We start from the raw sequence: 238,141 nt of genomic DNA, 5'->3' as shown, positions 1-238,141 counted from the left end.
ATAAACTAGTATCACTAAGAAAGGACTGACTAAAGTAAAACAGAAACAAAGTTGATCTCATGAAAGAAAGACACTAAAGAACACATAATAATGAAACCAGAATCAATAAATCAAACTCCAAAATAACCCCAGACCTGACAGAAATAATCTAAACTATCATTGCAGCTCTAAAAACCTTTGAACCTCTGATCAATTACTAACTGGTTGCTCTGCCTTCTGATTAAAATATAATGTTTTGCAGCAGTCAACAATGGAATTATGACATATAAAATTATATATATATATATATATATATGTATATATATATATATATATATATACTGTATATGTGCTTTGTAAATGAAAGCTATACAAACCCTTTCCAAAAAATTAGAAAATCATGGAAAAATTGTTTACCGTAATTGCCATAATTCCTTTGAGAGGTGAGGATGGACACAGTATACCCAGGTACATGTGCAATAATGATTGTAATGATGTTGGCAAAGAGTACAGATGGCCAGGCAGCACAAGTGAACAAAAGGCTAGGAGTTCAGACACTGGAATAAAATACATGACTGGAACAGAGGCAGGGTGACGAGGACCCGACAGGGAAACACAGACACAGTTGGGACTAAATACACAAGGGTCAATCAGGGAACATGAGACACAGCTGGGAGCAATCAGGGCAGACAAGATAACACAGGAACTAAATTAATTAGAAAACAATAGAAAAAACAAAATCCTCACAATTTCAAGTATTTGTTGTTTATTTTTAATATAATTTGGGCTTCCAGCTAATAAAATCCACAAAAACAGGAATTCAAAAAATGTTAATACTGTAGAGAAATCAGTCCAAATTTTGCAGGACTTGGATGTTGTAATCTAAATGTGACACAATAATCATCTACTAAGCTCAAAGCACCTGCACAGGTTTCCACCAGGTGTCATTATGTCAGTTTGGTTCAATATGGGAAAGACTTCAGACCAACTGGCCAGAAGAACATCATTGATACCCTCCATAAGATTGGTAAGCCACAAACGTTCATAGATAAGGAGGCTGGCTGTTCACAGAATGCTGTGTCCAAGCACATCAATGGAAAGTGCAAAATAAGGCAATAGAAGAGAATGGATTATCAAACAGAGAAAATTGAAGAATCTGGCATAGATCCAGAAAGAGTACAATAAGGCAAGAGTCACAGTTTCAAAAATCACCAAATTCAGACACATCCAGGAAATGGACTACAACTGTCAGAAGCCTCTTCTGAACCTGAGCCAACACAGGGAGTGTCTAAACTGGTCCAACGTCTATAATTTGGTAATCAAAGTCCAAGGGTTTGGAGAAGGACAAGTGAGAAACTGAACCCAAACTGCTTGAGGTCCAGAGTGAAATATCCAGTCAGTCATGATTTGGGGCACAATGTCCACTGCAGGTGTTGGTAAACTCTGCTATTTTAAATCCAAGGTCACTGCAACAGTCTACCAGAATGTTTTAGAGGACTTTATGATTCCTTCTGCTGAGGATCTGTGTGGAGATGCAGATTTCATCTTCCAGCAGGACCTGGCCCCTTCCCTGGCACCAGAAGAGCCAAAACCTGGTTTGATGCCCATGCCATCACAGTGCTTGACTGGCCAGCCAACTCGCCGGACCTAAACTCCATTGAGAGTCTACAGGCTATTCTCTAGAGGAAAACGAGGGGCACCACATCCAAAACAAACAAGAGCTGGCAGCAAGTATCAAGGAAATCTGGGCTTCCCTAACTCCCAGGCAATGCCACATCTCATCGAGGCAGTCATTAAGGTAAGAGGACTTCCCACCAAGTATTAAAGATTGACATGTCACACCATCAGGGATGGAAATTAACACCCGCCACTGGCCAAATGCGGGTAAAAACATTAAGTGGCGTGTAAATTGGAGCAATGCACATCTGACAATTTGAACAGAAAAAAAAGAAGCTCCATTCAGTTTTAACTTCTGTCCAGGGGAGGACTGACCGTCTGGGATACAGACTAATGCACATACTGTATATGGGGCGGCCTTAGGTTGCAGTGTTGTATAGTAACGAAGTAAAAATACTTCACTACTTTACTTAAGTATATTTTGGAGTACTTCATACTTTCCTCGAGTATGAACATTTTTGATGACTTTCACTTTTACTTCACTATATTTCCGAACTTAATTGCGTACTTTTACTCCGATACATTTTCAATGTGTGGTTTAGTTACTCGTTACAAAAAAGCGAGAGAGAGAAACAAAGTGTTTTGATCTCACCTACTGATTAGCAAGTAGCGAGCAGGCTACCGAACAAAGTCGGTAGAACTACTTGCCTGGGCTTGTTCATCACCTCCAATAGGATACACCTGTTTCGCTTCTCCCATTAAACACAAAGCAAGTCTCGCAATCAGCAGCAGTCACATGGAGGAGGAGACGGAGACCACAACGACTGCAACTACGTCGGACACGGCTCCAGGGGAACCACCAGCTGGTGATGAGAGCCCATGGCCTTATTTAAACACAATACACTCTTTCGTGGGTGTTAAAGATTCGTCGTGCCGCATGCAGTTTATGTTATTCCTGCCCGAAGATGTGGAAATTCTATCTTACAAAAACTCCCCGTCCAACTTGAAGAAACACATCGAGGTAACGTCTTATGAAATGGTTATAATCCTCCTGTTTCAGTAACTATAGCTTGGTCACTAGGCACTACTGTATTGTGAAATCTAGACCATAAATGAACTTTGTTTGGCATTATTTCAGTTCCACACGTGGTGTATTTAGCTTAGGCTTAATGTTGACTGTAGCAGGCTACCTAGACTCCTCTGTTCAAGGGGGGACAGAAGCCATAGCGATAGCAATTTAGACTAAATTTAACGAATATAGGAAAGGCATGCAAGTTCAAAACCAGGTTTACAGATGCCAATAAGCTGCATTTCCCTCCCAATTCTTTTTTTCTTTTGCATAATGACCAGTTGTGTGCACCACCTACTGACTGTAGCATTGACTGATTCACTGATTTGTGAAGTAGAGTAATCGTAACAGATCTTTTTCTTCATGTTGGCCGCATTTTCTGTACTATTTATTTTTCTCATTTTCAGCACTGACCTTACTTGAAGGGAAAACTTAAGGCTTACAAAAATTTTGTATTTTCTGTCCTGGAGGGTTTACTAAGAAGCTGGTTCAGTTGTAAAGCAGGTTAAGTTAACCTTGTGCTATAGGTAAAGCACCTAACTTTCTTAACTAAATGATGCCTGCAGGTATATCTATTAGCAGGTTTAATTTTGCCTGCACTTGGTTGTGTACATTATTTTAAGTGTATTTGACAAGTTTACCAAAATATAAAAAATGTCATTCAAACTGCATTTGCTTTGTTTTACTTTTTACTTGTACTTTTCATTACATTACTTGAGTACATCCATTTTTACAGTACTTTCCATACTTAAGTACAAGAAGTTTCAGATACTTTAAGACTTTAACTCAAGTAACATTTCAGTCAGTGACTTGGACTTTTACCAAAGTCATATTTTGGAGAGGTACTTGTACTTTTACTTGACTCTGAGATTTCAGTACTTTATACAACACTGTTAGGTTGTCATAATTTAACAAAAAAGTACATGAAATATAATTTTTATCGACTGCAACAGCCCATTGGTTGATTTTATTGACGGACATTGGGCCAATGAAATCCCTCGGTCCTCCTTAGCCCGCCCTCCAGAACCACTTCAGTTAACCGGAGTCCGAGCAAAGTGAGCGGATAAGAGACTGGGCGGGTCACAACTACCATAACAAAAGCTAAAAAGTGCATAAGCCCATTCAGAAAAAATTGTCAAACTAACCGATAAGTTTACCACATAATTTATGACCGCTGGAGCAGATTGAGGAGCAAAGAAGGAGGGAGAATTAGCGATTCAGGGGATTTATTATCACTGGAGGAGGATGAGAGAGACGTGAAGAGGGACAGATTGAGGAGGAGTTCAGATTAGCTGCTGCTGCCTGGTAAAAAGGAGGGAACATGTTCAAGAAGAAGCAGGACGGCAGGTCTGAGTGAGTGGGGAAAGCTAACGCTAAGCTAGCAGGCAGACTGAAAAACTCTGGGATAACACAGGAATAATGACGGCCATGGAATTAATGATGAACACGTTCTGAGATGTCTTTAGTAAAAGTAAGAATAATTGTGAATTTCAATAGAAAACGTTATAAATAAGGGAAAACAAATAGAACAGTTAGAAAACAACTATTCATACCATTTAAAAATGTTTAAAAATTACTAGACACATCTTCAATAAATACTATCTGAGGGAGTTGTAGCCAAAATGTAGAAATGTTCAACATAGGAAATGATTGAAAGAATGTTAGGGTTGTGTAGTTAAATTTGCTGTTAGTAATTACTTCAAGTGAACTTATTGCTTTACACTTCTGTTAAGGTGCCCATGTTTTGCTGTGTTAAATTAATCTGTATATTTACATATGTATGATAAACTTATTGTCAGTAAATTGGTTTTCATAGAGTTAAGAATAAATCGTATATTTTATATAATTTTGCTGATGAACCTCCCATTCATCAGCAAAGTTATTGAAAAAGCTGTGTGTAAACAATTAACTAGCTTCCTAACAATAACCAACCTCTTTGACTCCTTCCAGTCTGGTTTTCGTGCTCACCACAGCACAGAGACCGTCCTCATAAAAGTGTTCAATGACATCCAGATAAATACAGACTGTGGCAGAACCACAGTGCTGGTTCTGTTGGACCTCAGTGCAGCTTTCGACACTGTTGACCATGACATATTACTGAATCGACTGGAGAGTTGGGTCGGACTCTCCGGTCCAGTGCTAAACTGGTTTGAATCTTACATAAAGATTTCTTTGTTTCAATTGGAAACTTTTCATCAAAGAGGTCAAAGGTCGGGGCGTGCCGTGGTGGCGGAGGGGTTAGCGTGACCCACATTCAGAGGCAACGTGGCCTCGACGCGGCTGTCGCGGGTTCGACCCAACAACTTTTACCGCATGTCTTCTCCCCTCTCCTTCCCCCTTTCCTGTCAGCCTACATTGAAAAAAAAGGGACACTAGAGCCCACAAAAAAGACCCCTTGCGGGGGCGATAAAAAAAAAAAAAAAAGAGGTCAAGGGTCACATGTGGGGTACCCCAAGGTTCATTCCTAGGACCCCTCTTATTCAATATTATATGCTCCCACTAGCTCAGGTTATAACAGGAAATAATATTAGCTACCATAACTATGCAGATGACACACAGCTCTACATTACGATGTCACCAGGTGACTCAGAGCCCATCCAATCACTGAACAGATGCTTAGAACAGATAAATGTGTGGATGTGCCAAAACCTTCTCCAGCTGAACAGAAACAAAACTGAAGTTATTATTTTTGGACCTAAAGAGGAACGATCTAGAGCAGAGGTGTTGTTGGATCAGAAAAGGTCTTAATTATATTATAGATGAGAAATAATACTCTGAGACGAGTTCTTCAACTGCAGGCCACGGCGGGTGGAGATTTATTACACTGTTCCACAGATCAATTTACAGTACAAAGTCAATTCTCAAAATTCTCCCCAAAATCTCATTGTATTCTTAGTGTCAGTCTGTTTTATAGAATCTAATTTTCATTGGTGTAAGTTGATAAGTTTTGACCAATAGCATTACTGCCCGTGTTTGACGTGTGTCCTTACGTAAGAATTCTATCAGCTTTCAAATGAGTGTGTATTGGAGTTTCTTAGGGAGTGTTAAGACCTATTGACCTCCAACATCTGCTCCATTTCAAAAGTGCAAAACAAGCCCATTATTATTCTTATCTGTCCAAGCAGTTTATTTCTCAGACATTCTTTCCGTCTCATTTCTGCTTCGCACATACAAGGAACTGTGAGCCAGGTCAAATCGACCTTCTTTGGCGCCAGATTTCCTTAGTGAAAAACAATCTTATAAGGAGTATTTTCGCTCTTACAGTGTCAAACTCAATTTCACCAAGGGCCACTTCAGCATATTGGCCACCCTCAATGGGCCACATTGACAGTATAAATCAGGAATGCCCAAGTGCAGTCCTCCAGACTGCAACTTTTAGATGCGTCCCTGCTAAAACATACCCGAGACAAAAGGTTGACTTCCCTCATTAGCAACAACTCAGTTCTGTAGAGGCCTATGATTGAGTCAATGATCCAGGTGTGTTAGAAAAAGAACGCATCTAAAGTTGCAGAGTGATAGGTCTGGAAAACTAGACTTGGGCAACCCTAGCATAAATGTATGAAAATACAATGTTAAAAATAAATTAAACAACACCTCACATTGTTAAATAACTGATTTTATGTATTCATGTTTTAAATATTACATTTGAGTTTACATGGATGTAAAATTACTGCTCAGTTTAAAAATTACAGTATTTTTAAACTGCTCAGCTAAACTTCGCTCTTTAGCTTGTTAGCTTGTCGATGTTTCAGTTTTATTCGCTGGGAATATTTATCTTTGTCTGCGTTAAAGATAAGCAGACAAAGAATAAAAACAAGTTTTGATATTAACTCTAAACTTCATTCACAAAACCTTTTCGTTATTTATTACACAACGAACATGTATTTCACATAAGAACAAAACAATGAGGTGATGTTTCCTGTCCTTGAACACAAAGCTGATCCTCTTCACCCTGTCACCAACTCACACACATCCTCATTGTGTTCTGTAAATAAACAAAACACAAGCAAAATCAATAAACTATATGCATATTCCAGTATACTGAGTTTTGGTTTTACATTCATTCTATTTAAATTCAGTTTGTTCGTGCTTACCAATGTTTTCCGCTGGACAGTTCGTCCATGTCTGGTTTTAGTTCTATTCTGTGGCAATCCGCAAAACAGCGTGTAGGTTTTCGTCAGTAATGCGCGATCTGGTCTTGGTCTTGTTTAAATTCATTATTGAAAACATCTGTTCGCACAGATAGGTGCTTCCAAACATGGACAAAAAACACGAGCAGCATGGAGTCGAAGCTGTGGCATCAAATCAGGGGGCAGGAGACGGTAAAAGTCCTCGATTGAAACATCACGAGACTAAGCTCTTTAGCTTGTTAGCTTGTCCATGTTTCAATTTTATTCGCTGGGAAAATTAATAATCAGCTTGAGGTGACTCTGCTGCACTCTAGTGGCGAGAAGCCGTAATGTTGGCTGGTAAGAATCGGAAGGCATTATGGGAGATGTAGTTTGTAGTCAATTCGTGCTCAACACCTATTTTAAGTCAATCAGTGGGGCTGTAAAACGGTGGTGGGGGGAGGGGGCCACATAAAATGACGTAGCGGGCCACATGTGGCCCGCAGGCATTGAGTTTGACACATATGATCTAGAGTCATAGATCTAGAGTCAATGCACAGCTTTAGTTATTACAACTGAAAACCAGCGATCAGGCCTGAAACCTGGGAGTAGTGATGGACTCTGACCTGAACCTCCAGAGCCACATAAAGACAGTTACAAAGTCGGCCTTCTATCACCTGAAGAACATTTCCAGGATTAAAGGACTAATGTCTCAGCCAGATCTAGAGAAACTCATTCATGTGTTTATCTTCAGTCGTATTGATTATTGTAACAGCGTCTTCACAGGTCTGACCAACAAATCAATCAAACAGCTGCAGCTGATCCAGATGCTGCTGCTCGCGTTCTCACTAAAACCAGGAAGATAGAGCACATCACAAGTTTTAAAGTCCTTCACTGGCTCCCTGTAGCTCAAAGAATAGACTTTAAAATACTGTTGTTAGTTTATAAATCACTGAACAGCTTAGCACCACAATGCATCAAAGATCTGCTGTTGTTGTATCAACCTTCCAGACCTCTCAGGTCTTCTGGTTCTGGTTCTGGTCTGCATCCCCAGAACCAGAACCAAACGAGGAGAAGCAGCTTTCAGCATCTATGCACCACAAATTTGGAACAAACTTCCAGAAAACTGTAAAACAGCTGAAACACTGACTTCTTTTAAATCTCAACTAAAAACCCACCTGTTTAGGATTGTATTTGAAACTCAATCAATTACAAATTTACTGATGGAACTTGACTTAATGTCATGTTTTGATTGTTGATTCTATGTTGCATTGTGTTTCTGTGTTTGTAATGATGTAAAGCACTTTGAAATGCCTTGCTGCTGAAATGTGCTATACAAATAAAATTTGATCAATTGATTGACTGATTGATAATTTGCTTGTGCAGGTGGGGTTTGTAATTGAAAGAGAAAAATCAGTGGCTGGTGAAATCTCTGAGTGGCCAGTAAAAAAAATTTCTCTACCAGCTGCTGTGGCTGGTGGAGAAAAGTTTTAATTTCCACCCCTGCATGCCATATTTTGATTTTAATTTCTTTCCTTTTTTCCCTTCAAAAACTGATAAGCAGTTTAGGCTGATTTCTTCATAGTATTCTAATTTTTTTAAATTTCTGTTTTCATGGCTTTTATGAGCTGGAAGCAAAAATTATGTAAAAATAAACTTTAAACTGTGGGCACTGAATCTATAACCTATGAAAATGAATGGGATTATGGGAAATAAATAATTTACCATGATATTCTATTTTGTTTGGGAAGGGTCTGTAATTGACTAAGAGTATTTTAAATATTTTTTTGTATTTAATAAATAATCCACTTATTTAAGTGAACCCCCCCCCCCCCCCCGATGTTTATTTAGTGGCTTATTTGGCCACTTTTGGATCTTTATACTATGGATCCAGTTCATAGTATGAGCTGGATACCAGTTTGCTCAAACCAAATCACAGTTCTTTGAACACTTCAGTCAAATACCTTCCAATGAAGCCCAAACACTAAAAATACACTGGAAAAAACACCAGGCTTTATTGTTATCATTTTTAATACCACATTTCTGCAGAAAAATGTTTTGTGTTGATCTGAGGAAATATTCTAATCTTAAGTATTGTGTTTTAATCAGCTTTAAACAGAAAATAGTGACAACAAAAAAGGCTTGATATCATCATTCTGCTTCTGAAATAAATTAACTTTTCAATAATATTCTCATTTATGGAATTTGACTGAGATTGCTCTTACCGAGGGGTAATATAGAATAGAATAGAATAGAATAGAATAGAATAGAAGTACTTTATTCAGCCCAGCAGGGACATTACTTCGCAGTTACAGCATAGAGACAAGACAAGAGACAAGACACAATAACAACGTCTGGGTGTTGAGTCTGGAGTTTGGCTGTGTCAGAGCTGATGACGTCACTGTCAAGAAGTGGTGTGGTGTGGTGAGGGGTGGTGAGCAGTGGCGGCTGGTGCTAAAAAAACTGAGGGGGGCGCACACAAACAAACAAATGAAAAACAAACAAAACAAATCTTAAAAAATAGCACTATTTGAACATGAATTTTGCCCTACTTTCCTTCTGCCCTGCAAATTTCTCAATTACATTCTTGTTAAAGTCAGTCATCTCTGTGACTAGTCTTTTCTCCATTGACAACATGGCCAATGCATTCAGCCTGTCCTGAGTCATTGAGTTTCTCAGAAAAGTCTTGATTCTTTTCAGAGTTGAAAAGCACCTTTCAGCTTCTGCTGTGGTCATGGGTGTGGTGATGAGGATCTTCAAGAGCGTGACAGTTTCTGAAAAGACTTCTTCTAGATTGTTTTCCATAAACAGCTGGAGTAGGCCCACAGCACCACAACAGGCTTTGAACTCTTCCTTGCTGTAGATGAGAGTAAGCTCTGTCTTCAGCTTACCTCGATTGAGCACCAGATAGGCTTTTAAGGTGTTGCTCAGTGCATCTTCAGGAAATGCTGTGTTGTATTGTTCAAATCTGTCCCCCTGCAGGAGTGTGGCACTAACAAGGTGGTTTGTGAAAGAAAAGCGCTCCCTGGTGTGTCCCAGTATGATATCACAGACCTTAAGAGAGAAGGACAAACATGAAGATTATGATTTTATAATCACATTTTTCATTCTAAATATGAAATGTTATTTTGTCTTTTCTATTAAGTCATAGAAAGAAGGAACACATTTTATTTATAAACTTACTGATTTTAATAACATTTGCTGCCATTTTTAAGGCTGTGTTATGAAATGTGTTACAGCATTTTTGTGGGACAAGATTATACAAAATTCAGTAACCAAATGTTTTATTCCCCATTACCCATAAACAACTTAAATAATAAAATATCTTGCTGACAAACATTACATCAACATACCTACACAGCATAGACACAACTAAAGGTATTTCTAACTACAACGCACATCTTCCTAATATATTAAATAACACTACTATAAACCAGTGTAACAGTGATTTTCCACAACAACTCGCCTCTGCAGCAATCCTTTCATGGTCTTCTACACTGAGTGTCCGACGCTTCTTCACTGGCTGACTACTACCTACACTGCTTTGTCCAACCATGGAGTGGAGAGAATTTCTGCCAAAGAGAAATACTTACAATATTATAATAATGAAGAAGAAGAAGAAAAATCAGCTATTTAAACAATTACCTGATCTTTTGAATGTCCTGCTGGAACTGTTGGATGCTCTCCTGGATACAGACTGAATCTATGACCTTCTTCTGGAGTTTGGCATAGAGAAGGTCCACATGAGGCATGATATGGTGGAAAAGTTGCAGAAAGAACTTAAAATCCTGATCCTCCAGTAGCATGGCAAATGCTCCAGCCTCTCTGACGGTAATGGGGTCAAAGTCACCAGAGTCTTGTATGCTTTCGAAACAGCGGATGAGGTCCTCTCTGTGCTCAAACACAGTATTGATGGCACGGCTGTGAAAGTTCCATCTGACATTGCTGGATGCTGGTAGTCTGTGGGCCACAACTTTATCAAGAACGCTTGTGCGCTTGGATGATCTGGAAAAAAAGCTGGAAAATCCACTAAGGTTAGAAAAAAAAATTCTAACTTTGGTTATGTGAGAAGTAGCCTGTTGCATTATTAGATTGAGCTGATGAGCATAGCAGTGGATGTAGTGGGCATTTGGGTACACATCTTGTATCTTCTTCTGAACACCTGCAGTGGCACCTCGCATCACGCTGGCTCCATCATATGCCTGACAGATTAGCTTAGCCTTTTGATCCTCAGGAAGAATAGTTGCAAGACGTTCTTTTAGGGCTGTAGCAATGGAATCAGCTGTAGCCGACTGCAGAGGAATAAACTCAAAAAACCTTTCCTGCACAGTGTTTTTGGCATCGATATAGCGTAGTACAAGCACAAGCTGGCACTGCGTAGCAACATCCACAGTCTCGTCTGCCTGGATTAAAAGAAAATCACTGCTCTGTGCTTCTTTGATTATATGCTCCTTCAGAACAGAAAACATACAGTCCAGTAGCTCATTCTGCACAGTTTTTGAAGTTCCCTTAAACACAGTAGCATTCTCAAGGTGCTCTTTTAGTACTCCATCAAGAGAAGCAACAAAATCAACCAACCCACGAAAGATCCCGGGATTTTCAGAGCTCTTACTTTCGTCATGACCACGCAAGGCCAGCTCAAAGGCTCCACAAAACTTAACACAGTCTATTATTCTAGAAAGGATGTGCCGATTTTTTGTCACCTCTTCATTGTGCCTTCTAACAGCAATCCTGTAGCCTTCATCTAGCTGTTGAGCAATGCTAAGTTTCCCCCAAAAACTTAGCTTCGTTGCATTGTCTAGGTAGCTGCGGCTGTTTTCGGCTCCAGCTGGGTCCATAATAACAGCCTCACCGATCGGTATGGTCGGGTCCTTCTGTCAAGAAGTGGTGTGGTGAGGGGTGGTGAGGCAGACGCAGTGGACCCAGATAAGATGAATGATGAATTTTAATTGAAGAAACTCAGTCCAAGACAACGGGCAACAGGCACATGGACACACTGACCACGAACGGACTAGACATTGACGAGGACCCGACGAGGAACAAGGAACACAGGTACACAGCGGGTAATCACAGAACGAGACACACCTGGGAACAATCAAGGGGAGGACAGGACAACGAAGAGACTCAAGGACACCGAAAACTCGAAATTAACACACAGAAAACACAGAACACGACAGTCACAGGCCACTGCTGCATCAGCTGATGGGGGAATGTAAACAGCGATCAAAATGGCGGACATAAACTCCCTCGGTAAATAACACAGCCGCATTCCCACAGCCAGAAGTTCAATGTCCGGGCTACAAATCTGTTCCTTCACGTTAACATGACCGGGATTACACCACCTCTCACTTTCATAAAGTGCAATCCCGCCGCCCCTCTTCTTCCGACTCTTGGAAAAGTCCCTGTCCCCAGCACCAAGGAAAATCCAGGGACCTCCACGCTGTAGTCCGGAATAAGCGAGTGCAGCCAGGTTTCCGTGAAGCAGAAGATACTGCACTCCCAGTACTCCTTCTGGGTCCTAACCAGCGCCGTGAGTTTGTCTGTCCTATTTCCCAAAGACCTCACGTTCCCCACAATAATCGCCGGTACCGCTGGCCTGCGCCGTCTCCTCTTCTCCCTCCGTTTAACTCCAGACCTGCAGCCCCGTCGTCTCCTCCGTAACTCCTCTGGGACCACAGGCCCGTCTCCGGGCAGCAGCAGAGGCCCACACAGCGCAATCAGGTGTTCACGCGAGCAAACAATGCCGCTACTCCGCTCGGCGAGGTTCTCCGCAACAAAGAGCAGAAAAAGTAGCAGAAGAACGCAGAGAACAGCAACAGAACCACATCCAGCCACTGTGGAAAGCCCAACTGATGATCCATGGGTTCTTCAAGCACGGATCCTTAATCGGTTACAGCAAATATACACAGACAAACACACACGACGGGAGCTGCGTCTGCAGGCAGCCAGCTGCGCCGGCGCCATCTTGACGAAAAAAGATATATCAACCTGTTTAAGGTTAATGAGAAAGATAAATGGAGAACCAGAAAAGTTTGAGTGCATGTGTGTGTACTTGGTGCTTATTTAAGTCCAAAGGGACCATTCTCAGTCAGATTTAGGACAGGAAGTGGAGCAGATGACTGAAGATTTAATTGAAAAAAAAAAAATCGGTAGTGAGCACTGACACATACTGCAGAGCTGATATGGAGGACAGAAAGGTTTCCAGTCACCAGTCAGCTTAATGTAATTAGCCCAGTTATAAGAACACAGGGTCTCCCACACCAAATGTCAAATGATCAGACAGCACAAAAATATACACTATTCACCAAGTTTACAAATCATTTCTTCTAAAATAGACTTGAGCTTAGACCAGACATTTACAGAAATTTGCAGAAACTGACATACAGTACCTTCCAAAAGTACTGAAAACTTTGAGACACTGTAACACCAAAGTTCAATGGGATGCTGTTATTTGGATTTTGGGATGGGGTAATACAAAACGGAGAATAATTTGAAAGTACTGATATTGCATTGTATTAAATTTTTTTTTTTTTTTAAATCTGAATTGTGTCTTGTACTTTGTATTCAGCCCCCTTTTACTCTGATACCTCCTAAATAATATCTAGCACAACCAATTTACCTTCAGAAGTTACCTGGGTATAATTTCATTTAATTTGTGAAGTGTGGTAGCAGCATCATCATGGTGTGGGAATCAATAACAGGAAATCTGGTCTGAGCTGGTGGGTATCAGCTCCCAGAACAAAGCTGGAAGAAAACCTGCTATGAACTGGAAAACACTTCAGACTGGGGAAAATGTTTGCCTTAACAACCACAGACGTACAGCCAGTACTACAATGTAGACGTATTGGCAGCACTAGCCAATCCTGGTTAATAGTCTGCATCAAATGTGAGAAATTTGAGTTTCTGAATGTGCAAAGTTAAATGCAGCCAATAAACTTACATGTACAATAATTGCTGTACATGGAGAAACACCTGTCAAAGGTGTTTCTGCAAAGATCTCACTGAGGGAGTTGCAAAGTAAAAACATGGTAACCTGTACAGGGTTTACCTCTCCTCCTGCCCAATTACCACTAGAGAGATAAGCACCAGTCCCCTGCAACCTTACAAGGGTAATTGGATGGATGGATGGATGGATGGATGGATGGATGGATGGATGGATGGATGGATGGATGGCATTAACCTTCAGACTTCAAAGGAAGTCTGCGACCATTTGTAGTAAAATAGCTCAAACTGGTGAGATGTGGCTTCATTAAACAATTGGAAACAATTGCTCACTGCAACTTTCCTGAAACAAGTTAATTTTATTATCAATCAATAGCTTAATTGATAAGCTATTAATTCCTTTTAATTAATTTTTCTTCTTTATCTGAAATGCTGAAGATTTATTTTCCCAATTTTTGTCTATTAAAATACTTTTTTTTACTTTCCTATACATTTGTTTTCTCTGTAAAATATATTCCATTGCCTTGTGTATCACCAATGCTGCACAAAATAAACTCACCTTGCCTATTTTCTTTATTAAAGTTGCAAATTGCTATAATTTCCATTTCATTCACAAAATTGAAGCCTAATGGTTCCTGCTTCCTTTTCCTCGTGATGATGTGGCTTGTTCTGTGTGCACTTTCTTGTAAATATGATTTTAAAAGAAACTAAGCAAGCAAACATCAAGACTAAAAGTGGAATTGTAAGAGAATGGGACTAAAAAGACTCAAGCATCGGAGGATCCTGATGACATCAATAAATCCTTGGACTTTCTTTCTGAGGACATGGCAGCTATACAGCTTCGTCAAAGAAACATTTTGGTTCTGGTAAAAGAAGTGAAGTCTTTGAGACTTCTTAATGAGGAAAAGGACAAACGGATCGCTGTATTGGAGAACCGAGTGGTGGATTTGGAGCAATGCAATAGGATAAATGATGTGATCATCACTGGACGTAGAGTCAAGTCCTGCTGGTAACCATCAGTTGAAGCACTTGACTCCACAGAGAAACAGGTGACTTAGAGGTGGACTGTGACACTGTGGAAGCATGCCACCCGCTTCTGAGAAGTGGAAAAGATGATAAACCTGCCATTATCATGAGATTCACAAAGAGGAAACACAAGTTTGCTTTATTAAAACAAGGCAGATTGTTGAAAGGATCTGACGTATTTATTAATGAGCACTTGACCAAGAAGAATGGTAATATTGCCAGGAAGGCCCGGTTTCTGAGAAAACAGAAAAAGATTCAGTCAACATGGACAACAAATTGTAAGGTCTTTATCAAATTGAATGGAGCTCCAGAGGAAGCAAAGGTTCTGGTTGTTCAGGACTTCGCTGAACTGGATAAATACAACTGAATGCTATGAATGATGATTGGGAACCCAGGTGATCGATCGCACATGACACACATCACCATGTCTCAATTAAACAATACTTTGTTTTCATCAACTACGGACATAACATTAACACCTCTATCTAATGTTGATTATCTGGAACTGAAAACATTTGACTACACTGCATATAAAAGTCAAGTCAAGGAAAAGGACTTGGATCCAGAAAATAACTTTTTCTATAACATTATGAACAACTGTGGCTACTACTCTACTCAGCAATACAACTCGACAGTTAAAGCAACAATACATTTTCCATTATGCATTTCAACAGTAGAAGCTTATATGCAAATTTTAACCACATCAAAGGACTGTAGCCAGTTTAATTAACCTTTCAGTGTCATAACTATCTCTGAAAGCTGACTTAATACTGAGAAGGGAGCTGATTTTGAACTAGATGGTTATGAATTCAGCTACATTAATAGAGAGGGGAAGACTGGTGGAGGAGTAGCTGTATATGTGGACAGCAGTCTTAGATATAATATAATTGAAAACATGACTAATGTGGTTAAAGATCATTTTGAGTGTATAACAGTTGAAATATATATGGAAAAAAATAAAAATGTCATTGTTAGTTCTATATATAGGGCTCCTGGATATGGATCTCTTTACAGAATGGTTTGAAAAAAACTACACAACTCCAACTCCAAAGGTTTATTTGATCTGTGGGGACTTTAATATTAATCTGCTGAATGTAAATGTAGGGCAGAGTTTTAATATGTCAGCGGATGCCACCAAAATGTTAGATTTGTTCTTTGGGTTGTGGAAGTTGGTAAAATGTGTCCATTGAAGAACGCCATACTTGGCGTCTGTTACGGCAAGTTGGCAGAACAACGGTCAGTATGAACGTAAGAAATACTGACCGCTAGCTCCTCACTGTAGCCAAATGTTACTTTTAATGTCCAAGTGGTTAGTTTTGTATCATTTTGTCTTTTTCTTCTTTTTTAATATACGCTGTATCTGTAAACAAAAAAACAAAACAAAATTACTGCGTTAATGAGACTTATGTTGACAATATTTGCTGTGAATTCTGAAGGCGAAGCCGCTGCGCTGTCGGCTGGTCCGAAACAACGGTCTGAACCACGATCTCAATTGCCGCGTGTTCGATTCCTGCCTCAAGTTTCATTCCGACGACCACCATTAAAGAAAACACAATGCAGAGTCTAAGAAACAGAGAGGTTTGATCTCACACGGACAGGGTTACATAATCAATCACAAATCGACTAAAGAGTTCATTAATACTACATGCAGTCTGAGCCTTTTTCCTCAAATTACAAGACTTAGCAGAATCACATCTAACAGCGCTACATTAATAGATAACATATCCATTCCATTCCATTTTCTGTTCACCCTTGTCCCTAATGGGGTCGGGAGGGTTGCTGGTGCCTATCTCCAGCTACGTTCCGGGTGAGAGGCGGGTTCACCCTGGACAGGTCGCCAGTCTGTCGCAGGGCAACACAAAGACATACAGGACAAACAACCATTCACACACACACTCACACCTAGGGAGAATTTAGATAGACCAATTAACCTAACAGTCATGTTTTTGGACTGTGGGAGGAAGCCGGAGTATCCGGAGAGAACTCATGCATGCACAGGGAGAACATGCAAACTCCATGCAGAAAGAGCCCGGCCGGGAATCGAACCCAGGACCTTCTTGCTGCAAGGCAACAGTGCTACCAACTGCGCCACTGATAACATATTTACAAATTTAATACATAACAAGTGGATTATTAGTTAATGATATTAGTGATCATTTACCTGTTTTTGTTGTTTGTGACAACTGCCACATGAAAAATAAGAGTAAGAGTGATCCAGTTTCTAAAAGATTACGGACTGAAGAATCTACACAAACATTTAAAGATGAATTATCTAAACAAAACTGGGAGTCAGTATTGAAAGAAAATGACATGGATAAAGCATATGATCATTTTCTGAATATTTTTAAATGATTATATGATAAAAATTGTCCCAATACAAAGTTTATTCATAAAAATAAATATTCCATGAATCACTAAGGGACTGCAAAATCCCTGTAAAAGAAATGAAACTATACAAAGACGTCATAAAGCATAGATCGACTGAGGCTGAAAATAAATACAAGAAATATAAGAATAAATTAACTGCTATTTTATGGATAGCAAAACAATTTTATTATAGCAAACAGTTAGATATAAACAAAAATAATATTAAAGGTTTCTGGCACACAAGCTTTTCTCAACACTTTGAAAATAATGATAAAAACCTTAATAACATAGAAGAGATAGTTTATAATTTTAATAAATATTTTGTAAATGTGGGGCCTAAATTGGCTGAGGAAATCCTGCAGCCCACAGTTTATGAAACACTAAATGACACATTAGTTAGAAGATTGCTGAGATAAATTAGCAACCTGTGGCTAATTTATCTCAGCAACAGATTCCATGGTTCTCACAGCAGTGAAAGGAAAAGAAAATATAGATATAGTAAATAAATGTAATAGTAAAAGGTCAACTGACTGTGATAATAATAAAGAAAGTGATTGTGGAAATTATCCAGCCACTAACATATATCTGTACTCTGTCAATTCAAACTGGTGTATTTCCACAAAAAATGAAAATTGCAAAAGTCATCCCACGATATAAATCTGGGAATAAACATCACTTCACAAATTCCAGGCCTGTTTCATTACTTGCACAATTCTCCAGAATTTTGGAAAAAATATTTGTTGCTAGATTTGATAGATTTATTAATAAACACCAACTACTCACTGAGAGTCAGTCTGGATTTAGATCACAAAGATCCACGATGGCAGATCTTCATTTAATAGAAGTGACCAGTGCATCAGATAAAAAGAAATCTGCTGTTGGGGAATTTATTGACTTAAAAAAGCATTTGATACATTTGATCATGAAATATTCATAAAGAAACTCGAGCACTAAGGTCTAAGAGGAGGAGTTTTGCACTGGATGAAAAGTAATTTCCCTGCTGGGATGAATAAAGTACTTCTATTCTATTCTATTCTATTCTATTCTATTCTATTCTATTATCTCAGCAACAGGCAACAATTTGTGCAATTGGGTGATTTCCAGTCCTCATGCCTGGACATTGTTTGTGGTGTTCCCCAAGGCTCCGAAATGGGACCAAAGTTGTTTATTTTATACATAAATTATATGTATAAGGTTTCAGAAATTCTTAATTTTGTTTCATTTGCAGACAATACAAACATTTTTTGTACAGGTGAAAATTTGTGGCAGCTTTTGATAGAAATAAATTCAGAGTTATATAAATTGAAAAAGTGGTTTGATATGAACAAATTATTCCTAAATTAAGATAAAACCAAGTTTATGTTATTCGGGACTTTGTGGCCACCAGGGGCCCCCAAGAGCAATTTGTTTTTCTTTTTAGCCATAAAATAATGATTTCTACATTATCAAATATATATTATTGTGAAAACAAATCACTTCATAGTGAAATTGTGTGTTTTTGATATTGTGACATAGAAATTATTACTAAAAAAAATCAGCTCCACTGAGGGGGCCCCTTAGTGGCTGCTTAGTTTGCTTATACCTTGGGCTGGTGTTCTGTTGAAACGTGCTGCCCTCTGCAAAGTCATTACTGCTGTAAACAACTGTCATTGTTTGGCGGTTAATCAGGACAAAATACGTTGTTTTTTAAGCTATTTTGTCTAAAAAATTTTAGTTTAATTACACTCTTTTTTTATTATTAAACTTTGCTAAATAGATGTTAGCGATACTATGTGGGACTGAAGCTGTGTAATAGCGATGTAATATCAGTGTATGTTAATCATATCCTATCATTTCAGGAACACAGTGACCTGCGCGGTTCAGTGACACATTGCGGCTGCGCTGCATTTGATAAAGTCTGTCATACAACGGATTAATGCGCAAAAGAGTTGCGGTGATCTGGATTTGTTTGTGTTTAATTTAATTCCAATAAAAACCTGTTTCCCCTGTTTGATACTGTTTTATTCTTACAAACACCTCTGTATTTAAAATATTTTTTCAAAGGTAGGATATACTAGTGAAGGATTAGTGCACACTACAGCTTTTCATTTTAAACAGGTAGGATATTCAGATGAAGGAAGTGATCTTCTTGTGGTTTCGTCATACAAATTGTTCCAATGCTAAGCTAAATATACAGTAACTCCTAAGCTTCCACTTCAGTCCCGTCACTCAAATAATGTTATTCAATATATTTAACATTAACACAACCCGCTGTAGTTTTCTGTTTGTAAACATGACGGTAGCAGTTTTGGACGCGTAGCACCGACAGACAGACTATCTATCCGTGCTACGGTAGGAAAATCTGACGAGGTAGCACTGACAGTCAGAACACCGGCGGACGTCCTCTGAACATTGAATGCTAGCTGGGTGTTTATTCTGCCCCCAAATAAAAGCCATCGGCCGCAGCTCAGCTCCTCTGGCACCGAAGCTGCAGTGATTGTTGCCAGCTGCAGAATAATTCTAAAGCACGAGAAGCAGCAATATGATTTATGAAAATGCCACAGGAATGAATATAAATGAGTTGACTTCAAAAATCCAGCTTTGAAACAGGCGTCTTAGTTTTAGAGAGTCTGATCTTCCAAACGCTTAGCTCCGGATACATGAGCAAATTTCTATAGACGAAGGAGAAATAGTTCCAGCTCTAAAGATGCGCAATTTCACCGGTTGGCTAATTACCTAATGGAAATGGGGAAAACACGGACAGGTGGAGTTTTGCCTAAGAGGTTTGAAAGCGGGAAAATCTGCCAAGGGAGAAAACAAGTGAAAAAATAGGAACGAGAGTTCAGATAGTGTTTGACAACGTGATGAACTAAGATTTTTATCTAGCGCGGCCCCTTTAAAATATAGACAATAGAAAATATAACAAACTAGATGATAAGGACTAGACGAAAGGCTACAAGAAGTTGGAAACTGGATCGGAGGAAGGAGAATCCCGCCGAGGTTGAAGGTTCACATGCTACTGAAGACGGATGGAGGGTCCCGTGATGCGAAGGTGCAACGAGAGAGATTAGGGATGGATCATCCCGGAGCTGAGTGAGATTGACCTCGGAAGAGCAGAAATCCGTATCAACTGCGCAACAGGAGCTTTCAAGCCTGGGTAGAAAGAAGAAAGAGTCCAATATTTCCACGAAAGAGCGAGAACACGGCGAGGTTGAGCAGCAGCAGCTTGAAGCTCAGCCAAGAGCGGAAGACGATGAACAGCTGGAGCTTATCAAGGAAGACGCTTGATGATTGGAGGAGGAGACCATCACCGATTGGTTGGAATCGAGGCGCATGACGACATCTTTGATTGGGCAGGTCAGATGAATAGAGTCTTCCAGTTTGAATTTACGCTTAGGCTTCATATTAACATAAAATTATAATTAGCCTGACCTAAAGTAAATATGGGAAGTTAGCCAAAATAACAGCTTCATTGGTCAAAAAAATGGAAAAGCCTTTAGAAACGATTGTGCAATAGATAGCTGCATTTGTACCAATATATACATTTTTACAGACACAAGAACATGACAAATTAATTCAAGTTTTGAATTAGTTTTAAAATTGCACACATTAGTAAAATTGAATCTAATGTCTCCAACTAGAACAACCAAAGTGCAATCTTTGGGTTCAGTGCATAACTGTTTGATTTCTGCATAACATACAAAACAAATGCAGAATGGAACAAAATTCAACACTGAAAGATCAACAGATCTAAACAGAAAAATAAAACTGCCAAAAAACAAAGAAATGTCTTTTGCAAGCACCTAAATTCAAATGAGGCCTTCATGTCCACTAACATGCAGAGAAGCATTTTTCTGTCCATTCTGTATGAGACAGAAAAGATATGAATTTCTTAATTTGTAACATGTCGCTTACTTGTGGCAATTATGTAATTCACCATGAGATGCTTTGATAATTATGTTCTTGTTTTCCTGAAATAAAATACTAAGCATATCACAGATTATGTTATTATTCACAGGTCAAATGTTATTAACTATAAAGACACTTGCTGCAATGGCATTTCTCAGTTTCTCCACATAATAGCAAGAGGAGGTGCAGTTTGGCAACATGTTGCCTGAAGACGTTTTTAGGCAACGTGCTGTCTAAAAAACATTTTGTATTAAAAGTTTCCTCATTTGCCTCAGGATTTTAAAACAGTGGAGCTAAAGATTCACACCCTTGATAAAATGTCTGGATTTTATGATGCAAAAACGATGAGAGCAAGATAAACAATTTAACAATTTGACAAACAATTTATAAAACCAAACTCCAGATTTGTCGGCTTCTGAGGAGTAAATCAGACTCAGGTCTGGACTTAGCCAGAGGTTTTCTCTTCTTCTGGTGAAGCACTGGGTAGATGTCATATTAAAGGTAAAAAAAATGTCCACAATGATTTGTGTGCCTTGTTTTGACTTCCTTTTCATTTAAATTTTACTAACAAGAACAGTCAGATTAACTGGAGATGATTGAATTGTCAAGCATACAATAATGTTGTAAGTCATGAATAAAACACTTTCAATCTGATTTCTCATTACCGTACATGTGGTACCAAATTGTCTCCAGTAAAATACAAAAACAACAAATACACAGTTTTTAACTTAATAAATCACATCTAAATGCTGTAAAAGGCACTGCATCCACAGGTTTGTCTATGTACAGTACGGGTACGCACCGACATAAGCCTTAACATCAGGGCTGAGTCCAGGTGAGGTGCACATCCTTTCGGCACCGTAGGTTCGTACCAGAGCTCTCCTGCACATCTGTTTTAGGCGCTCCGGCCGCTGCCTGCGGTAGGGCTCAGTCAGCCTACAGGGGGAGCTGGTGTAGAAGGCAAGCAAAGCGAACAGCGAAGGGAAAGTTTTTTGGCTGCCATGCAGGCTGAAGAGCAGGTTGTTCAGCTGGACACGGACGCTGGTGGGGCCGTCTTCGCTTTGGTAGCTGAGAGTGAAGAAAACATCGGGCTGGCCGCTGTCCCTGTGAAAACAAGGACTGTCTTGTCACTCTGTGCAGATCAGTGTGCTTGATGACAGAGCTGGAACATGCTAAACAGTTAATAGGATTTCATGCTTTAAAACAAAAAAACATGTCCACCAATCCAAACTATTACAGTAATTGTTTTTAATACTTCCTAGATACTCCAAAATGTTCTTATATTTAATCTTGACCCGTTATGTTTGTTCTATATAATTATTAGTAAGATCATGTTAGTTTAACATATTATTTTGACTTCCACTGTTCATTTCTTGGGTTACATTTTTTTATTTGAGCAAATGACTGGTATGATTATGACATTTTTTTGAAAGTGTATATTTTGGGCTAATTAGGCATTCAATCGATCTGCTATCATTTGCTATTGTAGCATCAGTTTGTCATGGTCTGCTGAAGAAATCTATTGATGCACAGTCACCTGAATTAATTAAGCTTGGCTCAACATAGCTGCACCCCCTGAAGCTGGTTTGGTCTGAAACGGATAAAGACAGGATGAACTGGTGGATATGCCAAGCCTGGCTTTATCCCTTATCCTGAATCCTACTTTTGAGAAACAGTCCTGTGTTCAATTGCTTGTCAACACAAAGCACAAACCAGCAGATCTCATGGCAGCAGTTCAATGCATTAAGCATCCAGACATTGTGTACAGTAGAGAGATCACTCAAGTCTAAGGTGAATATTAAAGTGAGAAAGAAAAGGGGAATTAAGTGATTTAAGTGAACCTAGTCATGACTGTTGGTGCAAGAAACTGATGATCAGAAGGGATTTTACTCAGGACCATGTCTCAAGTTCACAGAGAATGACCTGTCCAGTCGTCTGACCTCAGTCTGACAGAAGGCCTTTGAGTCAACTGATGCAGTTCTGAAGGCAAAAGGAGGTCAAACTAAAGTGGTGTACCTAATAAAGTGACCCGTGAATGTAGAGTTCCTTCAGAGGTTTGTGGGTCATAAAGAATGTTTCCTGTAAGGCTGTTAATGTTAAAGCATTGACACTTTAAAGATTATTTGAAAAAGTTCAACACGTTAACGTTACATAATGCAGGTTACAGGTTCTGGACACATTTTCTCACTTTCTTACACTGAAGATTCTCCAGGAAGACAGCTAAACAGTGAGTGGATAGAATGATGTTGTACAAAGTAGAAACTAACAAACATGATTTGTATTTTGGGTTCTTGTTAATAGCAACTCTTATAATAATGTCAAAATGTTTGGTGTGCTGAATAATGTATTCACTTTTGGATACCTTCATTGGTAATCTACAATGTTAAGTGTCAATGATATATTTACATAATATAATGTTATTTTCACTCTAACGCTCCTCATATTTTTGGGAGGATTGTATTAGGACCTTGATGCCAAACAAACTACAGTATGTACAATAATGTGTGGAGAGGGTATAAAAAAATGAGACTTTGTTCATTGAGACACAACAGCTTTTATTTTATTCTTGATTTTGCCTCAACTCCTGAAGGAGATCCAGTTGTTCTGACGGTTCTCCTCATCGTTCTCCATCATGTCAGCCATGTTCCTCTTCTTCTGTTCCCTGGGAAAAGTAGATAAATAACAGAGTTATTAATGTGGAAGTTATATACACAGAAGGAATTATTTAACACAGACATGTTACTTTATATATATGCAAACACTTTTTTTTTACCATCCAGACAAACAATTATAACAAATAGTTGTTTAAATTAAAGACAAAACATAATTACTTGTAAGTTTTAGACCTATGTAGACATACAGCCATGGATAAAATACCACTACCGTTTATTTTTATGTTCTCTACAATTAATAATTGATAACAGTTTAATTAGAGAACTGACATGTAGCCATTTTACAATAATAGAATATCATATAACATGTTTTATTATCTCACAATGGGAAAAACTCCGGAGCAACAACAGCAAAATGAGAAACAGTCGAAGCATTTAGATTCACAAAAAGATAAAACATAAAAACCAAATGAAGGCGACATGCTGTACAATACTGACATTATTTAGAACTGAGGAATGTGCAACTGAGGATCTTTAGAAAATGCGCAAGTTGTGTTTTTTATCAATAAAAACACAGCAGACTTTTTGTTTCAAATGTCTTCCGTGGCTGTAAGTAGGCGACCTTAACTATAGTAAAAAGCAGACAGGTATATCTAGAAACTGCTCACCTGGCTGGAGATCAGCAGCGGCCTCAGCATCACTGTGGGGCTCTGAAGTCTTTCCATTCTCTCCACCACATCAACAAAAACCTCTCATTCCTCACTGCTCCATCCAGCTGCTGCTCAATATTGAAATCCGAAGCAAAGAAAAGCTGGCATCTTTTAGTTCACGGCTTGTTTGCAGCTTCCATCACTTCCATGTTGTAGCGAGTTTGAAAAGTTCGTTTTTCTTCTTTCTTTGCTGCTCCGTCTGACCACGCCCACAGCCAATCAGTGAGCAGGAGCGAAGCTTGCGTCACCCACCAAAGCAGGCCGGCCTGGCTGGACCTGCTCCGAAGCAGGGACCTAAAAAGCAGGACCAGCCCCGAAAAAAAGCCGGTGGAAAAGCTCTGAAAGCGAGCCGAGCCGAGCCGAGCCGAGCCGAGCCGAGCCGAGCCGAGCCGAGCCGGTGGAAAACTGGCCTCAATGCGCGCTCAACACGCACCTCTAAACGCGCGACTATAGGGTTATATATGCACTTCACATTGAACTAAGCAGAGCAAATGCGATGGCTTTTAAACTGGACTCATACCTTGATGAAGAATTCTGCAAAAAACGAGTCTTTGGAGAAAGATGACTTCTCAACATGAGGGGCTTGATATAAATGTCCATACAGGTGAACCTGTGTCCAGTTTAAATGGAATCAACCTGTGTCCAGTTTAAATGGAATCAACCTGTGTCCAGTTTAAATGGAATCAACCTGTGTCCAGTTTAAATGGAATCAACCTGTGTCCAGTTTAAATGGGATCAACCTGTGTCCAGTTTAAATGGGATCAACCTGTGTCCAGTTTAAATGGAATCAACCTGTGTCCAGTTTAAATGGGATCAACCTGTGTCCAGTTTAAATGGAATCAACCTGTGTCCAGTTTAAATGGGATCAACCTGTGTCCAGTTTAAATGGGATCAACCTGTGTCCAGTTTAAATGGAATCAACCTGTGTCCAGTTTAAATGGGATCAACCTGTGTCCAGTTTAAATGGGATCAACCTGTGTCCAGTTTAAATGGAATCAACCTGTGTCCAGTTTAAATGGAATCAACCTGTGTCCAGTTTAAATGGGATCAACCTGTGTCCAGTTTAAATGGGATCAACCTGTGTCCAGTTTAAATGGGATCAACCTGTGTCCAGTTTAAATGGGATCAACCTGTGTCCAGTTTAAATGGGATCAACCTGTGTCCAGTTTAAATGGAATCAACCTGTGTCCAGTTTAAATGGGATCAACCTGTGTCCAGTTTAAATGGGATCAACCTGTGTCCAGTTTAAATGGGATCCATGCCAAGGTAAACTTCAGAGAACCAGGCGCAACAGAGTGATTGATTGCTATGAACGGGCCTCTTGACTTCATGCCCTGTTCAATTCACCAACTATAAATGCATTTTTCAGGAACGATTTTTTTTTATTAAAAAAAATTAAAAATAAAGTTGTGATTTTTTTCTTTTCTTTTTTAGAAATACAAAAACAACTACCTCTGCCAAGCGTTGCTCTGGAAACCCTGGCACTGTTACGTGATGCAGTCCTAGAGAAAACTTTTTACTAAAAATATTTTACAAACTGGAAGTAAGAACCTCTACAAAATGATCTATGCAAATTTAGAAACACAAAAAAGCACACCTTCTATCATAGGCTGGTGTTAGCTTATCTAGTGCGTAATTATATTTATAAACAATAATTATTTACTGATTTTTTGGTCAATATGTGGTATGAAGCTCAGATCAAATGACACTGAAACATATTTACCTGCTCAGGAAAATATGAATTCCCTAAAATAGTAGGAAAAAAAACAAAACAAAAAACAAAACAAAAAAAATCAGCCAACAAATGAATGATGAATGACACTATTATTTTTAAATAATTAAAAAAAAAAAAAAACTTATGAAGCATCAGTGCTCCTCAGCTCATGGTATGCCCCAGACTCATCTGAATAAAAGCAGTAAACCAGGAATAAAAAGTGAAATGAAGCTGTGATGCTACCTGAGAAGGAAAGTTCCCAGAGCTGCGTGAGTGAGTCTTTGGTGTGCTTCCTCCATGGTCATGGGCCCCCAGTAGAAACCACTTTCCTGCAGCTGTAGGTAGGTGAGTTTGACCAGACGATACTCTGCAAAGCTGGTGAATGGACGGATGTGTGTGGGCAAGCCGTCAGCATCTGCTCCTGTCTCTGGCTACAGCAGAACAAAACAATTCAATCACGTTCACTGCAAGAACACAAAGTTATACCAAGTTTTTTGGTCTACTTTCTAGTGCAAATAACTTAGTACACATGGAATAAGACATACTACATTAAAAGTAACTTTTCAGCAGGATATAGGGCTTGTTTTGAGTAAATAATTCCTTAATATTGACGAAAAGGTACTTCTTCCATAGTGTAAGAGCCAGTTAATGGGGAATTCATATAGAATAATAATTTAGATTAAAAATGTATAAATATGCTTAATTTAATTTTAAGAAATTCATGATAAGTATATTTTCTGGAATGTATAACTTAGTTAATATAAAGGGATACTTTTATTGTGAAAAGTAATTTTGGCTTCCACTACATAATGCATAACATTAACATTGCCCGTATGCACGTTTGAGGTCAGATTGCAGTTGGATACTGTGGAAGCAACACAATTTTTTGACCGATCTGTACCGAGCCTTTCATTTTTTCTGTAAGTGAACTTTTGGAGTTCTTTAAGTAAACATCATAAAAGAAGACTTGGTTTCAGTCGAGTGATTCAAATATTGGCTGTTAGACAAACTGCAAAGGTGGTACAACGAACCTTTGGGACGCAGAGTGCCACTACACATAGGCAGATAAATTAACTTGTAATATGGGAATAATGTCTTGTTACAGGTGAAATAATAAGACATTAATAACAACCCCATTTTTTCCAACTTTAAAAACCACATATGACTTTGTCCAAACACTGACATCAAGCACAAAGCATTAAAACACTCAGAGTTACACGCTCCATATGAAAAAGCCAGGAGAAAATGTCTAGTTTAGATAATCACACTTTGGACTTTTATATTTCAAGCTATTTTTACAACTTTATTCAACGACCATAAAACAATACAGTAACAGTATTTTTTAAACGGGCCTAAAAGGTTTGCAGATAAAAGTTTCTGCGATCAGGTTTGAAGTTCACTCTGATAAATGTTGGAAGCTTTCGAATAAAGACCCTCCCACAAAAAATGTGTTAAGAAACATTTCAGGAACTGCAACAAAAAGCATCAATACTGTTAAATTATTCCTGTTACTATTTCACTAAATGTTTTTGAACATGCAGTCACACATTAAAATATATCTTTCGGTGTCTTGCATGTTTCTATTCATTCTTGAAGGAAATAGATTTCCTCTGACACCTGTATGTTTGGGAACTAATGAATCAATCATTTGTAGGTTTATCTGCATCTCATAGATAAACCTACAAATGATTGATTCTTTAGTTCCCAAATGAAGTAAATCATTTGGGAACTATAATAGATTTCATATTTTAGTTTTCTAGACTTAAAATTCAAAGATTTCTCAGATGGTCTTCAGGCATTTTTTTCAAAATATGACTTAACATATTTAATGTAGGTAACAATGTTTATTGAAAAAAATCATTTTATGGTTTAATCCTCACATGAACATTTTTTTAAATTACTGAATACAGATTACCTTATCCTAAATTTTAGAATAAGACTTAGAGTAAAAACAACAACAAAAAAATACTTATGCATTCAGCTATAAATAAGAATCTTGTTCTAAAAATTGCGATTGGTTTGAGTGTAAATGTTTCAGGTTCATGTCTTTTCCAATATTAACTCAGCAGCCAGTTTAAAACCCAACTCTTCTCCCTGGACTTTGACACCATCTGAGATGTTGACTTATTGAATCATGCGACTATTTTCTCATCTTGTGCACACTTTAGTGCTTTGGTGCACTTGAATCAAGTGCTCTGTTAGAGATTTTTTGGTATTATCATTTCATTCTTACTCTGGTTCACCTTAAGTCTATAGATCTTAGTGATTTTCTGTTTAAAGTGATCTTCTGTTTAAAGTGATTTTCTGTTTAAAAAGTTCTCTTCTTTAAATGACCTGGAAGTCACTACTGTCTGTTTATCTTCATGTGAAACAGTTAACAATGTGTTTCTCAGACCTTTGATTAGTTATCACACCTAGGAACTGGGTTGCTAGTTGATTGTATCAGAAGTTTTACGACCTTTGTTGTTTTTCCTGACTGTCCCCTAGGTAGAAATTCCTTAGTCGTAAAACTGTGTTTGATTGTGTTCATTTCGGGGGCTCCTAATCTTATCAGCACCAGCCCCCTTTGCTTTTGTTTTGTGTTAATAAAAAGACAAGCTCTACTGCAGAGTTTCAGAACACATGGTGAACTGGTCAGAGGAGCAGTTCTCTGTGTTTTCTCCTTTTGCAAAAGCTTGGCTATAAAATTCATAATACGTTGTCTGTGGTTCTTTATTTTATATAGGTTCGAAAGGAAAAATACCTATCATGCTCTATGAATAAAGTTAATATGATCAGCATCATTTTTTTTCATCCAAGTGCCTTTTAGACAATTAAATACAACAGATGTGAAACAATTTCAGTAATTCAGTTTAAAAAGTAACATTTAGTTTTGGCAAAGGCTTAATGAAATTCCCCAATTCAGGTTTACAGAAAATTGGAAGATGGAGACAAACTTGACATTATGGCTTACACCAGTGATGTCCAAAGTGGGTCCTGGAGGGCCGGCATCCTGCATGTCCTAGTTCTCTCCTTGGTGGTACCAACAACCTTTTCAGCAGGTCAATGTTCTTCTTAGGCCTCTAATGAGCCATCATTGGATCCAGGTGCGTTAAACCAGGGAGAGAACTAAAACATGCAGGATGCCGGCCCTCCAGGACCCACTTTGGGCACCACTGTCCTACATGCAAGTTACCATGGATATGTCCGTGTTTGGTGGCTCTAGAACACACTGGAGGTATCAAACTCCAGTCCTCCAGGGCCGCTGTCCTGCAGTTTCTAGATGTGCCACAGGTACAAAACACTGGTAATGAAATGGTTTAATGACCTCCTCCTTGTCTAGATCAGTTCTCCAGAGCCTTAATGACCTAATTATTCTATTCAGGTGGTGCAACAGAGGCGCATCTAAAAGTTGTAGGACAGCGGCCCTTGAGGACTGGAGTTTGAGACCCCCGGCATAGAGAGTCAGGAGGAAGACAAGCAGCAGCCTGGGAAACCCAACCTGACAGCTGTGGGAGATCCAGCAGTCTGGGCGGCTGCTTCTCCAGAGTCAGAGGTTTTGCTGCTTGGAAAAGGTCATTTCATTATGGGATCAAGATAGTGGTCTTTTTAATTGCATTGAATTAAATTAATACATATTAAGGCTGGAAATGGGATTTTTTTTCTAAACTTATTTTTATCTTCTCATCCAGACCTGGGAAGACTCAAACACTTCGTACTTCCAGAGACCATGTGAGACATGAAACAAAGTACTTTCCCTCATTTTTAGCAGCTGAAACACTGAAATATATCCTTAATAATAATACGGAATTGATCATTACTATATACGTGTAGTAATATCCTTTTGTTGTACAGCATAAATAAATGAAAATCTGCTAAGTGAAATGTTCCTTTTTCTTGATTTCACTTGTTCCTTTTATATTGTTGGTCTAAACACTCAGCAGTAATGAAAGCACATAGCTGCTGTACAGAAATCAAACAGCACACTGACCAGCCTCCAGGACTCCGACTCCTCCTCGAATTTGAGTTTGCACCAGAGCAGAAAGTCTAGCTTTGATCCTGCAGAGTCCTTGTTTTCTGTGTTTATTTTTTCCGCTGCTCGTTCGGGTCGATGTGACTCCTCTGGGTTCTGCCTTGGACTCTGTGGCTCAGCTGCTGGCTCCCGTTTTTGGTTCTGATCAGACGTTCTGTCCAGACTGTCTCTGACCATCCTAGAATGGAAAATCCTCTTCCTGACCGCCCACTGCACCGGTTTCGTCTGTTTTCACAAGCAGGCTCTCCATCATCGGCTCTTTCCCACTTGCTCATCAGCAGCCAGGTTCTCTCTGAGGCTCCATGAAGCTTCAGTGTGAACTGGGCTCTAACACAAAGTTCTGATAGGAGGGCAGAGCATGGACGTATTCTGTGATCTTCCAGTTAAACATAGGTGATCTGCAACAAAGGAAGATAAACACAGAAAATCTCAGGTTACTATAAAAATGAGTTTGTCTGCTGAATACTGGCAGGAACAAATCACTGCTTACAGTTGTTCCTGTTCGTCATGTCGCCTGGAGCTCAGTGTGTTTTAGTTTTGGTTTTGGTTTTGGTTTTTCAACAATTAGAAACTTTGAGCGGTTAATTTCTTCACTCTGTCATGTGAATGATGATGTCCAACAACATTGTTCATTTCATTTGAGAGGATATGAGTTGCAGTAAAGGTATAATATTACAGCTACTTACAGAACACTGAAAAAAGGCAAATAAATAGTTTCAAGCATTGCAGTTTAGACACCTTCAGCTGTGTGTTGAATGGCAAAAAAATATTGAATGGCTCTCTAAGATTGGCAGAAGATAATAACTTGTATTTTACTTTAGATGTTATAATACCTCAGCTAGAATGAACAGAGGTAACAGATGCACCAGTCAACCTGCAAAAGATCAGATTTGTCAAATTATTCCTTGGTTGGCTCAAAAACTGAAAATTACATTTCTTTTAGATAAATACCTAAAAACTCCAACCATGTTTTGTACCACAAACGCATCAACCACATGAGTTAAACAAAAATCATATAAAGGTTAGAAGAGCATGCTTTGATGCATAAATGGTAATAATCTGGAATATCAAAATATCAATTAAACAAAATGTATCTGCAGCTATGTGTTTTTGAAGAAAAAAATATATATTTTGGCCAAAATTTCAGACCCCCCAAAAATGATTAAAAAAATAAAAAAAACACTATAATTGAGTGAAAACCTGTTGTATATTTTAAGTATTGAAAAAATATTGCAAAGTGCTTAAATTTGTATTATGGGATTCTTTTAAAACTATCAAACTATCATCTTCAGAAAGTTTAATATTTTTCAGGAATAAGACTGTTATGCATTCATAAGCCAACATTAGGATTTTAAAATGAATTCTGTGATGCACAGGAAGTGGACAAATTGAGGACAGGAAAGTTGAGGTCATGTCAGCCGAAAGACGCAGCTGCTGCATCCTGAATAAGCTGAAGATATGAAAGGGAGACTGGACTGCAACAGTGGAGATAAAGCCATGTGTTTTTCTCTCCAAGTCATAAAAATTATTGATAAATAAAATTTTTTGTGATAAATAATGCCAGTAAATTTTCAGAGATGCACCGATTTATGAATCTCTCTTAGTTCTGATCTTTGAGGATTTTTTTCTAAGGTCATCATAGAAGGAACAAAGATGCTGGAGATTCTACGACAAAGGCAGTAGCTCTGAAGCTAGCTGAAATGTAAACATTTAAATGTATGAATATGGTGTTATTAACTTTTATACATTTTTGGTAAAAGGTACCGGTACTATGTTCTTTGGTAAAAATTCATAATACCTGTTTGGTTGGTGCATTACACACCAAAATTAGCTTTGATCCAATGAATGAAAAATTCAGATTTTCAGTATAGTTCCTGCTGCTCCACATTCAGAGTTATTGTCTGGTTCTGAACTCTGACCTGGAGGCACAGTAAGAGATGAGCAGAATGCCATAGGAGCCTTCAACTATAAATTTGAGATTTTTTTGCAGTTTGGTTTCACTTTTATTTGCATCCAGTAAAATTTCAAAGCTGCAGATTTTAATCAGGGTTTCATAGCCTTCACAGTAACTCTGTCACTCCAAGAGCCTTTTTTGTGTGTCACACAACTCCTGTTACTGAAGCTTTTAGTTTTGAAATAAGGATTTCTCTGTAAGGTTTCCGGATCAGTTTGAATGATTTCATCTGACTTAAAAAACAAAACAAACAACAAAAACTATGTTCTGCTCAATAAAAATATTCAACCAAACCCCGGTTTCTGAAGGGAAGGTTGAATATTTTCATGATGTCAAACAAGTTAATGAGGCGTTAATGAAGTGCTGTAGCAGGGTGGAGATGGTAACTTCCCATTTAAATGTGAAACATAGTTCATCTGTCAGCGCTGCTCTAACCTGAGATATCACTTGTGACACGTCACTACGCACAAGATGGGCGCAAATACATTTTAATAGCATGTCGATTCGAATTGGAAATAATGAAAGTTTGTGATGTACTTACTGACAGAAGTGAGCTCTGGGCAGCTTCTCTATCGCAAGCGGAGGGTAGAAGAAGTTTTAACAGAAACTTTGTGCTTTCGGTTACTATATTTCTGAAGGCGGAGTCATGAAGGAGATCAGGTGTTAGAGCAGCCGCTGCTTTCACTTTCTCTTTCTCGGCGGCTGATTCTTATAAATCACGTGATATTCCAGCAGCAGTATTCATATATGTGTGCGTGGAAACGGTTCTATCGTTTAGAAATGCAGTGTTGCTAAGCAAACTATATATCTATAATGCAAAGAGAACATTCATATCTGATACATTTTCTTTTTTGGGACCAAAATTAAGAAAGATTAATAAAAACTGGCATCATAAAGGCTCAGTCATTTACCCAGAACCAATTGAGAGCAGTGGGTTCTTTACTTGGTTGTAAAATGGTTGAGGGCAGCAGGCGCTGCTGAAACTGCCAAACCTCCTACTTTCAAAGTGATTTTCAAACGTGATGATCAATTAAACAAGTGCCTCTTATATGGAAATTTAAAGTATTAAATCCATTCTAGAGCAGTAAGTTAGTAAAAAGTGAACTTTTTAAACATAAATTCAAATCAACTAAAATGAACCCAATCTGTAAGCTTTTAAAGTCTGACTTGGTGAGTCAGAGCCATTGTGATGGGAACTTGACTGCAGGAAATTCTCAAAGATGAATTGAGTTTTTTACAATTCCTTTTCTGTTCCAATGTTCCCAGTGTTCTAGCATAAACATTTGACCCAATGGAAGGTAAACAAGGTCAAACTATTTGTAAAAATGTGAAATAAATACTAAAGGCTGTGGTTTGAAATATGTGACTGCCTGCCACAGCTTTCTGTTCTGACTTCTTTTTTTAATTGAGTTTGTAGTCGAGTTCCTCCCAGTTTCTGAGAATTACTCTGAGGCCACTGATGGTTCTCACTTCTTGTACATCATGTCAGTGTTTCCACTTCACCAAAGTGTTGCACACTGTTCATAATAAAAAAGATCAACACACACATAACGATGCATAAAACTTTAGGAATAATTAGGTCTTGCAAACTATGAATAAATTGAGCTTCAATAAAAAGCAAACTTACTATCACTTTCTTTATTGCTCAACATCTCAGTCTTATGCAACAATGTTCCAAAAACATTTCAGAGGGTTGGTGATTGGCATGAGAAAACACAATCATAGTCCAGACTCATCACAGGGGATGAGCATCTTGTGAGAAAACAATGATGAAAGCAAAGGGTTAGGGTACCCTAACCCTAATCTTGCTCTGCTCAACCTGAATTCAATAATGCAGTAACCAGAGAAGCATGAGTGTAGCCTTTATTGACATGATAAAACACTCAGTAAACAGCTCAGAGCTTCAAGAATCTTATTTCCTTCACAGAATAACAATAAGTGAACCAGAGTTTCAGTGTGTGGAGGCAGACATCCGACTTCCATCTTTGTTTTGTTTGTGCATCAGGAAAACTGCAGCTGTGGCCACCAGGACCCCATAAGTAGCCAAGACAAAAGGACAATTCCTTTATTTAGACAGTAATATGCAGAACAACTTAAACCCTTTGAACCTTTTCTGTGTTGTTGGGATTTTGTGATTGACCAGCACATCATAGTACACAATTATGAAGTGAAAGAAACACAATCCAGGGAATTAAGAGGAAGTTAGAATTTGATCAACTGAGAGCTTGAAACATGTGTTCATCCTGAACCCGTCCTGCTGGCTGCTGCTCCTTTATTTACATGAAAAAAAATCATCATCTTTCCGCTGAGATTCTTATCAGCTTCTAGTAGCTTCTCAATCACCGATGTGTGAGGTTTTTAAACTGTTTGATCTCACTGGTTAATTTGTTTTTTTAAATAAATTTTATTTTAAGTTTTCAAGGTTTAGAACATACAGAAAAACAAACAGACAGAACCCAGATGCACAGGTCATACAGAAAACATTCCAGTTGACAAATGGTGTACACACATAACAAATGTATATAAAGTTACATACATGAGAATACATGCACCCATTAAGGGGAGAGTCCAGCTCTGTGTTCAACTTAGTCTAGTCTGTGAAAAGTGTTCCAGGAAGGGATTCCTGTAGTATGAAAAAGTGTCTTTAGAGCCTTTGCAAAATCTTTCCATCTGTATTATGGACATCATGCAAAGGCGGAATGAAGGGGGAACACAGGACCTCCAGTCCCTCAGGATTAGTCTCTTGGCAACAATCAGTCCCAGTTCTAACGGTTGCTGCATTGTAGCGGGTATAGTCCCCTGCACCCGAGGGCATCCGAAAATTATAAGTCCTGGTTCAGGTTGTATGGTTATATGCCTTGGAGTACCAATCAAACACTTTAGACCAAAGACCTGTTAATGAAGGACAAGACCAAACAGCATGAGACAGTGTGCCTTCAGAAATGTTACACCTGCCACACATTGGGGAGACAGAGGCATAAATCTTATGCAATCTGACCTTTGAATAGTGTAACCGATGCGTGATTTTAAACTGAATTAGCTGATGCCTGCTGTTTATTGAACACAAGTGAATTTTGGAAAGGCATCTGTTCCATAAAGGTTCAGGGATTGTTATCCCTAGCTCACTTCCCCAGGCCTCCCTGATTTTTGTGGTGTGTGCCACAATGCGGTCACCAAGTAGATGTACAATTCTCGTAACGAGATGTTTAGAGTCAGGGGGGCTCCCAAGGATGTCAAAAATGTTGTTCTCCCATGGAAGAGTGTCAAAGTTCTCAATTTTTGACTCAATGTAATGCCTGACCTGCAGATATCGAAAGAAGTGTAAATGAGGCAGATTGTATTTTTCTTTCAATAGGCAAACTTATTGCCAATATACAGTATATGTCCTTAATCGACACCAATCCCCTTTCCCTCCAATCATGATGAGCTTTGTCCTGCCAAGGAGGCAAAAAACTGTGATTAAAGCAAAACGGCGTCTGTGCTGATGTATTTGGTAGTGCAAGGAAAGTCCTGATCTGATTTAGAATTCTTACTTCGTGTCTTAACACAAAGCTCAAATTTCGAAAGGCTTCCGGTTTTTCAAGCCGGGCAAACAGCATAGCTGGTAGGGAGAAATTATTTGCCAGATTGGATTCCATCTTGAGCCACAGAGGGATATTAGTTATTGGGTTACCTGGGGAGCCCTGTTGCCAATACATTAATGCTCTGATGTTGGCAGCCCAATAATAGTGTTTAAGTACAGGTAGGCCCAGACCTCCCTCCCCCCTCGGCTTCTGTAAATGCACTTTAGAAATCCTAACATTTTTCCCATTCCATATGTAGGATTGAATGATCGAGTCCAAGTCCTTGTAGAAAGTTGCTGTAAGATAAATAGGAAGATTTTGACATAAATACAAGAACCTAGGTAGGGAGATCATTTTGATTGAATTAATGCGTCCAATCATTGACAGAGAAAAAGTCTTCCAGTACTTGATATTTTGCTTTAATCCTCATATAAACTCTGCAAAGTTTAGTTTGAAAATAAGTTTGGGGTCTTTGGGTATAGTAAGACCGAGATAGGTAAGATGGCTCTCAACCACTTTGAATGGGACTTTTTGTAAGAATCCAGATGGGAACGTATTGGAAAGAGGCATCAACTCTTTGACCAATTGATTGTATATCCGGAAATTTTACTGAAAGATGTAATCAGGCTGAGGAGGAAGGGGACAGACCTTACAGTGTCGTGCACTGGTTAATATATTTTAAAAAAAGTTATTTGCATTTAATTATTTAACATTATAACATTAATTTATAATGTTATTTCTTCACCAAAAACATACCTCAATTTTTTTCATGCATGTTTGGGAAATCTTTTTATCTCCATGGCAACCATTCAGCTATGCAAAACGCCTGGTGGACGTAGCCCAGCCTTTGAGGCGCAGCTCCTCCACAGAGCTGCAGTTTCCACCTCACAGAGCAGCGCTCCCCCAAGACTCCGCCACTGGGCTCCTTCAGACTAGCTAGTGGTAATTAGTAAACACCTGGTGGAACTGGTGAGTCTGTAACATAACCACTATGTTTGCTTTTTTTTCTGAATAAATACATTAAAGAAGTAAATGTATCAAACTGTTTTGTAGAACATTTGCTGTTATTCCATTTTTTAAATTATTCCGTATTTCCACCGTTTAAAACTGATTTTGGGCAGCATCATGCTGGTTTTAGGTGTGGTTGATATTAACAAAGAAAAAGGGGCGTGGCGTCGGCGCAACCAGAGAGGAAGACGTGTTACGCCCCTTATGAGTAAGAACTCTACCTGTAGGGGAATAATGAAAACACGGACACGATGTCACTGCTTTCGTCTCCAGTGTTGTAATGGAGGAGCAGAGGCGTCGCGTTCCCCTAAATCCGATCAAACAAAACCAATCGAAACTCGAATGATTAAACTCTCATAACTTAAAATCTAAAAGGTTGAACTTTTCAAAAATTATAAACAAACATAGCCGGAAAAGTAACATTAAAGAAAAATACATTGTTTTTAAACTTCATTAAACTTTTTACCTTTTACTGTATCTGTCTGTAGCACTGAACTTGAAAGACCAAAATAATCGATCGCAGATCACTGGATCTTGTTTTCCCTTTTAGTTGTCTAAAATAGTTTTATAACCACTACAGACGCAAACCGTCAGCTCTGTGCAGCGGGAGACTTGACTTGATCGAACGTTTAAAACAAGTAAAAAAAATCAAAGAAAAGACATAAAACAGCGATCAAAGTTCTTCCTAGCGCCGCAGATTGTGCGTTTTAGAAACTGGATAGGAGTTTGAACCCAGGAAACGCCGCTGAGGGGAAGAAAGACGCTCCCGGTCAGCGGCGCCGGATTCATTTTTGAGGTGGGGGGTCATGGAGTGTTTGGCCACCTCTGTTGCAAACTTTGAATGTCAGGCGCGCGCACTTGTTCAATTGATATGATGAAACCTGTTAATCAATTCAGTGGGTTTGTCGCAATTTGTCCCGAAGTAAACAGTCAACATCTCTTACCTGGAGGACGATGTTGTTGGGTCGACCATGCGCTGCGGTCTGGCTAGATTTGATGATTGTTTGCTATTAAATGGTCGTAGAGATTTGGTGGAAAATAATCAGAAAAAAACATTAAAAGTTGTCAGTTCCATTTAGATGGCGGAATGGATTCTATTCCATTTTCCAAACTGGAGTCTGGAAAAATGTAAAATTCGGAGAAATGCCTGCAGCACCAAGAACAGCTGAATACAGATCGACGGTATTAAAACACCGTGTGTGATTGTATGAAGGTTTCGTCATCATTACATCACTGGTGTGAAGGCACCAGTAACGGGTTAAACAGTTGTCCAACCGGGTGACCCGTCAGCTCTTCAGTTCGCCAAACCACACACAGCAGCAGCAGCAGCAGCAGCTATCTGGATGATCTGGGTCTGAAACCAAAAGGCAGCGCAGATTATATTTGCTGCATGTTCCACAAACTGTGTGGAAAGAGATGTCAATATCTTTGCATTAAAAACAAAATGAAAAACACCATGAATAAACTTTAATGTGTTTGTTACTTAGCAGACAAAAATGAATTTCAACAGAAACAGAGACCTGAAAACCATCAGCAGCCATCGATATTTATGGCTACTGATGGCTCATTGGCTTTTGGAAGAGCAAAGAGGAAAAAATTAATAATAATTCACTCAATTATAGTCAAAATGATCTGCTCTGAGCATTTGGTCCGGACTGTAAAAGGAAATGGGCCCGATGTTCTTTTTTTTTTCATCCCAACGCCATTAGAAAGAAAACATCATCACGGTTCTATAAATGGTGACAAATACAGAAATCTCATTTCAGTTTTAGGCACAATTGGTTCGGACCTGGACCGGATCAGAGTCCAATCCTTTTTTCAGATGTCAGACCAGTTCATGATCCCAACCCGACCAGAAGCTGTCGCATGTGTGGAAACCTTTGACTGTTCTGATCTGGAGCCTTAGATTTGGTCCAGATCTCAGTGCTGGAGGTTTTATCTGCATACAAACACAGAGATGTCAGTCACAGATTGTCAGAGTTGTGTGCAGCTTGTGTAAATGTCTGGCGGGACCAGCTGGGCAGGGCTGTAAAGTGGGGGGAGGGGGGCAATGGTCCCCTGGGCCCCCCTGTTCCGGTGCCTATGCACCCGGTGAGATCAGAACTTTACTTTTCTTTTTTGGGATTTTTGGTGGTACCACTGTTTTTTCTCTTCCTTTTGGGGTTTTTGACATTTTGGATTTTTCATTTTGGATTAAAATGGAGAAATGCTTCCAGGACTTTGTTTTGGTTTTTGAGGATATGGGACTCCTTTGCGGACATTATTCTGACTAAAAAAGAACGGGAATTTTTGAACATTTAATTATTTAGGGTTTTTTTCTTTTTGCTGACATAAACTGAGTGATTTAAATCTTACCTATAATTATTTTTGAGGGATTTTTGGTTACTGATTATTTTTCAGAATAACTATTACTATTTCTCAGTATTGCGTTTTTTTTTGAATAAATCACTGTTGCTAAAAATCAACAAATTTCATATTGAGTGGTTGGATATTTATTTTCTTATCAAACTAAACGGTGTAACATATTTTACCTGATTCCTGTGACAGATCCCCCTTCAGTATATTGTGAGTTCTGCTTTAAATCAAGCTGAATTTTACAAGTTTATTATAGGAGCCCCTTCTCAGCAAAAAGGTTTAATAGAGGAGCGATGTTATGATGACTTCCTTAAAGGTGGAGTTTCAGGAAGAGCAGGAGTTTAAAGAGACAGAAGCCTCATTTCAAGGCATTAAATTATGAAATCAATTTTCTTTTATATATATATATATATATAGCATTTTTATAAATACTGAAGGAGTCATAGTTAAACAAATAATACGGCAATTAAAAAAAAGTCACCTTTTCCTTCCACTTTACAAGTATGCATTATCTGTGATGCCCTATCACATCTGATCCCAGCTAAGTAAACTGAAGTTAGTGGCTTTAGCGTACAAAATGTGGAAAATTGAAAGTATAACAATTGTTTTTCATGAATTGCTATCCTGGACTGGATATATGTTTTAAATATGTGCTGTATGTGAAGTGCTGTATTTAAGTGCATTAGATAGATAGATAGATAGATAGATAGATAGATAGATAGATAGATAGATAGATAGATAGATAGATAGATAGATAGATAGATAGATAGATAGATAGATAGATAGATAGATAGATAGATAGATAGATAGATAGATAGATAGATAGATAGATAGATAGATAGATAGATAGATAGATAGATAGATAGATAGATAGACAGATAGATAGATAGCATTTATTGTCATTGAACAGAATTCAATGAAATTTCCATTGCAGCTCCCGTGCAAAAGGTCAAATATATACAGTAAAAATAAGCAAACACACAATAATAATAATAACAATATATACAACTAAATTAACTAAAGGCACTCAACCACACCAAAGAAGTAGCAGCAGGTCCAATTATGGCAAAGTACAGATGAAGTGACAGTGCAAAGTGCAGAACAATATGGCTGTGTGGGGGTGGGGGATATGTATGTGTAACTGCGAGGTTATGATATGTGTGGGAGGGGGGGGCGGCAGGGAGTAATGGCTCTGACGGCTGTGGGGAAGAAACTGTTTCTCAGTCTATTTGTTGTAGTCCGTATATTCCTGTACCGCTTGCCTGATGGCAGCGGCACAAACAGTCTGTGGCCTGGGTGGCTGGAATCCATGGCTATGGATCCAGCTCTCTTCTTGACCCGGTCTGTGTAAATGGAGTCCAGGTCTGGGAGGGGGCATCCCACAATGCCTTGTGCTGTTCTCACCACCCGTGTCAGTTGTTTCCTCTCCAGTGCTGTGCAGCTACCATACCACACAGTCATGTTGAGGCAGAGGATGCTCTCGATCATCGCCCTGTAAAAGTTCACGAGCAGCCGTGAGGAAAGTCCAGCCCGTCTCAGTTTCCTGAGGAAGAAGAGCCTTTGTTGTGCTTTCTTCACCAGGTGGGAGGTGTTTGTGTTCCAGGAGAGGTCAGATGTGATGTGGAGGCCCAGGAACTTGATGTTGTCCACACGTTCCACCACTTCTCCATCTATGAGAAGGGGAGTGTGATCCGTCTTCCTGGGCCTTCTGTAGTCCACAATGACCTCCTTGGTCTTCCCTGTGTTCAGCACCAAGTTGTTGGCTGAACACCACTGAGTGAGCTGCAGAATCTCCTCTCTGTAGTGGGTCTCGTTGTTGTCTGAAATGAGACCCACTACTGTTGTGTCGTCCGCGTACTTCACGACTGTGTTGGTGGGGTGGATGGCCACGCAGTCGTGTGTAAACAGGGTGAAGAGAGCTGGGCTGAGCACACAGCCCTGCGGCGTGCCTGTGTTGAGGACCAGTGGGGACGATGTTGAGCCACTTATTCTCACCACCTGAGGCCTGTTGGTGAGGAAGTCTCTGATCCAGTGGCACAGTGAAGTGGGCAGCCCCACCTCGAGTAGCTTCAGCACCAGCTTGTCTGGGATGACGGTATGTATGTTTCTGCGGCCCTGCAGCGTGTAGCTATTGCAGTATTTCCTCCAACCGGTCAGCTGCACAGATGAGGGTCCTTCGATGCCAAACAGCTGCTTCTGAAACACATAAAAAAATTTTCCTCTCAGAACAACAACAGATATCAATCCCAAGTTAAAAGCATTAAAAGAAAAAAAAACTGTAAGCCACAGCAATTAAAGAAGTATGGTAACATGATCACTTCCTGAACAAAATAAAACATGATTACCGTCAAGCAAAGCAGTTACAGTCAAACTGAATGTGAAAGCAACAGATGGATGAAGAATTTGTCTGTGTTGACACTGAATGTGACTATGAAGAAAAGGTTCTGGTTGGTTCTCCTCTGCCTGTCTGTCATTAAATCAAACGTGTCCAAGAAAAGACTTGAGTTTGTTTAGTAGCTGTTCTGTTTCTGAGCTAATGAAGCTCTGAGTTAACAGGACAGACGGTCAGTCAGGAAATCTATGGCCAGGAATGACCAACAAGGTTTCATGTGTTGTTCTGATGACTGGTCACCTCTGTGAGTCTGAGGCCCAATTTATATGCTCCAATATTTTATTAGTCAAAAGTTTTTCTGTCAAATTTTCTAATTTATTTATGCAAAAATCCTGAAAATTACTACATTTTAAATATTGCATTTTTAAAGCCGATGCTGTCTATTCAGCACCTTGCAAAGGTAACGTTTTAAACTGATTTACAAATACAAATCTGAAAAGTGTGGCTTACATTTATATCCAGCCCCTCTGACTAAGCTCTACCAGTTTTCCTGTTTCTGCTCAAGAACTGCTTTCCCACAGCATCATGCTGCCACCACTAGTTCATGTTTTAGTTAGGTCTGGACTTTATGTGTTAAAATAGGCCGAGCCCTGCATGCAACAGCAGCTTCAGTAAGCCTCCAGCAAACACAATCTGGTGACTTTAAAGAAGATGAAGAGCATCATGCAGCTGACAGTCATTCATCTTCTTTATATAAAGTTATTTTGTATTAACATTCCCTCACTCAGGGTTGGGTGTTCTTTTAATCTGCCTGATTAAAATGTTGGCCTACATACTATCCTGAGGGATGATCATGCAAGCATTTGTAAATAATTTCTTCTGCCCTCTAGTGGCAATCCATGTTTTACTGTTGCTTAATTTGTAGTTATGTTACAGTTCTGTAATTTCTTTATGGCAAATTACTTAGAAGCCTGGATATTTCCTCCTCTTGTCATGTTACAGCCTCAAACTTCAATGTATTTTCTCACACAAGGTTGTACAAAGCTATGGAATGGAAAGAAATGTTTACATAGTTTGTATATTCTTTCCACAAATAAAAATCTGAAATCTGTGGCATGTGTGATCCTCCTTAAAATAGAAATGTCATCTTAAAGATTTTTTGGTTATGTCTTTATGTAAAAACTGGGGCTTTGGCCATTCTTCTTCTAGTTCAGTCTGACTACATAGAGAGTATAATCTGTGAAAAGCTATCCTAAAGTTTGGCCACAATTTTTATTAACTGGATTAAGGTCTGGACTTCGACTGGACCATTGTAACATATGGCTACACTTTGATCTAAACCATTCCGATGTAGTTAATCCTCCCATTAACTCTGGAAATCATCTTCACAGCATGATGCTGCCACCATTTTCTCACAGTTTAGATGGCATGTTCAAGTTTGTGGTTGTCACATTTTTTCCACTTTCGGGGAGGGAGGGGAGGGGGCAATCAGACTACGTAGAAATAATAATATTACTCAAAGTATTAGCTAGTGAACCCCAATGCCCGCCGGGCCTGAGTCAGACAGGACGCTTCTGATGCTGTCCGGGTTCAGTAGTTCAACGTGTCCCATGTCCTGCGAAGGACTCTGCTGTCTTATTTTCTTCTTGACGATCCAGTTTGCTGTATGACTGATTACGGATCAGGTATACTGACCATCCTGCTCCCTCTGTGTGTGGAGAGTCTTGCAGCACCGGCTCCTGGTGTTTTCCATCATTATAAGACAAACGGCATATATTTCTGGGATCTTACCTTCACCTCTGTGATGAGATGACCGAAGCTGGTGAGGGGGATCCGGGTTTTCACAGGAGATGTTGGCATTTCTGCACACAGTTTAAACAACAACCTAAAACATGAGTTTCCTCTTTTATACACGCGCTCTGTTGAATGATAATTAAATAAAGTGAACATTTAAAGCGATACCTACCGGAGACTGTAAGTTACTAAATACCATTTAACCGTGTGTTTATTGTTTTCCGACTTCGCTGACGACAATCGCCTCCGGACCAATCCCGTGCCTCTATAAGAACAGCTGACCAATAAGCTACGACCTGGTAGGCGGGTCTTTGAGGGAGTAATACAAACTGTGAAATGACTGCTGTTCTTAAAAGTAACCACAAGAGGACGCAAAATTCCGACATATCTAAACTAGTGCCTCATGTTGCTCTCAGGGCAGCAACAATCTTTTTCTTGTCTTTTTTTTAATTCTTTTTTTTTCTACCACCGATCCCTCCACTGAATGTACCTTTTGACATAACTGTGAGAAAACTAGGTGACATAATGCTACTATACAGCTGAACGAATCCAAGCAAGTCACTATAGCCTACTATTCAAAAGGAAGCCCCATAAATGAATACTGTATTTTCCGGACTATAGAGTGTACCTCACAATACGCCGCACCTACAAAGTTAAAAAAAAAAAAAAAAACCTGGAAACGTACATATATAAACCGCACCAGGCTATATGCCGCTGGTATCTCTGCTGCTATTTAACTTAATAAATCTGCTATTAAGGACGCGGCACTGGGTCTCCAACGCTGAACCATGGATTAGTTCATGCCGAGCTTCGATCTGTACTGCCAGATCGATATCCCTCAACTTAAAAGCTGCATCATATGAACTTCTTCGTGTGGTTTCCATGATGAGGGGGAATGAGTTTGAAAACATGTCTCACTCCTGCCTGCTGCTAGCATGTGCTTGTTCTAAATGAAAATCAGCACTTTTTTCTTTGATTTCCAATTCTGACTTCCAACGATTCACTTCCTGCTAAAGAGCCCCCTGGTGGTTGAAGAGAAATCCACAGAAAAGCTGCACCGGGCTATAAGCCTCATGGTTCAAAGCTTGGAGACAAAGTAGCGGCTAATAGACTGGAAAAAATACGGTATCTATGCATTTGTTTCTTATGTGTGTGTGTGTGTGGGGGGGGGGGGGGGGGGGGGGGGGGGGGTGCGCGTTTGCTGTGTGTGTCTACAAAGTTTTTAGGGAAGAACCATAACTGAAATTATTTTTGAAAACATATAATAAAACTGGGAAATTCTGCAATTAGGACGTCAAGATTGGAAGAAGAGGAAAAAAACGGAGTATTGAAGAACTCCATAAACTGAAACCACCAATGAAGTCTGGAAAACCTTTGCTCAGCAATTTGACATCCTCTTTCTGTTTGATGACACTTCCCCATCATTTTGAAACAATGGTTTTCAAAGAGAAATGTATGTCCATTACTGCTGAACACAAGCTGTTCAGCAGTTTGAATCAATCATCTGAACACGATGGGTTCATTCTGGACAGGTCATCAGTTCATTGCAGAGCAACACAGAGACAGACAGGACAAACAACCACACACAGACACACACAGACACAGGCAGACACACTCACACCTACGGGGAATTTTAGAGAGACCAATTAACCTAACAGTCATGGTTTTGGTCTGTTTCACAGTGTCATTCTCTTATTTTTGTTCATTTTCAGAAGTATTCACACTCTTCACATTTTCACGGTTTGTCAAGTTACAACTGAAACGTTGAGGTGTATTTTGGGAATATGTTTTTCTAGATCTACACAAAATAGTGTGACTGCAAATTTGACCTTCATGGACGTGTTACAGGAAGACAGCTATTGTTGAAAAACCCTCTGCAGTTTCCCACAAACCGTGTAAGAGACACAGCAAACAAGTAGAAGAAGAAACTCAGATTAGACCACACAATAGAAGTTTTGGCCTGCGCAATACAAACCACTACAAATTTAAAACACTTTCCAAAAAGGCCAGATTAACGCTTGATCAAGACCACTTTAAAATATTACAAATGAATTAGAGATGATTTAATATGCAAATTAAATATTAGGTGTCACACACGGTGCAAATTCAAGGAATTTCAGTTTTCCTCTAATAGTATAGTGTTTCTATAAAGTCAGAGTCTTTTTAAAAGCACACAGTCACTGAATTAATTAGTGAGTGTTTGGATCACCAAGTAAAACACTTTGCACATGATTACTTACATAACATCTCATATAAATTTAAAATAGACTCTTCACTGAACCCTGCTGCTCTGAGCTGAGGAACACCTCTTTGAGCCCCACTCTCACATACAACCTGTAAAATCACAGCTTCAAATCCTCAAGAGGCAGCGGTTTCCTTCATTCACACACAACCTCCCACACACAGCATGGCTGCTGAAGAGAGATTCAAGGCTCAGATCAATTTCTAATTTTGAGTGCAATCAAATGGGATATCCCATTACCCACATTCACATTAGATCACTGAGTCTTTTGATAGATCCAAAAGATTACTTTGATGAAAATGTCCAATAAAACTGATCTTTATCAAAATGCACAGGACAGTGCTACACTGTCTAGCACATGCACTGGTATCTCTACTAAAGATGTGAAGAAAGTCTTAAAATAACTTCATCTTTTACTGCAGGAACATGAGCTCACACAGAGCCAAACCTAACAAAAATCCAACCTTTAATTTGAACACATTTATTCAGATGGAGAAATATTTATATCTTAGGATATAATTTTATTATAAACTCACAGGTGGCAGTTATATACTGTATACCTGAAATCTCCATTGCCAATATGACAGTTTTCCTGCTAAAAAAAAGTAACTTAAAACTTCAAAGTTTTAAGTTACTTTGAAGCTCTAAAACAACATAGTCAATTTGAGAAAGAAAAGCATAAATAAACAAACGCTCCGCTATATTTAGTTGTTAGGAACTGTGATGGGTGTAGATAAGTGTGGCAGCATGAATTTTGCAAAAAATAATTATTTCTTAAAATGAAAATTATATCCATTTCTAAATAAATGCTGTTTTATTCCCGACAGAATAAATGAACTCAAATTAAAAGTGAGGTTTCTCTAAAAAAAAAAAAAATTAAATAAAACAAATGTGTGCCACTGTAGTGGAACAAAACTGATGATTTCCTTTAAAGGCTTTTCACATATCTCTACAAAAAAGTGCAAATAGCTGTTTAGGGCACCACTAATGTTCATGAAACAAGAAAAATAAAGAGGATAACTTTCTCAGTCACTATTCAAAATAGGTTACAAATATTATGTAACTCTAAGCACTGAACAGTTTTCTACCTCTTCTAATGTAGAGCCATAAACCATTTTAAATAACTGTAGATAGCTATGGGAACACTTTTTTCAGTCTCCTTAGAAAAGGATAAAAAATGAATTGTTTTAACCACTGTATGATGACTGTGGTATCTAATTAACTCAAACAAAGGCCACAGATGTTTAATTGGAACACCACTTCAACTGCTTTACTCCCAGGATTTAAGAATCACAGGAAAATGAAGATTAGCTTCAGAAATGACTTATCTTCTCAAGTAAAGTCTCCAACTAATAACAGTTACCAGTGGGAGGTTCGCTTTGAGATACAGCTGGTAGAAAAAGTCTACACATCCCAGTTCAAATGACCTTTCTTATACCTTTAATGTGACATTGATTCTGTACAATTCTGAAAAACAAGCAAATGTGGAACAGGAATGTTATTTTTCTTTTTTAATTATAAAAACAAACTGCAACAACCTAGTTGGATAAATATGCACAGTCTAACACTTATCTTCTCATTCAATTTCCACATTGTCTTGTCAGCAGTCTATCAGCATTCTAAATCTTGGCTCAGAAATGTTTGTCCACTCTACTTTCCCAAGATTCTTCAAATCTCTCAGACTGTGACATGTCTTTTTCACAGCCCTCTTCATGTGAGTGCATGAAGTGCTCTAAAATTTTCTGGTAGACCACAAAACAGACTTTGATTTGATAAAACACAGTGGACCAACACCAGCAGTGATGACCATAAGTTAACACTGACTAAGGGAGCTTCACACTGGACCTCAGCTTGAATTCTGTGTCTCTCCAGACTCTGGTATGTTGATTTCCAAAAGGCAAAATTGAGTTTAATCTAAAAAGAAGACTTTGGACCACTGAGCAACAGTCTAGTATTTATTCTACTCAGCTCAAGTAAGCAGCTTCTTCTTGTTATCGGCACCGATGGCGGTGGCAACCAGAGGACCTGCTGGAATACACTAGAGGTGATGTCAGGCTGAGCAGGGCTTGGTTGTCCTTGGAGACTCTTAAAGTAGCTGACAGATATCGGGTGGCTGAGGTTGAGGAAGCGAAGACCATCACATGCTTCTTCAGTGTTTCATGAAGAAGCATGAAAGTTGGAGAGACAGACTGGGAGAGTGGTCCCCATTTTTAACATTGAGAACTAGTGAATGTTCCAGATATCAAGTGATACCACTTCTCACCATTCCTGGCAAGGTTACTCTGGAGTGTTGGACTGGTTGGACCGGAACAGTGGACCACATCTCTATCCACGCAGAGTTATCCTGCAAGAGATCCTTCCTGCTCATATCAATTACGAAAACATTAATTTTTACTATGAGATAAATAAAGTGGGTTTTTAATGTTGTTGTTTTTTTTTCAAAAGTTTTGTCAGCTCTAGTGGCCTTTATTGGACAGTTGTCAGACAGGAAAGCAGGTTGTGACAGAGGGAGAAGACATGCGGCATATGTCGTCAGGCCTACCACTTGTCATTGCTCCTGTTTGTGGTGTTCACGGACAGGATCCCAAGGTGTAGTAAAGGAGAGGAGGGTGTGTGGTTTGGGAATCTCAAGACCTCTTTTTGTGTCCTTCCTTTTCAGATATGACGTATTCTGTGGGTTCTATCGATTTCTCAGACCATTACATCCAGTATGTGCTGTAGTGCTCCGCTGCTATGCATAAAGCAGCTGGGATGAGAGTCAGCTTGTCTAAGTCTGAGGTCATAGTTCTTGACCAACAAAAGGTGTGCTACTCGCAATGAGCAAGTGGTCAGTTTCCGTCTCAAACAGAGGAGATTAGGTATCTTGGTTTCTTGTTTGTGAGTAATGTAAGATTGAATGGGAGAAGGATAGATAGATTGGAGCATTGTTTGCAGTAATACAAGTGCTTCTCTTGTCTCTTGAAGAAAGAGCCGAGCCAAAAAAGTAACGTTCTTCATTTACTGGTCTGTCTTCATTTTGATCCTCACCTATGACCAGGAGACATGGATCATGACAGAAATACAAGTGGCCGAAATGAGCTTCTTTCGCAGGGTGACTGGATTTAGCTGTAAAGATAGGGTAAACTGTTCCATCATTCTTTGGGAAGCTCAAAAAAAGGCCACTGCTTCTATGCATCAAAAGGAGTAAGTTGAGGTGGTTTGGGTTTCTGATCAAGAAGCTTGCAGGGTGCCTCCCTGGGGGAGACTCAGAACTTGCTGGAAGGACAATGTATGCCTGGAAATGCCTTGGGATCCCTCAGAATGACCTGGAGGAGAAGAATGTCTGGGGTTCCATCAAGGACCTGTTGCTCTTGCGACCCAATTTCAGATATTGAAAGACATTGGATGGATGGAGTCTAAAAACAATGCTGTGTAGTTATGACCCTTTGTGGCTTACCCTTCTTTAGAAAAGCATCTCTACTTCAACACACCTGAGTCAAATCATCAGGTCATTAGCAGGACTGACCAAATTTGACATCATGCTGAGGAGGTAAATCAGCCATTTGTGTGTTGGACCAGGAACACATTTAAAAGTTGCAGGACTCTGGCCCTTAATGGCTGGAAATGAAAACCCCTAGGAAAGCAATAAGATAACATTTTTGTACTTAAAACCTTTTAATTTGGCTTATATGCTCTTCTTAATTAGGAGAAAACGAAATTTTGGGTTTCCATTAGCTGCATGCAAACAGTGCAGCAAGAAAGTACTGTTACTCACAAAATAACATAGCTAAATACAGACTCTGCACAGAATGCTGTATTCCTACTTGCAATTGGAAAGTTGAGTGAAAGGAAAAAGTGTGTTAGAAAACATCCCACTCAAATGTTTCTATTGGCCTTCTGCAATTTTTTGTAAGTCTGAATATTAGGCTTTTGTTTTTTGAAGTTTATCAGTTTTATTCATTATAGCTAGATAAAACTGATAAACTTCATCTATTGACTAAACTCAAAGCCAGCCCAAGGCAAAGTGAACTAAACAGCTGCTTAGGGCCCCCAGGCTTCCAGAGTTCCTGGCCATAAGAGCTTGAATTTTAACATCTATATATTGAGAATGAAAATATTATCAATAGTTTCAGCACCAATTAACACTTAAATCTAAAATTGAAAGTAATTGGCTTACTTTGTAAAAGAGTAAGAATAATCTTCACAGTGTGTCTTTGTGTTTGAGCTTGATATTGTTCATAAATACATGTCAGCCAGCGTCAGGCCTCATGTTCTTAAACATGCCACGCTGTATAATGAATCTGTGTATTTCACTTATGGGGTTGCTGAGATGAATGCAGTGGTGAATGACATTCTGATTTACTGAGACTCATCTGTATACTTCAGTCAGTGTCAGATTATTTATTGGGTGTGAATCTGAAAAAAACATTGTCCAGTATTTCAGTACAAAATGTTCCCAGGTAAGAGCGGCTATTTGAGCCTGTGTGGCCCCTGCAGGCAAACTGCTTCTCTGCTGAGGGACAAGTCCATCCTGGAGGGGATGTGTGTGCCTTCTGGAATCCACTCTGTACTGTGACAATATGCGGAGCTCGAGGTTCAACTTGTGTTGCTATAGTGTAGACAGTGCTCTGCGCGCGCATGTGTGTGTATCTGTGGCAGCTCGAGCGACCAGCGCGGCAGGTTGTTTGCGACGGAGATACAGAGCTGCAAGCAGCGACACTTTGAGAACAGGGAAGCAGAGTCGCCGGAAGCAGCAGCAGCAGACGCGAGGTGGCCGCAGACAGCAAAAATCACCGGCAGCACAAGCGACAGACACCGAGGCGGCCAGCGGGGAGGAGAGACGGACGAGGTGGATGAGGAGGAGGAGGAGGAGGAGGAGGTACCTGCACCCAGACTCGTTTTGCCCCGCCGCCTCCGTCACGTCTCCCTCCCTGTCGTCGCTCTCCTCACCCCTCGTACCTCTCGGACCGCTTCCTCGTTAAAATGGCTGACCCCAACAGCGACGGTGAGGTGCCGGAGAGCGCGCGCGGTTTCGCCCGCCAGGGAGCCCTCCGCCAGAAGAACGTGCACGAGGTGAAGAACCACAAGTTCATCGCGCGCTTCTTCAAGCAGCCGACCTTCTGCAGCCACTGCACGGACTTCATCTGGTGAGTGTGTGAGCGCGCGCTGCGAACCGAAAGGACACAGGTGATTCACTTGCTGCTGCCGCCGTCGTCGCTGCGGAAGGTCTGACCGGCCTCTCTGTACACCAACGCCGCAGTGCTTGTCTGTCACCATAAAACACGGCGATGCGCCATTCAATGCGACAGCACCGCGGGCCTTCTACATAGGGGCAGATGCGCTGCCTGCAGCCATACAGCACGCATGGCTGCTCGGCTTTCCTATTTTACTGCATCCCCCCCTCCGCCTCCACTTACACCAACCTCTGAAACTGGTGGAGGAATGCTGCTGGTTGCATGGGGCCCCGTCGCTGTTGCTGCTGCTTCTCAGTGTGCTGATTAATGTTTGCGGCTGGATATCTTTATATGTAGGGTATCTCTGTCAGCGAATTCCTCAAATTTCTCATCCCTGTTCTCTGTCCACAGGGGCTTTGGGAAGCAGGGATTCCAGTGCCAAGGTAGGGGCTCATTCACAATCCATACATGTCTGCTGTGGGTGTGTGGACTGATGTTTGCTGTCCAGGGGTGCATGGCATGTACGGTTAAATTACTTTTTTTATTTGAGGATTTGACAATGATCGATGAAAAATAAACTGATATGTGATCACATACACTGAATTGATTGTTTTTGGGTATCAAATTGAGACGGAAGGGGTGAAAAGGGCAATTTTTGGATGGAAAATAGAATGTAAGCTCGCCTGAGTCAGTGGAACAATAAATGTCCAGTTCTGTACCATTATTTGCCTCTATATGGCTTTGTGTGTGAGTGAGTGTGAACTGATCTTAATATCCAGCATCACCTCCAGAAAGTGTTTAAAGGGATGACAAACCTGTTCTGCTGTGGCACACCTTAAACCAAAAGACAACAACATTTCTGGAGCTTACATGGAGAAACAGCTTCTTTAATAGATAAATGTTGCTTTAAATTAATGTAAATAGAAAGATTAGCAAACTTCAAGAATGGCATGTCTAAACAAAGAAGTTAATGTGAGAGCAGTAAAGAAATCTTCAAGAGATCACAGTGTGCTGCTCCATTCCATTTTCGAGGAAGGATTCCTAAAGACAATCAGCAGCTTGATTCTCTCAAACTTTTCTGATCATTTTGTTGTTTTACCAGTTGCTAAACTGAGTTTGAATCTAGCTGAGATTGATCTACAATGTGTGTGTCTGAATCTGCAAAGTGCATTTAGATATGGCTTTGTTTTGAATGGGTACTTTATAAATAAGTTGATTGATTTAAAGAGGAATTAGTTGAAACATTAAGAGCTAGAGCATGACATTCTGGGTAATTTATGTCCCTCAGTTTACATTAAAACCTGTGAAAGTTGTGACCCAAAAATAGCAAAAACAAAATGCTAAATTTCAGGCATATTTTCAATGTATCAAAATAAAACCTTCAACAAATGATCTTTGATTAATATCCTGCCTTCATTCCAGGCGCTCTTAAAAACTCATGGCTTATTAGATCTAATCCACACATTAATAAATGGCACAAGCTTACATGTCTACAGTCAATTCTTCATCTACGTTTTCTGCATTGTGAAAGTTATCTGGAAAGAGTTGTTTTAATAATTTTTGTGACAATGACGTGTTTTTGTGTTTGTTGCTAAAATTAAAATTGCGATCAATATATCCTTATTGCACAATACTTTTGTCATTAACATGGCAGGGAGAATTCTGCTTTGGAAAAAACATTATGTTTTCACTTTCATACTAGAATTCAAGAATTCAGATTCAAATTATTTCCAATATTTGTTGGAAGCCAAACCTTTTGCATAAAATCTGCTTGTTACTGGATGATCAATAATGTCTAAACAATTTGTGATTTTGGTCAGTTAAGAGTACAAAATGGATTTTTATATGTCAAATTAGAGAATAAAGAGAGAGAGTTTTTAAAATGCTTTTGTTTACCTTCTTCACATTCAGAAGTTTCATTAATATTTGGTAGAGTTGCCTTTTAAATTTTTGACTTGTGTCGGACAAGCTTCTCACAATAGTTTGCTTGAATTTCAGCCCAGTCTGCCCAACTAAACCAGTGTAATTAAATCAAGCTTTCTGACTCACACACACCTGGTTGGCTCTTCCAACAAACTTCCCATTAGACTGAGATCAGGACTTTGTGATGGCAACTCCAAACCAAAGGCTTTGAAGTCCACAAGGCTCTTTAAACTGTAACTAATTTGGCAGTATGATTAGGGTCACTGTCCATTTGAAAGACCCAGTGGTGCCCAAACTGTAACTGTTTGCTTAACATGATGATGTTCAGGGTTTTTCCCCAGAAAACTTGCTGAGCCCAGCGGTCAGGGCGCTGAGGAGGTCCATCATGTTTTGTAATAAAAGATGTTAAGTAGACAGGAAATGTAAAAATATTACTGAGTAATTATATGTTACGGAAAACATCGACACTGGAATGCTACTTAAACTCACAACTAGTCTTAAAAACAACAAATCAAAAAATACAATTAAAATGAATATGAATTATTTGCACTTTTGTTTAATCCAAATTAAGACAGTGGCTTGATAAGGCCCCCAAAGGGCTATCCATCCATCCATCCATCCATCCATCCATCCATCCATCCATCCATCCATCCATCCATCCATCCATCCATCCATCCATCCATCCATTTTCTGTACATCCTTGTCCCTAGTGGGGTCAGGAGAGGCGCTGGTGCCTATCTCCAGCGAACGTTTCGGGCGAGAGGTGGGGTCACCCTGTACAGGTCACAGTCTGTTGCAGGGCATCCAGGGGCCCAATAAATGCTAATATTTTAACACCGACTACAGATTCATAAATATAACATTTATTTGTTGAGATGATCAATGCTACTAAATTTGATTTAATGGTTTCAGCATACATTAATTAAAATATTTTAAATTTTTAACATTTAAATGTAAGATTTTATGGAGCTGGCAGGTTTATTTTGTAAAAGTTCAAAGCTCAATATTCATAGTTCATAGTTTTGTTACCATAGCAACAATCTGATGCTGTGAGTTTAATGTTTGAGTTTGAGGTGCTTTTTCACAAATACAAATTAGTAAACTGCAATTATAACTTATTGCTTTTTAGGTTGACCAATTAAACTACTCCCTTCTCCAAAATTTCACTAAATCTAACACAGAAACTGTTAGAGGTGCTGATGGTTTTAGCAGCAAGACGGGCCCCTAAGTCAAATTCTGCTGGAAGCCTCATACAACCTTGGACCGGCCCTGCATGATGGGGCCGGTTAGAGATGCGCAACAAACGGGAGAATTAATTTAATTCTGCTATTGTGGCTTTAGTAGCTCTTCCATTTCGTGTCTGGTAAGATACTAAATATTATAAGATGTAATATTCCTGTCTAATAAGCATCACAGAAACTGTTTTGGTTGCTGGAATTTATTGGAGGAGATTTTCAGATCTCCGTGCGGCTGTGGGCATTAATTCTGACTGACTAAGTAGAAAAAGCATTTGGTATGGTTCAATGCATTGTGTAACCGGAAAAATAATACTAGAAACGATATAAAACCAGTGTGATGCGTGACTGCGAGGTGAGCGCGAAAGCTTCTCACCGAGCTGAACCTGCATAATGAGGTTAGCGCTGGTTCATTAGCCACTAATGCTCCGGCCAACCGGGAACACAGACATGAACTTCATCAGCGCAGACAGAGCCGGGCGCTGGGCATCGTGTTGAGATGGAAATACCCCACATAATTCTTTATTCACAAATATAAATCATTCTCATCGCTCGCTCAACCCTCACCTCTGAAAGCGCCACTATAAGTTATTCCTGCTTTTCACATAGAGCTGCACAACCAGAGCTAACGCGGCGGGTTTTAAACTCTTACCTTGACGTATAGTTTTCCAAAGAAACATAATTCCTCACAGGGGGTTGATGTGTCCAGTTTGAGTGAAAGGAGGCGTGCGCGATTCAAGCTGAGTTAAACTTCAGAGATCAAGCAGCGGCAGCGCGGGAGGCAACACTCAGAGGTGCCAGCTGTGTGATTGGTCCACGCTCCCGGCTTTAAATGCATAAACTAAAAAGCTATCTTTTAGCAATAAATTTGCTCTGCCAGTGAAACGCTCAGAGCAAGAAAGACGTTTGCAATCCGGCTTAAAAAGAAAAAAAGAAAAAAATTAATTATTATTTTCCTTAAAAAACAAAAACAAGCAACGCATTGCCTGGCAGGGGGGCTAGTAAAGCATGGCGGGCCACCAGGCCTATAATACACTGGGGGAAACCCTGAGCTGTTCCTTCCTCATGATGTCGTCTGACATGTGAAGTGCACCAGTCCCTCTTGAAGCAACACAGCCCAAGCATGATTCTTCCACTCCTGTACTTCACAGTTAGGATATTGTTTTCTGATATGCAATCTGTCCCTTTCCTCTTCAAAAGTAGAATATAAAAATACTCTTTGTTGTCCTACAGTGGGGGAATTCAGGTGTCATAGCAGCAAGTTAAGGTCTGCAGGAGCATGCCCATTAACCCAAAGGTAAAAAATAAGAACAAGAGGCTGTACAGGAAGGACAAATTACCAACATAACAATGCTCATAATGCCCAAACAGTTATATTTTTAGATTTATGAAACACAGATCTCTCAACATTAGATTTTGTTCCTGAGTTATTGCAAACAGTAATGTGTTGCTGTTGGACTAATTGATTCTTCATAACTGAGTGGCAATTTGGGTCATGTTGGTACAGGACTTTCATTGTGGAAAATGAAAGTTATTACCAGCTGTTATTGTTTCAGGGTATACACTGTGTATGGAAATATGTAGTTTTAACTGCAAGTGCCTAAAAACATTAATTAAAATACTTCTTGGTTCATGTAAATAAATCTAATCACAAAATTTAACAGCAACCTTCAGCCATGTTGCAAACAGGATCAGAAAATAATGTACATAATAAATGACATCCTGAATTACCTCTTTGCAGGGCAATTAAGGCTGTTTGTATTCTATTCCATTCTGGGTCATCCAAATTTCTTGAAACTCCAACCTGAACTGGTTAACACAGCTAATGGCCACTGACCTGCTGGTAGTAGCATACTGAGTATAAATGTCACAATGAGCAATAAATCAATTAATCACATGGTAATTTCCATTATCATGACAGTTTTTGTTGTTTCATTGTTTGTACCAAAGACTGGATGACAAAAGTCTTCAAGTCTGATGCTGTGGTCTCAGTTAGCCCGGCTATTTAAAGAACAGCTTTGTTTAGAAGCTAATGTTTTCATTCTGTCTGTTTTGTTTATTTATTTTGCATATTTAAAATGTCTTCCAGATCCAGTGTTAAATGGTTGTTGAAAGTTTATTGATCTTTGAGAGAGTGTACTTGACAATGGTCTCACATTATTGTTTATCACAGTAACCTTTGTGACAATTTATAATCCAGCAAAATTTGTTATTGCAACAGGCCTAACTAAGCATTTCTGTCTGTGAAAGTTGTAGGAAGACCTGGAAATTTGTATGGGTGGCTGTGGCCCATCAGCCCTTTTTTTGTGGTTGCACCACTTCTGCTGTTTGCTCTGGGTGTGTGTAATGCATGTCTGCACACTGTCAGTGACCTGTTGGCTCTCTCATTGAGGGCATCATTGTTTTGGCAGGCAGGTGTCAAACCTAAGGCAGGCTCTCGCCAATGTTGCTAAATGACAGGAAGAGGCTGAAGGGATACGGAGTGAAATGTAAGAGTAGAAGAGGAGAGGGAGCAGGCGGTGAAAGCTGAGATGTCTGAAGAGATCATGCGAGGGAGACACAGCAGAAAGTTAGATTTCTCGACAGATGCATCTCGACTGGAGTTGTGAAATGGTGGGCCTGTGTGTGTGTGGGTGGGCGGCTGCTCATTACAGTCATTGGTGAGTGGGTGGGTGGGTGTCTAGACATGGACGGCTGCACAAAATGGTTTTATAAAACATGCCCTTACAACATATAGTAGCATCCCTTCGCTTCTGTACTGCTGCGAAAGTTGTTCTGCTCCCAGTATCACTTCCTCTTCCTCACTGGTACATCAAACACCCACCTGAACTCATCTGACCCTGGTCATGTGACCAGCTGCGTGAGGTTCAGGAAGAAGGCAACCACAGTTTCCGTATTAGCCTCCCTGGTTTGGAAGAGTTGTGTAAATCTGTGTTTTTAAGAGAAAAACTGAAGTAACTTCATTTCCTGAAGCTGCAGACTGATTTCTGTTTGACAGTCCTGGTGATGCTGCTGCAGGAAATGAAGTTGTGGGTAGAGAAAGCGTAACACTTCATGTGTGCACACAGGTTGTGGTGAGTTGCCCTGAGTTGATAGCACATGTGCGTACACACACAGTGAGGTAGCTCAGGTTTCCCGGTTTGTTTCCATCTGATACCTGAAAACAGAAAACTCCTCTTCATGTTGAAAAGTTTTTGCACAAAAAACATGAGGATTTTTTTTCTGTTGTGTGTGACTTAAACTCCTGACTAAAGTTCAGAGAAAAGATATAACCTTATCAGTTATGCATGCAGCCCAGGAAACTTCTATACATTCCTCCACAGCATGCACAGTATCAGTCAAGTCTGTTTAGTTGTTAATGTCTGCAGGACAGCTGTCCAATCAGTACTCTTCCATCCTAATTGTGTGGGCTATAATCATTGATATGTATGGATTGTTTGCATTCGAGAAAAATTATATATTTGACATAAGTATGGTGTAGAAATAAGAGTTTTAATTTTCAAATTAGTGATACCAGAGAAAGCTGTCGTCTTATTTGTCACAATAACTACTTTTGCACCCTAAGCTACATGAAATTTAGATGTGCACATGTATCGACAAGTTGGAAGCAGCAGGGATGATGAGCAAACACACTGTTACAAGTGGCTCCTTCAACTGGAGTTAGTGCTCTGTCAAGAATGTGAAAATTTCCTTCAGGGTAATTTATTAAATGATTATTTCTGTGTGAGGTCATTTTGGCTAGAATTCCAAAAGGTTCAACTAGAGAGTGAGAACCACTTTGACGGATGGATGTTGCAGGAAATGATGTCGCATGCACCAACAGACACGCACTTGCTTGCTTGGAAACCTCAGCTGAGTCGGTCACATGGTCATACATTGACACAGATTAATCTTTTTAATCTCAGGCATGCTCATCTGAGGCCCAACATTTAAAGAGACTCTTACGTAGTTCTATGTTTTTGTTTAATAACCAAAGAGAGGACCTTTAAATCAAAGCATTAATGCATTATTAGTTTTAAAACAATTTTTATTTTTAGCAGTGCAGATTCTGAATTGGAGCACAAATGATGTGGGCACATAAACTATGCATTTACCTGTTTTGCACAGTAAAAAGGCACAGAAATAAAAACATCTCAGTCAGTTAGAATATCAGCTAATTTTTTCTTTTTAATAATAAAAAAGTGAAACTAATATATTCTTTACAATCAGTGATCTATTCACATCTTTGCATCTACTCAGTTTGATGACCATGACTTATAGATGATAAAACCCACAATTTAGTTTCTCAGAAAAGTAGAATATTATGTCAGATGAATAGGTCTTTTTTAACATGGAAGTGTCAGCCTTGAGGTACTACAATAGCAGGAGGCTGTGGTTCTGCAGGCGTGGTTGTCTGTCATCTACTTCAAATCTACTTCATGCTGTTCGGTAGCATGGGCAGGTGCCAAGTCCTGCTGGAAAAAGAAAACTAGCATCTCCATAAATTCAGTGATCAAAGAGAACATATGATGTGCTCTGAAGTTTCCTGGTAAAGGCCTACGCTGACTTGGACACAAGGAGTCAACACAGGCACATAACATGACTCCCTAAATCATTACTAGCTGTGGAAACTTCTGCCTGGAACTCAAACAACTTTAGCTTAGGGACCCTTATTTTCTGTTGGTTTTTACATCTTTTTCTACTGAATCCTTTCCTTCTACTCAACTTTCCATTAGCATGCTGTGTTGCTTGGTACACATAATCATGAGTACCGTATTTTACGCACTATAAGGCGCACCACATTATAAGGTGCACCTTCAATGAATGGCCTATTTTAAAACTTTTTTCATATATAAGGCGCATAGAATAGACTCTACAGTAGAGGCTGGGGTTACATTATGCATCCATTAGATGGAACTGTGCTAAAAGGAATGTCAACAAAATAGTCAGATAGGTCAGTCAAACTTTATTAATAGATTACAAACCAGCGTTCTGACAACTTCGTTCATTCCTAAAATGAATAAACAGCTGTTTTATTATTTTCCCCGAGGTAAAGTAAGTGACGTGGTATTTTCGTGACAGTTTATCTTTTAACAACAGCAAGGTATAACATGTAGTGGAGGGGACCTTTTCCTCGATTCAATAAACACGTAAAAAACAGTCTGATACTGTTACGGTAAATGAAACGTTAGTGCATTCACAATATATATCCACTTCCGCACCATTGATTCGTTCATGTTAAATTCTCTCGCTGCTGCTCTATTCCCATGTTCTGCTGCGTGACTGATTGCCTTGAGCTTAAACTCTGCGTCCTAAGCGTGTCTCTTAATAGGAGCCATTTTGGGGTCTTTACACAAAACCCAGCATGCACCGCGCGCTTCTTCTTCTACAGGGGAAAATAAAGTCGGCGGCTGCTTACCGTAGTTGCGAGACCTGTTGTGGCTCAATATCGGTCCATATACAAGGCGCACCGGATTATAAGGTGCGCTTTCGGCTTTTGACAAAATTGAAGGTTTTTAGTTGCGCCTTATAGTGCGGAAAATACGATAATTTAAAAATCATTTGGTGAAGTGAAAATGGGGAGAAAATTGAAACATAATGTCTTTTTTTAAGAAGAATCAGAAGGCTGCATGTTACTGATAATTATTATTTAAAACTTCTGTGTAGAAAATCTGTCTCGGTTTCACTTTGATGAACAAGGTCACTTCCTTTAGATTGCTTGTCATGTCTCAGTTCTGTCTCAGTTCTGATTCATACAATCTTGTCTGCATCAATTAAAGGCCATGAACAGGAGCAGAATAACCAAATTTTGCTCTGTTACATATCCATTACTGTTGTCTGTGTTTAAAAATCAGGTTTGTCAGTAGATGACTATTTTTATCTTATTTGTTTATGGGTCTTATTTTTAGCACATTGAATATTTGTGTGCCTATATATTGCAGAAGGTTGGTTGGAGCCAGAGGTTGTGTTAATGGAATATTTTCCATTAACACGATATTGGACCATACGTTCCATATTGGACGTATGTTTTTTTTTTTGTTGTTGTTGCTTTTTTTTAAACAGAAAAGTGTGAAGCCTGTCCCTCATTTTAACAGGTTATAATTCACATCCTTGACTGATGCACATGCGCAGACATGATAAACTTTATGTACAGAGTTCATTGCAGAGGCAACCAAAATCAATCAATAAAAAAATAATTTCTGAATATCATCTCATGGACTCTGAACTAAATGTGTCTTTCTGACCGGGAGCTGACAGCGTGTTGAAGAGTTATGGACCGGATGCTTTGGAGTGTCTGGTTCAGAGGCGCATTCCAAACATGTTTAATTCCAGTCTCTAGTACATACAGAACAGAGAAAAAGAGCAACAGGGCCATGCAGAGACCTTTGGAGGGGCAGGGGCTCAAAGTTAAAAGGGGGCTCATTGAACAAGATCTTAAAACACTGTACAATAAAATAGCAACAACCCAATATTCATATAAAGTCAACTAGTACTGAAAAATTCTTTAAAAAACAAAAGACTACCAGAATAATGTGGCGCATGATGTTGGTCTTTTCATCCATCCAACTGATCACGTCCCCCTGCGTATTGAAGCTTCTAACCTGGCAGGTGTATGCTCTTATAAAGCGTAAAGCGTGACTCGACTTTATCCATTTTTAGGGCAAGGAAATCAATGATATATAAGATTAGTTTTCCCACTGAAAATCTGTTTGACAGCAGAAACAAAGTTCAAGCTGAGGCTATTTCTGCCGCCGTCTGTGGGTTCATCCCGCAGTCAAAGAGCTATGGAGCATCCAGGTAGCTGCACTGAATTGAACTAATTAAATGGGATTCATTCATAATATGTATTGTTTATGATGTTCCAACATGTGGAATTGTGCTCACTGTAATAATTTGACTAGAATATGTCCAGCTATCCAAGATGAGCATATGCAGTGATCGGTACCCGCTCGTGTTAAAAAAGAAAAGAAAAGAAAAAGTTAGACTCGACTTTGTGCAACTTATTGGACCTGCTCAACTGCTGATGAAAAGTTCTGGGATAATGTTCTATTTTTTGTTCTTTACTTCTGAATAATAGACTTAGTCTAAGTGATATTTATGTCATTATTTGCCGTTAATATTGCTAATAAAGCTTGTAAGTTGCTGTGAAGCATTTTCACTTAACGTGCCTATGACGTCACTGTGACTAGTCGACGTCAACTCCATTTATTTATCATTTTATTGTTGAGTATATGAATATGCAACCCCTAAGGACTTGACACATGGGAGTGACAAACAGCGAAAGACTAGAGTTTTCTGTGACAGCAGACAGCAACAAAAGTTTCATATTTTTCGTAGTGGAGTAAGTTTCTCCACTTACTCCACTTGACTCCTAGGAGATTACATTACTTGCTATCAAATCAAATCAAATTTTATTTGTATAGCACATTTCAGCAGCAAGGCATTTCAAAGTGCTTTACATCATTACAAATACAGAAACACAATGCAACATAGAATCAACAATCAAAACATGACATTAAGTCAAGTTCCATCAATAAATTTGTAATTGATTACATTTCAAATACAATTCTAAACAGGTGGGTTTTTAGTTGAGATTTAAAAGAAGTCAGTGTTTCAGCTGTTTTACAGTTTTCTGGAAGTTTGTTCCAAATTTGTGGTGCATAGATGCTGAAAGCTGCTTCTCCTCGTTTGGTTCTGGTTCTGGGGATGCAGACCAGAACCAGAACCAGAAGACCTGAGAGGTCTGGAAGGTTGATACAATAACAGCAGATCTTTGATGTATTGTGGTGCTAAGCTGTTCAGTGATTTATAAACTAACAACAGTATTTTAAAGTCTATTCTTTGAGCTACAGGGAGCCAGTGGAGGGACTTTAAAACTGGTGTGATGTGCTCTATCTTCCTGGTTTTAGTGAGAACGCGAGCAGCAGCATTCTGGATCAGCTGAAGCTGTTTGATTGATTTGTTGGACAGACCTGTGAAGACGCTGTTACAATAATCAATACGACTGAAGATAAACACATGAATGAGTTTCTCTAGATCTGGCTGAGACATTAGTCCTTTAATCCTGGAAATATTCTTCAGGTGATAGAAGGCCGACTTTGTAACTGTCTTTATGTGGCTCTGGAGGTTCAGGTCAGAGTCCATCACTACTCCCAGGTTTCAGGCCTGATCGCTGGTTTTCAGTTGTAATAACTGAAGCTGTGCATTGACTCTAGATCTATGACTCTAAATCGTTCCTCTTTAGGTCCAAAAATAATAACTTCAGTTTTGTTTCTGTTCAGCTGGAGAAGGTTTTGGCACATCCACACATTTATCTGCTCTAAGCATCTGTTCAGTGATTGGATGGGCTCTGAGTCACCTGGTGACATCGTAATGTAGAGCTGTGTGTCACCTGCATAGTTATGGTAGCTAATATTATTTCCTGTTATAACCTGAGCTAGTGGGAGCATATAAATATTGAATAAGAGGCGTCCTAGGATTGAACCTTGGGGTACCCCACATGTGACTTTTGACCTCTTTGATGAGAAGTTTCCAATTGAAACAAAGAAATCCCTGTTCTTCATGTAAGATTCAAACCAGTTAAGCACTGGACCGAAGAGTCCGATGGATGTCATTGAACACTTTTACGAGGACGATCTCTGTGCTGTGGTGAGCACGAAAACCAGACTGGAAGGAGTCAAAGAGGTTGGTTATAGTTAGGAAGCTAGTTAATTGTTTACACACAGCTTTTTCAATAACTTTGCTGATGAATGGGAGGTTGGAGATCAGCCTGTAGTTCTACAGTAGTGATTTGTCCAGATTGTTCTTTTTTTATCAGTGGTTTGATTGCTGCTGTTTTCAAAGCCTGTTTTCTGCTGTGGTAAAAAAAATCTGATAATTGGTTGCTGTGCAGCAGAAGGAGGGGCTTGCACCATTCCTGCAAGAACCATAACTGTGTGCTTATTTATATTTCATGCTTACAAAGTTAGGCATAGTGATTAATAGCGATTCAATTGTTTAATTGATTGACCGCAGTACTTCAAATTTGATAGCACCCCTCCTGTGTCTGCCTTGCAGCAATTTGCAATTTGTTCTGTGGAAAATCAGGCTGTTTTTTTTTAGGGAACACCATTCCATTTTTATCGCAAGGAAATCAATGATATGTAAGATTAGTTTTCCCACTGAAAATCTGCCCAGATTCTGCAAACTCAGGGCACGCTGACCAATATCTGTTGCAGACTAAATTCTTATATATTTTTAGTTATGAATTAATTGATTAAATGATCTATTAAGTTTGATAGATCATTTATATAACATTAATTGACCAACCAGTCTATAGCTTCTCTTTATTGCATTTGGCCTATTCTAATGTGGTTGCGTGAATGTCCTTCACCTTCTATGGAGCACTGATGTGGCAAACATACAGAAGAAACTGTAAAATGTATGCACATCGGTGCCCAAAGAGAGAAATCGGGTTGTGGGTGCAATTCACTGAGAGTGGGAGGTGCACAAACAGACAGCTCTACTGAGTTGCTTCAGTGGAATGCCAGCCATTTGATGTGGACATGTTTTTACATGAAGATAGGTTAGGCAGCAAAAAGTATGGCGGTATGTGTGACAAAGGTATCTGCCCTGCAATGAAGGGGTGTGCGTGCATGTGTGGGTGTGTGTGAAGAGGGGAGGAGGTTGCATATCTGCTTAAAAAGTATCCAGATATGTCAGAGTTTGCTTGTTTTTTAGTCTCTTCAAACTTTTGCCTCTACATTTAAAGGATCCACGACTAGTTGTAACAATGGACCTTCAAGGGAAATATTTAATTTAAGATGTAAAAACAATACAGTAATAATACTGTAGGTTAATTAGTTTTTATAAATTTTTTATAAAATATTGTCACACGAACATCTCCATGTTGTTCATGTTGCAATGCATTCTGGGTAAATGACATCAAAATTGGTCCAACTGCCTGGCTCCTCCAGCCAAAACAGTGATGAGTAATGTTATTAAGCCTTTTCAAACTGAACCGTTGAAAGAGATTGTAACGTAGAAATAACAAGAGGTGATGAAGGTGATGAGGACCAAACAGAGGAAGAGGGCAGAGTTGGCGTAGGAGCTGGTGATTGCTGCTGCTGCCTCCAGCTACGTAATTAAACGATGAATGAGACTTCCCCCTGATCAGACTGTGTAATCTTGTAAGTACTTCGATACCTCTGTAGCTGGTTTAGAGTACAATCTTTGTCCGGTGTCATAGTGGTTTCACATTCAGTATGATGTTCTAGCTCCGCTAGCATTTCCGGTACTAATAGCTCCGTTAGCGCTGCTTGTCTTTGACGTTTCTCCCAGCGTCTGTAGCACTGTGCCCGGTTTGGCAACAACTGTGCTGTTTAGAGTCTGGTGTGGTGGTAACAGCTGTTTAGGGTGGCCTTGGTCCGGTCAGATTGGTAAATTATTTTTAATTACAGCCAACAGTGACACAGTGTGGCATTATCTAAAATTACACCAGTCAAACGCAATATAAAAAACAACTCGTGTAAAGTTAGTCTTCCTGTGTTTACGCTATTGACTCCAGTACAGAATGGACCAAAATGCGGGTGAAAAAATGGTGACTTCCTTTGGTGAAAAATATTTAAAAAATATATAAATTTTGAAGTAATCATGAGTTTTGGCAATATCATAAAAAGCTATTTTTTAGTTAATTGGAAAATTACAACATATTTAGGCTAACATGTTCACACTTAAAGTACATCACTTTAAGTCTGAAGCCAAGGTTCTTACCTATGTTCAAATAAAATGCTAACCTAAATTCTGTGAATTGAAGGTATTACTGATCACAAACTTTGATTTAAAGGATCTTTATTTAATGTAGGAAAGCAGTATTTTTCTTTTATTTCAAATTCAAATTAAAAAATACTTTATTAATCCCAAACGGAAATTAAATGTTGTTATAGCTCAACAAAATTCTTCAAAGAGCCATTGAAGATGGCAATGGCTATCGGCAGGAAAGATCTGTGGTCTGTACCACACTGAACCTGAAGAAGCCTCTGACTGAAGATACTCTGTTTTCTCAAGACAGTATCGTGAAGAGATTGTTCATAACTTTCTTGATTTTATGAAGAATCCTTCTTTGCATCGTCATCTCCAGAGGTTCCACAGTCGTCCCCAGAGCAGATCCAGCCTTCTTTATCAGGCTGTTGAGCCTTTTCAGGTCCCTGGCGCTGATGCTGATCGATGAAGCTCTCACTTCCACCTCTGAGTTGTTGACGAATCCTAAGTGTTAGCGACATAACGTCCAATTTTCAAGTTCGGCCCGTGGGGATTTTATTGATTGATGATAATGCCTGGGTTTTCATTGTTTTTGGGGGACCAATAAGCATCCTTAAAATGACTGGCGCGATGCCTGGAGTACGGCAGCTTTTCTCCTCCAGGAGCTGCTGGTTGAAATCTAACCAGCAGCTCCTGGAGGAGCTGCTGGAGTATTAATACAGGTGAGCAGATAGACTGAACACGGCTGGAGGCTGAGTAGCTGATGGTTAAAGTGTAAGTGTAACTTTACGTACGAACTGCACAATAAATTTCATATCCCGGTCTCAAAAAACAGGTGGCGGTATATGGCTGGTAGATGAGTTTCTGAGTGTGACGAACGAAGGTGCTGTAAATATGCCGTATTGACACCTGCCTCCATCCAAACCGTTCCTGTTTTGGTCGTCTGTCTCAACCCCTCGTCTGTCCCCTCCTCCCCTCATCTTCCGTGCGTTCGTTCGCCTCTAATCTACCTCCAACCCCCATTGCAGGCGACATTTCCGTATTCTCAAACCCAAAGCTTGACAGGTATTGGGCAAGGTGAGAATTTATCTATTAAACTCACTGAAGATGACTACATAAACTAAAAGCTGGATTTTAGACATTTTTATAAGCATATTTGTGAGCCTGCCTCTTTATTACCAACATCAACACCCTGAACGACTACCGCCCAGTGGCACTCACACCGATCATCATGAAGTGCTTTGAGACACTGGTGCGGAGTCACATCCTCGCTGGCCTACCTGCTGAGCTGGACCCTCTCCAATTTGTCTACAAAGCAAAGAGGTCCACAGAGGATGCTGTATCCACATGCTGTAGCCACTTCATGCTGCCCTGACCCACTTAGAGAAGCAGGGGAGCTACGTCAGAATGCTCTTTGTGGACTTCAGCTCAGCATTTAATACCATACTTCCCCAATGTCTGGTGTCCAAGCTAGCAAACCTTGGGCTCCCATCAGCCACCTGCAGTTGGATCCTGGACTTCCTAACAGGTCGCTCCCAGAGTGTCAGACTGGGCCCCCACACCTCCACTGCTCTGAGCCTGAACACCGGATCACCACAGGGTTGCGTGCTCAGCCCATTTCTCTACACCCTCTACACTCATGACTGTGTCTCCAACCACCTCAGCAACAAGATCATAAAGTTTGCAGATGACACGACTGTTGTTGGTCTCATCTCAGGTGGGAAGGGGGAGCTGGAGGAGGTGAGGTGGCTGTCAGAGTGGTGCAAAGTTAATAACCTGCTCCTCAACACCTCCAAAACAAAGGAGCTGGTGATCGACTTCAGGAAGAACAAAACGGACATCCAGCCTCTCACCATCAGTGGGACCTGTGTGGAGAGGGTCCCAGTGTTCAGGTTTCTGGGCATGGAGTTGGAGGACAAGCTAACCTGGAGCACCAACACCAAGGAGCTGTTGAAGAAGGCACAGCAGAGACTGTACTTTCTGAGAATACTCAAGAAGAACCGTCTCCCCTCAGACCTGCTGCAGGCCTTCTATCACTGCTCCATAGAGAGTGTGCTCACGTATGGTCTGTGTGTCTGGTACGGCAGCAGCACATCTACAGACAAGAAGGCGCTCCAGAGGGTTGTTAGGGCAGCAGAGAGAACCATAGGCTGCCCCCTCCCCACTATGGAACAGATTTACACTTCCAGGCTCCACAAGAAAGTTTTGGACATTTTAAATGACTCTTCACACCCTGACCATGGTCTCTTCCATCTGCTGCCATCAGGCAAGAGATACAGAGCAATAAAAACCAGGACTAATCGCCTAAAAAACAGTTTTTACCCGATGGCAATCATGGCACTAAATTCAAAGGCATAAGAACTTCTGCTCTTGACACCACTTTGTTATAAATCTACATTCTGTTGCGACACCTCCAGGCACTGCAACCATCTTCTGATGTCTAAGTTTATTTCTCATTTTGTACTATTCATTTCTTTATCTTGGTATATTACGTATATACACATAACCTGCATCTTAACTCGAGTCGAGCAAATCTTAATCTCGTTGTAATCTGTTGATGACAATGACAATAAATCTAATCTTATCTTATCTTATCTCTTATCACTAAATTGAATATAATTTCAGATCCTTGTATAACTTTTCTTCAGGTTAACTTAGAAAGTTAACAGGTTAATTATTGTTAATTTTCTAACCTACAAAAAATATGAAAAATTGGACTGATATTGGTATCCGACAGTAAAACTGCTTTTATGCCAGATTTACCAATATTTTATATATTTTTTTACCCTATTACTCAATTAATCGTAAGAATAATCGATAGATTACTTGATTAGTAAAATATTAGTTTACAACAGCCCTAGACGTTTCACTGTTGATTCTCCAGTCCAGTCTGTTGTCCAGATGAACACGGAGGGATTTATATTCCTCAACCACTTCCACTTCTTTTTCCATGATGGAAACAGGATTTGATCTAACCCTGTTCCTCCTGAAATCAACAATCATCTCCTTTGTTTTGTTCAAAATTACGATGAGATGATTGTTCCCACACCATGACACAAAGCGGTCCACCAGCTCTCTGTACTCAACCTCTTGTCCATCTCTGATAAACCTGACAACTGCAGAGTCATCTGAGTATTTCTGTAGATGACGGAAGTCAGACTTGTGCTGGAAGTCTGAAGTGTACAGAGACAAAAGGAATGGTGAGAGTACAGGGCCTTGTTTTGCTCCTGTGTTGCTGACCACCTGGTTAGACACACAGTTCTTCAGTCTCACAAACTGTGGTCTGTTTGTGAGGTAGTCATAGATCCAGGAGATTGTTGAGGCCTCCACCTGTGTCTTTTGGAGTTTCTCACAGAGCAGATCAGGCTAAATTGTGTTAAATGCACAAAAGAAATCAAAAACATGATCCTCACAGTGCTGCCTGCTTTGTCCAGATGACGGTGGGTTTGTTGAAGTTGGTGTATGAAGACATCATCAACTCCAACTCCGCGACAAAAAGCAAACTGCAAGGGCTCTTGATATGTCCTTGTCTGCTAATTCAGGTGGGCCAACAAGAGTCTCTCCAGGACCTTCATGACATGGGATGTCAGGACAACAGGTCGTTGATGACTGATAGGTGAGTTTTCTTTGGTACCGCAACCAGGCAGGATCTCTTCCAAAGGCTAATGTTGAAGAGATGTTGCAGAATCCCACAGAGCTGCTCTGCACAGGCTTTCAGAACTGTGCAGACTGAAACCATCCTGACCTGCAGCCTTGTTCCGGTTTAGTCTATCCAACTGCCTCTTCACCTGACTTCTAGATACAGAGAAGTGGGAGGGGGAGGCAAAGGAAGCAGCAGCATCTCCTGATTTTGTTGAAGACAAACTTGTGGAAGCATAAGCGTCCATGACTGAGGTGGAAGATGGAACATCTGAGATTTGACAGGAAAGCAGTTTTTCAGAGGAAGGTGGGATGTCTGTATGGCTGGGGACAGGAAAGGATGATGATGATGATCAGCTTGTTTCTGGGCTGAACCTGTTGAAGAATATGTTCGAGTCATTTGCTCTGTCTAGGTTCCCATCTAGCTCAGCTCATTTTGCTTGAAGCCTGTAATCTTCTTCATCCCTGACCACACATCTCTGATATTGTTCCTCTGCAGTTTGTTCTCCAGCTTTTTCTTGTACTTCTCCTTGCCGTCTCTAATCTTCACTTTGAGCTGCTTCTGTATATGCCTCAATAACTCCTCGTCTCGTTCCCTAAAGGTTCCCTTTTCCTTGGTTAACAGTTCCTTTAGGTCACTGGTGATCCATGGTTTGTTATTCAGGAAGCACCTCTCTGTTCTGGTGGGAATGGTGCTGTCCACACAGAAGGTTATATAGTCTGAAAGCCTGTGCAGAGCAGATGAAAAGGTTGCCTGTTAGCCATCTTCCTAACAGGCAACCTTTTCATCAGGGGTTTGTATTCAGAGCAGAGAAAAACAAGATTATGGTCAGATTTCCCCAGAGGAGGTCTTGGTTTGGAAACATATGCATCCTCGACATTAGCGTAAAACAAATCCAAAATCTTGTTTTCCCGGGTGGAGCAGCTGACAAACTGGTGAAAACTTGGCAGTGTAGAAGAGAATGAGGCATGATTAAAATCACCAGATATTGCCAGAAATGCATTAGGGTGTTGTGTCTGTATCCCAGCAACAACAGATCTGATGACATTGCATGAATTATCGGCAACAGCTGTGGGAGAAATGCAAACAGGTGCCAAAATGACACTGATGAACTCTCTTGGTAAATAATATGATCAGAAACGTACTGACAAGAGTTCAATGTCTGAACTGTAGAGATGAGACTTCACAGTAACATGTCCTGATGAACCGTCTGTTGTTCATAGGCATTACTAATCCACATGCCTTCCTTTTCCCGCTGCTCTTTAAATCTCTGTCTGCTAGAATAATCACGAAGACTGGCAGAGAGGGATGTTGGAGTCGGGGATGCAATCCTGCAGCCATGTCTCCATATATTACATTATGCTGCATTCCTTATACACTTGCTGAGTACTTGTCAGGGCTTGATGTTCATCCATCTTGTTAGCTAACAATCTCATGTTGGCCACTACAATGGAGATGATTTGAACTCCCTCCTTCGCTCTCTCCTCTTTGCTCCTGCTCTGCAACCACAATGCCTCCTTTTCACAATGCTGCTCTCTGTTACAAACCACCCTGTCGCTATGGTTACGCATCATAAAAAAAATGGCAAAATACAAAAAGTATTGCCAAAAAATCAGTCCAACCACACAGAATCCAAAACAAGGAACAGTTGTCCAAAAAAAGCAAGCAGGAAGAAATGCTCGAAAAAATCTCTAAAAAAGCACAGAGCTACTCCAAACTGCTGCCACCCTCAGCAGAGCAATTCCAGAATACCAGAGGCTTTTATTCAGAAGTCAACAGACAGGAAATTGGAAAGAAATGAGAAGACATGCAGCAAAGGTCTCATGGTGGGAATCAAACTGAGGACTGCAGCCTCTCTACATGGACCTCTACACTACGCAGCACCCCAGCACAGAAGTATTTTAACTGAATAATTTGCACAGACCAAGTGAAATTCCACTTTGAATCAGAAGCTGCATTCAACATTGTTGTTTCATCATTTATGGGAAACCAAAAAAACCTATTTTGGTGAATGTTTGGACTTATGTCATAAAACTAAGAAAAAAAGGAATATTGATCAACAAAAGTTTAAAGTTATGATTTGAAATGAATTATCTGTAGGATCGATAATGATTTTTTTCACATCTCAGAAAAAAGTGTTAAAAAGCCACCTGGCCAAACAAGTACAAATATATATACAGTATATTTTTGAATTAAGATTTAATATATTCCTCCATAGTGTCACAGACCTCCCCCAGAATCTTTGGAATAAATGAGACACACTGCGTTTTGAGACCAGAGAGGTTGTTTCTGTTGGTTAAGAATTCCTGAACAGAGAAAAGTAAAGTAGTGATTAAATAAATATTTTATAAGAAATAAGGAGACCTTCCAGTGAAATTTGTAAATTACTGAAAAGGATGTATGCTCTTATTGTGAAGGGCAGAAGGTGAGGTGAGAAGACACCAACAGTTGTACTTTATTCTATTTTTGGGTTTGATTGAAAGACATTGAGAATAAAACAAGACTCCAATTATTTTTTCGTTTTTTTCTGCTGACTTCCTGAGTAGGAATATGTTACGTGAAAACATCTCCAGTGAAACGATATTTAAACCCACAACTAGTTTAAAAACAACAAATCAAAAACTACAATTTAAATGAATATTAATTATTTTCACTTCTGTTTAATCCAAATTAAGTCAGCGGCTCCATAAGGCCCCTCAGGGCTTCAGGGGCTCCATAAGTGCTAATATTTTTACACAGACCACAGATACGTACATAAATATAACATTTGTTTGTTGAGATTATCAATGCTTCTAAATTTGATTTAATGGTTTTAGTATACATACATAGGCCTGTCACGATAGCAAATTTTGCTCAACGATTAATTGTCTCAAAAATTACTGCGATAAACGATAATATTGTTTGAAGACCTTTTTACACTGATTTAATGGAAATGATGTAATAATGTATGTGATTTCCTGCCAAAGATAGATACACTTTATTTTCAAAAGAACACTTAACACTGGAACTGATAAACAAAATAAACAAAACAACCAAAAACAAAAATAAAATGGATTCTCAGTCTCCATTAACAAAAAACTCACTTGAAAAAAACAACTAAACAGCATAAAGCCAAAGTGGAAATAAATACTGCATTCAACCAAAAGAGTGCAGATTATGAAGTCTGTATATTATGTTGCCCTTCAGTAATAATTAGATTTAAATAGAGACAATGGGCACATCGACTACCTGATGCAATAGTTCACACTACAGATTTTTTGCTCCTATTTTTCCCCTTACAACAATCTTAAAACGTTGGTCTTTCTAAGATTGTGTGGTTTGTTACGGTAGATCGTCATGGCCGCTCTGATCCAAATCAGGGGTTTTCCCCGACTGGGAGGTTAAAGCAGCCTGTTGAATGTGACAGGCAGCCAATCAGAAAGCGCGGATTCTCCTCCAAGTTTTTTGAGGGGAAAATACGAGGGGAATCCCAAACAGCTGACATGGCGCAACCCGAAGTCCAGCAGACATCGGAGATGATATGTGGAAACAACATTAATGTTTATTCAACATGCAAAGAATATAGAAATGACAAGGGGAGGAGTTGGAGCGAAATTGCTACCGCAGTTGATAAACCCGGTAACTTTTCAGCTGTTCTTCGTTACATGACGTAAATAGGTTCTAATGATTTTCATTCAGTCAGGACTTTACTCTGACACTAGCCACATGCATTGCAGGTAGATTGTAGTAAAGCATTAATTAATGCCTGGTTTTAAAATTAGTTCACTGGACTTGTAGCCATTATTTTGTGCCCATTGTTGGACACCACACGGCAGGAACAAACCGATGGAACCGTTATACCAAGGATTTCTGTCGGGTAATGCGTGATCTGTCAGGTTTTGAAAATGAGCCGACAATCGGCCGACAACTCGTGTGCGCTGGGCTTTACACTAAGGAAATGAGGAAGGGGGGAGTCTGTGGAGAGCACTGGAGTTGAGCCTTTTTTCATTCGGTGTCATTAACAGAAAGAGAAAAGGGCCGGATGAGACGATAATGCCGATAAATAAAATGACGTAGATAGTTTTAATTTATCGTGCCATTAATTGATTTATCGTTTATCGCAACAGGCCTATACATACATTTAAATATTTTAAAATTCTTTAACATTTAAATGTAAGATTTTAAGGAACTGGCCAGTTTAATTTGTAAAAGTTCAAAAAACAATGTTCATAGTTAGATTGTTTTGTTACCATAGCAACACTCTGATGCTGTGAGTTTAATCTTTGAGTTTGAGCTCTGTTTGTTCACGAATACAAATTAATAAACTGCAAGTATAACTTATTGCTTTTTAGGTTGGCCAATTAAACTACTCCCTTCTCCCAGATTAAATCCAACACAGAAGCTGTTAGAGGTGCTGATATTTTTAGCAGCAAGAGGGGCCCCTAAGTCAAATTCTGCTGAAGGCCTCATACAGCTTTGGACAGGCCCTGTGTGATGAGTTAAATCTGCTGCATTGTGCGCAGAGATGTGGAACAAACAGGAGATTTAATTTAATGCTGATAATGTGGCTTTAGTAGCTCTTCCATTTCATATCTGTTGAGTTTTTAATAAGCATCACAGAAACTGTTTTGGTCACTCAAGTTTGTGGATTTTTCTGATCTTCTGATCTTTGCGTGCATTAAATCTGGCTGACTAATCATTAGATACGGTCTGATGCATTGTGTAACCGGAAAAATAATACAAAAAACCCCAACAAAAAAACGATATAAAACCAGTGTGATGCGTGACTGCGAGGTGAGCGCGAAAGCTTCTCACCGGGCTGAACCTGCATGATGAGGTTAGCGCTGGTTTATTAGCCACTAATGCTCCGGCCAACCGGGAACACAGACATGAACTTCATCAGCGCAGACAGAGCCGGGCGCTGGGCATCGTGTTGAGATGGAAATACCCCACATAATTCTTTGTCCACAAAGATAAATCATTCTCATCGCTCCCTCAACGCACCTCTGAAAGCGCCACTACAGAATAAAGTTTTTCTGTCTGCTTCTCTATTCTGGAACAAACTTGCAGAAACTATTAAAGCACTGAGTTACTTTAAATCAAATCTAAAAAGCATTTAGTCAGATTTGCCTATGATTTAAAAAACTGGAACACCTCAAACTGTACTTTGGATTCCAACCTTTGTTTGCTTTATTTATTCTTCTTTTAAAGTTCTAATGGTTTTTGCTGCTGTTTTATGTTTCCATCATGTATTGGCCCATTGCTGAAAGTTGTTCCACAAATAAGCTTGACTTGACTACAGATTTTAACTGATGAAAATGTTTTTGTCTTGCCTTTGTGGCATGAGCAGTCACTAATTATTAATATCAGGGGCAGATGCAATCCCATGCTGCTGTAAGAGAGAGCAATCGGTGTAAAACTGAATTTACTATTTTAGAGGAAGACATTGAGTCACATTTTCCCTCCATGCTTTGTACAGTAAAAACCTGTATGTCATGGAGAGAAAGTAGGCCCTCACATTAACTCTTTAGCTAATTTTGAACTAATCTTGAGAGGTTTTTTGTGATATTTAAATTCTATGACCGACACTGAGAGCTCAAAATGATCAAGCCCAACCATTTTGCTGTACTCCATTCAGCTTTCTAGTTATCTGCTGAACATTTTGCTCTCTCACAGTCTGGATGAACCACTGCCTTAAGTAAAATTGCTCTTTGACTTAAGTTTTAGTCACCTCACTCATACTAATAGCAAATATTGAGTATTCTTTCTACAGTAGCAGGTTCCACACCAAAGGGTGTTGTTGTTGGTGCTGTTGTTGCCGTACTTGTGAAAGCAGGGTTCAATTATTGGAAAAATAATTTCCAATTGAGTTTCATATGGATTACCATAATAGAGCAGATACCTTCAGATCACAATCTATACACATAAGTCATTGAGCTTTTTTACAGTATGAAGCTTTGTATTTTGTGAAGGATTGCTAATTCTAATTCTTGTTGTGGCATTTCACAAAAGACATAAATGAAGCTGTGTCCTTCATATACTACAGTGTTTACCTGAGTTTTGCTCCATCACTCTGTGCTCATGCCGCACAGTGACGGACAATACATGTTGCTTCATGGCCCAGCTCCATATTTGAGTCAAGCTGGGGTAAAATTAATTCTTTCAAGCCTCTTACCGTCCATTGATGGTAAAGCAGATACAAAAGAGAAATTTTAGGGAAGGACTCAACGTATTTCAAATTATCTGTGCCTGAGCTCTATTAAAAGATAAACATAAATGGGCTTGCTCTTCCACATAATCCAGTTTGCTGTTCTGTTAGCTTCTGGTATGATTGTTTTCCTGTGTTGTCTTAAGAATGAAAGTACCATGGAAGATCATAATGAATCAAACCATGTGATCACACCGGCATTCCTCTTAATGGACTGTTAGATCACAGGTGTCAAACTCCAGTCCTCCAGTCACTGTCCTGCAGTTTTTAGATGTGCCACAGATACAAAACACTGAAATGAAATGGCTGAATTACCTCCTCCTTGTCTAGATCAGTTCTCCAGAGCCTTGCTAATGACCTAATTATTCTATTCAGGTGGTGCAACAGAGGCACATCTAAAAGTTTCAGGGCAGCCCTTGAGGACTGGAGTTCGACACCCCTGGTTTAGAGGAAACCTCACACGCACCTATTAAAGAAGGGTATTTATGTATTTTCCGGGCACAGGGCTGTTTTGTAGCAAAATCAACTGATTATGTTACCTTCAGCTGTTATGAAATATATCAAAAACTATGGAGATAAAATGGTCTCAAAAGACTGGATTTGTAATCCTTGTAAACCTCTTTGTGTATAACTTTAGATAGTTACAGTGAAAAATATTTTGTGCATAACTCTGGGCACTTGTAAGTATGTGGTCAAATGCACATGCAAATATTAAGAAACTTTATAAAATAAATGTATACACACACACCACACACACAGGTCCCCCCCCCCACACACACAAATTACATTTTCCATAAAAATTTAATTTTGACAGATTTTTTTAACTTCAACCTCACAATTACAAATTCAAACCTTCTCCTATGCCTATGTGGACTTCTTCGTTGTGTGATTTTGTGTGACGATCAGGCAAACCACGAGACACCAAGTCTGGATTCAGAGACAGTTTCTGTTTATTCTACCTGACGATCGTGAGATATTAGCATTAGCAAAGCAATGTGCTTCAGATCCCAGCCTGATATATGCAAAATTATAGTGTTAGCATGTATTGCACATTGTGGTCATAACAAAACCAAGCATTTACCACAGTCAAATGTTATAAAGTTGTAATAACAACTTAAATGAAAATATTCAAACATCTATCATTAATACAGAAAGAAAAAACAAACATGTGAACAAGATAAATAAAAGGATTGCAGTGGAATTCAAAACTTGCCTCTTCCTAGTGGAATAAATGACAAACGGGAAAAGGAAATGAATAACTTAGTATTTTTAATGGTCCTATAGGGTCCTGGGCAAAAGAAGAAGAAAGTGAGGCTAAGCTGGAGGACCAAACCCCTACTGAAAGACACAGAGGAACACAAGAACAGTCACATATAAACAGACAAATGTATTAAAGAACATATTTTGTGAAGTTATACAAATATTAATATAGACCCAGTTACATCTACAAATTGTTAAATTTAGTGTGCACATGTCGCTTGATGCACACAAACAAAACTGCATTAAAACACAAATCAGGTTACAAGTGCGCAAGGGTTTTTGACTCATTTCACATGCCCAGGTATTTTGAGCCCATTTTCTCTCCATTAAAGCCAGCTGAAAGGGAATTTGCCTTTGCTTCATACCCAGATCTAATACCAATAAACTGACCTCTGTCTCTTTAAGAGCCTTCTACCCTTTCTGATGTCCCTCTTTTAGCACCGTTTCTCCATACCGTCCATTGATGCCGTTTACAACGGGTCTAAGAAGCGTTGTAGTAAATATGATCATACAGGCAGTTCCACCAGGTGTTTGCTAATTTATTATTTACTTTTTTTGTTTTACTTATTCTGTAGTGTGGAATATTAGAAAAGCTTGATTAAATGACATTATTCAAACAGAGTACCATAGACAACAACAGTAAGTATGAGAGCAATTGACCATCTATGCATAAATTTTCTTCTGCTTATCTGGGGTCGGGTTGTGGGGGTAGCAGCCTAAGTAAGGAGGCCCAGACTTCCCTCTCCTCAGCCACTTGTTCCAATTCCTCCAGGGAAATCCCAAGGAGTTCCCAGGCCAGCAGAGAAACATAGTCCCTCCAGCGTGTCCTGGGTCTTCTACAGGACCTCCACCTGGATACCTCACAAGGGAAGCATCCTAACTAGATGCCGGAGCCACCTCAACTGGCTCTTCTCGACGTAAAGGAACAGCAGCTCTACTCTGAGTCTCTCTCGGATGACTCAGATGCAAGCATTTTGGCCACTTGTACCCATGACCTCGTTCTTTCAGTCATGACCCAAAGCTCGTGACCATAGATGAGGGTAGGAAGTAGTTTGATGGGTAAATCGAGGGCTTCGCTTTTTGACTCCGCTTTGTCTTCAACATGAGAGACCGGTACAGCGCCTGTTTCACTGCAGACGCTGAACCAATCCGTCTGTTGACCTCCCTTTCCATTTTTTCCCCCCATTCGTGAACAAGATCCCGAGGTACTTAAACTCCTCCACTTGGGGCAGGACACCCCCTACCCAGAGAAGGCACTCTATCCTTTTCCAGCTCAAGACCATGGCCTCGGACTTGGAGGCACTGATCCTCATCCCGGCTGCTTCACACTCGGCTGTGAACCGCTCCAGTGAAAGCTGCAGATCACGGCCTGATGAAGCCAATAGGACCACATCAACCACAAAAAAGCAGAGATGAGATCCTAAGGCCACCAAAACGCATCCCCTCAACACCTTGGCTTCGCCTAGAAATCCCATCCATTGACTTATTAATATTAATATTTAGGCTGCACAGTGGCGCAGTTGGTAGCACTGTTGCCTTGCAGCAAGAAGGTCCTGGGTTCGATTCCCGGCCAGGGTCTTTCTGCATGGAGTTTGCATGTTCTCCCTGTGCATGCGTGGGTTCTCTCCGGGTACTCCGGCTTCCTCCCACAGTCCAAAAACATGACTGTCAGGTTAATTGGTTTCTCTAAATTCTCCCTAGGTGTGAGTGTGTGTGTGCATGGTTGTTTGTCCTGTATGTCTCTGCGTTGCCCTGCGACAGACTGGCGACCTGTCCAGGGTGTACCCCGCCTCTCGCCCGGAACGTAGCTGGAGATAGGCACCAGCAACCCTCCCGACCCCATTAGGGACAAGGGTGAACAGAAAATGGATGGATGGATGGATATTAATATTTAATATTAACTAATAGATCAGGGGCGGATTAAATGCTGCAGCGGAGGGCTTCTATTGGCATGCATATATCAGGAATTTATCACATACCCATTTTCAATATCAATATCAGATTTAGACACCCCTACTAATTGCTTCTGCCGCTAGTCTGGTGGAGCTGTGTAAAAGGGCTCTGGTGGGAGGTCTGCTGGGGACTGAAGATCTGAGGCAGAGCTTTGGGTAAATAGACAATGCATTGTATCAGCAGGCCTGAAGGCACCCCTGAATGGTTGCCACGGGAAAATTCTAGGATTTCTCAAAAATGTCTGAATGAGTCAAAGTAACACTCTGGGTATGTGTTTGATGAGGGAATAACATATTCATACTGACTGAATCTTACAGAGCCTCAGTAGAGGTTCAACAGAATCGTTTTAAACAATAAACTAAATGGGGCCGGACAAATTCACACCTGTAGCTTAATATTTTGTTGCACAACCTTTTGTGATGTAAAATGTGTTGTGATGCATCTGGTGATGTCAGTAACTGAGTGAGACCTGTCCACAGGTATTCTGGTCCACTCCTCAAGGGGAAACTTCTCTGGTTGTCTCCAGTTTGAAGGGTGTCTTCTCCAGATGTTTCAGCTCTCTCTGCAGATGTTCAACAGCATTTAGATCAGGGCTCATAGAAGGTCAGTTCAGAATAGTTTAATGTTTTGCTCTCAGACATTCTTGGGTATTTAATTTTGTTTTAGATCATTATCCTGTTGGAAGACTCATGACCTGTAACTGAGACCAAGCATTCTGACTAGTGTCATGCTTAATTCTTGAGATGGGATGGTGAGATCTGACTCTGATGCACCTTCATGCTTTAGTTCACCTTCTTGGGAAATTGTTCTGGGCTCTTTGGTTGCCAGTCATATTATTCTTCTACGACTGGCAACCAAACGTGGCTGGTTGTTTACTGTCACGACCAGGGAGGTTGGCTATAGTCTTGCAGACCTTAAAGTTGTGAATAATCTATGCAGCTGTAGTCAGAAGCAGGAAGCTGCTTGGAGATGGTCTTCTAGCCTGTCTTTCTAATCTCCTGGGACAGGAATCACTTTCTAATCTCTTGGCATCCTGTGGTCCAGGTTCAGTGTGGTATACACCATGTCACCCTTTTAAATGGCTGGATAAGCTTGAAGACATCTCTAATGCTGATTAGAGGACCCACCTTAGTTTAACATGTCTCTATATTCAAGTTATCTTCAGTCTTTTCTAAAGGCATCATTTTTGTTCAGGCCTGTTTCATTATGTTATTTGTTTGAGATTTGACATTTCAAAAGCAAAATCTGATTTCTATGTGTTAATTTTCAGTATTTTTATTATTCAGTTATTTCAATGACCATTGTGGATTTTTGTTCATTACCATAAGTTTGTCCAGGTATGTATGAATGTGGGACATCTGTTCTTCTGTGGTTATAAGGGCTTGTTTTGTTTGTGTTTTAATAGTACATAAAAATATGTGTCAGTTTTGTTAATGCTATACGGCTTGTACTTGTTTATTAAGTCCAGAGAACCCCAAAGTGCTTCACACTACATCTATTCACACACGTTCACACACTGATGGTGGCAAGCTACCTGATAGTAGCCACAGCTTCCCTGGCGGACAGAGACGAGGCTGCCGTACAGCGGCGCCACCAGGCCCTCTGGCCCCTGCCAGCAGGCAAGGTGGGTGAGGCGTCTAACCCAAGGACACAACGACAGAGGCAGGCAGAGTGTGAATTGAAAAATAGAATTTTGGAGGGTATGGAGCTGGAGAATGAAGTTGCAGCCTTTAAATATCCAGTGAAGTTAAAATAACTGATATCATCATATTTATTCAATCAATGTTTTACTTAATTGAATTTTAACTTAGAAGAAAAATGTCAGCATCAGTAAGACATAAATATGCTTTTCTTTTGAATCTAAAAATATAACTTAATAAATTAATAACTTATATTCTGAATTGTAAGTAAAACATAATAAAACTTTGAAATTTTAAAAGCACATTTATAAAGATGCAATAAAACTGACAAAGGATATTAACAATTAATATTGTCACTTGGAAAAAAAAATTAACATGTGAAATATAAAACTGAGTTAATAAACAGATCAAACATAAATACAAAATAAAACTTAGAAATGAATTGGATATTTCTAAGTTTACCTGTTTTTTCCTATTCAGAATATTTATCTATTTTAAAGGGTTAGATTCCATATACAGGTGCTCATTTAATTCCCATTGAGTTAATTAATCCATGTATTTTCATTCTAAAGTCCATGTTTATACCACAGAGGAATAAATCTTGCTCAACATTTTTTCTGGGGGTCAGCTTGTTGCATCTAAAGAGGTGGAATCATGAGATGACTGTAATGATTAAAAGCCTGAAGCACAGGAGACCATCTGTTTACAGTGAAGGAACTCATTTTTTTCCGAGATTGTGGGAAATTTCAGTCATGTAAACCTAAACAAGAATTGTATTTTGGCTCCAAGAATAGGCAGAAAAGTCAGTTCGGCCCTGTAGTGCAGTGGTTTGGTAAGAGGAGTTTCTTACCTGTCCGGGGCTTTTAAAAATGTGTTGCAAAATCTGATCATTTTCTATTTCTTACTGGAACTGTTTTTTTGATTTGTGTGGCACATATCATACAAAATTAGGAAATTCAGTTAAAAAAAGTTCATTAGAAAACATCTATTAACAAAATACAATCGTACATCCAGATATAATTTTAAAAACATTTTCAAAAAATTTTAGGACTGTGCAGTCAAATTTGGCTCATCATGCAATGGCAATTGGATTAAAATTTCATAAACTAAGTCCAATAGATTTTATCAAGCCATTTATTTTGCAGCAATCACTCATCCTGAGCAAGGGTACGGCGACAGTGGAGAGGAAACTTCCCCATTTAATGGTTAGTTCAGAGAAATGGAAGCACTACCCCAGGATCTCTTGTTTATTAAGTGCTGTGTGGGTAGTCAACACAGGCCTACCACACCCACAGTCAACTGGGGGTGTTACCCATAACACATTTTGCTGGATGATGAATTGTCCCAGAATTTCTTGTGATAAAGTATAATATTGCCATTTTGCAACCATTTTCAACTAATGAAAAAATAATGGCATGTTAATAGGTCAGATATATAAAAAACCCTCTAACTTCTTCAAAAGCCCAATGGTGCTTTTTACTAAAAGTTATTTGTACTCATTTCAGCTAATAGTAAGAGTAACTTTTATAAATTGAGTTGAATAGATTCAACCCTAACAGTTAGATTTTCTAACTCATTGATTTGGAGCATTGTTTTGCTTGTGTTCACTGATTCAGACTAAAGAAATAAAACCCCTCCTCTTTCTGACATCATCACTGAGCTTTGTACATGATGCTGAGGTTTTTTGCCTGGGCTGGTCGGCCATTAGAGAAAAGTTTCAACAATGAATTTTAGCAACTTCATTGTGAAAATTACTGTTTATTACTGTTTGCATGGATAAACGTTGAATCCTTGTAGTTCAGCTATATTTGCATTTGTTGTGAGTGTATGTCAATCTATCAGAATATTGTGAACAAGTAAAATAACAATAATTAATCATCTTCTGTGATTGCTATGGCTCATAATGACAGCTAAAATCATTTGCCTTTAAAAGATTGAAATTATTCTGACGTACAGTATCCTAATTCATTGATGTACACCTAATTCAATGTTAAAAAGCATTTAGAAATTTTAATAAAAGTACAAATATGCAAGTTACTTAAGGTGTCAGCTTTAAAAGACCAATTTTTGATATTTGACAATGACTTTTGTAGTCAAGATTTATGTTTGAAGCTACAGTTTTGGGTTAATAAAAACTGAATGAAAAAATCAAAGTTTTCCCCATTCGGATTGAGATCCAAGTTGTTTAAATAAGAACCACTTGAGTTAATTTGAGTTAATTTTGAACATGTAATCCAGTGGTGCCCAAAGTGGGTCCTGGAGGGCCGGCATCCTGCATGTTCTAGTTCTCTCCCTGGTTTAACACACCTGGATCCAATGATGGCTGAAAAGGTTGTTACTACCTTCTCCGCCACCAGGCGGAGAACTAGAACATGCAGGATGCCGGCCCTCCAGGACCCACTTTGGGCACCACTGATGTAATTTAAATAAATATGAATAAATAGAGCATTTTAGTCCAACATAGTTAATGGTTTAAGTCACAACATACTAAATAAAATGAGATAACAAACAAATGTATCATAATTGCTTTGGGTTCCTTAGACTCTAATCATGTAATAGAATAAACTAAAATAGTTTGAGTTACAAAACTTAAATCAATTTGTGCAATCAGTTTCCCCAAATCACTTGAGTTAACTTAACTTGTTGGCTTTTACAGTGTAAAAAACATTTAACACTGGAATCAGAAAACACTTTAAATTAACAAGCAAACAAAACAACCAAAATAACAATCAAAAATCAGGTAGAGCAGACTTAACTACTTCATAGTGGGTGTCAAGTGTTTGCAGCGTTTCTCAAAATGGAAACTTTTCAGCAACATTAAAAGGCATGCATCTCTTTAATGACTGTTGTACAAATGGAAATGGTCACGCTCATTTCAAATAATCAAACGATTGATTTATTGCTTGTTGTGACGGGCTTAGTCAATACCCCCTTCCAGGTCATTCTTTCATTCTGACTGGTGTGTGCTTGTGACAACCCCAAGTGCAACCTACACAGAGCAGAGACAGCAGCAGAAACAGAAACATTGTATTGTTCTCCCATGTCCATCTAATCTGAGAAATGTGTTGCTAATCAGAATCTGATAAACACAATAATGTTCTATGGTTGGCAAACAAGTTTGCTTGTATTTAAAGCATTGAATTCATTTGGACAGCCTGCATGAGGATGGTGACGATCCTCTCTGTGAAATCCTCCACATGCCCAGATGTCCCATGATCTCACTAAATTACCTTGTGTGATATGAAGTTTTGTATTTTCTTTTGCTTTGATATTTATTTTCATTTATTCATTTGTATATTTATCTTGCTGTGGTTTTCAATGCACTTTCTAACTGTGATTCACTTTGTGATTTTTATCTAAGGAAGTGAAATAAATTTCACTTCCTTCTTTACTTATTTAATTACCTGCAATGGGCACTTCTGCTGTTTTACCATGTTGTGATGAAGGCTACTGGCAACATTGACTAAATACAGAAACATTGAGTCAGGAGTACTTTCTGTCAGGATAAAACTTTTTAACACATTAGTGCAGTTAGTGTCTTGTCCAGGAAGGAGACATAGTTAGAAACAGAAGCAAAGTTATGCACTGCTGTGTACTATTCCCACTGAACTGGGCATAACAGCTCAATTATTGTTATATTTAGTAGGTTTTACATGTTATCTGCTAAATAAGAGCTGTGTAAGGCTCTTGGTGTAGGACGCAATACAGAGGAAAAGGGCACACAAAGCTGTCCCCAAACATTAAGGTTTCTCAGGCTGCTGGTTGAATGTGGAATTTGTGTGATACATTTTTACAGAAAATTCCTAACACCAGCTTTAAGAAGATGAGATACGATTGAGCACACATAGGTAGATTTGAAAGTGTTGTGGTTATAATTAAAGATTAACCTGTCAGCTGCCACAAAAAAGAGAAGAAAATACAAATAATTTAGTTCTAAATTCAGTCTGTTTCCTTTCTAATCAAAGTCAACATCAGCCACTGTGAGCCTCCCTAAATTTAATATCTATTAAACGGGACATTTTAAGCCTAGACTTAAAAGTAGATGGGATGTCTGCTTCACATACAAACTGGGAACTGGTTACCAGTTCCACACTAAAATAATTTTCTCCCATTCTACTTTTAGAAACTCAACTTTCATACAGTGAAAGTTTCATCCCCACCTATGCCTGCTCACTGCTGCTGTTTACATCAATAAATGAAGTCCAGTTTGTAGAAATGGTCTTTAATCAAAATGTAAACAATGTAAAGCTAGTGTTAATAACATCCTGTTGAGGATTACAGAACAGAAGTTCAAAAGAGCATGAACTTCCTCTCAGAGACATTCCTGCAGACTCCATCCATCCATCCATCCATCCATCCATCCATCCATCCATCCATCCATCCATCCATCCATCCATCCATCCATCTTCTTCCGCTTATCCGAGGTCGGGTCGCGGGGGTAGCAGCTTCAGAAGGGAGGCCCAGACTTCCCTCTCCCCGGCCACTTCTTCCAGCTCTTCCGGGGGAATCCCGAGGCGTTCCCAGGCCAGCCGAGAGACATAGTCCCTCCAGCGTGTCCTGGGTCTTCCCCGGGGCCTCCTCCCGGTGGGACGTGCCCGGAACACCTCACCAGGGAGGCGTCCAGGAGGCATCCTGACCAGATGCCCGAGCCACCTCAACTGGCTCCTCTCGATGTGAAGGAGCAGCGGCTCTACTCTGAGTCCCTCCCGGATGACTGAGCTTCTCACCCTATCTCTAAGGGAGAGCCCAGCCACCCACGGAGAAAACCCATTTCGGCCGCTTGTATCCGCGATCTCGTTCTTTCGGTCATGACCCAAAGCTCATGACCATAGATGAGGGTGGGAACGTAGATCGACCAGTAAATCGAGAGCTTCGCTTTTTGGCTCAGCTCTTTCTTCACCACGACGGACCGGTACAACGCCTGCTTAACGGCAGACGCTGCACCAATCCGCCTGTCGACCTCCCGCTCCCTTCTTCCCCCATTCGTGAACAAGATCCCGAGATACTTAAACTCCTCCACTTGGGGCAGGACACCCCCCCTGACCTGGAGAAGGCACTCTACCCTTTTCCGGCTCAAGACCATGGCCTCGGATTTGGAGGCACTGATCCCCATCCCGGCCGCTTCACACTCGGCTGCGAACCGCTCCAGTGAGAGCTGCAGATCACGACCTGATGAGGCCAGTAGGACCACATCGTCTGCAAAAAGCAGAGATGAGATCCTAAGGCCACCAAATCGGATCCCCTCAACACCTTGGCTGCGCCTAGAAATTCTGTCCATGAAAGTGATGAACAGAATCGGTGACAAAGGGCAGCCCTGGCGGAGTCCAACTCTCACCGGAAACGAGCCCGACTTACTGCCGGCAATGCGGACCAGACTCTGACACCGGTCATACAGGGACCTGACAGCCCGTATCAAAGGGCCCGGTACCCCATACTCCCGGAGAACGCCCCACAGGGGCGACACGGTCAAACGCCTTCTCCAAGTCCACAAAACACATGTAGACTGGTTGGGCGAACTCCCATGCACCCTCCAGGACCCTGCCGAGGGTGTAGAGCTGGTCCAGTGTTCCACGACCAGGACGAAAACCACACTGCTCTTCCTGAATCCGAGGTTCGACTATCCGACGGACCCTCCTCTCCAGTACCCCCGAATAGACCTTGCCAGGGAGGCTTAAGAGTGTGACCCCTCTATAATTGGAGCACACCCTCCGGTCCCCCTTTTTGAACAGGGGGACCACCACCCCAGTCTGCCAATCCAGGGGAACTGCCCCCGATGTCCATGCGATATTGCAGAGTCGCGTCAACCAACACAACCCTACAACATCCAGAGCCTTAAGGAACTCCGGGCGGATCTCATCCACCCCCGGGGCCTTGCCACCGAGGAGCTTTTTAACCACCTCGGCGATCTCGTCCCCAGAGATTGGAGAGCCCAACCCAGAGTCCCCAGGCTCCGCTTCCTCAGTGGAAGGCATGTTGGTGGGATTGAGGAGGTCTTCGAAGTACTCTGCCCACTGGCCCACAACGTCCCGAGTAGAGGTCAGCAGCACACCATCCCCACTATAAACAGTGTTGGTGCTGCACCGCTTCCCCCCCTGAGACGCCGGATGGTGGACCAGAATCGCCTCGAAGCCGTGCGGAAGTCTTTCTCCATGGCCTCTCCAAACTCCTCCCACGCCCGAGTTTTTGCCTCAGCAACCGCCCGAGCCGCATGCCGCTTCGCCCGCCGGTACCCATCAGCTGCTTCCGGAGTCCCACAGGCCAAAAAGGCCCGATAGGACTCCTTCTTCAGCCTGACGGCATCCCTCACCGACGGTGTCCACCAATGGGTTCGAGGGTTGTCGCCGCGACAGGCACCGACAACCTTGCGGCCACAGCTCCGATCGGCCGCCTCGACAATGGAGGCACGGAACATGGTCCACTCAGACTCCATGTCCCCCACCTCCCCCGGGCAGTGTTCGAAGTTTTGCCGGAGATGGGAGTTAAAGCTCCGTCTCACAGGGGATTCCGCCAGACGTTCCCAGCAGACCCTCACAACACGTTTGGGCCTGCCAGGTCTGACCGGCTTTCGCCCCCACCACCGGAGCCAACTCACCACCAGGTAGTGGTCAGTGGACAGCTCCGCACCTCTTTTCACCCGAGTGTCCAAGACATACGGCCGCAGATCAGATGAAACGATGACAAAGTCGATCATCGAACTGCGGCCTAGGGTGTCCTGGTGCCAAGTGCACATATGGACACCCTTATGCTTGAACATGGTGTTCGTTATGGACAATCCATGGCGAGCACAGAAGTCCAGCAACAGAACACCACTCGAGTTCAGGTCGGGCGGGCCGTTCCTCCCAACCACGCCCCTCCAGGTCTCACTGTCGTCGCCCACATGAGCGTTGAAGTCCCCCAGCAGAACAAGGGAGTCCCCAGGAGGAGCACTCTCCAGTAGCCCCTCTAAGGACTCCAAAAAGGGTGGGTAATCTGAACTGTCGTTCGGCCCGTAAGCACAAACGACAGTCGGAACCCGTCCCCCCACCCGTATGCGGAGGGATGCTACCCTCTCGTTCACCGGGGTAAACCCCAACGTACAGGCGCCGAGATGGGGAGCAACAAGTATGCCCACTCCTGCCCGACATCTCTCACCCTGGGCAGCTCCAGAGTGGAAGTATGTCCAGCCCCTCTCAAGGAGACTGGTTCCAGAACCAGAGCCATGCGTCGAGGTGAGACCGACTATTTCTAGCCGGAACCTCTCGACCTTACGCACTAGCTCCGGCTCCTTCCCCACCAGAGAGGTGACATTCCACGTCCCAAGAGCCAGTTTCTGCAACCGAGGATCGGACCGCCAGGGTCCCCTCCCTTGGCCGCCACCCATCTCACAGTGCACCCGACCCCTTTGGCCCCTCCCACGGGTGGTGGGCCCATGGGAGGGGGGGGCCCATGTTTCCTGTTCGGGCTGAGCCCGGCCAGGCTCCATGGGAAAAAGCCCGGCCACCAGGCGCTTGCCATCGTGCCCCCCCTCCAGGCCTGGCTCCAGAGTGGGGCCCCGGTGACCCGCGTCCGGGCGAGGGAACACCAAGTCCAAGGTTTTCCTTCGTCATTGGGGTCTTCGGGCTGCGCTTTGTCTGGTCCCTCGCCTAGGACCTGTCTGCCTTGGGTGACCCTACCAGGGGCATGAAGCCCCAGACAGCATAGCTCCTAGGATCATTGGGACACTCAAACCCCTCCACCACGATAAGGTGGCAGCCCAAGGAGGAGATTCCTGCAGACTGCTGGCTTTATATTTTCTCATCATGAGAACAAAGTGTTAAGGCAATTAAGTGATGCTATTTGTCTTATGCTAATGATCATGGTTAATGTTTACCCAAGTATAATAGAACATTATGGGACTTTTTGTATACATATCTTTTTGTAAATATTTTTGGTTTCCTTTTTAAGCGGCTGTGTCAGAAGTGACTATATTAGGCTCTATATGAATTGTGTATTGGGACTAATGAAACTCTCCAACTCTGACCAGCACTGACCTGTGTTCATGAATACAGCAGCTAATGGCTTTATACACGCTTTGAAGAGCCACTATAAAAATACCATGTTTATAATCCTATTTGTAGATGCTGATGATCAGGTTGAAAATGGCAATTGTAAATAAATTTGGTATGACCAGCATTCACATTTACAGTTATTAAAAACTGGAAAAATCAGCTAATGTTCATCCTCTGTCTGAGGGGGTAGCATAGCCAAAAATTGTATTTTATTAAGAGTAGCACTATTATGTTTTTACTCAAGTAAGAAGGGAATACTACCTAAACATGCAGACAAAATTTATAATTATGTACATGTTCTGGTACTGAGAATAATAAACAAAATAATTCAATTTAATTCAAAAATACTTTATTAATCCATTAAGGAAATTAAATCCTGTTGTAACTCATTCATTTAGATAATTCAGAGTTATTGAAGATGGTGATGGCTGTTGGCAGGGAAGATCTCTTGTAGAGGTCTGTATTACAGCGATTCGGACTGAAGGTACTTTTCGTTCCCAAGATAGTCTCATGAAGAGGATTTTCCTTGAATTTTTGTTTTACTAAAAATTAGTAACTTCAATACCAAGTAAGAAATTATAGAAGAAATAAAAATTTCCAGATCTCAGCTTTGCACAACTTTAAAATCTTTGAAATCAATACTTACGCTAACTGATGTATGCATGTTAGAACAGTGCAAAGTACAACAGGCTGAGCAGACAGAATATTACTTCAAATATTACAAAGACAGATTTCTGATGCTTTGACTCATTTTGGTATGAAGTAAGTCAAAGTGGACAGAGTAGCCAGAAATTGTACTCAAGCAATAGTATGGTTACTTAAAAATAGTGTTACTCAAGAAAACCGTAACGCGCAACAGCACCTCAACAAAAAGTGGTGTTTACCATCAAGCATTCTGAGCTTCCATCAAACCTCATTCTAGTGAAATGTTGACGGTTATCTCAATCGCCCTGCTCAAATTACAAATACAGCCCCTTTAAATTCCCGACTGGTTTTTCAATTTCCCAATTTGAATGTGAAAAAAATATGCATTTCAACACTTAAAAACAAATTCAAGAGTACTTGAAATTGTACTTCTTCCTTTGACAACCACAGGCTGTTGGGGCCTATTTAACTTCACATTTCATATTTTGCCAATTTCATATTTTTTTTCTGTTCTCAGACTTTGGCAGCTGAAGTGTACACATTCCTCCAGGCGATTTCATTTTTTCCCTTTTGGTTATTGTCACGCCCCACTCATATGCGATGACAAAAATGGGAGACAGACGAGCGGATCCACAGACACAACAATTTATTTTTATCCAAATATGCGCCGGGTGAACTGCTCAGCCAGTCCGAGAGAGATGTGGACCAATGCTGCTTGTCCCGGTCTGGTCCGGAGGCCAACCAAGCAGACAGTGACTGACAGGACGTCAGTATTTATCAGCCACCCAGTGCGTTCAATTAACAGGCCATTCCCCCGTTTCCTGAAAAGAACAAAGAAAACAAATAATGGACTAGAGACACCTACTGGATAGGAGGGGATCGTCACACCCCCTCCCATAAAAATGGAGTCCCTAATGGAACTCCAAAAAAAACACAGCAAGTCAACTGAACTAGGTGCCAAGTACAATACTATCAGACTTTGCTGCCTTACCACAATCACCCATTCAATCCCCACCTCACCAGCTCACCCACACTAGCCACTGGAGATGCCTATAAGAAACCTTTTGAGAAGGAGACTGAAAATTAAATGCATAGTCCATTAAATCTAAGGACAAAGTGCCCTGGATAAAGCATCCGCCACAATATTGTCCGAGCCTCTAATATGGCGGATATCCAGGCAATATGGCTGCAAAAACAACATCCATCGCATCAATCTGTGATTCGGACACTGTAATGAATGCAAAAATGTTAAGGGGTTGTGATCGGTATAGACCACCAGAGGAACACTGCCAGAATCCAGGTATACCTCAAAATGCTGTAAAGCCCAAATTAATGCCAATGTCTCTTTTTCAATGACAGAATAGTTCACCTGAAAATGGTTGAATTTTTTAGAGTAGAAACTCACAGGTCGATCAACCCCATCATCATCTTGCTGAAATAAGACAGCACCTGCACCTACACCACTTACATCCACATGCAGGTCAAAAGGATGATCCAGTCGTGGAGCTGCAAGGACAGGGGAAGAACAGAGAACAGATTTGACATCATCAAAAGCTTTCTGACAGGAAGCTGACCAGGTGTACTTCACCTTATCCTTCAGCAAATCTGTCAGTGGAGAAACCACCGTAGAAAAGTTCTTACAAAAACTGCGGTAGTACCCCACAAGACCCAGGAACCGCTTGAGTTCTTTTTTTGTGGTTGGTACAGAATACTGCAAAATTGAAGTTACTTTGGCTTCCACTGGACGCACTGTCCCTTGCCCCACCACCTTACCCAGATAGGTAACAGTGGCTTTAGCAAACTCACACTTGGACAAGTTAATGGTCAGGTGTGCTTCAGCCAGTCGTTCGAACAGCTTACGTACGCGAGCCAGATGTTCTTTCCACGTATCACTAAAGACCACCACATCATCCAAATATACGGCACACCCCTCCAGCCCAGAAACCACCATATTCATGAGACGCTGAAACGTTGCCGGTGCATTTCGCAATCCGAAACTCATTACAGAGTAGGAAAACAACCCAAAGGGAGTAATAAAGGCAGAGATCTCTCTAGCTCTCTCAGACAATGGAACTTGCCAATAACCCTTCAATAAATCAAATTTGCTGACAAACTGAGCTGAACCCACCTGATCAACACAGTCTTCCATGCGTGGCATAGGGTAAGCATCAGATTTTGTAACCATGTTCACTTTCCGATAATCCGTACAAAATCTAAAACTTTTGTCAGCCTTCTCCACCAACAAACAAGGTGAAGCCCAGCTAGATGCAGAGGGTTCAGCAATACCATTATCAAGCATGTACCAAATCTCGCCATCCATGACCTTCCGCTTCTCTTCAGATATTCTGTAAAAACGCTGCCGAATTGGTCGTGCCTCACCTACATCGATATCATGTTGGATTAAGTGTGTTCTACTGGGCACATCACCAAACAAACAATGATATTCATTAAACATAGCAGTCAACTCAGCGACCCCCTCCTGAGACAAGTGTGCAAATAAAGAATCCAGATTCCTCAATGCATCAGAATTGTTTAGCCTGCCAGTCAACAAACTCTCATGAGGTGAAATAACCTCATCATTTTCAAGTGCAGACAAGAAACCTAAACCACCCACTGTAGTAACTACAGAGACAGTCCTGTCAACCTGCGCCTCCACACCTTTACTAGCAGACACCTGTGAGTCCCGAGTGTAATATGGTTTTAATAAATTTACATGGCAAAGTTGTGTTGACTTCCTCCGCCTTGGCGTTGACAGCAAATAGTTTTGATCTGACAGCTTGCGCAGAACTGTAAATGGGCCTGTAAATTTAGCCTGAAAGGGGGAGCTGACAACTGGTAATAATGCAAGTACCCGATCACCAGGACTAAAACACCGATGTTCCACCTTACGGTCATAGATGCGTTTCATTTTCTCCTGAGAAGAGGTTAACTTCTCCCTAGCCATTTCCACCCCCACATACAAACGACGCCTAAAACCATTGACATAGTCAATTAAGTTACTCGGAGGTTGTGAAGGTCTCACAGCATCATGCAACAGTTTAAGTGGCCCACGCACTGCATGTCCAAAAACAAGCTCGTTTGGACTAAAACCAGTGCTCTCCTGCACCACCTCACGAGCAGCCAACAGAAGCCAAGGCAAACCATCCTCCCAATCCCGGTTTAACTCCACACAGTAGCCACGCAACAAGGACTTGAGGGTCTGATGGAATCTCTCGAGAGCACCCTGACTTTGAGCATGGTATGCAGAAGCCTGATTATGTGTCACCTGTAACAGTTTCAAAACTTGAGCAAATAAATGAGAAGAAAAATTTGAACCTTGATCAGACTGGATAACTTTCGGAATACCAAAAATGGAAATAAACTGGGTCAGAGCCTTCACCACAGATCTAGCAGTGATAGTACGGAGTGGATATGCAGCTGGATATCTCGTTGTCTGACACATTACGGTCAACAAATAATTACTCCCAGCCTTAGAACGAGGCAAAGGACCAACACAATCAATAATGAGATGTTCAAAGGGTTGCATAATTACCGGAATTGGATACAAGGGAACCGGCTTAATGTTCTGGTTTGGCTTTCCTGTCATCTGACATGTATGGCAGGTTTTGATATACTCGGACACATCCTTTTTCAACCGAGGCCAAAAAAAATAACGCAGGATATAATTATAAGTTTTGTGAACCCCCAAATGTCCCGATTGAGTATGGGAAGCCCGCAACACTTCACTGCGAAATTTAGAGGGAACAACAGTCTGCCAGAGTGGACCACCAACAAAATCTTCCCCATGTATCAACCATTTCCGTACCAGCAATCCATCCTTCAACACGTACCCACTGGCCACACTCTCTTCCTCAGTGACAACCTGATCAAACAGATGACGAAGAGAAGAATCTGCCCTCTGCTCCGCCATCAGGTCACTATGAGAAACAGACAAAAGAGAAACAGGGACATATACAGAGAAAAAATCACTTTCCTCTGCTCCCCCATCATCATGGTCAGGGAGTGATGCAGATTCAGCACGGCACATAGCTCGTGTCACTGCACAAGCCGTAAAAACCCCAGGGAAACACTGAGCACTCTCATCCAACTTCCCTAAAACAGGGGAAGAAGTTACTATGGGTGCAGGTAGCGGACAATCAGTCCACACCCGTCTACCAGCAAGATCATTGCCCAAGATTACATCCACTCCGTCTAGAGGAAGTGCAGGGCGGACTCCCATAATAACCTCACCCTGAACCAATCCACAAGTCAACGTCAGTTTATGCAGTGGAACTGGTTCCACCAAAAGCCCCATTCCCCGCATCAAAACATGGTCTCCAGTGTCGGTTTCCTCAGAAAAGGGTAATACAGAGCTCACAATATATGAATTAAAAGCCCCAGTATCCCTCAAAATTTTTACCGGCACTGTAGCAGCACTCCCCACTATGGACACATGGCCATCAGAAACGAAAGGAGAAAAATCCCCCTGGTCCAAGGTGTACTTCCGTCCTACTTCCACCTGCTTAGAGGAAACAAAACCAGCACGTTTTTCAGAGGCAGCAAAAGCAGCAGATTTCACTTGAGCACCCCGTTTAGGGCATTCACGCTTCCAATGGCCCCTGGCTTTGCAATAATGACATACGTCAGTTGGATCCAAATAAACATGCCCACCTGAAACCCGTTCTGACTTACTGTTCAGATCAGGACCAACACCTTCCTCCTTCGCATGACTCCCCACAAAAGATTGGCTGCTGCTCCTGTAACCAAAATCATTGCAAGGCTGATAACCACGGCCACCCCTGTGTACAAGAACATACTCATCTGCTAGCTTGGCAGCTTCAGCAGCTGTCTTCACATTATGTTCACTGATGTATACAGCAATATGACTTGGAACAGAGTTTTTAAACTGTTCCAGGACAACCAAATGACAGAGGTCAACAAAAGTACTAATTTTTAAGGAAGCACACCACCTATTGAAATGGATTCCCAGCTCCCTGGCAAACTCAACATGGGATTGTTTCCCACCCTTCTGCCATGTCCGAAACCTCTGTCTGTAAGCCTCTGGTACCAACTCATAAGCTGTTAAAACAGCCTTCTTCACAGTGGCATAAACCTTACTGTCATCCACTGTGAGAGCAGAGTATGCTTCTTGAGCCTTGCCTGTGAACACACACTGTAAAAGCAGTGTTCGGTCCAGATCAGACCAACCTCTACTATCAGCAACACGCTCAAACAGGGAAAAAAATGTATCTGGATCCCATTCAGAAAACTGAGGAACTAAACGCAGATTATTGCCAACATCAAACGAGCTAGAAGTTCCCCTACCGGAAGCATCGAGGGGGGCGTGGCCATCAGTAGTCGAATTCAATCTACGTCCTTCCAACTCCAGTTTTTTCACATCCAATCTTTTCTGTTCTATCGCAGCCTGCAACAAAAGCAGCTCTCGCTTCTGTTCAAAAGTCAAGCTAGTGTCAGAAGCATCAGTGTCCAACCATGTCCCGGTAGCCTGCAACTTAACTGGTCCTAGCACATCTGAGTCAATTAGATTAGCTTTAATGATAGCTCGAATACTGTCTTTAGACCGCTTATCACTGACCTCCAGTTTAAAATGTTCAGCGATCTGGATTCAAAACTGACGAGCCCCCATTTGTCACGCCCCACTCATAGGCGATGACAAAAATGGGAGACAGACGAGCGGATCCACAGACACAACAATTTATTTTTATCCAAATATGCGCCGGGTGAACTGCTCAGCCAGTCCGAGAGAGATGTGGACCAATGCTGCTTGTCCCGGTCTGGTCCGGAGGCCAACCAAGCAGACAGTGACTGACAGGACGTCAGTATTTATCAGCCACCCGGTGCGTTCAATTAACAGGCCATTCCCCCGTTTCCTGAAAAGAACAAAGAAAACAAATAATGGACTAGAGACACCTACTGGATAGGAGGGGATCGTCACAGTTATCATTTCAATTAAACATAGTAGTATACCAGTGGTTCTCTGGTTCTCAATTATTTTCAATCATCTGTCATTATCTGACTGTTTTACATCACCAGAACTTCTGGTTACAAAAACCGCCTTCCTGAGTTCATCAATGAAAACAGGGAAAGTAAATGTTCATACTTTGCCATTACATTACAAACAAAATCCATTATGGTTACTGAAATAAGGTGAAACTGACATAAGTAGTTAAAAATAAATAAGATAATTTACCAAAAATACATCATTCAAAAAATAAACTGGCGTTGAGGCCAAGACATGGTACTCTTAACTGAATTTCTTGTTCAACTTTTGAAAGCAGTCACTAGAGATAATTTCTGTACGTTTCTGAAAGATTTCTGCTGCTGGAACCAGCCGATTAGGGAAAAACTCACTTTGAACCTGCAGATAAGCTGCTCTTGCAGTTTTTTATTTAAATGTGATTGGTTGATTTGATTTTCTTTCCCTATATGGTGCTTTATTTATTTAAACACAAACTATCTGGTGTTTCGTAATGATCCTCATGACAAGCCGACAAGCCGAAACTTGTTCTACCAATAAAGTTGCTTTCTAGCACTTCAAATTTTGCTCAAGTCGTCATCTCAGCAGCTTCGGAAAAAGTACAATATATTTATCTTTTAGGTCCTCATAACCTTTTAAATTGAGCTGAACTTAAAGGATGTTTTTATCCTCTAGTTTGCTCAAAGTGTCTGGTTATAGCTGTCACAGATGAACAAAAGTTTTTTTCTTTTCTTTTTTTGTAAACTCAATTTTTCTCAGTTTTGGAAGTGTTAGAGATAGGATTCTCATTGTCATTTGTATCCATTTTGAAATGATGTATCACATTTGAGGTCTGTTGTTTGCTATGTAAGCACCATTGTTCACCTCTACTGCTATTCACAAATCATTAGGTACATTGGTAGGAGAGATGTGGTTTAATAGGTTAAAACTCATTATAAAGGTATTATCTCATTGCAAAATATAAAATGTTAAGTTGAACCAAAGCAGTTTATTTCACATGTGTATTTCAGTATTTTTATTTACACTTAGTGGATTTCAGACTGTTTTTTTTCCTTGTCCAAAATTAGTTTACATTTATACTTATCTATTTATATTCCCTTGACACATTAAGCATATTGTGTGATTTTGTGTATATTTATATGTTAATGTATTTTTATTCTGTTGACTGTTCACAAAGGAAACTTAAAAAAAACACCTTTGTTTGATGTTATATATTTGTTTGGCCAAATCTAACATTAAAAAAGCAGAAAATGTCAAAAATCATCTGCAATTGTTATTAAGATATTTAAAAAATACATCATGATATCATCTTTGACAATATCGCCCACCCCTATGAAAGAGATTACTGGAGTTCAGCAGGTAGTTTATTAGAAATTTTAACACTTCTATATAAAGTGGCTTTTTGAGCCCAGTGGTTCAAAAAGTACCACTGGGCTCCGGTCCCTGGGCTGCTGACCACATCCGCAGTTTTGGATAGTCAACAGAAAATAATAGCAATGTATTTTTAACTCAGGAGCTGCACAGTGGTGCAGCGCTGCCTTGCAGCAAGAAAGTTCAGGGTTTGATTCCCAGCCTGGGGTTTTTCTGCATGGAGTTTTCATTTTCTCTCTGTGCATGGTGGGTTCCTCCAGGTACTCTGGCTTCCTCTCACAGGCCAAAAACATGACTGTTGATTGGTCTGTATAAAATCTCCTTAGGGATGTGTGTGTGTGTGTGCGTGTGCATGGTGGTTTGTCTGGTCTTTCTCTATGTTGCTCTGCGATGGACTGGAGACCTGTCCAGGGTGACCCCACCCCTCACCTGTTGACAGCCCTCAAGACCTCAATGGGATAAGGGTGTAAGAAGACCCTTATCCCATAGAGACAGATGGAATCTGTCCTTCCATCGAACATTCATTTAACAAATGTTCGTTAAAAATGCCAGGACAGATTTTTAACAAATATTATATGCTGCGAAATTCACCAGGACAGAGCAATATAAAGCCAGTGTAGTGCTATTGCTGTTCCAGACAGGGTGATTGTGATGTTTTCTTTGGTTGTTCACCATTAAGAAAAAGGTGGAAGTTGTTTGGAAATCTCTGAATCAAATTGTGATTTCTGATTTCACACCAGAACTTTCCATCTTTCTGTTGTATTGTCTTGTAATTCCAAAGAAGAGTTGAACAGGGTTTCATTTTAATGTGTTCAGGCATGTCAAGGCCTGAACACTGTGTCATGTATCCTGGCTCTCATCCAAGATGGAGGAATTTCCTGGCTGTCATCCTGTTGATGTGAAACTGTTGGCCTGCTGTTATCCTAGAGGCTCAACGTTCATCTTTATTTTGGGAGTTTTGCTCTGATTGGCTGTCAGTGCCATCAGTCAGATTACTGTAGGGCTCAGCCTGGTTGCTAAGAAACAGAGCAAAGACCCTCTACTAGGCCTGTCTTTCAATTAACATTTATTTCAGTTATGTGCATGTGTGTTCATGTACAAGTGCAGGGGGGCGTGTGTGTGTGTGTGACAGCAGATTTCTAACCAAAAGGTTTTAAAATGGAACAGTTTCCACTGTTTTGTGCTGCTCCAATTCTTTCTGATATGATGCAGACACACGAGTGAGTCTCCACCCCTTCATGTTGCCTCAAACCCAGCTGTGCCCACATCCCTTTACACACAAACACATGCACGCCCCCGCCCGCCCCCCCACACACAGTGGAAGCACTTTGAGGACCCTCATTGGAAATTCTGCATTTCTTAACCCTCCTTTTTAATGTTACACATCAGATAAAGAGCATAATGTAATGCTTACACTCTCCCAAATGTGTTTTAAATCCACAATTCATCAGAGTTCAGCAAGTGCAGTGATCCTCTGAGCTGAAAGTCCAGGGGCCTCATGTCTAAAGCGTGCGTACGCACAAAATATATGCGGTGCCATATTTTACTCACAAAGTCAGCATGTATAAAAATGACCTTTGCGTCAAAGTTTGCGTAAATATATGCACACTTTTTCCATGGCGTGAAAATGTGCTGCAGCCACGCAAACTTTTTCTGTGGACAATAACAAACTACAAACCACCAAAACTCACCTAAATACACTGAAATCTTACTCCATTCAGTTATGTTTTTTTAATTTAAAATGTATTATTTTTATTTTTGTGAGGTGACCTTACGTGTCCTGAAAGCACCGTTTAAATAAAATATGTAGTTATTATTATTGTAAATACTTATTCTGCTACAAGCACGGACGTTGCCATGGTTACTGCTTCACATGGTGGCAGACGTCCGGGTATATATACTAATTTACATTAAGATGTATTTATGGGCGGCGACAGGGCGAACCAGCAGCTGCTCTATTTCCCGCAAATTAGGATTTCTAAAGGAAAGGTGCGCATGTAAATTTTTCCGAGTGTGAAAACTCTTTTATGCACGAGGCCCCTGGACTTTTTCCAAGTTCAGGTTTTTTGGATTGCGATTGGAAAATGCACCTAACCCAGGTTTTAGTCATAGTCCCCAAGCAGGCAGATGGCATAGCACTGCAGAGATGGTAGTAAAATGTGCAAACACAGGAACAAACAAACTCAAAAAATAAATTGGAGTATGTTCAATAAAGAAGAACTTATTTGGTTTCATTATGGAGTGATATACAGTATGTCAAACATTTATTCCTGCTAATCTTGCTTTATACACTAAATATTGATGACAACCCAAAATTCCGTTTTTCAGAATCTTGGAACAGAACATAATAATACACCGATTGCAATTTTCTGATGGATCACTAATCTTTAAAAACAGTGGGTAGACAGTTACTAACTAGGGCCATGCAGACGTGACCTAGTGGGTCGCTCTGTCAGTCAAACCTCTGTCACAGCACAGCAAAAGAGGACAGTGGCCAATTTTCAGACCTTTCCAGAGGTAGATAAGATCAGTGGATAAGATGGGGCTTCACATGTACTTTATCGGTCGCTCACCAATCTCCAAAAATCTGGGCAGATTTGTGTATTGGACTTATTTTTTTTTTGATTAAATAAGGGCAATAAAAAAGTTTTTAATTCATAAATGTTAGCCCATTGAAGCTTATTTTCATGCACAGTATATGCAGACAATACTTGGTTTGGGCTCTTTTTGCGTGTATTACTGTATCAACATTCTTGAGCAAACAGACTAACATCCTTTCCATGAGTCCAGCATGTTTCTTTTCACACAGTTTAAGAAATGAAAAGCTACTCATTGCATCAGCTGGGGTTTGCCATGATATGAATTAGACCCATCAACCCAAAGAGATTTTTTTATATCCTTGTTACTGTTTCCAAATATTAAGAATATTTAAAAAATGTGTTGATTTAGATAACTGATAGTGATCACTGACGGTCTCTGTTATCAGTCTCAGGCATTCATCTTTTCCTTTTCTTGGCCTAACTTCATGTTTTTTTCTTTTTCTGTCTTTTGCCCCTTCTTTTAGTTGCTATTCTGTCCAACCTTAACGATAATTTGCATTTTCCTGTAAGTACAGTCCAGCCAGCCTGTTAGTCAAATTCACCCCTAGTTGGTTCCTAGAATGTGGAATCAGTCTGAGTTGAATTCAGCTAATGTGACCCTTTTGCTCACCTACACTAATAAGCACAAACATAAACACAAACCCTCTGTTGGTTAACTCCATGAATTGTGTGGAAAGTGTCTGCGGTTGCCACGGTACCTCGTTAAACCTTAATGAGAAGGTGAATAATTAAGAATAAAGCTGAGCAAGGTAACCCTGAGTATTTTTAGGAACTGGTCTTTGTTTCAAGATGGCAGTATTTTAATGGTGCTCGACTGAAAAAAGTGAAGCAGTCATGTCTTAATGCCATTTTCTGCGGTTCCAAGTCACTGTAAGGTGGAAGTGGTTTAAATCAGCAGGGTGCAATGTTGTTCTGTTGGATTTCACTTGTTATGTGAGGCGAACCGCGCTGATGCAGCTCTAGAGACGACGGGCTGTCACTGATCCACTCTGTTGATTCTCGATTGGTTATAGTCTCAACTTTGTTTGTTGGGCTTTAGTTAATCTACATCTGACCCAGAATGGAAGAAACTTATATATGTGTTTCTAATGCTTAGTTGGCTATTTAAAGTTAGCTGGCTTTGATGTTCAAAACAGTAAATACACTGATTGAAGATGGAAAATCTCACAAAAATGACTGAAAATCACTTAGTCACAGCATACTAAGAATGAAAATGCTTTTTTTTATTGTACATTTGCTATAGAGAATCACACGAGCAGCCGCGGCTCCAGGGGAGTTTAGCTGGGGAGGCATTGACTTATTTTTGGAGGGGAAAGTAAACAAGCTTTTATTTGAATATGAATACATAAACAAACCTTTATGCAATCTTTTACTTAAAATAACCAGGTTAATACACAATAAATATTAAGACATGTATAAAATGTTGAGAAATTACGCTCAAATTTGCATAAACATCAACTGATATGTTGCAGAAATCTAAGAATCTAATGTTTCCAAACGGTGAAGTTTATTTATTTAAATGCAAAATCAATATACTCAAGTAAAGGCAGCAATAATACAGTATTATTCCAGTAAAAGTAAAAAAGCACAGTGCAGTAAAACTAGTCGTATAAGTGTCTTTTTCCCCAAAAAGTAGCTCAAGTAAAAGTAACCAGTGTAATCTACTTTTGAGCATCGATAATAATATTAGCAGCCTATTCTTGTTAACAAGCTTAAGGTCAGGTATTGGCATTAGCTAGTCATCATGTAGCTAACATTATCTGCATCCAACAACATTACTCAACACAATCGGTTAGCTTGTGGAAAAAATTGTGCAAAGTTTTTTGCCATGATTCTAACACACACCTGTCTCCACATAGCAGCAGGTCTCCCTCACTGCCGCACATTATGAAGTGCCAAAGCGGCGCTCATGTTGTGTTTAAAGGCGGCTCGGAAAAACATGTTATAATATGTTAACAATGGATTAAGCGGTTGTAACAGATGAAAAAAGTGGAAGGGGCAGAGGACACAGTACGGGAGCTTCTACTAAATCAAACTTAGATATAGAAATAATAGAAATTTGGCCACTCTGAGGTTGGAAAAAAAACAACTTCCAGTCCAGGAGAGGCCCTGCTGACTCTCTGGGCGGGGAATGCCCGCCCATGCCACTGGCCCTGTGACTGGGACTTCAGCGATTGAAGGCTCTGCCCTAATATATGCACTAATTCACTAATTTTGACAAATAGCCCCTCAATAAATTAGAGGCCAGGAATTTCCACTTCCTAGTCCTCAACCAGTTCTGAGAATATGATCCCCAAACCACCACACCCCCACTGCCATGCTTTATACTTGGTATGGAAGGCTCTATTTGGTTGATGCCAAACATGTCTTCTCTTCTGGTGTCCAAATACTTTAGTGTTACTCTTTTATCCAAAGAACATTATTCCAGAAAAGAACGGGTCTTTCTCTGTCTTTTCTCTGGGAAACTTTAAGTTGGCCTTCACGTTTTTCTTAGAAAGCAAGTTTTCTGCTTGGACATTCTATGAAACTAGTCCAGAGGTATCACATTAACAGTAGCAACAGATTCTTGTAGATCATTTCTGAGTTTTTATAGACTACTGTTAGCATCTGGTGTTCTGCTTTCAGAGTGAATTTAGTCAAATTTGGGCATGTTGTCTGTTATTTTCTGTTTTCTTTGGTGTTCTTCATTAACAGGATTGACAGACTTCAAGCTCTTTTGCAACCTCTTTAAATCCCATGGAGCACTGCTATGAAACGTTGCTAAACTACAGTCTTTTTTCTGAAGGATTTAGGTTGCCAGTGTGAAGTTCAGTTCCACTGTAACAATCAGGAGCATATCAATTTAAATATCCACATTTGGCCTCCTTCAAAATGCGGATGTGACAGCCCTGTGTGATTTTAGCCATTTCTAATTGGAATAAATGTGAAGGTGTCCAAATTTATTCTTTCAATGATTTTATTTTTGATTTTATTTTTATCTAGTTTTCTTTATTTTATTTTTTTTGTTTGCTCTTGTCACGTAAAATGTCCAAGGTATTATTAAAATTGATTTTAAACATCCATATGTCCATATATTTTTGAAAAACACATGGATTGCTTTAGGGAGTTTGATTTTTCTACAGCAATATGACCATATTGTCCACATCCAGGATGGTGGATGTCAAATGTAGGATTGAACCAGATAAGTTCACTAAGATAGTTATTTCTTTCCTTTCAGTAAAGGCACAACAGTAAAGCTAGCTTGGACATTGTTCATTCCTTTTGAGTAAAAATGTCACAATTTCTACATCCAATGTTGAAAAAGAAATATCATCATCAACAACCTTTAAAAACATCTGACTTCGGTGCCAAGCATAAATGTTCAGAAATGTATGTTAGCTTGACTTCCTGTCAGTTTGCATCTCATTGAATCTTTGATCATCATTAAACACATTCTAACGAAACATTTGACTGAAACTCTTGATCACACTGGGTCCCTGCTGCTGTTGTTTTCACTCTTAAACTGACAATGAACCTTTAAGTGCTTCTCATCTGGACTTAACTTTGAAGTTTTGAGCACTGCAGTACTTGTTGGAAAATCTGTTTGGTTCAACAAAATATTTGACTGAGCAGTGTTAACAGTGTGAACACTGTTTATTTCAGTCACTCACCTCATTGACTGAGCAGGAAACACAGCAGATTCAGAGCTTTCATCTGTTTGAAGCTACTAACGTGGGGAAGTTTCTTGTCTCAGCTTTAATGTCACTGGGTGTAATTATGATTCCAAGCCTGATATGACTCCATTTGAAGTATGTTCCACGGAAACACAAAGGGTATAGATAAAAGACATAAAGAGCATTTTATCTAATGTGAAGCTCTGAAATATGGTTTTGTTGCCATGTTTTGGACTCTGATGAAACCAGAGTTAATATTTTCTTTTTTTTTTCTCTCTTACTCTGTAGTGTGCTGTTTTGTGGTCCATAAGCGCTGTCATGAGTTTGTCACTTTTTCCTGTCCAGGGGCCGACAAGGGACCTGCGTCTGACGTAAGTAAAGAATGTTTACAGACACACAGATCAGCAAAAAGTTTGTTTTCTTTGCCCTGTAATTCCACTCAGAAAGATGATCTAACAGAAACTGTTCTTTGCTCCTAGATATACGGTATATTAGAAAAGTATTAATCCTCCTTGAACTTTTACATATTTTGTTCTGCTACAACCATAAACTATTTAGTCGTTCATTTGAATTTTGTGTGATATTGCAATATTCCAAAGTGATGCATAGTTGTAAAGTAACTATGACTTTCAGGGTTTCCATTAAAAACACACACACACACACACAGTGGAAAGTATGAAATATGTTTCTATTCAGCCTTGTTAGCTCTGATACCCTTAAAATAATCTCTAGTATAAAATGTTAGTAACTTTGGAGGAACTGGAGAGGTGGGAGAGGTGGGAGAATCAGCTGTTTTAAAACACAGGTGTCCATGTCCAGGCCACCAGGACTGGGATCCTGCATGTTTTAGATCAGGGGTGTCCAAAGTGGGTCCTGGATGGCCGGCATGCTGCATGTTCTAGTTCTCTCCCTGGTTTAACGCACCTGGATCCAATGATGGCTGAAAAGGTTGTTACTACCACCAGGGAGAGAACTAGAACATGCAGGATGCCGGACCTCCAGGACCCATTTGGGCACCACTGTTTTAGATGCTCCAATGCAACTTATTCATTTGGCTCAATTACCTCCTATGTTTGTGAATACAGCTCACAGAGGCCTGGTAGTAAAGCTTCAGTTTTTCACTGTGTTGTATGGTGTAGTTTAAAAAAAGCTCTGAGTTTATGGAGACTTAGTACTGTTAAGGGAAAGTATAAAATCCCTTGAATATGTGCCATGTGTGACATCTTATATATGACTTGCATATGAAATCATCTCTAATTTATCTGTATTCAAGAATCTAGACTTCAAAAAATTTGCAAAACAACTAAACCATTCAGCAAAGAATTTAAAAATGTTCAGATTGAGAAACGCTGAACTTGAACATCCATTCACAGACAGTCGGCATCAAATCTGACTGAGTTTGAGCTGTTGTTCAAGAAGTTGGGCAAAGATTCAGTCTATGGATGTGTAAACCTGGTTAATATCTTTCTAAAATAGAAATGGTTTTATTAAGTATGGAAGATCATGCCTGCCACACTTTTCAGTTTCCTTTCTGGTTAAAAATAAGAAAAGAATAAAGAAAATGGGTAAAATTATCTATGTTCACAATTATGCATCATGCAGTGTTAAGTTACACAAATGCTGCTGGAGGAACTCTCTTCCACACATAAATAGTGTTGTGAACTTTGACTTCTTGTCGGGTCCAAGTCCTACTAGGAAAGGTGCATAAAGTAGAGATATGCTGCCTGGCTGCTTGGAGTAATGATCCAGGACTCTTCTCTCATGCTGTACTTTTATTGAGCATGTACAGTGTGGTTCTAGTCATGCTGATGTTTATTAATCTTTAATTCTGTCTTCGAAAGTACCTGTCTAACAATCTCTGATCAGTGGAAACGCCCACTGGGAAACATCAGTTAACTTAAATAAAAAAATAAATATCTGTTTGAACCATTAAATTTTCAGAGGGTGTAACATTTTCTAAGCAGTCTTGCATTTGCGCACGACACCAGACATAATTCTGCAGAAAATTGTCTACAAAGATGTTTTTCCAGGCGTTGATCTGGCCTCCAGGAATACCTGGGAGGTTTTTCCATGGAAAGAACGACGAGCCAAGACAGCTTCAACTGCCAGTTATTTATGTACTAACTACTGAAAAGGAGCCAGCTCCCACAACCTTTACTTCCTCTTACAAAACAGGCAGCTAAGAACAGTGGCAGTGTGGAAATAAGTAATTTTGCCTTCACAAAGTGATAAGTTATAGCTTTCCTCTGCATATACTGTACAGTATGCATTGTTATTTAAACTAATTCAAGTACAAAGCTGCTTAATTGAACTATCATCCAAGGTAGAAAGGGAGAATGTTTACTGGCTTGCTAACTCAGCTGTCTAAGTACAGCCCGTAAGACAAATTAACAACTGATACTTAATATAGATTTGCTAATAATTGTCCTTTCTTTAAACAGTTTTTTCTTAGGACTAAATGACTTATGTCTCAGGAAGATCTAGAGACTCATTCATGCTTTTATCTTTAGTCGCATTGATTACTGCAACAGTGTCCTCACAGGTCTGCCTAAAAATCAATCCTCCAGCTGCTGCTGAAGTTCTCCCTAAATCTAGGAAGAAAGAGCACATCTCTCCTACAGGTGCTCCGATTGCAGTTTTCGGTCAGAAACTACTGACAGATCGGTATTGATCTTTAAAAAGCCTGACCTGCCGATTCTGATTTGGCTGATACTGGCTTTTTTATCAGTACAAATTAAGGAAATAAATCTCTGCACCCTTAATCAACCCAGTTCTAAAGTCCTTCACTGGCTCCCTGTGCTCAGAGAATAGACTTTGAAAAACTGTTGTTCAGGCCCGTGCAGAGACCACTGAAAGGGCAGGTGCTCAAAAAAAAAAAGGGCACATCTAACCGCATTCTAGGAAAGACTATTAACAAAACCACACAGCTTTCAGAGCTTAATAAAAATGATAAATTACAAAATTGTGAGACATACAATGTCTCACAATTTTGTGTCTTCCTGTGTTGACTGCATTTCTGTGTCTTTGATTTCTGACTGTTGTCCCTCTCCTTGCCTGTCTTCCTGTGTTGTTGACTGCATTTTTGTCTCCTCCTCTGATCTATCACTTTCCTTCTGTCCATCTGGGAGCAAGAAACAAACTAATCATTATTCTACACCTAAATTTAGTACATCTTAGCATAAGAAAAACACAACAGATGCCCTGTAATATTAAATATATTGTTCACTACCAAAAGTTACATGTTGATAATGTTAAGAACATTTTTTTTTTTTTGTTCGTACCTGCAGTACTCGTTCTGACCCAGTCGGTCAACAATCCACTACCTTTTGCTGCATCTATCAATTCTTTTCTTTTTTGTTTCTGCCGTCTTTCTTTACGTGGCATCTTTGAACTGAAAAAAGCAAAACATAATGAATTATGATAAGAACACTGTATTAACCACACTACCAATTATTTACCTTTGTGTTTAAACCAATATGTTTTTCAGTCCTTAGCACAACATAATATTAATTTCAGAGAAAAGGAGGCCTCTGCTGTGGAGCTCAATATGTTTCACAATTATTCTATTAAAAATATAATAATAACCTCAATTAAATAAAATACAATTGTGATCAATACATTTTGAATTGAAACAATTTTTAAACAAAAGTTTTGCTTAAAAATTTTTTTTAAATTAAAATCAGAGATTTATGTCTCAAAGTGAGAAAAATTATTTGTGAACAAACTTATTTGCTCATGTCATAAATCTTTTCTTGCTATTGTAAGTTTTTGTTTGTGATTCAAAGTTTTGCTTGCTTCTCACATGACGTCGTGGGCAGGGCCGAAAATTGCAACAAAAGAATTCTGATGTGTGCAAATAAAAGTTTGTTTTGCAAAGAACTTTTTAAGTTAACAAGACAAAATTTAGTTATTTAATTTAAAAAATTAAAATAAAACTTTTTGTTTAAAAAAAATAAATCATTATAATTCAAGCAGTTTTGTAAATTCTATTCCCCTTCAAGATACATTAACCTAATGCCAGAATAAATGCAATTAATATACATTATGCAGCAAAGGAAATTAGATAATCGGACATATATTCATTATAGAGAGATGATCGGTTTTGGATCGTTGATGTGGCCCCATCAGTAATAATGAAGAATGACCGCTATCATTAGCGATACAGGGAAGAAGCTTTTTAGTTATCTTGCTTTGCTACCAAACTCGTTAGCTAACAGCTAGCTAATAGGACAACAACAACAGCCTAATGTCTGTATGATAAAATACTGAATCGATAGATAAGAACAGTTTTTCCTTACTTTTCCTTCCTTCCTCCTCCACGTTGAGCTCCGCAGTAAGCTACTGCGCAGTCTCACTGACTGAGCGGGAGGCAGCTGCGTCATGCGTCACGGACAAAAGGTCAAAGGTAACAAGGTGACCCGAAGGGCTTATTATGTTGTTTTTCTTTAAATAAAAACAACAACAACAAAAAATAATAATTTTAGTACATATCAGAGGAGGGCTTGGGAAATTAACTTTAACAAAAAAAAAAAAAAAAAAAAATTGGACCAAAAGGGCACTTTAGGGCAAGGAGCAAAAAGGGCAGGTGCTCAAGCACCCCCAGCCCCCCCCTCTGCACGTGCCTGCTGTTGTTAGTTTATAAATCACCTTCCAGACCTCTCAGGTCTTCTTCTTCTGGTTCTGCTCTGCATCCCCAGAACCAGAACCAAACATGGAGAAGCAGCGATCAACTTCTATGCACCATGAACAGACTTCCAGAAAACTGCAAAACAGCCAAAACACAGAGTACCTTTAAATATAGACTAAATAAACGGTTTAGAGTCAATTTGAAACTCTAACCAACATTTTGATGTATATTGATGGCACTTGACAAAATGTAATGTTAACTGGTTTAGTGTGTGGTATCTTTTTTGACTTTGTATTTTTATATTTTTATGATGTTAAGCACTTTGAACTGCCTTGTTGCTGAAATGTGCTGTACAAATAAACTTGATAGTTTGATTCTTTATGTTCCTCCAGGATCCTCGCAGTAAACACAAGTTTCGGGTCCACACCTATTCCAGCCCCACCTTCTGTGACCACTGTGGTTCCCTCCTGTATGGGCTGATACACCAGGGCATGAAATGCGACCGTATGTATTCAAAGTATTTAGCTGCTTATTTGTGTGCTGTAGCCTGAGCACAGAGAACTGTGTGTTTGGCAGCAAAGTGAGTTTGTTCAGGGAGAATCTCCTCCATTTTTGCGCATGTTTCACTCCCACTCTTCAATGTATTTCTGCTATTTTCACCAGGGTGCAGTTGTTCTCCCTTCAGTTACAGTTAGCATAGAAAAAAAACTTCCTTTTTCTTTTAAAGCTGCAGTATATATTTTTTATTTAAAAATATGGTTTTTACTTATCTGTTAATATTCTTACCATTATGTCATCAGACTACAATATATGACAGATAATCTGTAAAGAAATTGAGCTCCTCTACCTTTTCACATTGCTCCTGGTACCAACTGTAGAAATTCACCACTCAGTCAGAAACAACCAATCAGAGCCAGGAGGAGGGTCTTAATGCTGTCAGTCACTCTCATGCTCACCCTCTCTCACTTGCTTGTTACTGAGCTACAGCTGGTTCACCAGTATATAGATTGCATATTTTTGTAAAAGTTACATTCTACAGCAGCGTTTCCCAATGCCGGTCCTCAGGCCTCCCTGCTCTGCATGTTTTAGATGTGCCTCTATTCCAGAGCAGCTGATTCAAATGATTGCATGACCATCAAGTGCTGCAGAAACCTGTTGATCACCCATATATTCAATCCAGGTGTGTAGCAGAAGGGAAACATCTAAAACATGCAGGGCAGGGAGGCCTGAGGACCGGAATTGGGAAACGCCGTTCTACAGCATTAATTATGGGTTTGCAGAAAATCTGCCCAAATTTTCAGAATTTTGGATGATTGGCCAATTGGTACATGTGAAAGCCATTTTATACACTTATCTTACGTACCTCTGCAGCAGTTTGTGTTGTATATGATAGTATCACTGGTCATTCTGCTTTTCATGGAGTAATACCAGTATAATAATCTGTCTAATTAGAGAGAATTGAATATTCATTTATGTAAGCGCTTCTGAGGTAAAACCTGATACTTTTGCACAATTAAAACACAACTCATAGAGCAGTAATGCAAAAATAATACAGTAGTTAATCTGGATCTGTGAAAGCAGGAAGGCTTTAATTAATCTATCTGCTCCAGTAACAGCGTTACCTTAATTCATTTGGAATTCAATTCAAAATTAAAAAATACTTTATTAATACCAAAGGGAAATTAAATGTTGTTGTAACTCATATTACCTCAAATTGTTCAAAGGGTTCTTGCAGATGGTGATGCTGTTGGCAGGAAATATCTCTTGTAGTAGTAGAGTAAAGAAGCCTCTGACTGAAGATACTCTGTTTTCTCAACAGTATCGTGAAGAGATTGTTCATAACTTTCTTGATTTTATGAAGAATCCTTCTTTGCATCGTCATCTCCAGAGGTTCCACAGTCGTCCCCAGAGCAGAACCAGCCTTCTATATCAGGCTGTTGAGCCTTTTCAGGTCCCTGGCGCTGATGCTGATGGATGAAGAGATGACGCTCTCAACAACAGACTTATAGTTGATCTGCAGCATCTTGCTGCAAAACTTAAAGGTTCTTGGCTTCCTCAAGAAGTCCAGTCTGCTCTGTCCCTTCGTATAGACGTTTCACTGTTGATTCTCCAGTCCAGTCTGTTGTCCAGATGAACACAGAGGGATTTATATTCCTCAACCAACTCCACTTCCTTTTCCATCATGGAAACAGGATTTGATCTAACCCTGTTCCTCCTGAAATCAACAATCATCAAAACCTTTGTTTTGATTACAATTACGATGAGATGATTGTTCCCACACCATGACACAAAGCGGTCCACCAGCTCTCTGTACTCAACTTCTTGTCTATCTCTGATAAACCTGACAACTGCAGAGTCATCTGAGTATTTCTGTAGATGACGGAAGTCAGACTTGTGCTGGAAGTCTGAAGTGTAGATAGAGAAAAGGACTGGTGAGAGTACAGGGCCCTGTGGTGCTCCTGAATTGATGAATGAAGTGATAGGTGGCGCTGTCAGCTTGACTACAAGTTCACCATCAAATGCACAAACTGTCATTAGCATCAGAGCAGAGAGAGCCACTAACAGGAGGCACATCCTGATGACCAGGAATGTATGTCCATTCCTAGTATGTAATGTCCAGGAAGGAATCTTGATTCTGCACTGGAGTGTTAACACTATGTTGTGTCTGATTTCAATAGCACCTTTGTTTCCTGATCTTTCCCTGATCAAACTTGGCTGAAATCAGTTCATCAGCACTGACCTGAGATATACTATTCCTCAGTAATCTTTCAACTCTGGGTGCACCGATAAATAAACCCTAATTTCCTTAATTTTAGGAGATCAGTGAATGGCTGATCCATACATGTGAAGTTGATCTTATCCACCGAACTCATCTACCTCAGCAAAGGTCTAAAAATCAGCTGCTGTCCTCTATTGCTTTCCAGAGAAAGGTTTGACTGACAGACCAGCCCTCCAGGTCATGTCTGCACTTTTTGCAGTTAACAATAGTCAGCCCATTGTTGCAAAATCAGCAACTTTCTTGCTACGTATCCCAAACTATCATCATCACGTACGTTTTGGAGGGAAATGGTACCGGAAGTGGAGTTAACTCAGCAAGAACCCTGCCATCACGTTTCAGCTGAGAAAAGTATTCTATTTTTATTATCACTTTGAGGAAATATTTTGGTAAAAAAATGCCTCCAAAAGGATCCAAAACCTAGATGAGACCGGATAAGGAGTTTGTATCGCTCACTCAAGTTAGTTACTGAGCCAGCAAAAGGAAATGCACACACAGTTGCTTCAACAACAACTGGACAATTTCAAAGGCTTTGTTAAAATCATTATGGACACTACAAACACCAGACTGGACGAGCTGACACAAGAAGGGCAGGACATTAAACCCAGCCTGCAATTTATGCAGAAAGATGTGAATAACATCAAACCAGAAAGTGTTAAGCATGGTAACTCACTGCAGTCTGACGTATTTAAAGATTGTGATAGCCTGTTGGCAATCACCGATAAGATGGAGTACCCGAAGGGACAATCAAGGAGAAACAATCTGGATATCGACGGAATCACTGAGTCGCCAAACGAGACTTGGGCTGAGACGTAAGAGAAAGTGAAGACAGTTCTGTCTGAAAAGTTAAACTTGCAACATGAGATCGAGATGGCGAGAGCTCACCGCACTGGGAAACCCAGAGGAGACAGACCCAAGCCGATCGTCGTCAAATTCCTGAGGTACAAGGACAGATCAACCATTCTGCAGCGCACCAAGGCACTTAAGGGATCCAAAATCTACATTAACGAGGACTTCACAGATGCTGTAAGGAAGAGGAGGGCGCAGCTGATGGAGGACTTAACAGCAGCTCGTCAAAGAGGAGACATTGCTTATCTCCATTATGATAAGTTGATCACCCATCCCCGCTCGAGTACCCCAAAATTACCAGGTATGCGGTCTGCACCCAGCGATGCCAATTATTAGCCAGATGTACAAACATTACCATGGCAACTGGCACAGCTGACACGCACCCCCGACAGAAAAACTTGCTGCGGATTGCTGATTAAGAGGATGTGGAACTAGCTACATTTCAGTACAACGACCATCATCAGCAAGCAGATTCGCCGCCAGGAATCTTGGGCCCCATGACAAAAAAATGAAATTGGGCCCCACCTACTGTTACAGTTTCTTGAGTCTGACCCATCAAAAGCATCACAATTTTAAAGGCTTGCAACTGCCTTCTTTTCCTTGGTCCAATACTGATACTAGCACAATAGCTGTGTCCGAATTCAGGGTCTGCATCCTTCGAGGGACAGATTTGTAGGCCGATTACATCATAGCATGGCAACAAGGCCTGTCCGAATTCGAAGACTCCTTTACATGTGGCCTAAAAACGGCATCCTTCTTTTCCCCAGATTTGAATGATGAGTCCGGTGTAACCTTCATGGCTCACCATATCCCATAATTCATTGTGGGTCCAAACCAGGCTAGGGTAGCAATGGCGGTGAAGAGCGACAAATTATTTTGCTATATTATACTTTAAATAACACAACGTGATTTTGTACAACGTTTTAAGGCAAGAATGCAAGTGTGTAAGTCTCAAATATCTGCTCGGTTCACCAAAACATAACCTAATTGCAATATTGCTCCAACATTTTCGGACATGTCCCCTCGCCAGCTGCCAGCTGGCCAGGCGCTTCAGGTTCGGTATACCGGAGGAGAACGCCTGACTCCCGATACATTGTTATAAAAACTCCCGCTAGCTTTCCCCAATTAGTGGAAGTTAAACACCGATATTATTCAGACAAGTAATATCTAGTTGTAAAATGTTTGGTTTACTAAAGTATTTCATTTGTTCCTGAGCAAATTGGTTTGATTGATTAAAGCCTTCAAACATATTAGTTGTATTTAACCGTAATTGCTTATCTGAGATCTGGACAGTATTATATTTGAAAATGAATAATTTGCTTATATTTTTTCCTGTTAGAAATATTCAACACATGTTTGAACATTTTAGAATCAAGCTAACAGATTTCTTCTTTACTATGGAACAGTCTTTGCTCTAAAAGAAATCAGAAATCTCCTACAGAAATCAGGAGTAATACATGACTGAAAAACAAACTTTGGCTCCATTGTTTTTTTCTTCCCCACTCTCTGCTTTGCTGTCACGGTTGCTAGGCAACATGAGTTGCGCTGAGGTGGGGGGGACAGTGGGTAGAGGCTAGACCTGTCCAAATTCACAGCTTTTCTCTTCCGGTCCGGTTTATCCACGGTCTGCGAAGGACCTGTCATACATAGACCGGGTCCTTCGAAAGATGCAGATCCTGAATTCGGACACAGCTATTATTTACAGCTAGTGAATTTTACATGCAACAGTTCTGCATACAGTAAGCGAATAGGTTGCTTAATCTTTTAATATTATTAGCTATAATATGTCTCTCCATCAGCAACAGTCATAGGCAACATGCAAAATATACATAAAGCAATCCAAATTTCTCAAAAATGCTGTAAAGGTGCATTTTGTTCAAGCTGCAGTATATAACTTTAATAAAAAATGCTTCTAGTTAAAGCTGTCACCATGTGTAGGTCTATCTGGACTGACAGGAGGCTATTGTTTATTATCTGTTTATAAAGATTGTTTAAATTTCTGTCAGTAGTAAATATATATTTTTGTTGTGTAATTCTAAAAAGAGCAGAGAGACAGGAAAAAGCTCTATAGATTCCCTGGAATTGTGCTAACTATCCTATCATTGAACACAGTGTTGCTTACCTTTATCACTGGGACGGGTGTCAGGATCTGTTCCGTATCTGTGTTTATTTTGAGTTTCTGTGTCTCTTAGTCTCCGTGTTGTACTGTCTCCCCTTGATTGTTCCCAGGTGTTTCTTGTCTCCTTGATTACCCTCTGTGTATTTAACCCCACCTGTGTTCTTTGTTCCTCTTCGGGTCCTCATCGTATTTGTCCAGTACCTGTTGTCACTAACTGCGAGCTTCTGCATCCGCTCCTTTGTGCTGCCTGGACTTTGTATGTTTTTGGATTTTTGGACTACTTTCATTATTAAACCATCTTATTCATCTTACCCTGGGTCTGCTGCCTCTGCCTCACCACCCAAATCATGACAACGGGAGGATTATGCTGCTGGTTAGAGCTGCTGCTGACTGACTCATCTGTTGTTTAGTGTGATTAAAGGTACAGGGGCAAGTTAAATACAGTATATCAATATGTTGGTAGATTTGTTCCTTTATTCATTAAAAGAAATGCTAACTATGCTAAATGGTTGATAATCTCACACAAAAACTGGGTTACAAATTGACACTCGTGTCTTAACCATAACCATGGTTATGAAATGGTTTGTAAAAATGGAGTTGGTGTATCTCTTTTTGTGGACAAGAACATTAATTCTAAGACGATAGAAACAATGTCAACTGTCATGGATAATGTTTTTGAAAGTGTGACTATAGAAATACTCATGGAAACAAAGAAGAATGTCTTTATGAGTTGCATTTATAGAGCACCTGGATCAAATATAGAAATATTCAATAACTGGATGGAAGAAAAATGTATAAATGTTCATCAAAAAGTTGCATTTATCTGTGGGGATGTCAACATTGATCTTCTAAATCCAAATAAACACAGATTGACAGAAGAATTTATTAACGCCATATACATTCTAAGCCTGTATCCTAAAATCACCAGGCCCAGTCACATTACATCGCACTGTGCAACTTTACTGATAATATTTTTACAAATGTCCTTGAAAATAGTTTAATTAGTGAAATATTAATAAATGGCATAACTGATCATTTACCAGCGTTCACAGTCTATGACTAACTGCAAAAAATCTGATCAAAATATCAGATCACAATACAGACGGTTCGGTCAGAAGAGTCATTGAAGGCACTTTGATAATTTGACGACTTATGATTGGAGATTAATTTATAGAATGAATTATGTAAATTCAAAATATGAAGAATTTTTAAGAATATTTAAATTACTATATATTAACAACTGCCCAGTTAAGGAAAATAAGATCAAAAGCAAGCAAAAACATGAGCAGTAGATTACAAAAGGAAACAAAATGCATGTAAAAAGAAAAAACAAACTTTTTAGGGAATTTATAAAACATAGAGGTTCTGAATCAGAAAATAAATATAAGAAATATAAAAATAAGTAAACTAATATTATAAAGGCACGTAAAAAGGAATATTATTATAAATTATTGGATAGTAATAAAAATAAGACTAAGGCAACATGGAACATTTTAAATTGTGTCAAGAAAACTTCAAACAGTAACAATTATCCACAGTATTTTTTAGATAATGACCAGGATATTACAAATATGAAGAATGTTGTAAATTAATTCAATAGTTATTTTGTGAATATAGGACCTCATTTAGCAGAAAAAAATGCCTGCAATAAAAACAGCAACTCATCTAAATTATGTTGAGAATAATACAAGTTCAACGTATCTTAACCCCATTAAGAGAAAGAAATCACTGATATTATGAATAAATGTAAAAGTAAAGCATCCACTGACCGGGATGATCTAGACACAAAAACAATTAAAATGATAATGTTTAGAGGGTATCTCTAAACATTAACTTACATTTGTAATTTATCGTTCCAAACAGGACAATTTCCCAACAAAATGAAATTAGCAAAGATCAAACCAATGTATAAAGCTGGCAATAATCACAAATTATAGGCCTATTTCTCTTCTCAAACAGTTCTCTAAAATTCTAGGAAAACTTTTTAAGAAGAAACTGGAAAAATTCCTAGACAAACATTCACTAGTGATCAATATGGATTCAGAGCAAGTCGGTCAACATCACTAGTCGTAACTGACTTAACAGAAGAAATTACCAACGCAACAGATAGTAAGAAATTAGCAGTAGGGGTTTTCATAGATCTAAAGAAAGCTTTTGACTCAATAAATCATAATATTTTAATTAAGTTGTTTAAAGAGCAGAAAACAATTTGTGAAGATGGGAGAGATTGAATCTGATTGTCTGGAGATTGTATGTGGGGAACCTCAAAGGTCAGAACTGGAACCAGTTTGATTTAATTTGTATATAAACGACAAAAGCAAAGTGTCTAATGTATTAAAATTTGTGTTATTTGCTGATGACAAATATTCTAGTCTCTCTGGTGAAAACTTACAACAACTTCTTTACATAGTCACCTCAGAAAATCAGTAAATTAAAGAAATGGTTTGATAATAATAAATTATCACTAAATTTGGACAAGACTAAAATCCTGGTTTTTGGGAAGTTTTACAAAAGTACTGAAATTCAATTTCAGACAGAGGGTGTAACTCTAGAAAGGGTTTATGTTAAATTTTTCTGTGTAATAATAAATGACAAAATCAGTTGGAAACCTCATATTAAACATTTACAGAATAAACTAAGTAGAAGCATATTAATCCTGGCCAAAGCTAGACATATTCTGAATAATAAACCACTTCATATTCTATGTAACTCTCTGATTTTGCCATATTTAACATATTGTTCAGAAGTGTGGGGAATTAATTACCAAAGCTCTTTACATCCACTAAGTATCCTACCAAAACCAGCCGTTAGAATTATCCATAATGTTGGTTATTATGAGCACACAAACCTGTTACTCTTTAAATCTAGAATTCTTAAATTTGAAGAGCTGGTGGAATTTAAAATTGCTCAAATTATGTTTAAGGCATCTAATAAATTGCTATCTGAACTCATACAGAACATGTTTTATGAAAAAGAAGGGGGATATAACATAAAGGGTTAGGGTAAGCATTCGTAGTTTACGAACAACAAGAAAGAGCTTTTGTATTTCAATTCATGGGGTAAAGTTATGGATCAAGTTAAATGAGGAGTTAAAACAAAGTCAAAATGTAATACAATTTAAAAGAAAATATAAGGAGGACATTTTCACAAGATATAGAAATATGGGTGAGAGATGGCGCTAATACGTTTATGTAAACTGAGGTTAACTCATATGACTGTGTGGGTATGGATGTATATACTTAGACATCTGTACACCCAGATAAAATGGAAAATTAATTTACCTGTTTAGTTTTACTTTTGATTGGATTTATTAATCAGGGCCCATCCGAATATATTGTATGAGTTTATGGGGTAGGAGTTCATACATTTCTTACTTCTTCCTACTCCCTTTCGAGCATGTTAAGATTGCTGTGGTACAAAAATATGTCTTTTGCATTCCTTGTTCTTGTGCATGATTTAGTACTACTATCATGTTTGAAATAAATAAATAAATAAATAAATAAATAATATAGCAAAATTTTTGACAAAAAAGTCAGTATCAGCTAAAATTGGAATTGGCAGGTCAAGTTTTTTAAACATCGGTAATCAGCGATCAGCCAGAAAACTGAAATAGGTGCACCTCTAATTTCAGAGGTCACACAGTCTTGCTCTGCATCCCTTTCATTTATTCATTATATTAGTTGAATGGATGGATGTTCCTGGAACCCTCGCACCTTGGACAGATTAGACTGAGATTCTAAAGTTCATGGAGCGTTATGGGACCAAGATGATCACAGAACGTCTGGGAAGAGAAGAAAACATGGATTAACTGCAAACAACATGCAGCAATAAAATGGCATTCATAGGTATTCCTAATATTGGACAACCACAGATTTGATCAGACAGTGCAGTCATGACATTACATTTCTATGATTTTTCAGCAGTTCCTTTCAGCTTCCCAGTCTTTTTGGTTGCTTAACCCTGGTTGTGTGTTTTTGCTTTCTGCCCAGATTTAATTCACATGCATTACATCTCTGAATTCACCGTCTCACAGTCTGGTTTTTATATTCATTCACTTTGTTTTATTTACTGCTGATATAAACAGGAAGTGTGTTTCTGCAGACCTCTATTTAACCATGACCATTATTAATATTATTTCCTCATTGCACCATTCAGTGCCCACTGAGTGATGGACTTTGACCCAGCCTGCTAATGAATACACTACAACAGCCTCTTTTACATAATTTACCAACAGGTCTAGTTTTATGTGGGTCTGTATAAACCTCGTATCCAGATAGAAAACTTTGGTACATCCACTGCTGTTAGAGCAAGGACAGAACAGATACAAGAGATTTTCCTGGTTCAGCATGAAGAACTGAAGTTTGTTAGAAACATGTTAACACATTTTGTTCTTTTCTAGTTTGGATTAGCTGATTTCAGTGTAGTTGTTTATCAAAACTGGACAATGTCTACGTTTAGATCATAAGTACATCTCAATAAATTAGAACAGCATCAAAAGTTATTTCAGTAATTCAGTTAAAAAACGATGAGACTATTAGAATCATCACACATGGTGATATTTCAAGCTCTTGTTTCTGTTCATTTACTTTATCATGGCAAATGAAAACCAAGCATTTGGTTTATTACAATATTACACTGGCTATGAGGTTCCCACATATGAAGATTGGCACCTGTCTAGTTTTCCACTTCAGTGAACTCAAGCTGTAGAAGGATGGACCTACATTTCCCAGACATCAGGATGTCCCTGCAGTATCTGCTGTAAGCTTTGCATTAATCTCTACCTGCCAAAATGTGCTCACACATCCAGTGCATCTTATTTGCAGAAACTGACTGCTGTGTATAATATTAGTGCCATTATTCAGCTTTACCAAAGCATGAAGCACATTAATTTCAATTCTCATTTGCTTAGACTTAAGACGACTTAAGGACCAAACCACTATTATGTATGTTTTAATGTAACTGGGATTAAGACTCATAAAAGGCATAATGTATAGTTTTTTATGTTTTTTTTATGTAAGTGCTTTTGTTGGGGAAAAATAGCTGAAATATGAAAATATTAATTATTAGGGCAACAAAATATGAGAAACAAAAACTCTAAATATTCTCGTGTTCAAATTAATTCAATCAAATAGATGTATAATGTTTTGAATGAGATCATTTGTGTGCGTCCACACAGCATGAATCCATGAAACTGTTAGTTTATTCATCAGTTGAACTGTTTAGCTGTGCTGTGAGTGGGAGGAACGATGTGTGTGGAGTTCTCTCTGTTGAAGATGTGAGATCAGATTTAACACAAGATCCAACAACAACAGAAAAGCATCTTCAGAGCATCTCCTCCTGCCACTGATTGGTGATTGGAGCTCAATGATTGGACATGGAAGATCAGAGGAGTCTGCCATCTAGTGGACAGAATGAGAATTTACATAGGCTGCCTGCTATTCATGACCTAAAAATCAACTTTGTGTATTCTTTTCTGGTTTGTTATTCTTGCCATTCTTCTGGTTTTGATGTATTCTGCAAAATAGTTTTTCATTTTTATAGTCATATTTTTTTGTGTGTTTTTTTCTATCTTTGTTAAGAAACATCTAATCTTTAAGAATAAAATTTCTTTTTATTAGTTATGGGTATAGTGAACTACAAGTGTTGCGAATGTTAGAGAGTTTCCTAACACACTCTGCGTTAAACAGGAGTCTGATGTGCAATGAGACCAATCAGAGCAGGAGATAGTCAGATGATGTTTCCTGTTGATTCAGTCAAAATAAACACTTTTAATTCCTTGATTTTACACATCAGGACTTAGAATCATCTGGTTTTTACCAGGTTCTAACCTTATTTAAATATAGTCTAAAGCTATATTTTCTTAGTTATTAAATAAAAAAACACCTCAACTTGAAAAAGCTGTGTGAGAAAAAAACAGTACATCCCTGCTGCTTCATATCTTTTAATAACCTGGTGCTGCTAATCACAAGCCGTAATATTAGAGAAGCAATGTTGCTGTCAAGTTATCCTGACCAAAAACAACCAAATCAAAGCCTGTAGGAGGGTCTTAGCGCTGTCAGTCAACCTCATATACACGCTGCTCAATATACTAGAGCAGTGGTTCTCAAATGGGGGTACGTGGAGGTACTGCAGGGGGTACGTGAAGCTTTTCAAAATATCTTTAAAAAATCAGTAGGCTCCTCATAATAAGTCTTGGGAAAAATTATTTTGTAAAAAGTTCGATAAAATATAAATGTGTGTTCATGCACTGAATTTTATATTCAGTATTTAGTTTCAATATCCTTTAAAATAAAACGGTTTGACTGGTTTTATACCTTCCTGGTGGTCACCGTCTTCTGTTTTTCTTTTTTGTTTAACCATGCAATGTTTGTAATATGGATGTATTTGTCAGGTTCACTGATATAAGTTGTTTGGCTTTAATAAATCAGACAGTGATTTTACAGCACTGTACCTCTTTTTAATTCCAAAAATGTTTTGCCCGTGTCAGGGGGTACTTGACTAAAAATATATTCTTAAGGGGGTACATCACTGAAAAAAGTTTGAGAACCACTGTACTAGAGAGTTGCAGAGAAACAACTCACCGTTTATCTGCTGTCCTCAGTGGCCATGCTAACTAGCCTTAGCATTTATGACGGGCTCTACTAGCTATAGAGAGCAAGGGAGAAAAGGAGACAGCAGCAAGAGCAGCACTATACACAGGGAGATTGACAGCACTAAGACCCGCCTCCTGGCTCTGATTGGTTTTTAGTTGGTGGTGGGAGAAAGAAGAGGAGCTTGAACCTTTTACTTTTTTTTTTTTTACTCATACCATACTGTCACAGGATGGTGACAATTTCAATAAATATCTAAAATAATATATTTCTTAGAAAAGTTACAGACTGCAGCATTATGTTAGTTATGTTAGTTATGTTAGACTGCAGCTAATCTCCCTATCGGTGGATGTCCTTCAACTTCCTCCTGTAGACTGTGGAGTTTTCAGAGAAATTACCAGAAATCCAAAAACCATAATTGCCTGATCTACAAACACTTTCTCCTCTAGATCAGAGTCTATAGGAGGAAGGGACTCTATGTGTAGCAAAGTAAAATGTAGTTAAAATGATTTCTTCCTCTGGATACTTTAGGTTTTGCTGTTCTTATCTCCTTTAAGTTATTAATTGAAAAACTTTGCTGTTGTAATTCCATGTGCCAGCTAATAAGGTGGTGATTGATGTGTGTATTTTTGCTTCTCAGACTGCATGATGAACATCCACAAGCGATGTGTGGCCAACGTCCCGAGCCTGTGTGGAACGGATCACACGGAGAGGAGAGGACGCATCCACATCTCCGCCCACATCACTGACGACGTTCTTGCCGTCACTAGTTGAGTGCTTTCTGTCCATTCATCTCTTTGTTTTCACTTTGACACACATACACACGCACGCACACACACACCCCCACACACCCCTACACGTACACCCCCACAAGCACACAGCCTTTATGCAAAGCGCTCCATCAGACTAAGACTGAAACTGGAAAGTCCATTTAGTCGTTCAATTATCCAACGATTGACCCACATCTCCAGCAGGATGTGCAGCCACGTGCCAGATTCCTCTGGTAGACAGCTGGGGATTGATTATGGAAGAGAAACTACACAGGTGTTAAATGTTGTCGGATGCAGAGCTGTTCAGGGCAGACAGGCATGAGCAGAAACCAATCCAGACTATCCATATGGCATCTTTTCTTTTTCCATTGAACTTACTTTTCTCTGCCCTCTCCTCCTCAGTCAAAGAGGCAAAGAACCTGGTGCCCATGGACCCAAACGGCCTATCAGACCCCTACGTTAAGCTCAAGCTGATTCCCGACCCCAAGAGTGAGAGCAAGCAGAAGACGAAGACCATGAAATGTTGCCTAAACCCCACCTGGAATGAATCCTTCACTTTGTGAGACTTTCTTCTTCTCTTGTCTGTGCTTAGTGGTTTCAAGTCAGCTTGTTCCTTTTCTGGCATTGTTTTAAAAAACAGGAAAGGTTGGCCTCATTTTTAGTTACATAAGCAAACCCCAACCTCCCAACTACCCACCTCCAACACTCATTAACTCTCGATAGTTTTGTCCATATTCTCTAAGATTACCAGTGTTTTTCTGGCTTACTGTAATAACAGAAAAAAAAAGGATTCATTTATGTGCTGAAATAAAAAGAGTCAGCATTCACATAAGTCCTTCTTTCTGTTGATATCTCTTAGTAAGCTCAAAGAAAGTGACAAGGACCGGCGTCTGTCAGTGGAGGTATGGGACTGGGATTTGACCAGCCGGAATGACTTTATGGGATCGCTCTCCTTTGGCATCTCAGAGCTACAGAAACAAGGAGTAGATGGATGGTGAGGAGAAGAGATTATATCCTGGGCCTTCTGAAACCTTTCCACATTTTGACATGTTACAACTGCAGAATTCTGTGTATATTGTTGCGATTTTACACAAGTGGACAAAATTGTTGGTACCCCTTGGTTAATAAAACCCACAATGGTTACAGAAATAACTTCAATCTGACAGAGGTAATGATGAATAAAAATTCTATGAAAATGAACAATTGAAAGTCAAACATTGCTTTGCTTTTTAAACATACTTCAACAGAATTATTAAAAAAATAAACTCATGAAACAGATCTGGACAAAAATGATGGTACCTTTCACTTAATATTTTGTTGCTAACCAAACAATTCCTGTGGTTGTCCATGAGACTTCTGCACCCCTCAGCAGGTATTTGGGCCACTCCTCATGAGCAAACTCCTTTAGTTGTCTCAGGTTTGAAGCCTTTTCCAGACGGCATGTTTCAGCTCCTTCCAAAGATGCTCAATAGGATCCAGGTCAGGGTTCATAGAAGGCCACTTTAGAACAGTCCAATGTTTTCCTCTTAGCTATTGTTGGATGTTTTTAGCTGTGTGTTTGGGGTCATGGCATGTGACTAAGACAACAATTTCTGATACTGGGCAGCACATTTCTCTCTACAATCCCTTGATAGTCTTGAGATGTCATTATACTCTGCACAGATTCAAGACACCCTTTGTCCATGAAACATGGGCAAAGGGTGTCCTTACATGTTTCATAGTAAGGACAGTGATCTTCTATTGATATGCTTCCTTTTTCCATCTGTGAACATAGAGCTGATGTGTCTCGCCAAAAAGTTCAGTTTCTGTCTCATCTGTTCATAGGACATTCTCCCAGAAGTTTTGTGGCTTGTCAACATGTAGCTTGGCAAATTCCAGTCTGTCTTTTGTGTGATTTCTTTTCAACAATGGTGTTCTCCTTGGTCATCTCCCATTAAGTCTGCTTTGGATCACACCAACATTGGATGGTGCGATCTGACACTGATGTTCCTTGAGCTTGAAGTTCACCTTTAATGTCTTTAGAGGTTTTTCTGGGCTCTTTTTTACCATTTGTATTATTTCTCTCTTTGTTTTGTCATCAATTTTCCTCTTGCAGTCATGTCCAGGGAGGTTGGCTACAGTCTTATGGATCTTAAATTTCTGAATAATATGAACATCACAGAAACATCAAGCTGCTTGGAGATGGTCTTATAACCTTTACCTTTAATATGCTTGTCTATAATCTTCTTTCTAATCTCCTGAGACAACTCTTTCCTTCACTCTGGTCCATGTTCAATGTGGTACGCAGCATGTCACCAAATAGCACAGTGACTACCTGTAGCTCTTTATATAGGCCCACTGACTGATTACAAGACACCTGTGATGCTAAGTAGTGGACACACCTTAATATAACATGGTTACTTTGGTCACATTATTTTCAGGGGTACCATCAGTGTGGTGTGCAAAAGTGTTCGGCCCCTCTGAGCCAATGCTGTATGAGGCCTTGAACACAATAGATTGAGGGGCTCCTCCTGCTGTTAATGGTGCATTCATACCAAACGCGTTTGAACATCAGGCGTGTCTGGTTCACATTCAGAGTCTATGTGGAGGCGCTTCAAGGTCGTTGCGGCGCGGTTTGAACTGTTTGACTCGTCGAGTGCGTCCAACAGGTCCGATGCTCCATCCAATTAAGTCAGGAGCTGCTGACTTAATTTGGATGTAACAAAAGTGAAATAATTCATGTTTATTTTAATTGTAGTTTTTTATTTGTTGGTTTAAAATAGCAACAGTCTGTGTTTTTAAATGGCATTTCACTGACCAGTAACATATATAATTGCCAAATAATATTTTTACATTTCCTGTCAACTTAAGATCTTTTAATACAAAAACAAAGTGCGTCGCTGGTGGACCGCCTCGGCATCACAACCACCAAGCTTTGTGGGGGAGCCCTGAAGGAAGTTGCACTCAGTGTCTTCTTCAGAGGTTTTTGTGTTGTTTCCTTCAGATGTTCTTGGTGCAGCACCACCACAGATGAGAGGGGAAACAGGTTTTTCAAAGGGTTTGGTTTGGTTGGTTTGACTCTATTGTAAAACTGAAAGTGACAGACCAGACAGGAGGTAATGCCCTCTTGTCTGGTCATAGAAACAACAAAAAAGCCCATAACTGAATAGACCCACAGCTAAAGTGGGAAATGTGTTGACAGGACAACTATTAATTAAGCTTTTTTAAATCTCTCTTTTATTGTTGAAAGAAAATATAAAAAATTAAATAAAGTTGCTACAAAACATGTAGGAGTCCCAGCAGGAAGGTACTCCAGACATATGGAACCAGCATTGAACTTTTGATCTGTATGCAAAACAATTGCCGTCAAGAAACACCTTTTCCATTTTGAAACATGGTGGTTGTCACATCATGCTGAGGGGATGCATTGCTTTTTAGCAGAAACAAGGAAGATGGATGTAGCTAAATTCAAGGTACTGCTGGAAGGAGACCTGTTAAGACTTTGAGACCAAGATGGAGGTTAGGTTTCCAGCAGGACAGCAATCCTAAACACACAGCCAGAGCTCCAGTGGAACCGTTTGGATGAAAGCATATCCATGGTTACAATGTTCCAGTCAAAGGCCAGACCTAAAACCATTTAAGAAAACTTAAAAGTTGATTTTCATAGATGATTTCCACCTGATTGTTCTGAGATATTTTCAAAAAAGATGCTGCAAAAATGCTATTTTCTTGACTTTCACTAAAAATGCCAAACCATAGATTGATGATTGAGGTCTTTATGTGAAAATGTGGAAAGGTTCAAGGGTTTGAATATCCTTAGTATGCACTGCGATGTTTAATAAGAAGGATAATAAAGGCAGCGTCTAATGTATGTGTGAATGTCGGACTTCAGGTTTAAACTGCTGTCCCAGGAGGAAGGAGAATACTTCAGTGTTCCTGTCCAACCAGACGGAGAAGAGGGGAGCGAGTCGATACGACGGCAGATTGATGTAAAATCCGGACAAATAGAAAAGCTAGAACTTTATTGAGCTCGTTTGTTTTTAACTAGGTTTTCTTTCCACTGTTGTTCCAAACTGCCTCCAGAGGGCAAAAATAGGTCCAGGGAAGCCGTCAGACTCGTCCTCGTCCTCGGTTTGTAAGTACGACAGCAACGGCAATCAGGACCGTGTCAAACTCGCAGACTTCAACTTTATCATGGTTCTGGGCAAAGGCAGCTTTGGAAAGGTCAGACTTCTTTTCAGAAGTGTGTTTCTGACTTAATTTCTATTGAGTTTAATTTCTACGGACACCCTTTAGGTGATGCTGGCAGAGAGGAAAGGTACGGATGAGTTGTATGCTGTCAAAATCCTAAAGAAGGATGTGGTGATCCAAGACGATGACGTAGAGTGCACCATGGTGGAGAAAAGAGTTCTGGCTCTGTCTGGCAAACCTCCATTCCTCACTCAGCTGCACTCATGTTTCCAAACCATGGTAAGATGAGTTCTGCCTATCTTCACACTTACCTCCTATCAGCTGTTACTGTTTAAATTGACTCCTCTACCAGGAAAAAGAGGAGTTTATTCCATTATTCTTTCCTGCTCCATAATTCCCTGTAGGACCGGTTGTATTTTGTCATGGAATATATCAACGGAGGAGACCTCATGTATCAAATCCAACAGGTTGGCAAGTTCAAGGAGCCTCATGCTGTGTGAGTATTCATGCTAACAGACTGATTACACCACAGGTGTCAAACTCCAGTCCTCGAGGGCCGCTGTCCTGCAACTTTTAGATGTGCCTCTGCTGCACCACACCTGAATAGAATAATTAGGTCATTAAGGCTCTGGAGAACTGATCTACACAAGGAGGAGGTAATTAAGCCATTTCATTCCAGTGTTTTGTACCTGTGACACATCTAATAACTGCAGGACACCGGCCCTCGAGGACTGGAGTTTGACACCCCTGGATTACACCTTGAACATTTTGAAATCTGTATGATCATATTTTACTTTGTGAGAAATAGACTTGTGCTGTCATATTTGATGTTAAAGAGTAGTGTTTCACCACTGAGAGGTTCCAGCAGAGTTCTGGATTCCCTGCAGGAGGTGGGCATCTGCAGGAGCGCAGCTGGACTCCAAGTTGTGCTCGTCTTACTGGAAAGGTTTAAAAAAAGCAGGCAGAATGTGCCACATTGAAATTAGATTAGATTAGATTAGATTAGATAGATTAGATAGCATTTATTGTCATTGAACAGAATTCAACGAAATTTCCATTGCAGCTCCCGTGCAAAAGGTCAAATATATACAGTATAAATAAGCAAACACACAATAATAATAATAACAATATATACAACTAAATTAACTAAAGGCACTCAACCACACCAAAGAAGAAGCAGCAGGTCCAATTATGGCAAAGTACAGATGATGTGACAGTGCAAAGTGCAGAACAATATGGCTGTGTGGGGGTGGGGAATATGTATGTGTGACTGCGAGGTTATGATATGTGTGGGAGGGGGGGGCGGCAGGGAGTAATGGCTCTGACGGCTGTGGGGAAGAAACTGTTTCTCAGTCTATTTGTTGTAGTCCGTATATTCCTGTACCGCTTGCCTGATGGCAGCGGCACAAACAGTCTGTGGCCTGGGTGGCTGGAATCCATGGCTATGGATCCAGCTCTCTTCTTGACCCGGTCTGTGTAAATGGAGTCCAGGTCTGGGAGGGGGCATCCCACAATGCCTTGTGCTGTTCTCACCACCCGTGTCAGTTGTTTCCTCTCCAGTGCTGTGCAGCTACCATACCACACAGTCATGTTGAGGCAGAGGATGCTCTCGATCATCGCCCTGTAAAAGTTCACGAGCAGCCGTGAGGAAAGTCCAGCCCGTCTCAGTTTCCTGAGGAAGAAGAGCCTTTGTTGTGCTTTCTTCACCAGGTGGGAGGTGTTTGTGTTCCAGGAGAGGTCAGAAGTGATGTGGAGGCCCAGGAACTTGATGTTGTCCACACGTTCCACCACTTCTCCATCTATGAGAAGGGGAGTGTGATCCGTCCTCCTGGACCTTCTGTAATCCACAATGACCTCCTTGGTCTTCCCTGTGTTCAGCACCAAGTTGTTGGCTAACACCACTGAGTGAGCTGCAGAATCTCCTCTCTGTAGTGGGTCTCGTTGTTGTCTGAAATGAGACCCACTACTGTTGTGTCGTCCGCGTACTTCACGACTGTGTTGGTGGGGTGGATGGCCACGCAGTCGTGTGTAAACAGGGTGAAGAGAGCTGGGCTGAGCACACAGCCCTGCGGCGTGCCTGTGTTGAGGACCAGTGGGGACGATGTTGAGCCACTTATTCTCACCACCTGAGGCCTGTTGGTGAGGAAGTCTCTGATCCAGTGGCACAGTGAAGCGGGCAGCCCCACCTCGAGTAGCTTCAGCACCAGCTTGTCTGGGATGACGGTGTTAAATGCTGAGCTGAAGTCTACAAATAGCATCCTGACGTAGGTGTTGGGATGCTGCAGATGGGTCAGGGCTGTGTGCAGAGTGATGGAGACAGCATCCTCTGTTGACCGGTTCACTCTGTAGGCGAACTGAAGGCTGTCCAGGTTTGCGGGGATGAAGTCTCTGATGTGCCTCAGAAGAATCCTCTCAAAGCACTTCATGATCACCGGGGTCAGAGCGACGGGCCGGTAATCGTTCAGGCTGGTGATGGACCTCTTCTTCGGTACAGGGATGATGGTGGAAGACTTGAGGCACTCAGGAACCATGGCGAGCTGCAGGGACAGATTGAAAATGTCCAGAAACACTCCTGCCAGCTGGTCGGCACAGGTTTTCAGCGTCTGGCCTGACACCTTGTCCGGTCCTGGAGCTTTGTGGGTGTTGATCCTCCTCAGGGTGGACGTCACCTGATGCTTCTGCAGGACGAGAGGCTGGTGCTGCTCTTCCAGTTGGGGTAGATGTGCGGCTTCTCTGCTGCCCGCCGTGTCAAAGCGGGCAAAGAAACTGTTTAAGGTGTCAGGCAGGGTGGGGTCGCGGCTGGTCAGCTGAGTGCTGTGTTTGTAGTCCGTCATGGTTCTAATGCCTCTCCACATGCTTCGGGGGTTGTTGTTGATGAAATGTTCCTCAATCTGCTGTTTGTACTGGAGCTTGGCCTGCTTAATACCTTTTTTCAGTTCCGACCGGGCCCTGCTATAAGCCAACCTGTCTCCAGACCTGTAGGCAGCATCCCGGGCTTTCAGCAGGGCCCGTACTGTGCTGTCCAGCCATGGTTTCTGGTTTGGAAACACTTTTATGGTCTTAACAGGGAGCACAGCGTCGGTGCAGAACTGAACATAGGACAGAACGGACGATGAGTATTCCTCCAAGTCTGCGCCGTCCCTGAACACACTCCAGTCTGTATGCTCAAAGCAGTCCTGAAGTGCAGAGGAGGCCTCCTCAGTCCAGACCTGAACTATTCTGGTGGTCGGCTTAGTTCTGCAGGCCAGAGGCTTGTAGACAGGAATCAGCTCCACTGAGATGTGGTCAGACATGCCCAGATGTGGAGCTGCTACAGCCTTGTAGGCTCCGGGGATATTGCAGTAGACCTGATCCAAAATGTTATTGTCTCTGGTGGGAAAGTTTATGGATTTGTGGAATTTGGGAAACACAGCCTTCAGTTCCACGTGATTGAAGTCCCCCGCCACAATCACGGCCGCCTCCGGGTTGGAGTTCATCTGCACGCTGATCAGGCAGTACAGCTCCTCTAATGCTAGCTTAGCATTAGCCCTCGGTGGTATGTAGACGGCCACGATCACAATGGACGAGAGTTCTCTCACCAACTTGAAGGGTCTGCATTTCACCGCCAGATATTCCAAGTCAGGAGAGCAGAATGTGCCGACAGAGTGTGTGGCTGTACACCAGGCATTGTGTACATACAATGCCAAACCTCCGCCTCTGCCCTTACCCGAAGCTGCAGTCCGATCCGCCCGGAACAGAGCGCGCCCCGTTATCTCCACCGCTGCGTCCGGGATGTTGTCATCCAGCCAGGTCTCTGTGACAACAGTCACACAGCTGTCCATCCGGCGAGAAGTAATCCGGAGTCGCATCTCGTCGATTTTGTTGACGAGGGACCTGGCATTGGCGAGGAAGAGGCTGGGGAGGGCCGGTTTATGAGGGCTAGCTTGTAGCCTAGCACGCACGCCGGCTCTCTTACCCCTCTTTTGTTTGCGCTGCCTCCTCCGTCGCCTTGGCAGCAGGGGGGGAATGATCATAGTCCCAGGTGTTCGTAGCAGCTCTGGAGGAATAAAGTCCAGCTTGGTGGGTGTGTGAAGTCCAAACTGTGTTCCTATGTCCCACAGTTCTAATCTGCTGTAAGTTGTAACGGCTTCCAGTAGTGTGTTGAGCGAAGACATCAATAAAAACAGGCTAAAAAAAACGAAAACACGGGAGCTCCGAGCCGCAGCGTCTACACGCGCCGCCATCTTGTAATGGTCACATTGACAATGTGTCTTCATTTTGAGAATCTACTGGTCCCCATCTGGGATGGACAGGCATTTCAGACCATAAACAGATGTCAGCACATCTGTCCAAACAGAGCACATTGCAGACCAGAGTGTTTGCTGTGAACATTTTGGACAGAATCACTATGGATTGTTGAACAAGGAAAAATGAAGCAGAGAACCATTTTAGGAAAGAAAAAGTCTAAGCAGAGATCTGCTTCAGATGGGAGGGGAGGCAGCACCTGTCCGTCCATCCGTCCTTCCATCCGTCCGTCCTTCCATCCACTCACCCAGGGTCTTGTTAGCACCCTAGATTTTTTTAAATAGACTGAAAAATCTGAAGCCGTCCGTCATTTCAACAAATTACAATTCACATTCTTGACTGTACTTGATGCAGACACACTGACACTTTCAACTTTATGCACAGAGTACTTAGCAGAGGTCACTAAAATTAATTTTAAAAATCCCTTTGGAATATCATCTCTGACATGGACACTGAACTACATGCATCTTACTGACCGGGAGCTGACCGTTCATTGAAGAGTTATGGACACGACACATTGGAGTACAACTGGTTCAAAAGCACATTCCAAACTTTGGCTAAAGTGGTGCATTTAACAAGGCTACAGTAAATGTAGCTTTACAATATAAGGGTTAGGGTTATATAGGGTTATATAGCCTATGTATAACCCTTATATAATATATATAAGTTCTCTTTAGTTTTCTTTAGAAAACCCTGCCTTTCACCCATTAATCGTTGGAGATCAGCACCAGCACCCCTCAAAACCCCACTGGGGATAAGCATGTAAGATGATGGATGGACGGACGGACGGACTTAATTATACTGTAACAAGCGCGCTGTGCTGCTCAACTAAATGCGCACGTTGCTCCACCCTGCTTCACTCGAGCTGTGGAGATAAAATCCTATCAATCAATCAATCAATCAATCAATCAATCAATCAATCAATCAATCAATCAATCAATCAGATTTTCTCTTGACACATCCTGCCTTAAAGCAAAAGATGAAATGGAACTGGAAGATGTGAAAGGAAAGCTGGAAGAAGTTGCACTGCTGACTCAAATGGTGCTCTATAAACGAAAGCAGTAAAATATTAATTACCATAAAATAATATGTTTGTTTACTTCAGGTTTGAGCCTCTCAAATAGCCTTTTGGCTAACTCTGGCACATTTACAAAAATGTTAATGTGCAGTGTCTCTACGCTACCGAATAAATTAAATTGAATCTGTCTGTCCATTCTGCCCTTTGAATCCATCCAAAGGCTGAACAGAATCATTTGTCTTTCCATAGTTCCTGCTGTCTGCCCATTCTTCTGATCTGTCCATTTGTCTCTGTCCATCCATTCTTCTAATCCTTCCATCAATCTGTCCATTCAACCATCTGCTCCTTCTATTCCATCCATCCTTCCATCCAGTCCGTCTGTCTGGTCATCGGCCCACTCCATTCTTCTGACCAATTTGTCCACATTTTATCTATTGTAAGCTAAAATAGCCTCATAGAGACTAAGTGCACAGTTTTGTTCATCTGTGGCTTTTATCATCACCTTAGAATAATCTTTCAATGTTGCAAAATGTCTAATTTTTGCAACATCTAGTCTTGCAGCAAAGTGTTATTATTTTATTACAAGAAAATGATAACATAGCAGTTATCTGCTAAGCTACCAGAACAGCTGTAAAAACCCTGCCACAGTCACTGCAACCACATTTCTTAGAAGACTGTAATAACCAAACACATCTGTTTTGTGATAAACTAGCCAGTTGCATCTCTCATGCAGAAAATATACTAAAAAATTAGCATATTTTCACTGGACTAAATGTACCATCACTATTTAAATATGAAGTGGTGTTCTGTGTTTCAGGTTCTATGCAGCAGAAATTGCCATTGGCCTCTTCTTCCTTCACTCCAAGGGCATTGTGTATCGGTGAGCCTGGTTTTGAATCCTTCCCACTCATCAGGTTTTTGTATTTTGTAATTGCACAGTTTGTGAGTAATGAGTTGGTTGTGGGTATTTGTGCATGTTTACAGAGACCTGAAGCTGGACAATGTGATGTTGGACTCTGAAGGCCACATAAAGATTGCAGACTTTGGCATGTGCAAAGAAAACATGTTTGATGGCATTACAACAAAGACGTTTTGTGGGACACCAGACTACATTGCCCCAGAGGTGTGTTCATGTGTTTTCCTCTAGTCAACTGATGCATTTGATCAATTGTTACAAATCTGTAACAACTGATTAACAGGTTTTTCTTCCCAACAGATCATTGCTTATCAACCTTATGGGAAGTCTGTGGACTGGTGGGCCTTTGGAGTACTGCTTTATGAAATGCTTGCCGGACAGGTACGTGCATCACTTTTAGTCAACATTGCTATTAATAACCAGGAGTTGGTACTAAAGGAAAGCAGATAACTAAACTCACATGAAATGATTCACATTTTAATTCAGCAGTGAAGGTTGTGCTGAATGTGTCCTGGTGAATTCACTGTTTTAGTCTTGATAGATGTATCAGCAGCCTTTGATGCCATCAGTAACACAGCAATCAGACTTCATAGGCAGGAATCTCTACATCTGTTTTATAGAGGCACAAATTTCACCTAAGCATAAGCTTCAGTGCATGTATGAACTAAATCCTGTCAGTTTCTATTGCTCTAGTATAATATGTTGGGGACCTCAAGTCTCTGTTTTGGGGCCACATCTTTCAAAAATCCTAAGTTTTTCAAACTGTCTGAATGCCTAAAGGAAATTATAAACTGTTGCAAAAAAACAACCTTCAAGAATACTCTGAGAAGAATGAGCATTGTCCTGGACAACGTGGTTTATTTCATCAGCCAACAGGTTGGACATTTGGATTTTACTGGGATTCCAAATGTACAAAATTTAGGTGTTGCTATTGATCAATAAATACTTTTTTTTAAGGTTCTAACCGTCTTCATCATTGGAGAAATATTACCAAAGTTTAGTGTTGAGATGGTTATTCATGCTTTGCTTTTTTCTTGTCTAGACTTTGTAACACACTTTTTAGCAACAACAAAAATGTCTTTGATCAACTTCATTTGATAAAAACATCAACCTTCATGTTTTAATGTATTTGAATTGGTTGCACTTTCATTTTAGTACTGAATTTTAGTTAAAGCCACATACCTCCACTACTTCAAAGATTCTCAAGGATCAGATAAACTCACTCTTTACAAACTCTTGCACCTCAGCTCTGGAACAAACTTTCCTTGTTTTTCTGCCGTCTTCAACATCCTGACTCCCACAAAAAGCAGCTGAAGACATTTTTATTAGAATATGCCTTTTTATCATTTCATATCTGCATTTAAGTGTATCATATTATTTGTCATATACCACATTATGATCTAGTAATGAAAACAGAAATTTTAGGTGCATTGCTGTTAAGAAGTGAAAATTAACTTATTCAAATTTTAATCAAAATTAAAATGTTGGAAACAATAATTAAAAATTGGGTATTTTTGTTCATCTGCAGCCTCCATTTGATGGTGAAGATGAAGATGAGTTGTTCCAGTCAATCATGGAGCATCATGTCTCTTACCCTAAATCCATGTCCAAAGAAGCTGTTGCTATCTGCAAGGGGGTGAGAACACACTGCAGTACACATACACTGTCTTTCATCATATATATACTGTATATATATAAATATAAGTGTATATTTTTAGCTGATGACCAAACACCCAGGGAAGCGTCTTGGCTGTGGCCCAGAGGGAGAAAGGGACATCAAGGAGCACGCCTTCTTCCGCTATATTGACTGGGAAAAGCTGGAGAATAAGGAGGTCCAGCCTCCTTTCAAACCAAAAGCGGTGAGTGTATTCCTTCATGAACACTTTCCAGCTAATAAAGGTATCCAGTCTCTAAAGTTTGCTTTAGAAATGATCCATGTTAAAAAAAGTGAGTTGTATTCTTAGTCTTGCCCATGAGGTAAGTTATACAGTGACTTGTGAAAGTATTCATACCCCTTGAACATTTCCATATTTTGTCACATTACAACCAATCATAAATAGGTTTTATTGCAATTTAATGTGAAAGACCAACACATACGGGTATCCAATTGTGAAGTAGAAAGAAAATTATACATGATTCAAAATATTTTTTACAACTAAAAAACTGAAAAGAGTGGTGGGCAAAAGTATTCAGGCCCCCTGAGTCAACACTTTGTGGATCCACCTTTTGCTGCAATGGGCATGACGCCGGCTCCGCCCCCATGATTCATGAGCTCTACTTCAGTAGAGCTGTCCTCCAACAAGCAAACTGTTGTGGCAGACTAACAGTCCTCAATGCATTACCTGAGACATTTTTTGAGTCATTTTTGTCTTATAAATCAACACTGTGGCAAAGATGGCAGGCAAGAAAATTCTCTAAGGAGTCCAAATCAGGTCTGTAAGGTTATTAGTGGTAAACAACGGAGAAGTCAACAATAAAGCCCAAGAGGAAAAATGATGAGGGACAAAGTCTGGTTGGATGCAAGTGTGAACGCTGTGGGACGCATTTTGGACATACAAAATGGTTAAGTAATGACTTAAATAAAACCGGCTTGTGAAAATCTGCCTTCACCAAACTGCTTAAAAATAAATAGTAGCATAAAAAGATGTTTAAATGTCAATACAGCAGTTACTGCAGTCTGTTTTCATAGACTGCCACACAACAGTAGCTGTGTAGATTCCAGCTACCATTGGAATCTACACATAAAATTCAGCATAACTACCTTCATTTATTGATCTGGAAATGATTAGATGTTTGGCACTGTGATTTTAATTAGACTGAGTTGTGTTTATTTGACGCTTAGCCGTCAGCCCTGAGTCCTTAGCATGGAGCGTGAACTGTTAGCATGGAGCCCTTAAGACCTTAGTCAGATTACTTCCAGATAATATATTAATTAATAATACTAATATATTAGTTTAAAACATTCATGACAAAGGGGATACCTAAGTATAGTTTTCTTTATTTTTTTTGCCCTGGCAGCTGAAGGAGGAACAGCTTGTCCTGCTCTCTCCCGTCTTTACTGATAACTTTGCCTGAGCTACTTTTAAAGTGACAGTTTTTCAACATCATAACTGGATTACTTCAAACCTAAGGACTGGGGGATTTTCTTACTTTTATTTTTACCCTACTTTTCTTCATCTCCAAGTTGAACCAGGACAAAATGCCTCCGGCCGACCCCAAGGACATTAGCAGTATTATACAACGACTTCAGACTATAGAAAGGAAGATCAAACAGTTGGAGGTGAACTTTGAGATAAACGCTACCTGTGGAAATGAGACAACTCTTCCTCAAATCAACGGAGAGGTCGTACGCCTCGCATCAAGCAGCTCACCCTGGAACGCTCTGGGTACCAAGCCGAAGCAAAAGTCTCACACTGCAGATCCAATGAGGCGACTGACAGGGAGAACCCCTCACCTGGACGAATCAGCGTGGCCGGCTCTGAGCCGAAACCCACCTTCAACCTCAACACCTGCTCCACCAAAGAAAAATAAACAAACAGCTGCAACCAAAACGGTTCCACCGACCGCGCTCCCAAGGACAAAGCGACTAGCACTAGCAACAGCCTCAAAACATTCTGACTCTGTGGGAATCCCATTGAAAAACAGATTTTCTGTACTCCACCCTGAGCCTCTGAGTGAAACCTCGCTTTCAAACATCAACAATGAGGCAAGACCAACACATCCACCCCCAAAGCCCCAACGGACAAAGCGACCACCAGGAAAACGAAAGGTATGCCAACAGTGCTTATTGTTGGAGATGAGGCAGTAAATGTCACATTTGCAATCCCAAGAAAACGAGAGTGATTTCTTTTCCTGGTGACTCTGTATCTGATTTAACTCATAAAGTTCTTTCGCTAACCGCTGATCAGCCAGATATTGAGTCTTTAGATGTGCATGTTGGAGCCAACGATCTGGCAAAGCAGAAATCTGAGATTCTGAAAAATGACTTTAATAGTTTTCTGAACACTATGGGAAAATTAAAAATGAAGTTATTTCTTAGTGGTTCAATTCCATCACCTCAATGGGGAGACGAAAAACACTCCAGGCTGGACATGATAAACAAATGGCGGATTAAAACCTGCTCTGCCAGCTCAGTGACCTTCATCGATAACCTCTGGATCTATTGGCAGCGCTTTCACCTTTTTGAAAGAGGCGGACGAAATCTTAATAAACATGGGATAAAGCTACTCACTGCAAATCTTTTTCACTTTATCAACAAGGACAGCAACGTGATCACCGCTTCAGAAGAACAGGCTCAAGGATTTCTGACTAGGAAGAGACCGCTGGCTTATCAGGAACAAACTGTTTCAAAAACAGCTGATATAACATCGACTAGAGACGGAGCGACTGGTTCCCTTCCTCCTTCTCCCCTCCCTCTCTGCTCACCCACTAATTCACAGGATTCACAAGATACACATGGAGAAATGTCTTCTGGACCGGAGTTTCTTAAATTTACAGATGGATTGAATCAACAGGTTTTACTTGGGACGTCTCTCCTTAGCGCTCACGTAGCAGACCTCACTTCATTTAAGCCACCTGACTCTAACGTCCCAGAGGATCCATCACTCTGCGTTTCTGAGGTCTGAGGCCGTGGTCCAGACTTTATCTTTACACCCATCTTACTCCAGAATGCGTCTGGCCCCCCGGCACTGCAGAACAGGACATTACCTGTCCGGATCACTACAAGAAAATTTACAAGAAACAGAAACATAAAATACAGGGGACCTAATTCAAACATCAGACTGTTCCCCTGCCTAAAGGAACCTCAGACTGAAGAACTTTTGGCCTCCAAGTCACTTAAACTAGCTTTATTAAATACCAGATCTCTCTGTGCTAAAGCTCTATTAATTAATGATTTCATCACTGAGCATAATATCGATGTTATGTTTCTGACAGAAACATGGTTGAATGACAATAATGAACCAATTGTACTAATTGAATCAGCGCCTCCTAACTACAATTTCTTAAGTGAGAATAGAAAACACAAAAAAGGAGGAGGCGTGGCTTCAATATTTAAGAATACCATAAATTGTAGTAAAATCTCTTTGGGTCACTTCACCTCTTTTGAGTATCTTGGAATTGAGGTTAAAGGCCGCAAACGAACTTTGACTGTAACTCTATACAAAACTCCAACTTTTGTGGAAAATTTCTTTACTGACTTGAATGAGCTTCTATCTCTCATATGTATTGATTATGATTGTTTAATAATTGTCGGTGATTTCAACATTCATGTTGACAACCCCCAAGACAGAGGGGCAAAAAAGCTCGCTAATATTTTAGAGACTTTTGGTTTAACACAACATGTCAAACAAGCAACACACACTCAAGGACACACACTGGACCTGGTTATCAGTAAGGGTGTGAATATTTCCAATCTCTCTGTAACTGATGTCGCCCTGTCGGATCACTTCCTGTTATTTTTGAAAGTTCTTTATCTTTTAACCCACTTGGACAAACAGCAACCATCACAAAACGTTCTCTCACTGAAAACACAGCAGAAACATTTAATCAAATCTACTCTTCTTCCTCACCCTTAAGCTGTAATGACGTAGATAAGTTGGTAAATGATTTTCAGTCTAACGTTTCAGATATCATTGATTCCATTGCCCCAATTAAAATGAAGGTTGTGTCTGGTAGGAAGAAATCTCCATGGAGAAATGCACAGTTAGATCTGCAAGACAACTCTGCCATAGGGCAGAACAAAAATGGCGTAAAACTCAACTTCACGTTCATTATGACATCTATAAAGAAAGACTACGTAACTATCATTTAACACTAAAACATGCAAGAGAGGATTTCTTTGCAGATATCATAAACAAAAACATTGACAATGCTCAAGCTTTATTTGCAACAGTTCACAGAATCACAAACCCTTCTACGACGTTACCGCCTGAATTCCAATGTATTGCCGCCTGCAACAAGTTTTCCAGCTTCTTTTCAGAGAAAATTCAAAAAATCAGAGGATTAATCTGTACATCCACTGTAAAGCCAGTAACAATTCTGTGCCCAAACAAAACAAATACAGGAAAAATGACCCAATTTCAACTACTTAATTATAAAACCCTACAGGAAATTAGAAGTCAACTAAGCTCAAGTTCCTGCTGTCTGGATGTTTTACCCACACATTTCTTTAAGAAAGTCCTGCCTGTTATTGTTACTGATCTGATCCAAATAGTAAACTCATCGCTCTCATCAGGCGTTTTCCCCCAGGCTCTGAAAACAGCAGTAATCAAACCACTTATAAAAAAGAACAATCTGGACAAATCACTAATGCAGAATTACAGGCTGATCTCCAACCTCCCATTCATCAGCAAAGTTATTGAAAAAGCTGTGTGTAAACAATTAACTAGCTTCCTAACTATAACCAACCTCTTTGACTCCTTCCAGTCTGGTTTTCGTGCTCACCACAGCACAGAGATCGTCCTCGTAAAAGTGTTCAATGACATCCATATAAATACAGACTGTGGCAGAACCACAGTGCTGGTTCTGTTGGACCTCAGTGCAGCTTTTGACACTGTTGACCATGACATATTACTGAATCGACTGGAGAGTTGGGTCAGACTCTCCGGTCCAGTGCTAAACTGGTTTGAATCCTACATAAAGAACAGGGATTTCTTTGTTTCAATTGGAAACTTCTCATCAAAGAGGTCAAAGGTCACATGTGGGGTACCCCAAGGTTCCATCCTAGGACCCCTTTTATTCAATATTCATATGTTCCCTCTAGCTCAGGTTATAACAGGAAATAATATTAGCTACCATAACTATGCAGATGACACACAGCTCTACATTACGATGTCACCAGGTGACTCAGAGCCCATCCAATCACTGAACAGATGCTTAGAACAGATAAATGTGTGGATGTGCCAAAACCTTCTCCAGCTGAACAGAAACAAAACTGAAGTTATTATTTTTGGACCTAAAGAGGAACGATTAAGAGTTATAGATCTAGAGTCAATGCACAGCTTTAGTTATTACAACTGAAAACCAGCGATCAGGCCTGAAACCTGGGAGTAGTGATGGACTCTGACCTGAACCTCCAGAGCCACATAAAGACAGTTACAAAGTCGGCCTTCTATCACCTGAAGAATATTTCCAGGATTAAAGGACTAATGTCTCAGCCAGATCTAGAGAAACTCATTCATGTGTTTATCTTCAGTCGTATTGATTATTGCAACAGCGTCTTCACAGGTCTGTCCAACAAATCAATCAAACAGCTTCAGCTGATCCAGATGCTGCTGCTCGCGTTCTCACTAAAACCAGGAAGATAGAGCACATCACAAGTTTTAAAGTCCCTCCACTGGCTCCCTGTAGCTCAAAGAATAGACTTTAAAATACTGTTGTTAGTTTATAAATCACTGAACAGCTTAGCACCACAATACATCAAAGATCTGCTGTTATTGTATCAACCTTCCAGACCTCTCAGGTCTTCCGGTTCTGGTTCTGGTCTGCATCCCCAGAACCAGAACCAAACGAGGAGAAGCAGCTTTCAGCATCTATGCACCACAAATTTGGAACAAACTTCCAGAAAACTGTAAAACAGCTGAAACACTGACTTCTTTTAAATCTCAACTGAAAACCCACCTGTTTAGAATTGCATTTGAAATGTAATCAATTACAAATTTATTGATGTAACTTGACTTAATGATTGATTCTATATTGCATTGTGATTCTGTGTTTGTAATGATGTAAAGCACTTTGAAATGTCTTGCTGCTGAAATGTGCTATACAAATAAAATTTGATTGATTGATTGACTGATTTATTCACTTGTGTACAGCTATGTGCCTAATTAACCACTACAGGGCTTGATTTGTCTGTCAGTAAGTGTCCTTATGACAAAAATGGGATGTTTTCTACCAGTTACCTTCATGCTGACTAACTTGATAGTTTCTGTCTATTAGTTTCATTCAACTGGACATGAGGTGGGCTGCAGGCCATGATCCTTTTCTTGCATTATTCCAGACTCCTTTTTGGTTTTGGAAATGTAATAAATTGTATTCCGCCCTCTACACGCTCTGGGTAACGACTGTCGGGAATGCATATTACCCACTGACAACTCGGACCATGATTATCTATCAGCGTGTTTTAAATACTGTCAACATTGTCGTAGATCTTGGGCGTGTCGTGGTGGCGTAGTAGTTAGCGCGATCCGTATTTGGAGGCATTGAGTCCTTGACGCGGCCGTCGCGGGTTCGACTCACGGACCCGACGACATTTGCCGCATGTCTTCCCCCCTCTTCTTCCCCGTTTCCTGTCAGCCTACTGTCATATAAGGGACACTAGAGCCCACAAAAGACCCCCTGGAGGGGTTAAAAAAAAACCCAAAAAAAACATTGTCGTAGATCATTTCTTTGAGATAAGGGGCGTCTACTTGCAACGCTGATTGGTCAGTTGCTGACAAGTGCCCTGGAATGATTGGGGGAGGATTGGTCTATGTCAGCCTGGGGGCGGAGCCAGCCTGGGGGCAGAGCCAGCCTGGGGGCGGAGCCAGCCTGGGGGCAGAGCCGGCATCATGTCAATTCCAGCTTCAACTCTTTCAGGGTTTGTCTCTACCAGCTTTGATCATCTACTGACTGAACTTTTTGCTCATTATTCTTCTGCAAAATTCAAATTCAGAAATGCATAATTGATCCCAAACTAAAACATCTCAAGCTCAGTCAGATTAGATGCAGAGAGTTTGTGAACACCAGGTTTCAGATCTTACCACAGATTCTGGGTTGGGTTTAGGTCTGGACTTTGATTGGGCCATTCTACCACATGAATATGATCTGTTTTAAACCAATCCATTGTAGCCCTGGTTCTGTCACAGAGCAGCTGGATTTCAACTGATATTAGATTACACACAGGTGGACTCTGTTCAGTATTAGCCATCAACAGGTACCTTCTGAAGGCAGTCAGTTGAACTCAGAGAAAAGGGGGCTGAATACTTTTGCACTCTGCACTTTCATTTTCTATTTGTCAAAAATGTTTTAAATCATGTAGTTTTTTTTCTACTTCACAATTGTACACCACTTTGTGTTGGTCTTTCATATAAAATTCCAATGAAATAAGCTTGTGGTTTTAATGTGTCAAATATGGAAAAGTTCAATAGGTATGAATACTTTTGAAAGCCACTGTAGATGTGAAAAAAAATCCCCCATCACCAGAACACAACCATCTGCTACCATTGGTCACTACTCTGACAAATGTGAAGCTAAAGCTTGTTAGTGTAGTCACCAATGATGAACCTGTATGCCCACTGCTTTCATTTAGACCAATGGAATTCCACAGTTTTTGCTGTGAGTGATTTGATTGGTTGATACCATATTTTAGTTGTATTTCTCTTTTTGTCTTTTGTTGTCCCTGTTTTCTTTCCCTTACCCTTCATGAAACTCAATCCATTCCTTCATCTCTCTTCTCCACGGCAGTGTGGGCGTGATGCAGAGAACTTTGATCGCTTTTTCACACGCAACCCCCCTGAGCTGACCCCCCCAGATCAGGAGCTAATATCCAACCTGGACCAGGAAGAATTCCAAGGCTTCTCATTTGTTAACCCTGAGTACAACCACCCAGCTCAATGACCATGTAACATTTCTCCTGGCTTTATTAGAAATCACCCATTCTCCATAAACATACTTTAAAAGAAACACCAAACAAGAAAAAATTATGATGATGTCATATTTGGGTTGCATCCAGCAATTTTTAACCTTTTAAGATCTGATGTTACACATTAGCACTTTTTCTGGCTCAGGTCTGAAAGGCTTAAAGATGTTTGAGCATTTGGGAAAGATATTTATTTAGTTTGTTCCAAAAGTGTGAAAACTATTCAAGCGGTTTGTTAGAGAGGAAGCTGAAGGTGTTAGCTTATCTTAGGCTCTAGCTAAAATCTGAGAAGCATCTATAAACTGATACCTTTCCTTTGCCCCTGGAAACCACTATCATACCTAAATATCCAACTAAACATACTACACATCTTGCTCAACAGTGATTGTTTAATTTTATAAACAATAAGAATATAACAGAGCAATAAAATCAAAGAGAGAAAAGTAGCATTATCCTAAACTGTCTTTCAAGATTCAGTTGAACATGTTAGTTTAGTTTAGCACAGCAAAAACTCAGAAGCAGCAAGAAGATAAATGACCTAATTTTTTATAGAAAGCATGAATGAAACCTTTTGCCTGTAACAATCTTGTTGTTAGCTTACATTGGCTTAGTTTAATGTAACATAAAGACAAAAAATGTCTGAAACCTGGTTCCCTGACATTTTTGACTGCATACTTTGAGAACATCATAAAAATGTTTACATTGTCAAGTTTTATTTTTAAATGCCATATAAATGTATAAGTGTTCGTTAAATGCCATATTCATGGTTAAAAGAAAAATTGTAGTTAGCTTAAATTAGCATTGAGACTGTGTTATTAATGGACTTTGTTAAAGATTGTTTTAAAAACTTCACACTCTAAAGCAATAAAGGATTAATCTGTTTGTTAAAATTATTTTTAAAAACCTTCACAGACTAAATTAAAAAAATGCTAACTTGTCTTAATAGATTCTATTAAAACTAATTGTTTTCCATATTTGCCACTCGTCTGTATTTTCTTCTATAGTGTATGGTTTTAAATTGACAGTAAAATATTTACTATTTGCCTGCTTCAAATCCTGATGGGGTCAGAGGTGTGGCAAAATTCATTTTTCAACTAGATCAAATGTAGAAATCTTTCCTTCTGCCGGATTCACGTTATTACCACGTTATGTTTATGCTAAAATCATCCAAAGTAGTGTAGTTGAGGCTTTACACATAGCTTAGTGAACTTGGATGCCTACTAACATCCTCACATAGCCACCAACAGTTCTGTGCCGCCATGATAAAAATTGTTGAGGTGACTCAATGGTGTCTAGTTAAATTGACGCAGAAGAAGCAGTGCGATAAACCCTGATGTTTTCTCTCATCAATTTGTTAGAAAATATACTAAATGGTAAATGTTACTAAATAATGTTGTTTCTTTGTGAGTGCAGTGGATCCAGGGGGAACTGAAAGGCAATTTTTCTGTAGCTTCTAGAAAAATTCTGCATTCCAAAGAAACTTTATTACCTTCAGTCTCCATCTCGGTACCAAGGAAGACTTTTGGCTTTTGGAAAGAAAGCAAACAAATGCATCTCCAAAATGGCAGATTTTTAAATATTATTCAGATAGAAATGCACAACTGAAAGCAACCCGCCCACATGATTATATATTCATGATCCAGAGAACAGGCCAGCATGTTTTCCATTAGCGACTCTGTTCTGGGACCACTGTAGTTTAGCTTGTAACTGCTGCTCATGTGTTGCCTCTACTGGCTGTATTTTTATCTTCAGTGCAGAAATGTTGCTTACATCTAAATGCCTCACATCAGCAGGCTGCTGGATGCCAGAGTCCAACCTGAACATGCTCTGTCTCTGTGTCGCCTTCCCTGTAATCTGCATATTGATTAGAATAACCAATCATTGATCTTGATGAGTGTACAATGATCACATGTTGGCAATTCATACAGTGTAAATGAACTGACCAATTGCTTTGCTGTAATTGTTTGAATACTAGTTTCCTAATGTTGGCTTTACTTTTGTCTGTAGGATCAAATATTATTACACTTTCTGTTTGATGTTGTGGTGAATGTATCTACATTATTTTTGCTGATTTATGATCCTTGTGCACAAAAGCAGGAAGAGTTGCAGATTCTTTTGTTTGTTTTTCATTGAAGGGTCTTTGCTTTTCTCTGGAGACGAGTTTTCCCTGTTACACTGTGTTTTCATTGACGGAGGGCATATCTTGTAAACAATTGTTTTTTTTTTCAAAATTTACATGATGTAGACATTTAGACTTTTGCGAAGGTAGTTTATCCTCCAGAAACAGGATTTCCAGAAGTGCCAAAATAAGGTTAAGACTCATAAAGTTGTAGAAAAATACTGCTCCTAACAGCTGTGGAAAAGAACAGCCATCATGTGCCATTTTGCAATACAGGTGTAATTATCATGACATGCATTACAGCCTATCCTAACTGTTGACCAACATTATTATATCCCTTGAAAGTCCTTTTCATATAAAAGATGAAATGTCAAAGTTGTTTCATAATTTTGTAACTGTGTAACGATGCAAAGTAGTAACAATGTGTCAAATCTTGTTTTTGAGCTTGTGGCAGGAAGGTAACATCAAAAACACCTGCTTCTAAAATCTCTGATACTACCAGATGAGAACCATGAGCACTAATCGTGGTAACTGTGAACAACCAAGGTTGAGATGCTCCAGAGAAATAATATATATAAAAATATAATTTCTATATCAGAGAAATATTTGAATGTGGTTTCTGGGTGGGAGAGATGCTGTTGTTGAATGTGACTGGAAACTCATAATATACTCACTGGTGCCTGCCAGACTACTTCTGTGTGTGCCTTCTTACTGTTGCTACAACACATCTTACAGTTTGTTGATCTCCTTTTTGTGTATGGAGTTGTTTCTTGGAGAGAGTGATGGTTCACAAACTCAGGTGTGGTATCTAGAGAATTATTACAGCACCAGATTTATAGCCATCTTTTTTTTTTAGATAAAAATAGTAGTTAAAGCTGCTGCTACCAAGAGTATTACTGTAGCTACCGTACTATGCATAATTATTTGTATGTTGACAATCATTCTGTTAAGTCAGTTACAGGCTAAACTTAGCAAAAAACGGGAAAAAAATAGTTGGTCATTTTTATTTTCTATTTTTCTGTTGTAACAATGCTTCTTAGTAATAAATCTTATGTTGCTGGAAAATCTTTTGATTTCCCTTTAAATGGTGCCACATTTGTAGAAAATTTGCCAAATCCTTTTGGTGAAGGCATGTGTTGATGATAGTATGTTCCTGTAAAAATGAGTCTTGTCACTCAAGGCAGTCTCACCGGAGAGATATAAAGATGGGATTTCTCAACCTATGGCAGTTCTAGATCTCCAGTCTTAGGAGCTGATTTCTGTTTTCAAAGACATCAATGCTGATCCTCAGACTGGAACATCACAGAGCGCCTGGAGGATTTGAGAGTAAAGAGGCCGCTTTTGTGTCATGGCATGGACTGCCTCTTGTCATGACCCCTAACCCCAATGAACACTTATGGGAACAGCTTGGGGGTTTGTTTTAGTGACCAAAGCAGTCACATTGGCTGACCTCTGAGAAATGCTGGTTAACAATGTGATGCCGTCCCACATCGGTGTGTGACCAGCACTGGGAGGATACTCAATTCACATTCAAAAATACATAATTTGATTCCAAAAGAAAATTAAATGTTGTTGTAACTCATATTACCTCAAATTGTTCAAAGGGTTCTTGCAGATGGTGATGCTGTTGGCAGGAAATATCTCTTGTAGTAGTAGAGTAAAGAAGCCTCTGACTGAAGATACTCTGTTTTCTCAACAGTATCGTGAAGAGATTGTTCATAACTTTCTTGATTTTATGAAGAATCCTTCTTTGCATCGTCATCTCCAGAGGTTCCACAGTCGTCCCCAGAGCAGAACCAGCCTTCTATATCAGGCTGTTGAGCCTTTTCAGGTCCCTGGCGCTGATGCTGATGGATGAAGAGATGACGCTCTCAACAACAGACTTATAGTTGATCTGCAGCATCTTGCTGCAAAACTTAAAGGTTCTTGGCTTCCTCAAGAAGTCCAGTCTGCCCTGTCCCTTCTTATAGACGTTTCACTGTTGATTCTCCAGTCCAGTCTGTTGTCCAGATGAACACAGAGGGATTTATATTCCTCAACCAACTCGACTTCCTTTTCCATCATGGAAACAGGATTTGATCTAACCCTGTTCCTCCTGAAATCAACAATCATCTCCTTTGTTTTGTTCAAAATTACGATGAGATGATTGTTCCCACACCATGACACAAAGCGGTCCACCAGCTCTCTGTACTCAACTTCTTGTCCATCTCTGATAAACCTGACAACTGCAGAGTCATCTGAGTATTTCTGTAGATGACGGAAGTCAGACTTGTGCTGGAAGTCTGAAGTGTACAGAGACAAAAGGAATGGTGAGAGTACAGGGCCTTGTTTTGCTCCTCTGTTACTGACCACCTGGTTAGACACACAGTTCTTCAGTCTCACAAACTGTGGTCTGTTTGTGAGGTAGTCATAGATCCAGGAGATTGTTGAGGCTAAAATTACTACATTTCCATTATTTTTTCTTTCCCCAATTATCTATAGTAATAAGATTTAGTGAGTTTTAACATTGGTGCTTAACCAACAAATGCATTTTCCTTAACAATATAGACCATTTAAGGGGTACATAAACAGACTTGAGAAAAGGAGAAACATTTATTGTCAAGAAGCAATGTTACAACAGAGCAGTACTTGTCTAAACTCAAAGTTCCTTAAGCAACAATGACTAAAACATGGATCAGAGTAGATGATGGGGCCAGTGACTCATTTGTTGGTAATATTTTGTGATTGTTCTTCCTAGAATAGTGTCTCTCAATTCTGGTCCCTGAGGAGTTGGCCTGCAAATTTTTTGCGTTTCTGGTCTAGAACATCAGATTGAAATGATTGCATGACGTCCTCTGCATGTCATCAAGTGGTGCTGAAACCTGTTATCCACCCAGTTATTCAAGTCAGGTTTGTGGCAGAAGGGAAACATTTGAAACCTGCAGGGCAGGACTCACTGAGGACCAGAAGTGACAAACACTGGACTGGAATTTAGATAATACGTTATTTGACGGGTTGTGAATAAGACTGTCATGACACCGTCATAAACATGACAGAACACCTGAACTCATGAACATGAGTAAGTCTTTATGAATATTTATGACTGTTCTCATAAAGTGTCATTCGGTAAATCATGACACTTTTAATACAAAGTTGACATTATTCAAAATGTCTTCATTATGACAACTTGACATCAACCAAGAAATCATGATTTGACATAAATTTGTTATAAAAGTATTACTGATTCAACTTTAGCTTTAATAATATAAAGCTACATAATTTTTAGAGGTCCAAAGGTAACTTCAGTTATCAAATACATTTCTGAAACAGACTTTTGATTGTTATCTGTAAGCCATAATCATTAAAATTAAAATGATTATGGTTTAAAATTACATGAAATAAAGTCTTGAAATTTTTTTTGTGTAATAAATCTGAATTTCACTTTTGGAAATGGGTGGGTGAGGGAAAAAATCTGAACTTTTTCACAATGTAATTTTTTTTTCATTTTGTGCTACAAATGCAGTATAAAACTTTTTATTTCTGTATATCACATTGCTTGTATACTCAGCAAAGAGCTGAAAAAGGTGAAAACATTTGAGCTCCCCATCATTTCAGCTGGAGCTCCAGTGATGAGACATAAGGAGGAGGTAGGAGATTAAAACTGTTGTGTGTAGTTCATGTTGTCCGTGTGTCTTGCTGAGGACTCGCTGCTCCACCTCCCCGTGTGAAATATTCTCTGGCCGTTGTTTGGTATCGATCTTCGTCCCGCTCTGTACTGGAACATTTCCTCTCTTTGGCTTTTGAAGTTTGTGCTCAGTCTTTCTGCATCTGTGCTGTAGATGTGTGGGTGGCTATTTTCCATCTCTTAAATGTTTTTTCTAAGGTTGTTGGCAGGGTACTTGTGTTTTTTAATTTGTTTCTGTTTGTTTCCCACGGTGCAGATTTCCAGCATTGCCATGACTCCCAAATTAACACAAATGTGGACAAAATCACTTAATTTGACAAAACAGTAACTTACCCTTTACCTAATGCTATTAACAGTTGACTTCAAACTCACGCTTTGGGTCTGCTTTAAAATAGCAACTCGCTCACATAGCCAATAAACTCATTACCTTTATTCCTCTTATTATTTGTATAAATACATTATTTGTCATTTATCTTTAGTCACATTAATTACTGTAACAGCGTCTTCACAGGTCTGCCTAACAAATGAATCCTCCAGCTGCAGCTGATCCAGAACGCTGCTGCTGATGTTCTCACTAAAACCAGGAAGATAGAACCCATCAACCCAGTTCTAAAGTCCTTCACTGACTCCCTGCAGCTCAGAGAATAGACTTTGAAAAACTGTTGTTAGTTTATAAATCACTGAACAGCTTAGCACCACAATACATTAAAGATCTGCTAGAAGGTTGTTGTATCAACTTTTCAGACCTCTCAGGTCTTCTGGTTCTGGTTCTGCTCTGCAACAACCAGAACCAAACATGGAGATGCAGCAATCAGCTTCTATTTACCATAAATCTGGAACAGACTTCCAGAAAACTGTAAGTTTTAAACTCAGTGTTTAAACAGCTAAAGCACTGAGTGCCTTTAAATCAAAACTAGAACCCCACCTGCTTAGAGTTGTATTTGAAACATAATCATGAAACATTAATCAATAATCTGATGTGCAAAATATAATGTAGTTGACTGTGTTGACTTTTTATTTTTGTGTTTTTATGATTTAAAGCACTTTGAAATGCCTGCTGCTGAAATGTCCTATACAAAGAAAATTTGATTGGTTGATTGATTGACTCTTCAAGGTACAAAATTCAGTGCTTTTCCAAACTATGACATCATTTTGAGACAAAGTGAAGGTAGCTGGACTCTTTCTTTGAGGTAACCATTGGTAGCACAAGAAGACACAAGTTTTGAACACTCTGCCTCTCTTTTATAGCAACTAATCAGTCAATTAGATCACCACATGAAGTAGGCCCACTGTCTGCAGCCTGTTCATTTCATGGTAATTATCAAGGACCACACCACAAAGATATAGGTTTAAAGATTTATTGATGAAGGGATGAGAGGATGAAAGGATGAATGATCTTGATTTGGTTATCTGGAGAGTTTGAGGTGAAGACAGCATGGGGGTTTGGTCTTTGGAAAACAGTTATTCTTATTTTTTCCTGAACCTGCATAGAACCCCCAGACAAAACCTGCAGCAAAAAGAAGCAAAGCATGGATATGAATGAAGAGGGATGAAATGAAAGAAGCAAAGGGAGGATGGGGTTGATGAAATGTAACAAACTGAGATGAATGGGTGAGCAGAGTATAAATAGGCCACTTGGAAAATTAGAGGTGTGGTTTGGATGTGGAACTGCTCTTGAACTTAAATTAACACATTAACTTCACAAGAATAAGAAAAAAAATAATCAGCATTTTTAAGCTTGTTAAGCTCTTTGTAGCAACAAAGTCCAGGAAGCACATTTGCATCACTAAAACATTTAGCCATGACTGTACTGACTGCATACTTGGGGAAAAATCTACGTATTGTAATTTGCAATTATGTTAAATCCTCAAACTTATGGATATTTGGTTCATGGAACCTTTACAATACAATGGTTTAGTCCACTGTTCACCTTTAATCAAGTCAGATTAGGTAATGATTTGCTTCCATAAAATAATTCTGAAATGTGAGAACTATGCCAACCCTTTTGACTTAACTTGAAAGGAGGAACAAATGTTACGTTTGCAATGAAATATTTTTAAATTCTAACTCGAATAATAATAAAATTCAGAACATTCGTGTGATGCTTGAGTAATTTTTTTTGTTTTGTTTTTATTCCACCTCAGTTTTGGTTCAACTGTTTAGTTCCTGTTTATTGATTTTTGACACTAATCTGGATAGTGTGAGATCAGGCTTATTACAAACATTCACAATAAAAAGATAACATGGGAAGCATGACTGAAAGATTTTACATTTTTAATAGCTTTCAAGTTTGAGCATAAAAGCTTTTTGTCATAACCTTTGATTGTTCTAGCTCTACAGTTACTGTAGAGTTAGTGTGTGTGAATGTGGTAAAAGTATTTGTCTTCTTCTTTATTCTTCTACATGCTTTTTTCAGCTGTTATTGCCACTTTTGGTCAGATCACTTTCCACTCTTTCTGAATTATGCTTTTACTGATGACTACTGTCACTCTAATGTTCCAGAGTTTCATATCTCTAACTGATTTCAATTTTCTGTGGCAGAAATCTCGAAGCGATGTTGGCAACTTTGACAAGGAGTTCACCAAGATGGCGGTGGAGCTGACACCGACAGACAAACTCTTCATCATGAACCTGGACCAGAATGAGTTCCAAGGCTTCTCCTACACCAACCCTGAATTTGTTATACAAGTCTGAGGACATCCCGGTGGTTAGATGAGACACAGAAAAAATAACCCAAACAGCTCAGCTGTAGTACTGTGCAAAAGTTTTAAACAATTCCATATGATTTACACTATTTCTGCCAAATTGCCTTGGAATCTTTTAACCTCAGTAAAAGCTCTCCCCTCTTTCTGAAGGGCTCTGAAAGCTTTTCTTTGGACATTAACAGCTTTTTTTGCTCCTTTTATCGGAGCATGACAGCATCTTCTTGAGAAGATTACTTCATAAAATAAAATGTTGGCCAAGTTAGTCAAATGTCTTCGATTCACTGCATTTTATATAGCAAATACTGGTCATTAGTATACTGGTCAACATCTAATGACCAAAGGTTCATTAGATGTTAGAAAAAGATTTGGGCTATTGTTTGACAGTAGGTCAAACAAAAGCTTAAACATAAATGTCTACCTGCTTTCCATGTGGAGCTTTGGTTTAAGGGGATGCAGTTCATCTCTTAATTGATGTTCAGCTTCTAAAACAGAAGAAACAAAGACAATTTTGTAGTAGCAACAGCAGCGTGTGTCATGATCTAAGTCACAAAAGCCTTTCAACTGATTTGTTCATTCAAATTTGCAACCCTCATATTTGCTAGAGTTAGCAGGAGGTTTTCTCCAAAGTTTCTTTATGGTTGTCTGTGCTGAGAAATGCTGTTTTTATCTGGCAAAGCAAATGGGTAGAAGATCTTATCCTCCCCAAAATATCATGCTTTAATAAAGGAAAACATGCTGCTCGCTAGTTGTAAGCATTGACTCCTGCTGTACATGCTGACATGTATGCAGCTTTTTCACTTGTTAAAATGTATATTAACAACTTCATTTGACTAATTTGCTTAGATTTATAAGGTCAACCAGTTGCTTCTTGTAGCCCCACAAAAAATCTTTCACCATGTTTTAGTGCAGTCACTCCTTTAGTTTCTAAGTATTTTTATGCATAAATGATGACTATAATGACAAAGAAAATTTCTGCACAACGGAGTAAAAATGAGGGGAATGAGATGCCAAAGTCCAAAGAAAACTACAACACATCTCCAAATAATAAACAGAACCGTTTCTCAAGACCATATTACATATTACATAGTTTCCTGAAAAACAAATTATAAAGAAATTATGGATGATTCAAGTCTTTTGCACAGTACTGCATACTTCCCTCCTAATCCACTAACCTCATTGCAAGCCAGGAAGACAAATTGACACTATATCATTTAAACACTTACATTTTTACTGGGAGTGGGTTCATTCATAGTGAGAATTTTCTTCAAACATTGTGCAACAGAAGAATCCACCAAATGACCTTCTACCACAGTGGTGACATTCACATCTCCAGGAAACAGCAGCAGTAGATAACATTCACAGGACTTCACCACAAACGGCTCAAGATTTACTGCCAACATGTACCTTTGCGCTATGTTGATAATGAAGAGTGTGTTTGTTTACTTGATTTCCTTCTCCTATGCCGGCAAGAGTGACGTCATAAACATTTTATAATCAATAAGTCAAACATGGCAACATGTCTGAACTGACAGCAATTCAGAGGGGTGCAAGATTCAGATCTAGGATTTATAACCTCATGTCTAAGCTGGTCCTGTACTTAGTCTTAAGCATGTCTTGTCTTCCAAGTTGATGCAAAAAAAGAAAAACCTATTATCTTTCTCACATATCCTCATGACTTTGTTTGCATTGCAGTGGGTTGGTGCTGTGTAGGTCTTTACAGTTCTTGTGGTGGAGCTCCTCTATGCATGCATGTTGGTACTGTAGTTAAAGATTTTTACACTGAACAAAAATATTAACACCCCATGTCAAATATAAGAGTTTTATGAACATTTGGGTTACGCGATATACAGAGAAACTCAAAGTATATTTTCAGTAATTACTGATCTTCATATCGGCATTAATAACATCGTGGTATGGCCACTTGTAGCGGATTGACAGTCCTTTGAACATGATAGGGGTCAGGTTGAGAAATTAGATTTTGACCATGTTGGCTTCCCGTATGCGGCTACAGACAGTCTGAGGTGTCTGTTGTGCAGCCCAATAGTTTCATCAGCTGTGTGTGTCGCTGGTCTTAGCCGATCCTGCAAATGGACGAACCAGATGTGGCGATCTTTGCTGGAGTGGTCACACATGGCAGACGAGGATGAGGTCGATTTGCAGTAGTGCCAGTCTGTTGGAAACCAACTCTTAAACAGCCTGTGGTCCAATAATGGACATGGAGCCGTGCAGCTACTGCTTTGGTGAACATCCCTGTATCCAACATGCCAATGGCACGCTCCCACATAACTTGCGACATCTGAAGCACCTTTTATTGTCCAGTCCAAGGGTTGTCCAGTTGTTGCTCATTTTGTCTGATCACCCAGTGGACATGCACTGAGTAAAAAACAACTCACTGACAGCAAGTTGGACTAAAGGTTATTCTCAAATCAAAAGAAATATTACTTTTGTACAATAAAATGTCAGCAAATGCTCATTTACAGTTGTTAACGCCACATGGCAACAATAGTTGACATGGGGCGTTTATATTTTTGTTCAGTGTATTTTTGTTTTTTGACACCATCCAGGAGAAAACCTTGTGACATGTCTTGAATGTATTGATCCATGTCGGTTCTTGACAATTCACATGTGAATTCTGTTTTCATTCTCTCCCTGAAATGCTGAAAAGTCTGCTGCTTCAAAAACTCTTAGGAGATTATGGAATTTTAGGAGAAAAACTTAAAAACTTGATGTATACTTCTGTGAGATTTGTGTTTCAGTGTATGTGTAAATATGAGCGAGGAATTAGAGGTAGGTGTGTTTTTCTTGTACTAATACACTTCTCTACTATTCCTCACAGTCCAGCCCCTTTTCATTTTTTTCCCACAATTTCAGAGTTATTCATATATGTCTTCCACTTTTTATCTTTTCCACTTTCTGGCTTTAAAATAGCACTTTATTGTTATCAATTATTTTGTCCTACTTCTGTAGCAGAAACACATCTTCATTTTAAGGTGATGAAATGATCAAGTCAATATTTGGAAATACGGAAAAAAGGAGAGACTTACTATGCAAAAGGAAGAAGGTCAAAAGCAAAAGAAGAAACCCTGAGAGAATAAAAGGACATGATAGATATGATGCATGCATCATCTTTAGCTGAAGAGATGGATACAAAAAACATTAAAATATTATCATACAATAATTTCTGTAATTTTGTCTTTTTTGCTTCACATCTGTTTGCAGATTCATGACCTAATCATCAAACCACACATTAAAAATTGATGGTCACCTGGGTAACACATTGTGTCCATTTCTAAAAAAAAGACTTTCTCTGATATAATCAGCAGCTTTAAGCAGTCATCATCTTACCTGCTGTAGTGTGAACTCAGACTAACTGAAGCTGAGATAAACACAAGTTTGGCCCAGAATCAAACTTATGTAATAGTTCTCAAATATAGTTTTTACCAAAGTGATTGCAGTTCTTAATCTGGAGTCATAAAAGGGGAATACATATTAGAAATGACATGGTGCATTTTATCAGTGTAAAAATGTAATTATTTTCCAATGCAAAAGAGAAATTTGCTTAGTCCTCTCTTGTATCTTGGCAAACAGACATAAACTAAACTGTTTATAGATTTATGTCCAGATAGAATTGATATTTTACATATCCAAACATCAGCACTTTTGTCAGCTTTAATTTTAGCCACATTTTACAGAAATTGTATTATTTTCTACTGTCCAATTGCCCCAACCAATCCCAAAAAGTCCCACTGAAATTCTTGACAAGAACAGAGACACAGATGTGACTTTGAAATTGGTCACTGATATTAGTATGATATCTGTTTTTCAGTAGAGTAAAGGAACATGGACAGCTGCAGAGTCCCGGGTGAGACAGAAAAAGATACAGTATGTAATATGAACTAATTAGTTACTGTGTTACTAATTTCACAGTAAATAAATATGTTTGCTATATTAAAGACACATCATATGTCACCTGCTCTGTGTAATTCAGCAGGGTAGGTCTGTGGAATCAGAACCACATAATTGAAAAATGCAAAGTTTGCATTGACAAGGATTCATTTGCTTACACAGCCAAATGTGTAAGAGAAGATGTGTATTCTGTTTTTTGAATTCTTTAATAACTTTGTGATTGCTATGGAATCTAATGTTGTTGATGTTTTTGAGCACTTGATAGCAGTCAATATATAATATTATTGTGATAATTCACGAAAATATTTTAAAAATTTGTAACTGCATATTTGCTCAGTGTAGGCAAGCATTGAGCAAATATGCAGACTCATTCCATAAATTAGAATATGACTGAAAAGTTAATTTTTTATCAAGTGAAAGATATAATATAGATTAATTAAATGTGAAATGTGTATAAAAAATGTTTCTTTATATCTCTTTGTAAGTCTAATACCTGCTAAAAGCTTGTTGTTTTCAAAATGTACTATTAATCTGACAAACCTCATCATAGAAATAGATAGACAGACTTTATTGTCATTCAATTGTACTTTTAAAATGTACATATTAAGCAACATTTCGTTGCAAGGCTCCAATAATAATAGGATATCCTAATTTATGTATGGGATTCACATTTCCTCCAGTCACATATCTGTGGGTGCATCAGCGCCTCCCTCATCCCCCCTTCCTCTCTCTTCCCCATCATGCACAGCAACTTGCAACACAAAGTTAAGTTGCAGCCTTGCTTATTTAGCAATCCATGGTTCTTTATTTCCCTCTCTTCTGCGTGTTGCTCTACATGTTGAGCACTGCTGGTCTCTGTGACCCAGCGGGCTCACTGCATCCTTCCTAATGGGACACACACTCCACCCACACACACACCATGAGCTCCATTCACTGGTAGGAGGGGTTATGACTCCAGGCTGCCTGTGCGGAACAACCATTGATGTTCTCTGGAGCACAGAGTTCTCTCTTCTGTAAGAGCAGCAACACGTCTGCTTCTCCTCTCTGCCAAAAGACTTGGAGAAAGCTTGACGGACTTAACGTTAAGTGTGTCGCGCTTCCTGTAGAGGACAATGTTCTCCACATCCGTGTGTCCCTCAACTAATTGGAGTTGTACAGATAAGACATTTGGAACCAGTTCTGGTCAGCTTCTGAATCCAGGAGTGTGAGTCTTGAGGTGAAACTGCTCGGCTTAAGGAAGTGAAGGTGTATCAGGCCAAGATGAGGGTTTGCAACAGGGGGATGATGATGCTTCTGACCACAGCGGGGGCTTTCTGTGCATTCAGCCTCATGACCATTGCAGTGGGAACGGACTACTGGCTCTACTCCCGCGGGATGTGCCGCTCCAAGAACCTGAACGACAATGAGACCGTCCACAAAAACGAGGAGGTTCTGACCCACTCGGGACTTTGGAGGACCTGTTGCACTGAGGGTAGGATTTAAACTCACATTTTCATGCAGAAATCTGATTAAATTATCAATTGGCGATGCAAGGTAAACTATAAAAGCACGGCAAAATTGTCTCTATGCACAGCAAATTTGCTAGAGTTAAACTTGCAGTGTTGGCACATAATAGAGTACAGTTTTAAGACTTGAGTGTTGTTTTCACCAAAAGTAATTCAACACAATTGTGATAACATAAGAATATGGGTGTTAAATGTCAGACCTGACGCTTTTTAACACCAGTAGTGTAATCTTGAACATCTGGATACTAGACCAAGTTTGCTAATGGAAGAGTCTCGCCAACGCCATTTTCTTTTTACTCGCTTGGATCACGAGGATGGAGGGAGTATGTAAGTAGATAACATTTTACAGTAGTATCAATTTTTCAGTCATTAATCATTGTTGCTGATTATGTACTGTAAAGGAAAAATGATTATTTTGGTGTTTAATGCAGTTAATCTTCAAACATGTGTTAATCACTCATATTTGAAAAAACAGGCTTTGTGTGACCCTTCGAAAGAGGCCCGAGGAGACAAGCAGACCCCTTCCACTGTTTGTTTAAGAGCATACAAAAGCTATAAAATTAGCATCTCCATGGAAACGGCAGCTGGAATGTGGGAGTCGGCGAGATTTATAGCAGGACTGGGGGGTTTTCCCTCCGGTTTGCTTCGACAAAAAACAGAGCACCTTCGAAGCTGAGCTCTAAGGGGGGCTGTAACAGGTCGCTGAGTGGTCGAAAAACAGACCGCCTTCTTTGCATATATTAAATAGGGAAACACCCTTTTGGTTTATAATTTCAGGTCCGTACCCGAGAGCTCTGAGTTTTTTCATCTTTTCTCCACGTGGGCGCCTTTGTCTGTCTCTGTGTTCGTTTGTCTTCCCTTGTGTGTTTTTATTTTCATGAGAAAATGCATATCTCTGTATCTCTGCAGCTTTGTTGTCGATTGCTCTGTATGAATTAAACTCTGTGATCTGTGACGTCATTCTGTTTCGCCGTACTTTTGCAGCCGTGATGACATCCGCTCGCGACCCGGCTAACAGGAGGAAAAGGAGAGCCATGCTTTTTCCAAAATTTAAGCTAGTATAATAACTTTTCTTCCTTAACAGTACCAATATTGCGGTTTTCTTTAAGCTTTTGGTGAAAAGACTGAAGCTCAATGAATTTTTAAATGCATTGCATTTGCTTTCAAATTCAGAAAGCAACAGTTCTGTGGTTGTTTATTTAAATAAAAGTTGTATGTTGGCAAACAGGTAGAGCAGGCAGGCGGTTAGCTATTCTTACTGTCTCCAAGTTAGCACACTAGCTTCACCATATGGCTAACAGGGTTCAACGACTTCGAAGATAATTCTCCAAAGATAATTCTCCGTTTAAATATACATGGTCGATAATGTGCGGCTATCATGTGTCTAAACTGAAGCATCATAGTAAATTTAGGTGCAATAACCTATGACACGAGTAGTGGTGACGTACTTCCATTTAAACTTTCACCACATAGACCGTTTCCGGTCACCGGTTGGTCCAATTGTTTTTAGCCATAGCTGCAAAAGTTGTACCATGAACAAGACGCAAAAGTTAAAATATATGCAAGCTACTGGTATAACAACTGAGTTTTGTTGTGTGGCGTTGTATTCAGCAATTAGCCGGTACCATCCAGTGCTTAGTTTTTTCATTTTCCTGCTGATATCTGTGGTGTGTTATGGTCCTCGGGGCGTTCCGTACCAGAGGCGGGTTATGTACATGTATGGTTTCCGGTAAAAGGGGTTTTGGTTTTCAGTAAAATATGCCTGCCGGCTAAAGACAAGCTGTTGTCAGAGTCCTCAATTAATGGTCTACAAATTACTACATGGTGTCAGAAGTGGTGACTCTTCAACGTTATGCTGCATTCCCAATGCACTCGCAACTAACATCAAGATAAATGCGCAGGGGAAATCGTTGTATTCACAATGTCCAATACTGAGAGGGAACGCGCTAACTCTGCTGCAGCTAGCAATGTTGGAGAGGAGTTTCGCCTAAGCCCGCCAGAAAAGTCTGACTGCAGAGATGTCCAAAACTGGCCCAAATGGATCCGACGGTTTGAGAGGTACAGGATCGTGTCGGGGCTGGAAAAAAGGGAAGAGGCTTTTCAAGTGAATACGTTGATATATTCAATGAGAGATGAATCCGAGGATATCCTTAATGCGTCAGAGCTAATGTCTGCAGACAAGTTCCACTACAAAAAAGTAAAAGAGTGCTTTGATGAACATTTTATTGAAGAACACAATATAATTTTTGAAAGGGCGAAGTTTAACATGTGTAAACAAGGACCGGGAGAAATGGCCAAGAGCTTTATCACCGTGGTTCACAAACAGGTGGATTATTGTAAATTCTGAGCTCTCAGAGATGAACTGATCTGCGATCGCATTATTGTCGGCATAAGAAATGACACGCTCTCCGAGAAGTTGCAGATGGATGCAAAACTGACCCTGACTACAGCTGTAACACTGGTCAGACAGAGTGAAACTGTGAAACAACAACAGGGTTGGTTGCGCGGTGCCAGTGGCCCTGTATCCATTAAAGAGCCCAGTGAAGAGATGCATGAGCTTTCACTTGCACGCAAGACAGAGGGCAGTGCACAACAGAAACAGAAACCGAACAGGTATGCAACATCGTCTGCCTGTTATAAATGTGGGAGAGCTCCATTACACAATTGGAAAGACTTCCCTGCCAAAGAGGCTGAGTACACGAGATGACAGAGGAAGAGGGACTCTATCAGGACAGTCTGTTCTTAGGTGAGATGAAGTCAGACAGCAATGGCTGGTACTCAGACATCAAACTAAATGGGGCAGTAGTTTCCTTTAAACTAGATACAGGGGCAGCAGTGGCTGCCATTCCTACCAGACTGTTCTGTGTCTACAGAACAGAACAGCTACAGAAGAGACGGCCCTCTATTGCACACCCACAAAAAGCTGTATGGCCCAAACAATACCAGATTATCGGTGGTAGGTCAGCTTCAATGCAGTCTTGAAAGCAAGGACAGAAAGTCCACTCAGTCAGTGTTTGTCATTGATAGCTTGGCTAGGCCACTGCTGGGTTTACCGGCACTTACAGAACTACGTCTTGTGGAGCGAATGGGAAAAATTGGCACACTGGAGGAGAAGGGGGACCCGGTGAGAAAATTCAAAAAGAAATTCCCAAAGGTGTTTAGAGGATTAGGGAGACTGGAAGGTGACTATCATATCCGACTGAGAGACGATGCTGTCCCCTATGCCCTTGCAACCCCTCGCCGTGTGCCAATACCCTTAACTGAAAAAGTTGAGGAGGAACTAAAAAGAATGGAGGAAATGGGGGTCATCTCCAGGATAGAGAAGCCTACTGAGTGGTGTGCGGGGGTAGTGGTAGTCCCAAAACCCAATGGCAAAATTAGACTTTGTGTCGACCTTACCAAGCTTAATGAAAGTGTGTGCAGAGAAAGACATATCTTGCCCTCCGTGGACCAGTCATTAGCACAGCTGAATAGTGCAAAATATTTCACAAAATTGGATGCACAGAGTGGCTTTTGGCAGATTCCATTAGCACAAGAAAGTAGGGAACTAACAACATTCATTACTCCCTTTGGCCGTTTCTGCTTCAGTGTGCTACCCTTTGGGATAAATTTGGGCCCAGAACATTTTCAAAGACGCATGTCCCAGCTCTTAGCCGGCCTTGAAGGTGTTATATTCCATGCAGATGATGTCCTTGTGTTGGGAAAGAATGAAGCAGAGCGTGATGAGTGGCTCACAGCTGTCCTGACGCGACTCCAAGAGGCAGGACTAACACTAAATGAGAAATGCACCTTTGCACAGTCGGAAGTTCTGTTTGCTGGACATAAAGTCAGTGCAGCAGGCATTGAACCAGACCCTGAGAAAATCAGAGCGATTACAGACATGCCTGTCCCACAGAACACAGCAGACATTAGGCGGTTTTTGGGGATGGTGACGTATGTTGCAAAATTCCTCCCTCACTTTGCAGATTCTACCAAACCACTCAGAGATCTGCTGGTAAAAGGCAATGATTGGACCTGGGGTCATATGCAGCAGACAGCCTTTGACAAGCTCAAGAATGAGCTGGCATCACCAACAGTCTTGGCTCAATACAGGCACCAAGCCAAGACAAAGGTGTCAGCGGACGCCTCGTCTTTTGGCCTTGGGGCAGTCTTAATGCAGAGAGAGGAAAATATGCAGTGGCGTCCACTTGCCTACATTTCCCGAAGCCTCTCTGAAACAGAGCAACGATATGCCCAGGTTGAAAAAAGGCATTAGCCGTCACCTGGGCCTGTGAGAGGCTGAGTTCATACCTGATCAGAGTACAGTTCACAATAGAAACTGACCATAAACCCCTCCTCGCACTCCTAGGGACAAAAGCACTGGATGACTTACCTCCCAGGATTCAGCAATTCCGGCTGCGACTGCTTAGGTTTATATACAACATAGTACATGTACCTGGAAAGGCCCTCATCACAACAGATACATTGTCCAGGGCCCCGATAAGGCGTCCACTGACAGCAGAAGAAACACAGATGGAAGGGGAAGTACAGATTTTCATTAACACAGTATGTGATAACTTACCTGCATCTCAGTCCAAACTCCAGCAGATAGCTGAAAATCAGCGGCAAGACGCCATCTGCAGTCAGCTGATCCGCCAGTGCCAAAGAGGCTGGCCACGACAAGAGGAGCTGTCCCAGCAGCTGAAGCCTTATTGGATTCACCAGGGTGAGTTACACATGAATGGTGATCTTTTGATGAAAGGACGACGTATTGTCATTCCAGAGACATTGAAAATGAAATGCTTGCCCGACTGCACGAGGGACATATGGGGTATCCAAATGCAAGCTGAGGGCTCAGCAATCTGTGTGGTGGTTAGGCCTGAGTACCCAAATCACAAAAGTTGTGGGCCAGTGCGAGACATGTGTTAAGTACCAACAGCTATACCCAGAGCCAATGATACCCTCAGAGCTGCCTAAGTGGCCTTGGCAGAAAATTGGGGCAGATACTGTATGTTTTACTGGGAAAATGACTCTTATTTACTGGTAGTAGACTACTATTCAAGATACATTGAAATAATGAAGACATCTATAACCACATCAGCAGGAATTATTAGTGGCTTGAAGTCTATTTTTGCTAGACATGGGGTGCCTGAAATACTGATAACAGATAATGGACCTCAGTTTTCCTCTAGCTCTTTCTCCTCTTTTGCCACAGACTATGACTTCAGACATGTCACCTGTAGTCCATACTTCGCTCAGAGTAACGGAGAGGCAGAGAGGGCGGTAAAAACAGTGAAAAGCCTCTTGAAGAACATCGACCCATACAAGGCCCTGTTGGCATACAGGGTCACGCCGCTGAATCAAGGCCCTTCACCAGCTGAGCTCCTGATGGGCAGAAGGCTGCACTCACCCTTGCCACTCTCACCCAGTCAACTTAAACCACAGTGGCCAAACCAAAAGAAATTTGCAGACAAGGACAAAGAGTTAAAACAGGCACAGACATTGGCCTACAACAAAAGACAAAGAGTGGGGGTCAGGCCAGAGCTAAAAGCAGGTCAGCGCGTCTGGATTACAAACACCCAGGAGACGGCTACGGTGCTGAGAGAAGCAGACACTCCTTGTTCCTGTCATGGAGACCGATTCAGAAGAGATGAGGAGAAACAAGGCACATCTCAGACCCTTACCAGACATTCAAAGCCCTACAGAGAATGTGGGAGACACAGAACAAATTACAGCAGCACCAGAAGTGAGGGTGGAGGAGAATGTGAAAAGGGTTCATCCAAGGAGGGAGGTGAAGGCACCAGCATGGCTCAAAGATTATGCCCAATAAGGCAGAACATTTTCAGAACATTTAAAACCTGTTTCAAATATTATTGTTATTATGTATGTTATTTTCAGTATTCAGTAGACAGACTGTATGCTTTTAGTTAGGTAGACCATGTTTTGTTTAAAATTTTATCACTACTTTGGGGAAGGGGAGATGTGGTGTGTTATGGTCCTCGGGGCGTTCCGTACCAGAGGCGGGTAATGTACATGTATGGTTTCCGGTAAAAGGGGTTTTGGTTTTCAGTAAAATATGCCTGCCGGCTAAAGACAAGCTGTTGTCAGAGTCCTCAATTAATGGTCTACAAATTACTACAATATCAAGGCGACAACAGATCATATCCAAAACTTAGCCACTAAAGTGAACACACGGTTTGTAGCTGCCGGGTATTTCAAACTTGAGGATATTTAAGATCCATCGTCAGAAATGGGAAGACGGTGGTTAAAAGGGAGCTGTTCGTGCTTCATTCACTGGAATAATTTGTGGGAGGAAAATAATGTGGGAGGAAATTCACTGCTATGGGAAGAGGCTGAGTACAGAGGCAGCGATGCAGCACAAGACAAGTCAATGTGTGTGTGTGTTGATGTATGCGTTTGTGTTATATGGAGTATAAAATAATTTTTAGGCAACTCCTTAGTTTTTGTTTATACAACAATTATATAAAATACACTTAACACGCAGTCGGAGCGCCCCTCCGATACCGAGCATGGTAATTTAAGCACAGCCAAACGCAGCAAAGCTTCAGCCTGAAAATAATTCAATCTTTCTGTTCTACCAACACCGAGCAACACGATCCAAACCACACAGGTAGCGGTCAAATTAAAGTCCAAAACCTTTCATTTCCAGCCGTACAAGTGTCACCTCTCCACATAAAAAAATCCACAGAACAAGTACAAATAGAAAAGAAGGGCTTATTTCCCGAATCACCAAAATATGACTTTTACCTTTAATGTTTCATAATTATAACCCACATTAGATTGAATTTTTCCACTTGGCTGCTATAATCAGTTCTTGTGCTATAAGAACAACAGAAAAAAGAAAAAATAATAATTTTTTTGCCTTTTTTTTCCTCTCAGATTCTGTTTAGAAAAATTAAGCTATGAAGTTACATCCAGGGTTTGTACTGGTCATGGAAAACCTGGAAAGTCATGTAATTTAATTTTTCGATTTTCAAGACCTGGAAAATCGGTCTTGATTTTCATTTCATTTCCATTTCATTTCCATTTGGTCTGGTCTTAGTGTCGGACATTGAGGACTCGGGATTTTATTTCAAGACCACAACTGTGGAAATGTCACTAAATTGCAAGCATATTGTCCAGTTTATTTGTCAACATCCTTGTTTGCACTGGATGCAAAACATACCGATTCAAATCCAAGCAATAACGCAACTTAATAATTACGTGTTTCTGTTACTGCCAGGGCAACACATTCTCACTCCCGACTCGTCTTACATTGACGAGTTGGGACGAGTTCTGACCATGCGTCAATATGTGACGATTTGGGAAGGTTCCTTCAGCGTCACATGTTGACGCGTTGGGAAACCACTTTGCGTCAATAATTCACGAGAAGGGCGCTCCCTAAGCGTCAAAAAACGACGATCTGGTTAGGGTTAGGGGAAAAGTTACGGTTAGGCTTACGCTTCACCCCTTCGCGTAAACATGTGACGCTGAGGGACCTGCACAAGCGTCAATATATGGCGAGTAGGGAGTGAGAATGGGTTGGCCAGGGCCGGCCCAAGGCAAAGCAAACTAAGCAGCCGCTTATGATAACCCTGTAAAGGGGAAAAACGACACGGACATAACATTACTCCTTTCGCTTCCAGTGTTATTATGGAGGAGCAGAAGCAATGCGGTCCACTACATCCAGTCAGACAAAACTAATCGAGACACGATCGGTGAACAAACTGAAGATGTAGATAATCAAAACAGACAAAACCAATCGAGACACGATCGGTAAACAACTGCAGGTAATCAAAATGATTAGGTCTAATAGTATTATACCCTGCAACACACTCCCCCACAAAATAGATGTTGTCCCCAACATCTCAACTCGTGCCATGTTGGGAAAGTAGTAAAAACATATCAAGCAACACACCAGTCTTAAAAAATAGTCCTTAAGCCATTAAATCTACTTACAGACTGGAACTCTTTCATACATTTTCCTTTTGAAGGTCAACACCTAGTGTCCATGTTTTAAACCTGAAAGTCACTACTTGTCCATAATCTTAGTGGTCATCCTGTGACTCTATAACAAGAGTTCATTGAAAAGTACATTGTGGCTTGGATGCCAATATGTCAGTTCACATAGAGAATAGTCCCTCATTGTGACTGTTATAATAAACAGTCCATCATATTATGAGCCCAATGTGTGTTCATTCTTTTGACTCAGTGGTGCACCCTGTCTTGTGCTCTCATCTCTGATAGTCATATGAGAGCAGATTGCGGTGAAGGACCCTTGACCTTCTTTGACCTTTTTCAGGTTTCAGTTCATAAACTGGGACATTTTCATTTACCTGGCGTACAACGACATGGACAGTGTCCTCCCAGTGATTCCTCAGTTTCCCTGGGCCCCCACGAGGCGTCAAGTTGTGTACTAAAACACAATCACCTGGTTGTAATACTGAACTTTTTACTTTGCTGCTGTACAATTTCTTACTCCTCAGTTCAGCTTCCTGGGCCTTTTCTCTGGCGATTCCATATGCCTCCTCCATGCCTTGGTTCCACTTTTCCATGTAGCTATGATGAGTATGGCCTGCTTGTTGTGGAGTCAAGTTAAACAGCATGTCGACTGGCAATCGGGGAGAACGCCCATACAATAACTGAAAGGGGGAGAAACCTGTCACCTCACTCCGCGTACAGTTGTATGCATAGATCATTTTGTTTAGTGAATCCTTCCAGTTGTGTTTCTGTTTGTCTGTGAGTGTCCTGAGCATCTGGAGTAATGTCCGGTTGAATCTTTCAACTCGTCCATTCCCTTGCGGGTGGTAGGGGGTGGTTCTGGATCCAGCAACTCCACAGTATTTTTTCAGTTGTGTGAACAGTTGATTCTCGAACTCACCACCCTGGTCGTGGTGAATACGGGCGGGAAAACCAAATTTCATGGCATAATCATTGAAGATCTTGTCTGCTGCCGTTTTAGCTGATTTAGAAGTGGTGGCATAGGCCTGGGCAAAGCCGATAAAATGATCAATGATCACCAGGATGTACTCATAACCCCCGAGGCATTTCTCAAGATGCAGGAAGTCAACAGAGACAAGTTCAAATGGTTGAGTTGTTACGATGTTGGTGAGTGGAGCCCTTGTTTCCTGACTGGGTTTCTTATGTTTGAGGCATTCACATTTTCTCATAACATAACTCTCTATCTCACGCTGCATATATGGCCAATAAAATCGGTCCCGTATCAGAGATGATGTCCTGTCGACACCTTGGTGGCCCATTTCGTCATGAAGTTCCCTCAACACTGTATTTTTATGTTTTTCTGGGAGTACAAGTTGTTTTTTGCTTGCTGTCTTTCTGTGCAACACCCCACTTTCATCAATTTCCAACTTGTCCCACTCTCTTAGCAAGCACCCCACTTGTGGACTAAGTTGTTTGAGTTGTGCACCTAATGGTTTGCTTGCGTTTAGTTTGAACTGGATTACTGGTCCCAGAACTGGATCATTTCTTTGGTCATCCTGGATTTGTTCTGGTGTTAGTGGGATGATGGCCGTGTCAGGGGTCAAACCTGCATTTGGTACTGAGGACATGGACCACGACACACTGGACTCATCTTGATTTTTCACAGCTTCTGTAGTTGCCCCAATGACATCAGATGGCATTTCTTCTGAACACTCCTTCATGAAAGACTCCACATCTAGAGGCATTCGGGATAAACTGTCTGCGTCCACATTTTCCTTTTCTGGCCTATATTTCACAGAGAAATGAAAATCTGCCAGCTCTGCAACCCATCGACATCCTGTTGCATTTAGTTTGGCAGTTGTTACAAACAGTGCAAACTGATCAGGGAACCAATTTTCTTTCCAGAGTGTTTAAACAAACAATACAAACACTGGGTATCACACACTCTGTATCCTCAGCCTACCATCCTGAGTCTCAGGGTGCACTTGAGAGGTGGCATCAAACTCTTAAATCCATGCTGAGCAAGCATTGCCATGAAACCGGACGAGATTGGGATGACTGTGTTCCCTTTGTACTCTTTGCAATCCGTGATGCAAAGCAAGAGTCTACTGGTTTCAGTCCAGCTGAGCTTGTTTTTGGGCATGACCTGCGTGGCCCATTGAAGATATTAAAGGAACAATTTGAATGTGGTGTTTCCTCTCAACTCAGTGCTGCTGAGTTTGTGACTAAGTGTAAAGAGAAGATGCATAAAGCAACTTCTCTGGCTAAGGAGGCTCTTGCTACAGCACAGACTAAGATGAAATTGAGGTTTGACAAGCATGCAGTGCACCGACAGTTCCATCCTTGTGACAGAGTGTTGGTGTTGTTACCCATTGTTGGTTCTAGTATGGCTGCTCGTTTTTCTGGCCCCTACATGGTTCAGAGCCGAGTGTCAGAATTAAACTACATCATTTCTACACCTGATCGCAGAAGGAAGACTCGATTGTGCCACATTAATATGTTGAAGCCCTATTACGGTCGGGGAGCTGATGTGGCAGAAAAGCAAAGTGTTCCTATGTCTGTATTAACCTCCTGCTGTCTTCCTTGTGACATGTCAGAAGATGGGTTGGTTTGGTCACCAGAAGAGCACTCAGGAAGGTTGGGGAACTCTGAGGTTCTGGCTGATATTAAAGCTCAGCTGTTGTACCTGGCTCCTGCTCAGCAGGATGACATATGTGCCCTGCTTCAAGGTTTCCCCTCTCTGTTTGGTGATGTTCCATCTAGAACTTGTGTGATCGAACATGATATTGATGTGGGTGCTGCAGTTCCAGTGAAGCAACATGCTTATCGCTGCTCCCTAGAGAAACGGGAACAGATGAAAAAAGAAGTTTCTTATTTGCTGGAGAATGGACTGGCAAAGTCCAGCCACAGTCCATGGAGTTCCCCATGTTTGTTAACTGCGAAGGCTGATGGTACTCTACGATTTTGTACTGATTTCCGTAAAGTGAATGCGGTTACAGTGCCTGACTCTTTTCCTCTCCCTCGCATGGAAGACTGTATTGACAGTGTTGGTCCCGCGGCATTTATCACCAAGTTGGATCTGTTAAAGGGATATTGGCAAGTTCCTTTAACCCGGAGAGCCTCTGATATCTCTGCCTTTGTGACTCCTGACCACTTCCTCCAGTATACTGTCATGGCTTTTGGAATGAGAAATGCTCCTGCCACCTTCCAACGTCTTATGCAGATGGTATTGGGAGATGTTCCCCACTGCAAAGTATACCTTGATGATGTGGTCATCTTTTCCAATGACTGGGATGAGCATGTTTCCATTTTGAAAACTGTGTTTCAAAGGTTACGTGGAGCATCTCTAACGCTTAACCTTGCAAAATGTGAATTTGGAAAGGCCATGGTTACCTACCTTGGCAAGAAAGTTGGCCTTGGGCAGGTGCGTCCAGTGGAGGCTAAGGTGGATGCGATACTGGCATATCCTGTCCCGTTAACAAGGCGTGATTTGAAACGTTTTCTAGGAATGGTTGGCTATTATCGATGTTTCTGCAAGAACTTTTCTATTGTGGTTACTCCCCTTACAGCTTTGTGTAGCCCTGCAGTCCCTTTTGTGTGGACCAGTGAGTGTGAAGAGGCTTTCCTTGCAGCCAAATCTCTTCTCTGCAGTGCTCCAGTCCTGGCGGCTCCTAATGTCACTAAGCCATTCAAGCTGGAAGTGGATGCGTGTGCTAAAGGTGCTGGTGCTGTACTACTTCAAGACGGTGAGGATGGGGTGTGCCATCCTGTAAGTTACTTTTCTGCTAAGTTCAAAACTCACCAGATGAATTATTCCACCATTGAAAAGGAAACTCTTGGAATGCTGTTGGCCTTACAACACTTTGAGGTGTATGTTGGTTCTTCTTCTCCAGTGACTGTGTTTACTGATCATAACCCCATTGTGTTCTTGTCACAGATGTACAACCACAACCAAAGGCTGATGCGCTGGTCATTGATGGTACAGCGATTTAACCTCATAATTAAGCACAAGAAGGGTTCGGAGAATGTGGTGGCAGATGCCTTATCCCGTGTGTATGGTTGATCTTAGTTATAGAGGTTGGTGAGCTATTTGGTATAATTTTTATTTGTTTTCTTTCTTCCCAGGGCTTGGATTTTATGGGAGGGGGTGTTACATGCAGTGGTGGCTGCATGTGGGATTCCTCCCAGTTCGGGTTGCTGCTGAGCTCCGGCGGGTTAAGCAGGCCCAGCTGGTTTCACTCTGTCTCTTGATGAGCAGAGTATAAAACTAGCTGGGAAACTGACTTTCGGGGCCTCTTGGCCAATTGGGCAGCATGTGTGCTGCAGCTTGGTGGTGCTGCAAATGAGGATTTTGGTCTACTAGAAACCCTGGTTTTCATTGTTATTCTCCCTTTTCTTTTCTTGTAGGTTTTCATTTTCATCTTTGAGTTTTCTCTGGATCCCCCAGAATAAACCCTTTAATTTTACCCTCCTGGTTTTTGTCTCTTAATTTTTCCTGGCTTATCTATTGTTACAGCCCCCCCCCCCCCTCCAAAACCCCTAGACTGCCTTGGGGATGTAACAGCAGTGGACAACACATATTGTCACTATAGACAGTGAAAAACGGAGCATAATATAAATAGTCTCTGAATTTCTCTGTTACAGCCCATTTAAGAGCGAGAAACTCTAACTTCCCTGAATGCAAATGATAATTTTTCTCTGCAGTTGTTAAGGTGCGCGAGCCATAGGCAATCACACGTAGCTTTCCATTCTGCTTTTGGTATAGCACGGCACCTAGACCCAGATTGGATGCATCCGTGTGAAGAACAAATGGCTGTGAGAAATCTGGGAAGCCAAGAATAGGGGGGTTGACGAGGCAGTTAATGAGTTGTTCCAAAATCAACTGGTGTTTTTCAGTCCACTGAATGATTGTGCTAGATGGGACAGCTCTGCTGAAAAGTCCTTTATATATTGCTTGTAATAGCTCAAGAGTCCAAGAATTGCCCTCAACTCACCAACATTCACAGGATGTTTATGCTTTAGGGCTCTTACAACATCAGTGTCAGCTGGATCCATTCTGTTGCCCTCAGCAGACATGATCCTGCCCAGGTACCGCACCTCAGCTTTAAACAGGTCGCACTTTTTAGATTTTAGCTTGATCCCATGCTGCCTCAGACGCTGCAACACTGTTCGGACATGGCTGACGTGATCTTCAAATGTCCTGCTGAACACAAGAACATCATCAAGATATGGGACACACATTTCATCTTGCAAATCTGCTAAACATTGCTCCATGCAGCACTGAAAAGCTGCGGGTGCATTCATAAGGCTGAATGGGATTCATATCCACTCATATAGACCCCAGGGAGTCACAAAGGCAGTTAAATGTCTGCTGTCTCTGTCCATGAATCCCTGATGATATGCTTTTCCTTGGTCCAGTAATGAAAAGTAGGTGTTTCCCCCCAGGTTATCCATTATATCTTGAACCCTGGGAATCGGGTGGCGGTCAGGATGTGTTTTTTTTGTTGAGCTCCCTGTATTCTATACATAAACGCAAGGTGCCATCTTTTTTTCTTACACAGACAATCGGCGAGGCGTAAGAAGATGTGGATCTTTCAACCCACCCTTGCGCTATGAGATCCTGCAGGTAGTCTTTCATTTCCCTGTACAAAGGTTTTGGCACAGACCGGTATGTTTTTGATACAGTTTCATCATCCTTCAATGAAATGTTCATTTGCAACTCATGTATACAGCCAATATCCTCATCAGTTTTGGAGAAAGACTCGGATTCTTCTCTTAACATCTGGCTTACTATTTGTCTCTGGTCCTCATCTAGGTGGGTTAAATCAACCGGAGGGTCCCACTGTCCATCTGCAGGTGCACCTTCTCTGGTGCTCTGGACCTGGATGTGATTGACTGATTTACTTGTTGGTTGTTGGATTGTGCTGAATAAGTCAGCTGGGTACACAGACTTTACAGGCTGCACAGCTCCAATGACTGTCCGGCCTGGAAGTGTAATATCATGGTTTGTGGGGTTTTGAACACTTAAAACAACCTTTGGGGCTGTTTCTGCCTCAACTGATACAAAGGTATCACAGAATTTCAATCCGTCAGGGCACTGCGGGTTCACAAGAGGCTCAAAAAGCCACGTTTTAGCCTCTCTGAACTTTGAGGCCTGGATACAACACTCAATCTGGATGGTGGTGTGCTTCGGCACATTGACTCTTTCATTTACTGTCCTCACATTGTGTTCACATGTTTGACCAAGGCTGACAGCAGAAATAAAGGCTTTTATCTTATTATTTTTTAGATGAGGGAATGCAGTTTTTACTGCATTTACAAGTTTGTCCTGGTTGCCATATATTGATTGGCCTTCCTGGCTGTTCTGCACGAGATGTTCAATCACATTGAACCCAGTGATTGGGCATTGCTGTTGGTTGCCTTTCAACACAAGCTCATCATCCATGGTAGTCAGCTTGAAAGGGACTTCCAGCCAGCCAGAGTACGGCATGTCAGTGCCATTAGCAGCTTCAATATGTAATGGGTCTAGGGGGTCCTGTAGCTCAGTAACATCCCTTAGCTGCAGGTCAGGAAGGTAATTCTCTTTCCAGGCCTCATCTATAGCACATATTTGTGAGCCTGTGTCCCAGAGTGCTTGAGTATTATGTCCGTTCAGGAAGCACTTGATAATACATTTTTTTCCTACTAACTCTCTTACAGTTTGGTCTTTAACAGAAGATCTGATAGTTTTGCGTTCAGATTGTTCATGTGGCTGCCTGCCTTGTTTAACACCAAAACATGAGTGTGACTTGCAGTCAATTTTGTGAACAGGCCAATGCATTTTCTGACATGTTTTTGAGCAATAAAGTGCAGCTTTACAACTCGAGCAGCATTTTAATTCCCTCTTCACTTTCTTTTTTTCACAATTTACACAAAAATGGGACTTATGGTTACCTTCGGTTGCCCCGCGCCCCACGGAGGCAACTCAACTTAGTTTAAAGGTCCCCTATGTGTTGAATGAGCTGCTCTGTCTGCTCTACAACCTGCCCTGAAGTGCTCAGTACTTCCACATCTGAAGCAATGTTGACAATATTCCTCATTGGCTTGGACACAGGCAAAGCATCTGGTTTGCTGGCGTGGTCTTTGGTAATATCGTTGTGGAGCAAACCTTTGTTGAAATTGTGCAGTCCCTCTCATCCGTTCTGGGCCATACAGAGGCCTGTACTCCTGCAGCAATTCTGGGTGCTGTTGAGGGTAAACTGGCATCATTGGGGACATGGACCTGAAGGACTGTTCTGTGGGTGGGAACACTGGACTTGGCATAGACACTTGTTCTGAACTTTGTGAGGGTTGCTTTGGCTGTGCATTAGTGTTTTTTTGGATTGTTTCCCTAATTTGGGACACTTCAGCTCTGAGGTCCTTTAACATCACCATGTCAGAGCGCATTTCTTTGACCTCAGATAACACATCAGGGGACATTTGAGATCGGCTTTGCTGGGTTGGCGTTTTTGTTTCCCTAGGTGGCTCACCAGTCTGGACAGTACTTACACTGGTTGCCCTTTGTGGGGCAGCATGCCTCTTTTCGTCCTGCCTCTCCTTTTCATTTGTACAAGCAATATTCACTTTCTCCAGCAGCAGTTCATCGGGTGTGTCAGGCTTTGTGAGGTAAGGCTGAAGATCACTCTTGATGTTGTCATTCTGTAAACCTGTCAAGATGGTATGCATAAACAGATTTTGGACAAGAGCAGGATCATATTTTAGAGCTGACTCTGCTTCCTGTGAGGCAAACAGAATTTTCTGCCTCAGGTCCATCGCCCTGATTAAGAAATTCTGAGGAGATTCTTTGCTGCCCTGAACCTCAGAAGTTAGCTGCTTGTATAAATCTGTGGCGCCCCTCTCCTGGTAATGGGATCTTAAGATTCTGCGCAGAGCAGGTAAGGTAAGGGTCTCTTTTCCCTCCAAATAGCTCCGTAATTGTAGGCCGGGTGTTATAGCACGAATCACAGCATCAATAATATCTGTCTCTGAATAGCCTTTGGTAAACCCACTTTCAATATGTCTTGCCAGGCTAGAGAATGTCAGTCGATCCTTCTGGCCTGGCTCTCCAATCTGTCCAAGAATCTTGAAATGTTTGCGCCACATTGGATTTTCTGAAAATGTTGGAGTCACATTTATCTGTGAAACCTTGCCCAGTGCCTCTGGGCAAGAGAGTGTTTTTCTGTCCATCACACCCTGGGCTTCTTTTTCTTTCTGTTGTAGTGACAATCTGAGTGCCTCTATTTCATTTTGAAGCCTTTCCTGGTCATCAGATTGAGTTTCTACTCTAGGTGACTCTTCAACAGACTTTACTTTATTTATTGTGTCCCAGATGCCGAGATATTCTGACATGCCTTCATCTTCAAGGCTAGCCAGTTCCTCCCGTTCAAGATATTTGATGACATATGAAATTAGATGACTGCGTGTTTTACTAGTCAAAGGTTTTCTTCCAGGTGCTGAGAGCTGCAGTGTGATGCATACTTCAATCAGCTGTTCAACTGTCAAGTTATACAATGCTCCTTTTATCTCCAGCTGAAGATTTTCCAATTCCGACTCCATTTTATATTTTGGGATTTCAGAAGCAACAGAATGGGGCCCAACCACCTTCAATTGACTGGTGTTGATCTTTTGTGGTCAGTGCACACTTCAGGATACAAACTGTCAACTGCTGGCTGAAGACCTCAGCGTTGTTTTCTGTAATCTGGGTTGTTTGGGGATGATCAGCAGGAGGGTTCCACAGGAATTTTGGGAATGATCCTCTGCCAAACGATCCCAGCGGTGCCTCCAAAATGATAACCCTGTAAAGGGGACAAACGACACGGACACGACGTTACTCCTTTCGCTTCCAGTGTTATTATGGAGGAGCAGAAGCAATGCGGTCCACTACATCCAGTCAGACAAAACTAATCGAGACACGATCGGTGAACAAACTGAAGATGTAGATAATCAAAACAGACAAAACCAATCGAGACACGATCGGTAAACAACTGCAGGTAATCAAAACGATTAGGTCTAATAGTATTATACCCTGCAACACTTAGGGCCACTGAGGGGCCCCCTCAGTGGAGCTGATTTTTTTTTTGTAATAATTTCTGTCATTATAATATCAAAAACACACAATTTCATTATGAAGTGATTTGTTTTAACAATAATATATATTTGATAATGTATGTAGAAATCATTATTTTATGGATAAAAAGAAAAAAGTGCTCTTGGGGGCCCCTGGTGGCCGCGGTAGATACCGCACGCTTAGCTGGTAAAATGAGCTGCTGTGCAGAGCATCCAAACGTCCAAAGCTGCGGTCAGAAGTTATGTCTCAAAAAAGGACTTATCCTTCAGAGAGGGAGAAAAGTACGGAGCCCTCTAGGGGACATGGGGATTTTTTTTTCTTTTGCGTTCCCTCGCAAAACTTTTGCGTTACCTCGCAATACTTTTGCGTTCCCTCGCAAACCTTTTGCGTTACCTCGCAATACTTTTGCGTTCCCTCGCAAACCTTTTGCGTTCCCTCGCAATACTTTTGCGTTACCTCGCAAAACGTTTGCGTTACCTCGCAATACTTTTGCGTTACCTCGCAAAACGTTTGCGTTACCTCGCAATACTTTTGCGTTACCTCGCAATACTTTTGCGTTACCTCGCAAAACTTTTCTGTTCCCTCGCAATACTTTTGCGTTACCTCGCAATACTGTACTGGTCAGTTATGCAGCATAATTGAATACTGTAAGCCTTTCCTACGGTGGGCGCCGTACTTTATGCTTTAATATAAGGTTATGTGAGGTATTTCCATGAATGTTAGTATCTTTTTGTGAAATATCTGAAGTTTTATATCTTTCTTTAGGATAGAAAGGCACCACAAACCTACGATATAAACAGAAACTTTCCGTAAGTAGGAAAGAAATAAAATACATCCTAATTTGGACTATTTCTGAGTTATTATCGCGGGTAATAAATCATCTGACAGTTTAGATTGTGTCTCTGTTGTGTTCGTAGTCTGAATGGTTTTCAGTGCCGCTCCGTCTTAGCCTTAACAGACATAAACATGCAGTAAAAAAATCGATTTTCAATCAGTGTTTTGCACCAAACAGTTTTTACTATTAACAAGTTTTTATTATTAAAAACACAACAAACTAATGATGGTAAAGGGCCGTACTGGGTTAACTCGGGGAATCTCATCTGTCTGTGTATCAATCAACTCCAAACCTTTTCTTTGTTCTGTCACAATTATCGATTTATTCCATTTTGATGATTATGCTCCAAACTTTGCAAGGACTGACCGCCCCGCTCACCGCTTCCTAATACACACAAAGCCAGTATCCTTCCCATTCATACCTGGTGACGTCACTCCCACGTCGACACACCTAAGTGTCAAAGCCGCTGCTCCTGTCATATCAATAATTACTTATTTCATTCATATGGCTCTTACAGAGCCTCAGTGAAAACTTGTTTATTATTATTAACTGTTTGGTGCAAAACACTGATTGAAAATCGATTCATTTATTACTGCATGTTTATGTCTGTTAAGGCTAAGATGGAGCGGCACTGAAAGCAGCTCTTTAAACCATTCAGACTACGAACACAACAGAGACACAATCAAAACTGTAAGATGATTTATTACCCGCGATAATAACTCAGAAATAGTCCAAATTATAATGTATTTTTATTTCTTTCCTACTTACGGAAGGTTTCTGTTTATATCGTAGGTTTGTGGTGCCTTTCTAAAGAAAGATATAAAACTTCTGATATTTCACAAAAAGATATTAAAATTCATGGAAAAACCTCACATAACCTTATATTAAAGCATAAAGTACGGCGGCCACCGTAAGAAAGGCTTACAGTATTCAATTATGCTGCATAACTGACCAGTACAGTATTGCGAGGTAACGCAAAACATTTGCGAGGGAACGCAAAAGGTTTTGCGAGGGAACGCAAAAGTTTTGCGAGGGAACGCAAAAGAAAAAAAATTCCCCATGTCCCCTAGAGGGCTCCGTAGAAAAGAAAGAAGACAAATAGAAAAAAAGCCAAGGTAAAGGTTTGTTTTAATGTGCCTTGGTAATGTAATGTGAAAGATTTGTAAAGCTGCTAATAGAAAATTAGCTTGAACGGTCCAGTTCAACAGCCAAGCATTTATGTTTGTGTGAAACTGAATTTAAACTTTAAATGATTCTCCTGCTTGGCTCTGTATATTTCTGAGGTATTTTTGGCTTCAAAACATCGTGTTTAGACTTAGACTGACTTTATTGTCATTTTTTATTGTTCTTCCTGAAGTCGACGATCATCTCCTTCGTCTTGTTAACGTTCAGGATCAGGCTGTTGTCTCTGCACCAGTCCACCAGCTGCTCCACCTCCTCTCTGTAGTCCAGGTCGTTGTCGTCTCTGATGAGGCCCACCACCGTTGTGTCGTCCGCGAACTTTGATAACATTTATAAGAATAATTAAAACTTGTCAATGTTTGACATTGTCTAGCAAAATGTTTTTATGTCAGGCTACATAGCTGCTACATCGATGAGCTGCTCTATGCTGTAATTTTCGGATATGTTGTTTGCTGCTGAGCCTAATCATTTGTGGCTAAAACAAACAATATTTTTACATTAACTAAGTTATGTGAAACTCCTGTTAAAGTCATTTGAAGGCTCAGAATCAGTCTGGTAGCAATCCACATTCTCAGGGGAGAAAGGCTCACCGGGTATAAATTAAATATTTAGCTATTGGAGTTATACTTAAGAGAAATTTATTTAACCAGAGAATGTCATAAATATGTGTGTAGAGCTGCACCGATTGCAGTTTTCTGGCCGATCCCTGGTTACCGATCTTTAAAAAGCCTGACCTGCTGATTTTGGCCGATACCGTTTTGTTTTTTTTTCTGAAATGTTGCAAAATATAGCAAGAAAGTCACTGAGTTGGCAACAGTGAATATTGTTAACTGTAAACGTGCAGACCTGACCTGGTGGGCCGGTCTGTCAGTCAAACCTCTCACTGCAGAACAGAAGAGGACAGAGACTGATTTTTATACCTTTGCTCAGTGTTGTATAAAGTACTGAAATCTCAGAGTCAAGTAAAAGTACAAGTACCTCTCCAAAATATGACTTTGGTAAAAGTCCAAGTCACTGACTGAAATGTTACTTGAGTTAAAGTCTTAAAGTATCTGAAACTTCTTGTACTTAAGTATGGAAATTACTGTAAAAATGGATGTACTCAAGTAATGTAATGAAAAGTACAAGTAAAAAGTAAAACAAGGCAAATGCAGGTTGAATGACATTTTTTATATTTTGGTAAACTTGTCAAATACACTTAAAATAATGTACCCAACCAAGTGCAGGCAAAATTGAACCTGCTAATAGATATACCTGCAGGCATCATTTAGTTAAGAAAATTAGGTGCTTTACCTATAGCACAATGTTAACTTAACCTGCTTTACAACTGAACCAGCTTCTTAGTATACCCTCCAGGACAGAAAATACAAATTTTTTGTAAGCCTTAAGTTTTCCCTTCAAGTAAGGTCAGTGCTGAAAATGAGAAAAATAAACAGTACAGAAAATGCGGCCAACATGAAGAAAAAGTTCTGTTACGATTACTCTACTTCACAAATCAGTGAATCAGTCAATGCTACAGTCAGTAGGTGGTGCACACAACTGGTCATTATGCAAAAGAAAAAAAGAATTGGGAGGGAAATGCAGCTTATTGGCATCTGTAAACCTGGTTTTGAACTTGCATGCCTTTCCTATATTCGTTAAATTTAGTCTAAATTGTTATTGCTATGGCTTCTGTCCCCCCTTGAACAGAGGAGTCTAGGTAGCCTGCTACAGTCAACATTAAGCCTAAGCTAAATACACCACGTGTGGAACTGAAACAATGCCAAACAAAGTTCATTTATGGTCAACGTTTCACAATACAGTAGTGTCTAGTGACCAAGCTATAGTTACTGAAACAGGAGGATTATAACCATTTCATAAGACGTTACCTCGATGTGTTTCTTCAAGTTGGACGGGGAGTTTTTGTAAGATAGAATTTCCACATCTTCGGGCAGGAATAACATAAACTGCATGCGGTACGACGAATCTTTAACACCCACGAAAGAGTGTATTGTGTTTAAATAAGGCCAGGGGCTCTCATCACCAGCTGGTGGTTCCCCTGGAGTCGTGTCCGACGTAGTTGCAGTCGTTGTGGTCTCCGTCTCCTCCTCCATGTGGCTGCTGCTGATTGCGAGACTTGCTTTGTGTTTAATGGGAGAAGGGAAACAGGTGTATCCTATTGGAGGTGATGAACAAGCCCAGGCAAGTAGGATACCGACTTTGTTCGGTAGCCTACTTGCTACTTGCTAATCAGTAGGTGAGATCAAAACACTTGCGTTTCTCTCTCTCGCTTTTTTGTAACGAGTAACTAAACCACACATCGAAAATGTATCGGAGTAAAAGTACGCGATTAAGTTCGGAAATATAGTGAAGTAAAAGTGAAAGTCATCAAAAATTTTCATACTCGAGGAAAGTATGAAGTACTCCAAAATATACTTAAGTAAAGTAGTGAAGTATTTTTACTTCGTTACTATACAACACTGCCTTTGCTGACGAAGATTAGGAGATAAGATGGGCTTCACTTGTAAGTTTTGACCGATCACGATCCCCCAAAATTAAGGAAATCGCTGCAGAGAAATCAACTGGTCGATAAATGTATCCTACATTATACATGCATAGAATATAATGTAAAACAGCACTGCCAGAGATGCAATAAGCTTATAGCAGGTGTGTGAATGATCTAATGATCGGACTGCTGATTTCGCTTAGGGCCCCATTGAGGCTCAGGCCGGCCCTGGTTACCGCTGTAACGCATCGCCTCCCATTTTAATTGGCACGCGACACTCCAAGACATGCGCAGTGTTTGTCTCTGAGTGGAAGAAGATGTCCGTCCAGTCGCCCGTCATAAGCGATAAGCATCAGGGAGTAATTTCTCATGATGGTGGACAACAGAAAGCATGACAACAGAGCGCAGGAAAGAAAGGAAAAGAATAGCGCGACACAGAAGTGATGAAGAAAATATCAAACTACAGGGTTTTTTAAAACAGAATCCTCCTCCGCTTCTCAAAACGTAAGCTTTGCTAACAGCGGTCCAACGGTCCCAGCAGAACCTGGAGTGTTTCTGATCTGATGCCTGCTGAGTCAGACGCGGTAGAAGTGCTGTCTTCTTCACTATGACCATGGATAATCCGTACAGTACTGATCCTGCGCTTATGGTTAAAAACTGATAAGTTGATGTGGGCTTACTGGGCAGAGCAAGAAGCAGAGAACTATTAAAATATGGATGTTGATTTTAAAGCACCGGAACAAGTTTACAAAAAATTAGAAACGACTCTTCTCCAGATCGTGCTTTGAAAGCCAGCTCCAAGTGGTGAGTACATCCAAACACAGGCTGATTTATCCTCCATTCACCGCGGCTGTGTTTTGCTTTGCATGTCGTATTTTTAACGAAGCTAAAAGTCAGCGATGCTGTGATAGATACGGGTTTCCTGACTGGAAACAAGCAACGGACCGCGCATCTGATTTACACTCAGTCTATGTGGAGGCGCGTCGAGGGTCGCTGCGGCGCGTTTCGAGCGTCTAGCGCGGTGCAATTTAAACTGTCTGGAGCGTCTGACGCATCAAGCGCGTCTGACGCTCCACATAGCACTTGAATGTAAGCCAGACGCACCAAACGCCAATGGTGTTAACGCACCATTAGCCTCCAGCTGGCAGCAGGAGGAGTAACTGTCCACCTGCTGCAGGCGAAGGTTTAGTGTACAAAATAGCGCAAGTACACTATTTCAAAAGCGCCCTGATACGCTGCTAAAATTCAATCATAATTGAGTAAAAGTTTTGGAAAAGTCGTGGAATTTTTTTTCTAAATACCAGTGGGAACCCTCTGCCTCCCCCGCTGCTTTTTTATTTATTAAAATGGTAAATTTATGTTTGCCTGGACTTTTATAAACTAATGTCTCTGCTATGCATCTATTTTTTTGTATTAATGTTGGTACAGATAATAGGCAAACCCTGTTCTGGGTTTGCTAGTAGTTTTACTTTCAGCTACATACTTTCAAAGGAATATTCAGATTTTAACATGTATTTTCTAAGTAGTAAATATTTCAATTTGCTCTTACTCAGTAAATTCAGTGTTGTTATATCTCTGAAATGTTTTCTGTAGTTTCTTTTATTGTGATACCAGAACTGTTTTACAAACATTTTATTTTCAAGCAAAACTATCAAAGAGAGCTTAGGGTTTATTAGTTTTTGATTACGTTGCATAGCTAAATATGAACACTTATTAGTTCTTTTGTTTGTTTTTAATTTTTCAATTTTGCATTGTATCACCTCGTGATGTGTCTCTGAGCCATAAATAGTACATTTAGGATGTAATTAGGAAGTTTACTTTGTAAAAGTTTAAAGAATCATCTAATCATCTTGATAGTTTGATTGTTGTGTTACACTACAATATGGTGTAATCTTTGTGTTTGAATTGGGTTTATAGAATAGAAGAACTTTATTCATCCCAGCAGGGAAATTACTTCGCAGTTACAGCATAGAGCCAAGACACAATAACAACTACCACTGAGTAGTAGTTGTAGATAAAATAAAAAATAAAATATAAAATGCTATAAATTGTAAAAATATGAAATGCTGTTAATATAAAAGCAACTTAAGAGCAGTCCTTGCAAAGATTAAAAAAAATGCAGATAAGTATATGTAAATATATGTACAGCAAGTGTGCCATAGTGCAGTTGTGCAAAATCGGACTGATTAGTGCAGAACAATGATTTAGCTTTTATTGTACAGTGAGATGGCGTGTGGCAGGAAGGATTTCCTGTATCTGTCCCTACGACAGCGGAGCTGGAGCAGCCTATGTGAGAAGGTGCTCCACTGTCTGTCCACTATGTGGTGGAGAGGGTGCTGTTTATTGTCCATCATAGACAGAACCTTCTTCAGTGTCCTCCTCTCCACCACAGTTTCCAGGGAACTCCAGCCTTAGTCCCAGTACAGAGCCAGCTTTCCTGATGATTTTGTCCAGTCTATTAGAGTCGCTGGCTCTGATGCTGCTTCCCCAACACACAGCAGCAAAGAAGATGGCACAGGCAACAACACTGTGATAAAAGGTTTGTTCACAAATACATCACAGCAAATAACCAATAATCAGTGATTGATTTTAAACTCAGCCAATAAACCTGATCTCCCTCTCACAGATTCACCTTATCTATATTTAAATATGTTAGTGTGTTATGTTCCGGGGTTCTCTGGTTCTCTTGGTGGGGATTTCCTGTGCGCCTTTTCCACCTCTTACCACCAGATGGCGACAGGTTCCGGTTGGAGTGCGGTGGTGTCATCATCATCCTCAGCTGTCATCGATTACCCTCATCAGCGGAGCATACTTTAGGAGTTGATCGCCAGTCCAGCGTCGCCTGAGTGTTTGCCAGTCACGGTACCTCTGAGCCCCCTTGAGCTCTGTCTCTGTGTTCCCATTTGCCTTGAGCCTTCCTTTGATTCTCTTTGTGTTTCTCTGTGGTCTTCAGGTGATCCGTTTGACACTCTGGACCCGCTGACTAGATCCTGGCAGTTTTCCTGGTTTCAGAACCTCCCTCGTGACGCCGTGGAGAGAACCCACTGGTTGCCCGAGTTCCCAGACTCGCCTCTCCGTTGTTTGCAAGTATCTCCTGGATCCCACGGCTGGCGGCCGAACCACTCCTCTGTGTCTCCGTTGCACCCGAGCCTACCTGTCCGTTCTTCGCCGCACTCCTCCGTTGTTCCTGGACCCACTAAGAGACCGAGACCCTGGACATACTCTGTAACCTTCCACGATTCAAATCCAACCACCACAAGTAAGAACAACCTGTGTTTTATCTGAGATTTCCATGTTCCCACAACCCCTGAACTCACCAGTCTGCTCTTTCCCCTTGCAGTGAACCACTGCTGCCCGTTACCGTTGATTCCCTGGACCAGACCACCTTGACACATTCTGATAATTGTGTAATCTTAATAAAACTCTTAAACTGATTCCTACTCCCCTGTCTTGTGTTCTGCATGTGGGCTAGAAAACTTAAACCCATCATGACATGGTGATGCTGAAGTTCTTAGTAGGACGGGCTCTGGGGGGAGGGGGGTTCTGTCTAAGGCCCCATCTTACCTTGGGCCGGCCCTGGAGGAACAGCTGCTGCGATGCGCATCTCTGGAATCTACCTGGAATCTCCCGGTGGCCCCTGTCAGTCTGCCGATGCTTTGGGGACATTTTGATTAATTTCATTGTGGCATGTTTGGCTTTTTGCTGTGGTTTTAATTATTGCTACAGTTTTCTCTGATTTTTTTTGTGAACTCTAACTTTTGCCCTGTATCCAAAATACTGTGAATGAAACACTAGCTGTGCTCTACCTCTGCACCACCACAGCACAGGATCTGTCCCTGGTGACACTTGAGTCATGTGCTTTTGAGAGTGCACTCTAAGAAGTGTACTCTAAAAAGTGTATTTCAAACAATTAAGTTCAATGCTAAATTCGATGATGTCATGACATCGACGTCAGAGATTTTAGAACACTCTCTAAAAAGTGTATTTTTAGAGTACACTTCTTAGAGTGCACTCCCAAAAGTAGATGACTCAAACTTCACCAGGGACAGATCCTGTACCAACCAGGTGCTGCGGTGGTGCAGGGATAGAGCACAACATAAGAGACATAAGGAGGCCTCAGTCCTCATTGTGGCTGTCGCAGGTTCATGATGGCCTTTGCTGCATGTCTTCCCACATTCATAACCCACTTTCCTGTCTAACTACTCAAAGAAAGACTGCCTGAGCCAAAAACCCTGATTAAAAAAGAGATCAATATTAGTTTCCTTTATTTGAAGTAAAATCTGTCATTTTAAACCCACTTAATTCAATTTAAAAAAAAACTTAATGAATTGAGTTAGATGATATTAATATTTTGAATTGGATAAACTTAGTAAATTGAGTTGGGTAGACACAATAACTTGAGATGGTTAAACATAATAAATTAAGTTAGTGTCAGGTCTAAATACCTAATTAAACAAAACAGAAGAAAGACAAGAGAGTTAGATTCTTTGTTTCTCGCGAGGAGAGCAGACAGAGATGTGCTTTCAGTTACAAATCTCCAACCGCTCTGGCCAACACACCTCCCGCTCCTCTATTTTATTGATTTCAGGAAACCCTGTCACACGGGGCGCTGCAACCCTATGGGGTGGGGTCAAAACATTCATCATATGGTCGCAGCGCTAAATAACATTCACTAGTCTAGACACACGTTATCTATACTCTAAATCTTTCTTACTCCAGGCCCGGTGTGGAACAAGACACATTGCATAGCTTCAAAGCAACGGCTTTGTATCACAAAGCAGAGTTTGTTGCAGGATTGTAAAACTCTGCTGGGAGCAACTAACACCTCCATTTCCCAGGGAGTCCTGCTGAGAATATCTATCACCTCTCTCTCTCTCAGGGAAGCCTTAGGAAAGAATCAGAATTATTTAAAACACACAGAAGCATTACTTATACTAAAAATAAAAAGTAAAACATATAAGTAAACATTATCTAAATGTAACTACAAGGCTACATAATACAACGAATATTTGATAATACTAAAAATACAATTTATCCAACAGTTAGATAAACTTAATTGAATTACTTGTTACTAATTGAAGCAATTAAATTAAGTTGGTTCAACTAATTTCTTTTTACAGTGTAGCACAGAGATATGGACCACTTCACATAGTTTCTCCAAACCAGAAAACCTACTAGCTTGAAGTAGGTGTTCCTGTTTTTACTTTTTCTCTACAGCCTCCCAATCAGCCCCCTACACACACATTTTCCAGATATAATGGCCATCTTGCATAGAAACTTAGATCTTAGCAACTTAAGAATTAGGCAAGAATCAGTTCAATTAGCTCCCCCTATGATAAGGGTTTCTGTTGACTCAGGCACTGTGCATGAGAGTATGCATTACAAATGCAGACTTCTGTTTGTTTTCTTTTCAGGGATATTTCGAGGTGTTTGTAAAGACATTGATCACTTTCCTGATGACGCAGACTACGAGCAGGATGCAGCAGAGTATTTACTAAGTAAGTTACAGATGAGTGTATCTAACAGTGAGATCTGACAGGTCAAATGGATGATACAAATTTTCTAAATACCCTCACGTTTCTCACCTCAGGGGCAGTACGAGCCTCCAGCCTCTTCCCAATACTCAGCGTGGGACTTCTTTTTCTTGGGGGTTTGTGTGTAGCTGCCAGTGAGTTCTACAAGTCTCGCTACAATGTCATTCTCACAGCTGGTATTCTCTTTGTCTCTGCAGGTCAGACACTAACCACAGTTTCATGGAAATACAGATGTTCCTTTTTGTCTAACTAAACTACACTGCTCAAAAAAAATAAAGGGAACACTCAAATAACACATCCTAGATCTGAATGAAAGAAATATTCTCATTGAATACTTTGTTCTGTACAAAGTTGAATGTGCTGACAACAAAATCACACAAAAATCATCAATGGAAATCAAATTTATTAACCAATGGAGGCCTGGATTTGGAGCCACACACAAAATTAAAGTGAAATAACAGTACACGCTGATCCAACTTTAATGTAATGTCCTTAAAACAAGTCAAAATGAGGCTCAGTATTGTGTGTGGCCTCCACGTGCCTGTATGACCTCCCTACAACGCCTGGGCATGCTCCTGATGAGGTGGCGGATGGTCTCCTGAGGGATCTCCTCCCAGACCTGGACTAAAGCATCCGCCAACTCCTGGACAGTCTGTGGTGCAACGTGACGTTGGTGGATGGAGCGAGACATGATGTCCCAGATGTGCTCAATCGGATTCAGGTCTGGGGAACGGGCCGGCCAGTCCATAGCTTCAATGCCTTCATCTTGCAGGAACTGCTGACACACTCCAGCCACATGAGGTCTAGCATTGTCCTGCATTAGGAGGAACCCAGGGCCAACCGCACCAGCATATGGTCTCACAAGGGGTCCGAGGATCTCATCTCGGTACCTAATGGCAGCCAGGCTACCTCTGGTGAGCACATGGAGGGCTGTGCGGCCCTCCAAAGAAATGCCACCCCACACCATTACTGACCCACTGCCAAACCGGTCATGCTGAAGGATGTTGCAGGCAGCAGACCGCTCTCCACGGCGTCTCCAGACTCTGTCACGTCTGTCACATGTGCTCAGTGTGAACCTGCTTTCATCTGTGAAGAGCACAAGGCGCCAGTGGTGAATTTGCCAATCCTGGTGTTCTCTGGCAAATGCCAAGCGTCCTGCACGGTGTTGGGCTGTGAGCACAACCCCCATCTGTGGACGTCGGGCCCTCATACCATCCTCATGGAGTCGGTTTCTAACCGTTTGTGCAGACACATGCACATTTGTGGCCTGCTGGAGGTCATTTTGCAGGGCTCTGGCAGTGCTCCTCCTGTTCCTTCTTGCACAAAGGCGGAGGTAGCGGTCCTGCTACTGGGTTGTTGCCCTCCTACGGCCTCCTCCACGTCTCCTGGTGTACTGGCCTGTCTCCTGGTAGCGCCTCCAGCCTCTGGACACTACGCTGACAGACACAGCAAACCTTCTTGCCACAGCTCGCATTGATGTGCCATCCTGGATGAGCTGCACTACCTGAGCCACTTGTGTGGGTTGTGGAGTCCGTCTCATGCTACCACGAGTGTGAAAGCACCACCAACATTCAAAACTGACCAAAACATCAGCCAGACAGCATAGGTACTGAGAAGTGGTCTGTGGTCCCAACTGCAGAACCACTCCTTTATTGAGTGTGTCTTGCTAATTGCCAATAATTTACACCTGTTGTCTATTCCATTTGCACAACAGCAGGTGAAATTGATTGTCAATCCGTGTTGCTTCCTAAGTGGACAGTTTGATTTCACAGAAGTTTGATTTACTTGGAGTTATATTGTGTTGTTTAAGTGTTCCCTTTATTTTTTTGAGCAGTGTATTTAAAAAGTACAGATAAAAAGGCTAATGAGCTGCCACTTTGGATGGATATTAACTGTAAAAGCAAAAATGTTTTGTGTGTTCTAGCTGCTCCTGTTTATTTTCTTGGCTTTGGTGCTCTATATATGTATCGAGCACAAAAAAGACTGAAAATTTGTTTTCTACATCTTTTTGAGTGGCTTTACACTAAGTTACTCCAAAGTCATAGTACAACCACAAACTTTGATAAGTCGGTGCAGAATGATGCATTACATCACAGTATTGAATTGAAAGGGGAAAAAAAACTCTTATTACCCATTTGTTATTGTAAACAAATGGGTAATGTTCTCTTTCTTTCAAATAAAAATATGAAAAATGTGGCTTGCATTTCTGTTCAGTCTGATTGAGTTAATGCTTTCTCCAACCATCTTTCTCTATAATTACAGCAGCAAGTCTTGTGGGGTATGTCTCTACCCACTTTACACATACACAGTGAAGGTTTGCCTATTGTCTGTTGCAAAATAGCTCAAGATTACATGAAGAACATCTGTGAACATCAGCTTTCAAGTCTTGCCCCAGATTCTCCATGGGATTGAGTGGTCTGGGCAAAATGTTATCACAATAAAGTCTGGAGTACTGAGGAAGTATGCTAGACCTTCTGACCAGAGCATCTTCTTCTACTACTGTGTATGAATAGTAGGAAACTTTGAGTGGCACCCTCATTCACTTTCTTTTAATAATGGCTTCCTTTTCACCACTTTTCCCTGAAGATAATATTTGTGCCGTGCAGGACTAGTAGTCCCCTCGACAGATTCTCCCACTGCAGAAATCCACAGGCTTCTCTGATTAATGCTCTCCTTCCCTAACTTGTTTGTTTTGATGAGCGGCCATGTTTTGATGGACATTGAGGTATTGTTTCTACCCCTGCTTTAAAGGGGCAGTATTGTGTAAAAATCAACATTTTTGAGCTCGTCATGCTGGTGTCTAACTTCTTTACCCACATGCAGAATGACCACAGGAGAGACAGAATCAGTAAAATGATATTTATTGCAAACAAATGGGTAAACGGGTTCTGGAACGGGCTCACTGAGACGTCTGTTCACTGCGGAATGACAGAGGAGATGATGAGTTTGAGGAGATGATGAGTTTGAGGAGAGTCGGAAAGCGGGATTGTGAGGATAAATAGGAATGATCTTACTTGTTGTGGAGGACTTGTTCGTCCGGGAGGGTTGATACTGTAGGTTCGAGGCTTTGGTCTCCTAGTGTGGGTCCTTACAGAGATCCTGGTTCCACGAGAGATGGTGGAGGAGCGGCTCGAAATCCAGTCGAGGGTTCTGCGGTGGAAGGCGGACAGGTAAGTTCGAGTGCGGTGGGACAAACGGAGGAGCGGTCCGACAGCCAGCTGAAGATATGTGGAGTCTGCTAGGGATCAGACGGAGGAGATGACGGTGGGGCTCGGCGACCAGTGGGTATAATCCACGGCGTCACGAGAAAGGGAATCCAAGAAACCAAAATGGAATCTTCTTGGGAACTCACGAGGAAACACCTGTACACAGGAAAACAGCGAAGGATTACTGCGAGTAAATCTAAGGAAAGCACAAAGAAATAGCTCTAGAGGGCTCTGGGGACCATTACTGGCATAACACTTAACACTCAGGCGATGAAGTGGTGGCAGTCTGCTCCTTAAGAATCCCGGAGATGATGAGCTGATACAACACAGGTGCGCTGCAGCATGAGACACGCCTCACCATGGCGATGGCCACTGGCGCTCTCTAGTGGGTAGAACAGTGAAGCAGCAAGCGGGAAAAAAAAGAACCCACAAAAACCCCAGAACCCAACAGAGATTTACATTGTGTTATGTACTATTCCCTGATCAAAAACATACCTGGAGTGTTGCCTTGATTCCTCCATGTATGTTTGGAAAAAGTCCTTTAATCTCCATGGCAACCATTCAACTGTGCAAGATGGGTGGACCTAGCCCCCCACTCCCTGTTCTATGATTGATTGTGTTTGTTTTACTGAAAAACGGTGAGAAAACTATTACTGCTTTCCATGTGTTCTGTCATGTTTAAACAGAGGAACAAACAAAATGCATAAGCTACTCAAGTAACTTCAAGTTTTAAATAAACTGGCTTTGGGTGCTTAAAGCCCAGTTCACACTACACGATTTTTTGGCCCGATTTTGCTCTTATGACAATCTTAGAACATTCTGAGTTCTAAGATTGTGGCTTGCGACAATCGTAACCGATCATCTTGTAGTGTGTGGTGTGTTACGGCTGATCGGGTCCAGTCGGTAGAACGTCGGGACCACTTTGATCTAAAATCGGGGATATTCAACATGTTTGATCGTCTTGGCTCGTTTATCGCAGTGTCTGTGGTGTCCGCCGTCTGGGAGCGAGAAGGCAGCCTGTTGAATGTCACAGGTAGCCAATCAGAAAGCGCTGCGACTTAAGCACGGTGGGAATCCCGTATTGTGAATGACAATGCTACGGTGAATGAAATGTGCTTTAGAGGTAATTAGATCTCATAAAACCATAAGTAAAGCTTTATCCTTGTTCAGAGCGGTATGGATCGTTTTTTTTGTTTTTGTTTTAAAAAAAAAAAAAAAAAAAAAACGATAGAAAAATTATAAAATTATTGCACAGGTTTAGAAGCGCATTCTAACCTTTGGTTGAAATGGCGCATTTGTTTTCATTCGGCAGTAATAACACAACAGAGGAAAAATACAGAAAATGTTATGCTGTGTTCATCTATTTGTAGTCTAAATACAGGAGCAAATAGAGAAAAAAGTGCAGAGCTGCAAAAATATTGCGCGGCTTCAGGAGGGAGGCCAGAAAATTTACAATTAACTCCCCATTCGGGTTTCAATTAAAGGAGCTGGAATATGTTAACCTTTCGCGGGCAGTTGGGGGAAAAGGGATAACTGCCATCTGATGTTCTAAAACCGAATATGCAGGAAATACTTTCTTCTAGCTACTCTGATGTTTCAGTCATTCCGTTTTCTGAAACAAGGTCCAGTATATGCATATATTCTACAACAACATCAACCCAGCAAAAAATTATAAAATTGTAAGTAAACTGTAGCACCGGTATCACACGGCTAACTGTGCTACTGGACCAGTTCTAGGCTCTAAGGAGTGGGGAAGCAAGAATAACAACACCAGAGACCGCTGCTTTAAATGCAAAAAGCCGGCAATTTACTGAATGCAAAACACACATGAAACACAATACACAAAACCCCCCTAAAAAAAGAAGAAAAAGAAAAATGTATCACTTCTTTTTACTCACTAGTTCACCTAGCTTATTTCAGTAAAACTAATCTAATTTAGTTAGGCCAGTCTCTTTTTCCTAGGTTATTTTAGTCAAACTAATTTAAGTTAGTTAGACCGGTCTCCTTTTCTTAGGTTGCACCTATTTTAGGATTCCTATTTTTTCTCTGAGTTAACTCGCTTTTTTTTTCTTTCACAGGTAAGGAAATACCTTCAAACAAATCAAAGTGGACCACAATTATTCAATTCACATTCAGAGACATAACATATGAAAAGCCAAGTATGCCACTTTAAACTCGAGTTCAAGTCCAAATGTGAATTCAGGTTCTCAGTTCAATGAAAAGCTTCAGTTTTGATTCAGTCCAGAAAAATAATGATAATTTCACCAGTTCTTAAATCAGTTCTTAATCCTGTTCAGTTCGGTTTGAACCAGTTCCTGAAGTTCCTACCGCTCCGGCAGCGAATTATCATACGCAGGAGAGTCCCTCCCTGATATGATGGAGAAGATGAATTGAAGGTCTAGGTCTGGCTCGCCATCTTGAATCCCGTCTGTGAATGTGGACGTCGCACACGGCAGACCAATCTTCGCTCCGACTGAGCTTCCAACCGAACAAAAAAACCTGACCTGTGTAACAGGCCACAAACACGACAAAACTCTTTTTAAATCCTTAAATTATACAAATAAATTCTTCTTCATAAACTCAACATATTAACTGGATAACCGTTTATACATTAACCTGATCACAGTTTATAACGGAGTATTTCTTTCAAACAGCTACGTCTTAAGCGTTAGCTTTCTGCCAAAAGGAAAAGTACAATACGGTGAATATGTAAGAAAATAAACACAAAACTCACCAAAACCGATGTAACTCAGTTCTCATAAAATCCCAGTCAGTTTCCGACCAGGTAAATTATGTCTTCTTAACTATAATATTAACTTTTTTTTTCCGTTAATCAATCAACTGCTCTTTTCCTCCGATTCCTCCTCTGCTCTCTCCCTCTGGTTTGTGCACCGCAGCGTCACCCAGGCGTCGCGTCTGTGACGCTGGTTCCTTAAAGGGGCAGCGACGTTATTCTCTGTTCAGACTTTTAATCCGCTATTTATTCTTATTTATGTCAGATTTTAACATGGGCAAGTATTTATTCCTATTTATTCAGATTTTAACTGAGCAGCTATTTATTCCTTTTTATTCAGATTTTAACTGAGCAGCTATTTATTCCTATTTGTCAGATTTTAACGTGGGTTACATCCTCCCCTCTTTACCTAATGCACGTCCCTGTGCATTTTGAACTTCATACTGTCATAACTCCAGGGATTCTTAGAGAGCTAGGTTCTTCAAGAGAGTCTGTAAATACATCACTCAAGGTTTGAAATAAAGACTGAACTATTGTAATCAACGGGTTTCCTAGTTCAGGATAAGTCAGTCTTTTAGTCGCTTTTCTGTCTCTGATAGGTCTCCCCGAACAGTCACTTTCATTTTGGTTGTCTGTTTGACCCAGATCACTTGTGTTTTCTTTGCTCTCCTGAGCAGGTTGAGTAGAAGGATGGATATTATCCGGATCTTTCTCAGGTAGGTTCCCAATTTCCTCTTCAGCAATTGAGTCTCTCTCTTCAGGATCAGGTGAGTCTCTCTCTTCAGGATCAGGTGAGTCTCTCTCTTCAGGATCAGGTGAGTCTCTCTCTTCAGGATCAGGTGAGTCTCTCTCTTCAGTTTCTACTGGAGAATTATCAGGGGAAGCTTCAGCTACGTCTGAAAGATTTTGCTCAACAGTAGCCAAGTCAGGTTCTGGTTCGATCCTTCCAGGTAAGTATTCCATAGGTCCGGAGGTCAGGTTGAAACCTATTGTGTCCACTTTTAGGTTTCTTTGATAGTGATATTCCTCAGAATCAGATTGGGATTCATCCTCATCAGCTCCATCTGATGTGTTATCTTTAGAATATTGTCGAGTTCTTGGTCGCCTTACTGCCTTTGGCGGGTTAATTTCGCTTTCGACCGGGGTCACAGTAAGGAAACCGCATGGCAGCAGGAGGTCACGATGAAGAGTTCTTTGTGGACCATCTCTTGTCTCAGGTTTCACAACATACACTGGGACGTCTCCGGACTGTCTCAGGATAACATACACGTCGGACTCCCACCTGTCAGCTAACTTGTGCTTGCCTCTGAGACGGACATTTCGGACCAGGACTCTGTCGCCTGCTATCAAGGTGGAGTCAACGACATGCTTGTCAAACCTTGCTTTGTTGCGATCGGCTGTCTTTTTAGCATTCTCAGTTGCTACTCTGTAACTGTCTTCAAGTTGAGATTTCAGGTTGCGGACATATTGCGAGTGAGAGCCTGGCTGATGATTGACTGGTAGGCCAAAGGCTAGGTCAACTGGCAATCTCGGCTGACGCCCAAACATTAACTCGTAAGGGGTAAAGCCGGTTGTCTCGTTCTTAGTACAATTATAAGCATGTACTAATGGCTTGACATATTCTCGCCAGTGACTCTTCTTCTGGTTTTCAAGGGTTCCCAACATGTTGAGCAGGGTCCTGTTGAAGCGTTCTACAGGATTCCCTCTCGGATGGTAGGGTGTGGTTCTTATCTTTTTGGTGCCAATGAGCTCACACAGTTCTTTTATTGTTCGGGAATCAAAGTCGGGACCTTGGTCACTGTGGAGTCTTTCAGGAATGCCATAATGGACGAAAAAGTGGTCCCACAAAGTCTTGGCCACTGTCCTGGCTTTCTGATTCGGGGTGGGGACTGCCACTGCATATTTCGTAAAATGGTCGGTGATGACCAGAATGTCTTTTGTGTTACTTGAGTCCGGCTCCACACTGAGAAAATCCATGCACACGAGTTCGAGTGGTCTCGTGGCCACGATGTTGATGAGTGGTGCAGCTTTCTCGGGCATGGTCTTACGTCGTATGCAACGGTTGCAGGTTCTGACTTTATTTTCCACCTCAGTTGACATTTTGGGCCAATAGAACCGCTTCCTGACAAGATCTAGCGTGCGCTCTGTGCCCATATGGCCCATGTTGTCGTGGAGGCTCTCGAGGACTACGAATCTCAGGGCTTCTGGGAGTACAAGCTGGTAGTGAGTCTGAGCACCCTCTTGTCGCCTGCGATACAAAACACCATTTGAAACCTCCAGTTTGTTCCACTCCCTCAATAAGAGACCAAGCTCAGGAAGTTCTTTCCTCAAGGATGGAGGGGGTTTCTCTCCGGACTCCACTTGCCTGAGTACTTCACCAATGCAGGGATCAGCATTTTGTTTGTCTCTTAGTTCAGCTGGTGATAACGGGGGGATGACAGGTAAGCCACCAAGCTGATCCTCCTCTTCAAAGCTTTGAGGGAGAGCCTTTGGATGGTGGGCAAGTGACACAACCAAGGTGGTGCTGGGTGATGTTTCCCCAGGGTGATTGTTGATTACTTCATGGACCAAGTGCTTCTCACAGATGGCTTTGATGGTGCTTTCATTCAAATGTGCATAATCAGCCTCTGACAAGTGTCTTTTTGTGAATTGTTGTATCCTCTCCAACTCTTTTTGTGACGATGTGTCATCAGGTGCTTTGCCATGAGGACGTCTGGACAGCCCGTCTGCGTCCTGATTCTGCTTACCAGCTCTATACTGTAGCTGGAAATCGAACGTCGACAGAGCGGCCAACCATCTGTAGCTCGTGGCGTCGAGCTTAGCTGAGGTAAGAATGTACGTTAATGGATTGCTATCTGTGACAGCAAGGAATGTGGCTCCGTACAGGTAATCCTGGAATTTCTCTGTTACTGCCCACTTAAGGGCAAGAAATTCTAATTTGTGAGCAGGATACCTGGACTCACACTTTGACAGACCTCGGCTTGCATAAGCAATGACGCGCTTCTGTCCCTGTCGCTCCTGGTAGAGAGCGGCACCGAGGCCCGAAGTGCTTGCATCTGTATGTAAAATGTAAGAGAGCTTGGGGTCAGCAAATCCGAGGATGGGTGCGGTTGTCAGTTTTTCAATTATGGTGTCGAACGCTGTTTGGCAAGCGAGCGTCCATCTGTCACCAAAGCCGTCCTTTGGATTGAAATACTTCTCAGGGTTCACTGTGGTTTTTGCGTGCTTCCTTAGCGGTGGATAGCCAGCAGTGAGCTCGTTGAGTGGCTTCACAATCTTTGAGTAGTCTTTAATGAACCGTCGGTAGTAACCACAGAAACCCAGGAAGGTTCTTAGCTCCTTCAAGTTGTTTGGTTTTGGCCAGGTTTTTAATGCCGCTACTTTGTCAGGGTCGGTCTCAATGCCCTTTTCAGACACAATGTGGCCGAGGTATCTTACAGAAGTTCGGTAGAACTTGCATTTCTTTGGTGACAGTTTCAAACCAAACTCTTTCAATCGGTTGAGCACGCACATCAACCTTTCCTCGTGCTCCTCCAATGTAGAGGAGAAGATGATGAGGTCGTCCAGAAAAACTAGGGCTTGCTTCAAGTTCAACCCTCCCATACAACGCTCCATAAGCCTCTGGAACGTGCTAGGGGCGTTGGTTATTCCCTGAGGCATCCTGTTGAATTCAAAGAATCCTAGAGGGCAGACGAATGCGGTTTTGTGTTTGTCTGCTTCCTCCATCTCTATTTGATAGAAGCCTGATTTGAGATCGAGAACCGAGAACCACCTGGACCCGGTCAACGCTGAGAAGGATTCTTCCAGATTAGGTAAGGCATATGAATCCTTTACCGTTTGTGCGTTTAATTTTCTATAATCTATGCAGAGTCTGACATCGCCATCTTTTTTCCTGACAACTACGATTGGCGAGGAGAAAGGCGATTCTGATTCACGGATGACTTCTGCATCGAGGAGTTGCTGGAGATGGGTACGCACAGCCTCTATGTCCTGCGGATGTATAGGTCTTGGCCTATGTTTGAATGGTGTCTCGTCACTGAGAGTTATATGGTGTTTGATTCTGTCAGTGCGGCCAAAGTCAAGCTCATGTCTTGCAAACACCTCTGGCATGGAGCTCAATTTCTCTGTTATCCTCTCTTTCCACTCGTTGGGTACAGGAGAATCAGTAAGGTCAAAGTCGAGATTTGGTTTTTGGTCAGGTTTTGTAGGAGAGTCTGAGCCAGGGGTCTTGACAGGTTGAACACTCTCAACAACATGTATCTCTGCTATCACAGCCCTTGGGGACATGGTGATGTCATGCTGTGACTCGTTTTTGAGCGTGACTGGGATGCAGCGTGATGGCTTTGGTGGTAGACTCACCAGACTATCTGCCACCAGGATGCCGCCAGGCAGGGACGATGACTTTGGTGACTCTACCATCACCCACTTTCCAACGTCAGATGTCCTGCAGCTCACTGATCCTTGAAGGACTTTGGTCTGTCCAGCTGAAATGGTCTCGAGGTCTCTACCATGAAGTCTCACCTTCCCCAGGTTGGAATCAACAGACAGTTTTTTCCGGATTTCAAGGGTCTTTAAGACGACTTTGTAGCCATAAGGAAGAGACTCAAAGTTTTGAGGTGCAATCTCTGCATACTTCTCATAGAGAACATCCAAGGTATTTGTGCCTATAAGCACTGATGACAACGTGGAGCGCATGTCAGGTACAACCAAGACCAGTGTAGGTACCTCGATGTCGACTCCAAGCAAGCTCTTTGGGAATCTGATGGTGGCCTCAACATAGCCAAGGTAAGGGACGCTTTGACCGTTGGCTCCTTCCACTTCTAGCAGGTCGTTCAAAGAATTGAGAGGCAAGTGAGACAGGTTCTCTAGATAGAAGGAGTTGGGAATTGTTGATACTTGGGAGCCTGAATCCAACAAGCAGCTACAGTCTTTGTCAGCTATGGTCACTTGTGCGGTGCACTTGGCTCCAATCAGACCTTTTGGCAAAGTTACTGACTGTCTTTGTGTGTGAGAGTACACATGGGCTCTGTGCAACTTCTTTTTGGGACATTTTGCCTGTGTTCCAGTCCCTGTTTGTCCCACAACCGGAACTGGGTCTAGTTTAAAGGATCAGGCTTTGAAGTGCCATGTTGTCTGTCCCATGCTAACTGCTTTTCTTTTAGCTGCTTCCTCTTCTCAGCCACCAGAGATGGGTTTGGCTCGCTTTCACACTGAGGCTTAATATGCCCATCCTCTCCACATCTAAAGCAATACCAGGGCCTTGGTCTATTGCTTGTGCTGATGCTTGCATCTCGGCTGTGGGGCTGCAACCTTTGAGATGTGTGAGTGATAGCTGGGGAATGTGTGCCAGCTGTCTGGGGAGCTAGTGGTCTGGCAGCAGATTTAGCTTTTCTATTGTCTTTCTGCGTGATGCGTGTGAGCTGGGACTGTAGGTCAGCTATTTGTTTCTTTAAGTCTTGGATTTCAGACCTGTGATCAGGAGCTGGCTGAGATGAGCCGCAGTCCTCTTCACTCTGCACATAAATGCCTTGATAATGAGAAGACACTCTTGGTTTTGAAACGTTGAAGTGCTGTTTCATGCGTGAAGCTTTGGAAGAACGTTTGTCTTCTGCTGTACGGAGTAACAGGAGAAGTTCAGCAAAGGTAGGTGGATTCTGCTTCTTTTGTTCTAGCTGGAGTTCAGCTATCAAGATGTTATCCCAACAGCCTCTGACAAACTGCCTGAGAAGATGCCGATCAAGGTCGCTTGCAGTTACACCTCCCCTTCTGAGGGTGGTGCTCAGCATGACCTGTAGCCGTTGTAGGTAAGCTGAGGGTTTCTCACCATTATCCTGCATTGTGTTGAGATACTTGGCAAAGAGGTCATCTCCATCCTCGACTGTGCCAAAAGCAGAGTCCAAGATCTCTAAATACGCACTAAGGGGAGAATCAGGTGTCAGGTGCTTCACGATGTCAATAGCAGGTGATAAGAGACTTTCAAGAAGCTTTCGCGACTTGTAAAGATCAGACTGTGTCATATCTTTAAGGAGAAGTTCCACACTGGAGCGCCATGTCTCATAATCTACTTCACTGTTGGGACGTGGGACACACCCAGAGAAGGGTCTGAGTCTCAAGGAAGTGTGCACCTGCAGAGCAGAGTCTTCATTTCTCACTATGTGCTCAACAATTACTTTTTGTATATCAGATGGATTGACGTCAGAGAGTTTCAGAGCGGGTTGTGCCTTTTCTTTAGATGGTGTCGATGGTGGGGACCAATGATGTTGAACGTGCTGCTGCGGGGCCATACTGGGCAGGAGGCCTACATGTGCAGCATATTCAGGGGCATCTTCATCTTGGGACTCTGAGTGATCTAGATCAACAGTCTCACTAATGAGGGAGAGCTCTTCTCTGAGGACAGCTGCAAAGTCTTTACCAGTCTGTTTTGCAATGTCCTTTAACTCGGAAAGGTAAGTCTGTGTAGCTGTTTTGCTAACTACAGGTGTGTAAACATTAGCTAAGGCTCTGATGTAGTAGGTGACATCAGTCCTAGTCTTACTGTTAAGCCTGTATGGCAATGAAGGTAAGAGAGATTGCATAGCTACACTATACGTATACTCTACAATAATCTGCTTGGCTGACTCTGGTTCAGTGAGGTCTACTGGAATTACCCTTTGAATGGAACCATATTGTTTCAGGAAGTCGCTTAGTTCGTCATCAGTTTCTGTGTCAGTTATACCGCTAACTATGACTGAGTTAGGGATTTTTACACTACTGGTTTGAACGACATCCATTTTTTATTCTTTTTACACTAAGAACAATATTATACGGTCTCTGGTTTCTAGTTTAAATGCTTTAAGCCACTCCTGGCTGGCTCGCCAAGTTGTAGCACCGGTATCACACGGCTAACTGTGCTACTGGACCAGTTCTAGGCTCTAAGGAGTGGGGAAGCAAGAATAACAACACCAGAGACCGCTGCTTTAAATGCAAAAAGCCAGCAATTTACTGAATGCAAAACACACATGAAACACAATACACAAAACCCCCCTAAAAAAAGAAGAAAAAGAAAAATGTATCACTTCTTTTTACTCACTAGTTCACCTAGCTTATTTCAGTAAAACTAATCTAATTTAGTTAGGCCAGTCTCTTTTTCCTAGGTTATTTTAGTCAAACTAATTTAAGTTAGTTAGACCGGTCTCCTTTTCTTAGGTTGCACCTATTTTAGGATTCCTATTTTTTCTCTGAGTTAACTCGCTTTTTTTTTCTTTCACAGGTAAGGAAATACCTTCAAACAAATCAAAGTGGACCACAATTATTCAATTCACATTCAGAGACATAACATATGAAAAGCCAAGTATGCCACTTTAAACTCGAGTTCAAGTCCAAATGTGAATTCAGGTTCTCAGTTCAATGAAAAGCTTCAGTTTTGATTCAGTCCAGAAAAATAATGATAATTTCACCAGTTCTTAAATCAGTTCTTAATCCTGTTCAGTTCGGTTTGAACCAGTTCCTGAAGTTCCTACCGCTCCGGCAGCGAATTATCATACGCAGGAGAGTCCCTCCCTGATATGATGGAGAAGATGAATTGAAGGTCTAGGTCTGGCTCGCCATCTTGAATCCCGTCTGTGAATGTGGACGTCGCACACGGCAGACCAATCTTCGCTCCGACTGAGCTTCCAACCGAACAAAAAAACCTGACCTGTGTAACAGGCCACAAACACGACAAAACTCTTTTTAAATCCTTAAATTATACAAATAAATTCTTCTTCATAAACTCAACATATTAACTGGATAACCGTTTATACATTAACCTGATCACAGTTTATAACGGAGTATTTCTTTCAAACAGCTACGTCTTAAGCGTTAGCTTTCTGCCAAAAGGAAAAGTACAATACGGTGAATATGTAAGAAAATAAACACAAAACTCACCAAAACCGATGTAACTCAGTTCTCATAAAATCCCAGTCAGTTTCCGACCAGGTAAATTATGTCTTCTTAACTATAATATTAACTTTTTTTTTTCCGTTAATCAATCAACTGCTCTTTTCCTCCGATTCCTCCTCTGTTCTCTCCCTCTGGTTTGTGCACCGCAGCGTCACCCAGGCGTCGCGTCTGTGACGCTGGTTCCTTAAAGGGGCAGCGACGTTATTCTCTGTTCAGACTTTTAATCCGCTATTTATTCTTATTTATGTCAGATTTTAACATGGGCAAGTATTTATTCCTATTTATTCAGATTTTAACTGAGCAGCTATTTATTCCTTTTTATTCAGATTTTAACTGAGCAGCTATTTATTCCTATTTGTCAGATTTTAACGTGGGTTACAAAACGGTAACGGTTAATTAAACGACAAAACCGAACAAATTAAAAACAGTATTTGTTATGAGGAAAAGAAAAAAAAAACTAACCTCCATATTGTGGTGCAGCAAATATAATCCTTGCTCGCGATGTCTCCAGTTCTTAATCCAAAGCTTTGATTTTTTGTTGCGTCTTTTTTGGGTTAACATCAGTCCACAAACTAAAGCTACCGCTTCCACGTCATTGTCGTTGTCCATGTTTGTATCCTCTATATTCAGGTGTGGTAGCGCAGAATTTTATTGGATTTTGTATCTGGAATTGGAATGTCCTTGAATGAAACCTCACAGTCTACGATCGAACCCGTTACACCTACGATTTTAAATCGGCTAGTGTGTGGTCGCTCACGTTTTGAGAATAGACCGACTATTCTAAAATCGCGTGTGAACTGGGCTTAAGTGACTTAATAAATCTGTGTGATTTATTAAGTGACACTCACTAAAATTGAGCAAGTTAATGAGAACTTATTTTTAAGTCAAGAAAACTAATTAGATTTAGAGTTTGTATGTAACCATAAGTGTTTTTTTATTGCAGCAAATTTGAATGTGTTTTATTTTAACAGTAATTTTGAATTCTGATTAAAGCTGTATACTTTTAATTTTTGATGTAGCATTTTCTGCCTTGTGCTGTTGTATAACTGTTGATTTGTTTTCCCTCAACTTAGAGACTTACAGCAGTTAGAGCAGCTTTTCCAACAGTTAGTAGAGCAGCTTTTCACGGAGCAACTAAAAATATTGTTTCATACTGGCAGCCCCTTCAGTCAAAGGTGTGTTGATTGTAAAAAGTATTTCCTTTAATGTATATTTTGTTTGTTAATATGTTTATTTATCATAGACTTGAAGTAACATAAGAATGAAAACATTGTAAAATGATTAGTTAGAGACATCCTATATGTATTTCAGCTCTTATGCTGGTGATATGTGGATTACAACGCTAAAGGAATTAAATCACATAAAAACCATGAGTAAAGCTCCATCCTTGTGCTACAGAGTTAAATTAGTATGTCATTGCAACTTACTCACAATCATCAAGTTAGTCAAGTTGGGTAAACATATGATGCACAGCGTACACATACTAACATTTTTGAGTTGTGTGAATTTGATTTTTATGATGCAGCAAATTTGTATACATTTTAAAGTAAAATCTGCTCATTTGATTTAGTTTTATTTAAGGCAATTGTTTTCCAATATTTTCCTTAGTATACTGTACTGTGTACAGGTTAGTATGTTAAGTAAACCAAACGTAAAACTAATAGTTACACTTACATTTTTCAGGGCAATCGGTTTCCAAAACATTTTAAGTAAAGTCAACCTGTCAAGTTTTAGAGTGTACTAACCTTCTGCCTCACAGACCAGTCCTCTCCTATAACTCCCCCACTCAGCTCCTTCAGACTAGCCAGCAGCAAATCTGCAAAAACCTGGTGGAACTGAGCACCTGCTGAGCTCACAGGAGCTACTTCTCAGATCAACGCTGGTAAAAACGTTCTTAAAGGGTTGATAGAGGAGCCATGTTGTGATGACTTCCTGAAGACTGAGTTTCATAAAAACAGGGGTTTTTAAAGCGGCAGTGACCCAATTTCAAGGTGTTAGATTAGGAAATAAAATTTCTTTTAATTTCATATTTATAGAGTTTTTTCTATAACAAATGAAGTTAACATACTGATTACACTATAAAATGACACCATGGACCTGAAAAACATATAATTCTGTCTCTTTGAACTTGTCCACATCTGTATTCCTGACCTGTCTGTTGTGTTGGTTGTTCTAAATGATGCTGTTTGGTCACCGATGTTCTCTAACAAACCTTTGAGACTTCACAGATTCTATTTGTGACTTCTTAAGACAATTGGTAGTACTGGTTTTTATTTAGGTGTATCAGTGTGAAGGAGGAGGATCAACTAAAATGTCTGCCACATTTTTCAGAATTTCATTGCCAGAATGTTAAACCCCTTGTTCTGCCTCTATCACCCTGAACAGGTCTCAGTAACATCATTGGCATCATTGTGTACATATCAGCCAACTCTGGGGACCCCAGTCAGAGCGACAACAAGAAGAGCTACTCCTACGGTTGGTCGTTTTATTTTGGAGCTCTGTCTTTTGTGCTGGCCGAGATGGTGGGTGTCCTGGCAGTACACGTGTTTATAGAAAAGCACAGGCAGCTTCGCACCAAAGGCCGGCCCTCACTCATGAAGCCTCCAGTCTCCCGAAACTCTTCATCATACCGCAACCGATACTACTACAACCACAGCAGACGCTATAGCTACCGCAGCAATCACAGCACAGCAGACTCAACCTGCCACGGTTACCAAACATCACTACTACGTGACCAGGAGCCAAGCATTTCAGCTGAATCTAAAGTCACCATGGTGGCTGGTCTGCCTATGCCAATGACAATGGGCTCAGAGTTTATGCTGTACGCCTTAGCTTCACCGCTAAAGAAGAATAAGATTGACTTCGGGGTGGAGGACTTGACAACTGCAGCCCTTCACAACACAGACATGCTGCCGGGAAACTGTGTGTCCAATCGAAGAACCACTCCTGTCTGAGCAACACAGGGTTGATAAGGGACAAAAGACAGTCATCTCTTGGACCTCTCGACGCGAGCAGAGTGCAGACTTCTTTGTTGATCAAATATTTATTTCAGATGCAGACCAGATCATTTTTTCTTTGATTTATAACAGTAAAGCAGTCAACAAGAGCACAGTTTAATATCCATTAAACTGCAGTAGCTTGTGCTGTTGCTAAGGTACAGTTGATACAGCTGACACCAGAAATTTACAGGCATTGTGTAGGAGAGCACAGCCATGTTTTTCACTTTCTGACATTTAACTGGACAAAAATATTCCAGATTTTGATTATTTAGGATTGCCAAATCATTTCTTTTTGCTTAATATTAGAATAATGAGATATTCTTGCTTTCCTTAAATTCAGAAGTTTTGTCATTAAGCTATTTAGAAAAGCCCAGACATAACTTTATAAATTCTTCTAGGTTAATTCACAACATCTGAGTTAAATGAAGATACAACTATGAATATATTTTAAGAACAACACTCAAACCCACTGCTTCCTTGTGAGGCACCATGGGAAAATATAAAAATCAGCAAAGATATCAAGAAGAAAGCACAAGTATGGTTCTTCCTTGGGTACAGTGAAAGTACTCAATTCTTTTCTTCAAACATTTACATGTAAGTGTTATGGATATATGATTCTGTGTTTTCCTCTGTCTCTTTTATCTGTATAAACACACACACACACATACACGCAGCCCCCCCCCCCCTCACACACACACAAATGTTTATGTTTATGAAAGCTACAAGCTTTCATAAACATAACATATTAGAATGGAGATAGTCACACATAAACAAAAACTTAGGGTCCAGAATGATAAGATTAAACAAGAACTCGCGCTACATGTTGCTTTACTTGGAGTCACCCCTAAAGTGAGCTGAGTGGAGCCCAGTGCTGGATGACATGTTACATTTGATTATTTTCAGCATTAAAGCCTCTTTTATACTTAAACAAATCTTATTATTCCTCAAGACAATTCTGAATTGGTAAACAGACCTGAGTGTTGCAAGGAAGGGATAAGGGGGCAGCAGAAGACATGTATAAATACCACTGTAGTTTTCAATCAGCATTCCGTTCAGGGAAGGGGCAATTTCTGTTGCAGGGAAGAAAAGCAAACCTGTCTGAGCGTATAATTGTCTACATTACACAAGAACAAGACTAAAAACAGCTTGTAAAAATGCTGAAGCTGGTTAGAAAGTTTTATTGTCCAGAGTGAAACAAATCCTGCACAAACATGGGCAGAAAGGTCACTCAGAGAAGAAGAAACCATTGCTCCAAAAGCAACATACAAAGTCCAGCTGCATGTGCACTCAGGTACAAATTCATTAATTTTTGGAGACTTGTACTTCAGCCTGGTAAAACTTATATTGAAGGGGCAGTATTATGTAAAATAGTGTGTTTTTTACATCATGTTATAAAGTAATTCCCTCATAAAAAATAAAAAAAACATGGTGCTGAAACGTAGTTATAATGATGTTGAAGGCGAATTGTCGGAAAGAGTAGGATCTTTTTAAGGAGACAGAGGCCCAATTTCAAGGCGTTTGAGAAGTCAAATTTCTTTGGACTGGAGATGCAACTGTGAAACTGTCTGTAAGAAGGGACAGAGCAGACTGGACTTCTTGAGGAAGCCAAGAACCTTTAAGTTTTGCAGCAAGATGCTGCAGATCAACTATAAGTCTGTTGTTGAGAGCGTCATCTCTTCATCCATCAGCATCAGCGCCAGGGACCTGAAAAGGCTCAACAGCCTGATATAGAAGGCTGGTTCTGCTCTGGGGACGACTGTGGAACCTCTGGAGATGACGATGCAAAGAAGGATTCTTCATAAAATCAAGAAAGTTATGAACAACTCTGACCATCCTCTTCATGAGACTGTCTGGGGAAAGCAAAGTATCTTCAGTCAGAGGCTTCTTCAGATTCAGTGCAGTACAGACCGCTGCAGAAGATCTTTTCTGCCAACAGCCATCGCTATCTTAAATGGCTCTTTAAGAGTCTAAATTAATGAGTTACAACAACATTTAATTTCCCTTTGGGATTAATAAAGCATTTTTGAATTTGAATTTGATTTGAATTTTAAGTCATGTTTGATATATACAGCATTACCATTGCTAATTACCCCTGAACTGTTGCATTGCTGTGTCAATGCAACTACTCTCTGTACTTACTGTGAGTACATTTTATGTACCAAACAAACCAGACTCAATATGATTTCATCTTTTGCATCAACACTCTGCATTATATGCAAAATGTTATTCTAAATGGTAATGAGAGTATTCATGATGCCAACAAAGCTAAATGCAACCCAATGATCCATATATCCGACAGGGACATAACTGGGTCTTGTTCCTGTCCTTTTTTTTGTCATACATGTTCAAAATCAAAACACCTTTAGATCCTCTAGTACAGTGGTTCTCAAACTTTTTTCAGTGATGTACCCCCTTAAGAATATATTTTTAGTCAAGTACCCCCTGACACGGGCAAAACATTTTTGGAATTAAAAAGAGGTACAGTGCTTTAAAATCACTGTCTGATTTATTAAAGCCAAACAACTTATATCAGTGAACCTGACAAATACATCCATATTACAAACATTGCATGGTTAAACAAAAAAGAAAAACAGAAGACGGTGACCACCAGGAAGGTATAAAACCAGTCAAACCGTTTTATTTTAAAGGATATTGAAACTAAATACTGAATATAAAATTCAGTGCATGAACACACATTTATATTTTATCGAACTTTTTACAAAATAATTTTTCCCAAGACTTATTATGAGGAGCCTACTGATTTTTTAAAGATATTTTGAAAAGCGTCACGTACCCCCTGCAGTACCTCCATGTACCCCCAGGGGTCCGCGTACCCCCATTTGAGAACCACTGCTCTAGAGCACATGTGTCAAACTCAAGGCCCGGGGGCCAAATCTGGCCTGCCGTAGCTTTTTATGTGGCCCTCTGGACCATCAATAATTCCCTCCAGTTTTTCACAAATCTGCAAAATTCACACAAAATTAACAAATCCCCACATTCTTTCTAATTTCATTGAATTTTTTTTCCCTCAAATTTGGCCAAAAACATTGGGTTTATTTGATGTCAAGTTATAGTCTGTGACCAATACAGTGATTAATAACAAGTGAAGGGATTTTTTGATTGGTTTTTAATCAGTGTGAAAAGACGTTGAAAATAGTTTCATTTTAAGAAGCACTTATTGAATGCTGAAACAACTATTTTTTGATCTTTTTAGCAATTTAATGGGTTTTATCAGTACATTCTGGCACAACCGGCCCTTCAAGAACATTCAGATTTTTGATATGGCCCAAAATAAAAATGTGTTTGACACTGCTGCTCTAGAGCTACAAAGACACACTGTCTTTCAATGTGTCTGCATGTGTATGGATAAGTGAACATTCCATACATGTAATCTAAGAGTCTGCCATTTTGATTGTGCAATTGAGTCCTTGTTTACATAAGATAAAGCTTCTGAATAAACAGTTTACAGCAAAAATATAGGTAAGGGTTCATGTGTACTATTGTTGCTTTTGTGTTGCATCTCAGGAGTCTACAACTGAGAGTGCATATTCATATATTTTCCCTTACATTAGTGACAAGGAAACAAGTACACTCACCGGCCACTTTATTAGGTACATCTATCCAACCACTCATTTGCGCAAATGTTAGCTTACATGGTAACAACTCAATGCATTTAGGCACGTAGATATGGCCAAAATCATCTGCAGAGAGCTACAGAGAAAAAGTTCTGGATGATGGCGACTATACACTCACCGGCCAGTTTATCAGGTACACCTGTCCAACTGCTCATTGATGCAAATGTTGAATCAGCCAATCACATGGCAGCAACTCAATGCATTTAGGCATGTAGACATGGCCAAGGCGATCTACTGCAGTTCAAACCGAGCTTCAGAATGGGAAAGGAAGGTGATTAAAGAGACTTTTGAACATACAATAGTATGGTAGTTGATGCCAGGCTTGCTGGTCTGAGATTTTCAGAGATGCTGATCTACTGGGATTTTCACACACAACCATCTCCAGGGTTTACAGAGAAAATCCAGTGAACGGCAGTTCTGTGGGCCAAATGCCTTGTTGATGCCAGAGGTCAGAGGAGAATGGTCAGACTGGTTTGAGCTGATAGAACTGCAACAGTAACTCAAATAAACACTCGTTACAACTGATGTATGCAGAAAAGCATCTCTAAATGCACAATAGAATAGAATAGAATAGAATTACTTTATTCATCCCAGCAGGGAAATTATTTAGCAGTTACAGCAGCATAGAGACAAGACACACAACAACCACCACTGAGTAGCAATTGTAGACAAAATAAAAATAAAATATAACATGCTGTCAATATAAAAAGCAACTTATAGCAGTCCTTGCAAAGATTCAAAAAATGCAGATACAGTATGTATATGTAAATATATGTACAGCAAGTGTGCCACAGTGCAGTTGTGCAAAATTGGACTGATTAGTGCAGAACAATGATTTAGCTTTTATTGTACAGTGAGATGGCGTGTGGCAGGAAGGATTTCCTGTATCTGTCCCTACGACAGCGGAGCTGGAGCAGCCTATGTGAGAAGGTGCTGAAGGTGTTGAACCTTGAGGCGGATGGGCTACAGCAGCAGAAGACTGCACGTGGTGCAACTCCTGTCAGCTAAGAACAGGAAACTGAGGCAACAATTCGCACAGGCTCACCAAAATTAGATAATATAAAATTGGAAAGACGTTGCCTGGTTTGATGAGTCTTGATTTCTGCTGCAACATTCAGATTCAGTAGGGTCAGAATTTGGTGTCAACATCATGGAGCCATGGATCCATCCTGCCTTGTATCAACAGTTCAGGCTGGTGGTGGTGCATTGGTGTGGGGGATATTTTCCTGGCACACTTTGGGCCCATTAGTCCAATTGAACATTGTGTCAACGCCACAGCCTACCTGAGTATTGTTGCTGACCATGTCCATCCCTTTATGACTGCAGTGTATCTATTTTCTGATGGCTACTTCAGTAGGATGGAAGTAGCCATGTCATAAAGCGCGAATTATCTCAGACTGGTTTCTTGAACACGACAACGAGTTCACTGTGCTCGAATGGCCTCCACAGTCACCAGATCTCAATCCAATAGAGAACCTTTGGAATGTGGTGAAATGGGACATTCACATCATGTCAGGAACGATGCGGTGTAGGTGGTGAGGTAGACGCAGATGACCCAGGTGAGATGAATAATGGTTGTTTTAATGATAAGGAAACGTCCAAAACAGTCCAAAACAGGTCCAATAACACAGGCAGCATGACTGAGCGGAAGCCAGGGCTCAACGCCGGTAGCAACTGATTACGACTGGACACACAAAGGACTGAGCGCACATTAGACAAGGACCCTACAAAGACACAGACACACAGGTGACACTAAATACACAGGAGGTAATCAGGGATTGAGAAACACCTGGGAGTAATCAAAGGGAGGACAGAACAACACGAAGACTCAGGGACACGGAAAACTCTAAATAAACACACAGAAAAACACAGAACATGACACATCATGGATGTGCAGTCAACAAATCTGCAGTAACTGAGTGATGCTATCATGTTAATATGAACCAGACTCTGAGGAATGTTTCCAGTACCTTGTTGAATCTATGCCACAAAGGATTTAGGTAGTTCTGAAGGCAAAAGGGAGTCCAACCCAGTACTAGCAAGGTGTACCTAATAAAGTGACTGGTGAGTGAGTGCATATGAGGAACAAGCATTTCATGTTCTTTTGTGTGAGCATGCATGAATAAACTATGTTACAGCATAGTTACAGTACACAAAGTGGAACATCTTCAGAGGACATGCTGTACATCTTAGTATCAGGAGGCAATGAAATGAGATGCACTACTAAGACAACAGGAGCAGTAGCTCTGGACTGTCTATACATTAAGTGTGTTTTGCTTTGTGCCAGCGGGAGAAAAACAATACTGAGCCCAAACGTCATTTGAAATCATTTAGAATGTCAGTTTCACAGAGAGTCATGACAACAGGAGGGTTTGAGTTTCCAAAGTCTGTGATACTGCTGGATAATCAGAAAAACTGGACTGCTAACATTTTTCTATATTAATACAATTATACGTATATATAAAGAATAGCAGAACTAAGATATTGTTTTAGAGTCCATTTGTTAGCACAAATTTTTAATGGGCAATTGTTCAATTTTGCATTTTCCTATCCCCCAAAAATATGGAATTCTTAGTTTTCCTCTTTTTTTTTCAACCATTATTTCCCATACGTGCTCCTTTTGCTGTCTTTATATGCAAAAATATCCAAACGTCCTGGTAGATTATTCTGTTGTATTTTATTTCATTCGGCTTGATTTTCTTGAGAAGGTGTAGGATGTTGTAAGTTTGCTTTCTTCTTAATCTTCTGGTTTCCTTTTCTTGCCTAGTCGCTCCCAACATGTTTTGAGAATTCAAAAGTAAAGAGTTTCCACTGTTTTGAGGACTTTTTCCCCCATTTGAGCTTTATTAATAAACAATAGAAAACAACATATTTATTTGGTTAAATAGAAAATGTGTGACGTCATTCACAGAACTAAATTCTGACTTCCGCCACAACAAAATACCGCATACATCCGGTTCCGTCCAGCGCCATTTTGATGAAACAGCGAGGAGACGAGCACCACGGACCAACGAGATGGATTTATGGATTTAAACCGAAAAAACATCTGAATTACTTTCATTTCTGTTGGGAATATTACCGTCGAAGTTAACCATTTTCTCCTTAATCGTGTAACTGACGGATTTAGAAGATTATCTGGCTGCCGACTGGGGTGTTACCGTTAGCTGTTAGCTTTTGTTAGGCCGTTGGTGTTTCATAATGTGTTGAGTAGCATGCTAGTTAGCATTTATACGCATCTAACGAAATCAGAGAGACATTTTAGGGTCTGGTAGTGTCTAAAAAAATCTTGTGGACTCCTTCGGAGGATTTCTCAGAATTTTTGGGACTTTTTTTTTTTTTTACAGGGCCCGGTAGTCTTTAAAAAAAGGAACTGCACCAGAACGACACTAAATAAGACTGTTGCTCAGGAAAGTCAAGGCCCGCTGCTAGCTGCCTGAGCGGCTTGTGGCGCTTTGGGTTTCCACCAAGGACAATTCACCAAGGACTTGGCCTCATTTATATCAGTATCGTAAAATTTACTGTGCTGCATGAGCTCTCTTGGATTTGGTGGCATTACAATGTGTTTTCATGAACTTTGGTCTCGTACGTCGTACATTTTTCTGTGGCACTTACTTGATATGGACTCTGTCGTCCTCTGCGAGCTGAGCCTTAATACATTTTAGCCCTTTCTCTTGTCAAGAGTGTTTCAACAAACTGGAAGAAGGTTTACCAATTAAAGTCTAAACATTTAGCCTCATGTGTTCAGTGTTGACGCTGTTTTTTATATAACAGATCTGTTTTTTCCCTTATCTTGTGCTTGATTGAGGTTATAAGTAGACCTGTAAAAATGTCGTGTGTTCACTATAAATTTTCTTCCAAACTGGACTACAACACAGTCACGTTCGATGGACTGCATATTACACTTAGCGAGCTTAAGAAGCAGATTATGGCTCGGGAGCGCCTCAAGGCCACAGACTGCGACCTGCAAATCACCAATGCGCAGACGCGAGAAGGTATTCTATTTGCTGACACATTGCACAATAACTGAAAAAAATTGATTCTGTAAGATAACATGATGGAAGAAAACTCATGTGTGTTTTATGCTTTAATGTAGTATTGAATAAAAGGCGTAAAGTGGCCTACAGGTTTTTGATATGTATTTGGGCAGTTGATGTGATTATTCTCTGTGCTGTTGTTAAAAGTGGCTTAATATTGGAGAACTAATTTATCCTAATGTTGATGAGGCAGGAGTGGAGAAAGTAGTTGTAAAATGCTCTTTATGTTTTGTTCCACATCTTCAGTTATTTTAGTTAAGAGCCTTTTGAGGGCCACTTGAGCCCCGACCTAATCAGACATTAGGCCAAACTGCTTCCTGCACTTGGATATTATTTCAGTCATAAAGCCCTTCCAGTCTAACAATGTTAACATTTCTTTTAAAGTAAGCGCAAAATATCAACATTAAGTGTCTCAATAACCACTGTACTATTCATATTAGATGCCATTTGTATTTGTTACACGGATAAAAAAAATATATTAAAACTTAAAATCAATTTGCTGCTTCACCAAAGTGAACCAGTATCTCATATCAACACATTACCATTTTCCAGTGTCCATATACTAGTTGGTTAGCTATTAAGGGTTCACTGATTGTGATTTTCTGGCCAATCATGATCTTTTAATTTTGACTGACTACAGATTTTTAGATTGAATTTTTTTTTCTGTCTAAAAATGTTCCCCTATGTTTTACTTATGTCATCTACTCCACTGAGCAGAACATTGAAAATTATTCTGTCATCAGTTGTCCAGGTGGCTATTAAGTGCCCCCAAGGTGGATATGAGTTGGTGCATGGACAGCACAAAACATACCAGCAGCTATGGTTCCTTTTTATTTTATTTTTTTTAACAAGGAAAGAAGTTTTGTATGTAACAACACAGGAGCGAAATGACCAGAAAGATACAGAGATCTATATTTTTCAATCCCAGTTCTGCACATATAGTTGATAAATGTCTTGGATGTCACAGGATTTAGAATTTTAATGGTGGCTTTGTGTTTTTTAGAATACACAGATGATGAGGTCCACATCCCAAAACACTCGTCTGTCATCGTCCGCCGCACTCCGATTGGTGGAGTAAAGCCTGCTGGCAGGACGTTCATTGTGTGCGTATTTTTGTATTCACTAATCAATGTTTTAGCTTTGAAGAAGATATTTTCTTTAGCTTTCTGATTCATAGCTAACTTTGCTAATGTTTGCTGTTATGCTTTTGCAGAGATCGTTCTGACACAGCTGTGGTTGGATCTTCTAGACCCGTATGTAAAACAAACCCAGAACAACACTTTGTCCTCCTCCTCACATCTCTCTCTCCCACTCTATCTGGCTTTAGTCACTTCTCTTGAGAACATTATGTCAACAGAAATCCAGTTGAATATTCTGTTCACTTGTTTCCTATATATTAATTTTGTTGTTCTTCAGATTATTACCTTGTTATTTGACGTGTTTCTTGGCAAGTGGTTTGTTGAAGTCACCACAGCTGAAATAATTTGTTACTCTAAAAACAGTTCCTCAGTTCTATTTTGGAAATAGCAATTTAATGTAAAGGGTGACTAAAGGCGATGGCGTTAAAGAACCAAATCAGCCATTTTGTTTATATGCATTGAAATGACTGTTGAATTGTTGCCACATTATAGTTTTCACAAAAGATTGAATCTTTCCTGTGTTTCATGATGAAGTGGATTTGTAGCCTGCTTTATGACCAATGTTTTAAGGTATTTGTAAGAAAAATTGTGGTATTTTTGTATTGATAATTTATTGTCATTGTTGATTTCTGTGAACATATTTTATCTGGTTAAGAACTTAAGGAATTAAAGTGTGCCTGAGATCTATTGTTATTAATTTTGATTCCACTTTAAGGACTGAAGTTGTGTAAGTTGAGTAGATCTATCAGGTTTTTTTTTTTGTTCAGGAAGTTTTTTGTGCATAAACATATATCTGTTCAAATGGTTTCCCATAACTTATCTGTCACTTTTGTCTTGTACAATTTCATCACAAATATATTCATTCCGCCTTGCTTTAAGGATGGTCTGCACATACCCCCTTTAGACCTTCGAACCCTCAGTTTTACGCAGCTGAGCTTTTAGCTTCTAAGATATAGTTTTTAAACAGCTAATTTTGAGCTGATTTTCTTGACTTCAAGAAAATCTGGACTTGTTGAGATTATATTTACAAGGTGATCCTGATGACGCTCCTTTTGCTAAGATGCTGTAATCTGTTCTCGAACCTGTGATGTTGTGAGATGAATGCCCTGATTCTGGAGGCCTTCCATGGTTACTGCAGAGAGAGGTGGAATGGTGTCGTGTGTCCTGTAAGCTGCAGAACCTGTCAATAAAGTTCTTCAGTGGTTCTTTGTCAGATCCACTTGCACCAGATCACTGTGTATTCGCTCCAAGGCATCCTACAGTTTTTTTTTAAATAATTTTTTATTCTTTTGCTGGTGCCCCCTACTACTCATGTGCATTTGTTTATGGACAGCCTTTTTAAAAGCAGGACAGAACAAACTAAAATTTTTGTCTGTATTTTAGATTTACTTTTAACTCTGAAGTAGATACTTATGATGCTGTCCTTTCTATAGTAGATGAAGCCTGTTTTTAGGGAAAGCTTAAAAGATGCAGTTTTCCGTGTTTAGTCTTATTAAAATAAGTTTATATTTTAGTCTCAAAAGCTCACATGTTAAATTGACACCAATTCTTTAATTGTTGAATTGGTTGGGACGATTAGCCAGAGGAAAGAACTCTGTAGACTGGGCCTGGTGTATACATGTGCAGCTTCATGGATATGCCTTTATTCTTTACATTAAATAGAGCTTATGTAGCAGAAATGATTCAACCTCATGTGGCATCATAGTAAGAGTAAACCTGATTATGTTTACCAGACCTAATTATGTTGATTGCTTTCTTCTGGTAGAAACCCATAAATGATACATATCTGGCAGATTATCACAAGTTTAAAGGAATGCACTTATGAAAAGATTAGCTAAAATTAGTTTTTTTTTTCCCTTGGTGTTTTTACTGTAAAACTTCTGATACTTCCAAAGGGAATAGAAGTGCCTGCACTAGGGACAGATACCAAAAACACAGTTAAACATTTTGTCAATATAAACTATTTTGGACAGATGTTTGAATCAAATTTTGGAGAAATTTTGAACAATAAGCCCCTGCACATTATTAATAATCAATGTCCTGGTTTGAACATTTGATTTGCTGCCTAAGTGTTATGACAATATGCTGATGATGTTGTGAAGACTTGAGTGGACTGGACACAGATGTGGTGAACTGTCTGTGCTCTCATCTTCCAGTGTGTGTCGGCTAGATAAGTTAACATTTTTAATCTGTATACTATTGATTTTCCTGCAGACGGACTCTTCTCCTTCTTTGACTCTCGCTCAGCTTGCTAAGGTACATTCTTCTTTTTTAAATGTTTTTCAAAGATGTTTGTGGTTAGAGTTAAGGAGAGTTTAATATTTGCTTTTTGGTTCAATGTTCACGTCTTTTCATTATGCACTTTAGACACCAAACCTGGTTGATGCAAATGCTTCAGAGGAGGACAAGATTAAAGCCATGATGACTCAATCAAACCATGATTATGATCCAATAAAGTCAGTAAATGGATGTTTTTCTTTACTAATCAGGCTGTCCTGCTTGTAAATGTTCTACATAAATGTTTTGTGTAGACATTCACTTAAGTCAATTTCTCTTAGTTACTCCAAGAAAGCCATTGGACCCCCACCGGCTCATTATACCTGCTTTCGGTGTAACAAGACTGGCCACTACATCCGGCATTGCCCCTTGCTAATGGTGGTAAACATTTTAGTTGTAATAATCAGTAGTATTAACTCTTCAGCACATGTCTGATTGCTAAGAGTTGAGGTCTTATCATGCTTGTAATGACAGTAGATTATTTATTTTTTTCTTTTGTTAGGTACAAGATAAAAGTGTGGAAGGTCCCAAACCAGTAAGGATCAGTAAGGGGATACCGCAGAGCTTCATGGTGAAAGCTGACCCAGGCGCTAAGGGAGCAATGTTGACCAGCACTGGAGAATATGCTATACCTGCTATAGATGCGTAAGTAATGAGGTCATTTTTCTTTCTCCAAGTATTTTCTCTTGTCTCACAACACAAGACTTTTTAAAATAACAAAAATTGAATCTCGATTGACAGGGAGGCCTATGCCCAAGGAAAAAAGGAACGACCTCCATTTGTTCCCCACGACCAGTCGTCATCTGAGGATGATTCAGACCCGATCCCCGATGAACTCCTGTGTCCGATCTGCAATGACCTGATGACTGACGCTGTAGTTATACCCTGCTGCGGAAACAGTTACTGCGACGACTGTGAGTTGTTGAGTAGTCAGCAATACATCTTATACAAGTGACACTAATCATGTAAAACAACCAGCCATTACTCAGTTTAGAGATCCGATTTTGTTTTTCTTCTCACCATTAAATTGTGTTTAGCCAAGGTTGAAATGCCTTTATCCTGCACCTCGTCTCTTGTTTAAGTGAATCTGTTTAACAGAGTAAAGAATCACTCCGGTTTTTATAAAATAAAAACTTGACTGTTTTGAATGAGATGAAGTTTTAATGGCGCTTCATTTACAACATGTTCACTTCATTTATTTTAAAATGAACTTTAACCTTTTCCAGACTAACTACATAAGGGCTTTTAATAGTGTTGGTCTTAATCTGTCATGATGTATTGTTGAAGGGAATCCAGTGTGGGGAAAACCTGTAGAAAGAGATGAGCTCTGAAGTGTCTTACTTTGAACATCACAAAGAGAAGTTATTGTTAACAACCTGTCCATGCATCCTTAAAAAGTCTTAAAGTTTTGAACGCATGTACCAAATGTTTAGTCCTTACAATGTTTTAAGTTAATCAAAAATGTAAGGTAGCCTTAAATACATTAATCACAGGTCTTAAATTTTGCCATGACAGGACTAAATTATCTTGTATATTTTATGTTTTTTTTTTTTCTTGCGGGGTTTTTAACAGTCAGAAGTTGTAGTTGCAATGACATCGTCATTGTGTTCTGTGACTTGAAATACCCTTGCTAGCTGGCTTTTTTTGCGTCTGCCATGAGTAAGTGCATATGTAACACCATGTCCACTTACTGCCAAGAGCCACAAGCACCACAGAAATGTTTTTTTTTTTTCTGTGCTTGATTTTAATAAAACGGGATTCCCAATCATCCCCTATATTCATAGTTTTTTGGTCTTAAAATACATTCAAGGTGGCATTGAAAAGTCTTAAGAATCATACATTTTGCTGAAAATGTTGAGATACCCTGTTTAAACCTCCATGGTGGCCTGCTTATTTCCAGGTATCAGAACTGCTTTGCTAGACTCAGAGGAGCACATCTGCTATAGCTGCAAACAGTCGGATGTTTCGCCAGATAATCTCATTGCCAACAAGTTTCTTCGACAGGTGATTTACTTTTCTAAAGCAGTTTTTGGGTGAGCTTTACTCTTAGAAGTGATTTTTAACGTCCTGGTTTATTGTAGGCTGTGAACAACTTTAAGAATGAGACTGGCTACACCAAACATGGCCGGAAGCAGGTCCAACACGCAGCTCCTCTTCCTCCTCGTCCTCAGCTGGTCAGACCTTTGCTGTCTAGACAGCAGGATCCCCTCCTGGCCAATGCTGCTCATCCTGCTCCAGCAATATCTCCTAAAATGGAAGTCCCGCCCCCTGCACCTCGTCCTCTTGCTACTGCTCCTCTGGTGTCTGCTCCTCCTCCTGTTTCCACTGCCGCTCCTGCTCCTCCCGTTTCTACCACTATTGCTGCTCCACCCATTTCCACCACCTCTGCTGCTCCATGTGGTCCTGATGGCTCATCAGCTCCTGTGACTCCAAGTCCTTCTCCTCCTCCTCCTGCTGCTGCTCCTGCTGCTGTTGACCATGAGGAGGCGTCACCAGTTGCTGCTCCTGTTGTTGACCTCCATTTACCTTTGGTCTCAAACAGCCAGGGTGAACCACCCCCTCCAGGGTAAGTGTAACTAAGGATGTTTGGTTTTCAGCTTGTGTCCTCCTGAAGCAAAACTTCTTTTCAGTCATTTTGTTTTTTCTTTAGGGAGTCCCATCCAGAATCTCCGGTAAAACGAGCTTCTTCAGGAACACCTGAAAGACCTTCACAGGTGGGCTTTTGTGAAGAAGGTTGAATCTACAATACATATTGTTCATTTTCTGAGCTACTGATCAATTTACTCAGTGCTTGTAGTAAACACAATAACACAGCTTAAGGTTCTGAATAATAGATTGAAGGTAGAGGTTTATTACAGGGTTATCGTTCTCTGATCTGTAGCAGTCATCCTCTGATATGCTGATGCATATTTCTTTTTGTAGGAACTATAATAAACATACATAAAACAAACTACTACAGTCTTTCGATATTGGACTTGTAGTTAACATCAATTTGTCCTTCAGAAGTTTTATGAAACATCCACAAACTGGAGACTTGTTGCAGATTACTCCTTTCAAACACTAAAACTCTGGGAATAAATGACTAAAATCTAAGCAAATGAGTGAAATAACCTGTACATGGTGACTATATGCTCTCTATCGAACATAGTTTCATTTTTCAAGAGCTTTTAACACTTTATTTTCTTGCTTAATATAAACATCACATTGTTAATGGTAATGGTTTCTTTTAGGCTATTCTGCTGTAAGAATTAGGGATGCACAGATAAATCGGCCGATGTTTAATGTGAAGCCGATTTTATCCATCAATCTTATCTACTTCAGTAAAGGTCTAAAAATCAGCCTCTGTCTTCTCTTGGTCTGCTGTGAGAGAGGTTTGACTGACAAACATGCACATTTGCAGACATGATCTGGTCATGTCTGCAAATGTGCCTTCAAAAGTTTTTCTTATTGTGCAGCCCTACTTCAAATGTAAATTTAGGATAAAGCATTTAGATTTACATGTAAGCAGAAACTCAACTGAAAATAACAATCTATAAGTTGTGAAACGTCTTAAATATTTTCCACAGAGCTACAGTTTACCTGTTATTGGCCACTTGCCCCCTTCAAGACCAAGCCATCCATCAGGTTTGAAGTATTTTATTTATTACCATCTTTTTAAATATTTTAAGAAGATTGTTTTTATCTAAACCAAATCTATGCTCTCTTAGGTCACCAACCACGATCCAACCAGTCTCACCGAGGAGGAAACAGACACTGGTAAGACCGCTCCACCAGTGCGCTCCAGTCTCTTCCATTTGTATAGGAAGCTTCCCTCATCCTTTTTTTGTTTTTTCAGGTACAGAAGCAGAGGAGAGCATCCCTCCTCTCATGTGCAGAGTGCTCCTGCTCTTGCCCCTGCCCCGCAAGTCTACCCAGCTGCCCTATACCAACCGGCACCACAGACCTACATTCCCCAGTACAGCGCAGGGCCAGGTCTCATTCCCCCTCCTGCTATTAGTTTCCAGCCTCAGCCTGTTTATGCCCCTGGACCACCTGGCCTTAACCCCCCCTGGGTCGCTCCTGGTGCCCAGCCCCCTCTCATGCCATTGCCTCCATCCCTGCCACAAGCCCCTCTCTCAAAAGAAGACTTCTACAGACAAAGGCACCATCGACAGGACAAGTACGTGTTTGGTTTTTGCTTTGCTGCTGAGTAATTGTTTTTTAAACTCCAGTGCTTAGTAGGAGATTGACATGAATGAAAGCAGTAGAAGGTAAAATGGTATGATGACTGTTTCTGTTCCCTGCCATTAACAGAGTTACGTCTAAGCTGGATGAGTTCACTAAAGATTTTCATGAAGAACTCATGAAATACAGAAATGCATCAAAGAGACGAAGACGGTCATATTCCAGGTAAACTTTGTGGAAAAAATAGCTACACTGACTCAGAAATACCTTTACCGAGGTAAGGGTAATCTTATTTATATAGCACATTTTCAGCAACAAGGCACTACAAAGTGCTTTACAAGAATTAAAAGGAAGTACAGACAAAATAACAAACCAAAAGAAGAAAAAGCTAACAATTTTGATCCAAAGTAAATAAACTAGCAGGATAAGTGAAAATTCTGAGTAAGTTCTGGGGTAACTACCGTATTTTCCGCACTATAAGGCTCACCTAAAAACCTTCAATTTTCTCAAAAGCCGACAATGCGCCTTATAATCCGGTGCGCCTTATATATGGACCAATATTGAGCCACAACAGGTCTTGCAACTACGGTAAGCAGCCGCCGACTTCATTTTCCCCCGTAGAAGAAGAAGCGCGCGGTGCATGCTGGGATATATGACTGCGCGAAACAGTCATATATCCTAAGCATTTGTGTGTTTGTGTAAAGATCCCAAAATGGCTCCTATTAAGAGACACGCTTAGGACGCAGAGTTTAAGCTCAAGGCAATCAGTCACGCAGCAGAACACGGGAATAGAGCAGCAGCGAGAGAATTTAACATGAACGAATCAATGGTGCGGAAGTGGATATATATTGTGAATGCACTAACGTTTCATTTACCGTAACAGTATCAGACTGTTTTTTACGTGTTTATTGAATCGAGGAAAAGGTCCCCTCCACTACATGTTATACCTTGCTGTTGTTAAAAGATAAACTGTCACGAAAATACCACGTCACTTACTTTACCTTGGGGAAAATAATAAAACAGCTGTTTATTCATTTTAGGAATGAACGAAGTTGTCAGAACGCTGGTTTGTAATCTATTAATAAAGTTTGACTGACCTATCTGACTATTTTGTTGACATTCCTTTTAGCACAGTTCCATCTAATGGATGCATAATGTAACCCCAGCCTCTACTGTAGTGTCTATTCTATGCACCTTGTATATGAAAAAAGTTTTAAAATAGGCCATTCATTGAAAGTGCGCCTTATAGTGCGGTAAATACTTTATGTGCATATCCTGGGTTTTCCGTTTCAGAAAGCTGTGTATCAGCTATCCAGAGTCAACTTACTACCACAACGTACTCCGTGAACCATCCCTGCTCGGCAGCAGGATTGTTTGAACAAACCCTAAGTTTGTTCTATATTTTAGCTGAAACCTGGCACAAGGAAAGCGTTAGAAATGAAGTGTTCTTTTCTGTGGGAGCCGTTACATGTTGGAGAGTAAATACTCTGCAGAAATCCCTGTCAGATGAGGGTGATCACGCTGCAGTTAGATGTTTTATCATTCCCGGACTAATATATTTTCTAGCGTTACTGTTTTTCGCCACAGTCAAAACTTCTGCTCGCACATCACTCATATGAAACAACGAGGACATTCTTTGTGCTGCACTTTGTTTTAATGCCAACCAGATCTTGTTAGAAAATTTACTGTAGCACATAAACTATTAATGTACAGCAGAGGCGCCTATGAGGTGAATATGAATCTTACTCACATTAACATGATGAGGTTCTACCAAACACCAGGGTTTAATCCCTGGCTGGTGCTCTTTATTAAAGCTATTCTGTTTCTCTGTTATGTTATTGGTATCAGGCATGAAAAGCTTATTTTTAGGTAAATTTTATTTTATGATGGAGCTTTTTAAATATGAGCCCTCCCACTGTTGAGCTGTACATCATTGTGTCTAACATTTATTAGTAGCTGCTATTGAATCATGTTATCTGCATTCCATTGATGAGGGCTTTTCTATATTTTCGCTCACGCTTAGTTCATGGGTAACTTGACTCAGAATGGAGTTACCTAGTTGATTTCTCCTGTTCTGAAACCAAAAACCCTGGTTATCATAGAGCTGGGTAGGTTTGTTCAGAGTAACCGCTTTCTACTCGGAGCTTGTCAACTCTGCTTTCTGAAACAGGGTCCTCATGAACACCGTGCCATCCTGGAACGTGCTCCATATAGACTCGATGCTATGGCAACTAACAACAATGCTGTTAATGTATCAGGATTCAACACCAAGTTCAAATTAAATAAATAACTCCCAACTACACAGTATCCAAACCAGAAGGAACAGTTGTCCAAAGAGACAGGAATCGAAGTTTGAAAAAGAGAAAAAAATCCCAACAAAAGTACAGAGCAACTCCAGTGTGCTGCCAATGTAGAGCGGTGCAATTCTAGAGAGAAAAAAACACATGCAAACATTTCCCACACGGAGAACAGAACATTCAGTCCGTTACAGTATTATGTTTTCAGGCTTGATGTTTATTAAAGCCATTATAGTTAAGTGATCTGTGGAGATTAGCTACCGCTGTTGAAGCTAATCTAACACGGCGGTGGTTGATTAGCTAATTTAAACCCCTGCTCTACTGAAAATGTGTCAGTTGGTGTATAAGTTTTTTTTTTTTTTAATGGAACCGAAACACAGAAATCCACATTACATTTAAATCTTAAAGTAGTTGGAGTTAAATAACTGAACTACTTGCATCGCCTCACAATTTTTTTTTAAGTAAAACTTTTTCCTGACCTTTATTTAGTTGTCGTAGTGTTGACAATTAGTAGTAAAGCATGGCATCCCTTTTCCTTTTATGTTTTAGGTGTATATTTAAGTTTAAGAATGTTATATTGACAACTAAAACCAATGGTAGTCATCGTTGCTGAGCAGCTTTTTGCTCCCTAACTGGGAGAAGGGGAAAGGATCTTGCGCTCGTGACGCCATGCTGCAGTGGGTCTATATGTTTTTCTGACTTGTTGAATAATTTGCTCTCTTTCAGATCCCGGTCCTACAGCCGCTCTCCATTCAGCCGCTCTCCATTCAGCCGCTCCCCATATTCCCGCTCCAGATCTAGAACCAGGTCTTACTCTTTTTCTCCCAGTCGGTCCCGTTCTCGCTCTCATGGCCGATCCTACCCTCGCTCCCCTTACTCCAGACGGAATGGACGGAGTTATGGACGTTCAAGGACAAGGTCCCGCTCTCGCTCGAGGTCTTATGGCTACCGGCGCTCCGGCTCACCACGTTCTCCTCTTTATCGAGCTGGAGGCTGGGATGGACCGGAAGGCCCCAGAGTCTACAGGTCTCGAACACGGTCACGCTCCCCCGGCGGCTATCGGAGCCGCAGCCCCGGTGGAAGAAAGCCCCCTCCTCGGGAGTTACTAGCATACGAGCTAAAGGGACACAGTCCTGCTAGTCACGACCGCTGGGACAGAGAACGGTACAGACAGTGGGAGAAGGAATATGCAGACTGGTACAACAAATATTACAAAGACTTTGACAACCAACACCCCCCTCTGCATCATCGAGGTCATGGCAGCAGAGACAGAGAGCGGGAGAAAATATCTGTGTCATCCAGAGATTATTCTCCCCAGGGAAGAGGAAGACGAGGTAAAGAGGAGAGGTGTGGGTTACCTCACAACCCCCCATCATCTTCTTCATCAGGAGCCAAGTCCAGCACTAAAATCCTGAAGTCAAAGAAAATCAAAAAGAAGAGGCCTGGAGAGGAAGCAGAGCAGCAGCAGCCTGTAGACAGAGGTGATGCTACGCCTGTTAGAGATGAGCCAATGGATGAAATATCCAACTCCAAGACTCCTCCTATCTCTTCAAGGCCCCTCCTTACAGGTGGTACTGTGATGCCTAAAGGTACATCTTCCAAAGGCCCAATTGCTTCGGCTAAACCAGCTGCCAAGTCAGCATCAAAGACCCAGACTGACAAAACAAAGAAGGACAAGGGTCCAAAAGTGAAAGCTAAAGTTAAAGTGCAGGTTGTCAAGGCAAAGAGTGAGAAGGTCAAGAAAAAGCCTGGAGAAGGAGTGGTGACTACAAAGGACACTTCAATCTCCTCATCTGCTGTCAAACTGGGTAAGACTGCCAAGACCAAGCCGGATGATGCTTCCGTCTCAGCTGCACCTAAGAAAGAGAAGTCTAAAAGCTTTGCAGTGAAACCTGTTGTGAAGACCCTTCCCATAGCCTCCCAGAATCAGTCTCTATCTCATCACTCCCTCCAAGAAAACCCCCGGTCCGGCCATGATTCACAGACCAGGAGAGATCCCAAGAGCGCTGCTCTCCTCCTCCCTGGGCACAGACCTCCACTGCTCCTGCGGCCTCCATCCCCAGTAGAGAGTCGGAGGAGGATGGGGGATGACTGTCGCTCTTTAGTTGGACCCCCTGACAAGCTGAGGAGAATAGATGGAGGCGGTCCAGTTCCCCACGCACACGTACATGCAAACCCCTTTCACAGAGTCCCACCCGCCTCTGACAGGCAGAGTCAGAGTTTAATTCCTCTGTCAGGGACCAGAGAACTGGGTCGAACAGATGCAGACCGAGGACCTCTGCTGGACAGTCCGGTGAGTTGCTCTCAACAGCTTCTGAGCAGAGCTTTGCGTTTGTTTCTGAACTTCTAGATGCTTCTCTGTTCCTTCATACCTGAATCTAATGAAATGATTGCCCCTTAGCATGTCATTGGCTGCTACAGAGCACTGGGAATAAGACACTCACTTGATTCTGGTGCATTGGACAGGGAATGGATCTAAATGGAAGTCAGAAAGTATGTTAGGTTTCATAAGCCTGTCCATAGTTAAATATGAACACCGGAAATATGTATTGCAACATTTACATTTAGCTTTGAAAATACCGGATAGTAATATTTTTTATGTTTTTTAGGTGAAATGCTTAGGGCTAAAACGATTAATCAATTCTTGAGCTTGTCGTGGTGTTAGAAGGATTTTTTTTAACTGCAGATTCATTCTTTGCTACAGACATAGCAACTTTACTATCTGTTCAACCTTCCTGTTACGCTGTCTATGGCAGTTGCTAGGGCAATTTTCTCACACACACATACACTGCCCTGCTTAAAGAATATGCATCTATTATCTATAAATCAATGGAAAAATTGATTTTGTTGTCTTCTCTCTGCAATGAGAGAAGACAACAAACATAGAAGAGGTTGTTTTTAGAGATGCATTCATCCAATATTGATATATGTATTGGTTCCAATATAGAAAAAAATTCTAGATTGGGGATCGTGACAATGTGCTCGATACATAAGGGCAAATCTATTCTGTGTAATTTCTGTCTTTTGTGCTCTGAGCAACATCATGCTTTATTATTTATTTTACATTGGCTGTTCTACTCTGAATTATACTAACAAAATATGACTAAACAAAATAAAGTTGTGTTTTTATATGTTTGGCCAAGCCTGTGAAGCTACTGGTGTATTTACGTGTACTTGTGGAGGGTTATCACATAAATTTGTAACTTATGACATTTATGTCTGTTTTATTTTTTTATTTATTTTTTCTAAGAGCTTTCAAGTCAGATTTTCTGTATCTGACTGGTATCGGCTGATACTAAACCTCAGAGATCGGTGTTGGGAATGGAAAATGTGGATTAATAGTTTTTATTTTTCACTATGACATGTTCCAGAAGCTCTTTGGTATAGTGATTAAAGTTGCAGTAGGAAAAGAAATATTTTCTACATATTTGTTGAAACTATCAGTTCTTTGTGACAGGAAGGTGTGAGCAGGGGTGAAAGTAGGCGGGTACGGTCGGGTACTGCATACCACTAAAAGATTTAGTGTGGGTATGCAGTACCGGCTAGAGAGGGGAGCGGCTGTCTGCTGTAAAGAATCAGTGAGTGCACTCACTGATTCTGAGTTACCTTTGATGTGGCGCATTACAGCCGCTGCAGTTTCTGAATGTTCAATAAACGACAAACTTGGACTAATTATCTCGTTCATTTGAGAGTATGTCATTCATAACAAGCATCAAATAGGACAAACATGTATTAAGTAACAAACAAATGGCTTCTACCGCAATAATTATGTGAAATTAAATGAATTGTCTAATATAAAAAAAAACTAGTTTCTGGCATCTTGCTTTGAGCTCAGATTCTGAGAGGCTTTTCCTCTGTCAAACATGCTATTTATTTTTGTCTCTTATTTAGTGGAAATATTGATGTTGATACTTTCTTCACTGTTGAAATTGAGTAGCTGACATTCACAAAAGACATTGAAATAAAATCCAGTCCAACATCTGGTTTGAGGTGATTCTTTGGAACCTGTTGGAGGAAAAATATCCCAACTTCAGAAGAAGTGGCTTTATCTTAACAGAGCTCTGTGGTTCCTATCAGTATGAGAGTCAGGGTGAGGAGGCGCCATGTTAGTAAGACGAAGTGGAAGCTGCAGGATCTTCACAACAAACAGGCTTCAGAACTACTACTAGGCCTACTGATCATCCCTCTGTCTGGACACAGGATCAATATAACCAGTTTAAAGGCAAAAATGAATGGATTATATGCCAGATATGGAAAACTGGGATGCATTCCATGCCACGATGTTCAGAATTTATTTCTAATTGTGTCAATATTGCCAGTAGGCTGAAGGAAATATGACTCCATTTTGCAGCAATTCAAGAGTTACCCAGCTTTTATCACTAAGCCAAAAAATTCATCAGCACAGAAACTCCAAGGCACACAAAGAAGAATTTAGACGTATATATATATATATATATATATATATATATATACACACACACACAGTACAACCAAAAGTTTGGACACACCTTTTCATTCAAAGAGTTTTCTTTATTTTCATGACTATGAAAATTGTAGATTCACACTGAAGGCATCAAAACTATGAATTAACACATGTGGAATTATATACTTAACAAAAATGTGTGAAACAACTGAAAATATGTCTTATATTCTAGGTTCTTCAAGGTAGCCACCTTTTGCTTTGATTACTGCTTTGCACACTCTTGGCATTCTCTTGATGAGCTTCAAGAGGTAGTCACCTGAAATGGTCTTCCAGCAGTCTTGAAGGAGTTCCCAGAGATGCTTAGCACTTGTTGGCCCTTTTGCCTTCACTCTGCGGTCCAGCTCACCCCAAACCATCTCGATTGGGTTCAGGTTCGGTGACTGTGGAGGCCAGGTCATCTGGCGCAGCACCCCATCACTCTCCTTCTTGGTCAAATAGCCCTTACACAGCCTGGAGGTGTGTTTGGGGTCATTGTCCTGTAGAAAAATAAATGATGGTCCAACTAAACGCAAACCGGATGAAATAGCATGCCGCTGCAAGATGCTGTGGTAGCCATGCTGGTTTAGTATGCCTTCAATTTTGAATAAACCCCCAACGGGGCCCCCCCAAAGCACCCCCACACCATCACACCTCCTCCTCCATGCTTTGCGGTGGGAACCAGGCATGTACTGTAGAGTCTATCCGTTTACCTTTTCTGCGTCGCACAAAGGCACGGTGGTTGAAACCAAAGATCTCAAATTTGGACTCATCAGACCAAAGCACAGATTTCCACTGGTCTAATGTCCATTCCTTGTGTTCTTTAGCCCAAACAAGTCTCTTCTGCTTGTACCCTGTCCTTAGCAGTGGTTTCCTAGCAGCTATTCTACCATGAAGGCCTGATTCATACAGTCTCCTCTTAACAGTTGTTCTAGAGATGTGTCTGCTGCTAGAACTCCGTGTGGCATTGACCTGGTCTCTAATCTGAGCTGCTGTTTGACCTTTTGCACGGGAGCTGCAATGGAAATTTCGTTGAATTCTGTTCAATGACAATAAATGCTATCTAATCTAATCTAATCTGTTAACCTGCGATTTCTGAGGCTGGTGACTCGGATTAACTTATCCTCCGCAGCAGAGGTGACTCTTGGTCTTCCTTTCCTGGGGCGGTCCTCATGTGAGCCAGTTTCTTTGTAGCCCTTGATGGTTTTTGCGACTGCACTTGGGGACACTTTCAAAGTTTTCCCAATTTTTTGGACTAACTGACCTTAATTTCTTAAAGTACTGATGGCCACTCGTTTTTCTTCACTTAGCTGCTTTTTTCTTGCTATAATACAAATTCTAACAGTCTATTCAGTAGGACTATCAGCTGTGTATCCACCTGACTTCTGCACAACACAACTGATGGTCCCAACCCCATTTATAAGGCAAGAAATCCCACTTACTAACCTGACAGGGCAGGTTGACCTATGAAGTGAAAATCATTTCAGGTGACGACCTCTTGAAGCTCATTAAGAAAATGCAGAGTGTGTCAAAGCAGTAATCACAGCAAAAAGTTGCTACTTTGAAGAAACTAGAATATAAGGGCTATTTTCAGTTGTTTTACACTTTTTTGTTTAGTGCATATTTCCACATGTGTTATTCATAGTTTTGATGCCTTCAGTGTGAATCTACAATGTCAAATGTCATGAAAATTAAGGAAACTCATTGAATTAGAAGGTGTGTCCAAACTTTTGGTCTGTACTGTATATATATATATATATATATATATATGTACTTTTGTTTCAGCACCCCTAAGAATTTAAAACTACTTTCACCCCTGGGCATGAGACGGATAATCTGTGAAAAAATCGAGCCTTTCCTCCTCCCAGTTCTACCTCATAACTAATCAGAGCCAGGAGTAGGGACCTAGTGCTGTCAATCACCTCTGCTGCTCACCCTTGTTCCCTCTTATTATTGTAGAATCTATAGGTGTCTAAACTCAGAATATATGAAGAAAGATTTACACAAGACTCGGAACTCCTTCTGCTCAAGAGATTTAATGCACATCTGCTGAACCACAAAACATCACATACACATCGTTACAGAAATCCAAAATCTCTTGACTTCTACTTCTGATGTCAGTTTTTTATAGAGTCCCAGCTCTACTGGTGTGCATTGGGAAGCCTCGACCAATGGCGTTGCTTTCCTCCATTTACGTAGACTTTCTGGCTCGTCTTACAGTGGATGTGTATTGGAAGTTTCTTGGGAATATTCAGACCTCTTGACTTCACATCTGCTCCGTTTCAAAAGTGCTATTAGTCAACTTGTTTGTTCTTTATCTGTCCAAACAGAGGTTCCTTCCCACGTCTTGAGCTCCGGCCCAGTTCCTTTGCTGGCAAGCAGGGGAAATGTCTGGCGCCAGAACTTTCTTGCACAACAGCTTAAACTAACAACTTTCCTCTTTTTAATGATTGTTATTAAACATCTCTCCAAATCTGAATTCCTTCCTGACTTCTAGGTCAGATTAACCCAGTCCATTTGACACAATACATTTATTTTAGGTTAAAACATATCTTGGTGCGAACCAACCAAACAACATAATTTTTAACTATTAATATAATTATATTCCTCTACGCTGCAGCTATCATACCCTATAGTGAATGCTAGGGCTACTTAGCATGGCCTCCAACGATGGGTGGAGAAAGTTGTTTCTCCACCATTAACACATTTAGCAGCGAGTACATGAGTTGATTGACAGCACTCAGACTCTCCTCTTGGCTCTGATTGGTTGTTTCTGAACAGGAGTGGTGTGTGACTTCAGATAGCAATAGTAGCTCAGGGGGGAGGTGGAGGAGATCATTTTTTCATAGATTATATGTCTCAGCAAACTGTCATGACATGATGACAGTTAAACAAATATATAAAGAATCATATTTTTACCTGTAATCAAACGGTAGGTTTTAAGGCTTATATATTGCACCTAAGAACAAAAAAATAGTGTTTTTAGTCTTCCATGAAAGAAAACCATTTGATTCAGGTCACCAGCTGATAGCTCGGCTCTATTATTTTGAGTTCAAACCATGACTTTTTTTTTTCTTGCTGTCAGGAATAATTTAGTTGCTTTTGTCAACAGAAGCCAGTGAGGAAGATCAAGCTGAACAGAGATCTGGGGAGAAGAGGCAGCAGTGAGGCAGCACCTTCAGACAGATCCCAGTCCGGTACTGAGAAATCCTCCTCTGGCTCAGATCGATCTGCTGCTCTTCACGGCTTGGAAGGAGACAGACACAGAAGTACATCAGAGGGAGCCGGAAGGAAGGAGACATCAGCATCTGTGGATAAAGGAGCTTCCAGAGAGCGACCCAGCAGCGCCGGAGACAGACAACGAGGCTCAGACAGGGAGCAGGACAGGGAGCGGGACAGAGAGCGGGACAGGCCGCCTGCTTCAGACAGAGACAAAGAATCAGGCTCCAACAGGGACAGGGACAGACCGAGAGCATCTGAGGACAGAGATGAGGAGGGAGAGAAGGAGGTGAAGACAGAGAGAAAAAACCCCAGCAGTGGAAGTGGAGCAGCTCGTTCTGTCTCTGTGGATAAAATGACAATCGGAGAGAAATCTGCTTTTTGCAAAAAACTGGCAGATCAGGAGAAACCAAGTGGTTCTTGTAAGGAGAGGATGGAAGGTGCAGAGAGGGCTGCTAAACCTGACAGGTTGTTATACATCTCACTTTGCTGCTTGTCACACAGTTGTCTGTTCCCATGCCTGATAGAAACCATAACTTATCGGTTCGTCCTGTGAGCACACTTGTTGCTGGATGTAATTATATTCTCTCTCTTCCCAGGAGCCGGTCCAATGACAGAACAGAGAGGACTGGCCTCTCTGGAGACAAACCAGCTGTTACTCAAAGAGAAGGTAATTGGGTGCTCTCTGAAGTCACTGTGTAAGAGATAACTTACAGTGTGAGTAAGTTTTATGAGTTAAGTGTTCATAACATATTTTTTCTGCTGTCTGACAGTGATCAAAGAAGACCAGGAGACGGCTGTGAAAAGCAAACCCAGGATCAGTCGGAAGGCTCTGCCGAGCCATGTGTCTTCCTCCACCAGGTCAGTCTGTTCTACTTCTGTTTCCACTAAATGCTTTGGTCGTTTGAACTAAATGTGCTCTAAATCCAGAAATTTCTGGGTTCTGAACTAGCTTTTTTGGTGCATTTGTTACAGCTTCCAATTAAAGGGTAGAATCCTGTAAAAATGTTCAAACCTGTTTAGTTTTTCCAAATTTGGTCATGTTGAATCTCAGGTTACATAATATGTTGCAAATTTATCAATATTACAATGTCACTCACCACATAATATACATACATGTTGCAAAAGAACACCTGGACTGCAATAAGCGTTGGCTAGTTATTTAAAGTGCCATACGTACAACTAAAAGAAGGCTCTGAGGGAACGGACTCTGAAATTCTTCATAACTTGGATACCGAAGATATCTTCATAATTTCCACCTCCAGCTCAGCGGCTGGAGGTGGAAATTGAACGAGCACACAGGACCGTGTCTATGCAGTCCAGACCAGGTGAACCACCTCGTGCCACCCCAAGGCCCGTCCTGATTCGTCTCCTGCGATTTCAAGATCGAGAGAAAATTTTCGCTTTGGCTAAAAAGAGAGGAAATGTCTGCTTCGACAACATGAAAATGAACTTTTTTTCCTGATATGAGTCCAGAATTAGCCAGATTCTGCAGACAGCTCGTCCCCACGCTGCAAGCAATAAATCAGGAAACAGCCCCTGCTACCTGATCTATCCTGCATGGCTGAAGGTCCAACTGGGCACTTTTTCGACACCACAAAAGAAGCCTTTAAATTCATCAACAACCTGGCACAACGGGAGCAGCAGGAGTCCACAACCTGTGATCATTGACTATTAACACAGAAACTGAAGCAGAATGGATTGTTAAGATGATTAACACTCATGTGTCATCAGGTCTATTTCTCCAGAGACTGAATCGGATCCATTCTGGTGGAACAGTGATGCATCCTGATCCTTCTAATTACATATGGCTTATCGTTATGGTTTACCAGTCTTTTCTGTTTTATTAGTTAGTGAATGGTATTACGTGGAGGTAAACGGGTTAATAATGTTTTAATCTTTTAAAAGTTTGGAATATCATTGCTTACAGTTCATTGGTTTGCCAATCTTTCATTATAATGTATAATTGCCCATAAATCTGGGTGGCCAAGGAGTGTTTCTCTGCTGGCTAAAATGTGTATTCCAAGGGGAATATGATAGCATGTTTTTTGCTGTTATAAATGTTATGAGAGCTTGTAGGTTCAGCTCATATGTTACTTTAGAATGAGGGAGAGGCAAGCACCTTTGAGTCAACACACTAGGTTTATGTTTGGTTGCCAGGATGTCGAGCTGGCAATCGAGAAGAATGGCGAATGTTAAATGTTATTGTCTTTCCCTTTTGTATCCTCCTCCCAAAAAAAACTTTCCTCTATCAGAGAGACGAGATGGAGCAGGATTTGCTCATTATGGCTTGGTTGGTTACCTAGAGAAAGAGAAGAATTGCTGGTTGACTTTTCATTATAGCCAATGTTAATATTAAGTCCATTGAAATTAGTAACATTTAATGTCAAAGGAAACATTTAATGTCCTATAAAAAGAAAAAGAGTCTATACTTACCTGAAAGAATTTAAACCTGATATCCTTTACTTACAAGAAACACATTTATCTGACATGGAGCATAAAAAGCTAAAAAGAGATTTTTTTTTTTTCTTCATTTAGTTCAAAGTTAAGAGGAACAACAATTTTGCTGCATAAAAACATTCCTTTTGTTGCTACTGAAATTATATCTGACTCTTCAGGTAGATATCATAATCCTGGACTTTTATGAATATATATGCACCTAACTATGACGATAGTCTATTTATGCAGGAGGTTTTTCTTCAGGTCTCCCAGTCACCAGGGTTTCTAGTGGTGGGAGGGGACTTAAACTTCTGTTTAGATACTGTGCTTGACAGATTTTCAGACAGACCCTGTCTCCTCTCCAAATCAGCGAAAATAACAATCTCATTTATGGAAGATTTAAGTTTAACAGATGCCTTCACAGGATAGAGATTATTCATTTTATTTGCATCCACACAATGGATGCAAATAGATAATTTTTTGATCTCCAGTCAGATATTTCATCGAGTGATAGATAGTGAATACCTTCCAAGATTACTTAGTGATCACTGTCCATTGGTGATGTTGGTGTCTATCCCTGACAAGGTAGAAGAAAAGTACAGATGAAGGGCCAAGAGGGACCTTACACTCTTAAAACAACCTGAATTCTTTACTTTCATTAGGGAACAAATTAATTTCTTTATTTTAGCAAATAGTTCATCTGTTCCAAATATTTTTACTTTTTGGGACACATTAAAAGCATTTCTGAAGGGCCATATCATATACTAAAGCAGGGGTGTCAAACTCCAGTCCTCGAGGGCCGCTGTCCTGCAGTTTTTAGATGTGCCACAGGTACGAAATGCTGGAAGGAAATGGCTTAATTACCTCCTCCTTGTGTAGATCAGTTCTCCAGAGCCTTGCTAATGACCTAATTATTCTATTCAGGTGTGGTGCAGCAGAGGCACATCTAAAAGTTGCAGGACAGCGGCCCTTGAGGACTGGAGTTTGACACATGTGCTAAAGGAATAAAGAAGAAATATAAAGTTTAGATTTCTAACCTTGAGAAAACATACCAAAATGCCCCAACTAAGGAAAAGTACAGAGAACTGGTGAATCTGAAACTAAAACACAACACTAGGCATACATATCAAGCAGAGAGAGCAGTAATTAGGTCCAAACAAAAATTATATGAACTTGGAGAAAAGGCACAAAGTATTGGCATAGCAACTTAAAGCTGAGGAAAATAAACAAACAATTAACGCTATCGAAAACCCCCCCAAAAAGTTAGAATGTACAGTATAGACCAAAAGTTTGGACACACCTTTTAATTCAATGAGTTTCTTTTATTTTCATGACTGTTGACATTGTAGATTCACACTGAAGGCATCAAAACTATGAATAACACATGTGGAAATATGCACTAAACAAAAAAGTGTAAAACAACTGAAAATAGCCCTTATATTCTAGTTTCTTCAAAGTAGCAACTTTTTGCTGTGATTACTGCTTTGCACACACTCTGCATTTTCTTGATGAGCTTCAAGAGGTCGTCACCTGAAATGGTTTTCACTTCATAGGTCAACCTGCCCTGTCAGGTTAATAAGTGGGATTTCTTGCCTTATAAATAGTCATGAAAATAAAGAAAAGCCATTGAATTAGAAGGTGTGTCCAAACTTTTGGTCTGTACTGTATATCCCAGAGAAATGAGGCCTTTAAAAAGTAATATTCTGATCTTTATACATCACAATCTCAGGAGGATTTAGATGAAATTGAGTCCTTTTTATCCTCCATTGATTTGCCTTGCTTATCAGGGGACATATAACCAGAAAAATAATAAAATAGAACTAAAGCAGCTTGATGCTTAAATGCATCAACTATAAACCCATCTTCAAGGAATAATTTTGCTCCAGTCTGGCTTAATAATTTTTTTAAAATTACGTGTTTTCTATTATTATTATTTTTTTAAATGATTATTTTTCTAAAATCAAAAACAAGCATCGCTTAGCCCGGATGGGGGGGCAAGGAAAGCCTGGGAGGCCACCAGGCTTAGAATACACTTGGGGAAACCCTGCATAATTATAAAATGAATGAAAACATGGTTTTCTAAAAGAAAAATAATTTGCAACATGCATTTGTATTTAGCTCCTCAATCATGGGTGTCTTTTGGAACCTATGGTAATATTATCTACCAATATTGTCTCAAATTTAGCTTCATTTATCTTCTAATCAGCTCTTTACAATTTCCCATCTTGATTTTTTTTAATCTAAAACTGTTTAAAACATGTGCCCAACTTTCTTTCCTGTTTGGTTTTCAGGATGCTATTCTCTAATTTTCTCCAACAAACCTCTGAGGCCTTCATAGAGCAGATGTAATTATACAAAGATTAAATGACACTATTGTAGTTTGGTGACTTCTGAAGGGAGTTTTATTGTGGGTATGGGTGCACCAATAAATCTTCCCCAATTTCCTTAACTTTGTGTGATTGGATATTGTCCTATACTTGGGAGCAAGTAATTAATTTTGTTAAGAATGACAATAACAAAATGATTCTGTTGATCTTTTTTTTTTCAGTTTTTCCACAAGCTAAACCACTGTCCCACTAACACACTGGCCAAGTGGGCTGGGAAACATATACAGACTACAAGATGTAAATGCACACGCCACACATAGTTATTGGTTCATATCATTCTTATGGCACTCTCATTGCACACCTCTGAAAGCACGACTGTAGGTTATATTTGTGGTTCGCATTGAGCACAAGCACTGTGGTGGTGCAGTATTCTCCAAAGAAATATGATTCTTCACAAAGTCCATATAGATGTGATACCAGTGAAGCTTTTCTGCTAGAACACCTTCCAAATCATCCAGTTTAAGAGAGAGGAGATAAACTGCAGAGGCTCCAGTGGTGTGATTGGTGTACCTGCGTCTTCATGCCGTGTTCAATAAATGATCTATAAAACTGTATTTCAGGAACAACTGCTCCACAGCAAACACCATACTTAATAAAAACAAGCAACACTTAGCCTGGCAGGGGGTCAAGAACTTATTTAGGGATCATACATTTTAAATCAAGGTTTTAAAATGAATACAATTGGTTACTTCTATAAGAAGAAGAAGGTAGAAATTGTGGGAAGACGATCATTTCAATTCAGACTTGTCATATATTTTCGCTCTTAAAAATGTGTTAAAACTTTTGAAATGTTCCAAGTCCTACATTCAGTTTAACATTTCCTTAAATGTTTTCCAAAAGGTCGGCTCCAGAGAGAAAGCTCGAATCAAACAGAGAACAGAAGAAGAGTGTAACGTCTAAAGCTGCTGAGCTTCCTCCAGCCAGCCCTGTGAGGGGCCGCCATCACAGCCCACCCCCCATCCCAGCGCAGGAGCTGCCGCTCATCCAGCCACCGCCGCGCTCCAAGTGGGAGAGAGACGACGACGACGACGGACAGGAAGACGATCCCAGCCCACCGACCAAGGACCCTTCACCACTGGCAGAGAAAGGCCGAGGCAGAGAGGGACACCATGACGCAGCCAAGTCTGTTAGAGCTGAAGCCCAGGAGGCTGTGAAGGAGGAGAAGAAGGGATCAGTCAGGGAGGAGAAGAAAGGGAAGACACAGAAGGACGAGGGGAAGGCTGGCAGGACTACACAGAAAGATTCAGACAAACCACACAGAGCAAAATTTGTGAGGGAGGAGAGCAGAGGAACCAAAGAGGAGAGAAAATTTTCAGCTAAGGAGGAGGAGAAGAAATGTGGAGGAAGAGAGGAGGGGAGGGGAGGAGCAGGGAAGGAGGACAGAACTGCTGGAGGAGGACGGGAGGACAGCCGGAACCCGGAGCCCAGGAGACAACGTCTCTGCTCAGACCTGACCCGCGAAACAGACGAGGCGTCCTTTGTCCCAGACTACAGCGAGGGGGAGGGTTCGGAGCCAGAGAGGGGGCGGAGCGGCAGCCCCACCCCGTCCCCCACCCGGCCCTCCTCGTCACTTAGCAACCACAGCGACTCGGCCACCACCGCCGACAAGAAGAAGAAGAAACACAAGAAGCACAAAAAACACAAGAAGCACAAAAAGCACAGCAGCCAGGACAAAGAGAAGGAGCCCAAGCAACACAAGAGCAAACAGAAGAAGAAGAAACACAAAAAGAGCAAAGACAGGGAGGTGGAGGAGAAACAGGAGGAGGAAGCTCCATGCTAACACCTTTTCTACACTCATCCCAGTAATGTTTGTAAAGGAAAAACATTCAGTTCCACTATAAGTTAATTTTGTGGAGAAGTGTTTCAGGAAGAACTGACACTTTCTACTGGATCGCTCCAAACACAAGTGTTGTCTGTAGTTGCCCTTGACAACACTGCATCAGGATGGCTGTTGGGGTCTCTGCTATTTTTATGAACCAGTCAGTGAGCAGAAGGAACATGTTGACCACAGCAGTGGGTGCAAATGATAGGAATAATAGCCACTGTTCTCAGGGATGAGACTGCTGCTCCGCCGGCTTCGGTTGTCTGTACAGAGATTTGCTTTGCATCAGTTCTCCGTTCTTTTGGCTTTTCAAGCAATCTGTCATTGCTTTATTTGCATTTATTTCCAGAAGACTCTGCTAGGAGTTTTGCATGTTTTAGCACAGTTATTTGAGAATTATAATTCTCACCTTAAATTTTTTTTTTCGTTTATACGGGAGTTCATGTTTTATCAAAGAACGAATCTACATGAAACACCTTTTCCATCCAATTTAATCAAAAGAAAATAAGTTGCCACAAGGAAATGTAAATAATAATAAAAAAACTAAAAAAAGTCCCGTGGAAGTAAAACATTATTTAGCTTAAACTTACAAAATTTCTGGTATTAATGTGAAAGCTGACGGTTGTGTATTCAAACCACACTGGACTGTGTAAATCAAGGATGTTTATTTAATGATGAATAAGTTGTGAAGTTTTTTGTTTCTAAGGTACAAAGAATGTTTATGTGGATGAACTGGTGTGAAAATGAGGATAACTGTTCTTTCAAATAACATGTTTCAGTTTTAATAAAAAAAGTTTTGAAATCAAATTATTTTTAATCTCCTGCATTGAACATAAGACGATGGTTACAACCTGGATTATTTATCCATCTCATCTTCCTCCTACTTGTTCATGACAGAGCAGGGAATGCCCAAATATGGACACTCCACAGATAGGTTTGTGGTGACAGTCAACACGATAAACCAATAGAAACACAAAATTGTAAAAATATTCAACTGGAAGAATTGTTTCCTAACTAGATTTGGTTTATTTTCATATAAAAATCTAACCCTCAAATTTACGATACACATTTCTATAAGATGTTTATGTCATTCTTGATTAAAACCTTTTGAAGAAAGCGTTTGAAGTGCACAAATTACAAAACCCTAACCTTAAAGTTTAAAGTAACTTGTTTGCATTACTTCACACATGAAATGTCTGAGAATTTCTTGTCCTGTTTCCAGTTCAATGTCCATCTATTGGCCCACATCACTGCTGTTCTCATGCTTGTATTAACTTGTTTTTTAATCTTGGATCTTTGTTGGGTAGATCTATAAAATCAAAGATCTTTTATCTCCCTTACATACAAACCAGAAGAGACTGAAAAGGCATTTAAAGATAATTACTTGTACTCTCAACTTGAGCCAGCAGATGACAAAATGATTAAGATATTTTTAAATTCACTAGATTTTCCAAACATTGGGCAATCACAAAATGCTATATCATGTGCACTGATTACAGAACTTCAAAATGCAATTAAAGGAATGATGGATTTCCTAAAGAATGGTATAAGGTCTTTAAATAAAAGAACCACAGCTGCTGCTCTTGACATCAATTAACCAAACACTTAAAGATGGAATACTCTTCATCATGGAAATAGGCTGTGATTAGAGTTATACCTAAAAAAGGTAAAAATGGAGAATATTGTGAAAACTTAATAGGTCAATATCAATATTAAACTGATACAATAGATTTCAAAGTTTTGTATCAGATTTTATAGATGGAGACCAATTTGGCTTTAAAGGATGACAAACCCAAGACAATATAAGAAGAACAATTCATGTTATGGAAAGGGTACAAAACAAAGAATGAGCGATTTAAAAAAAAAAAAAGTTTGGTTGTGGAGAAAGCTTTCAAATTTTTGCATTTTTGTTTGGAAAGGTTTGGTTTAAACTCATAATCAGTAAAATCCGTCAAAACATTATATCAGGATCCAGTAGCAAGAATAAAAATAATAGTCTTTCAAATTGGTTTAGACTTGAAAGGTCAATTAGACAAGACTGCTACCTTTCACCAACATTAGTCACAATATTCATTGAACCTTTGGCCCAAGAAATTAGGCAAACTGAGGAGACTGAGGGGGTTAGAATAAAGGACACTGAGCACTGCCAAAAAATGTATTTAATTAAATGTTTTCACATTGAATAACATTTTTTTAGACGTAGAATTGAACTAGAAATACATTATAAAAATGTTTAAAATAAATTGCTCAATGCATAAAACGTAGTAATCTTTTCTAGATGTGCTGACACCGTGGCACCTGCACATTTAGTTGTCATCACCAAACCAAATAAGTGAGATTATTGGAAGTAATGCCATAAAATAAACTACAGCCAAAAACATTTTTTAGAGTGCAAGGACACTGTAGATATGACTTTCCCATGTTCAATTCCTGGCCTGATGACCTTTGGCGCATGTCTTCTGTGTTGTTACCCACTTTCCTGTCTAACTACTCTCAACTACAGGCATGAGCAAAAACAATCCTTTTAATAAAGAGATTATTAGTTTACTTCTTTATTTGAACTAAACTGATTTGAGTAAGACTGACTTAGATTTGTTGGATAATCTCAGTAAATTGAGTGGGATAAACTTAATTGCATTGCTTGTTACCAACTACAGCAATTCAATTCATCAGTAAATCAATCAAATTTTATTTGTATAGCACATTTCAGCAGTAAGGTACTTCAAGGTGCATAATAAACACAAAAACACAAAGTCATGCAGAATCAACAATCAAAACATTACATTAAGTCAAGTGTCATCATTAAATTAGTAATTGATTATGTTTCAAACACAACTCTAAACAAGTGGGATTTAGTCGAGCCTTAAAGGAAGTCAGTGTTTCAGCTGTCAGTGGCGCAAAAAGTGGGTTTGCATTGTATGCAATACATAGTGGTGCTGCGCTAGAGGGGACGCAAAAACGATGTGGGGAATTTTTTTTCTAGTCAGCATTTTATGTATTTAACAGCTGTTTGTGTATGAAATGATCAATAACAGAGGAACAGCACTGATCAGGCGCCCCTCCCCTCCAGCCAGTCGCTCTCTCCTCCCATACAGGTAGCTTGGGCAGCGGCCCTTCGAGAACGCAGGCTTTCTCAAACCGCTTAAAGACACACTAATCTTAGTGTGTGTAAACTTCAGAATTTGGAGAAAGTAGACAAATTCTCTGATTCTCACATCTAGCAACAAAAAATTATTTTGGTAATCCTAACTGAGTTCAAAAGGGAAACATTTAGTCGGACTAAACTTTAGTCACTAAAGTGACAGTGTAAGTGAATTATACCTGTAAGAATATATAAAATCATTTTATCTCAATATACTGAAATAAATTGTGCCTCTGTGACTAGTTAATGGGAGTACGGATTAAGTTTAAAATTGGTTCTTTGCAAAGTGACCTGTTAGGTTTTCATGCAACACCAGTTAATCTTGATTTTTGAAAAATACTTTTCATGGATGAATGATTCATAGATTTAAAATACACATAAACAATTCTTCTGAAACACTCACAGGAGGCCTGGAGAACTGTTGATTCAGACCACTTTAAACAAATCAAGGAATTTCTGCAAAATGTAAGGAAATTAGGGATTAATTTTTACTGTTGTATACTTCTAAAAATGCGAACAAAGACAATCTAAGAAGATTGATTTAAAACGACATGGCATGATTGGCATGTCAGTTCACATATAAGGTTCACATATCTCAACCTGATATGTGAAGGTTGAAATATGTGAATCTCAAACTTCACATATCATGTTGAGACTCAGAGTCCGATGAGGCTCATCATATTTTCAACAATATTCTATAGCTTGGAAAGATGTAGTGACATTGAGTGAACACTTGGTGGCGTGCTCAGTCTTACATTAGGCAGCAGGGGAACAGGAGACATTCCTAATAAAAATCAGCTTTTATTTGCCTTCAAACACGGCTCCACATGTCACCACCTCCCTCTCCCTCTGAGCAGACAGGAATGAGCCTCATCATGCTTGTGTGTGTCGGCGTGTGTGCGTGTGTGTGTGTGTGTGTGTGTGTGTGTGTGTGTGTGCGTGTGTGTGTGTGTGTGTGTGTGTGTGTGTGTGTGTGTGTGTGTGTGTGTGTGTGTGTGTGAAGACCCCGGGTGAAGGATGGCGTGACTGTTGATCACAGTGAGCAGGCAGAGAGCTGAAGTCGGGTTCACTGGAGGGCTGGATGGAGGGAGATAGGACTTGGAGGACCAGATGTATTTTACCTCAAATTGTAGGAGCAGACAGCAGAGCAGCTCAGACCATTCACTGTGTAAGAGTGTTGTGTGTTTATATATTTAAGGTCACCATTAATGGACTCGGAAATCAGTGAGACCATTAGAGCAGATTAACATATCACTTTAACCCCTTCTCTAGATTAAGATCAAACTGTCATTATTCCGTCCCTCTCCATGTGTGCATCTGTTATCCACTCGTCTGTTTTTTTCTCTGTCTTTTTCTGCCTTACATCATTTCCTATCATCAAGGCCAAAGGTTGCTAAGCAACTTCACTTCCCTGGTGATTGTCAGAAAAAATGTTTCTCTGCTGACCATCTAACTCTGCCGTGTAATGTCTGAGCAGACATGTTGGATCAGAGCTGTGTTTGCATGTATTTATCCAGACAGAAGAATGGAAAGCTTCTCTCTGATAGGTCTGCATGATTCCTCAACTTAATAAAAAGGATGAGTCAGGATAATATGACTCACTCAACCACAATAAACCATAATATAGAAACTCAAGTGGCTTATTAAAGGGAGTTCAAAGTCACACAGAACGTTGGTTGTGACAGCTTTAAGTTTTACCTTATGCAGCAAACATACCAGACACTATATCTATACTATATCAGATAAACATACATTTAAAAAGATCTTTTCAAATACAGACTACATTTTTCAAAACAACTATGAGGGTGAAAGCCCTTTGTTTTGTCTGAATGTTGCCATTTGCCCTAATGTGTTCTTTCTTCTTTTTATTTTATTTTATTAGAAACTGTGGAGTACTCAATTTTAACCCAGAAAAGGAATTAGGACAAACTAGGAATCCAAAGACTCTAGTTTATTAGTTTCGTTAGTAACTCTTTAGCTTATATTTTAGAAACTGTAGAGTACTCACAATTTAGATCAATATTAGATTATTTTTCGATTATTATGAAGAGAGACTCCTATTATTGCAATCCAGAAAAGGAATTAAAACCAACTTAGAATCCAGAAAGAATTCTACCAGTACAGGAACACTTAGTTTTTATTACTTAGAAACTGTGGAGTACTTATTACTTTTACAAATTTAGAGCACACTTAGAAAGTCCAGAGAATACTTATACTTATCTAGCATCCCAGAAGTCCAGAGGATTCTTACTTGAACTTATTTAACAACCCAGAACAGGGATTAGAACTTGGAACCCAGAAAAACTACCTTAACAACTACTTTTTAGACTCTTATTCTCCCAACCCAGAAAAGGAATTAGACCAGAGGATACTTACTTATACTTCTTTACCAACCCTGAATAGGAGCATCTAGTTTATTTACTTTGGATCAACATTATTAGCTTTTTCTTCTTTTGTTCTTTCTTTTGGTTTGTTATTTTGTTTGTATTTCTTTTTAATTCCTGTAAAGCACTTTGTATTGCTTGTTGCTGAAAATGTACTATATAAATAAAATTACATGTTATGATGTTATTCCCTCAACATGGAACTGCGCATCTGATGAGCTTATACTTCTCACTTCTGTGCTCCTCTAAGAACTGTAGCAAATGGCATATGGAGGAGCATTGTTGCTGAAGGCAGTGTCAGAAAGAGCAGGAGCTTCTTTAAAAAAATTTCTAGATTGGAGGTGTCTTATTTATTTTGAAGAGTTAACACATTTGCATATCTAGTGGTGTTTTCAATGTGTAACACGCAGTCATACTGGTGTTCAACAGTTTCCACTTCATGTCAAGTTTACCCCACTATGGTTCCTGGGTCATTTCTGAACAAGCCAAAGGATAAAATTGTACATCAGGAATATCACTGACCTCAGCCCTATTAAAACTTTATTAACAACGAGTAAATGTTGGACCTGTGCTAGAAAATCTAACAGATAAATGGCCTATAGAGCTACTGAAAATAGACTAGCTAAATGTGCTCATATTTATTCAGATGACGATTGCATTCATACTTCTGAATGCCACTGCAGTGAACCTGGGTTGTTTTCAAGACTGACCAAGGTTTAATTAGGTTGGTATTTTATATTGAATTGATTTTTGGCCTCAGTTTTTCTTTAGCAAGAACAATAATAATAATAGTAATAACATTGTCCCCAAAAAATCATAAAAGAAACAATATCAATATGAAAAGGTGAAAGAAACAAATAACTAAATAAATCTGTCATTCATCTAAGAAAAAAAAGAATACATTTTTAGGTCCCCCCTGCCGTTGTTAGAACAATGGTTCAGTCCAAAGTGTAGGAGGAGCAACAGCAGCACTGAACCGTCAGAGCCACTGAAGTGAGGAGCTAACAACAAACCCTGCCCTAATAATATTTAGATTATTGTTTATATATAAATACTTAAGTAAAAGACATGAAACAGCTTTTATTTACATTCACTGCTCAATAGGAAGAAACACTAACAATAAAAATCAGACTGTAGTTTGTTATTTTATTACTTTGGCTGAATCATGATAAGCTGCCTTGTTATGCCTTGGAAATTAAAACTAGCAAAACTGCTATGTTGCTTTCATAGACTTAGTTTTGTTTTTCTCAAAGGTAGCAAAGATTTCAATCAGTTAAGCTCTTTAACTCTTATATTAATAAATTTGCAACAAGAGGGAGGGGCTGATCGCTACAACCAGCTGACAGCTCAATATGTGGGAGCAGAGAGACATTAATAAATAATTATGCCTTTATTTCTTACCATCTCCAACATAGGATCTTTAAGTTTATGTAAAGGTGTAGCAAAGATTAGTCCAGTGACAGTGAACCAAACTCATATCTAAACAGTTACATTTTAGTTAGATGTCAATGGGTCTCAACACATATTTTTTTTTTTTTTACTGAGAGAAACACATATTTAATGTCTATTAGTCATTTTTGGTGTTGCAGCTTGAACACATTAAACTCTTTTACAACCGCATTTTACGTTGCATTTCACTGTAACTTTGCCGACCGCCCCCCCCGCCCCAAAATTGCTCTTAAAATTTTTCCGTTTATTGCCCCCTTCCTCCCCCCAATAATCACATGTGATTTCCTCCCTTGCTGTCTTCTGACACAAGATCATCTTGATTAGCTTAATGGGTCAGAGATGGAGCTTTTACTTTTACAAGTAAAGAAAGTCACCTGAGGGTTTGGGTCAGCATATGACAACATAGGATTGTTGGGCATCTCACCTGGATAAATTATACCAAGTTTGGTGCCAATTGACTTTGCTTTGTGAAAGCAGGACACAAAGTTATAGTGTTTCGTTTAGCTTATAACCCCTAGGAGGAGCTTGTTAAGGTTCGAGGTGTGTAAAAGTGAAAAAAAAAAAGCCAAAATTTGAACTTTGACCCAAAATAGCCGCCTCACCGTACATTTTGGGGGGTACCTCCAAGAGACTTCTTTCTTGATTTCGGGGGGATCTACCTGAATTTAAAAGTTTCACGTTGGGGACAATTGGGTGAAATTTGGCAGGTTTTTGAATATTTTAAAGCCTCTATAAAGCAGCACTCTTTGTCGGAAAAATAATAAGAAATCTTGTGATTACAATTAAATACACAAGTGCAAGAAACTGTTTTGCTTTGTTTCGACTGACGGACTTCATACTAACCCTGAATTTGCACACTGAGACCTTCAGACCATTTTTCATGCTATGCAAAAACAATCCAGCTGGTTCTACTCTTCAGCATAGAAATATGTATTTTATTTCAAATCATATTTTATCCAGTAAATTTGCAGAATAAAATAACTAATAAATCCTCATTCCACAAGATCACTGGGATGGACTTACAAAAGGGTCAAAATGAATTCTTACTATTCTGTTGGAAAGTAGAAACTAAAAATTTAATTAATTTCTGCATAATTTTTTATTTATTTATAAGAAATCCATATCTCTTTTAAGACAGCCCAGAGACAATCAAAGTAATGCTGAAACTGAACGCTGCAGAAGGAATATCCTGAAGATCCTAAAATAGCACTCAAGTTACTCTATTTATCCACAGGCTCCGAGAAATTCCCACATGGCCGAAGAAGAGAGGACACTGCAGGGCTTAGCAAACAGCTTAGGGAGCCGCCATCTTCAACACTTCTCTAATGTCTTATAACATTGAACTCTGAAGGATGTTTACTGTCAAACAGAAAACAGCAGCATTAGCACCATTAATATTTAAAGCTCATAAAAAGCAAAAAAAAAAAAAAAAAAAAAAAAACTAATATTGCTGGACTTAAAGTTGAAGAATTAGTTTTTCCTCATTCATCTTAGGGCTAACTGCTGAGTCAGAGATAAAAAGCAGAGTTTCCTAGAGGAATTGCTCATGATATGTGAACATATTGAAGCTCAAATTAGTGACTGATTTAAGATATCTGTCTTTGGGATAAGTAAATCACTGTATGACCAGGGAATTTAGCAAAGGCCTGAAATAAAAATAATAAAATATGCCTTGCAATGCTTTGTGAAATTAACAAAAGTACTTGAGATCTGATTACCCAGAAAGACGCCCTGAATCCGAGGCTGTAGACCTGGACAAGGCCGTCCGGAGTTCCACTCCCGTCCTTAAACCTAATAACTGCTTAGTAACATTTGACAGCTTTTGAAAATGATTGGTCTGCTTAAAGTAAGACCACAAGTCTTAGTCAGGTGTAAATATGGACTTTGACTAGACCAGTCAAAAACGTGTGTTTCATACATTCAAATGATACACTGATGGTCAAGAATGGTGGTAGCAGTGTGATGATTTGGGACATATTTAAAGAAACCAATGCTCTCTAAATCCTGAAGGAGAAAGTCTGAAGCTTTGCCACAGGTTAGTCATCCAAACTCCCACATCAGTTCAACTCAGAATGGCTCAAGAAAATGTAAAGTTTTAGAGAACTCTAGTCAAAATTTGGATATAAATCTACCAGAAATCATTAATGCAATTCAATTAAATTTAGTTGTATAGAATCAACTCTTTGCTTTATTGCTTAATTCCAAGCCATATAGAAGAAAAGTAATGCCTTTTATTCCTCTTTGTAGGTAAAAAGAAGCAAAGAAAACATATATACATCCACTTATACATAAATAGATAATACACATAAAGTAAGAACAAGACATTGACTGAGTCATCAAGAGCGTGATTAGCTCAAAATGGAGAGGGAAAAGGACAAATGTATTTACTCCTCCTCCAAATTTACAAATGTATGGTTGACATTATAAAAATTGGGGCGATGGTGGTGATGGTTAGAGTTCACTCTGCAATTGGCGGGTTGC

At 40.4% G+C, this 238,141-nt stretch overlaps 5 protein-coding genes and 1 long non-coding RNA gene across 9 annotated transcripts; 4 read left to right on the top strand and 2 right to left on the bottom strand.

Annotated features, from left to right (window-relative positions):
* Positions 1 to 18,618: 18,618 nt before the first annotated feature.
* LOC102228485 (suppressor of cytokine signaling 1-like) lies at positions 18,619 to 32,630 on the bottom strand. Of its 3 annotated transcripts, XM_023333077.1 has the most exons (5): positions 32,541 to 32,625; positions 30,879 to 30,919; positions 30,004 to 30,443; positions 26,277 to 26,464; positions 18,619 to 22,101 (listed from the first exon to the last, which is right to left on the bottom strand). In XM_023333077.1, exons 3-5 carry the CDS (start codon positions 30,220 to 30,222, stop codon positions 21,777 to 21,779), a joined length of 732 nt encoding a protein of 243 aa, XP_023188845.1. In that variant the 5' UTR covers positions 30,223 to 30,443; positions 30,879 to 30,919; positions 32,541 to 32,625; the 3' UTR covers positions 18,619 to 21,776. The 3 variants fall into 3 exon arrangements, with proteins under 3 accessions (XP_023188845.1, XP_005811805.1, XP_023188846.1); XM_005811748.2 differs by lacking the exon at positions 30,879 to 30,919 and having other exon boundaries at positions 32,541 to 32,630; XM_023333078.1 differs by lacking the exons at positions 30,879 to 30,919; positions 32,541 to 32,625 and adding an exon at positions 30,536 to 30,821.
* An 8,316-nt stretch (positions 32,631 to 40,946) lies between these two features.
* Positions 40,947 to 43,925, bottom strand: LOC111608699. Its single transcript, XR_002752809.1, has 3 exons — positions 43,224 to 43,925; positions 43,049 to 43,119; positions 40,947 to 41,121 (listed from the first exon to the last, which is right to left on the bottom strand). It is a non-coding gene; the product is annotated as an uncharacterized LOC111608699 (long non-coding RNA).
* Positions 43,926 to 49,842: 5,917 nt separating this feature from the next.
* Positions 49,843 to 148,594, top strand: LOC102228928 (protein kinase C beta type-like). 2 transcript variants are annotated; one of them, XM_023334694.1, is made up of 17 exons: positions 49,843 to 50,419; positions 50,858 to 50,889; positions 101,565 to 101,647; positions 106,296 to 106,407; positions 118,878 to 119,006; positions 119,410 to 119,566; positions 119,867 to 120,001; positions 122,879 to 122,975; positions 123,070 to 123,210; positions 123,283 to 123,456; positions 123,582 to 123,673; positions 129,297 to 129,359; positions 129,464 to 129,602; positions 129,696 to 129,776; positions 130,924 to 131,031; positions 131,114 to 131,254; positions 147,339 to 148,594. In XM_023334694.1, exons 1-17 carry the CDS (start codon positions 50,256 to 50,258, stop codon positions 147,489 to 147,491), a joined length of 2,001 nt encoding a protein of 666 aa, XP_023190462.1. In that variant the 5' UTR covers positions 49,843 to 50,255; the 3' UTR covers positions 147,492 to 148,594. The 2 variants fall into 2 exon arrangements, with proteins under 2 accessions (XP_023190462.1, XP_023190461.1); XM_023334693.1 differs by lacking the exon at positions 147,339 to 148,594 and adding an exon at positions 138,840 to 141,824 and having other exon boundaries at positions 49,862 to 50,419.
* A 4,074-nt stretch (positions 148,595 to 152,668) lies between these two features.
* LOC102228666 (voltage-dependent calcium channel gamma-3 subunit-like) lies at positions 152,669 to 196,910 on the top strand. The gene is made up of 4 exons (XM_023334225.1): positions 152,669 to 152,879; positions 179,835 to 179,918; positions 180,011 to 180,151; positions 196,200 to 196,910. Exons 1-4 carry the CDS (start codon positions 152,669 to 152,671, stop codon positions 196,766 to 196,768), a joined length of 1,005 nt encoding a protein of 334 aa, XP_023189993.1. The 3' UTR covers positions 196,769 to 196,910.
* Positions 196,911 to 203,398: 6,488 nt separating this feature from the next.
* Positions 203,399 to 206,851, top strand: LOC102232162 (E3 ubiquitin-protein ligase RBBP6-like). The gene is made up of 3 exons (XM_014475210.2): positions 203,399 to 204,440; positions 205,486 to 205,585; positions 205,696 to 206,851. Exons 1-3 carry the CDS (start codon positions 204,275 to 204,277, stop codon positions 205,820 to 205,822), a joined length of 393 nt encoding a protein of 130 aa, XP_014330696.1. The 5' UTR covers positions 203,399 to 204,274; the 3' UTR covers positions 205,823 to 206,851.
* A 1,648-nt stretch (positions 206,852 to 208,499) lies between these two features.
* Positions 208,500 to 229,492, top strand: LOC111608695 (E3 ubiquitin-protein ligase RBBP6-like). Its single transcript, XM_023334502.1, has 12 exons — positions 208,500 to 208,543; positions 208,640 to 208,812; positions 209,799 to 209,902; positions 209,980 to 210,464; positions 210,549 to 210,612; positions 211,606 to 211,654; positions 211,734 to 212,057; positions 214,971 to 216,652; positions 221,931 to 222,505; positions 222,637 to 222,707; positions 222,811 to 222,898; positions 227,704 to 229,492. Exons 1-12 carry the CDS (start codon positions 208,500 to 208,502, stop codon positions 228,641 to 228,643), a joined length of 4,599 nt encoding a protein of 1,532 aa, XP_023190270.1. The 3' UTR covers positions 228,644 to 229,492.
* Positions 229,493 to 238,141: the final 8,649 nt, after the last annotated feature.

The sequence above is a fragment of the Xiphophorus maculatus genome, chromosome 5 (assembly GCF_002775205.1).
Source record: "Xiphophorus maculatus strain JP 163 A chromosome 5, X_maculatus-5.0-male, whole genome shotgun sequence".
NCBI classification, from domain to species: domain Eukaryota; kingdom Metazoa; phylum Chordata; class Actinopteri; order Cyprinodontiformes; family Poeciliidae; genus Xiphophorus; species Xiphophorus maculatus.
This window is presented reverse-complemented; position numbering and strand designations above follow the sequence as displayed.

What these genes read in the sequence shown, in the direction of transcription:
- LOC102228485 (XM_005811748.2), bottom strand. Translation starts at nt 30,222, where the DNA reads ATGGTCAGAGACAGTCTGGACAGAACGTCTGATCAGAACCAAAAACGG. An exon ending in AGTCGGAGTCCTGGAGGCTG is followed by an intron (nt 26,465 to 30,003) that starts GTCAGTGTGCTG and finishes GTTCTGCTGTAG; the next exon opens with CCAGAGACAGGAGCAGATGC. An exon ending in CTGGGAACTTTCCTTCTCAG is followed by an intron (nt 22,102 to 26,276) that starts GTAGCATCACAG and finishes TTGTTTTCACAG; the next exon opens with GGACAGCGGCCAGCCCGATG.
- LOC102228928 (XM_023334694.1), top strand. Translation starts at nt 50,256, where the DNA reads ATGGCTGACCCCAACAGCGACGGTGAGGTGCCGGAGAGCGCGCGCGGT. An exon ending in CCAGGGCATGAAATGCGACC is followed by an intron (nt 106,408 to 118,877) that starts GTATGTATTCAA and finishes TTTGCTTCTCAG; the next exon opens with ACTGCATGATGAACATCCAC. An exon ending in GCAAAGGCAGCTTTGGAAAG is followed by an intron (nt 123,211 to 123,282) that starts GTCAGACTTCTT and finishes GACACCCTTTAG; the next exon opens with GTGATGCTGGCAGAGAGGAA.
- LOC102228666 (XM_023334225.1), top strand. Translation starts at nt 152,669, where the DNA reads ATGAGGGTTTGCAACAGGGGGATGATGATGCTTCTGACCACAGCGGGG. An exon ending in TGCAGCAGAGTATTTACTAA is followed by an intron (nt 179,919 to 180,010) that starts GTAAGTTACAGA and finishes TTCTCACCTCAG; the next exon opens with GGGCAGTACGAGCCTCCAGC. An exon ending in TATTCTCTTTGTCTCTGCAG is followed by an intron (nt 180,152 to 196,199) that starts GTCAGACACTAA and finishes CACCCTGAACAG; the next exon opens with GTCTCAGTAACATCATTGGC.
- LOC102232162 (XM_014475210.2), top strand. Translation starts at nt 204,275, where the DNA reads ATGTCGTGTGTTCACTATAAATTTTCTTCCAAACTGGACTACAACACA. An exon ending in CAATGCGCAGACGCGAGAAG is followed by an intron (nt 204,441 to 205,485) that starts GTATTCTATTTG and finishes TGTGTTTTTTAG; the next exon opens with AATACACAGATGATGAGGTC. An exon ending in GCTGGCAGGACGTTCATTGT is followed by an intron (nt 205,586 to 205,695) that starts GTGCGTATTTTT and finishes ATGCTTTTGCAG; the next exon opens with AGATCGTTCTGACACAGCTG.
- LOC111608695 (XM_023334502.1), top strand. Translation starts at nt 208,500, where the DNA reads ATGTTGACCAGCACTGGAGAATATGCTATACCTGCTATAGATGC. An exon ending in AAACAGTTACTGCGACGACT is followed by an intron (nt 208,813 to 209,798) that starts GTGAGTTGTTGA and finishes GCTTATTTCCAG; the next exon opens with GTATCAGAACTGCTTTGCTA. An exon ending in CCAACAAGTTTCTTCGACAG is followed by an intron (nt 209,903 to 209,979) that starts GTGATTTACTTT and finishes GGTTTATTGTAG; the next exon opens with GCTGTGAACAACTTTAAGAA.